This window comes from Sus scrofa, chromosome 8 (assembly GCF_000003025.6).
Source record: "Sus scrofa isolate TJ Tabasco breed Duroc chromosome 8, Sscrofa11.1, whole genome shotgun sequence".
Taxonomy (NCBI): domain Eukaryota; kingdom Metazoa; phylum Chordata; class Mammalia; order Artiodactyla; family Suidae; genus Sus; species Sus scrofa.
The window spans coordinates 130848642-131136999 of NC_010450.4; the positions used below are offsets into that span (position 1 = coordinate 130848642).

At 45.0% G+C, this 288358-nt stretch overlaps 5 protein-coding genes across 9 annotated transcripts; 3 read left to right on the forward strand and 2 right to left on the reverse strand.

The window, feature by feature from the left end:
• On the forward strand, positions 4773-96747 carry ABCG2 (ATP-binding cassette, sub-family G (WHITE), member 2). Its single transcript, NM_214010.1, is given in 17 exon segments — positions 4773-4830; positions 25290-25511; positions 32217-32276; positions 64699-64813; positions 65628-65780; positions 69765-69922; positions 76106-76257; positions 79124-79228; positions 80560-80810; positions 85634-85716; positions 87425-87514; positions 88819-88943; positions 90732-90886; positions 93490-93579; positions 94449-94531; positions 96545-96690; positions 96693-96747. Coding segments are annotated over 15 exon segments (1969 nt in total). The 5' UTR covers positions 4773-4830; positions 25290-25308; the 3' UTR covers positions 96693-96747.
• On the forward strand, positions 41040-49941 carry LOC110262192 (ATP-binding cassette sub-family G member 2-like). The gene is made up of 4 exons (XM_021101769.1): positions 41040-41264; positions 47989-48048; positions 48949-49062; positions 49867-49941. The coding sequence occupies exons 1-3, from the start codon at positions 41062-41064 to the stop codon at positions 49004-49006; spliced, it is 321 nt and encodes a 106-aa protein (XP_020957428.1). The 5' UTR covers positions 41040-41061; the 3' UTR covers positions 49007-49062; positions 49867-49941.
• On the forward strand, positions 102125-150021 carry LOC110255210 (ATP-binding cassette sub-family G member 2-like). Its single transcript, XM_021101770.1, is given in 17 exon segments — positions 102125-104900; positions 116080-116301; positions 119317-119376; positions 120279-120393; positions 121209-121361; positions 125032-125189; positions 131078-131229; positions 132495-132599; positions 133930-134180; positions 138009-138091; positions 140048-140137; positions 141441-141565; positions 143355-143486; positions 143489-143508; positions 146171-146260; positions 148413-148495; positions 149816-150021. Coding segments are annotated over 17 exon segments (1998 nt in total). The 5' UTR covers positions 102125-104889; the 3' UTR covers positions 149964-150021.
• Positions 154332-210291, reverse strand: PKD2 (polycystin 2, transient receptor potential cation channel). 2 transcript variants are annotated; one of them, NM_001245979.1, is given in 15 exon segments: positions 156746-157267; positions 157600-157747; positions 162274-162437; positions 164046-164163; positions 164403-164524; positions 168042-168140; positions 171400-171520; positions 172871-173052; positions 176462-176629; positions 181329-181557; positions 184174-184398; positions 188425-188675; positions 190399-190532; positions 202760-202873; positions 209519-210291. In NM_001245979.1, coding segments are annotated over 15 exon segments (2913 nt in total). In that variant the 5' UTR covers positions 210120-210291; the 3' UTR covers positions 156746-157030.
• SPP1 (secreted phosphoprotein 1) lies at positions 229145-236693 on the reverse strand. Of its 4 annotated transcripts, none has more exons than XM_005667005.3 (7): positions 236540-236693; positions 235326-235392; positions 235175-235213; positions 232345-232425; positions 232017-232058; positions 230625-230933; positions 229145-229950 (listed from the first exon to the last, which is right to left on the reverse strand). In XM_005667005.3, the coding sequence occupies exons 2-7, from the start codon at positions 235377-235379 to the stop codon at positions 229567-229569; spliced, it is 909 nt and encodes a 302-aa protein (XP_005667062.1). In that variant the 5' UTR covers positions 235380-235392; positions 236540-236693; the 3' UTR covers positions 229145-229566. The 4 variants fall into 4 exon arrangements, with proteins under 4 accessions (XP_005667062.1, XP_005667061.1, XP_020956123.1 ...); XM_005667004.3 differs by having other exon boundaries at positions 229145-229953; positions 235326-235428; positions 236540-236690; XM_021100464.1 differs by having other exon boundaries at positions 229145-229953; positions 235326-235402; positions 236540-236687.

Genomic DNA, 288358 nt, shown 5'->3' on the forward strand with positions numbered 1-288358 from the left:
AGATACCTGATTATACCAATTCACCGCCTCTTCTTTTGGCCTGTCCTCTTGACATGCACACTTACTCTGGCCTAATTTAAACCAAACAAATATTTTCTCTGAACCCCAAGATAGCCTTTCGGTATACTCTTTTGTCTCACTTTCCTTTTATAATGAGACCTTTGGGAAGAACTGTCTACACCCTGTTTGTTTCTTCACGTACATTTCAGTGCTCAAACCATTACAGACTGATGGTTCTCCCGCCAGTTTCATCAGAGGCCCCGGTAGCCGTAAGCAGAGCCGGGGAGGTCATGGTGCATACAGCATCTTGCACTGCCTTTTATTTGCTTCAGTTAAGCAGTAATGAAAATAAACAGGCTGGTATCCAATACAGATATTTTATATGTAACCCACATGGCACCAGGCTCATAGTAAGCCTGCCTGAAACCCGAACTTGCTGGGGGAAATTGACCCTGAGTTTACTACTTGGGGTAAGCATTAAGGAAGCGACTGGGTCCTTGCAAGCTCTTTGCACTTGGTGGCCAAGCAGGCAAATAGACTGAGAGCTCAGGGCAGCAGGGAGAGGCTTGGAGGATATTAAAAATCCTATGAGAGGATGAAGAGAACTCCATCGAAGAGCTTTGATAATAGGGTGCCTGACTGATGGAGTTGTAGGCCCAGGAAGTTTATTCCTTTAATGAGAAGACTGTTTTTGATTGTGCGTTGGTTGCCATTCTGTACAAATCATGTCCTTTATCAACACTAAATGAACTTGTAACCTCTCCCTGTGCTTGACATCCCATCAAGCACTGATAACCCTTGTGAAAACCCTATAAGCAAGACTCTCACTGGTGTGATTATTGGAAAGGAATATTGGTCCCTCTCTTCCCTCTGAAACAGCCTCCTAGTTGTGTTAGTACTTTTCAAAAGTGAGGCTAAAGTGATTTCCTGAACGAATCTGTTTCCTTTACCGGAAGGCATCTTCTGTTTCGTCTAGTGAAGTCCATGTGCCCTGCCTACCACAGCACCTGATGCCATCTCACGCCTTCCAGTGCCCACTTAAGCTTTCTAACGTGTGCGTTAAGGGCATGGACTCTAGAGGGCCCCAAAGTTTTTCAGTTAGGATTGTAAAAAAGATCTTAATTTTGACAATTCTGTGGTTTGACTGCAAGCTACAGAAAACATGACTGTGATGTCAGCCAGCTTGGAGACAATCCAGCAGATCAAGGATAGCACCACAGATCCAGGCTCTGTTTACTGAATCTGCCGTCTAAGAAATTAATAGAAAGAAATAGGGAAAATTTTTTATTTGAGAATTTACAAATAAGCCACAAGAGATCAGTAAACATTAAAAAAGCTTACTCTGCTAAGTCAAAGAAATATAAAACACTGATAGGTCGTTTGTTATCAAATTGAAAAAAAGTATTCTGTCCAGTATTTGTGAGAATTAGGGGAACAAGCCATCTTTTATTTTAATTTTTATTTTTATGTAATGATTTTTATTTTCTTTTTTCGTTATAGCTGTGGGGTATTTTTATATAATGATTTTTTTTTCAATAAGCCATCTTTTAAATTGTTTGGACATGGAGTTCCTGTCGTGGTGCAGTGGTTAAGGAATCCAACTAGTAACCATGAGGTTGCAGGTTCAATCCCTGGCCTTGTTCAGTGGGTTAAGGATCTGGTGTTTCCATGAGCTGTGGTGCAGGTTGCAGACGTGGCTCAGATCTTGAGTTGCTGTGGCTCTGGCATAGGCCGGCACCTACAGCTCCCATTAGACCCCTAGCCTGGGAACCTCCATATGCCATGGGAAGTGGCCCTAGAAAAGGCAAAAAGACAAAAAACAAACAAAAAATAAATTGTTTGAACACTTAATTTGGCACAAATTTTTTGTGGAAAATTTGGCTCTGTGTATTACATTTTTTTAAATGAGTGTACTTTTTGCCTCAGCAATTCCCTATCTGGAATTTATCTGGGTATATGCAATGACATTCATGCAAGGATGTTTTGTGAATAATAGGAAGATTGTTTAAACTAATTATGGTACATAACAAATGACTGAATACTGTTCAGTTGTAGAAAGAGGAGTTCCCATTGTGGCATAAGGGAAATGAATCCGACTAGTAACCATGAGGTGGTGGGTTCGATCCCTGGCCTTGCTCAGTGGGTTAAGGATCTGGCGTTGCCGTGAGCTGGGGTGTAGGTCGCAGATGCAGCTCAGATATGGTGTGGCTGTGGCTGTGGTGTAGGCCAGCAGCTACAGCTCTGATTCAACCCCTAGCCTGGGAACCTCCATATGCTGTGAGTATGGCCCTAAAAAGCAAAAAGCAAAAAAAAGTTTTAGAAAGATAATGAGTGACAGGGAACCATGTTTGCAATATAGCAGTTTTACAAAAAAATAGCTACCATCTTTTGAGTGCTAACCAATGATAATGACTTTATACACAGCATCAGTGCTTTATATATACATTATCTCATTTAATCATTGTAATAACTACCTTGCAAGATTTCCCCTATTACCAGTAGCCACCTAAAGACTAATAAGTAGTTCAAATCTCCAGGGTTTGGAAGAACCAGGATTCAGACACAGCCTATCTGACTGCAGAGATGACTTTCATCTCTGTACTTTGTATATAAGCCTGTTTTTGTTTTTTAAGAAAATGTGCGTGCATATAAAAACACCAAAAGAAAATTTTTGTTGTTGTTGTTGTTTTGTCTTTTTAGGGCCGAACCCACAGCATATTGAGGTTCCCAGGCTAGGGGTCCAAACAGAACTGTAGCCACCGGCCTACATCGCAGCCACAGCAACTTGAAATCCGAGCCACGTCTGCTATGTACCTCACAGCTTGCAGCAATGACAGATGCTCAACCCACTGAGTGAGCCCAGGGATCGAACCCACGTCCTCATGGATGCTAGTTGGGTTTGCTAACCACTGAGCCACAACGGGAACTCCTAAAGCAAAAGGTACGTGACTAATTGATTACAGGTGATTTTCATTTTATTCTTTCTTAATATGTAATGAGAGAAAAAGAAGTTTAGTTAAATGGGAAGGGAAAAGTGCCAGATTAAGAATACATTTGGTGGGAGTCCCAATATAACCAGGCTCTATAAACACTGGGCGGTTACTCTGTTCAGAGAAGTCATGAGCTAGAGAGCAGAGTGGCCTGAGAAACTGTGAGTCACCCATTATCCTCCTAACTTTTGACCTTGTGCAGAATGGTCCCCTCTGGGCCCGATGACTCACCCATAAAATTAGGAAGGCTGTCTCTAGATTCTACCCTTCCTAATAGTCTGTTGCCTAAAATACCCAAACATTCAATGAGGAAACAGCATTTGAAAATAATTAGCCCAAAATAAATGCTAACTTATAAGCTAAAATGACTCATTTCTTTACAATACATTTATGAAATGCTGACTTTAGTCAGAATTTTTCAGACAGAATTCGATAGCAGTGATCAGCTTGAGAAAGTATTAAGATGAGGTTAGGAACCCTTTTTATGAATCTGCACAATCGCTTTCCAGTTTTTCCACACATCAGTGTACTAAACAGAAGTACTTATTACAAGAGTGGGAAGAACACATTTAACCTGTACATAGTGGAGTTTCTGGAGTGGCCCAGCAGAAACGAATCTGACTAGTATCCATGAGGATGCAGGTTCCATCCCTGGCCTCGCTCAGTAGATCAGGGATCCTGCCTTGCCGTGAGCTGTGGCGAAGATCACAGGCAAGGCTGGCTTGCTGTGGCTGTGGTGTAGGCCACCAGCTGCAGCTCCCATTTGACCCCTAACCTGGGAACCAACACATGCTGCGGGTGCGACCCTAAAAAGACAAAATATACATATAGGTAGATTGAGACACACTGTTCATAGTAATATTTACAGAAAAAAACCCTTGGGGTCAGCGTCCCCTTGTGCTTAGAGGCGTAGAACACCAGCAGCGACCCAATCCATCCAGGTGTTCATCAGCCCAGGTAGCGTCCTGGGGTTTCCAGGGCTAATCGCCACTGTCCATTTCATACAGGCTCTCGAGGCGGGAGTTTCTGCTTTGTCCCTGCATGCTCTGGGATACTCATTTCTGTGACCCGGGCCCCGCGGGCAGGAGACAGTCCGGTTCAGCGCCCAGCTGGATCCGATCACAACACTTGCATGCGCTCCGCCCGGGCGCCGGGCGCTTATCGCCCCGGGCAGGCGGCGCTACGCCTTCCGCTGGCCTGCGGGCACTGACCTGGAGGACCAGGGGCGCGAGGGAGGGGCCGCGGTCCTGCGCACTCACCGCCCACTGCCCGAAGCGTGCGAAGTGAAGCCGGCGTCGGGGCTCCCTGCGCTCGTCCCTCGCCGCCCCGACCGCGCGGGTTGCTGCCGCCGCCCTAGACCGTGATTGTAACGCGGAGCTGGCCCTTTCCCAGGCCGGCCGCTGCGCCTGTGAGTGCGGGGAGCGCGCGGGCGCGGGGGTGGGCTTCGGGCTGGGCCGTGGGCGCCGGTCGGGGAGGGTCGCCCCCGCCGGACTTTGCCCCGGGCGCGGGCTGTGTCCTGAGTCCTGCGCCGGTGCAGACCGAGTCCCAAGCGCGTGAGACCGGAGAGGGAGTCCCCGGCGGTCGGACTCCCTGGCTGGGGAGACGCTGGACGGAGGCAGCCTGGAAAGCAGCCGGGGAGTTTTTGGAAAAGGTCTTCACCGTTTAGAGAGCACAGCACAGGTGCTTGATGTCGTTGTAAGTGGGACCTGCTTCCGCAGGGTATGTTTGGTCCCGCTGACTCATCTCAGCGTTTATATAAATGATTGTTAGTGCTCTGCCTCTGAGCATAAGAGTTCCTGAGATTGGAGCCCTTGGTTGAACTGAACCGTTATTAAGCTGAGTAAGTATATTGTGAAAGCCGATTGGGATGTGTGTGGCTTGAGAGGTCCGTGGGTATTGCGTGTTCATTTGGTGGACAATAGGAAACTGTACTACTGAAATGATTAGGTTTTCATTAGTTCCTTCCAGTTTCACTTGAAAGTGAGTCTGAAACAGACTGAAAAAAATTTTTTTTCGTTTCATTTTGTGTTCTTTTTCTTGGCCACCACGAGGCACACAGAGTTCTGGTTCAGGGATCGGATCTGAGCTGCACTTGCTTCCTAAGCTGCAGCTGCAGCAACACAGGATTCACAACCCACTGTGCTGGAGGGGATCAAACCAGCATCCCAGTGCTCAGATCCCCTTGTGCCACAGAGGGAACTCCAGATAACACATTTTTTTTTTTTTTTTTTTTTTTGGTCTCTTTGTCTTTTTTTTTTTTAGGGCTGCACCCGTGGCACATGGATGTTCCCAGTCTAGGGGTCCCAGACCGAAAATTTTGACTCTTTCTCAGGAAACAATGCCTTGGGGCAGCTGATTCCATGTCTGGTAGGGTGTATGTAAAGAGCTGGTTGGTAAAACTCTGGCTTTTTCCCAATTGTGTAAAGCTACAGTTGATATTGGATGGATAAAAACTTACTGAGGATGGAAGTGGGAGAGAAATTTGTTGATGTTAATACTTTTAAAGGGATTAACCAATATATTCTACGTCTTTTTCTTCTCCCCAGGACATAAAGTTTGTCCACAACTTTGGATGTTTTGCTAAAGTTACTGAGCTCCCTTTTGTAATTTTTCTGTGGGTAGTTGACTTTTAATAACTAACTACAAAAATTAACTGGCTTATTACAATATTTGTTTAAGATAATACTGAAGACATGAGAATACAGAAACTATATGGCAAAAGAAATGAGATTTTAAATCTAGCAAACAGTTAAAAAAATACTGGTAAAGGTGAATTACATTTCTTGCTTAATAGTAGAACTATAAAAGCTCATTCCACTTTCAGAAAAAAAAAGCATATTCATAGTAACAAATATTTATTGGTCATCTTTGTTCCATCCTGGGCATTCAGCAAGAGTTCCCTTGAAAAACACTTTTTTTTTTTGCATCCAAATGGTATTAAAATGCACTTACATCCAAAATGGATTTCTGCATTTATTTATTTATTTTTTCACATGTGTGCCATGTGGAAGTTCCCAGGCTAGGAGTCAGATCCCTGCACAACAGCCACAGCAATGCCGGATCCTTAACCCACTGGGCAGGGCCAGGTATCGAACCCTCATCGTCATGAATACTAGTTGGGTTTGTTACCCCTGAGGCGCAATGGGAACTCCTCAGCATTTATATTTATTAAGCATTCATGAAGCTTTGAGGAGAAGAGATGGAAAATAAAATACCTCTAGAGTCCCTGTGGGGGAGCACATTGGAACGGATGTGGGGAGCAGGTTAAATTACATCCTGGAGGCTAAAATAAAAAGGGAAGAGGAGAATTCAGGCAGGAAATATACCATGTCCTTGGAGAAGCTTCTCCCAGCGCCTGCTTCTGCTGGCAAGTCTGGCATCACAGCAGGATGCAGAGGAGACTGAAGAATGGCGGTGGGAGCGCCTCCTGGGTGCCCGCCCCATAGACCATGCAGTGGCACGTGTTCTAGGACAGCTTGCTGTGGTGGTCGCTTTCCTCGCTGTGTCCTATGAGAGGCCCTTGTTGGCTGCTGAGGCTGCCGTTGGATGGTTTGGGGCTTGCTGGGGACGAAATCGAGATTTGTGTAGCGGAGTGGGTGGACCTCGGGCTCTTTGGACAGACACCCGGTATTTCTCTCAGGTGTGTTTGGCAGCAGGTGAAGGTTCTGTCAAGCGGGACGCTTTATTCTGTGTTGCCTACTGGGGTGAGAGGTGAGGGTTGAGATCTTTTGGTGCAAATTAAAGAACCTGAATGGCCATCTTCTCTGGAGGTGATAGGATATCTAGACCTGTAGGAAGCTGAAGTCTATCCCGTAAAAAATCAGTTCCCAGTTCACCAATATTGACAGAGTGTCTGGATGATCTGGGCCTCATGTTTTTCCCCAACAGCAGCTTCATGACTTAGAATTCACGCATTGTACAGTTCACACCTATTCAGAGTGGACAGTTTGTTCGGCCGTCACATGTGCATGATCCTCTCCCCTAAAAACCCATTCCCTCTCACTCCCCCTTCTCATGATAGTCCCCTCGCCCCCTGCAGTGTTTTGGAAGCAGGTATTCTGCTTCACTGGGAGACCGTGTCTCGAGCCACATAGTTAGGTTGTTTGTAGGAAGAAAGGAAATATACAGAGAACCGCAGCATTGAAAGTTGGGGGTGTTCTGCGGTGTAGACTGGGGGGGGGGGTGTGGGCAAAGCAGAGGCACTGCCCTGGCCCTGATTTCAGTGAAGAAGTTTTGTTTTCGGCAAGCAGCCTGGGGTGAAGTCTTGGCGAGATCAGAAGCCCCGTGGACAATGCTGATCCCTATCTCAGTCCCTTGGGCTTGCAGCTGAAAAGACTGGTTACTCTTCAGAGCAGTGATTGGCTGGAAGGTAGTGTTTGGGGCAGGTAGCTTTAGGTAGTTCTGTGATTACAGGGGCGCTGAGTTCATAAGTGGGAGGATAAGATTGGGAGTCTCTAGAGAGCAGCAAGCCCTGTGATCTCCCTCGGAGGACGCTTGAGCTGAGGGTCTTACAAGGAGAGAGGAAAGACTGCCTGAGAGGTACCCCCACGTGGGACACCTTTTCGAGGGAGGTAGGTCCCCTGTCTCCCTGTCCTGCACAGCCTGGCCCTGGCCCCACCCGGACCTGACCCTAGGGGGAAAGAGGGGAGAGAGAAGTTACCGGGCCGTAGAAAAATCCTTAGAAAGGGAGCAGGAAGTGTCTCATTTTACCCTTTTCCCGCCACCATGCCGTATTCGTTTGGAATGCCTTAAGACAAGGTGTTCAGGTCCGCAGCGTAATAAAGGGACATGGCCATTAACCGTGGTAAGTGCTTGCTGTGTGCAAGGGGCTTGCTTTTACCTGCAGTCTCATTTGATGCTCACCCTGAACCTTGTGGGGTGGGGCTGGGGCTGGGAGACTGGAGTTGCCTCTGTTTTTAATTATAGTTGACTTACAGTTTTATCGTTCCAGGCTCTGCTGTGCAGTAAAGGGACTCAGTCAGGTGTACACACACATTCTTCTTTTCTGTCCTTTCCGTCATGGTCTATCCCAGGAGACGGGCCGGGGTTCCCTGGGCTGGACAGGAGGACCTTGTTGTTTATCGTGCTGAGAACGATGGTTTGCGTCTTCTGACCCCAAACGCTCGTCTGTCCCAGTCCCGCCCCCTCCGCCCTCGTCCTCTAGGTCTGTGAGTCTGTCTCTGTTCTGTAGACAGGTTCATTTGTGCCGTATTTTAGATTCCACATGTAAGTGAGATCACGTAGTATTTGCCTTTCTCTTCCTGACTTACTTCACTTAGTAGAGAGTCTCTGGGTCCATCCACGCGGCTGCAAGTGCCATTCTTCTTCTCTTTATGGCGGATAGTATTCCCCTTTACAAATGTGCCATGTCTTTTTAATCCGTTCATCTGCTGAGGGACCCTTGGGTTGTTTCTGTGTCTTGGTTATTGTGAACAGTAGTGCTGTGAACGTCGGGGTACATGTGTCTTTTGGACTTAAAGTTTTTTGTCTGAACATATGCCCAGGAGTGGGATTGCTGGCTTATAAGGTAGTTCTGTATTTAGTTCTCTAGGACTCTCCATCCTGTTTTGCATCGTGGTTGTACCTGGGTTTCGTATTTGTAGAGGAAGAGGCTGAGAATTCACAAAAATAAATTAAAAATAGCTGGGGCAAAAAGACCACATTGAACTTTATTGAAGTTTAATTTTTTTTTCCTCTCCCTCCCCGCTCCATCCCACTTGTCTCACATTTTCCCTCCCTGTTCACAGAGCAGCTCACTGTAAAGGCAGAGACGTGAAGAGAGTGTGTGTGTTGATAGGGAGTAGAGGAGTCTGGGCTTAACTTGGTTGTAATAAACGCTGCCGTTTCTTCATTTTCTACTTTTTTTTTTTTTTTTTTTTTTTTTTTTGCTTTTTAGGGCCATGCTCGAGGCATATGGGGGTTCCCAGACTAGGGGTCAAATCGGACCTACAGCTGCCGGCCTACACGACAGCTCACAGCAACGCTGGATCCTTAACCCGCTGAGCAAGGCCAGGGACCGAACCTGCAACCTCATGGTTTCTAGCCGGCTTTGTTTCCGCTGTGCCACGACGGGAACTCCTCATTTTCTGTTTTTGCTGAAGTCCCTTCATCCCTCTGGATGACAGTTTCTTCCAGGGACTGGAGACGATAGGAGTTTGGATGGGAAGGATCTGGTTTGATTCATCGAGTCGAAAGTGCCAGGGTAAGAGCACAGAGTGTTAAGTGCGTGCTGAGAATACTTGGGTTTCTTATGTGACTCAGAAGTGAAGCGTTCCGCAAACTGTCATCCACTTTGATTTATAGCCTTTCTGATCCATTTGTCCTGTTTCATAGCGTGGAGGTACTGTTGTATGTCCTTCCAGAAGACCTCAGGCCATAGTTACCTCCAACGAAACGTGCGCGTCCGACACTGGAAAGCAGGAGGCTAAGTGTAGTTAAAAATCCATTGGTAGCATTTCCATCGTACCCAAATCGAATAGTTCTGTTACTGCCATGCCAGCCTGTTCACCGCTGCCGTGGAGAATGGAAGCTGCGAGCAGACCCGAGCAGTGTTTACACACGCCCAGATACAGAGCCAGCACCCCAGGGCCCTCCCAGATACAGAGCCAGCATCCCAGGGCTCGCCCAGATACAGAGCCAGCATCCCAGGGCCTCCCCAGATACAGAGGCAGCACCCCAGGGCCCACCGACTCACCTGGTTGCTGCAGTAGAGATCCATCCTTGCGGCTTGGCTGTTTCCTGAAGCTACAAACTACTCATTGTGTTCTCGTTTCCTACTTAGATCTGTGTCTTTTCTCTCCCCCAGCAAGATGTGTTCTATCTTGGCTCCTAAAATGCCACCCCAACCCAGAGGTAAATTCAAGGGGCTTGAATTTTTCAACAAGAATAAAATTGCTGGGAGTTCGTGTTGTGGCTCAGCGATGACGAACCCAGCCAGTATCCGTGAGGTTGTGGGTTCGATCCCTAGCCCCACTCAGCGGGTTAAGGATCCAGCATTGCCCTGAGCTGTGGTATAGGCCACAGACATGGCTCGGATCCCGTGCTGCTGTGGCTGAGGTATAGCCTGGCAGCTGCAGCTCCAACTCAGCCCCTAGGCTGGGAACTTCGATGCCCCGAGGGTGCGGCCCTAAAAAAAAACAAAAACAAAAACCCAGAAAGTGACACCCCACCCCCAACAGGCATTTCCTTACTTCCTGGTATTGGAAAATGCTCTAGGTTCGTTTTTGTGTCTTCCATGCCCCAGCTCTGGAACCAGCCATTTCTCCAAGACCGTCGGTTCCCTTTTTGAGAGGCTGTTAGAAGAAGTCCAGATCTGGGTACGGGGTATGTTGCAGGTGTTCCCTGGAGCTTCTTAGGTTTAATAGACCTGTGACCTAGCAAATGCTTCTGTACAAAGGTGAGCAACACCTTAAATTTCAAACACTCTAGAGGCCCAGATTAGAGTGTCAGTTTGGGTTCAGTCTCTCATCAGAAAGGAATTCAATTGGCAGGGCTTAGAATTTAACTATGTATTGATTTGTTTGTTTCTGTCTTTTTGTCTTTCTAGGGCCGCTCCATGGCATATGGAGGTTCCCAGGCTGGGGGTCGAACCTGAGCTGTTGCCGCCAGCCTACACCACAGCCACAGCAAAGTGAGATCCGAGTCCTGTCAGCGACCTACACCACAGCTCACGGCAAAGCCAGATCCTTAACCCACTGAGGGAGGCCAGGGATCAAACCTGAAACCTCATGTTCCTGGTCAGATTCGTTAACCACTGAGCTAAGATGGGAACTCCATGGGCTTAGAATTTGAAAAGATCCCAGTTTTTCTCAAATGATGACCCTAAGTGCTTGCGAAACAAACAGAATGATCACATTAATTTTTATTTATTCAGGCTCTAATAAGAAAGTAGGATTTTTTTTTTTTCTTAGGGCCTTTCCCTTGGCATGTGGAAGTTCCCAGCCTAGGGGTCGAATTGGAGCTGCAGTCACAGGAACGCCAGATCACAGCCACCTCTGAGACCTACACCACAACTCACAGGCAACACAAGATCCTTAACCCACTAAGCGGTACCATGGATTGAACCCAGGTCTTGGTGCTTCTGAGACACTTTGGATCCCATCGCACCACAGTGGGAACTCCCATGCTAGCTTACTTTTTTTTTTCTTTCTTTCTTTCTTTCTTTCTTTTTTTTTTTTTTTGTCTTTTTAGGGCCATACCTGAGGCACATGAAAGTTCCCAGGCTAGGGGTCAAATTGGAGTTGCAGCTTCTGGCCTACGCCACAGCCACACCAGATCAGAGCCTCGTCGGAGACCTACACCATAGCTGACAGCAACACCGATCCTTAACGAACTGATCAAGGCCAGGGATTGAACCTGTGTCCTCATGGATTCTAGTCAGGTTCATTACTGCTGAGTCACAATGGGAATTCCTAGCTTACTTTTAATAGTGAAATTCATTTACTCAATTTAACTTTATTTAATCTTAGCCAGTCCTGAATCTGTACAGAACTCTTTACAAGGTTCTGTTTCCACAGAGCAAGCTTTTGTAACTTTCTATTTTATCCTATTGCTTTTTTTTTCTTTTTTTCCTCTCCTTTTCCTTTGATAAAAGATGTTTGCCTTACAAGCTGTTGTTGTGTCAATTGCATTAACTAGAATTAATGTATTAACTACAATTCCTGTCCTCTTTTTTTTTTTTTTTTTTTTTTTTTAATCTTTTGTCTTTTTAGGGTCCCACTCTTGGCACATGGAGGTTCCCAGGCTAGGGGTCTAATCGGAGCTGCAGCTGCCGGCCTACACCACAGCCACAGCAATGCTAGATCTAAGCTGCGTCTGTGACCTACAGCACAGCTCATGGCAAAGCCAGATCCTTAACTCACTGAGGGAGGCCAGGGATCCAACCTACAACCTCATGGATCCTAGTCAGATTTGTTTCTGCTGCGCCATGATGGGGACTCCAAGGATTCCTGTCTTCTTAAAACCTTAATTTTAGTAAAAACTAAGAAGTAAGCAATTATAAATTGTCTTTCATATTATTATTCTGTAGATTGGCAAAATCACAAATACTCTTGATGATTTCTAGAAAACGTGTGCTTTTTTTTTTCCCACTGTACCTGAGGGATGTGGAAGTTCCTAGGCCAGGGATTGAACCACCGCCACAGCAGTGACAATGCTGGATCCTTAACCACTAGGCCACCAGGGAACTCAAAACGTGTGCTTTTTTTTCTAGAAAAATTTTCCGTGTGTCATTGTTGCAGAAACTCAGCCTCTGTCCACCAGTGCTGATGCCCTAAAACCTTGCCCTTTTGGGCTTGGGGAAAAACTGGGGGGAGTTTTATAGTCTAAGAGGAGACAATCAGGGTATCAGATAAGAATCAAGGTTGGTACAAACATGCACTCCCCTTTCTTTCGGGGGAATCTTGGTCGTGGAAGCTGGCATGGAGAGATCTCCCTGTGATCCTGCTGGTGGTCTTCTGGGTGATTCAGTCTTGACCTTTCCTAGAATAATGACACAAAGGAAAGGCATGTAGATCAGAGATTAGGACAAACTAGGAGAGTTGCTGAACAACATCAGGTGCTTAGCCGTCTTGAACCCACAGGCAATTGTGTTCAGGGTGCCTGATCTTTAATTGTCAGCAGTGGTGTGCAGGGTGCGATCAAGCAGGGGAGAATCACAAGCAAGGGCTGGCAAGTATTCATTTCCGTCTGTTCCTGATGCCTCCATCATTATGTGTATCCCTTGAGGGGGAACCAGGACCCTGCCCCAAGGCTGCCCCATTGTTTCCAGACTGCTCCTCCTTTCTGTCTGCATCCCCTCCCTTCCCCGATTAGCAGCTGTTTGAACCTGCCCTTTGGAACCCAGGGAAGGTCGTGGAGGCTGAAGCTTAGCCCCTAAAAACAAGCAATGGGGGGCCCAGAAAGGCTTGTGTGCCCGGGAGTCCCTCAGGGCACATTCCTACGATGAATACTTAATGTTTCAGTGTTATTTTATTTGGGAATGATCTAGACACTTAATAAATTTCCATTACTTAATTTAACTTAGCAAAACTCTACAGTCTTAAGTCACCAAACATTTGGAGATGCTATTTTTATTTTTTATTTTTAATTTTTTTTGGTCTTTTGTCTTTTTATTTTATTTTTTTTAATTTTTAAATTTTTTTGTCTTTTTGCCATTTCTTGGGCCGCTCCCACAGCATATGGAGGTTCCCAGGCTAGGGGTCGAATCGGAGCTGTAGCCACTGGCCTACAACCAGAGCCATAGCAACACGGGATCTGAGTTGCATCTGCAACCTACACCACAGCTCAGGGCAACGCCAAATTGTTAACCCACGGAGGAAGGGCAGGGATGGAACCCCCAACCTCATGGTTCCTAGTCGGACTCGTTAACTGAGCCACGACGGGAACTCCTCTTTTGTCTTTTGAGGGCTTTTTAGGGCTGTACCTGGGGCATATGGAGTTTCCCAGGCCAGGGGTTGGATTGGAGCTACAGCCGCAGGTCCACGCCACAGCCACAGCATCTTGGGATCTAAGCCCCATCTGTAACATACACCACAGCTCACAGCTTCGCTAGATCCTTAACCCACTGAGTAAGGCCAGGGATCGAACTCCCAACCTCATGGTTCCTAGTCGGATTCGTTAACCACTGAGCCACGTCTGGAACTCCTGTACCACATCTTCTTATCTGTTAATGGACATTTAGGTTGTTTCCATGTCTTGGCTATTGTGAATAGTGCTGCTATAAACGTAGGGGTGCATGTATCTCTTTGAATTATAGTTTGTTCAGATATATGCCCAGGAGTGGGATTGCTGGATCATACAGTAGTTCTTTATTTAGTTTTCTGAGGGACCTCCCTATAGTGGTTGTACCATTTACATTCCCACCAGTAGTGAAGTTGTGTTTCCTTTTCTCCACCACCTCTCTAGCCTTTGTTATTTATAGACTTGTTAATGATGGCCATTCTCACTGCTGTGAGGTGGTACCTCCCTGTAGTTTTGATTTGCATTTCCCTAATAATTAGTGATGTTGAGCATTTCCTCTTGTGCCTATTGGCTATCCCTGTGTTTTCTTTGGAAGAATTTCTGTTTAAGTCTTCTGCCCATTTTTCACTTGAGTTGTTTGGTTGTTTTTTTTTTCCCGTTTGGGTTATTTGTTGAGTTGTTTGTAAGTTTTGGTAGAGAAACTATTTTTAAGTAAATATACCATAAAACATAATTGTTCCTAAACAGTTTATCTAAAAGTTCTTGCCCCATTTGTATCCTTTGAATTAAAATTGTGTTTAGATTACTCATGAGGAATTCCTTTATGATGCAACTGGCTAAGGCTCCAGTATTGTTACTGCAGTTTAAGATTACTCTTGAAAACTCCTTGGGACTTTAGACCAAGTCAGCCGTCATTTCAAGCTAGTTTTCTTAATGAATGGTGTAAGATAATGTAACCTATTTAACTTTCATTAAACCTAGGTCAATAAAAGCAAGACATGTCTATTAATTAAACCAACAAATTTAAACTTTAGTACCAAATATTAATTTAATATTGGATATTTTCCCAGATCACATGAGCTTGAAATTTTTGGGTTTAGGTGTTTTTTTGGGGGGTGGTTAGTTTTTATTATATTTAAGAGTATTCAATTTGTGCTTACTTTTAAGTCAGTTAAATTAAGTGCTCTATTAAAGTAAACTGTCAGTGTAATTTTGATAATATCTGGAGTTAAGACAACCTATGTTGGAGTTCCCATTGTGGTTCAGAGGTAAGGAACCTGGCTGGGATCATGAGGATGTGGGTTTGATCCCTGGCCTCGTTCAGTGGGTTAAGGATCCAGTGCTGCGGTGAGCTGTGGTGAGGTCACCGGCAAGGCTTAGATCCTGCGTTGCTGTGGCTGTGGTGTAGGCAGGCAGCTGTAGCTCTGATTTGACTCCTAGCCTGGGAACCTCCATATTGTCGCACATTCGGCCCTAAAAAGAAAAAAAAAAAAAAAAAAAAAAAAGGCATCATATGTATAATGTACACATAGACATAACTAAAGTTCTCATAGGTTCATTTCAAAACAGCCGTGAATCAACTATTGCATTATAAATTTACTAGTTTGTAGATAATGATTGAAATAATTTAAATTTATTTGTTCAGATGACTGAAGCGTTCCACTATTTGCAGAAAAGACTTTTAAGATTGGTATTTGTCCTTGCTCATTCCTTAAGGAAGCTGTGAATTAGCTTTGGTGAGAGAGCCTTTGTAGCAGATTGAGTTTTTAGAAAGCCTCTTTTTCTCTCTTGTGGAGAGGACAGTTCAGGTTCTATCTGACTGAGCCAGTTGGCCTCAGTCTCAGGTCCTCTTGGGCTCTATTTCTGTACCTGATTTGTGGAGGTTTGCAAGACAAAGGCAGTTGCTTTTAATTCCCCAGAGAACTTGGTCTGCCACCTAAATGATACTGGAAGATTGATTTGTCCAAGTACATTTTCTTTAATTTGCTTTTTTTTTTGTCTTTTTCCCTTTTCTAGGGCCTCTCCCTTGGCATATGGAGGTTCCCAGGCTAGGGGTCCAATCAGAGCTGTAGCCACCGGCCTAGGCCAGAGCCACAGCAACGTGGGATCCGAGCCACGTCTGTGACCTACACCACAGCTCACAGCAACGCTGGATCCTTAACCCACTGAGCAAGGCCAGGGATCGAACCCTCAACCTCATGGTTCCTAGTCGGATTCCTTAACCATTGCGCCACAATGGGAACTCCTTATTTGCTTTTTTAAAAAATCATTAATATTTCCAGCTACACTGGAATAAAGAGTTATATGTTCTAGAACTTTAGGATTCAGTTTATCACGCCTTTAGAAGTTTGCACAAGGCATTCAACAAAGGCCCTCTTTCTGAGTGTAAATTAAACCCATTAACCCTAGGGGCAAAAAATGTCCATTATTGTTTGTATTGGCCCCTGAATATTATCTCCCAGTTTTATTTCTTATTGTGTGGGCTCAGGTAACCCTATTGATATCCCTTGGTAAGTTTAGTCACTATTGCCCGAGGAGCAGATTTATGTGCCCTGTCTTTTTTTTTTTTTTTTTTTTTTTTTTTTTTGTCTTTTTGCTATTTTTTGGGCCGCTCCCGCGGCATATGGAGGTTCCCAGGCTAGGGGTCTAATCGGAGCTGTAGCTGCCAGCCTATGCCAGAGCCACAGCAACGCGGGATCCGAGCCGCGTCTACAACCTACACCACAGCTCACGGCAATGCCGGATCGTTAACCCACTGAGCAAGGGCAGGGACTGAACCCGCAACCTCATGGTTCCTAGTAGAATTCGTTAACCACTGCGCCAGGACGGGAACTCCTATGTGCCCTGTCTTATACCAGGCAGGGGAAGCATTCCCCAGTGAGACCACGTGCTCATCCCATGATGTAATTGGTGAAAGAGAGGTTACCATCTTATATAAAACCCATTCAAATATATCAATTTTTATAAATTTTCATCTCAATTCTGTTAGCTGTTATAACTTTAACTTTAGCCTCTGTTGGGATCTCATCAACCAATCTTGATGTTACAGGGAGTCTGAGAAATCTTTTTTTCTTTTTCCTTTTTTCACACCCGAGGCATATGGAGGTTCCCAGGCAAGGGGCAGAATCTGAGCTGCAGCTGCCAGCCTACACCACAGCCGCAGCCATAACAATGCTGGATCCCCGACCCATTGAGCGAGGCCAGGGATTGAACAGGCATTGTCATGGATACCGGTCACATTTGTTTCCGCTGCACCACAAGGGGACCTCCATTTAATGCACTTTTGCATAAAAGGTTTTGGGGTCCCCAAGGAGTGGTTAATAAGCCAAGGGATTCAGGACTTTTTCTCAATTTTTTAATTTGATTAACTGGCCTGTTGCCCCAAGCAGTTGCTGCTCAGGTATCTCAGTGAAATTTTCCAGCAGCCTTTTTTTTTTTGGTCTTTTTCCCTTTTCTAGGGCCTCTCCCTTGGCATATGCAGGATCCCAGGCTAGGGGTTGAATTGGAGCTGTAGCCGCCGGCCTACACCACAGCCACAACAATGAGGGATCCGAGCCATGTCTGGGACCTAAACCACAGCTCGTGGCAACGCCACATCCTTAACCCACTGAGCGAGGCCAGGGATCGAACACACAACCTCATGGTTCCCAGTCTTATTCATTAACCACTGAGCCATGACGGGAACTCCCTAGCAGTCTTTAAGTATGTATGTACTTTAAACTGGGGTAAATAGGGTGGACTTGTTTGCGGTTCTTTAATATTGGGAAATTGTAGAGGGTCCCCCTTTGACCAGCCAACCTTAGGTAGTATTGTATCAAAACTTTTGTTTTAACTCCATTAATATCTGTTTTATCTATCCTATTTCTTAACCACCTCAAGATTTTTATCCTTGTGGGACAAGTCTCTTTAAAATAGCCGGCTTTTTGAGAGTTCCCATTGTGGCACAGTGGAAATGAATCTGACCAGTATCCATGAGGATGCAGGTTCAACCCCTGGCTTCACTCAGTGTTTTGGGGATCCAGCGTTGCTGTGGATGTGGCATACACAGGGTGGCAGCTGTAGCTCTGATTCAACCCCTAGCCTGGGAATTTCTAAATGCAAAAAGAAAATAAAAATTACCCTCTTTTGGGAAGAAGTCTCTAGACTTTCCCTTTAGTTTTTTTTTTTCTAGTTCATCTGTTAATTAACCTAATTGACAACTGATCTAATGGGTTTTTTTTTTTGGTTTGTTTTTTTGGCCTCACCTGCAGCAGGGCTCAAACCCACACCACAGCAGTGACCTGAGCCACAGAGCGACAGTGCAGGATCCTTAACCCACTTCACCGCAAGGGAACTCCTGATCTAATGTTTTTATTAGCATCTCTAAGACCCACTGAGGGGAAACTGAGACTACAAATGTAGCGTCCCAAACCATTTTTGTTGCCATTGTTTATTTATTTTAAACTAAGGGAGTTCTAAATAAATTTAGCTGTTATATTTTTTTGTATCCACCTTCTACTTTGGTCTTTTCATAGGTACAAATAAAATACCTGTTTATAATGAGACCTCTCTAAAAATTTACCAATTTAGAAGCCTCTCTAATTTGAAGGATTCCACACCAGTGTTTTTCTCCTGAGCAAAATCTTCCCAGTGTTGTTCATCTGGGTGACCCAGGTCCGGCTTCTAGAAACTAAGTTCAAGGAAAACCTCCACCTCCAGTGAGGACGTTACTCACTACCAAATAAAACTTAGGATCATCAGCCAATAACGGGAAATCCAAGACCAGAAGAGATGCAGCTAAATTCCTCTGGACCCTCTGCGGAGGCGGTGGGACCCAAGGGGGCCCTGCTGGTACCACGGCTGCAGATCCTGGTAGAGTTCAAGCGAGGACGGACGTTGGCTCTGGGTCCCTTTGTTGATGTCCAGAACGGTGGGCTGAAGGAAAACACACAACCTGAAAGCTGCAAGTTCAATTTTATTTGGGGACCTTACTGAGGACCTAAGCCGGGAGACAGCCTCTCAGATCGCTCTGAGGAACCGCTCCAAAGAGTTAGGGGAGGAGTCAGGATATAGGGGAGCTTTTGTTAAAAAAAAATGTAGTTGAACATCAAAGATGACTGCTCGTCACAAAAACAGACCCCTCCAGTTCATGATTTTAGAGCTTTTCTCTCTTGGAGAAGATGCAAGAATCTGGGCTCATTGAACGTTATTCCTTAGATACGCATCCTAACTCTGGGGCCGGTGCCTGGAGCACAGAAAGCCTCCCTTTTCTGTACGCTCCCCTCGGCCTGCACCCTGGGGGTGGGGCTGTGGCTGCAGGGGGTGATGGCTCCATCCCCACTTACTGGAAAGATAGGCAGCAGTCTTTGTTTACTGGAATGGCAGGTAACATTCCTTCTCTCGAAGTTTCCTCTTGAGCGTGCTGCGTGTAAAGATCATTGTGCAATGGGTGCAGATGTCAGTGACTTTTCCTGGGCCTGAAGCTGGACTCGCTATACTTGCCCTTGTTTTTCCCGGATTGGATGGGGTTGCGGGGGTGGGCGGAGGTGGTCAAACCGCAGAGAATCCTTAGGAAAACCTCTGCTGGCTGTGACCTTGCTGTGGGAATAAGGTGTCTTCTGCCTGCTGGAGCCCTGGGCCTTCCGCACCGTCCTAGCCCTGCCTTCTTACGGGTAAAGGAGAGGGCTGCAGACGGCGGTGTGTTGGCCTCAGGTATTGATCTGAATACACTCTTCCTTAGAAACCAGGTACTGTTGTCTGCTTCGCAGTTTCTGAGCACTTGCCTTGTGTTCGCCCTCACAGGCTGGGAGGAAGACAGGGAGCCCGTCTTGGCTCTTACATCACAGTAGCCTCCAGGTGGTCTCCCTGCTCTGCTCCACGCCCCCACCCTCGAGCGGTTGTGATCTTTTTAAGCCTGACATGACCTGTGAACCCTGACTCCCTGTCAGGATTGCGATCTCTGGGCATCACAGGAAATAGCTGAAGGACGTATGCACTTATACAGCACGTCCTCACGGCCACAAGGCAGGGCGGACTCTCCCTCTGCTCTATTAGCCCTGGGGAAAAAAACGGAAGAGCAAGGCCCAGACTCTAGACCTGGGGCGGCTCTGGCTTCTGCCAACAGCTGCAGTACCTACAGCTGTGGACAGGTCCCTGGCTGAGGACTTTGGAATTGACGCCTGTGCTTTTATTACCTACGTGCAGTTTTCATTGTACTATGTACTCCATTTATAGTAGACTCTCAGATTAAGGCACGGTAAAGAGTGAAATAGAAAAAAGTGGTGTTTTTTGGGTTTATTGTTTTTTGCAGAAGTTTCCAGGCCAGGGATTGAAACCCGTACTACAACAGTGATCCAAGCACAGCAATGACAACACCAGGTCCTTACTGCTAGGCCACCAGGGAACTCCTAAAAGTGGTTTGTTTATTTATTTATTTATTTTTTTCACGGCTGCACCCAAGGCATATGGAAGTTCCTAGGCTAGGCATCCAGTTGGAGCTACAGCTGCCGGCTTATGCCACAGTCATAGTAGCACCAGATGCAACCTACACCACAGCTCATGGCAACGCTGGATCCTTAACCCACTGAGTGGGGCCAAAGATCAAACCCAAATCTTCTTGGATCCTAGTCAGGATCGGTTCCAGTGAGCCATAGTGGGAACTCCAAAAGTGGTATTTTTATTTTATTTTTTTCTTTTTGCCTTTTCTAGGGCGGCACCCACGGCATATGGAGGTTCCCAGGCTAGGGGTTGAATCGGAGCTGTAGCCACCGGCCTACGCCAGAGCCACAGCAACGCGGGATCCGAGCCGCGTCTGCGACCTACACCACAGCTCACGGCAACGCCGGATCCTTAACCCACTGAGGAGGCCAGGGATCAAACCCGCCACCTCATGGTTCCTGGTTGGATTCGTTAACCACTGTGCCATGGCAGGAACTCCCAAAGTATTTTTAAATGCAGGTTATCATTCTTATGATAGATAACCAGCATCTATGAAAGAAGATTGTTCAAATGTTTCAAAAAAGTAAAAATGTGGCCTTACTGGTTAGAAAGCAACGAGACGAAAGGTGACAGAGGCAGAACAGCTGGAAAGCGGGAAAGAATCTCATTGTTCCAGCCCCTCAGTCATGTTCAGAAAGAGTATTGCAGCTGGTGAAAAGATAATCAGGCCAGTTAACAGAGAGGACAGAGTGCAGGTGAGTTGTGTAATGACGTGGATGCTTCTTTTATCGAAGGACTAAAGGGTTTTGAAATGGTTCTAGGACGCGGAAGGTGACCTAGCAGATGCTCTGGAAGGGAAGCAGCCACAAGGTAGAAAGTTGATTTTCCTTATGAAGGAATTTAGATGTGGTTTGGGTGTTTTGTTGTTGTTGTTGTTGTTTTGTAATATAGAAAGATAATGCAAATCTAATTGAAGCAACCTGAGTGGGCAGAAAGCTTCTGACCTTAGGTCAAGATTAACATTTACTTGGAGGTGATTACTTTAGTGACTCATCTAAACCCAGGATGTGGTCTTAAGGAGAGGCTGAGTGCTTTGAGGTGAACAGGGTGCTGAGATGTATTTTCTTCATTTTGTAGTCATTACTATATGGCTTTTCTTTGATCTTGTAGTAATTTATTGTTCCGTAGTGGTGTTAGAAATAAGTTTGTTTTCTCGGGTATGAAACAAAGCTTGTGGTGCTTCAGCTGGGTGGTGTACTTTCGTTGTGCCTGTTCAGCCTCTTGATTTTGTGATACTTGAACTTCTAAGGCCCTGCTGTCTCTCTGAGCAAGAGTATTAGAATTCTAGGCAGGAATCAAGCACCTCCTAGCAGTTGAATTACAATTACAGTGTGAATTACAGACTGAAATCCTGTCACGGTGAAGGCAATGTGACAGATTTGATCCTTGGCCTGGAAACCATGTATGTGAAGGTGTCGGGCCTCTGGATGACTTGTCCCTTGAACCTCGTCTCTCACTGCTGTAAGAGAGTGGGATTTCAGTATTGCTCAGTGGCACGTTTCTAAAAACGTGGTTGTGTTTATGCGTTTTAGCCCTCTGTCTTGGATGTATGGAGGGGTGGGCATGGATGATCTTTCTTGGCTACTTTAATTCCAATGAGTGCCTTATATTTAGCAGAAAATACCCCCAAAGTCTGCATAGATGTCTGTCTTGAGCCAATGACCTGTTTCAATTCAAGCAGTGTCATATTCGAGTCTCCTCATGAGCCTTGGGGAGGGTTAGGAAGTGTCCTCAGTGGCTCAGTATCAAAAGGGAGTCACAGCAGGAGAAGTGATTGCTCGGGTCAGGCTAGCAGAGTTTGGCCTTTGAAGACGCGGAAGCTGGCTTAGTTAAGAAAGTCAAGGCATCCCCGCGGTGGTGAAGTGGATCGGCAGCGTCTCTGCAGCACCTGGATGCAGGTTCAATCTGCAGGTTTGATCCCCAGCTGGGCGCAGTGGGTTAAAGGATCCAGTGTTGGAGTTCCCGTCGTGGTGAAGTGGTTAACGAATCCGACTAGGAACCATGAGGTTGTGGGTTCGATCCCTGGCCTTGCTCAGTGGGTTCCGGATCCGGCGTTGCTGTGAGCTGTGGTGTAGGTCGAAGACGAGGCTCGGATCCCATGTTGCTGTGGCTGTGGCGTAGGTCGGCGGCTACAGTTCCGATTAGACCCCTAGCCTGAGAACCTCTATGTGCCGTGGGAGCGGTCCTAGAAAAGGCAAAAAGACCGGGGAAAAAAAAAAAAAGAAAGAAAGAAAGAAAAAAGAAAGTATCCAGTGTTGCTGCTGCCGCTGCTGCTGCAGGGTAGGTCTCAACAGCTGCTCAGATCTGATCCTTGGCCTGGAAGCTCCATAGGTCAAAGTGTCAGGCCTCTGGATGACTTGTTCCTTGAGCCTTCGCTCTTACTGCTCTAAGAGAGTAGGATTTCAATATCATTCTTCATGTTCACAGATTAAAACTAAGCTCTTTTAACTTCCTGGGTGCCACTTTCTAAGAGGTTTTCTGCTTTTGCAGTTTCCAAAATTGAATAGTGTTTCAAATGCGATAATACTAGAGAAGTTTGGGGGTACAGAATCAATTACAAGTTATTTTGGTTTGGGGCACTTCTACTCTGATACACTCAGGTGTAGCTTTCGTGTTGTGTCCTGTTTAGGTGTTCCTGGAGCTTCTTCAGTCGGTGGCTTGATACCATTGCTCCATTTTTGGGACGGTATTTGTTCAAATATTGATTCTGCTCCATTTTTTTTCTCCCTCCCAGGTCTCCACTTACACGTATGCCAGACCTTTTTCATCAGCAGCCTCCTGTGTTTCTTAGCTCTTTTATGTAGTTTTAAAAAAGCCTATTTTTTTTCCAATCTTTTCAGTCTGGACTGTTTTTGTTTCTTTTCCATGGTGATAATTTTCATACACCCTTCAATCTCGATGTTTTCTACATAGTAGTTTCAGTTCACTAATTCTTTCCTAATCTGTTTAAACTGCTAGTAAACTTATCTATGGATTTAAAAAAAAAAAAAAAAGATTCTTGGGAGTTCCTATTGTGGCACAATGGAAACAAACCTGACCAGGATCCATGAGGTTGCAGGTTTGATCCCTGGCCTTGCTCCAGAGGGTTAAGGATCCGGCTTTGCCATGAGCTGTGGTGTAGGTTGAAGACACGGCTCAGATCCCGAGATGCTGTGGCTGTGATGTGGACCGGCAGCTGTAGGTCTGATTAGCCCCCAGCCTGGGAACCTCCATATGCCTAGGATGCGGCCCTAAAAAGACAAAAAAAAAAAAAAAAAAGAAAAAAGCCTAGAGTTTAAATTCAAAGAAATCTCTCTTGTCTCTGACTGCCTGGCCAATTCCCTTTTTGTAATAACTCTGTCATAGATGAAAACAAAAACGGGGTCATCGTGATTACCTGGTCTGTCCGTGATCTTGAATTGTATCATAATATACTTTTCAAGTCAGATCTGACTCCACCTTATTTTTTCCTGCTTCATGAGTTTTAAGTAGTTTTATATCTAAGGAGTAAACATCCCTATTATGCAATGTTCTGTTGCCATCTGATTGGAGTTTATGTATTCAGAGTTGTGTCTGCCTCCCTAATAAAAGTTCCAGGGTTGTTGTTATTGCTGCAATACGGCCTGTTCATTGGAAGTGCAGGTGTTTATTTCATTGCAGTTTTAAATGGACTTGTTTAATTTTTTTTTTTTTTTACGACTAAACCTGTGGCGTATGAAAGTTCCCAGGCTAGAGGTTGAATCAGAGCTGCAGCTGAGAGCCTATGGCACAGCTACAGCACCAGATCCCAGCCCCGTCAGTAACCTACACTTCGGCTTGGGGCAAGGCCAGATCCTCAACCCAGTGAGGCAGGCCAGGAATCAAACCCGCATTCTCACGGATGCTCTGTGGGGTTCTTAACCCACTGAGCCACGTTTTGGGAACTTCTAAAAGTTTTCTTAAGGTAGTTCATTGGATCCAGTATATCCATAATATTTTTACTTAAACATATAATCAGTATAAAAATGACTAATGTGGCATTTTACATTAAAATTTTTTGATGTCTGTTTAAATTTTTTTTTAAATTGAGATATAATTGGCATATAACATTGTGTTATTTCAGGTATATAACATAATGATTTTATTTTAGTTTTGGAGCAGTTCAATAATTGTTTTAATCTTGAAAGAAATCATCTTCGAACAAAATGGTAACGTTTTAAGAATTCAGAGAGTGTAATAAAGATGTCAGAACTGTCCAGATGCTCATTGTGCAATTGGAAACCACTCAAAAGTTGACACAAGTCTCCAAAAAAGAAAAAGAAAAAAAGGTCAATGAGCTCATTCATTCTTGCAACATCTGCCAGAAGCTACGGCTTCTTCTTCTTCTTCTTCTTTTTTTTTGTCTTTTTGCCATTTTCTTGGGTTGCTCCTGCAGCATATGGAGGTTCCCAGGCTAGGGGTTGAATCGGAGCTATAGCCGCTGGCCTACAACCAGAGCCACAGCAACACGGGATCCGAGCCGCGTTTGCAACCTACACCACACCTCACGGCAACGCCGGATCCTTAACCCACTGAGCAAGGCCAGGGATCACACCCGCAACCTCATGGTTCCTAGTCGGACTCGCTAACCACTGAGCCACGACGGGAACTTCTGCTATGGCTTCTTGAAGCACTAATATGTTTTCTGTCTTCTTTCGTTGCTCTCTCAAATGAAGAGCTAGCAAAATTCATCATATATCTCTTTCTGTCCTGGTGTCTGGTCTCACTGAGGTCCAGGTTCTTCATGTCTCTGCGCAGAAGGAATTTAGCGAGAGCCAAAGTGATAGGCGAGACATAGATTTATTAACATATGATGCTTGTAAGAAATGCAAGCGGGCAGACAAGGAGGCTTTGCCCCAAAATGATGTTATATGTTGTGAAATGTTCGCCACAGTAAGTCTAGTCAACATCCACCACACACAAAAGTCACCGTTTTTAGTTTTTTTCTTTTTATGATGAGAACTTCTAAGATCTCTCTTAGCAACTTCCAAATACATAATACGGTATCATTAGCTGTAGTCACCATGTTATGCGTTATATCCCCAGGACTTACTCATTTTATAACTGGAAGTTTGTACCACAGTGGACTTGTTCTGTTTTGCTTTTTGCGGTATGTGGAGGTTCCCAGGCTAGGGGTCGAATTGGTGCTACAGCTGCTGGCCTACACCACAGCCACAGCAAGGCCAGATCCCCGCCCCGCTGATGCCAGGGATCGAACCCACATCCTCATGGGTAGCGGTCAGGTTTGTTTCCACTGGGCCACAACGGGAACTCTCAACAAGCTTGTTTTCAGTTGATTGTTAACTGCTGTTTGCAGGCTCATTTACCTGGACCATCAACTTACTGTTGCTTTTCCCTCTGCAGAAAGGCAGAAACACTCCAGATGTCCTCCAATAGTTACCAAGTTTCAATCCCGATGTCAAAAAGGAACACCAATGGCCTGCCGGGGTCCAGCTCCAATGAGCTGAAGACGTCTGCTGGGGGAGCTGTGTTAAGCTTTCATGACATCTGCTATCGAGTGAAAGTGAAGAGTGGCTTTCTTTTTTGTCGGAAAACGGTTGAGAAGGAAATACTGACGAACATCAAGTACGTCGTCCATGAACTTTTACTGAAACAGGTTCATTGTCGTGCAGTGCGCGTCTCAGGTTTTGCTTAGTGCAGATCAAGGTACCGGTCTGCACAGGTAGACAGACACACGCTCTTCATTGCTTTCGGCTAAACGAGCTGAGCGGTGAGCCAGTTGGATGAGATGTTGGGTGTATGTATGTACATGTAAGACAACTGGAGCTTAGCTCACGTCTAAGAGACGGAAGAGAGTTTAGGACCCAAAGTAACACACTCGGTTGTCTTACAGAATTCAAGTCCGTACAAAACTATGATTTTTCTTCCCGCCATCCAGCAACTGACTCATCACATGGTGGTGGCGTGGGCGATAGAGGGACCCCTGAGTGTGAGAATAAGGAGAGGAATGGGAGGTGAAAAGCTTTTATCTTTTGCTGCATATGCCCAGACTAGCATCGACTGACCTTTCTGAAAAGCTGCCAGGTTATTTGTGGAGCAAAGAATGAAGAAAAGTGCTGGTCACTTGAGATGTTTTGCTGCTAAATGGAAGTTAGCAAATGATTTGCAATATGTGCAGGTTGAGTAAATTGAATATATTACTGCTCGAGGGTATATTTGTCTTGCTTATGTTTTGTTTGTTTGTTTGTTTGTCTTTTTTGCCATTTCTGGGGCTGCACCCGAGGCGTATAGAGGTTCCCAGGCCAGGGGTCCAATCAGAACTGCAGCCGCTGGCCTACACCACAGCCCACTGAGCAAGGACGGGGATCGAACCCGCAATCTCATGGTTCCTAGTCGGATTCATTACCCACTGAGGCACGATGGGAACTCCCTTGCTTATGTTTTAAAGTCCAATCAGAACTGCAGCCGCCGGCCTACACCACAGCCCACTGAGCAAGGACGGGGATCGAACCCGCAATCTCATGGTTCCTAGTCGGATTCATTACCCACTGAGCCACGATGGGAACTCCCTTGCTTATGTTTTAAAGCTAGTAGTGTGTTAACTTGCTAACACTAATGGTGTCGTCTGCTCAAGGCTTTACAGTGTTTTTATGGTTGAGTGGTATGCATTTCAGCAACAGGTGAGTTCATCCTTACACGCATTTCTAGGTTCATAAAAACTCAGTCAAATCTTGTAATCATTTCAAATTTTAGTAATTAAGAGGATGCCAGGGATTGTTTTTCTTGCTTACTCACATTTCTGGTGTAGGCAGTGGTGTTTCTTTTTCCTATTTGCTGGTTTCAACTGAGTTTGTCTAGGATGGGCAAAGGGTGCTCTCATTTATCTTGTTTATTTGTTTATTTTTTTAGGAGTGCAACTGAGGCATATGGAAGTTCCCAGGCTAGAGGTCAAATCAGAACCACAGCCACATGGATCCAAGCCCTATCTGCAACCTTCGTTGAAACTCATGGCAATGCTAGATCCTTAACCCACTGAGCGAGGCCAGGAATCGAACCTCCATCCTCATGGATACTAGTTGGGTTTGTAACCCACTGAGCTATAGCAGGAGCTCCGTCACTTTGTTTCTTTATGTGCTCACTGCTGTTGATATTTTTCTGGACCATGTGAGAACAGGCTGCCCATATGATGTTCCATTATCACCACCTCCTCCAGTAAATATTTCTAGAGACAGGGACTCTCCCTTATATAACCACTCAGTCATTGCCTGGGAGCAGTCCAGGGGTGGCCTCAGCCTGAACATAGGGGCGGGTCCTGGGGGGCTGCTGCTCAGCCACGCTTCTCAGCACGTTGTGTCTCTTCAGTCTCATCCACGCTGTCGTTTTTCTGTCCCATCCCTTAACCTTGATTACCTGCCCAGGTTGGGGTCTGCCAGCCTTCTTTAGTATAATGTCACCATCATCCCCTTTGTAATTGATAAATATTATGAAGGGAGATACTCTAACATTATTCCATTATTCCAAAATCCTATTTCTCAAAAAAAAAAAAAAAAATCCTCTTTCTCATTAAACTTCAACCCACTCGCACTAACCCCCATTGATGACTCCTGCCCGAAACAGCAGTAACCATCTGATTTGGTAGTTAAAAAGGTGATTTTTAAAATTTTCACCCATTTCTTCTGTATGTACTTGTTTGTACTCTAATAAAAGGAAAAACTTGATTCGTCATCTCTTTATTCCCCACAGAGGGAAATGAGATTCTTATTCTCACCCATTTATTTCCACCAGTGTAGGCCCATGGGTTTGTCTTTTGTCAGTTGCACCTTATGGTCATTATCCACCTTGATGCTCTTCTAGTCCTGATTTGGTCAGTGGGAGACTTTCAAGGTAGTTCTGGTTAGTTTTGTTTGTTTGTGTTTTTAGCTTATTCTTTGGATATAGTCTCTCATTCTTTGAATGTTTTGTTGGCATGGCAAGAAGGTTCAGACTGTGTGCTTACCCTGTGTCAGACCTGGAATCAGCTTTTTTCTTTTTTGTGGAGGGTCGTATTTTACAAATCAAGATCTGTGTGTTTGGAATGTTCATTGCTCTTAGGATATTATAGCTTCTCAGGGAACAGACCTAGGGAAGGTATGTGTGTTTCGGTATATCTAGAACTTTCTATATCTATCTGTGTATACAGATTAAAACCTGTGACTTCTCATTACTATGTCCTCCAGTGTAGATCTAACACTCTCAGCTTCTTTCCACATTTCCAAGGTCATAAAAAGTGAGAAAAAAGTGAAAAACCTGATTCTCATTGTCTTTGACTTTCTCCATCAGTTTTCTTATTCCTCAGCATAAATGGTCTTCTGTCACTCCAGCTGTGCCTTCTCTTCCTCCCACCTCCCTTTGCAGCCTGTGTTCTTAGGTGCTGGCATTGCTACACCTCTGCCCGCTTCAGTCACCTTCCCCTTAGGAGGGAAGGGGAAGGCTAATAGAAATGACTGTCGTATTAATATTTGAACATGAAGTGACAAGTAGGGGATGCAGATTTTCTTTCCGATCAGTCTATACCTGTTTTTCCCTAAGTTTTCCCTACTTCTCGACACTTGTTTTTATTGAAAACATTTCTTTTGGTTTTCTCAGAAGTGCTTGTCATTTATAGAAGTGTTGATACTCACTTATTCCACAAATTTTGAATGTCTGCTAGGTGCTTGACATTGTGCAAGATGCTGATGACACAGATAAGCCCTCTGTCCTCAGAAACCGTCTAGTCTAGTGGGGGATTAGGACTAGAGTACCTCACTGTGTCATCCTACTGTGAAGAAGGATTAGGAGACACCGCGCATGTCCTCAACCCTAAATCGAGGTTCAGGGGTGTGGGGAGGAAGGAAATGAAGATTGTGTGTGTCTGGGTAGGGCAGGATTGTGTAGGGCAGGTAGGGAGGGGCCGTGCTCTGAGCACTGAGAGTGGCATTGACAACTCTTTTATAAACCGAGACCGAAGGATTAACCATTACCCACTAAGAAGTAATACATGTGATGTGACTTCTTTCACCGGGTTTCTTTATGTGTATTCTATACTCAGTAGTCCACTGAGCTCCATGCTGTTGGGGTAGGAGGTAAGGCAAGATGACATAATTCTCTTTCTTGGCCACACCCGAGGCATGTGGAAATTCCTGGGCCAGGGATCAGATTTGTGCCACAGCAGTGACAACACTGGATCCTTATCCTAATGAGCCACCAAGGGAACTCCCTGACATAATTCTTATTGGAAAGGTTTTACAGGGTAGTGAGGGGGACTTTGCTGCAAGTAAATGCTGTAAAGCAATAAATAAGGGTGGGGAACTGATTTCAAGGGATGAGAGTAGGGCATAGGGTAGGGTAGGGAACCAAAGGAATTGTTGGCATGGACTAGAGCAGGAGTCAGCAGATTTTTCTGTGAAGGGCCTGTGAGTAAATCTGTTCAGCTTTGGAGGCCGCCATTGGTGTTGCAACTGCCCATGCCGGCTGTTACGGCATGAAAGCAGCCATAGACATTCCGTAGAGGAGTGGGTAAAGCTCCATCCCAATAACACTTTGTTTATGAAAACAGAAACCAGGTGACAGCTGTAGACTGCTGATCCCTAGACAAGAATGAAAATCCTCTGAGGCCCAGGACTTGATTTTATTCTCAGCTCTGTCCCATGTTCTAGAAGAGTGTCTTGTTAGACATAGTAGACACTGGATAATCATGCTGAATGAATGGAGGGAGAATTAGCCACTGCTCCAAACTGGAACTGTTGCCATGGTGATTGTACATTATTGTTGTTTTCTGCAGTGTTAGAGCTTAGTGCCTCATGGAGCCCAACTCAAGGATCTGTAAAACCCTTGGTCTTAGAATACTTAGATTCTGTTTGGGGTTAGTCATTTCTGATTGCTTTGTCTTGATTTGAGGAGGTATTTTGGAAACCTAGAATGGTTTTCTGGCAATGATATCTTAGTGGATAACAAGCTTATTCCTCATTATTTCAGAAGCTCTTCCTTGAATGCTGTTAATAAAGAAGGTACATACCGCGCTTTGGCTAAATGCATCTTGAGCATTCACTCACCACTAGCATGTCTTTTTACATCTGTGGGGGAAGGTCACTGAAAGAATAAGAGATTTGTCTGTTTTACAGCTTGTTCCTGGTTTACCGAACTCATTTATTTGTCCAGTGTTTCAGTGAGAGTCACTCCGGCTGATGAGCAAAGTGAAAAGTACATGTCACCCTAGCACCAGCCATTTCACAGCTGTGACAGTGCACGCACAGTGGTCCGTATATGCGGAGGCCTCCTGATGGAAACACTGGGGTACATGGAAAAGTTTATCAGTCACGGCAATTCTGTGATCATGGCAATTGGCTTCTGCAGGAATTATCTGAGAGTGAAATAGCCTTTGACTTTAAACCTTCCATTTGGAATGGGTAGTGTTTTCTCTGTGGACTACTTTTTTTCTTTTTTTCTGGCAATGCCCACAATATGAGGAAGTTCCCAGGCCAGGGATTGAACCTGAGCCATAGCAGCGACCCAAGCCACTGCAGTGAAAACAGCAGATCCTTAACCCACTGCACCACACGGGAATTCCATGGAATAACTTTGACTTACCTGCCAGTTCCAAAGAGAGGCTGGACTTGGTAACCAGGGTTTTGAAAGGGCCTGGAATTCCTCGGTTTCATCAGGCGGATGTAACTGCAGAGCCTGCCCGTCATTCTCTTTGGTCCAGCCCATCCTCCTTAACCATTCTACCCAGCAACCATTCTACACTCAGATCAAAGTATTTGCCGTCTTCTTGAGTCTCAGCACAGTCAACCCTGCCTTAAATTTTTTTCTTTTTAGGGCCGCACCCACAGCATATGGAGCTTCGTAGGCTAGAGGTCAAATTGCAGCTGCAGCTGCTGGCCTACACCATAGCCACAGCAACTGGGGATCTGAGCCGCGTCTGTGACCTCCACTGCAGCTCACAGCAATGCCAGATCCTGAACCCACAGAGCAAGGCCAGGAATGGAACCTGCATCCTCATGGATACTAGTCAGATTCCTTTCCACTGAGCCACAACGGGAACTCCCCTTTCTGTCTGGATGTTCACTACCCTCAAACGTCTGTGCTTAGTCTATATATCCTTCAAGGCTCTCTCCAATAGAAAGTGGCATCCACTACTTCTAAACCGAGAATGTCCCAGTCCATTTTTTTCTGATACTGTACAAGGAAGAAGACAAGATTATCCTGAGGGTATATGTTTTACTTTTCTAATTTGATTAAGAATTTGATGTGGGTGAAGAATTGGGGATATTTTCTTTGTACGCCTCGAGGTGCTTTTTTTCCAGCCATTGGGTTTCTTCTTCTTTTTTTTTTTATGTTGTCTATTTAGGGCTGTACCGGCGACGTATGGATGTTCCCAGGCTAGGGGTCGAATCAGAGCTATCGATGCTGGCCTGTGCCACAGCCCCAGCAACCCAGGATCCTTAACTCACTGAGCAGAGCCAGGGATCGAACCCACATCCTCATGGGCACTCGTTGGCTTCCTTACCGCTGAGCCCCGACCGGAACGCCCAGCCACTGAATTTCTGTTTCAGATATATTGTTTCTTGTGTGACTGGATTGGAGCAGTGGGAATGCTGCTTAGGTAGCACATGAGGTGGCGTGAAGCTGATTCTCATCAGGCATCACCCAGGACTGTTCTGCACTTTACACTGCGAGGGAGGAGTGAGGGGAGCAAAGGGCTTCGCCAGCGTCTGCGACATCAAGGAACCTAGAAAGTTCTTGTGTCCTTTTCCAAAACAATTTAAATGTAGTAGAAGAGAAGTGAAAGAGGAGTTCCCGTGGGGGCCCAGTGGTTAACGAATCCGACTAGGAACCCTGAGATTGCGGGTTTGATCCCTGGCCTTGCTCAGTGGGTTAAGGATCTGGCGTTGCCACGAGCTATGGTGTAGGTCGTAGACGCGGCTCAGATCCCGCGTTGCTGTGGCTCTGGTGGCTACAGCTCCAATTCGATCCCTAGCCTGGAACCTCCACATGCCGCAGGAGTGGCCCTAGAAAAGGCAAGAAAACAAAAAGACCCAAAAAAAAAAAAAAAAAAAAAAGAGGTGAAAGGAATTAAGACCCAAGGCGGTTTTCTTCTAAGTCCTCAGTAGTGATTGACATTTTTTGTGTGCTAGATTTCTGTTAACCAACAATTGAGTATCTTTTTCCTTTGAGAGTTGATTGGTGCCTTTTTTTCTCCCCCTTGTCGGCAATTTCATCGGTTTTCACTGAGTGTGTTAAATGCCAACCCTAAATAATAGACTTGCTTTTAAAGTGGGTCAGTAACTTGGTGTGTTTTTGCATTTGCAGTGGGATCATGAAACCTGGCCTCAATGCCATTCTGGGACCCACAGGTGGAGGCAAATCTTCGTGAGTATAGCAGTATAAGTAAGCTTTCTCTTGGTAGTTTTAATGTGTGGCTTTTGAAAATGGAGCTAGAGTTGGCATGCAATCTTACATCAGTTGCAGGTGTGCCACACAGCGATTCGACACTGGCACCCATGGTGCCATGATCCCCGTGGTCCGTCTAGCCCTCTGTGCCGATACAGAGTTACTGGAGCATCACTGCCCGTGCTCCTCACACTGTGTCTTACATCCCCGTGGCTCACTGACTGTATAAGTGGAGCTTTGTAGCTCTTGGTCTCCTTCCTGTTCCCCACCCCGAGTTTCAGTGTGCCTTTAAAGATCAGCTTTATGTGAGCAGGTGCTCGTTGCGCTTTGTCTGGGCGTCTGGTCCAGGTCTGGGTGCGGTGGGGAGCGTGCAGTTGTGCTGGGTTGTGGTTCTGTCCTGAGGTTGGGGACGTCTTGCTAGGTCAGCCTTCCTAACAGGACATGATCAGGCGATTGGCATGCAGCTGTCAGCCGTGGTTTGTGCTGTGGACAGGGAAGGGAAGGGGTACAATGGAGAGTGGGGAGGCGGAGCCCGAGGCGAAAGGGAGGGCTTGAGTCTTAGACCGAGGGGCACAGGGCCTGCCTCGGGACCTCAGGACCGGATATCGCACAGCCTGGAGGCAGTTTGGGTGCTCTGTGCCGGATCAGCCCGCAGCGCTTTGCTTGCATTCACGTTTTTGGGCTTTATTGTAGCATGTAGTTAAAAAAAAAAAAAAAAGAAAAGAAAAGAGAAAAGAGGTGAGCCTTGAAAGAGCTGTATATCTTTATATACACATAAACAATATGAGTCTTGAAAAGTTAATATTCTAACTTGAGCAGAATTTGGATTCAGGTGAGCTGAGAGCGAAAACCCAGGTTGGATGGAAAAAAAGCCGCAACAACGCATTTTTTTTTGAACAGGTTGTTAGATGTCTTAGCTGCAAGGAAAGATCCGCATGGATTATCTGGAGATGTTTTTGATCAATGGAGCACCTCGACCTGCCAATTTTAAATGTAACTCAGGTTACGTGGTACAGGTAAGTATTTGTGGACTTGCATTATGGGTTTCTCTGTTTCTGTACTGGGCGAGTGCCTTGGCTCACAGGGGAGTGTGTTTCTAATTGACTGTGGGACATCCTTATAGAAACAGTTTTTCTTTATGTCAGCTTTTCATAATCTCCCATAAGATTCAGCACAGGATTCAGTGGAAAGAATCTGGAATATGCCTCCTGTAAGGGCAGTGATATCAATTCTTGTTGTCGTATCATTTCTAAAGGACATGACTGTTTTCTGCTTTCTTCACTTCACTTCTCTCCATCCTCGAGCTTAGAACTGTGTTTGGCAGATCTTTGTGTTAAACAGTCTGGAAATGTAGTGCTGGTAATCCCCTGTGTTCTCTCTGGGCGAGCAGATTGGGACGAGAAGGATTTCATCAGGCTTTGCAGCAGTCTGCATCCTGGAGCTATTGTAAATTGTCTAATTGCAAGCTTGTTATTAGCTAGAACTTGGGTATTTTCTTTCTTTCTTTTTTTTTGGTCTTTTTAGGGCTGCACCCACGGCACATGGAAGCTGCCAGGCTAGGGGTCCAATCGGAGCTACAGTTGCCAGCCTCCACCACAGCCGCAGCAAAGCCATGTCCGAGCTGTGTCTGTAACCCTGACCACAACTCACGGTAACACTGGATCGTGAACCCACTGAGCGAGGCCAGGGATTGATCCTGCGTCCTCATGGATACCCGTCCGGTTCGTTAACCACTGAGGCGGGACGGGAACTCGGGGTATGTTGTTTTTATGAATAAGGTACGTGCACTACAGAGCGATGGTCTTGTGAAAATGCCATTTTGCTTTAAGGATGACGTCGTGATGGGAACGCTGACAGTGAGAGAAAACTTACAGTTCTCGGCAGCTCTTCGGCTTCCGACCACCATGACAAATCATGAAAAAAATGAGCGGATTAACATGGTCATTCAAGAGTTGGGTCTGGATAAAGTGGCCGATTCCAAGGTAATGTAGAGCAACGAGAGTGTCATAGCTGGCCAAGTGGGCCCTGTGTGGATAGTGGAACTTCTTCAGCGGTTTTCTGGCACATGTGTGGTCCCGAGTGGCTGCTCTCTGGAACCGTGAGAAAAGCGACGGGTTATCTAGCCTGAAGATGGGAGTGAACCAGTTTAAGAAACTAGGCATGATTGAACCCTGGAAAAGCAGTGTGGCCGTGTGCTCTAGCGTGTGAGTGTTCTTTGGCAAAGCATCCGTGGTCTTTCCACGTGATGCAGCTCTGGCTTCTCGCCCACGCCGACTGTTTGTCATGCCTCGTGTCGTGTCGTCACCCCTCCTGTCGTGTCGTCACACTAACCTTCCTTCTTCCTGTTTTCTTTCCCCTTTTAGCTGTGCTTCTCTTCCTCCAGGGACTTTGGTCCATCACTTTTGAGAGGTATACGTCTGGCATTCACAAATGGTGAACTTCCAGGGCTCCTGCTCTGTATGCTTCCCTTTGCTGTAATTTGGCTTCTAAAATTATATTCAGTAGTATTAGGGTGTATTTCTTTCTTTCTTTTTTTTTTTTTTTTTGTCTTTTTTCTTTTGAGGGCCGTACCCGCAGCATATGGAGGTTCCCAGGCTAGGGGTCTAATTGGAGCTGCAGCTGCTAGCCTATGCCACAGCCACAGCCAAACAGGACCCGAGCCACATCTCTACACCACAGCTCACAGCAATGCCAGATCCTTAACCCGCTGAGCGAAGCCAGGGATTGAACCCGCAACCTCATGGTTTCTAGTTGGATTAGTTTCCGCTTCTCCACATTGGGAACTTCTAGGGTGTATTTCTAATTTGAGTACATCCAATTGCTTTTCTGGAGCTGTTCTTTTGGCACTTTTGTCTCCCGTCCCTCCCTCCCTCCCCTCCCCTCTCCCTTTCTTCTGCCAGTGTTTACTTACAGACTGTGATGTGCTGGGCTCTTTTAGGATGTAGAAATAACAGCTGTAGGCACGAGAGAGGAAAGTAATTCCTTTTGTGGGTTATGGAGACTCAAAAGAAGAAATGTGATGAATGAGTACAACTTTACAGTCGATGGCTAGGTATGAAAAATTTGCCAGGAGACAGCTAAAGCTTTTTGGCTGGGAAGACGTCTAAAACTTTGGATGAGAATGAACTTTTTAGATTGTGATGGCGGTAGTTCAATCCACCTGTGATATCCTTTACTTAGATTTACAAAGAATGGCGATATTCAGCTGAGTGGTGCTTCATATGATACTTTCTGACATTCTTTAAATATATTGCTTATTTTGTTTGGAGGAATAACTCTGAGATGCCACTACTTCCACTTATTTTCATTTTATGAGTGATTAGGTTTTGATTATGTTGGCTCTGTTTCTTTAATTTTGTTTTTCCAGTAGGCATTTACCATTCTTCACCTTTAGGTAAAAGTTCTCTCCTGATAGACAGTCATTGCCCAACGTTCGATGCGTGGATTTCTAGGGAAAATAAGCTGAAGGGTATGATTGACTTAGAACTTACTAATCTAATTAGTTGAAATAATACATTAAAATTTTTTAACTTTTATTTTTTCCTTTTAGGGCTGCACCTGCGGCACATGCAGTTCCGAGACTAGGAGTTGAATCGGAGCTGCAGCTGCAGGCCTACACCACAGCCACAGCAATGCCAGCTTTGAGCCACACCTGTGACCTATGCCGAAGCTTGTGGCAGCACCAGATCCTTAACCATTGAGTGAAGCCAAGGATCGAACCCACATCCTCATGGATATGAGTCAGGTTCTTAACCCACTGAGCCACAACAGGAACTCCAAAATCTTTAAACTTTTAACTAAAATTTAAGGATAACAATTAGAGTAGTCTGATTACTTGTTACTGAGTCCAAACTTGTAAGTCTCGCTGCATGACAGGGCAGTAAATTGAGAGATGTGTCCTTGGGGTCAGGGAGAGTGACTTTATTTGGAAAGCCAGCAAATGGAGAAGACGGTGGACTCTTGTCCAAAGAACCAACTCACCCAAGTACGAACTCAGGCTTCTTTTATACTAAAAGAGGAGCGAGGTGTGGTTGGTTGTTGCAGCCCTCTTGGGCCAGAATCCTTTGTTCTTGCAGCCATCCCTGTGGCTCTGGTCGCCGTGTTCCTATAATCCTCCAAGCAGACAAAGGCTACTCTCTGTCCCACAGCCTTTTACTCCGTATGAGTGACAGTGGTATACCTTTAAAGGTCGAGGTCTAGAGAATGGGCTGCCCTGTATATTTCAGGCCTTCGGCAACAGTCTTTCACAAAAAGTGCAGAGCCAGCGTGACTAAGCCACAGGCAGTGGCGCCCGAAGATGAGAGCTCTAGGAACAGACTCCGTCTGGAGACAGATTTGGTCTTTGTTACATAGTGATGACGTGACCATCAGGTAATTGATGTAATGGTACGATTACTAATAACATTTAGTAATTATAACAACTAGATTTCCCAGGTGTTCATCTTACCTCGTAATCGCCTCAGTTATGTTTTCGGAAGCATTTTAAGGAAACTTAGGCGTATCATGGTATGTCGCTCCTGATCCTACTTCCGCATCTTCAAGAGAAGAACTTTGCCTGCATTTCCGCAGCACCATTATCAACTAACCAAATTAACGTGTCTTGCTATCGGCTATGCCCAGGTCCTATCTATTCGCATTTCCCCAGCTGTGACCCAAGCGTCCCTGCCAGCTCAGGTGTTATAACACCAGTAAAGGGCAGGGTAGCACTTGCTCGTGTCTCTTTGCAGACTCTTAATGTAGGAGTTGTTTCCTAGGGAATTCCCTGGTGGCTCAGCGGGTTAAGGATCCAGCGTTGTCACTGCTGTGGCTTGGGTTGCTGCTGTGGTGAGGGTTCCGTCGCTGGCCTGGGACTTCTGCACGCTGTGGGTGTGGCCAAAAAGAAGAAGAAAAGGAGAATTCTTACCTCCCCCTAAGCCTTTCTGGTCCCCCACCACACAGTGACATGACTCGTTGGAAACACCCAGCCAGTTGCCCCGTAGAAACTCTGCCTCCTGAATTTGTCAGAAGGAGTGAGTGAGGCATTCTGCAGTGAGTTAGGGTGTAGGGGGGTTCAATGAGGAAGCTTTGGTGGTTTCAGAGGTGCCAGTGTGATGTTGTGTCAAGTGAACGTTCTTGGCGTCAGTGGCATAGTGGTTAGCATAGCTGCCTTCGAAAGTGAACTTTCCCAGCTGCCAGGCCACACTTTGGACTTTTTGGGGTGGGCAGTGGGAGGGTGATGGGGAGGGTATGAGAAACTAACAAATTATAATAAATGCTTTCAGCTTTCGTCTCCTCTCCCCATCTCCCTTTTTAGTCTTGATTTCACCATGTCAGAACTGTATCTATTAGTGTTCTAGCTTAACTGTCTTAAAACTAAATATTTGATGGATCAGAAACATACGGAACTGTTCAAAGCGTGGGTTTCCTTTTGGGATTAACCACTTCCCAGCTCTGAGCTGAGCCTCAGTGTATTCTTCAAATAAAGAGCAACCTTTGGAGTTCCCGTCGTGGCGCAGTGGTTAACGAATCCGACTAGGAACCATGAGGTTGCGGGTTCGTCCCTGCCCTTGCTCAGTGGGTTAACGATCTGGCGTTGCCGTGAACTGTGGTGTAGGTTGCAGACGCGGCTCGGATCCTGAGTTGCTGTGGCTCTGGCGTAGGCCGGTGGCTACAGCTCCGATTCAACCCTAGCCTGGGAACCTCCATATGCGCGGGAGCGGCCCAAGAAATAGCAACCACCACAACAACAACAAAACAACAAAAAAGACAAAAACAAAAGACAAAAAAAAAAAAAAAAAAAAGAGCAACCTTAGCTCTTCTCCCACATAGTCATTTATTTGCTGTTCAGAATCAGCGAGGCTGATGAGAGAAAGTGCCCCTGCTAGGGTTGGCACGTGTCAGGAGCTGCACGAGCAATCGTGGCTCTGGTTGTTACTGTTCATAACGATAATATTTGTGCTTTAGGTGGGAACCCAGTTTATCCGTGGTGTGTCTGGAGGAGAAAGAAAACGGACTAGTATTGCAATGGAGCTTATTACTGACCCGTCCATCTTGTTCCTGGATGAGCCCACGACTGGCTTAGACTCCAGCACAGCAAAATGCTGTCCTTTTGCTCCTGAAGAGGTAAAGGCTCTGCGACTGTGATGCTTTCATGCATCCAGTATCTGTTCACCTGCTCTGTACGAGGTGTTATTCTTAGTGCAGGGGATCTAGTAGTAAGCACGACAGACACAAACTTCTCCCTTCTTTGTTGGAGGGAAACAGTCAACTAACAGGGAGAAGTGGCTCATGAAAATGAAACACACTGGTGGCTTAAAACAGAACTGTGGCTTTTCACATTCCTGGAGGTTAGAAGTCCAGGATCAGGAGATCAGCAGGGCTGGTTCTTCTGCGTCCTTTCTCCTTGCTTGTGGGTGCCTGTCTTCTCTCTGCGTCCTCGCTTCATTTTCCCTTGGTGTGTCTGTGTCCTGTTCTCCTCTTTTTTCGTTGTTTTTTTTGTTTTTTGTTTTTAGGGCTGCACCCGTGGCATATGGAGGTTTCTAGGCTAAGGGTCCAATCAGAGCTACAGCTGCTGGCCGCCGCCACAGCCACAGCACATCAAATCAGAGCCACATCTTCAGCCTACACCACAGCTCATGAAAATGCCAGATTCCTTTTTTTTCATCTTTTTGCATGTTTTCTTGAGCCACTCCCGCGGTTTGGTTCCCAGGCTAGGGGTCTAATCAGACTGTAGCCACCGGCCTACGCCAGAGCCACAGCAATGCAGGATCCAAGCCGCATCTGCGGCCCACACCGCAGCTCTCGGAAACACCAGATCCTTAACCCACTGAGCAAGGCCAGGGATCAAAGCCACAACCTCATGGTTCGTAATCAGATCCACTTCTGCTGAGCCACGGCGGGAACTCCCCGAGTTCTCCTCTTCTTATGAGGACAGTGGTCCTTATTGGATGGTGGCACCCCACATGGCCTTATGTAACCAGAATTACCTGTTGAAAGACCCAATCTCCAAAATCAAGTATAATAAAAAAAGCAAAGAAAGACCGAATAGCCAAATACAGTGTATTCTAAGGTGCTGGGAGGTAGGACTTCAACTTGAATTCGGGGGCACGCAGTTCCGTCCATAATAGGATAGTGCCTGAGTGGCATTGAGAGTGGCAGGTTCTGTCGACCGTGGGCCACAGTAAGCACTACGGCTTATGGTCTGGGACGTGGAGCGAGTTCCGAGCTGTTAAAAACAAAGGCCTGCGGAGCTGTCTAGAGGAATTCGTAGGTGGAACCAACAGATTAGCTCGGGAATGGATGCAGGTGTGATTACACCTGAAAACCCATGCCTAAGATTTGGGGCCTGAGAGGCGGAAGAGTGGAATCAAGAGGCCGTTTACTTCTATTAGGAAAGAGGATGGTGGGCGAAACGTGGTTATAGGAAAACCACAAAAGCTAAGTTGGGAATCTTTTTATTTATTAAAAAACCTTTTTTCCTCTCTTTGCCTTCTGGGGCCACTTTTTAAAAATTTCAACAGTTTTACCAAACAGTTAAAGGAATGCCCAGGAGTCCCACGTCCCTTGCCTTGATTCCCCAGCTGCTGCCTTTTGACTCTCTTTGCCCCGCCCTCCCCACATAGTCTTTTCTGACACCGTGTACGTCATCCTTGGGTGCCCTGGCCACTGTTTCCCACGTTACCACCTCACGTGCCTGGCAGCCAGGGAGTTGCGTTGGGGCCGTTGCTACCATCCGATCCGTAAGCTCCGTCAGACCTCACCATCTGCCCGAAAGTGCCTTTTTTTTCCTTTGGCTCAGGATTCTCTGCAGAAACACTCTATCTTTTCTCATCCTGAGCAGTTCTGTACCCTTTCCCACCTCTCACGTCCTCACACACAGTGGACAGCACATTCCTAGGAGGCCCTTAAGCCGGCCCGTCCAGTGCTTCTCACGTGCAGACGCAGGCCTGGACTCTTGGCAGGGACACCGCAGAAGTGGGGCTGTGTTCTCAGTGCAAGACACGAGGGGCTGCGTGATTCTGGCGTCTCCCGTCGTGGCGGATGGGAACCTTCATCAGCGTCCTGTTGGTGTTGGTGCCTTTGTCTGCGGTGACATAAGTGTTGTCCCCTTTGTCGTAGTTTGTCAGGGAAGATGGTCAGACCTCCTGTTCCCTGTCAAGTCTCCATGCACCGGGTGGCTACTCACAGCTCCGGCCACTGTCAGCTGCTCGTTGTTGCTTGCCAAGTGGTGATTGTCTCTTGACGTCATTCTTTCTACCACTGCAAATAATGATGTTATATGTTGTGAAATGTTCGCCACAGTAAGTCTAGTCAACATCCACACACACAAAAGTCACCGTTTTTAGTTTTTTTCTTTTTAATGATGAGAACTTCTAAGATCTCTCTTAGCAACTTCCAAATACATAATACGGTATCATTAGCTGTAGTCACCATGTTATGCGTTATATCCCCGGACTTACTCATTTTATAACTGGAAGTTTGTACCACAGTGGACTTGTTCTGTTTTGCTTTTTGCGGCATGTGGAGGTTCCCAGGCTAGGGGTCGAATTGGTGCTACAGCTGCTGGCCTACACCACAGCCACAGCAAGGCCAGATCCCCGCCCCGCTGATGCCAGGGATCGAACCCACATCCTCATGGGTAGCGGTCAGGTTTGTTTCCCTGGGCCACAACGGGAACTCTCACAACTTGTTTTCAGTTGATTGTTAACTGCTGTTTGCAGGCTCATTTACCTGGACCATCAACTTACTGTTGCTTTTCCTCTGCAGAAAGGCAGAAACACTCCAGATGTCCTCCAATAGTTACCAAGTTTCAATCCCGATGTCAAAAAGGAACACCAATGGCCTGCCGGGGTCCAGCTCCAATGAGCTGAAGACGTCTGCTGGGGGAGCTGTGTTAAGCTTTCATGACATCTGCTATCGAGTGAAAGTGAAGAGTGGCTTTCTTTTTTGTCGGAAAACGGTTGAGAAGGAAATACTGACGAACATCAAGTACGTCGTCCATGAACTTTTACTGAAACAGGTTCATTGTCGTGCAGTGCGCGTCTCAGGTTTTGCTTAGTGCAGATCAAGGTACCGGTCTGCACAGGTAGACAGACACACGCTCTTCATTGCTTTCGGCTAAACGAGCTGAGCGGTGAGCCAGTTGGATGAGATGTTGGGTGTATGTATGTACATGTAAGACAACTGGAGCTTAGCTCACGTCTAAGAGACGGAAGAGAGTTTAGGACCCAAAGTAACACACTCGGTTGTCTTACAGAATTCAAGTCCGTACAAAACTATGATTTTTCTTCCGCCATCCAGCAACTGACTCATCACATGGTGGTGGCGTGGGCGATAGAGGGACCCCTGATGTGGAGAATAAGGAGAGGAATGGGAGGTGAAAAGCTTTTATCTTTTGCTGCATATGCCCAGACTAGCATCGACCGACCTTTCTGAAAAGCTGCCAGGTTATTTGTGGAGCAAAAATGAAGAAAAGTGCTGGTCACTTGAGATGTTTTGCTGCTAAATGGAAGTTAGCAAATGATTTGCAATATGTGCAGGTTGAGTAAATTGAATATATTACTGCTCGAGGGTATATTTGTCTTGCTTATGTTTTGTTTGTTTGTTTGTTTGTCTTTTTTGCCATTTCTGGGGCTGCACCCGAGCGTATAGAGGTTCCCAGGCCAGGGTCCAATCAGAACTGCAGCCGCTGGCCTACACCACAGCCCACTGAGCAAGGACGGGGATCGAACCCGCAATTTGGTTCCTAGTCGGATTCATTACCCACTGAGGCACGATGGGAACTCCTTGCTTATGTTTTAAAGTCCAATCAGAACTGCAGCCGCCGGCCTACACCACAGCCCACTGAGCAAGGACGGGGATCGAACCCGCAATCTCATGGTTCCTAGTCGGATCATTACCCACTGAGCCACGATGGGAACTCCCTTGCTTATGTTTTAAAGTCCAATCAGAACTGCAGCCGCCGGCCTACACCACAGCCCACTGAGCAAGGACGGGGATCGAACCCGCAATCTCATGGTTCCTAGTGGATTCATTACCCACTGAGCCACGATGGGAACTCCCTGCTTATGTTTTAAAGCTAGTAGTGTGTTAACTTGCTAACACTAAGGTGTCTCTGCTCAAGGCTTTACAGTTTTTTATGGTTGAGTGGTATGCATTTCAGCAACAGGTGAGTTCATCCTTACACGCTTTTCTAGGTTCAATAAAACTCAGTCAAATCTTGTAATCATTTCAAATTTTAGTAATTAAGAGGATGCCAGGGTTGTTTTTCTTGCTTACTCACATTTCTGGTGTAGGCAGTGGTGTTTCTTTTTCCTATTTGCTGGTTTCAACTGAGTTTGTCTAGGATGGGCAAAGGGTGCTCTCATTTATCTTGTTTTATTTGTTTATTTTTTTAGGAGTGCAACTGAGGCATATGGAAGTTCCCAGGCTAGAGGTCAAATCAGACCACAGCCACATGGATCCAAGCCCTATCTGCAACCTTCGTTGAAACTCATGGCAATGCTAGATCCTTAACCCACTGAGCGAGGCCAGGAATCGAACCTCCATCCTCATGGATACTAGTTGGGTTTGTAACCCACTGAGCTATAGCAGGAGCTCCGTCACTTTGTTTCTTTATGTGCTCACTGCTGTTGAATTTTCTGGACCATGTGAGAACAGGCTGCCCATATGATGTTCCATTATCACCACCTCCTCCAGTAAATATTTCTAGAGACAGGGACTCTCCCTTATATAACCACTCAGTCATTGCCGGGAGCAGTCCAGGGGGGCCTCAGCCTGAACATAGGGGCGGGTCCTGGGGGCGCTGCTCAGCCACGTTCTCACACGTTGTGTCTCTTCAGTCTCATCCACGCTGTCGTTTTTCTGTCCATCCCTTAACCTTGATTACCTGCCCAGGTTGGGGTCTGCCAGCCTTCTTTAGTATAATGTCACCATCATCCCCTTTGTATTGATAAATATTATGAAGGGAGATACTCTAACATTATTCCATTATTCCAAAACCTATTTCTCAAAAAAAAAAAAAAAAATCCTCTTTCTCATTAAACTTCAACCCACTCGCACTAACCCATTGAGACTCCTGCCCGAAACAGCAGTAACCATCTGATTTGGTAGTTAAAAAGGTGATTTTTAAAATTTTCACCCATTTCTTCTTATGTACTTGTTTGTACTCTAATAAAAGGAAAAACTTGATTCGTCCTCTCTTATTCCCACAGAGGGAAATGAGATTCTTATTCTACCCATTTATTTCACCAGTGTAGCCCATGGTTTGTCTTTTGTCAGTTGCACCTTATGGTCATTATCCACCTTGATGCTCTTCTAGTCTGATTTGGTCAGTGGGAGACTTTCAAGGTAGTTCTGGTTAGTTTTGTTTGTTTGTGTTTTTAGCTTATTCTTTGGATATAGTCTTCATTCTTTGAATGTTTTGTTGGCATGGCAAGAAGGTTCAGACTGTGTGCTTACCCTGTGTCAGACCTGGAATCAGCTTTTTCTTTTTTGTGGAGGTCGTATTTTACAAATCAGATCTGTGTGTTTGGAATGTTCATTGCTCTTAGGATATTATAGCTTCTCAGGGAACAGACCTAGGGAAGGTATGTGTGTTTCGTATATCTAGAACTTTCTATATCTATCTGTGTATACAGATTAAAACCTGTGACTTCTCATTACTATGTCCTCCAGTGTAGATCTAACACTCTCAGCTTCTTTCCACATTTCCAAGGTCATAAAAAGTGAGAAAAAGTGAAAAACCTGATTCTCATTGTCTTTGACTTTCTCCATCAGTTTTCTTATTCCTCAGCATAAATGGTCTTCTGTCCTCCAGCTGTGCTTCTCTTCCTCCCACCTCCCTTTGCAGCCTGTGTTCTTAGGTGCTGGCATTGCTACACCTCTGCCCGCTTCGTCACCTTCCCCTTAGGAGGGAAGGGGAAGGCTAATAGAAATGACTGTCGTATTAATATTTGAACATGAAGTGACAAGTAGGGGATGCAGATTTTCTTTCCATCAGTCTATACCTGTTTTTCCCTAAGTTTTCCCTACTTCTCGACACTTGTTTTTATTGAAAACATTTCTTTTGGTTTTCTCAGAAGTGCTTGTCATTTATAGAAGTGTTGATACTCACTTATTCCACAAATTTTGAATGTCTGCTAGGTGCTTGACATTGTGCAAGATGCTGATGACACAGATAAGCCCTCTGTCCTCAGAAACCGTCTAGTCTAGTGGGGGATTAGGACTAGAGTACCTCACTGTGTCATCCTACTGTGAAGAAGGATTAGGAGACACGCGCATGTCCTCAACCCTAAATCGAGGTTCAGGGTGTGGGGAGGAAGGAAATGAAGATTGTGTGTGTCTGGGTAGGGCAGGATTGTGTAGGGCAGGTAGGGAGGGGCCGTGCTCTGAGCACTGAGAGGTGCATTGACAACTCTTTTATAAACGGAGACCGAAGGATTACCATTACCCACTAGAAGTAATACATGTGATGTGACTTCTTTCACGGGTTTCTTTATGTGTATTCTATACTCAGTAGTCACTGGCTCCATGCTGTTGGGGTAGGAGGTAAGGCAAGATGACATAATTCTCTTTCTTGGCCACACCCGAGGCTGTGGAAATTCCTGGGCCAGGGATCAGATTTGTGCCACAGCAGTGACAACACTGGATCTTATCTAATGAGCCACCAAGGGAACTCCCTGACATAATTCTTATTGGAAAGGTTTTACAGGGTAGTGAGGGGGACTTTGCTGCAAGTAAATGCTGTAAAGCAATAAATAGAGGTGGGGAACTGATTTCAAGGGATGAGAGTAGGGCATAGGGTAGGGTAGGGAACCAAAGGAATTGTTGGCATGGACTAGAGCAGGAGTCAGCAGATTTTTCTGTGAAGGGCCTGTGAGTAAATCTGTTCAGCTTTGGAGGCCCATTGGTGTTGCAACTCCCATGCCGGCTGTTCGGCATGAAAGCAGCATAGACATTCCGTAGAGGAGTGGGTAAAGCTCCATCCCAATAACACTTTGTTTATGAAAACAGAAAACAGGTGACAGCTGTAGACTGCTGATCCCTAGACAAGAATGAAAATCCTCTGAGGCCCAGGACTTATTTTATTCTCAGCTCTGTCCCATGTTCAGAAGAGTGTCTTGTTAGACATAGTAGACACTGGATAATCATGTTGAATGAATGGAGGGAGAATTAGCCACTGCTCCAAACTGGAACTGTTGCCATGGTGATTATACATTATTGTTGTTTTCTGAGTGTTAGAGCTTAGTGCCTCATGGAGCCCAACTCAGGATCTGTAAAACCCTTGGTCTTAGAATACTTAGATTCTGTTTGGGGTTAGTCATTTCTGATTGCTTTGTCTTGATTTGAGGAGGTATTTTGGAAACCTAGAATGGTTTTCTGGCAATGATATCTTAGTGGATAACAGCTTATTCCTCATTATTTCAGAAGCTCTTCCTTGAATGCTGTTAATAAAGAAGGTACATACCGCGCTTTGGCTAAATGCATCTTGAGCTTCACTCACACTTAGCATGTCTTTTTACATCTGTGGGGGAAGGTCACTGAAAGAATAAGAGTTTGTCTGTTTTACAGCTTGTTCCTGGTTTACCGAACTCATTTATTTGTCCAGTGTTTCAGTGAGAGTCACTCCGGCTGATGAGCAAAGTGAAAAGTACATGTCACCCTAGCACCAGCATTTCACAGCTGTGACAGTCACGCCAGTGGTCGTATATGCGGAGGCCTCCTGATGGAAACACTGGGGTACATGGAAAAGTTTATCATCACGGCAATTCTGTGATCATGGAATTGGCTTCTGCAGGAATTATTGAGAGTGAAATAGCCTTTGACTTTAAACCTTCCATTTGGAATGGGTAGTGTTTTCTCTGTGGACTATTTTTTTTTTTTTCTGGCAATGCCCACAATATGAGGAAGTTCCAGGCCAGGGATTGAACCTGAGCCATAGCAGCGACCCAAGCCACTGCAGTGAAAACAGCAGATCCTTAACCCACTGCACCACACGGGAATTCCGTGAATAACTTTGACTTACCTGCCAGTTCCAAAGAGAGGCTGGACTTGGTAACCAGGGTTTTGAAAGGGCCTGGATTCCTCGGTTTCATCAGGCGGATGTAACTGCAGAGCCTGCCTTCATTCTCTTTGGTCCAGCCCATCCTCCTTAACCATTTACCCAGCAACCATTCTACACTCAGATCAAAGTATTTGCCGTCTTCTTGAGTCTCAGCACAGTCAACCCTGCCTTAAATTTTTTTCTTTTTAGGGCCGCACCCACAGCATATGGAGTTCGTAGGCTAGAGGTCAAATTGCAGCTGCAGCTGCTGGCCTACACCATAGCACAGCAACGGGGGATCTGAGCCGCGTCTGTGACCTCACTGCAGCTCACAGCAATGCCAGATCCTGAACCCACAGAGCAGGCCAGGAATGGAACCTGCATCCTCATGGATACTAGTCAGATTCTTTCCACTGAGCCACAACGGGAACTCCCCTTTCTGTCTGGATGTTCACTCCCTCACATTGTCTGCTTAGTCTATATATCCTTCAAGGCTCTCTCCAATAGAAAGTGGCATCCACTACTTCTAAACCGAGATGTCCCAGTCCATTTTTTTCTGATACTTTACAAGGAAGAAGACAAGATTATCTGAGGGTATATGTTTTACTTTTTAATTTGATTAAGAATTTGATGTGGGTGAAGAATTGGGGATATTTTCTTTGTACGCCTCGAGGTGCTTTTTTTCCAGCCATTGGGTTTCTTCTTCTTCTTTTTTTTTTATGTTTATTTAGGGCTGTACCGGGACGTATGGATGTTCCCAGGCTAGGGGTCGAATCAGAGCTATCGATGCTGGCCTGTGCCACAGCCCCAGCAACCCAGGATCCTTAACTCACTGAGCAGAGCCAGGGATCGAACCCACATCCTCATGGGCACTCGTTGGCTTCCTTACCGCTGAGCCCCGACCGGAACGCCCGGCCACTGAATTTCTGTTTCAGATATATTGTTTCTTGTGTGACTGGATTGGAGCAGTGGGAATGCTGCTTAGGTAGCAATGGGTGGCGTGAAGTGATTCTCATCAGGCATCACCCAGGACTGTTCTGCACTTTACACTGCGAGGGAGGAGTGAGGGGAGCAAAGGGCTTCGCCAGCGTCTGCGACATCAAGGAACCTGAAAGTTCTTGTGTCCTTTTCCAAAACAATTTAAATGTAGTAGAAGAGAAGCGAAAGAGGAGTTCCGTGGGGGCCAGTGGTTAACGAATCCGACTAGGAACCTGAGATTGCGGGTTTGATCCCTGGCCTTGCTCAGTGGGTTAAGGATCGGCGTTGCCATGAGCTATGGTGTAGGTCGTAGACGCGGCTCAGATCCCGTGTTGCTGTGGCTCTGGTGGCTACAGCTCCAATTCGATCCCTAGCTGGGAACCTCCACATGCCGCAGGAGTGGCCCTAGAAAAGGCAAGAAAACAAAAAGACCAAAAAAAAAAAAAGAAGTGAAAGGAATTAAGACCAAGGCGGTTTTCTTCTAAGTCTCAGTAGTGATTGCATTTTTTGTGTGCTAGATTTCTGTTAACCAACAATTGAGTATCTTTTCCTTTGAGAGTTGATTGGTGCCTTTTTTTCTCCCCCTTGTCGGCAATTTCATCGGTTTTCACTGAGTGTGTTAAATGCCAACCCTAAAATAGACTTGCTTTTAAAGTGGGTCAGTAACTTGGTGTGTTTTTGCATTTGCAGTGGGATCATGAAACCTGGCCTCAATGCCATTCTGGGACCCACAGGTGGAGGCAAATCTTCGTGAGTATAGCAGTATAAGTAAGCTTTCTCTTGGTAGTTTTAATGTGTGGCTTTTGAAAATGGAGCTAGGTTGGCATGCAATCTTACATCAGTTGCAGGTGTGCCACACAGCGATTCGACACTGGCACCCATGCTGCCATGATCCCCGTGGTCCGTCTAGCCCTCTGTGCGATACAGAGTTACTGGAGCATCACTGCCCGTGCTCCTCACGCGAGTCTTACATCCCCGTGGCTCCTGACTGTATAATGGAGCTTTGTAGCTCTTGGTCTCCTTCCTGTTCCCCACCCCGAGTTTCAGTGTGCCTTTAAAGATCAGCTTTATGTGAGCAGGTGCTCGTTGCGCTTTGTCTGGGCGTCTGGTCCAGGTCTGGGTGCGGTGGGGAGCGTGCAGTTGTGCTGGGTGTGGTTCTGTCCTGAGGTTGGGGACGTCTTGCTAGGTCAGCCTTCCTAACAGGACATGATCAGGCGATTGGCATGCAGCTGTCAGCCGTGGTTTGTGCTGTGGACAGGGAAGGAAGGGGTACATGGAGAGTGGGGAGGCGGAGCCCGAGGCGAAAGGGAGGGCTTGAGTCTTAGACGAGGGGCACAGGGCCTGCCTCGGGACCTCGGGACCGGATATCGCACAGCCTGGAGGCAGTTTGGGTGCTCGTGCCGGATCAGCCCGCAGCGCTTTGCTTGCTTCACGTTTTTGGGCTTTATTGTAGCATGTAGTTAAAAAAAAAAAGAAAAGAAAAGAGAAAAGAGGTGAGCCTTGAAAGAGCTGTTATCTTTATATACACATAAAACAATATGAGTCTTGAAAAGTTAATTTCTAACTTGAGCAGAATTTGGATTCAGGTGAGCTGAGAGCGAAACCAGGTTGGATGGAAAAAAAGCCCGAACAACGCATTTTTTTGAACAGGTTGTTAGATGTCTTACTGCAAGGAAAGATCCGCATGGATTATCTGGAGATGTTTTGATCAATGGAGCACCTCGACCTGCCAATTTTAAATGTAACTCAGGTTACGTGGTACAGGTAAGTATTTGTGGACTTGCATTATGGGTTTCTCTGTTTCTGTACTGGGCGAGTGCCTTGGCTCCAAGGGAGTGTGTTTCTAATTGACTGTGGGACATCCTTATAGAAACAGTTTTTTCTTATGTCAGCTTTTCATAATCTCCCATAAGATTCAGCACAGGATTCAGTGGAAAGAATCTGGATATGCTCCTGTAAGGGCAGTGATACATTCTTGTTGTCATACATTTCTAAAGGACATGACTGTTTTCTGCTTTCTTCACTTCACTTCTCTCCATCCTCGAGCTTAGAACTGTGTTTGGCAGATCTTTGTGTTAAACAGTCTGGAAATGTAGTGCTGGTAATCCCCTGTGTCCTCTCTGGGCGAGCAGATTGGGGAGAGAAGGATTTCATCAGGCTTTGCAGCAGTCTGCATCCTGGAGCTATTGTAAATTGTCTAATTGCAAGCTTGTTATTAGCTAGAACTTGGGTATTTTCTTTCTTTCTTTTTTTTTGGTCTTTTTAGGGCGCACCCACGGCACATGGAAGCTGCCAGGCTAGGGGTCCAATCGGAGCTACAGTTGCCAGCCTCCACCACAGCCGCAGCAAAGCCATGTCCGAGCTGTGTCTGTAACCCTGACCACAACTCACGGTAACACTGGATCGTGAACCCACTGAGCGAGGCCAGGGATTGATCCTGCGTCCTCATGGATACCGTCCGGTTCGTTAACCACTGAGGCGGGACGGGAACTCGGGGTATGTTGTTTTTATGAATAAGGTACTGCACTACAGAGCGATGGTCTTGTGAAAATGCCATTTTGCTTTAAGGATGACGTCGTGATGGGAACGCTGACAGTGAGAGAAAACTTACAGTTCTCGGCAGCTCTTCGGCTTCCGACCACCATGACAAATCATGAAAAAAATGAGCGGATTAACATGGTCATTCAAGAGTTGGGTCTGGATAAAGTGGCCGATTCCAAGGTAATGTAGAGCAACGAGAGTGTCATAGCTGGCCAAGTGGGCCCTGTGTGGATAGTGGAACTTCTTCGCGTTTCTGGCACATGGTGGTCCCGAGTGGCTGCTCTCTGGAACCGTGAGAAAAGCGAGGGTTATCTAGCCTGAAGATGGGAGTGAACCAGTTTAAGAAACTAGGCATGATTGAACCCTGGAAAAGCCGTGTGGCGTGTGCTCTAGCGTGTGAGTGTTCTTTGGCAAAGCATCCGTGGTCTTTCCAGTGATGCAGCTCTGGCTTCTCGCCCACGCCGACTGTTTGTCATGCCTCGTGTCGTGTCGTCACCCCTCCTGTCGTGTCGTCACACTAACCTTCCTTCTTCCTGTTTTCTTTTCCCCTTTTAGCTGTGCTTCTCTTCTCCAGGGGACTTTGGTCCATCACTTTTGAGAGGTATACGTCTGGCATTCACAAATGGTGAACTCAGGGGCTCCTGCTCTGTATGCTCCTTTGCTGTAATTTGCTTCTAAAATTATATTCAGTAGTATTAGGGTGTATTTCTTTTTTCTTTCTTTTTTTTTTTTTTTGTCTTTTTTTCTTTTGAGGGCCGTACCCGCGGCACATGGAGGTTCCCAGGCTAGGGGTCTAATTGGAGCTGCAGCTGCTAGCCTATGCCACAGCCACAGCCAAGGACCCGAGCCGCTCTCTACACACAAGCTCACAGCAATGCCAGATCCTTAACCCGCTGAGCGAAGCCAGGGATTGAACCCGCAACCTCATGGTTTCTAGTTGGATAGTTTCCGCTTCTCCACATTGGGAACTCCTAGGGTGTATTTCTAATTTGAGTACATCCAAATTGCTTTTCTGGAGCTGTTCTTGGCATTTGTCTCCCTCCCTCCCTCCCTCCCCTCCCCTCTCCCTTTCTTCTGCCAGTGTTTACTTACAGACTGTGATGTGCTGGGCTTCTTTAGGATGTAGAAATAACAGCTGTAGGCACGAGAGAGGAAAGTAATTCCTTTTGTGGGTTATGGAGACTCAAAGAGAAGTGTGATGATGAGTACAACTTTACAGTCGATGGCTAGGTATGAAAAATTGCCAGGAAGACAGCTAAAGCTTTTTGGCTGGGAAACGTCTAAAACTTTGGATGAGAATGAACTTTTTAGATTGTGATGGCGGTAGTTCAATCCACCTGTGATATCCTTTACTTAGATTTACAAAGAATGGCGATATTCAGCTGAGTGGTGCTTCATATGATACTTTCTGACATTCTTTAAATATATTGCTTATTTTGTTTGGAGAATAACTCTGAGATGCCACACTTCCACTTATTTTATTTTATGAGTGATTAGGTTTTGATTTGTTGGCTCTGTTTCTTTAATTTTGTTTTTCCAGTAGGCATTTACCATTCTTCACCTTTAGGTAAAAGTTCTCTCCTGATAGACAGTCATTGCCCAACGTTGATGCGTGGATTTCTAGGGAAATAAGCTGAAGGGTATGATTGACTTAGAACTTACTATTAATTAGTTGAAATAATACATTAAAATTTTTTAACTTTTTTTTTTTTTCCTTTTAGGGCTGCACCGCGGCACATGGCAGTTCCGAGACTAGGAGTTGAATCGGAGCTGCAGCTGCAGGCCTACACCACAGCCACAGCAATGCCAGCTTTGAGCCACACCTGTGACCTATGCCGAAGCTTGTGGCAGCACCAGATCCTTAACCCATTGAGTGAAGCCAAGGATCGAACCACATCCTCATGGATATGAGTCGGTTCTTAACCACTGAGCCACAACAGGAACTCCAAATCTTTAAACTTTTAACTAAAATTTAAGATAACAATTAGATAGTCTGATTACTTGTTACTGAGTCCAAACTTGTAAGTCTCGCTGCATGACAGGCAGTAAATTGAGAGATGTGTCCTTGGGGTCGGGAGAGTGACTTTATTTGGAAAGCCAGCAAATGGAGAAGACGGTGGACTCTTGTCCAAAGAACCAACTCACCCAAGTAGAACTCAGGCTTCTTTTATACTAAAAGAGGAGGCGAGGTGTGGTTGGTTGTTGCAGCCTCTTGGGGCCAGAATCCTTTGTTCTTGCAGCCATCCCTGTGGCTCTGGTCGCCGTGTTCCTATAATCCTCCAAGCAGACAAAGGCTACTCTCTGTCCCACAGCCTTTTACTCCGTATGAGTGACAGTGGTATACCTTTAAAGGTCGAGGTCTAGAGAATGGGCTGCCCTGTATATTTCAGGCCTTCGCAACAGTCTTTCAACAAAAGTGCAGAGCCAGCGTGACTAAGCACAGGCAGTGGCGCCCGAAGATGAGAGCTCTAGGAACAGACTCCGTCTGGAGACAGATTTGGTCTTTGTTACATAGTGATGACGTGACCATCAGGTAATTGATGTAATGGTACGATTACTAATAACTTTAGTAATTATAACAACTAGATTTCCCAGGTGTTCATCTTACCTGTAATCGCCTCAGTATGTTTTCGGAAGCATTTTAAGGAAACTAGGCGTATCATGGTATTCGCTCCTGATCCTACTTCCGCATCTTCAAGAAAAGAACTTTGCCTGCATTTCCGCAGCACCATTATCAACTAACCAAATTAAGGTGTCTTGCTATCGCTATGCCCAGGTCTATCATATTTGCATTTCCCCAGCTGTGACCCAAGCGTCCCTGCCAGCTCAGGTGTTTAACACCAGTAAAGGGCAGGGTAGCACTTGCTCGTGTCTCTTTGCAGACTCTTAATGTAGGAGTTGTTTCCTAGGGAATTCCCTGGTGGCTCAGCGGTTAAGGATCCAGGTTGTCACTGCTGTGGCTTGGGTTGCTGCTTGTGTGGGTTCCGTCTGGCCTGGGGACTTCTGCACGCTGTGGGTGTGGCCAAAAAGAAGAAGAAAAGGAGAATTCTTACCTCCCCTAAGCCTTTCTGGTCCCCCACCACACAGTGACATGACTCGTTGGAAACACCACAGCCAGTTGCCCCGTAGAAACTCTCGCTCCTGATTTGTCAGAAGGAGTGAGTGAGGCATTCTGCAGTGAGTTAGGGTGTAGGGGGGTTCAATGAGGGAAGCTTTGGTGGTTTCAGAGGTGCCAGTGTGATGTTGTGTCAAGTGAACGTTCTTGGCGTCAGTGGCATAGTGGTTAGCATAGCTGCCTCGAAAGTGAACTTTCCCAGCTGCCAGCCACTTTGGACTTTTTGGGGTGGGCAGTGGGAGGGTGATGGGGAGGGTATGAGAAACTAACAAATTATAATAAATGCTTTCAGCTTTCGTCTCTTCTCCCCATCTCCTTTTTAGTCTTGATTTCACCATGTCAGAACTGTATCTATTAGTGTTCTAGCTTAACTGTCTTAAAACTAAATATTTGATGGGATCAGAAAACTACGGACTGTTCAAAGCGTGGGTTTCTTGGGATTAACCACTTCCCAGCTTCTGAGCTGAGCCTCAGTGTATTCTTCAAATTGTTGTTGTTCCCCTATTAATCAATCTCGTTAGCAGCTGACCCAACTGGCGGGGGGGGGGGGCGGGGGGGTGTTCGTTTTTTTTGGCCTCAGCTGCGGCATGGGAAGCTTCCAGGGTAGGAATCAAACCCACACCACAGCAGTGACCTGAGCTGCAGAGCGACAGTGCAGGATCCTTAACCCACTGCACCGCAAGGGAACTCCTGATCTAATGTTTTTATTAGCATCTCTAAGACCCACTGAGGGGAAACTGAGACTACAAATGTAGCGTTCCAAACCCATTTTTGTTGCTATTGTTGTTTATTTCAAACTAAGGGACCTCTTCCTTTTTTTTTTTTTTTTTTTTTTGCTTTTAAGGGCCCCATCCACTGCACATGGAGGTTCCCAGGTTAGGGGTTGAATCAGAGCAGCAGCTGCCAGCCTTTGCCACAGCCACAGCCTCACCAGATCAGAATTGCATCTGTGACCTACCCCATAGTTTACGGCAAGGCAAGATGCTTAACCCACTGAGTAGGGCCCGGGATCAAACCCATGTCCTCATGGATAGAAGTTGGGTTCACGGCCCACTGAGCCACAACGGGAACTCCAAGAGTTGGTTCTTTTAATTGTGTGCTTCTATAGTTGATTTTAGGAGGATGATTGGTTTGGACCAGATACAGGCAGAAAGTTCTTTATAAGTTATTTTGATTTTTAAAAATTAAAACTGGGTTTATGGATGTTTCACATTTCAAACCTATTTCACAAGCTGTTAAATTCACCTTAAGGTCTTCCTCTAAATCCTTTAAAGGGGCCTTTCGTAACTTGTTAATTGAAATATTTTAAGCTTCATTTCAAATTTAACCTCACTTTTTTTTTTCCGCTTTTGGCCACCCCACTGAGTTCCAGGGCCAGGGTTCAGGGCTGAATCACAGTCACAACCTAAGCCGCAGCTGCAGCAGTGCTGGATCCTAAACCCACTGTGTCGGGCTGGGGGTTGAACCCGTGTTCCAACAAGACCAAGACGCCACAGATCCTGTTGTACCACAGGGGAAGCTCCTAATACTCCCTTTGTGTTTTAAATTATTTAGCTGCTTAACTACTGGTTTGATTTCTTATTCATTTTTGTACATAATTCTAAACCTTCCTAGAATTTAAATCTGTTCACCCATTAAGGAAATGATCTTGTCTTTCCAAAGATTTTGGAGTTTATCCTCTTAGTGGATTGAAGGAACATAGCCACCAGGGATGCGAAATCTGGAGCTTTAAATTCAAAGAAATCTCTCTTGTCCCTGACTGCCTTGCCAATTCCCTTTTTGTAGTAATTCTGTCATAGAGTCAAACAAAAACAGGATCATAGTGGAGTTCCCGTCGTGGCTCGGTGGTTAACGAATCCGACTAGGAACCGTGAGGTTGCAGGTTCCATCCCTGGCCTTGCGCAGTGGGTTAAGGATCCAGCGTGGCTGTGAGCTGTGGTGTAGGTTGCAGACGCGGCTTGGATCCCGAGTTGCTGTGGCTGTGGCTGTGGCCGGCGGTTACAGCTCCGATCGCCCCTAGCCTGGGAACCTCATATGCTACAGGAGCGGCCCAAGAAATGGCAAAGACAAAAAACACAAAAACACAACATAAAAACAAACAAAAAAACCGGGGTTTCTGGTCACTTGTCTTCCGTGATCTTGAATTGTAGCAATACATTTCAGTCAGATCTAACTCCATCCATTTTTCCTGCTTCGTGAGTTTTAGTAGTTTATATCTAGAATAAAATCCTATATGCAATGTTCTTTGCATCTGATTGGATTTTGTATTTCAAGTTTGTGTCTGCCTCCTAATAAAAGTTCCAGGGTTGTTGTTATTGCTGTGATATGACCTGTTCATTGGAAGTGCAGCTGTTTATTTCACTGCAGTTTTAAATGGACTTGTTTAAATTCTTTTCTTTTTACAGCTGAACCTATGGCACATGGAAGTTCCCAGGCTACGGGTTGAATCAGAGCTGCAGCTGCCAGCTTATGCCACAGAAATGGCAATACGGGATCTGAGCCCATCTGCGACCTACATTGCAGCTTGGGGGCAGGACCAATCCTTAACCAAATGAGGGAGGCCAGGGATCGAACTCGCATTCTCACGGACACTATGGTGGGTTCTTAGTGAGCCACAATATGGGAAACTTCTAAAGTTTTTTTTAATGTAGTTCACTGAATCCAGTATAGCCATACTATTTTACTTAAACATGCAGTCAATATAAAAGTGACTGATGAGGCATTTTGCATTAAGTTTTTTTGATGTCTCTTTAAAAATTTTTAAAAATTGAGATATAATTGATGTATAACATTGTGTTAGTTTCAGGTGCATAACATAATGTGTTTTTTTTTTTTTTTTTTTTTTTTTTTTTGGTCTTTTTGTCTTTTCTTGGGCTGATCCCACAGCATATGGAGGTTCCCAGGCTAGGGGTCTAATTGGAGCTGTAGCCACCGGCCTACACTATAGCCACATCAACGCCAGATCCTTAACCCACTGAGCAAGGCCAAGGATCAAACCTGCAACCTCATGGTCCCTAGTCGGATTCGTTAACCACTGCGCCACGACGGGAACTGCAACATAATGATGTTATTATGTTGTGAAATGTTCGCCACAGTAAGTCTAGTCAACATCCACCACACACAAAAGTCACCGTTTTTAGTTTTTTTCTTTTTATGATGAGAACTTCTAAGATCTCTCTTAGCAACTTCCAATACATAATACGGTATCATTAGCTGTAGTCACCATGTTATGCGTTATATCCCCAGGACTTACTCATTTTATAACTGGAAGTTTGTACCACAGTGGACTTGTTCTGTTTTGCTTTTTGCGGCATGTGGAGGTTCCCAGGCTAGGGGTCGAATTGGTGCTACAGCTGCTGGCCTACACCACAGCCACAGCAAGGCCAGATCCCCGCCCCGCTGATGCCAGGGATCGAACCCACATCCTCATGGGTAGCGGTCAGGTTTGTTTCCACTGGGCCACAACGGGAACTCTCAACAAGCTTGTTTTCAGTTGATTGTTAACTGCTGTTTGCAGGCTCATTTACCTGGACCATCAACTTACTGTTGCTTTTCCCTCTGCAGAAAGGCAGAAACACTCCAGATGTCCTCCAATAGTTACCAAGTTTCAATCCCGATGTCAAAAGGAACACCAATGGCCTGCCGGGGTCCAGCTCCAATGAGCTGAAGACGTCTGCTGGGGGAGCTGTGTTAAGCTTTCATGACATCTGCTATCGAGTGAAAGTGAAGAGTGGCTTTCTTTTTTGTCGGAAAACGGTTGAGAAGGAAATACTGACGAACATCAAGTACGTCGTCCATGAACTTTTACTGAAACAGGTTCATTGTCGTGCAGTGCGCGTCTCAGGTTTTGCTTAGTGCAGATCAAGGTACCGGTCTGCACAGGTAGACAGACACACGCTCTTCATTGCTTTCGGCTAAACGAGCTGAGCGGTGAGCCAGTTGGATGAGATGTTGGGTGTATGTATGTACATGTAAGACAACTGGAGCTTAGCTCACGTCTAAGAGACGGAAGAGAGTTTAGGACCCAAAGTAACACACTCGGTTGTCTTACAGAATTCAAGTCCGTACAAAACTATGATTTTTCTTCCCGCCATCCAGCAACTGACTCATCACATGGTGGTGGCGTGGGCGATAGAGGGACCCCTGAGTGTGAGAATAAGGAGAGGAATGGGAGGTGAAAAGCTTTTATCTTTTGCTGCATATGCCCAGACTAGCATCGACTGACCTTTCTGAAAAGCTGCCAGGTTATTTGTGGAGCAAAGAATGAAGAAAAGTGCTGGTCACTTGAGATGTTTTGCTGCTAAATGGAAGTTAGCAAATGATTTGCAATATGTGCAGGTTGAGTAAATTGAATATATTACTGCTCGAGGGTATATTTGTCTTGCTTATGTTTTGTTTGTTTGTTTGTTTGTCTTTTTTGCCATTTCTGGGGCCGCACCCGAGGCGTATAGAGGTTCCCAGGCCAGGGGTCCAATCAGAACTGCAGCCGCTGGCCTACACCACAGCCCACTGAGCAAGGACGGGGATCGAACCCGCAATCTCATGGTTCCTAGTCGGATTCATTACCCACTGAGGCACGATGGGAACTCCCTTGCTTATGTTTTAAAGTCCAATCAGAACTGCAGCCGCCGGCCTACACCACAGCCCACTGAGCAAGGACGGGGATCGAACCCGCAATCTCATGGTTCCTAGTCGGATTCATTACCCACTGAGCCACGATGGGAACTCCCTTGCTTATGTTTTAAAGTCCAATCAGAACTGCAGCCGCCGGCCTACACCACAGCCCACTGAGCAAGGACGGGGATTGAACCCGCAATCTCATGGTTCCTAGTCGGATTCATTACCCACTGAGCCACGATGGGAACTCCCTTGCTTATGTTTTAAAGTCCAATCAGAACTGCAGCCGCCGGTCTACACCACAGCCCACTGAGCAAGGACGGGGATCGAACCTGCAATCTCATGGTTCCTAGTCGGATTCATTACCCACTGAGCCACGATGGGAACTCCCTTGCTTATGTTTTAAAGCTAGTAGTGTGTTAACTTGCTAACACTAATGGTGTCGTCTGCTCAAGGCTTTACAGTGTTTTTATGGTTGAGTGGTATGCATTTCAGCAACAGGTGAGTTCATCCTTACACGCATTTCTAGGTTCATAAAAACTCAGTCAAATCTTGTAATCATTTCAAATTTTAGTAATTAAGAGGATGCCAGGGATTGTTTTTCTTGCTTACTCACATTTCTGGTGTAGGCAGTGGTGTTTCTTTTTCCTATTTGCTGGTTTCAACTGAGTTTGTCTAGGATGGGCAAAGGGTGCTCTCATTTATCTTGTTTATTTGTTTATTTTTTTAGGAGTGCAACTGAGGCATATGGAAGTTCCCAGGCTAGAGGTCAAATCAGAACCACAGCCACATGGATCCAAGCCCTATCTGCAACCTTCGTTGAAACTCATGGCAATGCTAGATCCTTAACCCACTGAGCGAGGCCAGGAATCGAACCTCCATCCTCATGGATACTAGTTGGGTTTGTAACCCACTGAGCTATAGCAGGAGCTCCGTCACTTTGTTTCTTTATGTGCTCACTGCTGTTGATATTTTTCTGGACCATGTGAGAACAGGCTGCCCATATGATGTTCCATTATCACCACCTCCTCCAGTAAATATTTCTAGAGACAGGGACTCTCCCTTATATAACCACTCAGTCATTGCCTGGGAGCAGTCCAGGGGTGGCCTCAGCCTGAACATAGGGGCGGGTCCTGGGGGCTGCTGCTCAGCCACGCTTCTCAGCACGTTGTGTCTCTTCAGTCTCATCCACGCTGTCGTTTTTCTGTCCCATCCCTTAACCTTGATTACCTGCCCAGGTTGGGGTCTGCCAGCCTTCTTTAGTATAATGTCACCATCATCCCCTTTGTAATTGATAAATATTATGAAGGGAGATACTCTAACATTATTCCATTATTCCAAAATCCTATTTCTCAAAAAAAAAAAAAAAAATCCTCTTTCTCATTAAACTTCAACCCACTCGCACTAACCCCCATTGATGACTCCTGCCCGAAACAGCAGTAACCATCTGATTTGGTAGTTAAAAAGGTGATTTTTAAAATTTTCACCCATTTCTTCTGTATGTACTTGTTTGTACTCTAATAAAAGGAAAAACTTGATTCGTCATCTCTTTATTCCCCACAGAGGGAAATGAGATTCTTATTCTCACCCATTTATTTCCACCAGTGTAGGCCCATGGGTTTGTCTTTTGTCAGTTGCACCTTATGGTCATTATCCACCTTGATGCTCTTCTAGTCCTGATTTGGTCAGTGGGAGACTTTCAAGGTAGTTCTGGTTAGTTTTGTTTGTTTGTGTTTTTAGCTTATTCTTTGGATATAGTCTCTCATTCTTTGAATGTTTTGTTGGCATGGCAAGAAGGTTCAGACTGTGTGCTTACCCTGTGTCAGACCTGGAATCAGCTTTTTTCTTTTTTGTGGAGGGTCGTATTTTACAAATCAAGATCTGTGTGTTTGGAATGTTCATTGCTCTTAGGATATTATAGCTTCTCAGGGAACAGACCTAGGGAAGGTATGTGTGTTTCGGTATATCTAGAACTTTCTATATCTATCTGTGTATACAGATTAAAACCTGTGACTTCTCATTACTATGTCCTCCAGTGTAGATCTAACACTCTCAGCTTCTTTCCACATTTCCAAGGTCATAAAAAGTGAGAAAAAGTGAAAAACCTGATTCTCATTGTCTTTGACTTTCTCCATCAGTTTTCTTATTCCTCAGCATAAATGGTCTTCTGTCACTCCAGCTGTGCCTTCTCTTCCTCCCACCTCCCTTTGCAGCCTGTGTTCTTAGGTGCTGGCATTGCTACACCTCTGCCCGCTTCAGTCACCTTCCCCTTAGGAGGGAAGGGGAAGGCTAATAGAAATGACTGTCGTATTAATATTTGAACATGAAGTGACAAGTAGGGGATGCAGATTTTCTTTCCGATCAGTCTATACCTGTTTTTCCCTAAGTTTTCCCTACTTCTCGACACTTGTTTTTATTGAAAACATTTCTTTTGGTTTTCTCAGAAGTGCTTGTCATTTATAGAAGTGTTGATACTCACTTATTCCACAAATTTTGAATGTCTGCTAGGTGCTTGACATTGTGCAAGATGCTGATGACACAGATAAGCCCTCTGTCCTCAGAAACCGTCTAGTCTAGTGGGGGATTAGGACTAGAGTACCTCACTGTGTCATCCTACTGTGAAGAAGGATTAGGAGACACCGCGCATGTCCTCAACCCTAAATCGAGGTTCAGGGGTGTGGGGAGGAAGGAAATGAAGATTGTGTGTGTCTGGGTAGGGCAGGATTGTGTAGGGCAGGTAGGGAGGGGCCGTGCTCTGAGCACTGAGAGTGGCATTGACAACTCTTTTATAAACCGAGACCGAAGGATTAACCATTACCCACTAAGAAGTAATACATGTGATGTGACTTCTTTCACCGGGTTTCTTTATGTGTATTCTATACTCAGTAGTCCACTGAGCTCCATGCTGTTGGGGTAGGAGGTAAGGCAAGATGACATAATTCTCTTTCTTGGCCACACCCGAGGCATGTGGAAATTCCTGGGCCAGGGATCAGATTTGTGCCACAGCAGTGACAACACTGGATCCTTATCCTAATGAGCCACCAAGGGAACTCCCTGACATAATTCTTATTGGAAAGGTTTTACAGGGTAGTGAGGGGGACTTTGCTGCAAGTAAATGCTGTAAAGCAATAAATAAGGGTGGGGAACTGATTTCAAGGGATGAGAGTAGGGCATAGGGTAGGGTAGGGAACCAAAGGAATTGTTGGCATGGACTAGAGCAGGAGTCAGCAGATTTTTCTGTGAAGGGCCTGTGAGTAAATCTGTTCAGCTTTGGAGGCCGCCATTGGTGTTGCAACTGCCCATGCCGGCTGTTACGGCATGAAAGCAGCCATAGACATTCCGTAGAGGAGTGGGTAAAGCTCCATCCCAATAACACTTTGTTTATGAAAACAGAAACCAGGTGACAGCTGTAGACTGCTGATCCCTAGACAAGAATGAAAATCCTCTGAGGCCCAGGACTTGATTTTATTCTCAGCTCTGTCCCATGTTCTAGAAGAGTGTCTTGTTAGACATAGTAGACACTGGATAATCATGCTGAATGAATGGAGGGAGAATTAGCCACTGCTCCAAACTGGAACTGTTGCCATGGTGATTGTACATTATTGTTGTTTTCTGCAGTGTTAGAGCTTAGTGCCTCATGGAGCCCAACTCAAGGATCTGTAAAACCCTTGGTCTTAGAATACTTAGATTCTGTTTGGGGTTAGTCATTTCTGATTGCTTTGTCTTGATTTGAGGAGGTATTTTGGAAACCTAGAATGGTTTTCTGGCAATGATATCTTAGTGGATAACAAGCTTATTCCTCATTATTTCAGAAGCTCTTCCTTGAATGCTGTTAATAAAGAAGGTACATACCGCGCTTTGGCTAAATGCATCTTGAGCATTCACTCACCACTAGCATGTCTTTTTACATCTGTGGGGGAAGGTCACTGAAAGAATAAGAGATTTGTCTGTTTTACAGCTTGTTCCTGGTTTACCGAACTCATTTATTTGTCCAGTGTTTCAGTGAGAGTCACTCCGGCTGATGAGCAAAGTGAAAAGTACATGTCACCCTAGCACCAGCCATTTCACAGCTGTGACAGTGCACGCACAGTGGTCCGTATATGCGGAGGCCTCCTGATGGAAACACTGGGGTACATGGAAAAGTTTATCAGTCACGGCAATTCTGTGATCATGGCAATTGGCTTCTGCAGGAATTATCTGAGAGTGAAATAGCCTTTGACTTTAAACCTTCCATTTGGAATGGGTAGTGTTTCTCTGTGGACTACTTTTTTTCTTTTTTTCTGGCAATGCCCACAATATGAGGAAGTTCCCAGGCCAGGGATTGAACCTGAGCCATAGCAGCGACCCAAGCCACTGCAGTGAAAACAGCAGATCCTTAACCCACTGCACCACACGGGAATTCCATGGAATAACTTTGACTTACCTGCCAGTTCCAAAGAGAGGCTGGACTTGGTAACCAGGGTTTTGAAAGGGCCTGGAATTCCTCGGTTTCATCAGGCGGATGTAACTGCAGAGCCTGCCCGTCATTCTCTTTGGTCCAGCCCATCCTCCTTAACCATTCTACCCAGCAACCATTCTACACTCAGATCAAAGTATTTGCCGTCTTCTTGAGTCTCAGCACAGTCAACCCTGCCTTAAATTTTTTTCTTTTTAGGGCCGCACCCACAGCATATGGAGCTTCGTAGGCTAGAGGTCAAATTGCAGCTGCAGCTGCTGGCCTACACCATAGCCACAGCAACTGGGGATCTGAGCCGCGTCTGTGACCTCCACTGCAGCTCACAGCAATGCCAGATCCTGAACCCACAGAGCAAGGCCAGGAATGGAACCTGCATCCTCATGGATACTAGTCAGATTCCTTTCCACTGAGCCACAACGGGAACTCCCCTTTCTGTCTGGATGTTCACTACCCTCAAACGTCTGTGCTTAGTCTATATATCCTTCAAGGCTCTCTCCAATAGAAAGTGGCATCCACTACTTCTAAACCGAGAATGTCCCAGTCCATTTTTTTCTGATACTGTACAAGGAAGAAGACAAGATTATCCTGAGGGTATATGTTTTACTTTTCTAATTTGATTAAGAATTTGATGTGGGTGAAGAATTGGGGATATTTTCTTTGTACGCCTCGAGGTGCTTTTTTTCCAGCCATTGGGTTTCTTCTTCTTTTTTTTTTATGTTGTCTATTTAGGGCTGTACCGGCGACGTATGGATGTTCCCAGGCTAGGGGTCGAATCAGAGCTATCGATGCTGGCCTGTGCCACAGCCCCAGCAACCCAGGATCCTTAACTCACTGAGCAGAGCCAGGGATCGAACCCACATCCTCATGGGCACTCGTTGGCTTCCTTACCGCTGAGCCCCGACCGGAACGCCCAGCCACTGAATTTCTGTTTCAGATATATTGTTTCTTGTGTGACTGGATTGGAGCAGTGGGAATGCTGCTTAGGTAGCACATGAGGTGGCGTGAAGCTGATTCTCATCAGGCATCACCCAGGACTGTTCTGCACTTTACACTGCGAGGGAGGAGTGAGGGGAGCAAAGGGCTTCGCCAGCGTCTGCGACATCAAGGAACCTAGAAAGTTCTTGTGTCCTTTTCCAAAACAATTTAAATGTAGTAGAAGAGAAGCGAAAGAGGAGTTCCCGTGGGGGCCCAGTGGTTAACGAATCCGACTAGGAACCCTGAGATTGCGGGTTTGATCCCTGGCCTTGCTCAGTGGGTTAAGGATCTGGCGTTGCCACGAGCTATGGTGTAGGTCGTAGACGCGGCTCAGATCCCGCGTTGCTGTGGCTCTGGTGGCTACAGCTCCAATTCGATCCCTAGCCTGGAACCTCCACATGCCGCAGGAGTGGCCCTAGAAAAGGCAAAAAAACAAAAAGACCCAAAAAAAAAAAAAAAAAAAAAAGAGGTGAAAGGAATTAAGACCCAAGGCGGTTTTCTTCTAAGTCCTCAGTAGTGATTGACATTTTTTGTGTGCTAGATTTCTGTTAACCAACAATTGAGTATCTTTTTCCTTTGAGAGTTGATTGGTGCCTTTTTTTCTCCCCCTTGTCGGCAATTTCATCGGTTTTCACTGAGTGTGTTAAATGCCAACCCTAAATAATAGACTTGCTTTTAAAGTGGGTCAGTAACTTGGTGTGTTTTTGCATTTGCAGTGGGATCATGAAACCTGGCCTCAATGCCATTCTGGGACCCACAGGTGGAGGCAAATCTTCGTGAGTATAGCAGTATAAGTAAGCTTTCTCTTGGTAGTTTTAATGTGTGGCTTTTGAAAATGGAGCTAGAGTTGGCATGCAATCTTACATCAGTTGCAGGTGTGCCACACAGCGATTCGACACTGGCACCCATGGTGCCATGATCCCCGTGGTCCGTCTAGCCCTCTGTGCCGATACAGAGTTACTGGAGCATCACTGCCCGTGCTCCTCACACTGTGTCTTACATCCCCGTGGCTCACTGACTGTATAAGTGGAGCTTTGTAGCTCTTGGTCTCCTTCCTGTTCCCCACCCCGAGTTTCAGTGTGCCTTTAAAGATCAGCTTTATGTGAGCAGGTGCTCGTTGCGCTTTGTCTGGGCGTCTGGTCCAGGTCTGGGTGCGGTGGGGAGCGTGCAGTTGTGCTGGGTTGTGGTTCTGTCCTGAGGTTGGGGACGTCTTGCTAGGTCAGCCTTCCTAACAGGACATGATCAGGCGATTGGCATGCAGCTGTCAGCCGTGGTTTGTGCTGTGGACAGGGAAGGGAAGGGGTACAATGGAGAGTGGGGAGGCGGAGCCCGAGGCGAAAGGGAGGGCTTGAGTCTTAGACCGAGGGGCACAGGGCCTGCCTCGGGACCTCAGGACCGGATATCGCACAGCCTGGAGGCAGTTTGGGTGCTCTGTGCCGGATCAGCCCGCAGCGCTTTGCTTGCATTCACGTTTTTGGGCTTTATTGTAGCATGTAGTTAAAAAAAAAAAAAAAGAAAAGAAAAGAGAAAAGAGGTGAGCCTTGAAAGAGCTGTATATCTTTATATACACATAAAACAATATGAGTCTTGAAAAGTTAATATTCTAACTTGAGCAGAATTTGGATTCAGGTGAGCTGAGAGCGAAAACCCAGGTTGGATGGAAAAAAAGCCGCAACAACGCATTTTTTTTGAACAGGTTGTTAGATGTCTTAGCTGCAAGGAAAGATCCGCATGGATTATCTGGAGATGTTTTGATCAATGGAGCACCTCGACCTGCCAATTTTAAATGTAACTCAGGTTACGTGGTACAGGTAAGTATTTGTGGACTTGCATTATGGGTTTCTCTGTTTCTGTACTGGGCGAGTGCCTTGGCTCACAGGGGAGTGTGTTTCTAATTGACTGTGGGACATCCTTATAGAAACAGTTTTTCTTTATGTCAGCTTTTCATAATCTCCCATAAGATTCAGCACAGGATTCAGTGGAAAGAATCTGGAATATGCCTCCTGTAAGGGCAGTGATATCAATTCTTGTTGTCGTATCATTTCTAAAGGACATGACTGTTTTCTGCTTTCTTCACTTCACTTCTCTCCATCCTCGAGCTTAGAACTGTGTTTGGCAGATCTTTGTGTTAAACAGTCTGGAAATGTAGTGCTGGTAATCCCCTGTGTTCTCTCTGGGCGAGCAGATTGGGGACGAGAAGGATTTCATCAGGCTTTGCAGCAGTCTGCATCCTGGAGCTATTGTAAATTGTCTAATTGCAAGCTTGTTATTAGCTAGAACTTGGGTATTTTCTTTCTTTCTTTTTTTTTGGTCTTTTTAGGGCTGCACCCACGGCACATGGAAGCTGCCAGGCTAGGGGTCCAATCGGAGCTACAGTTGCCAGCCTCCACCACAGCCGCAGCAAAGCCATGTCCGAGCTGTGTCTGTAACCCTGACCACAACTCACGGTAACACTGGATCGTGAACCCACTGAGCGAGGCCAGGGATTGATCCTGCGTCCTCATGGATACCCGTCCGGTTCGTTAACCACTGAGGCGGGACGGGAACTCGGGGTATGTTGTTTTTATGAATAAGGTACGTGCACTACAGAGCGATGGTCTTGTGAAAATGCCATTTTGCTTTAAGGATGACGTCGTGATGGGAACGCTGACAGTGAGAGAAAACTTACAGTTCTCGGCAGCTCTTCGGCTTCCGACCACCATGACAAATCATGAAAAAAATGAGCGGATTAACATGGTCATTCAAGAGTTGGGTCTGGATAAAGTGGCCGATTCCAAGGTAATGTAGAGCAACGAGAGTGTCATAGCTGGCCAAGTGGGCCCTGTGTGGATAGTGGAACTTCTTCAGCGGTTTTCTGGCACATGTGTGGTCCCGAGTGGCTGCTCTCTGGAACCGTGAGAAAAGCGACGGGTTATCTAGCCTGAAGATGGGAGTGAACCAGTTTAAGAAACTAGGCATGATTGAACCCTGGAAAAGCAGTGTGGCCGTGTGCTCTAGCGTGTGAGTGTTCTTTGGCAAAGCATCCGTGGTCTTTCCACGTGATGCAGCTCTGGCTTCTCGCCCACGCCGACTGTTTGTCATGCCTCGTGTCGTGTCGTCACCCCTCCTGTCGTGTCGTCACACTAACCTTCCTTCTTCCTGTTTTCTTTTCCCCTTTTAGCTGTGCTTCTCTTCCTCCAGGGGACTTTGGTCCATCACTTTTGAGAGGTATACGTCTGGCATTCACAAATGGTGAACTTCCAGGGGCTCCTGCTCTGTATGCTTCCCTTTGCTGTAATTTGGCTTCTAAAATTATATTCAGTAGTATTAGGGTGTATTTCTTTCTTTCTTTTTTTTTTTTTTTTTGTCTTTTTTCTTTTGAGGGCCGTACCCGCAGCATATGGAGGTTCCCAGGCTAGGGGTCTAATTGGAGCTGCAGCTGCTAGCCTATGCCACAGCCACAGCCAAACAGGACCCGAGCCACATCTCTACACCACAGCTCACAGCAATGCCAGATCCTTAACCCGCTGAGCGAAGCCAGGGATTGAACCCGCAACCTCATGGTTTCTAGTTGGATTAGTTTCCGCTTCTCCACATTGGGAACTTCTAGGGTGTATTTCTAATTTGAGTACATCCAAATTGCTTTTCTGGAGCTGTTCTTTTGGCACTTTTGTCTCCCGTCCCTCCCTCCCTCCCCTCCCCTCTCCCTTTCTTCTGCCAGTGTTTACTTACAGACTGTGATGTGCTGGGCTCTTTTAGGATGTAGAAATAACAGCTGTAGGCACGAGAGAGGAAAGTAATTCCTTTTGTGGGTTATGGAGACTCAAAAGAAGAAATGTGATGAATGAGTACAACTTTACAGTCGATGGCTAGGTATGAAAAATTTGCCAGGAAGACAGCTAAAGCTTTTTGGCTGGGAAGACGTCTAAAACTTTGGATGAGAATGAACTTTTTAGATTGTGATGGCGGTAGTTCAATCCACCTGTGATATCCTTTACTTAGATTTACAAAGAATGGCGATATTCAGCTGAGTGGTGCTTCATATGATACTTTCTGACATTCTTTAAATATATTGCTTATTTTGTTTGGAGGAATAACTCTGAGATGCCACTACTTCCACTTATTTTCATTTTATGAGTGATTAGGTTTTGATTATGTTGGCTCTGTTTCTTTAATTTTGTTTTTCCAGTAGGCATTTACCATTCTTCACCTTTAGGTAAAAGTTCTCTCCTGATAGACAGTCATTGCCCAACGTTCGATGCGTGGATTTCTAGGGAAAATAAGCTGAAGGGTATGATTGACTTAGAACTTACTAATCTAATTAGTTGAAATAATACATTAAAATTTTTTAACTTTTATTTTTTTCCTTTTAGGGCTGCACCTGCGGCACATGGCAGTTCCGAGACTAGGAGTTGAATCGGAGCTGCAGCTGCAGGCCTACACCACAGCCACAGCAATGCCAGCTTTGAGCCACACCTGTGACCTATGCCGAAGCTTGTGGCAGCACCAGATCCTTAACCCATTGAGTGAAGCCAAGGATCGAACCCACATCCTCATGGATATGAGTCAGGTTCTTAACCCACTGAGCCACAACAGGAACTCCAAAATCTTTAAACTTTTAACTAAAATTTAAGGATAACAATTAGAGTAGTCTGATTACTTGTTACTGAGTCCAAACTTGTAAGTCTCGCTGCATGACAGGGCAGTAAATTGAGAGATGTGTCCTTGGGGTCAGGGAGAGTGACTTTATTTGGAAAGCCAGCAAATGGAGAAGACGGTGGACTCTTGTCCCAAAGAACCAACTCACCCAAGTACGAACTCAGGCTTCTTTTATACTAAAAGAGGAGGCGAGGTGTGGTTGGTTGTTGCAGCCCTCTTGGGGCCAGAATCCTTTGTTCTTGCAGCCATCCCTGTGGCTCTGGTCGCCGTGTTCCTATAATCCTCCAAGCAGACAAAGGCTACTCTCTGTCCCACAGCCTTTTACTCCGTATGAGTGACAGTGGTATACCTTTAAAGGTCGAGGTCTAGAGAATGGGCTGCCCTGTATATTTCAGGCCTTCGGCAACAGTCTTTCACAAAAAGTGCAGAGCCAGCGTGACTAAGCACAGGCAGTGGCGCCCGAAGATGAGAGCTCTAGGAACAGACTCCGTCTGGAGACAGATTTGGTCTTTGTTACATAGTGATGACGTGACCATCAGGTAATTGATGTAATGGTACGATTACTAATAACATTTAGTAATTATAACAACTAGATTTCCCAGGTGTTCATCTTACCTCGTAATCGCCTCAGTTTATGTTTTCGGAAGCATTTTAAGGAAACTTAGGCGTATCATGGTATGTCGCTCCTGATCCTACTTCCGCATCTTCAAGAGAAGAACTTTGCCTGCATTTCCGCAGCACCATTATCAACTAACCAAATTAACGGTGTCTTGCTATCGGCTATGCCCAGGTCCTATCTATTCGCATTTCCCCAGCTGTGACCCAAGCGTCCCTGCCAGCTCAGGTGTTATAACACCAGTAAAGGGCAGGGGTAGCACTTGCTCGTGTCTCTTTGCAGACTCTTAATGTAGGAGTTGTTTCCTAGGGAATTCCCTGGTGGCTCAGCGGGTTAAGGATCCAGCGTTGTCACTGCTGTGGCTTGGGTTGCTGCTGTGGTGAGGGTTCCGTCGCTGGCCTGGGGACTTCTGCACGCTGTGGGTGTGGCCAAAAAGAAGAAGAAAAGGAGAATTCTTACCTCCCCCTAAGCCTTTCTGGTCCCCCACCACACAGTGACATGACTCGTTGGAAACACCCAGCCAGTTGCCCCGTAGAAACTCTGCCTCCTGAATTTGTCAGAAGGAGTGAGTGAGGCATTCTGCAGTGAGTTAGGGTGTAGGGGGGTTCAATGAGGGAAGCTTTGGTGGTTTCAGAGGTGCCAGTGTGATGTTGTGTCAAGTGAACGTTCTTGGCGTCAGTGGCATAGTGGTTAGCATAGCTGCCTTCGAAAGTGAACTTTCCCAGCTGCCAGGCCACACTTTGGACTTTTTGGGGTGGGCAGTGGGAGGGTGATGGGGAGGGTATGAGAAACTAACAAATTATAATAAATGCTTTCAGCTTTCGTCTCCTCTCCCCATCTCCCTTTTTAGTCTTGATTTCACCATGTCAGAACTGTATCTATTAGTGTTCTAGCTTAACTGTCTTAAAACTAAATATTTGATGGGATCAGAAACATACGGAACTGTTCAAAGCGTGGGTTTCCTTTTGGGATTAACCACTTCCCAGCTCTGAGCTGAGCCTCAGTGTATTCTTCAAATTAAAGAGCAACCTTTGGAGTTCCCGTCGTGGCGCAGTGGTTAACGAATCCGACTAGGAACCATGAGGTTGCGGGTTCGGTCCCTGCCCTTGCTCAGTGGGTTAACGATCTGGCGTTGCCGTGAACTGTGGTGTAGGTTGCAGACGCGGCTCGGATCCTGAGTTGCTGTGGCTCTGGCGTAGGCCGGTGGCTACAGCTCCGATTCAACCCCTAGCCTGGGAACCTCCATATGCCGCGGGAGCGGCCCAAGAAATAGCAACCACCACAACAACAACAAAACAACAACAAAAAAGACAAAAGACAAAAGACAAAAAAAAAAAAAAAAAAAGAGCAACCTTAGCTCTTCTCCCACATAGTCATTTATTTGCTGTTCAGAATCAGCGAGGCTGATGAGAGAAAGTGCCCCTGCTAGGGTTGGCACGTGTCAGGAGCTGCACGAGCAATCGTGGCTCTGGTTGTTACTGTTCATAACGATAATATTTGTGCTTTAGGTGGGAACCCAGTTTATCCGTGGTGTGTCTGGAGGAGAAAGAAAACGGACTAGTATTGCAATGGAGCTTATTACTGACCCGTCCATCTTGTTCCTGGATGAGCCCACGACTGGCTTAGACTCCAGCACAGCAAATGCTGTCCTTTTGCTCCTGAAGAGGTAAAGGCTCTGCGACTGTGATGCTTTCATGCATCCAGTATCTGTTCACCTGCTCTGTACGAGGTGTTATTCTTAGTGCAGGGGATCTAGTAGTAAGCACGACAGACACAAACTTCTCCCTTCTTTGTTGGAGGGAAACAGTCAACTAACAGGGAGAAGTGGCTCATGAAAATGAAACACACTGGGTGGCTTAAAACAGAACTGTGGCTTTTCACATTCCTGGAGGTTAGAAGTCCAGGATCAGGAGATCAGCAGGGCTGGTTCTTCTGCGTCCTTTCTCCTTGGCTTGTGGGTGCCTGTCTTCTCTCTGCGTCCTCGCTTCATTTTCCCTTGGTGTGTCTGTGTCCTGTTCTCCTCTTTTTTCGTTGTTTTTTTTGTTTTTTGTTTTTTAGGGCTGCACCCGTGGCATATGGAGGTTTCTAGGCTAAGGGTCCAATCAGAGCTACAGCTGCTGGCCGCCGCCACAGCCACAGCACATCAAATCAGAGCCACATCTTCAGCCTACACCACAGCTCATGAAAATGCCAGATTCCTTTTTTTTCATCTTTTTGCATGTTTTCTTGAGCCACTCCCGCGGTTGGTTCCCAGGCTAGGGGTCTAATCAGACTGTAGCCACCGGCCTACGCCAGAGCCACAGCAATGCAGGATCCAAGCCGCATCTGCGGCCCACACCGCAGCTCTCGGAAACACCAGATCCTTAACCCACTGAGCAAGGCCAGGGATCAAAGCCACAACCTCATGGTTCGTAATCAGATCCACTTCTGCTGAGCCACGGCGGGAACTCCCCGAGTTCTCCTCTTCTTATGAGGACAGTGGTCCTTATTGGATGGTGGCACCCACATGGCCTTATGTAACCAGAATTACCTGTTGAAAGACCCAATCTCCAAAATCAAGTATAATAAAAAAAGCAAAGAAAGACCGAATAGCCAAATACAGTGTATTCTAAGGTGCTGGGAGGTAGGACTTCAACTTGAATTCGGGGGCACGCAGTTCCGTCCATAATAGGATAGTGCCTGAGGTGGCATTGAGAGTGGCAGGTTCTGTCGACCGTGGGCCACAGTAAGCACTACGGCTTTGATGGTCCCTGGGGGACGTGGGAGGAGTTCCGAGCCTTTTAGAACAAAGGCCTGGCAGCTGTCTAGAGGAAAGGCTGTGTGGTCGGGCCAGGGTGAGTGGCAGGGACGCGGTGCGGAGGCGATGTCTGCATTGGCTCCGTTGAGACGTGAGGCCGTCGGCTGTGACTGGGGTGGTGGTGTGAGGTGGGTGGATTCTCTCCGTTTCGTAGGTGGAACCAACAGGATTAGCTCGGGAATGGGATGCAGGGTGTGATTACACCTGAAAAACCCATGCCTAAGATTTGGGGCCTGAGAGGCGGAAGAGTGGAATCAAGAGGGCCGTTTACTTCTATGAGGAAAGAGGATGGTGGGCGAAACGTGGTTATAGGAGAAACCACAAAAGCTAAGTTGTGGACATCTTTTTATTTATTAAAAAACCTTTTTTTTCCTCTTTTGCCTTTTCTGGGGCCACTTTTTTAAAAATTTCAACAGTTTTTACCAAACAGTTAAAGGAATGCCCAGGAGTCCCACGTCCCCTTGCCTTGATTCCCCAGCTGCTGCCTTTTGACTCTCTTTGCCCCCCGCCCTCCCCCACATAGTCTTTTTCTGACACCGTGTACCGTCATCCTTGGGTGCCCTGGCCACTGTTCCCACGTTACCACCTCACGTGCCTGGCAGCCAGGGAGTTGGCGTTGGGGCCGTTGCTACCATCCGATCCGTAAGCTCCGTCAGACCTCACCATCTGCCCCAGAAAGTGCCTTTTTTTCCTTTTGGCTCAGGATTCTCTGCAGAAACACTCTATCTTTTCTCATCCTGAGCAGTTCTGTACCCTTTCCCCACCTCTCACGTCCTCACACACAGTGGACAGCACATTTCCTAGGGAGGCCCTTAAGCCGGGCCCGTCCAGTGCTTCCTCACGTGCAGACGCAGGCCGTGGACTCTTGGCAGGGACACCGCAGAAGTGGGGCTGTGTTCTCAGTGCAAGACACGAGGGGCTGCGTGATTCTGGCGTCTCCCGTCGTGGCGGATGGGAACCTTCATCAGCGGTCCTGTTGGTGTGTGGTGCCTTTGTCTGCGGTGACATAAGTGTTGTCCCCTTTGTCGTAGTTTGTCAGGGAAGATGGTCAGACCTCCTGTTCCCTGTCAAGTCTCCATGCACCGGTGGTGGCCGGTACTCACAGCTTCGGCCACTGTCAGCTGCTCGTGTGTTGCTTGCCAAGTGGTGATTGTCTCTTGACGTCATTCTTTCTACCCGTATTAGGGTAAAGGAGTTTTCCTCCTTCTCTGTTCCTTTGTATTTGTTCGTACTTTTCTTTTATTCCAAGGGTTATAATTTGGGTTGTTCGTATTTATTTTTATGACTAAATTCACCCCGATTTGGCCAGAGCACGTGTGTCCCTTTGGTCTGCTTTTGTGTCCTTTTGACGTGTTTGGAGTCACTCCTCAGGCATGTCTTTACTTTATGGTGAGCAAGATGATTCAGACTCATTTTGTGCTTTTCCTGCGTGAGATGTTCTCCACAGAGCCCCCTGGTTCCTTGTGGTGTAGTTAGGATTTAGACACCAAAATCTGGTTACTCAAGTGTGCTCAGTGCTACAGGAGTGTCAGTGCTTCTAGAGCCGCTCAGCAGACAGAGCTAAGAAGGACATGTGTATGTGTACATAAATAACAGAAATACATATCTATGTTTTATTTGGAAATATGTATTTACTATAAATATATATTTTGTGTGTGTGTATATATAGCATATGACTAGAATGATGCAAGTAAATGGATTTGTAACTATTGCTGTGTTAGTACATATATTAAAAAAACATGGGAGTTCCCGTCGTGGCACAGTGGTTAACGAATCCGACTAGGAACCATGAGGTTTCGGGTTCGGTCCCTGCCCTTGCTCAGTGGGTTAACGATCCGATGTTGCCGTGAGCTGTGGTGTAGGTTGCAGACGCGGCTCGGATCCCGCGTTGCTGTGGCTCTGGTGTAGGCCGGTGGCTACAGCTCCGGTTCAACCCCTAGCCTGGGAACCTCCATATGCTGCAGGAGCGGCCCAAGAAATAGCAACAACAACAACAAGAAAAGACAAAAGACAAAAAAAAAAAAAATAATAATAATAATAAAAAAACATGTGGAGTTTCCGTCAGTGGTTAGCAAATCTGACCAGGAACCATGAGGTTTCGGGTTCAATCCCTGGCCTCGCTCAGTGGGTTTTGGATCCGGTGTTTCTTTGAGCTGTGGTGTAGTTTGCAGATGAGGCTCAGATCCCGTGTTTCTGTGGCTCTGGCATAGGCCAGTGGCTACAGCTCTGATTCGACCCTTAACCTGGGAACCTCCATATGCCGCAGGAGTGGCCCAAGAAATGGCAAAAAGACAAAAAATAAATAAGTAAATAAGTAAATAAATAAAAATCATGAGCTCATGACGTCATACTATTTCCAATTCTGATCTAATACTTGAGTTTTTTTTAGTCTTCATCCTTTCCATGTTTGTCTTTTCTTTTTTTTTTTTCCCTTTTTTGGGCCACACCCACAGCGTATGGAAGTTCCCAGGCTAGGGGTCGAAGTGTGGCTGCAGCTGCTAGCCAACATGACAGCACCAGCAAGTCCAGATCCGAGCTATGTCTGCGACCTACACCACAGCTCGTCGCAGTGCTGAATACTTAACCCACTGGTCAGGGCAAGGGATTGGATCTGCATCCTCAGGTTCGTTACTGCTGAGCCTTGGTAGGCACTCCCTCCAAGTTTTTAAACTTTCAGATAGTGAGAAACTTGGCTCCCAGTATGGCAATATGTTTACTTACTTGCTTAGTCAAATAACATGATCCTTCAGTGTAATCAATCTCTCATCACTCTGGCCATTCCCTCTGCCTGCCACCTCTGGGATAACCCCCTGTTTCCATTTCTTAAAAGCTGCCACATGGAGTTCCTGCTGTGACTCTGCGGGTTAAGAATCTTGACTGCAGTGGCTCGGGTTGCTGTGGAGGCAGGGGTTTGATCCTTTGTAGGTTAAGGGGGCTGGCATTGCTGCAGCTGTGGCTCAGATTCAATCCCTGACCAGGGAACCTCACATGTCAGGGCTGCGACCATAAAAAAAAAAAAAAAAAGCTGCCAAACAAACCATGTGGCACCCCTGCCTTATCATTACCGTGCATCCCCTGATGCCCTGCCCTCAGAAGCAAGTCTGTTTGCTCAGACAAGAAGAAACGGGAAGATGCTTGAGATGTCAGTTGTACACAGAAGTGAAGATGTCAAGTAATCAGTCTGGGGTTCAGTTTCAGTTAGAGACTACATGCATCATATATTTTGGGGGGTTTTTGGCGTTTTAGGGCTGCACCTGTGGCATATGGAGGTTCGCAGGCTAGGGGTTGAATCAGAGCTACAGCTTCTGGCCTTTGTCAGAGCCGCAGCAACGCAAGATCCGAGCCGAGTCTGCACCCTACAGCACAGCTCACGGCAACGCTGGATACTTAACCCACTGAGCGAGGCCAGGGATTGAGCCTGCGTCCTCCAGGATGCTAGTCATATTCCTTTTTGCTAAGCCACGACGGGAAGTCTGATGGGCCTGTTTTTTGATGCAGTCCCTCAGTGCCTGCCTCTATATGTCACCTCAGCTCTGCAGTGACACTGAAATACCTGTAGTTTCCCCCGCCTTCACTGCCCTTTCTCTTCCTGGCTTAGTCCGTTGGCCTCTTACTATGCTGCTTATATCATCTTCAGACTGGGTTATAAGGTCCTGTTTGGCTTGCACATTCTGTTCCACATTGCTACTTCTGTTCCACATTGTTTTGAAATGACTGATCGACTGGCCTGTCATCTTGGAGACAGAACAAATGTGTACCCAGGGTCATCATACAGTAAGTGATTAGAAAATGCTTAAATTGATGTGATTCTTCTCATAAACTGTTTCCTAAATAACAGCTTTTGAACGGTGAGTTTCGACCTTTGTGTCTTCTCCCCATTCAGTAGTAACTCCTGTGTGAAGGTAATTTTGGCCATGGAAATAGCCCAGGGATCCAATCCCAGCCCTGCCCCTTCTAATTCTGATACTTTGAGCCATTGCTTCATTATCTCAGCCTTACCTGTTATATAAAAGTAAGAATAATTGGCCCTGCCTTATAACAGTATGGTGAAAATTTATTTCACGATAAATTTTCTATAAAGTATTTAGCAAAGATATAGTGAGTACCAAGTAATGTTCACTATATTATTAGGGCAGAAGAATGAAAAATAGTTCCTGAAGATCCAGAAGCGTTAAGTAAATGATCAGTGGGGATGGGACATATGACTACGATTTTAAATTTAATCCGTAGTAAGTTTTCAAACTTGAGTGTACTTGCAAATGACCTGGGTGCTTGTTAAAGATATAGGGATTCCTTCGACCCAATAGGTATGAGAAAACTGTCCAGGGAGCTGCACTTATTTTTTTTTCTTTTTAGGGCCGCACCCGCAGCAGATGGAGGTTCCCAGGCTAGGGGTCTATTCAAAGCTATAGCTGCCAGCCTACACCGCAGCCACAGCAACGCCAGATCCTCAACCCACTGAGCGAGGCAGGGATCAAACGTGCAACCTCATGGGTCCTAGTCGGATTCTTTTCCTTTGCGCCACGACGGGAACTCCTGCATGTTAAGAAAATTATAATTATGTTTTTCTTGGGTTTTGCCTGCAGCACATGGAGGTTCCCAGGCTAGGGGTCTAATTGGAGCCACAGCTACCAGCCTACACCCCAGCCACAGCAACACCGGACCCGAGCTGTAACTGTAATCTACACCACAGCTTATGCCAGATTCTTGACCCACCGAGCAAGGCCAGGGTTGAACCTGCATCCTCGTGGGTACTAGTCGGGTTCATTCCTGCTGTGGCGCCACAACGGGAACTCCAGATCTGCATTTCTGATTAATATTCTGGTTGATTGTAGACTGCCCATAGAACCCACTTTAGAGACCCTAGCTTTTCATGAGAGCCTTGGCTTTAAGGTTCCCTAACTATCAGAGAGATCATATGAGCTGAGAAGTGTGGGAAAAGCAAAGCGATTTTTTCTCACTCGGTGCTCTAAAGGCAGGGATACTAAGTATGTTGCCGAGAAATGCAAGTTTCAGCTGTTTAATGCCTTGTCGTCTTCTTGTTTGACGTAGGATGTCTAAACAAGGACGGACCATCATCTTCTCCATTCATCAGCCTCGTTACTCCATCTTTAAGTTGTTTGATAGCCTCACCTTGTTGGCCTCAGGAAGACTCATGTTCCATGGACCTGCTCGGGAGGCCTTGGGATACTTTGCCTCCATCGGTACGGTTGACTTTTTCGTGCGGTAGCAGCCTTCTTTCGTAGGCTCCTGAAAGAGAACGAGGGGTCGAGGGCGGTGCTGTTTGTCTTTGAAGTGATGGGCTTGGTTCCACCCCTTCAGCATGTCTTTGGCTGGTTTGGTGCTAGGATCGTTCTTCACCTTGCCCTGCCCGCTTGGTATTTTGGTCTCTTTTTCTGCCCCTGTGTGTGTGTGTGTGTGTGTGTGTGTGTGTGTGTGTTTCCCCTGGGTCTGTATCCATTGTCCCGGCTGCTGGTTCTGGTGACCTTTCTGGAACAGTTCAGTATATATATTAGCCTCAGAGCCAGTTACCTGTCAGTTGAGTATTTTGAGAAAGGCCTAATGTGGCCAAGTTCTCTGTCTTCTTGACCATACCCATCAGGCTTTATCATGGTTTTCCCTTACATGGGATGTTGATCTACCTTGGTTGGGGGCTCAAGAAGATGCTGCTGGATTTTCCAGTAAAATTAGATTGCAGACATAGGATGTGTGTGATTTACCTGTCAACCTAGTGGCTAGTCCTAAGTCTGACTTCAATGGGCCAACATTTCTGTCAGTTCCGGAGTGCCTGGTTCTATGGATTTATTGTATTAGTAGTACTGGTATTATTTTTTGCCTTTTTTTTTTTTTTTGTCTTTTTGCCTTTTCTTGAGCCACTCCTGCAGCATATGGAGGTTCCCGAGCTAGGGGTCGAATCAGAGCTGTAGCCGCCGGCCTACACCACAGCCACAGCAACACAGGATCAAAGCCGTGTCTGCGACTCACACCACAGCTCATGGCAGCGCCGGATCCTTAACCCACTGAGCAAGGCCAAGGATTGAACTCACATCCTCATGGATACTAGTTGGATGTGTTTCTGCTGAGCCCCGATGGGAACTTCTGCCTGATTCTATTTAAACGGAAATGGGAGTTCCCATTGTGGTGCAGCAGAAACACATCCAACTAGTATCCATGAGGATGTGAGTTTGATCCGGACCTCGCTCGGTGGGTCAGGGATCCAGTGTTGCCGTGATCTGTGGCGAAGGTCACAGACTCGGCTCGGATCTGATGTTGCTGTGTTTGGGATGAAGGCCTGCAGCTGTAGCTGCACTTTGACCCCTAGCCGGGAACTTCCACATGCTGCAGGTGCAGCCCTAAAAGCAAAACAAAAACAAAACCAAAACAACAACAGCAAAAGGAAATACAAAACTTTTTTTAGACTTGTGCGCTTTGTTTTCGTTTAGAGATACTTGGATACGATTATAGATGATGCTCCATGAACTCAGATATGGTTTTAAACATTTGCTGGCCTTATCTTAGAACAATTGCTTTCTCCCCCATCATTTAAAATGAAACTTCTTCATTTACGAAGTACACGTGAGTCTAGGGAGTTTAGGGGAGGTCAGACGTCAGGCCAAGCTGATGGTGTTGTCGCTGAGTCCCAGCTCATACTCCTGGCCGTATGCCAGGCCAGTAAACTGAGAGCTGAGTTGGCGAGGCAAGGGAGAGTGGCTTTGTTCAGAAAGCCAGCAGGAGAGGATGGTGCACTGGCTGTCCCGAGCAACCGTCTTCCCCAGCTTGGGATTCAAGCGTCTTTAATTTTAGCAGGAGAGGGGTTAGTTAACTGTTGCAGAAGTCTTGGTTTTAGAATCCTCTGTTCTTACAGCTGTCCACTAGGTTAGGGTACGATGTTCCTGTAAACCTCCGACAAGAGGAATTTATCCTCGGTTCTGCAACCTTGTATCGCAAACGGTACACCTTTAAAGGTCAGAGCCCTGAGAACGGCTGTCCTGTGTATTGCAGGCTAGAGGCAACATTCCTAACTGGTAGCAAATGCAACAGAACAGAAAGGGTAAAACAGAAGGAGCCGATCCAACAGGGAGTCAGATTTGTCCTTCCCAGTTACCTCGCCACAGCAAGTCCAGTAAGCATTCAGCTGTGCTGGCTGGGCCAGCCCCGTCCTCCTGAGAATGCTGTTCTGGTGATGTGTTCACTGTGTTGGAATTAGGGCAGCCGAACAGCAGATGATCACTTGGGACCTGAATTTCGTAGGGGCAGAAGCAGTCATTCTAAAGTGGGTATTGGCATTCTGGCAGTCCCCAGGTGAACTTGGAGAGCAGAACTAGCCCAGGCCTCCCCCGAACACAGTCCTGCTGTGCCTTAGCCGGATTTGCTTATCGCCTTGCTTTAAGGAGCAGTAGTCTTGCTATAGTTTTTTTTCTTTTTTTTTCCAACGAACTTTTTTTTTTTTTTTTGGTCTTCTGTCCTATTTAGAGCTGCACCCACGGCATGTGGAGGTTCCCAGGCTAGGGGTCTAGTCGGAGCTGTTGCTGCCGGCCTAGACCACAGCCACAGCAACACAGGATCAAAGCCGTGTCTGCGACCTTCACCACAGCTCATGGCAACGCCGGATCCTTAACCCTCTGAGCCAGGGCAGGGATCCAGCGGGCTACCTCATGGTCCTAGTCCGATTTGTTTCTGCCGTACCAAGATGGGAACTCCCCAGCTTGCTTTTTTCCTTGGACCTGTCTTTCGATTTTGGAGACGTCCTTTCTGATAAGCACCAGAGCGTACTGACAGCTGTTTCAGGTCTCCTGGATTATGATGCGTGAGGACCAAGCACTAGAGGAAGACTTTCTGAGAGTCCGAGGTTGGTTCAGCGTCTGTTGTGTTGCCAGGGCAGAGCAGTGTGGAAACATTTGATGACGGACTATATCAAAGGAGAGAGTAAATTAGTGAGGGGAGACGAGGGCCAGAAGGTGAGGGGGAAACTGTTGGATGCCGTCTCTGCCAGGCACACCTCCCTCACGTCCGGACTGTGTACTGCCCAAGACTGTCAAGTCTGTGTAGCTGCCTTCCTTTCTTTTGTAGGTTACAACTGTGAGCCCTACAACAACCCCGCAGACTTCTTCCTGGACGTCATTAACGGCGACTCCTCCGCTGTGGTGTTAAGCAGAGCGGACAGAGACGAGGGAGGTGAGCCCGTTGGGTGAATGGCAGCGGATTGCCCGGTTGCTTTGGCTGAAGTTTAGCAACGTGGCAGCTCCTGCCGACGTGGCTGCGTGAATTTATGTTCGTGCCGGCCGTCCTCTGGCACCACGTGGCCTCCTGTATTCAGCCTCTACTGCAAAAACACCGTGGACTGGCTGGTTTCAGCAGCAAGCATTTCTTACAGTTCTGTAGGCTGGAGGCCTAAGATCAAGGATCAAGGTCCAGCAGATTCTGTGTCTTTTGGGGACCTGCTTGTGATTCATCGATGGGCATCCGTCTCTTTGCCTCCTCCCATGGGGGCGTGGGGAGGGCGCTCTCTGGTTCCGCTTTGGTAAGGGCGCCAACCCAGCTCGTGAGGGCTCCCCCCTCGTGACCTGATCATCCCTGCAAGGCCTGGCCTTGCTTTCAGATTGGGTCCCAGTGGGGAGTGGGTTTGAGCATGTGCATTTTGGAGGCACACAAACATTCAGTCGCATGGCATCAGGCCACACAGAACTTGTCATCCCCGGGAGAGCCGTGTTTTCCATTTAACTGGTCCGTGAGCATTTGTGTGACAGTGTCAGTTCCAAGGGGAGTTGCCATTTTTAAAAACATCCCTCATTTACCCAGAGGCCCCACGGTATCTCAGGGGATTGGTCCTAGGACCCTCCTTGCAGATAGAAACTTCAAGGATGCTCAAGTCCCTTCCAGTAGGGCCTTGGTATCCATGGGTTCCATGTCCACAGATACCGAGGGCCACCTGTATAATGTTCTGAAATGAGCAAGTTGGCAGTTGAGCATTTGCGTGTTGGAAAAGCAAAGACCAGATTTTTTTGGAGTCGTCTTGGTTTTAATGATGGGTTATAACTGCATATGATGAGAAGTGTATTTGAAACGAGCTAGGGTCTGGAGTTCCCACTGTGGATCTGGCTCGTGTCTGGAGGCACGGGTTCAATCCCCAGCCTGGTGCAGTGGCTTAAGGATCTGGTGTTGCTGCAACTGCATCGGTGGTCACAGCTCCGGCTGAGATTCAGTCTCTGGCCCAGGGACTTCCATACATGCTGTGGGGGCCAAGGGCCAAAAAAGAGAATCAGGGTTCAAATGATATAGTTCGGCAAAGGTCACTGGGTTTACTGCATCTGCCCAAGCTTATGCAAGCAAGCCAATGCATTTTTCTGATTTGTAAAGCAGTGACCACAGCTCTCCTAATAGTTTATACTCAAGCCCTAGAACGATGGTGCTAGGGAGGACTCTAAGAGGAGGGTACAGAAAAATGGACAAAATCAGCCGTTATTTTGTTAATGACGTTTCCCTTCTTCATCCACTTTGTTGCGCAGCCCAAGAGCCCGAAGAGCCTCCCGAGAAAGATACTCCCCTCATAGACAAACTTGCTGCGTTTTATACCAACTCCTCCTTCTTCAAGGACACGAAGGTTGAGTTAGATCAGTTCTCAGGGGGTCGGAAGAAGAAGAAGAGCTCGGTGTACAAGGAGGTCACCTACACCACCTCCTTCTGTCATCAGCTCCGATGGATTTCCAGGCGTTCCTTCAAAAACTTACTGGGTAATCCCCAGGCGTCCGTAGCCCAGGTACCCGGCGGGTCTTCTGGTTATGCCGTGAACTGTGCGTGGGGGACCCGGGCTCCGATGTCGTCTGTCCTGGGAGGTGCTTACCTCCCACCCACGCTCCTTCACTATGCCCGTTGCACTGGGCATATAGAAACAAGGGGAACCCAGCTCAGTTTTCACTTGCAGAGAACTTGTTTCTGAGTGGGGTTTTGGAGTACCTCATTCAGAATTGTTGTCGATTCAGACATGGTGTAATAGATAATTTTTGTAGAAAAAAGTTTTTTTCAAAAATGTTGACGCATTTAGTTACTGTTCAGCCACATTGTGGGTTTTCTACACACGTTCATTTCCCGCTGCGTTCACCAAGTTGTCCTCGATCTTATGCCGCATTCTGGAGCTTGTATACAGCAGTGAATGAGTGGGAAGAAACAAGGTCCCTGTTCTTGTGGAGGGTGGCTCCTTATGAGGAGAGACGGATGACAAAGTCCCACAGGAATAAAATTCAGGGCATGTCAGATGGTCAAGGGGCAAGGAAGAGAGTATAACCCGCAAAGTGGAGAAAGGAAGAGAGAAAGGAAGGAAGGGAGAGCGAGAGAAGGGAAAGGGGTTGGTTTGCGTCTTGCATCACGTAGGCAGCAAAGCGTTCAGCTCGGGGTCCACTGGGCGCTCCCGAAGGCAGGAGAGGCAGCCACCGTCTGCAGGAAAAGCCTGCCTGGGCATGCTGCTCCTTAGAAAAGTGCACCTTTCTCAGGGAGGGGCTCTAATCGTGGGAGAGCACTGGACCCCTGGCACGGTATAGAGTTAGCACAACGGTGATAAGCAGACTTGAGTTCTCTTCTCCTAGGATGGAAAATGCTGTCCTTTGTCTTTTTGGTAGATTCTGTTCATAGTTGTTGGTGATGACTCTTTCATGATTTTCCCATTTTTCTCAAGCCCTCGGCCATTCAGAACCCTTGTATTCCCACGTCATTGGACCATCTTTTCCAAAAAAAAAAAAAAAAATCGGTGTAGCCAATTATTTTGGGGGTGTGGTTTTTATTTGTTGGGTTTTTTGTTTGTTTTGCTTTTAGGGCTGCACCCACGCGGCATATGGAGGTTCCTGGGCTAGGGGTCGAATCGGAGCCGTAGCCACTGGCCTACGTCACAGCCACAGCCACAGCCACGCCAGATCTGAGCCGAATCTGCAGCCTACACCAGAGTTCATGGCCTCACCAGCAGCACCAGATCCTTAACCCACTGGGCGAGGCCGGGGACTCAAACCCACCTCCTCATGGATCCTAGTTGGGTTCCTTCAGCAATGAGCCACGAAGGGCACCCCTGATCTTCTTAGCCTTGAATTTCTGCCCAGTCCTAAAAGATGGCATGGTGTTGGCTCTAAGGAAGTATTACTGACTTCTTACCACACATGCTGTCATTGTCCCATCTCAGTGCTGCTGCCTTTTAAGTCTTAATGCCAAGAGACCTACGTTGAGGAGGAGTCCGCAACAGCGGTCAGCAGAGTGGACTCCTGCCTTAAGCTGGCATTCCAGTACTGACACATCTGAAGAGGTGTCCCCCGCAGGCAGATGCTCAGGGAGATACAAGGTTTAATCAGCTAAGGCAGGAGAGGGCAGACCTCTTTTCCAAAGGGTCAGAGAGTAAATACTTGAGGCTTTGCATGTCATGTGGTCTTTGTTTCAAGTAGTCGCTTCTGCCGTTGTGGCAAGAACGCAGCCGTAAATAATTGATTAAAAAGTGAACATAGCTGTGTTCCGATGAAACTTTATTCATGGATGCTGCAATATGAATTTCATGTGGCAAGCAACATTACTCTTCTCTCTTTCTTCCCAACCGTTAAAAGAATACTTAAAAATTGTTTTTACCTCATGTACTGAACAGAAATAGGCCTGGGGGCCATAGCTTACTGGCTTCAGGTTTAGCGTCTTTTAATATTTTTAATTTTGCTAGTGTGTCTTTTACTTCTTTGAGTGTTGGAATGTGGAGCTATTAAAATCTTTTATGGCTTCGTGTTGATCAATCTTGGGTAGGTCATCTTACACAAGATGGGAAACGCTGTCATATCTCTTGGGGATTCATTGTTCCCATAAGCATAGTTGACCATTTGACCATGGATTCATTTTTTCAAAGGCAGTCATAACCATCCCTCAGAATTCATCTTGATAAATGTTTTTTGTTTGTTTATTTGTTTGCTTTTATGGCTGACCCTGCGGCATCTGGAGCTTCTTGGGCTAGGTGTCTATTTGGAGCTGCAGCTGCCGGCCTACACCACAGCCACAGCAACGCTGGATCCTTAATCCACTGAGCGAGGCCAGGGATCGAACCCGCAACCTCATGGTTCTTAGTGGGATTTGTTTCAGCTGCAGCATGACGGGAGCGCCGAGAAATGTTGATAAAGACATTAGAACAAAGATGGAATGACATATTTGGGAAATTTCTTTTTGTCCCCTCTATTCAGAGAAGCCAGCTGTGCAGTACTCACAGAAGAGTCTCCTTGCTCCATTGAGCAATCTTTAGTTTCCCCGTTTATTTTCTTTTCCTCAGTACAAGAAGATGCACCTTATGAAAACAACAAAATTGTGAGATTAATCATTTTGTCATAATGTTTGAAAACTTTGGAAATATTTTTTGAACTTTGAAACCTTTAGGAAACTTCCTAAGGTAAAACTGACAGTCTTTTAATGTAAGTTATTAAGTTTGAGCACAAAAGAAACAAAGCTTATGGAGTGGCCAATGTTCAAGTCTGAACATTCAGAGTTATGCGGTGTGAAAGTATAGGCTTGTATAGGTGAGCTTGCCCACATGCTGATGGGGTCGTTTTTATTTATTTGGAAGCTTGGTCTGTTGACATGAAGTATATAGTATATGTGGAAGGTAATTAAAACATGCCAGGGTGAAAACTCTTCATTCCAAATTTCTGACTGTCTTTTTAGCAAGGCAATTTTTAAGGACATCTCAAATCATATTCTTTTTTCTTTTTATTTTTTCTATGGCCTCACTCACGCGGCATATGGAGGTTCCCAGGCTAGGGATCAAATCAGAGCTACAGCTGCTGACCTACACCATAGCTCATGGCAACGCCGGATCCTTAACCCACTGAGCAAGGCCAGGGATCAAACGTGCAACTCATGGTTCCTAGTTGGATTCATTGACCACTGAGCCACATGGGAACTCCTCAAATCGTATTGTTTACAGACGCTGGTCTTCACAAAGAGTCTTGGCAGATCAGGATCCTGTTTTCCAATTTTGTTGGCTTCCAGCCAAAGTGTCTTGACAACTTACTTCAAACCTTGATGCCACTGCACTATGCAGTACTGACTTTTTAAAAAATTTATTTATTTTTCACATTGAAGGTTCCAGGGAACCTTGGTGGAATAGTTTATTTTCTTTAGATTATCATTTCTTATATTTTTAGTACATTTAATAAAATTTAATTAAAAAGTACAATAAGTAGAAGTTCCCGTTGTGGCTCAGGGGAAACAAATCTGACTAGGAACCATGAGGTTGCAGGGTTAATCCCTTGGGTTAAGGATCCGGCATTGCTGTGAGCTGTAGTGTAGGCCAGCAGCTGTAGTTCCGATTTACCCCGTAGCCTGGGAACTTCCATATGCAGTTGTGGAGGCCCTAAAAGGAAAAAGAAAAAGAAAAGTACAATAAGTAGAATTTTCTTCAATCAATTATAGCATAACCCTTAACACTCTGCATAACCCTTAGCATTTTGCCCCTGGAAGTGAAGTGTCCTTAAGGAACATTTTATCAAACTTAAAAATGACAGTGATGTTTATCCAGGCTCTTAGGCGTCGTCAAACAGACTGAGTGAGTAAAGGTAGGTAGGAGTGGCTAGGAATTGGCCCCTCAGTGTTGCTGTGGCTGGTAGGCTTTCTGGGCTGAGGTTGCCCAAGAAGCAGTGGCAGGAGGGTGAGTAAGGGAAGCCCCTGAGTGCCCTTAGAGACAGCTCTGTGAATGCTTTGGTGACAGTGCACTTTTCCAGAGCAGACATGAACTCTCCCCAGGTCAGATGGGCGTACCCCAGCTTACCCTACTTCCTTATTATGCACAATTTCATTGTTGGAATTTTTATGTGTGTTTTTAAGATTTTTATTTAATTTTCATGTTAAGAGTAAAGATATCTTGTTTTTACTGGAGTCTCTTGAACTGTCAGACTCTGCATGTTCACTAGGACAAAGGTTGAGAGTTCAGGCCAGAACTCTTACCACTTGGGTTTTATTTTACCCCTAAACTACCTTGCTAGGTACTTGCATTGTTCTGCATGTTACACGGCATTCCCAGGCCCAGTAGCCTGAACTGGACCGTGAACTGGCAGTGCCTGGAAAACCTGGGAGGAATCTTTAGCTTTTCTGCTTTGTTCTCCTGTTAGTCTCCCCAGCACACAGGTAATTATTTTTTTATTATTTTTTTTTAGGGCCACACCTGAGAAATATAGAAGTTCCCAGGCTAGGGATTGAATTGGAGCTACAGGTCCTGGCCACAGCCACAGCCATAGCCACACTGGATCCAAGCCACTTCTGCAACCTTTGCTGCAGCTTATGGCAACACTGGATCCTTAACCCACTGAGCAGGGTAGGGATTAAACCCGCATCCTTATGGACACTAGTCCAGTTCATAACCTTCTGCGGCACAGCGGAAACGTCTGTAATACTTTTATTTTAATTTAAAAAGCAGTCTCATAACACACATTATTTTATATTTTTGCCCAAGAACTACGGCCAAGCCATTTAAGATATCTATATCAACGGAGAGATTTATTATGTAGCCAGATGTATTTTAGTAATAAATATCTTAAGTTTTTACCTTTAATTGAAAACATTTTTTTTCTTTTTGAAAAGATAATTGTGACGATCATCCTGGGCCTGGTTATAGGTGCCATTTTCTATGATCTGAAAAATGATCCCTCAGGAATCCAGAACAGGTAAGTCAATTTAGATCTTGATTTTGAGAAGGTTCTATTACTTTGTTTTCAAGCTTAAGGAAATCCATTACAAATTTGAATTTGAGACAAGCACCGGGTAAACTGCAGATAAGTCAGCGAATAGAAAGTTGGATGGAAGAGTTAATTTTCACATTCACACACACACACACACACACACAAACACACACACACACACACACACACACATATATACAGTAGTAAAATACAGAGAACATAAAGTTTACCCCGTTGACCAGGTTCGAGTACAGTTCAGTGGCATTAATCACATTCACATTATGATGCAGCTGTAAAAACCTCGGCCTCCGACCCCAGAATTTTTTTCATCTTCCAGACTGAATGTCTGTACCCATCAAACAGCAGTCGTGCCCTCCACCTTTGACCAGCCCCTGGAAACCGCCACTGTCTTCCGTCTCTGATGCTGACTGTTCTCGGTACCTCGTATCAGTGGCATCAGAGCATTTGTTCTTTGGTGACTGGCTGTGTCCCTTAGCATCATCCGTGTTGCAGCATGTGTCAGAATTTCTTTCTTTTTAAAGGCTGCGTAATACTCCACGGTATGGCCACACCACCTTGGGTGTCTCAGTTTATCTGTCCACGGACACCTGGGTCGTTTCCGCCTGTTGGCTGTTACCAACAGTGCTGCTATGAACATGAGTGTACGAGCAAAAATCGGGTTGCGTCTCTGCTTTAAATTCTTTTGAATTATACCCAGACGTGGAATGTTTGGATCATTTGGTACTTCTGTTAATTTTGCGAGGACCTGCCATGTTGCCTTCAGCAGCAGCTGTACCGTCATGCATTTCTGCCAGCAGTGCCCAGGGTTTCAGGTTCTCTCCAGCCTCACCAATACGTGTTGGTTTTTGTTGTTGTTGTTGTTGTTTTTTGGTTTTTTGTTTTTTTGTTTTTCCCTATGTAATAGCCATCTCTCCTTGTGGTTTTGATTTGCATTTCTCTAATGATTATTGTATTATTTTTTGTTTTTTTTTTGTCTTTTGTTTTTTTCCTGCTCTTTTGGGCCACACCTGTGACATACAGAAGTTCCCCGGCTAGGGGTCGAATTGGAGCTGCAGGTGCTGGCCTCCATCACAGGCACAGCAACTCAGGATCTGAGCCGTGTCTGTAACCTACACCACCGCTTGTGGCAATGCCAGATCCTTAACCCACTGAACAAGGCCAGGGATCAAACCGACATCCCCATGGATCCTAGTCATGTTCGTTTCCACCGAGCCACAATGGGAACTCAGATTTGGTGCCTTCTTGCATGTCCTTGCTGGCAGAGAGAGAGCTCTCTTACCTCTCTTTTCTTGTCTTTGAAGGGCCCTAATCCGTTGTGGGGGCCCCACCCTCATGACCTGGTCCAGACCTCACAACCTCCCAAAGTCTCTGTCTCTGAGGGCCATTGCATTGAGAGTTAGGGTGTCCACACAGGAATTTCAGGAGAATGCAGTTCAAACCATAGCGAACCAGGACCTTGAATTTCCAAGTGTGCTACGTGGAGTCCCAGGGGTCCCACTCTGGAGACACCAGTGGAGAGAAACCTGATGGGCTCATACAGCCCCCTCTGATTGAACCAGAGCAGTAGTTTGTTTACTGTGTTCAGATGGCATTTGTTGGGGGGGGGGTTGCAGGTAGAAAAATATCTAAGCCTGTTTGTCTGCATTGCTTTTTTCCCTTCCTCTCACTGCAGAGCCGGAGTGCTCTTCTTCCTGACAACCAACCAGTGTTTCAGCAGCGTCTCGGCCGTGGAGCTCCTTGTGGTGGAGAAGAAACTCTTTATGTGAGTGGGTCTCTGTTCCTGGAAGGGGCTGTTGGTCAGCCGGGGCCCATCCAGAATCAGGCCTTGGTTTGGCTCCTGGGGATGACTGGTGTGGCCTGAGGCAGAGCAGCCAAGGGCGGGGGGTGGGTGTGGGGGGAATCCGGAGCACACTGGGGCCTGATGGGAAGGGAAAAAGGAGTGTGAAGATGAGGACACAGCCCCCAAATGCAAGTGCTGCCGAGGAGGCAGGCGCTAAAGAGGGTGAAGAGGACCTTTTGCTCTTAGCAAGGAAGAAGGCTTGGTAGAGGGAGGGCTTGGTCGAGGGAGGGTCATGGGTTGAACAGTGAATTCAAGGTGAGGAGGTAAAGCTGACCAAGAATGTAGAATGAGCCCGCTCTCAATGCCAAGAGGACTGGAAGGAGCCACAGGGCAGCCCTGACCTGAGGTGGGCTGGGCTGGTTCTTGCATAATTCCATGCAAATGAAGCTGTTGGAGGAATAGTTTGGAATTACAGGAGGAAGATCTCAGGAGAAGAGGGGTCTCAAACTTTGGAGAGGAGAAAATAGGCCTGGATAGCCAGCAGGGGTGTAGGGTTGGGAGGCGTGAAGGGTTGGCAGGCGTGATCGTGGGCAGAAGTGCCGTTTTCTTGTCTTTATCCTGAGAGTGGAAGAAGTAAGAAGAGGTTAGGGATCCAAAGCTGCATTTGAGGTTGGAGAATAAGCACCTTCACTGGAAGGAGGGGGAGTTCCCGTTGTGGTTCATGGGTTGAGGACCCAGCATTTCTCTGGGAGGATGGGGGTTTGATCCCTGGTCTCGCCCAGTGGGTTAAGGATCTGGTGTTGTTCTGAGTGTGGCATAGGTCAGCAGCTGCAGGTCTGATTTGAGCCCTAGCCCGGGCACCGCCATGTGCTGCAGGTGTGGCCATAAAAGAAAAAGAAGAAGCAGGGAGAAAGAAAGGCCCTGTGGCCACTGAGATCCGCTCCTGCCGCGCTGGCCTTGGAGGAGAGCCCACGTGGGAGGAGAGGGAGGTGATGCAGACTGTGTGCCCGGAGTGGGCGCTCAGAGGGCAGACGGGAGGACTTCCAGAGGGGTCTGTAGTGAGGAGGACACAGGCCCTGGGGAATGAGGTCCCTCGGCCGCGCGTGCCTAAGTCGCGCCCGCTGCCGGCAGGGGTGAAGGTGGTGGGGTAACCTCGCAGCTGTGGGAGCTGTGCTTGTTCGACCCTTGGCAGCCGCAGACATCTGTGTAGCAGGTGGTTTAATCTTCTGCTCTGTGCCTTGTTACTAAGCTAACGTAGGGTGCATGATGTGGCTTTTTGGTTTTAGACATGAATATATCAGTGGATACTACAGAGTGTCATCTTATTTCTTCGGAAAACTGTTATCGGATTTACTACCCATGAGGATGTTACCAAGCATTATCTTTACTTGTATAACGTACTTCTTGTTAGGTAAGCAGTAAGACCAGAGGTATGTGTCTCTAGTCTTGGGTATGAGGGGGCTTTTCCTAAGCATGCTTTGATTCTCAAAACCATAAATGAACTCATGAGGTAAAGAAGCGTCTGTCATTATGCATGCTCTGAAATAACTGTTCTCCAAGGAGATTGTTGTCCAGATTTTTCCCAAAGTAACTTTCAAATCTATTTATGAAACTGTATTTTATGTCCGAGTTGCCGTCGTGGCTCAGTGGTTAACAAATCTGACTAGCATCCTTGAGGACATGGGTTCGATCCCTGGCCTCGCTCAGTGGGTTAAGGATCCGGCATTGCTGTGAGTTGTGATGTAGGTCACAGACACGGCCTAGATCCCATGTTTTTGTGGCTGTGGTGTAGGCCGGCAGCTGCAGCTCCAATTGGACCCCTTGCCGGGGAACCTCCATATGCCATGGTTGCTGCCCTGCAAAGGACAAAAGACAAAAAAAAAAGAAAAAAAAATCCCAAAAACCCATATTGTATAAGAAGAGGTATTATGAGTCTTATATAAATATGGAAATAATTCGGAAAGCTATTTGACACTATGTTGGAGGGGCTGGGAGTTTTATTACTTATATAATTTTATATTTTTATTTGTGTGTGTACAAAGATGGTGAAGAGTGACTTTTGAGGCTTTTTGGCTTAATAAAAGTATTTGTTTGACAGATGTAGATCGATTGATTTATGCATCATGTTTAGACTACACCCCAGACTCATTGCATCAGAATTTCCACATCCTCTCTCTCTCCCACATACACACAGAGATACGCACATGTGCATGAAATAAATGCTTTTGAGAGAGCACTGCTTATTTAGCTTTAAACTTCCTGTTTTACAAATAAGAGTCGTGTCATAAAGAATTAGAGCTAGAATCTAGATCCTCAAACTCTTAACTGGTGTTCTCATGGCTATTCCAAAATCTTCAGCTTTTTGTGTGACCCATAATATTATCCCGTTTTAGTTTATGAAGCAGTTTTATGAAACTTAATTTAATTCCATCCAGAGTTCCCGCCATGGTGCAGCAGAAACGAATCCGACTAGGAAGCATGAGGTTGCGGGTTCAATTCCTGGCCTCGCTCAGTGGTTAGGGATCCGGCATTGCTGTGAGCTGTGGTGTAGGTCATAGACGGGGCTCAGATTTGGTGTTTGCTGTGGCTGTGGTGTAGGTCTGCAACTATAGCTCTGATTAGACCTCTAGCCTGGGCACCTCCATATGCAGAGAGTGCGGCCCTAGAAAGAAAGAAAAAAAAAATTAACCCCCTCCTCCGCCCATAGTTACAGGGTGATTTGTCTTGGGAGGCTTGGATTGTGGACACACTCCCAGATTTTAAGTCCACCGGGTCTTCCCAGCATCTTCACTAACGCGGTGACGGCCGTCAGCGACGGATGAGGTCTGGGTGAAATGAATGTGCTCTTGGCAGGTTCCTTCTTAGAAAGGAAGGCAGTAGAGTTTAGGCCAGTTGTGTCGCCTGCAGCTCTCCATCTCAGACACGCAGAAATTGGTAATAATTCCAATAGAGAAGCACAAGCGTTCCATGGAAAAGTGCTTGTGCAGTGAGACGAAAAAGGAGACCTGTGTATAACTTTGCACAGTTACCCCGAGGGGCACAGTGACCTTGATGAGCCACGGTAGTTGTGTAGAGAGGGACTTTATCGTCGTTCCGATGCTAGTTTCTCTAGTATCTGAGTGTTGCTTGCACGATAAATCCCTCCTGGTAGCCGGTGACGAGGACAGCTGGATTAACCCCCCGTCTGCTTCCTGACAAGGACTGAAGCCCGCGGTGGGGTCCTTCTTCATCATGATGTTTACCCTGATGATGGTGGCGTACTCAGCCAGTTCCATGGCCCTGGCCATAGCCGCCGGTCAGAGCGTGGTCTCCGTGGCAACACTTCTCATGACCATCTCGTTTGTGTTCATGATGGTGAGTAGGATCCTGCTTCCCTGAGACCTATCCCCACCCGCCTCGTTCCTCCCCACACATCACCTGTCATATAAAATCTACTTTGAAGATTCTATATGTTGGGCTCTTTCCTTTAAGGAGGACTTCTATTGAAGGATAGCTTATGTTATTAGAGAATGAACTAGCTTGTTCTTTTTTGGTTTTTTTCTTTTTCCTTTTTTCTTCTTACGGTCGAACCTGTGGAAGTTCCCAGGCTAGGGGTGGAATTGGAGCTGTAGCTGCCAGCCTAAACCACAGCCACAGCAATGCCAGAGCTGAGCCGCCTCTTCCACCTACGCCACAGCTCTCAGTATCACTGGATCTTTACCTAACCCACTGAGTGGGCCCAGGTATCGAACCCACATCCTCATGGATCCTAATGAGGTTCCTTAACCACTGAGCCACGACGGGAACTCCAGCCACTCTTTTAATATGGTTATTACAACCTTAGTTAATGTGTTGTTACATATCAGCTTTAAAAAGATGCTTCTTGGTCACATATGGTGAAAGCTTGATCCACTGGAACTTCAAAATCCAGAAAAATTTTGATTTTTCAAATTGTAAAAAAATCATAAAAATGACAGGTTCGTTGTCTGACTTGGGGCTGGCGGGCGAGGACTGCTGGCGTGTTTAACCAGCAGCTGAGACACGCTGGTTGGATCCACGACTCTCCAGGGAAGAAGCTAAAGAAGCTCATGAGAACAGAGCGACATGTAGCCTGGTCTCCCTTGGGTCCCTCTTCTGTTTTGCAAAGGAGTGTTTTAAAGATCCTGAAAAACGTCCGTTCTGGATCCCCTCCCTTCCGAGTTCCTGACACTCCCTTGTGTCCATCTATTTCTGCTCGCTTCTTACAGTGGCTGCTGACCCTAACCTGACCCGGCCCTACATTTCGCAGACACAGAGATGTATCAGTAGGTGAAGGCAGCCAGCTCCCACATTTCCCCACGAACATCACGCGAACCGGCCGGTGTGGCCTGTTGACTTAATGCACATGCCCTTCCTGCTAGACAGGAGGCCACGTCTTGAAAAGGCTGCACTAACGGTTGCCGAAGGTTAATTCTTCCAGTTCTGAGTTTGAAGACTACCCATCTAAGCCTTACGGAGAAAGTGGGAAACTTGTATATTTTCTGTAATAGCCTCAATCAGTTGTTCTTCAAATATAAAAATGTTTCGTTTGATATATTAGATGCTTTGATGTGTTATTTAAGGTTTGTATGTAGATGTTTATGCATTCATTGATTTATTTTGTCTTTTTAGGGCATCATTTTGTCTTTTCCTGCAGCACATGGAAGTTCCCAGGCTAGGGGTCCAATCAGAGCTGTAGATGCCAGCCTATGCCACAGCCACGGAAAGACGAATCCAAGCTGTGTCTGTGATCAGTACCACAGCTCACCACAATGCCAGATCCTTAACCCACTGAATAGGCTTGGGATCTAATCCAAGTCCTCACAGACACTTGAGGGCTCATTTCCACTGAGTCATGATGGGAACCACTATATAGACCTTTAAAAACAGTCCTAAGACTGTATTTTACTCACAGATACTGTGAGTTAAGTATTACTTGCTGTGATACATTGTATTAGTCATGTATTACTATATGGAATGTTACTTATATATTACTCTGTAATACATGTAATAATCATGTATGGCTCTTACTGTTAGGCCACATTTAAAAATATGTCGTCACACTGGGACCATTGTCACGGCCTTGTGCCAGTTAGAAGTTTATATGACTCTCTTCTCACTAGCCATCTCTTGCTGGAGCCATCCTGCCTGGGTCCCCATCGCAGTGCTGCTGCTCGGTAGCTTTACCTGAAGGGATTGACCATGTTTTATGCTGTGCTCCACCGCATTGTGCTATGTACCAGTTCCAGGCTGTGGGTTATTTTAAGCATGCATCCTGAAGCCAAAATTATTCCCAAGGTCATCCAGAGGCAGACTGCAAGCCCTTGTAAATAAGAAATATTACTGTAACATGGAAACAGGGGCATGAGCTGCTTGGAATATGTTCCTGTGTGTTTATTGGTGGGAACATACCATGGTTGTATCACTGGAATCGTCAGTGCTTAGTGACCTTCCTTTGCGTGCAGTGACAGAGAAAGCAGAAGCCTCGACAGTGAAAGACCTGCGGCTCAAATGCGTGCACACTGCAGATAGATTGTCATTTCCTTAGAAGTGTGAACAGCCTCAGCTCTAGGGAGAGAAACACGTTCAAAGAGGAGAGGGAGGAGTTCCCACTGTGGTGCATCGGGATCGGTGGCATCTTAGGAGCGCTGGGACGCAGGTTCGGTCCCCGTCCGGGCAGAGTGGGTTAGGGATCCGGCGTTGCCACAGCTCTGGCTTAGGTCAGCACTGTGGCTCAGATCTGACCCCTGAGCTGGGAGCGCCACATGCTGTGCGGTGGCCAAACAAAACAAACGAAAAAACGAGGGGAGGGTAGGTCTTCCGAGTAGGGGACGGGATTCAAGGAAGAGGCGGCCTTGGTGGATGTGTTACCAAGGCTGTGGGGACCCGAGGAAGCCGTCTGCTCGAATTCCCATGAAATCGCCGCACGCGTTCTGAGTCCGGGTATTTTCTTCTTGTAGATCTTTTCGGGGCTGTTGGTGAATCTCAAAACGGTCGTGCCTTGGCTCTCGTGGTTACAGTACTTCAGCATTCCTCGATACGGCTTTTCGGTACGTTCGCCTCGTCTGTCCCTGTGGCGGGGTCATTGTTCCCAGGCTGGGGACAACCAGCATGAAGCCTGACCCCCTCGTGTCCCTAGCTCGGAGTCGGGCCAGCTCTGGGAGAATGAGGGAGAGTTTCCCATCAAGCCTTGGGGCACCTCGATAATCACCAAGGATGTTCTCAGTCACCCTGCTGTTGAGGGGGCTTGGGGGGGGGCTGAAGAAAACCCACAGTGAAGGCCAGAGACGGACTGCGTGATGCAGAGAAAAAGAACAGTGTTTCAGTTCAGTAAGGGGAACCCTGAGAGGATGGGAGCCTAGCGTACGTAGTCTAAATTGAAAGGGAAATTGCAAGGAAAGTAAAGACTGTATAACACAGCCACTACTGGCTTTGCAAAGCTAACCCACTCCAGAAAATACTGCGCTTTAATGTAGGATGATTAAGTTTCTAACTCCCCAGAATTAGAACTGGTTTTGATGAGAACAAACAAGAACAATAAAAAGATTGTTACCCTAAATTAGCAGTGATCATTGAGTGCCACTCTATTACTTTAATGATTGCCTGTGTGTGGGGGGGGATTATAAAACTGGGGAGGGAAGGAAAGAGCTACGGCATAATTTAGCCAGAGGTCTCCCCTCCTGGCCAAACGCTTTCCTTCTTTTGTCCCAGAAGCCACAATCCCAAGCCCAGGCTTCTTGACCGCCAGGGAAAATCATTTGAGTTGCTCTGGTGTGACAAAGACTGTGGACATCAAGCCTGGTTTGTTTTCAGAGATGGCAGCAAAGATGAAACTCGGAAAACAGGATGGGGATGATTCTTTGGAGACCCTTTGAAATGTCAAACGCTTTTCCTTGCCCTGCTCCTCCTTGTGTTACAGGCTTTGCAGTATAATGAGTTTTTGGGACAAAACTTCTGCCCGGGACTCAACGTCACAACAAACAATACCTGTAGCTTCGCAATGTAAGTTTGCACTCAGCGTCGCAAAAGAGTTTGCCTAGAGCTGCGAAGTCTCTTCAGGGCCCCTGAGGTCTCTGAGCCTAAATGGTCTCGTCTGTGAAGGGAGCCGTCATGCTCGCAGGCAGCTGGAGGTGCTGTCACTCCCGGGTACCCTGCTATGGGCAAAATCGTGTTTTAGTTGTTGAAAGGCTTCTTTTGTGTGGCTTGTTTGTTGGGGGCCCTTTAAAAGGGCCTTTGGCTGTTTGCATGGGAGGTTTGATTTTGTACCTCTCCGAACATTTGAGTTTGCATGAACCGCTTCGGTGTTTCAGCAAGGCGGCACAGTATCAGAACTGTATGGATAGTGTGAGGGGCAGGGGTCCCTCATCTCAGGGCTTCCTCTGAGCCCGACCCAGGGCCAAAAATAAGAGCTGAAAGGGCAGCGGGAGCGGAAAGGGAGTGGGTATTTTCCTGCCACAGTCCTGGCTCTCACTGCTTCCTCCTGCATTTAAGAGACATCCCGAAATCAAAGTCTGCCGGTTTCTTTGGTTTCTTTTCATTTTTTTTTAAAGCAGACTTGGAATACTCCCTCTCGAAAGGTGTATCCTCTAAAGAGAGGCACGTATTTCAGTGAGCTGAGCAGGAATTGTTGTGTAATGTCAATAAAACTGTCCAAAAAATGCAGATTTAATTAGAAGTGTTTTAAAATTGAATATCACTTTCCTTTTCAATGATTGTTGTTAGAGGTTTGCTCTCGATACAGTTCATTAGTGAGAGGAAAGAGAATGCTGGTGTCCTGAAGCTCGTGAACACCCGAGTTGGAGAGAGAGGGTTCTTGGTAGGAGGACGAACTGCTGGTCTGAAGTGTGGCCAGAAACCCTCGGTGAAGGTTTCTTCCCCTTTCCGCTCCCTTCCTTTTGATCTGGGTCTAACCTTTTTGGGGAACTGCTGCGTTCCAAGAGTCACACAGAAATGGTACAGGCAATAATTGTGTTTGTGCCAGTATTTTTACTGCCAGGTGCTTTTCTTTCTGGGGGTGGGGGTGCACCCACGGCATATGGAAGTTCCCAGGCTAGGGGTGGAATAGGAGCTGTAGCCATCGGCCTACACCACAGCCACAGCAATGCCAGATCCAAGCTACATCTGCAGCCTACACCACAGCTCACAGCAACGCCAGATCCTTAACTCACGGAGCGAGGCCAGGGATCGAACCTGCGTCCGCACGGATACTAGTCAAATTCATTTCTGCTGAGCCATGACAGGAACTCCCCAGGTACTTTTCTAAACTGTGGCAGGGCTCCTCCATCCTGCTCTGCTCCAGCCCCCACAAAGGCTTACCTGGTCACTGGACCTGCCAGTGTTGGCTTGCAGCACAGCATCTCCGAGGCTCATTCCAGTCTGTACACCGTTGGCAGGAAGCCCGTCATTACCCTCTTCCTTAGTTTTGGAATTTTCCTCCTGTGTCTTATGTGTGGCTGGTTTGTGGGTAATAAGCTCTCTCAAGAGTGAGCTCTGATCGTCTCTATGAGGAAGGGCCTTGGTGTCACGTGCTAAAATGGAGACTTTCCCCACTAGGAGTAAGTGAAAATGACCTGGTTAGTATGTCTGGCCTCTGAAGAGAGTGGCATCATAGACTTGGAAACAGAGGAGTTTGACATTAGTCTCCTCATCTTTGAATGGGGGTCGGGGGGATGGCTGCAACCACAGAAATTCTTGGGCCAGGAGTCGAACCCATGCTACAGCAGTGACCCGAGCCACTGCAGTGACAACACCAGGTCCTTAATCTGCTGCCTCAAAAGGGAACTCTTAAATTTGGGTTGTTTTAGGGATTAACTCAACTGTTATATGCAGGTTGCTTCGTAGCATCCGGCAGAATTGTAAGCACTGGATGACTGCTTTCCACTACAAATGAAGGGATGGTTATTCAAGACTGGGTCGCTCTAGGTTCCCTAGGCTTCTTTAGGGATCAGTGATCCGTGGAATGAAATTTGTCAGACGCTGAGGATAAAGTCATCCTGTTTTTGTGTTGAATTGCAGATGTACTGGCGCCGAGTATTTGGAAAACCAGGGCATCAGTCTCTCCGCTTGGGGCCTGTGGCAGAATCACGTGGCCTTGGCGTGCATGATGGTCATTTTCCTGACGATCGCCTACCTGAAACTGCTACTCCTCAAAAAATACTCCTAATTCCCCTCTAGGTTACACCACTTACCCCCCATTAAAGAGAAAGCATTCTGGTTTCCATGTCGAGTGACGTCGTTTTGTCCGTCTTCATTTCCCTTTGCCACCAGACTGCTGTTCAGCAAGGATTATTGTCCGTGGGGACGTTTATAGACATCGGGGTGAACCGGGTTACGTATGCGAGAAGCCCGGTCCTGAGCTGTAGTGGTACTGTGCCCGACACACTCGCCTGGTCCGCCAGTAACCACCACGGGAAGAAAGCCAGTTTAATGATTGACCTGAGAAGAACTGGGTTCTGTAGAAGTGTGACAGGTTACTCATAGCTCTGGCGTTGGTTTCCTTAACCTTTCAAAGGATGAGTAAGTTGCCCTCCATCTTCAGTGTTCGTTATTATATGACTCTGCCAGTATCTACTAAATAACATGTACACTGGTGCCGTAGGAGAGTGAAATCCAAGCCGTGGTGAAAAAGCCCAGTGTTGTTTATGGAGTGAAAAAGCCATTGTGCTAGAAAAAGCTTTTCAAAAGTTTTTTTTAGCTTTTATTTTTATTGATGATGGATTTTTGCTTTTTAGGGCCGCACCTGTGTCATATGGAGGTTCCCAGGCTAGGGGGTGGAATCGGAGCTACAGCTGTCAGCCTACAACACAGCTCACGGCAACTCTGGTTTCCTGACTAAGCGAGGCCAGGGATTGAACCCACATCCTCGTGGACCCTAGTCGGATTCATTTCCATTGCGCCACAATTGGAACTCCATGATAGCGAAACCTTTGATGAGCTGTTCTGAGGTCATTAGAACTCCCTGAGGTTTCCCTTAGTAGAATTACAAGATCTAGGGGTCTCCCTGGGGGTTTGGAGCACAGGTGTCGACGGCCGGAAACCTGGCGACTTACCTTCTGTCCAAGTTCCGTGGTTTGGATCTCAGTGTGCGTTGCCATCTCTGTGGAATTTTTCTCCAGTACAGACCCCTGGGCTCCACGAGCCCCACTGCAGCAGTATGTCCAGGCTACCTGGCCAGAGCACTGTCCACAGCAGGATTGGGTCATTTCCTAGATCCTTCGCAGCTCTGCAAATTTGAGACTTAGGATATAGTAACTGTTATAACTGGCCCTACACAGGTTTTTTTTTTTATATATATATATACATATCTATATATATATCTATATCTCATGGATTTATACAACTTCTCTTCATTCCAGCCTTTAACCAGTAATAGGGAAGTGTTTTTAAACTTTTTACTGAAGGGTAATGTAGGGAAAAGTACAGTCCCGTGAATTATAAAAGGAATACACCTGTGCAGCCACCAATCCAGGTCAAGAAATAGGACATTATCAGGGCATAGAAACCCCCTTCAGGCTCCTCTTCCCAAACCTGCTTCCTGCCTTCTCCCTGGGTTATTTATTTACTTATTTATAACTTTATGGCCGCACCTTTGACATATGGACCTTCCCAGGCCGGGGACTGATCTGAGCCACAGCTGTGACCCACACTGCAGCTGGCAGCAACATCAGATTCTTTGACCTACTGCTCTGGCCGGGTCTAGAACCCACACTTCTGCAGCAATCCAAGCCACTGTAGTCGGATTCTTAATGCAGCGTGCCAAGGCAAGAACTCCTTTTTTTAAATTTTTGACCACATCTGTGTCATGCAGAAGTTCCCAGGCCGGGGATAGACCCTGTGCCACAGCGATAACCTGAGCCACAGCAGTGACGGTGCTGGATCCTTAACTGCTAAGCCACCAGGAACTCCTGGGTTATTTTTGAAATGACACTTGTATACTTCCCTCTGTTGCTACCATCAGAACATCATTCCAGCTCCGTTTTGTGTTGCTGTGCACATTGGCACATCCTTAATTATGAAGTTCCCCAACCCTTTAATAAACTTCATTTTGGAATAATTTTAGATTTATAGAAGAATTGTAAAAATCATGTGCAAAGTTCCCATATATCCTGTGCCCCGCTTCCGTTAGTGTGAGTGTTTCACCTGCCCTGGTACATGTCAAAACTAGGAAATTAACAGTGGTACCTTACTGTTGTTTGTTTGTTTTCTCTTTTGTCTGTTTAGGGCCACACGTGAGGCATATGGAGGTTCCCAGGCTAGGAGTCCAATTGGAGCTACTGCTGCCGGCCTACTCCACAGCCACAGCAACATGGGATCTCAGCCGTGTCTCTGACCTACACCAGAGCTCATGGCAACGCTGGATCCTTAACCCACTGAGCAAGGCCACGGATCGAACCCTCGTCCTCATGGGTATTCCTCCCGTTTTTTAACCACTGAGCTAGGACAGGAACTCCAACATTGGTGCAATACTGTTAAACTGTACACTTTTTCCAGATGTCACTGCTTTGCCGTTCACGTTCCTTTATTGTTCTAGGATGCGGTTCAGGAGACCCCACTTAACAGACTCCCTGACTTACTTACTTAGGCCGTGACTGCCGCATGCAGCGGTTTCTGGGGCCAGGGATCGAACTGGCGCCACAGTAGTGACCCGAGCCACAGCAGTGACAATGCCGGATCCTTAACTGCTACACCACCAGGGAACTCCAATTTATTTCCTTTTCAAAGTACATACTTTCCGGTGTCGGAGGACTTAAGGGGCGGCCGAAGCCGAGTGTAGATGAGCCGCCGGGTCGTCTTGGAACATCGAGGGTTATCTGCAGCTGCCCTGCCGTGTTGTTGCAGCGCCAGTCCAGGGCCACAGCATGATGTTTCACCCTGGGGCTTTCAGGAGCTTTCTTCTTGCTTTATGAGAGTGGATTAACGCATCCTCTTGTCACACCTTCTTTTACCTGATTATTTTCTGTGACCATCAGGGTTAGTGAGTCTTTCCTGTTCTCGGGACAGTTCCTTCTTTTTACATAACGCAGGCGTACTCAACAGTTCCCTGGATATACTCTTCCTTACACAGGAAGAACTACGTCACAAGTTCTCTGTGTACATACAATATGGACATATGTGTGTTTTACACACAAATTATACTTTCCAAAAAACAGTAAAGCCCCAATTTTTTTTTTTTTTTTGTCTTGTCTTTTCTAGGCCGCACCTGCAGCATATGGAGGTTCCCAGGCTAGAGTCTAATTGGAGCTGCAGTTGCCTGCCCACACCACAGCTACAGCCACGCCAGATCCGAGACGCATCTGTGACCTCCACCATAGCTCACGGCAACACCGGATCCTTAACCCACTGAGCGAGGCCAGGGATTGAACCTGCAGCCTCATGGTTACTAGTCAGATTTGCTAACCACTGAGCCACAACAGGAACTCCTGATCATAAACGTTTGAGTTTATTTCTAGACGGTCTGTTCTGTTCCTTTGATTTGTGTATTTAATCTTTTATTACTACCTTCCTGCTTTGGTTACAGTAGCTTCCCTCCCACTCTTCCTCATTGGCTATACAAGATATTTTGTGAATTTTAATGGTTTTGTTCAATGACTCTTTCTGGTCCCATTCTCTACTTTGGTCCGACCCATAAAGGGTACGCATCGTTTTATCATAGAGCTGTATCGAGCTTATGTCAGGTTTCCGTTTGAAAGATATTTTGAAATAATTTACAAATGTAAATTTGAATATCAACGTCAGTGTTTTAAATGAAGCAAGCGATTATTTTATTAATTCATCAGTTTTTCTTCTGTAGCCTTTGACTCTTCTTCTGAAGGCTAAGGATATTAGCCAATGTATACTCTCCACTAACAAACACTTTTAAAAATTAATGATAAATTTATGTAGCCAGTCTATAAACTTTCATTTTTCCTAAAATAATAAATGTATTTATTTTGTATATTTAAATGTTTTCAGTACTCCTTGCCAGTACTTTTAAGATATGAACTCCCCTTTCCCGAGTTCTCTCTCTTGATTTAATGCTTTGGGATAGATGTTCTTTTGTCAAGTAGTTTTTGTTTTTGTTTTTTAAGAAGGACTCACTAAATGCCTCATTGTTCCTAGAATCTGTACAAAATTGAGAATGCCTCTCTTTTGCCATAAACATCAAACAAATGGCTGGGCACAATATTTTTGGCGCAATCTTTTTTTTTTTTTCTCTCTTGTTTTCAGTATTCTGGAAACATTCTTCTGAGACAGATGCGTAACTCAGATAGCCAGTGTAGGAGCATGGGCTCCGGTTCATTCTTTGATATGGCCATTGATTACTATTTGTGGCTTAAGTGTCCAGAGAGTAACACCCCCACAGGCCTTGTTGACTATAGGGAGTGTATCTTCGGGGCCCAGGTGGACGTTAATCCCTAACCCCCCGTGATTCAGTTTACAGCAAGAAAAGGGCAAAGAAGCCATGAGACTTACGGGGCATTTCCACCCCTAAGATCCCTATTGGCCAAGGACCAACACAGACCATAAATGTGGTCTAGGACAAAGCCAATGGGAGAAAACCATATTTATGGACCCCACGTTGGTTCCCTCCCATCTTTAAAAGATAAAAACCCCCATAGGACAATAGAGAGTGGGGGCTCTTCTCCCCCTCCCGGCAGCCCTGGGAGCTGTTTGCTTTCCTTTAATAAAGACGTTGCTTGCTTTCTGCCTGTGTGTTCGCAAAGTTCATTCTTTGGCTGCGTGAACAGGAACCTGGATTCTGGTAACATCTTTCTGGCATCATCTTTTGGGGCTCGTCTGGGATCCAAGCCAATACACCAGCACTCACCAGGTAAGTAGCAGCAAGCCTGCCCTTTCTACTTTATTCGGTTTCGTTTGCCTCTGAAAGGAGGGAATGTGTGCATGGGCGTGCGAACCTGAGACGTGTCCTGGGCGCGAAGCGAGGGCCGAGTCCTGACCCGCAGTTCTGTTTAAGCTCCTGGGCGACCTCATATGGCTTAAAGGCAGCCCTCCGGAGTCCAGTCAGGCCAGGAGTCCAGTCAGGGGTTGATACCGTCTGGCCACACGCCAAGAGGCACCAAATGGGTGTCCCGAGAGGGAGACGGCCAGAGACGGCCGGAGCAGGTCCCGAGGCAAACGTTCCTTCCCGTTCCCCCCACCCCGCCGTCTCCTCTCTGTGCAGTACTGTTGGGAAAGCATTTGCGGAATCACAGGGTACGGTATTGCTGCAGCTTCGTGATTGTTGAAAGACCACATGAGAAGCAAAAACGTAGTTTTGTGAATTCTCAAAGGGAGATGAAGGATTTAAAGTAGCCGTCCCTGACCTCCCAGAGCCTCTCACTCCACCTTCCTGCCTCCCCCAGTGTGTTAGGAGCCAGCGTTTTACAGTAAATGATGTTAGTAGAGTAGCCAGGGTCCTCATTTTTTTTTTTTTTGTCTTTTTGCTCTTTCTTTGGGCCGCTCCCGCGGCATATGGAGGTTCCCAGGCTAGGGGTTGAATCGGAGCTGTAGCCACCGGCCTACGCCAGAGCCACAGCAACGCAGGATCCAAGCCGCATCTGCAACCTACACCACAGCTCACAGCAACGCCGGATCATTAACCCACTGAGCAAGGGCAGGGACCGAACCCTCAACCTCATGGTTCCTAGTCGGATTCGTTAACCACTGCGCCACGACGGGATCTCCCGGGGTCCACATTTTGATGGAAATCTTTTAGTGGCGTCCCTGAGAGGACAAGACGCAAGGAGACCACCTGGCCTGTGGACAAAAAAAAAGCAAAACAAAAGACAAAAAACCATTAAGGGCTCCATAGACAAAAGTCCTCTTCCAGTTCTGTAAGTTTAGGGAGCTCCCTGGAAGTAGAAATCCATTCTTTACCTTCTCCTTCCAGTCTTCCACCCCTCGCTGTTTTTAGCCAGTTCACACCCCTTGGGCTTTAGGCCAGTTGATGCCACCGCTCATAGACTTCGGCCTTGTCCTCTGCTGGCCTGGTCACTGTTGCCTTCTTCCCAAGGGATGCCCGATCTCCTTAGGAGTCCTGTAAGGGCTCGACTTGTCTAATCCTTTTTCCTTTGCTATTACCTCGAATGGAGCTGTAGGGGCAGAGGAAACAGACCTCTAGAAGTTGAGACCATGCCTGTGGGGAGAAGGAGTTGATAACTAATATACATCCAACGTAGGCCGAGGGTTTCGTCTCAGAGCCCGGGCATGGTCAGCTTTGCATTTTGCTCGTTACTTTCTCCGTGGCTGAAGAAACCGACAGCTGGTTCATCCAATTTACCCGTTAACTGTGGCGTAGGCGCTTCCCTAATATTAACAGAGGGCATGTCAGCACGAGCATCTTAGGATTCGGAAACTCAGGACAGGGCCTGTATGCCTGGGTTTTCTTCACCTCTGTCCAGAGACAGGCAATGGGCAGGGACAGCGGGAGACGAGCTCCACTGGTAGAGAGTGGTTAATCCCAGTCGGATTAACTGAGGTTGGATGGGACGTTTCCCCACTAATGCCTAGCTGCTCCGTACAAGAGAGGGGACCCCTCACATAACCGAGAAAGGACAGTAGGTGCTGGACGCCGGTCTTGTCTGTTTTTCCGGTGGGAGCCACATCCTGGGGGCCTGGTGCATGGCTCAGTAGCAACTCTTCTGACATGTGCCTTGAGAGACGGAAAAGTTTTGACTCTCGAACTCTGGGACAGAAATGTCTTGTTTTCTTTTGCCTGAAAGCCTGGCCCCTGTATAACCTGTTGGACGGGGAGCAAGGGCCGTCTCAGGGCTCTCTAGGTTATAATGCTGCTCTCCAATTAGACCTGCTTTGTAGACGAGAAGGGAAATGCTCAGAGGTGCCTTATGTTCAGATCTTCTTTGCAACAAGGGAAGACGCCGAACTGAGGAGGGCTTGTGGATTTCCTCAGTGCGTGATGCCAGCTCCCCCAGGACCTGGATGCCCACCATGTCCTGGCCCGATTGGGTCAGACCCTCCCGAAGTTAATCAGCCTTCTCCAGTACTGCCCACGGCTCCTCCTCTGCCTGCTCCAGTGCCAAAGTTCTATCCCTCTTTGCTCCCCTTGCAGGAGGTAGCTAACGGAGAATGGGGACCAATACGGGTCCATGTGCCTTTTTCGCTTCAGGACTTAAGGTAGATAAAAACAGATTTGGGGAAGTTTGCTGATGACCCAGATAGACGTATTGAGGTCTTTCAGGGTCTCGCGCAGTCCTCTGAGTTAGCCTGAAAGGACGTCATGTTATTGCTAGACCAGACATTGAGTATAAGTGGAAAAAAAGTCTTAGGAGATGCTCAGAGCTGGGGAGATGACGGGTGTGCTGTAAATGCCAGAGGCAGATCAGAGGAGGAACGAAGGAGAGTCCCCAGAGGGTGTCAGGCAGTTCCTATGAGCGATCCTAACTGGTCTGCCGGTGAGGGAATAAAGAATTGGCATAGAAATCACTTTATTACTTGTATAGTTGAGGGGCTAAAAGCTACACGGGTAAAGCCTGTTCACTGCTCCAAACTGTTGGAGGTTTGTCAAGGGAAAGAGAGAACTTTCTTAGGCTCAGAGGCACTGAGAAAACATAACACCAATGGACCCAGAATCAGCGGAGGGCCAGATAATTCTTAAAGACAAATTTATTTATTTTTTGTTTTTCAAACATTTTTTATTATTACTCAATGAATTTATTACTTTTATAGTTGTACAATGATCATCACAATCCAATTTTATAGGATTTCCATCCCACAACCCCAGCTCATGCCCCCACTCTCCGAACCGTCTCCTTTGGAAACCGTAAGTTTTTCAAAGTCTGTGAGTCAGTATCTGTTCTGCAAAGAAGTTCTTTGTGTCCTTTTTTCAGATGCCACATGGTAAAGACAAATTTATCACTCAGTCAGCACCAGATATACAGAGAAAGCTCCAAAAATTGGCTCTTGGTCCTGATCAGGACCGGCAGCACCTCCTTAGAGCAGCAACTACATCATAGTCGGGACCAGGAAGAAGGAAAGGAGAACCAGAGGAGGCACAGAGAAAAGCCTGAGGCTCCAGTTTGCAGCTACAGGGAGTCAGCGGGGAGCTTCCAAGGCCAGAGGACTAGGGCAGAGACCTGAGCCAGGAGCCTGTTTCCTCTGTTCCTCTGTGGAAAAGAGGACACTTTAAATGGGAATGCCCCCAAGCTCAGGCCACCGCACCTAGGCCTCTAGGCATAAACCCCCCTATTGGACAATGGTGGTGGTGGGGGGGGCTCTTCTCCCCCCTCCCAGCAGCCCTGGAGCTATTTGCTTTCCTGTAATAAAGACTTTGCTTGCTTGCTGCCTGTGTGTTCCAGGAGTTCATTCTTCAGCTGGGTGAACAAGAACCCGGATTCCAGTAACATCCTTCTGGCATCGCTTCCATGTGCCGCAGGTAAGGCCATAAAAAGACAATCAATCAAATCAAATCAAATCAAATCAAATAAAAATTAACTGGAATATATATAACAAAAGAAATTAGATTGTAAATCTAACAAACAGTTAAAAAATACCTATAAAGGGCGCATTATATTTCTTGCTTAAAGTAGAAATGTAAAAGCTCATGCCACTTTCAGAAAAAAAAAAAGATTCACAGTAACAAATATTTATTGGTCATCTTTGTTCCAGATCCTGGGTATTCAGCAAGAGTTCCCTTGAGAAACACATTTTTTTTTTTTTTTGCATCCAAACGGTATTAAAATACACTTACATCCAAAATGGATTCATGCATTTATTTATTTTTTCTTTTAGGGCCACATCTGTGGCATATGAAAGTTCCCAGGCTAGGGGTAAAATTGGAGCTACAGCTGCCAGCCCACATCACAGCCATAGCAACACTGGATCCCAGCCGCATCTTTGACCTACACTGAAGCTCATGGCCATGCCTGATGCTTAACCCACTGAGCAGGGCCGGATATTGAACCTTCGTCTTCATGGATACTAGTCAGGTTTGTTACCTCTAAGCCTCAATAGAAACTCCTCGGCATTTATTTTTATTAAGTATTCATGAAGCTTAGAGGCGAGCATAAGTCTCAAGAAATGGAAAATAAATACCTCTAGAGTCACTGTGGGGGAGCACATTGGAACGGATGTGGGGAGCAGGTCAAATTACATCCTGGAGGCTAAAATAAAAAGGGAAGAGGAGAATTCAGGCAGGAAATATACCATGTCCTTGGAGAAGCTTCTCCCAGCAAGTCTGGCGTCACAGCAGGATGCAGAGGAGACTGAAGGATGGCGGTGGGAGCGCCTCCTGGGTGCCTGCCCCATAGACCACGCAGTGGCACGTGTTCTAGGACAGCTTGCTGTGGTGGTCGCTTTCCTCGCTGTGTCCTATGAGAGGCCCTTGTTGGCTGCTGAGGCTGCCGTTGGATGGTTTGGGGCTTGCTGGGGACGAAATCGAGATTTGTGTAGCGGAGTGGGTGGACCTCGGGCTCTTTGGACAGACACCCGGTATTTCTCTCAGGTGTGTTTGACAGAAGTTTGGCAGCAGGTGAAGGTTCTGTCAAGCGGGACGCTTTATTCTGTGTTGCCTACTGGGGCGAGAGGTGAGGGTTGAGATCTTTTGGTGCAAATTAAAGGACCTGAATGGCCATCTTCTCTGGAGGTGATAGGATATCTAGACCTGTAGGAAGCTGAAGTCTATCCCGTAAAAAATCAGTTCCCAGTTCACCAATATTGACAGAGTGTCTGGATGATCTGGGCCTCATGTTTTTCCCCAACAGCAGCTTCATGACTTAGAATTCACGCATTGTACAGTTCACACCTATTCAGAGTGGTCAGTTTGTTCGGCCGTCACATGTGCATGATCCTCTCCCCTAAAAACCCATTCCCTCTCACTCCCCCTTCTCATGATAGTCCCCTCGCCCCCTGCAGTGTTTTGGAAGCAGGTATTCTGCTTCACTGGGAGACCGTGTCTCGAGCCACATAGTTAGGTTGTTTGTAGGAAGAAAGGAAACATACAGAGAACCGCAGCATTGAAAGTTGGGGTGTTCTGGGTGTAGACTGGGGGGTGGGTGCGGGCAAAGCAGAGGCCTGCCCTGGCCCTGATTTCAGTGAAGAAGTTTTGTTTTCGGCAAGCAGCCTGGGGTGAAGTCTTGGCGAGATCAGAAGCCCCGTGGACAATGCTGATCCCTATCTCAGTCCCTTGGGCTTGCAGCTGAAAAGACTGGTTACTCTTCAGAGCAGTGATTGGCTGGAAGGTAGTGTTTGGGGCAGGTAGCTTTAGGTAGTTCTGTGATTACAGGGGCGCTGAGTTCATAAGTGGGAGGATAAGATTGGGAGTCTCTAGAGAGCAGCAAGCCCTGTGATCTCCCTCGGAGGACGCTTGAGCTGAGGGTCTTACAAGGAGAGAGGAAAGACTGCCTGAGAGGTACCCCACGTGGGACACCTTTTCGAGGGAGGTAGGTCCCCTGTCTCCCTGTCCTGCACAGCCTGGCCCTGGCCCCACCCGGACCTGACCCTAGTGGGGAAGAGGGGAGAGAGAAGTTACCGGGCCGTAGAATCCTTAGAAAGGGAGCAGAAAGTGTCTCATTTACCCTTTTCCCGCCACCATGCCGTATTCGTTTGGAATGCCTTAAGACAAGGTGTTCAGGTCCGCAGCGTAATAAAGGGACATGGCCATTAACCGTGGTAAGTGCTTGCTGTGTGCAAGGGGCTTGCTTTTACCTGCAGTCTCATTTGATGCTCACCCTGAACCTTGTGGGTGGGGCTGGGGCTGGGAGACTGGAGTTGCCTCTGTTTTTAATTATAGTTGACTTACAGTTTTATCGTTCCAGGCTCTGCTGTGCAGTAAAGGGGCTCAGTCAGGTGTACACACACATTCTTCTTTTCTGTCCTTTCCGTCATGGTCTATCCCAGGAGACGGGCCGGGGTTCCCTGGGCGGACAGGCGGACCTTGTTGTTTATCGTGCTGAGAACGATGGTTTGCGTCTTCTGACCCCAAACGCTCGTCTGTCCCAGTCCCGCCCCCTCCGCCCTCGTCCTCTAGGTCTGTGAGTCTGTCTCTGTTCTGTAGACAGGTTCATTTGTGCCGTATTTTAGATTCCACATGTAAGTGAGATCACGTGGTATTTGCCTTTCTCTTTCTGACTTACTTCACTTAGTAGAGAGTCTCTGGGTCCATCCACGCGGCTGCAAGTGCCATTCTTCTTCTCTTTATGGTGGATAGTATTCCCCTTTACAAATGTGCCACGTCTTTTTAATCCGTTCATCTGCTGAGGGACCCTTGGGTTGTTTCTGTGTCTTGGTTATTGTGAACAGTAGTGCTGAGAACGTCGGGGTGCATGTATCTTTTGGACTTAAAGTTTTTTTTCTGAACATAGGCCAGGAGTGGGATTGCTGGCTTATAAGGTAGTTCTGTATTTAGTTCTCTAGGACTCTCCATCCTGTTTTGCTTCGTGGTTGTACCTGGGTTTCGTATTTGTAGAGGAAGAGGCTGAGAATTCACAAAATAAATTAAAAATAGCTGGGGCAAAAAGACCACATTGAACTTTATTGAAGTTTAATTTTTTTTTCCTTCTCCCTCGCCCCTCCATCCCACTTGTCTCACATTTTCCCTCCCTGTTCACAGAGCAGCTCACTGTAAAGGCAGAGACGTGAAGAGAGTGTGTGTTGATAGGGAGTAGGGGAGTCTGGGCTTAACTTGGTTTTAATAAATGCTGCCGTTTCTTCATTTTCTACCTTTTTTTTTTTTTTGCTTTTTAGGGCCACACTCGAGGCATATGGGGGTTCCCAGGCTAGGGGTCAGATCGCACATACAGCCGCCGGCCTACACCACAGCTCACAGCAACACTGGATCCTTAACCCGCTGAGCAAGGCCAGGGACCGAACCTGCGACCTCATGGTTTCTAGTCGGCTTTGTTTCCGCTGTGCCACGATGGGAACTCCTCATTTTCTGTTTTGCTGAAGTCCCTTCATCCCTCTGGATGACAGTTTCTTCCAGGGACTGGAGACGATAGGAGTTTGGATGGGAAGGATCTGGTTTGATTCATGGAGTCGAAAGTGCCAGGGTAAGAGCACAGAGTGTTAAGTGCGTGCTGAAAATACTTGGGTTTCTTATGTGACTCAGAAGTGAAGCGTTCAGCAAACTGTCATCCACTTTGATTTATAGCCTTTCTGATCCATTTGTCCTGTTTCATAGCGTGGAGGTACTGTTGTATGTCCTTCCAGAAGACCTCAGGCCATAGTTACCTCCAACGAAACGTGCGCTTCCGACACTGGAAAGCAGGAGGCTAAGTGTAGTTAAAAATCCATTGGTAGCATTTCCGTCGTACCTAAATCGAATAGTTCTGTTACTGCCATGCCAGCCTGTTCACCGCTGCCGTGGAGAATGGAAGCTGCGAGCAGACCCGAGCAGTGTTTACACACGCCCAGATACAGAGCCAGCACCCCAGGGCCCCCCAGATACAGAGGCAGCATCCCAGGGCCCGCCCAGATACAGAGGCAGCACCCCAGGGCCCACCGACTCACCTGGTTGCTGCAGTAGAGATCCATCCTTGCGGCTTGGCTGTTTCCTGAAGCTACAAACTACTCATTGTGTTCTCGTTTCCTACTTAGATCTGTCTCTTCTCTCCCCCAGCAAGATGTGTTCTATCTTGGCTCCTAAAATGCCACCCCAACCCAGAGGTAAATGCAAGGGGCTTGAATTTTTCAACAAGAATAAAATTGCTGGGAGTTCGTGTTGTGGCTCAGCGATGACGAACCCAGCCAGTATCCGTGAGGTTGTGGGTTCGATCCCTAGCCCCACTCAGTGGGTTAAGGATCCAGCATTGCCCTGAGCTGTGGTATAGGCCACAGACATGGCTCGGATCCCGTGCTGCTGTGGCTGAGGTATAGCCTGGCAGCTGCAGCTCCAACTCAGCCCCTAGGCTGGGAACTTCGATGCCCCGAGGGTGCGGCCCTAAAAAAAAACAAAAACCCAGAAAGTGACACCCCACCCCCAAAAGGCATTTCCTTACTTCCTGGTATTACAAAATGCTCCAGGTTCGTTTTTGTGTCTTCCATGCCCCAGCTCTGGAACCAGCCATTTCTCCAAGACCGTCGGTTCCCTTTTTGAGAGGCTGTTAGAAGAAGTCCAGATCTGGGTACGGGGTATGTTGCAGGCGTTCCCTGGAGCTTCTTAGGTTTAATAGACCTGTGACCTAGCAAATGCTTCTGTACAAAGGTGAGCAACACCTTAAATTTCAAACACTCTAGAGGCCCAGATTAGAGTGTCAGTTTGGGTTCAGTCTCTCATCAGAAAGGAATTCAATTGGCAGGGCTTAGAATTTAACTATGTATTGATTTGTTTGTTTCTGTCTTTTTGTCTTTCTAGGGCCGCTCCATGGCATATGGAGGTTCCCAGGCTGGGGGTCGAACCTGAGCTGTTGCCGCCAGCCAGCCTACACCACAGCCACAGCAAAGTGAGATCCGAGTCCTGTCAGCGACCTACACCACAGCTCACGGCAAAGCCAGATCCTTAACCCACTGAGGGAGCCAGGGATCAAACCTGAAACCTCATGTTCCTGGTCAGATTCGTTAACCACTGAGCTAAGATGGGAACTCCATGGGCTTAGAATTTGAAAAGATCCCAGTTTTTCTCAAATGATGACCCTAAGTGCTTGCGAAACAAACAGAATGATCACATTAATTTTTATTTATTCAGGCTCTAATAAGAAAGTAGGATTTTTTTTTTTCTTAGGGCCTTTCCCTTGGCATGTGGAAGTTCCCAGCCTAGGGGTCGAATTGGAGCTGCAGTCACAGGAACGCCAGATCACAGCCACATCTGAGACCTACACCACAACTCACAGGCAACGCAAGATCCTTAACCCACTAAGCGGTACCATGGATTGAACCCAGGTCTTGGTGCTTCTGAGACACTTTGGATCCCATCACACCACAGTGGGAACTCCCATGCTAGCTTACTTTTCTTTTTTTCTTTCTTTTTTTTTTTTTGTCTTTTTAGGGCCATACCTGAGGCACATGAAAGTTCCCAGGGTAGGGGTCAAATTGGAGTTGCAGCTTCTGGCCTACGCCACAGCCACACCAGATCAGAGCCTCGTCGGGGACCTACACCATAGCTGACAGCAACACCGATCCTTAACGAACTGATCAAGGCCAGGGATTGAACCTGTGTCCTCATGGATTCTAGTCAGGTTCATTACTGCTGAGTCACAGTGGGAATTCCTAGTTTACTTTTTTAATAGTGAAATTCATTTACTCAATTTAACTTTATTTAATCTTAGCCAGTCCTGAATCTGTACAGAACTCTTTACAAGGTTCTGTTTTCACAAACCAAGCTTTCGTAACTTTCTATTTTATCCTATTCCTTTTTTTTTCTCTCCTTTTTCCTTTGATAAAAGATGTTTGCCTTACAAGCTGTTGTTGTGTCAATTGCATTAACTAGAATTAATGTATTAACTACAATTCCTGTCCTCTTTTTTTTTTTTTATCTTTTGTCTTTTTAGGGTCCCACTCTTGGCATATGGAGGTTCCCTGGCTAGGGGTCTAATCGGAGCTGCAGCTGCCAACCTACACCACAGCCACAGCAATGCTAGATCTAAGCTGCGTCTGTGACCTACAGCACAGCTCACGGCAAAGCCAGATCCTTAACTCACTGAGGGAGGCCAGGGATCCAACCTACAACCTCATGGATCCTAGTCAGATTTGTTTCTGCTGCACCATGATGGGAACTCCAAGAATTCCTATCTTCTTAAAACCTTAATTTTAGTAAAAACTAAGAAGTAAGCAATTATAAATTGTCTTTCTTCTTATTATTCTGTAGATTGGCAAAATCACAAATACTGTTGATGATTTCTAGAAAACATGTGCTTTTTTTTTCCCACTGTACCTGAGGGATGTGGAAGTTCCTAGGCCAGGGGTTGAACCACCGCCACAGCAGTGACAATGCTGGATCCTTAACCACTAGGCCACCAGGGAACTCAAATCGTGTGCTTTTTTTTCTAGAAAAATTTTCCGTGTGTCATTGTTGCAGAAACTCAGCCTCTGTCCACCAGTGCTGATGCCCTAAAACCTTGCCCTTTTGGGCTTGGGGAAAAACTGGGGGCGTTTTATAGTCTAAGAGGAGATAATCAGGGTATCAGATAAGAATCAAGGTTGGTCAAACATGCACTCCCCTGTCTTTCGGGGGAATCTTGGTCATGGAAGCTGGCATGGAGAGATCTCCCTGTGATCCTGCTGGTGGTCTTCTGGGTGATTCAGTCTTGACCTTTCCTAGAATAATGACACAAAGGAAAGGCATGTAGATCAGAGATTAGGACAAACTAGGAGAGTTGCTGAACAACATCAGGTGCTTAGCCGTCTTGAACCCACAGGCAATTGTGTTCAGGGTGCCTGATCTTTAATTGTCAGCAGTGGTGTGCAGGGTGCGATCAAGCAGGGGAGAATCACAAGCAAGGGCTGGCAAGTATTCATTTCCGTCTGTTCCTGATGCCTCCATCATTATGTGTATCCCTTGAGGGGGAACCAGGACCCTGCCCCAAGGCTGCCCCATTGTTTCCAGACTGCTCCTCCTTTCTGTCTGCATCCCCTCCCTTCCCCGATTAGCAGCTGTTTGAACCTGCCCTTTGGAACCCAGGGAAGGTTGTGGAGGCTGAAGCTTAGCCCCTAAAAACAAGCAATGGGGGGCCCAGAAAGGCTTGTGTGCCCGGGAGTCCCTCAGGGCACATTCCTACGATGAATACTTAATGTTTCAGTGTTATTTTATTTGGGAATGATCTAGACACTTAATAAATTTCCATTATTTAATTTAACTTAGCAAAACTCTACAGTCTTAAGTCACCAAACATCTGGAAAAACAATTTTTTTTTTTTGGTCTTTTTTCTTTTTAGGGCCACATCCAAGGAATCTGGAGGTCCCTAGGCTAGGGTCTAATTGGAGCTGCAGCTACAGCAACACCAGATCTGAGCCACATCTGAGACCTACACCACAGCTCTTAGGTTACAGCAGACCCTTAACCTACTATGCGGAGCCAGGTATTGAACCCACGTCTTTGTGCTGCAGAGACACTTCAAATCCCATTACACCACAGTGGGAAGTCCCATGCTAGGTGACGTTTTGGTCTTTTCAGGGCTGCACCCCTAGCTTGCAGGCTAGGGGTTGAGTCGGAGCTGCAACCACAAGGGGAAATCCACTTAATATATCTTTGTATAAATGGTTTTGGGGTCCCCAAGGAGAGGTTGAGCCAAGGAACTCAGGCCCTTTTGTCAATTTTTTAATTTGATCAGTTGGTGCCCCAGGCAATCACTGCTCAGGTAGCTCAGTGTAATTTTCTAGCAGCCTTTAAATATGTCTGTGCTTTAAACTGGGGTAAATAGAGTGGACTTCGTGGCTGTGGCCGGCAGCTATAGATCTGATTCGACCCCTAGGCCTTGCCACATGCCTTGGTGAGGCCCTAAAAAGAAAAGAAAAAAAAATTCCGTCTTTTGGGAAGAAGTCTCTAGCCTTTCCCCTCAGTTTTTTTTGTTGTTGTTGTTGTTCCCCTATTAATCAATCTCGTTAGCAGCTGACCCAACTGGCGGGGGGGGGGGGGGGCGGGGGGGGTGTTCGTTTTTTTTGGCCTCAGCTGCGGCATGGGAAGCTTCCAGGGTAGGAATCAAACCCACACCACAGCAGTGACCTGAGCTGCAGAGCGACAGTGCAGGATCCTTAACCCACTGCACCGCAAGGGAACTCCTGATCTAATGTTTTTATTAGCATCTCTAAGACCCACTGAGGGGAAACTGAGACTACAAATGTAGCGTTCCAAACCCATTTTTGTTGCTATTGTTGTTTATTTCAAACTAAGGGACCTCTTCCTTTTTTTTTTTTTTTTTTTTTTGCTTTTAAGGGCCCCATCCACTGCACATGGAGGTTCCCAGGTTAGGGGTTGAATCAGAGCAGCAGCTGCCAGCCTTTGCCACAGCCACAGCCTCACCAGATCAGAATTGCATCTGTGACCTACCCCATAGTTTACGGCAAGGCAAGATGCTTAACCCACTGAGTAGGGCCCGGGATCAAACCCATGTCCTCATGGATAGAAGTTGGGTTCACGGCCCACTGAGCCACAACGGGAACTCCAAGAGTTGGTTCTTTTAATTGTGTGCTTCTATAGTTGATTTTAGGAGGATGATTGGTTTGGACCAGATACAGGCAGAAAGTTCTTTATAAGTTATTTTGATTTTTAAAAATTAAAACTGGGTTTATGGATGTTTCACATTTCAAACCTATTTCACAAGCTGTTAAATTCACCTTAAGGTCTTCCTCTAAATCCTTTAAAGGGGCCTTTCGTAACTTGTTAATTGAAATATTTTAAGCTTCATTTCAAATTTAACCTCACTTTTTTTTTTCCGCTTTTGGCCACCCCACTGAGTTCCAGGGCCAGGGTTCAGGGCTGAATCACAGTCACAACCTAAGCCGCAGCTGCAGCAGTGCTGGATCCTAAACCCACTGTGTCGGGCTGGGGGTTGAACCCGTGTTCCAACAAGACCAAGACGCCACAGATCCTGTTGTACCACAGGGGAAGCTCCTAATACTCCCTTTGTGTTTTAAATTATTTAGCTGCTTAACTACTGGTTTGATTTCTTATTCATTTTTGTACATAATTCTAAACCTTCCTAGAATTTAAATCTGTTCACCCATTAAGGAAATGATCTTGTCTTTCCAAAGATTTTGGAGTTTATCCTCTTAGTGGATTGAAGGAACATAGCCACCAGGGATGCGAAATCTGGAGCTTTAAATTCAAAGAAATCTCTCTTGTCCCTGACTGCCTTGCCAATTCCCTTTTTGTAGTAATTCTGTCATAGAGTCAAACAAAAACAGGGTCATAGTGGAGTTCCCGTCGTGGCTCGGTGGTTAACGAATCCGACTAGGAACCGTGAGGTTGCAGGTTCCATCCCTGGCCTTGCGCAGTGGGTTAAGGATCCAGCGTGGCTGTGAGCTGTGGTGTAGGTTGCAGACGCGGCTTGGATCCCGAGTTGCTGTGGCTGTGGCTGTGGCCGGCGGCTACAGCTCCGATTCGACCCCTAGCCTGGGAACCTCCATATGCTACAGGAGCGGCCCAAGAAATGGCAAAAAGACAAAAAACAAACAAAAACAACAACAAAACAAACAAACAAAAAAACCGGGGTATTCGTGGTCACTTGGTCTGTCCGTGATCTTGAATTGTAGCAAAATACACTTTTCAAGTCAGATCTAACTCCACTCCATTTTTTCCTGCTTCGTGAGTTTTAAGTAGTTTTATATCTAAGAAGTAAACATCCCTATTATGCAATGTTCTGTTGCCATCTGATTGGAGTTTATGTATTCAGAGTTGTGTCTGCCTCCCTAATAAAAGTTCCAGGGTTGTTGTTATTGCTGTGATATGACCTGTTCATTGGAAGTGCAGCTGTTTATTTCACTGCAGTTTTAAATGGACTTGTTTAAATTCTTTTCTTTTTACAGCTGAACCTATGGCACATGGAAGTTCCCAGGCTACGGGTTGAATCAGAGCTGCAGCTGCCAGCTTATGCCACAGAAATGGCAATACGGGATCTGAGCCCCATCTGCGACCTACATTGCAGCTTGGGGCAGGACCAATCCTTAACCAAATGAGGGAGGCCAGGGATCGAACTCGCATTCTCACGGACACTATGGTGGGTTCTTAGTGAGCCACAATATGGAAACTTCTAAAGTTTTTTTTAATGTAGTTCACTGAATCCAGTATAGCCATACTATTTTACTTAAACATGCAGTCAATATAAAAGTGACTGATGAGGCATTTTGCATTAAGTTTTTTGATGTCTCTTTAAAATTTTTAAAAATTGAGATATAATTGATGTATAACATTGTGTTAGTTTCAGGTGCATAACATAATGTGTTTTTTTTTTTTTTTTTTTTTTTTTTTTTGGTCTTTTTGTCTTTTCTTGGGCTGATCCCACAGCATATGGAGGTTCCCAGGCTAGGGGTCTAATTGGAGCTGTAGCCACCGGCCTACACTATAGCCACATCAACGCCAGATCCTTAACCCACTGAGCAAGGCCAAGGATCAAACCTGCAACCTCATGGTCCCTAGTCGGATTCGTTAACCACTGCGCCACGACGGGAACTGCAACATAATGATGTTATATGTTGTGAAATGTTCGCCACAGTAAGTCTAGTCAACATCCACCACACACAAAAGTCACCGTTTTTAGTTTTTTTCTTTTTAATGATGAGAACTTCTAAGATCTCTCTTAGCAACTTCCAAATACATAATACGGTATCATTAGCTGTAGTCACCATGTTATGCGTTATATCCCCAGGACTTACTCATTTTATAACTGGAAGTTTGTACCACAGTGGACTTGTTCTGTTTTGCTTTTTGCGGCATGTGGAGGTTCCCAGGCTAGGGGTCGAATTGGTGCTACAGCTGCTGGCCTACACCACAGCCACAGCAAGGCCAGATCCCCGCCCCGCTGATGCCAGGGATCGAACCCACATCCTCATGGGTAGCGGTCAGGTTTGTTTCCACTGGGCCACAACGGGAACTCTCAACAAGCTTGTTTTCAGTTGATTGTTAACTGCTGTTTGCAGGCTCATTTACCTGGACCATCAACTTACTGTTGCTTTTCCCTCTGCAGAAAGGCAGAAACACTCCAGATGTCCTCCAATAGTTACCAAGTTTCAATCCCGATGTCAAAAAGGAACACCAATGGCCTGCCGGGGTCCAGCTCCAATGAGCTGAAGACGTCTGCTGGGGGAGCTGTGTTAAGCTTTCATGACATCTGCTATCGAGTGAAAGTGAAGAGTGGCTTTCTTTTTTGTCGGAAAACGGTTGAGAAGGAAATACTGACGAACATCAAGTACGTCGTCCATGAACTTTTACTGAAACAGGTTCATTGTCGTGCAGTGCGCGTCTCAGGTTTTGCTTAGTGCAGATCAAGGTACCGGTCTGCACAGGTAGACAGACACACGCTCTTCATTGCTTTCGGCTAAACGAGCTGAGCGGTGAGCCAGTTGGATGAGATGTTGGGTGTATGTATGTACATGTAAGACAACTGGAGCTTAGCTCACGTCTAAGAGACGGAAGAGAGTTTAGGACCCAAAGTAACACACTCGGTTGTCTTACAGAATTCAAGTCCGTACAAAACTATGATTTTTCTTCCCGCCATCCAGCAACTGACTCATCACATGGTGGTGGCGTGGGCGATAGAGGGACCCCTGAGTGTGAGAATAAGGAGAGGAATGGGAGGTGAAAAGCTTTTATCTTTTGCTGCATATGCCCAGACTAGCATCGACCGACCTTTCTGAAAAGCTGCCAGGTTATTTGTGGAGCAAATAATGAAGAAAAGTGCTGGTCACTTGAGATGTTTTGCTGCTAAATGGAAGTTAGCAAATGATTTGCAATATGTGCAGGTTGAGTAAATTGAATATATTACTGCTCGAGGGTATATTTGTCTTGCTTATGTTTTGTTTGTTTGTTTGTTTGTCTTTTTTGCCATTTCTGGGGCTGCACCCGAGGCGTATAGAGGTTCCCAGGCCAGGGGTCCAATCAGAACTGCAGCCGCTGGCCTACACCACAGCCCACTGAGCAAGGACGGGGATCGAACCCGCAATCTCATGGTTCCTAGTCGGATTCATTACCCACTGAGGCACGATGGGAACTCCCTTGCTTATGTTTTAAAGTCCAATCAGAACTGCAGCCGCCGGCCTACACCACAGCCCACTGAGCAAGGACGGGGATCGAACCCGCAATCTCATGGTTCCTAGTCGGATTCATTACCCACTGAGGCACGATGGGAACTCCCTTGCTTATGTTTTAAAGTCCAATCAGAACTGCAGCCGCCGGCCTACACCACAGCCCACTGAGCAAGGACGGGGATCGAACCCGCAATCTCATGGTTCCTAGTTGGATTCATTACCCACTGAGCCACGATGGGAACTCCCCTGCTTATGTTTTAAAGCTAGTAGTGTGTTAACTTGCTAACACTAAAGGTGTCATCTGCTCAAGGCTTTACAGTGTTTTTATGGTTGAGTGGTATGCATTTCAGCAACAGGTGAGTTCATCCTTACACGCTTTTCTAGGTTCATAAAAACTCAGTCAAATCTTGTAATCATTTCAAATTTTAGTAATTAAGAGGATGCCAGGGGTTGTTTTTCTTGCTTACTCACATTTCTGGTGTAGGCAGTGGTGTTTCTTTTTCCTATTTGCTGGTTTCAACTGAGTTTGTCTAGGATGGGCAAAGGGTGCTCTCATTTATCTTATTTATTTATTTGTTTGTTTACTTGTTTATTTTTTTAGGGCCGCACCCACAGCATATGGAGGTTCATAGGCTAGAAGTCAAATTGTAGCTGCAGCTGCTGGCCTACACCACAGCCACAGCCACAGCCATGGGGGATCCTAGCTGCATCTGTGACTTACACCAGAGCTCACAGCAACGCCAGATTCTGAACCCACTGAGCTGATTCTCATCAGGCATCACCCAGGACTGTCCTGCACTCTACACTGCGAGGGATCGAACCTGCATCCTCACAGATACTAGTCAGATTCCTTTCTGCTGCGCTAGGCCGGGGACTCCCCCTTCTATCTGGATATTCACTACCCTCAAACGTCTGCTCGTCTGTTTGCAACATACTGTGTGTACACCATGGTTATATATCCTTCAAGGCTCTCTCCAATAGAAAGTGGCATCCACTACTTCTAAACCAAGGATGTCCCAGTCCATTTTTTCCTGATACTTTACAAGGAAGAAGACAAGATTATCTTGAGGGTATATGTTTTACTTTTCTAATTTGATGAAGAATTTGATGTGGGTGAAGAATTGGGGATATTTTCTTTGTAACGCCTCGAGGTGCTTTTTTTCCAGCCATTGGGTTTCTTCTTCTTTTTTTTTTTTTATGTTGTCGGCTGTACCGGCGACGTATGGATGTTCCCAGGCTAGGGGTCGAATCAGAGCTATCGATGCTGGCCTGTGCCACAGCCCCAACAACCCAGGATCCTTAACTCACTGAGCAGAGCCAGGGATCGAACCCACATCCTCATGGGCACTCGTTGGCTTCCTTACCGCTGAGCCCCGACCGGAACGCCCGGCCACTGACTTTTTGTTTCAGTTATATTGATTCTTGTGTGACTGGATTGGAGCAGTGGGAATGCTGCTTAGGTAGCACATGAGGTGGCGTGAAGCTGATTCTCATCAGGCATCACCCAGGACTGTTCTGCACTTTACACTGCGAGGGAGGAGTGAGGGGAGCAAAGGGCTTCGCCAGCGTCTGCGACATCAAGGAACCTAGAAAGTTCTTGTGTCCTTTTCCAAAACAATTTAAATGTAGTAGAAGAGAAGCGAAAGAGGAGTTCCCGTGGGGGCGCAGTGGTTAACGAATCCGACTAGGAACCCTGAGATTGCGAGTTTGATCCCTGGCCTTGCTCAGTGGGTTAAGGATCTGGCGTTGCCACGAGCTATGGTGTAGGTCGTAGACGCGGCTCAGATCCCGCGTTGCTGTGGCTCTGGTGGCTACAGCTCCAATTCGATCCCTAGCCTGGGAACCTCCACATGCTGCAGGAGTGGCCCTAGAAAAGGCAAGAAAACAAAAAGACCAAAAAAAAAAAAAAAAAAAAAAAAAGAGGTGAAAGGAATTAAGACCCAAGGCGGTTTTCTTCTAAGTCCTCAGTAGTGATTGACATATTGACATTTTTTGTGTGCTAGATTTCTGTTAACCAACAATTGAGTATCTTTTTCCTTTGAGAGTTGATTGGTGCCTTTTTTTCTCCCCCTTGTCGGCAATTTCATCGGTTTTCACTGAGTGTGTTAAATGCCAACCCTAAACAATAGACTTGCTTTTAAAGTGGGTCAGTAACTTGGTGTGTTTTGCATTTGCAGTGGGATCATGAAACCTGGCCTCAATGCCATTCTGGGACCCACAGGTGGAGGCAAATCTTCGTGAGTATAGCAGTATAAGTAAGCTTTCTCTTGGTAGTTTTAATGTGTGGCTTTTGAAAATGGAGCTAGGGTTGGCATGCAATCTTACATCAGTTGCAGGTGTGCCACACAGCGATTCGACACTGGCACCCATGGTGCCATGATCCCCGTGGTCCGTCTAGCCCTCTGTGCCGATACAGAGTTACTGGAGCATCACTGCCCGTGCTCCTCAGGCCGTGTCTTACATCCCCGTGGCTCACTGACTGTATAACTGGAGCTTTGAAGCTCTTGGTCTCCTTCCTGTTCCCCACCCCGAGTTTCAGTGTGCCTTTAAAGATCAGCTTTATGTGAGCAGGTGCTCGTTGCGCTTTGTCTGGGCGTCTGGTCCAGGTCTGGGTCCAGTTGTGCTGGGTAGTGGTTCTGTCCTGAGGTTGGGGACGTCTTGCTAGGTCAGCCTTCCTAACAGGACATGATCAGGCGATTGGCATGCAGCTGTCAGCCGTGGTTTGTGCTGTGGACAGGGAAGGGAAGGGGTACAGTGGAGAGTGGGGAGGCGGAGCCCGAGGCGAAAGGGAGGGCTTGAGTCTTAGACCGAGGGGCACAGGGCCTGCCTCGGGACCTCAGGACCGGATATCGCACAGCCTGGAGGCAGTTTGGGTGCTCCGTGCCGGATCAGCCCGCAGCGCTTTGCTTGCGTTCACGTTTTTGGGCTTTATTGTAGCATGTAGTTAAAAAAAAAAAGAAAAGAAAAGAGAAAAGAGGTGAGCCTTGAAAGAGCTGTGTATCTTTATATACACATAAAACAATATGAGTCTTGAAAAGTTAATATTCTAACTTGAGCAGAATTTGGATTCAGGTGAGCTGAGAGCGAAAACCCAGGTTGGATGGAAAAAAACCCGGAACAACGCATTTTTTTTAAACAGGTTGTTAGATGTCTTAGCTGCAAGGAAAGATCCGCATGGATTATCTGGAGATGTTTTGATCAATGGAGCACCTCGACCTGCCAATTTTAAATGTAACTCAGGTTACGTGGTACAGGTAAGTATTTGTGGACTTGCACTATGGGTTTCTCTGTTTCTGTACTGGGCGAGTGCCTTGGCTCCCAAGGGAGTGTGTTTCTAATTGACTGTGGGACATCCTTATAGAAACAGTTTTTCTTTATGTCAGCTTTTCATAATCTCCCATAAGATTCAGCACAGGATTCAGTGGAAAGAATCTGGAATATGACTCCTGTAAGGGCAGTGATATCAATTCTTGTTGTCGTATCATTTCTAAAGGACATGACTGTTTTCTGCTTTCTTCACTTCACTTCTCTCCATCCTCGAGCTTAGAACTGTGTTTGGCAGATCTTTGTGTTAAACAGTCTGGAAATGTAGTGCTGGTAATCCCCTGTGTCCTCTCTGGGCGAGCAGATTGGGGATGAGAAGGATTTCATCAGGCTTTGCAGCAGTCTGCATCCTGGAGCTATTGTAAATTGTCTAATTGCAAGCTTGTTATTAGCTAGAACTTGGGTATTTTCTTTCTTTCTTTTTTTTTTGGTCTTTTTAGGGCCGCACCCACGGCACATGGAAGCTGCCAGGCTAGGGGTCCAATCGGAGCTACAGTTGCCAGCCTCCACCACAGCCGCAGCAAAGCCATGTCCGAGCTGTGTCTGTAACCTAGACCACAACTCACGGTAACACTGGATCGTGAACCCACTGAGCGAGGCCAGGGATTGATCCTGCGTCCTCATGGATACCCGTCCGGTTCGTTAACCGCTGAGGCGGGACGGGAACTCGGGGTATGTTGTTTTTATGAATAGGGTACATGCACTACAGAGCGATGGTCTTGTGAAAATGCCATTTTGCTTTAAGGATGACGTCGTGATGGGAACGCTGACAGTGAGAGAAAACTTACAGTTCTCGGCAGCTCTTCGGCTTCCGACCACCATGACAAATCATGAAAAAAATGAGCGGATTAACATGGTCATTCAAGAGTTGGGTCTGGATAAAGTGGCCGATTCCAAGGTAATGTAGAGCAACGGAGAGTGTCATAGCTGGCCAAGTGGGCCCTGTGTGGATAGTGGAACTTCTTCAGCGGTTTTCTGGCACATGCGTGGTCCCGAGTGGCTGCTCTCTGGAACCGTGAGAAAAGCGATGGGTTATCTAGCCTGAAGATGGGAGTGAACCAGTTTAAGAAACTAGGCATGATTGAACCCTGGAAAAGCCGTGTGGCCGTGTGCTCTAGCGTGTGAGTGTTCTTTGGCAAAGCATCCGTGGTCTTTCCAGTGATGCAGCTCTGGCTTCTCGCCCACGCCAACTGTTTGTCATGCCTCGTGTCGTGTCGTCACCCCTCCTGTCGTGTCGTCACACTAACCTTCCTTCTTCCTGTTTTCTTTTCCCCTTTTAGCTGTGCTTCTCTTCCTCCAGGGGACTTTGGTCCATCACTTTTGAGAGGTATACGTCTGGCATTCACAAATGGTGAACCTCCAGGGGCTCCTGCTCTGTATGCTCCCCTTTGCTGTAATTTGACTTCTAAAATTATATTCAGTAGTATTAGGGTGTATTTCTTTCTTTTCTTTTCTTTTTTTTTTTTTTGTCTTTTTTCTTTTGAGGGCCGTACCCGCGGCACATGGAGGTTCCCAGGCTAGGGGTCTAATTGGAGCTGCAGCTGCTAGCCTATGCCACAGCCACAGCCATGCAGGACCCGAGCCGCGTCTCTACACCACAGCTCACAGCAATGCCAGATCCTTAACCCGCTGAGCGAAGCCAGGGATTGAACCCGCAACCTCATGGTTTCTAGTTGGATTAGTTTCCGCTTCTCCACAGCGGGAACTCCTAGGGTGTATTTCTAATTTGAGTACATCCAAATTGCTTTTCTGGAGCCGTTCTATGGCAGTTTTGTCTCCCATCCCTCCCTCCCTCCCCTCCCCTCTCCCTTTCTTCTGCCAGTGTTTACTTACAGACTGTGATGTGCTGGGCTCTTTTAGGATGTAGAAATAACAGCTGTAGGCACGAGAGAGGAAAGTAATTCCTTTTGTGGGTTATGGAGACTCAAAGAGAAGAAATGTGATGAGTGAGTAAAACTTTACAGTCGATGGCTAGGTATGAAAAATTTGCCAGGAAGACAGCTAAAGCTTTTTGGCTGGGAATACGTCTAAAACTTTGGATGAGAATGAACTTTTTAGATTGTGATGGCGGTAGTTCAATCCACCTGTGATATCCTTTACTTAGATTTACAAAGAATGGCGATATTCAGCTGAGTGGTGCTTCATATGATACTTTCTGACATTCTTTAAATATATTGCTTATTTTGTTTGGAAGAATAACTCTGAGATGCCACCACTTCCACTTATTTTCATTTTATGAGTGATTAGGTTTTGATTGTGTTGGCTCTGTTTCTTTAATTTTGTTTTTCCAGTAGGCATTTACCATTCTTCACCTTTAGGTAAAAGTTCTCTCCTGATAGACAGTCATTGCCCAACGTTTGATGCGTGGATTTCCAGGGAAAATAAGCTGAAGGGTATGATTGACTTAGAACTTACTTATCTAATTAGTTGAAATAATACATTAAAATTTTTTAACTTTTTTTTTTTTTCCTTTTAGGGCTGCACCCGCGGCACATGGCAGTTCCGAGACTAGGAGTTGAATCGGAGCTGCAGCTGCAGGCCTACACCACAGCCACAGCAATGCCAGCTTTGAGCCACACCTGTGACCTATGCCGAAGCTTGTGGCAGCACCAGATCCTTAACCCATTGAGTGAAGCCAAGGATCGAACCCACATCCTCATGGATATGAGTCGGGTTCTTAACCCACTGAGCCACAACAGGAACTCCAAAATCTTTAAACTTTTAACTAAAATTTAAGCATAACAATTAGAATAGTCTGATTACTTGTTACTGAGTCCAAACTTGTAAGGCTCGCTGCATGACAGGACAGTAAATTGAGAGATGTGTCCTTGGGGTCGGGGAGAGTGACTTTATTTGGAAAGCCAGCAAATGGAGAAGACGGTGGACTCTTGTCCCAAAGAACCAACTCACCCAAGTAAGAACTCAGGCTTCTTTTATACTAAAAGAGGAGGCGAGGTGTGGTTGGTTGTTGCAGGCCTCTTGGTGCCAGAATCCTTTGTTCTTGCAGCCGTCCCTGTGGCTCTGGTCGCCGTGTTCCTATAATCCTCCAACCAGACAAAGGCTACTCTCTGTCCCACAGCTTTTTACTCCGTATGAGTGACAGTGGTATACCTTTAAAGGTCGAGGTCTAGAGAATGGGCTGCCCTGTATATTTCAGGCCTTCGGCAACAGTCTTTCACAAACAGTGCAGAGCCAGCGTGACTAAGCACAGGCAGTGGCGCCCGAAGATGAGAGCTCTAGGAACAGACTCCGTCTGGAGACAGATTTGGTCTTTGTTACATAGTGATGACGTGACCATCAGGTAATTGATGTAATGGTACGATTACTAATAACGTTTAGTAATTATAACAACTAGATTTCCCAGGTGTTCATCTTACCTCGTAATCGCCTCAGCTTATGTTTTCGGAAGCATTTTAAGGAAACTAGGCGTATCATGGTATGTCGCTCCTGATCCTACTTCCGCATCTTCAAGAAAAGAACTTTGCCTGCATTTCCGCAGCACCATTATCAACTAACCAAATTAATGGTGTCTTGCTATCGTCTATGCCCAGGTCCTATCTATTTGCATTTCCCCAGCTGTGACCCAAGCGTCCCTGCCAGCTCAGGTGTTGTAACACCAGTAAAGGGCAGGGGTAGCACTTGCTCGTGTCTCTTTGCAGACTCTTAATGTAGGACTTGTTTCCTAGGGAATTCCCTGGTGGCTCAGCAGGTTAAGGATCCAGTGTTGTCACTGCTGTGGCTTGGGTTGCTGCTGTGGTGTGGGTTCGGTCGCTGGCCTGGGGACTTCTGCACGCTGTGGGTGTGGCCAAAAAGAAGAAGAAAAGGAGAATTCTTACCTCCCCCTAAGCCTTTCTGGTCCCCCACCACACAGTGACATGACTCGTTGGAAACACCCAGCCAGTTGCCCCGTAGAAACTCTGCCTCCTGGTTTTGTCAGAAGGAGTGAGTGAGGCATTCTGCAGTGAGTTAGGGTGTAGGGGGGTTCAATGAGGGAAGCTTTGGTGGTTTCAGAGGTGCCAGTGTGATGTTGTGCCAAGTGAACGTTCTTGGCGTCAGTGGCATAGTGGTTAGCATAGCTGCCTTCGAAAGTGAACTTTCCCAGCTGCCAAGCCACACTTTGGACTTTTTTTTGGGGGGTTGGGCAGTGGGAGGGTGATGGGGAGGGTATGAGAAACTAACAAATTATAATAAATGCTTTCAGCTTTCGTCTCCTCTCCCCATCTCCCTTTTTAGTCTTGATTTCACCATGTCAGAACCTTATCTATTAGTGTTCGAGCTTAACTGTCTTAAAACTAAATATTTGATGGGATAAGAAACATACGGAGCTGTTCAAAGCGTGGGTTTCCTATTGGGATTAACCACTTCCCAGCTCTGAGCTGAGCCTCAGTGTATTCTTCAAATTAAAGAGCAACCTTAGCTCTTCTCCCACATAGTCATTTATTTGCTGTTCAGAATCAGCGAGGCTGATGAGAGAAAGTGCCCCTGCTAGGGTTGGCACGTGTCAGGAGCTGCACGAGCAATCGTGGCTCTGATTGTTACTGTTCATAACGATAACATTTGTGCTTTAGGTGGGAACCCAGTTTATCCGTGGTGTGTCTGGAGGAGAAAGAAAACGGACTAGTATTGCAATGGAGCTTATTACTGACCCGTCCATCTTGTTCCTGGATGAGCCCACGACTGGCTTAGACTCCAGCACAGCAAATGCTGTCCTTTTGCTCCTGAAGAGGTAAAGGCTCTGCGACTGTGATGCTTTCATGCATCCAGTATCTGTTCACCTGCTCTGTACGAGGTGTTATTCTTAGTGCAGGGGATCTAGTAGTAAGCACGACAGACACAGACTTCTCCCTTCTTTGTTGGAGGGAAACAGTCAACTAACAGGGAGAAGTGGCTCATGAAAAATGAAACACACTGGGTGGCTTAAAACAGAACTGTGGCTTTTCACATTCCTGGAGGTTAGAAGTCCAGGATCAGGAAATCGGCAGGGCTGGTTCTTCTGAGTCCTTTCTCCTTGGCTTGTGGGTGCCTGTCTTCTCTCTGTGTCCTCGCTTCATTTTTCCCTTGGTGTGTCTGTGTCCTGTTCTCCTCTTTTTTCGTTGTTTTTTTTGTTTTTTGTTTTTTAGGGCTGCACCCGTGGCATATGGAGGTTTCCAGGCTAAGGGTCCAATCAGAGCTACAGCTGCTGGCCGATGCCACAGCCACAGCACATCAAATCAGAGCCACATCTTCAGCCTACACCACAGCTCATGAAAATGCCAGATTCTTTTTTTTTTCCATCTTTTTGCATGTTTTCTTGAGCCACTCCCGCGGTTGGTTCCCAGGCTAGGGGTCTAATCAGACTGTAGCCACCGGCCTACGCCAGAGCCACAGCAATGCAGGATCCAAGCCGCATCTGCGGCCCACACCGCAGCTCTCGGAAACACCAGATCCTCAACCCACTGAGCAAGGCCAGGGATCAAAGCCACAACCTCATGGTTCGTAATCAGATCCACTTCCGCTGAGCCACGGCGGGAACTCCCCGAGTTCTCCTCTTCTTATAAGGACAGTGGTCCTTATTGGATGGTGGCACCCACATGGCCTTATGTAACCAGAATTACCTGTTGAAAGACCCAATCTCCAAAATCAAGTATAATAAAAAAAGCAAAAAAAGACCGAATAGCCAAATACAGTGTATTCTAAGGTGCTGGGAGGTAGGACTTCAACTTGAATATGGGGGCACGCAGTTCTGCCCATAATAGGATAGTACCTGAGGTGGCATTGAGAGTGGCAGGTTCTGTCGACCGTGGGCCACTGTAAGCACTACGGCTTTGATGGTCCCTGGGGGACATGGGAGGAGTTCAGAGCCTTTTAGAACAAGGGCCTGGCAGCTGTCTAGAGGAAAGGCTGTGTGGTTGGGCCAGGGTGAGTGGCAGGGACGCGGTGAGGAGGCGCTGTCTGCATTGGCTCCGTTGAGACGTGAGGCCGTCGGCTCTGACTGGGGTGGTGGTGTGAGGTGGGTGGATTCTCTCCGTTTCGTGGGTAGAACCAACAGGATTAGCTCGGGAATGGGATGCAGGGTGTGATTACACCTGAAAAACCCATGCCTAAGATTTGGGGCCTGAGAGACGGAAGAGTGGAGTCAAGAGGGCCGTTTACTTCTATGAGGAAAGAGGATGGTGGGCGAAACGTGGTTATAGGAGAAACCACAAAAGCTAAGTTGTGGACATCTTTTTATTTATTAAAAAAACTTTTTTTTTTGTCTTTTGCCTTTTCTGGGGCCACTTTTTACAAAATTTCAATGGTTTTTGCCAAACAGTTAAAGGAATGCCCAGGAGTCCCACGTCCCCTTGCCTTGATTCCCCAGCTGCTGCCTTTTGACGCTCTTTGCCCCCCGCCCTCCCCCACATAGTCTTTTTCTGACACCGTGTACCGTCATCCCTGGGTGCCCTGGCCACTGTTCCCACGTTACCACCTCACGTGCCTGGCAGCCAGGGAGTTGGCGTTGGGGCCGTTGCTGCCATCCGATCCGTAAGCTCCGTCAGACCTCACCATCTGCCCCAGAAAGTGCCTTTTTTTCCTTTTGGCTCAGGATTCTCTGCAGAAACACTCTATCTTTTCTCATCCTGAGCAGTTCTGTACCCTTTCCCCACCTCTCACGTCCTCACACACAGTGGACAGCACATTTCCTAGGGAGGCCCTTAAGCCGGGCCCGTCCAGTGCTTCCTCACGTGCAGACGCAGGCCGTGGACTCTTGGCAGGGACACCGCAGAAGTGGGGCTGTGTTCTCAGTGCGAGACACGAGGGGCTGCGTGATTCTGGCGTCTCCCGTCGTGGCGGATGGGAACCTTCATCAGCGGTCCTGTTGGTGTGTGGTGCCTTTGTCTGCGGTGACATAAGTGTTGTCCCCTTTGTCGTAGTTTGTCAGGGAAGATGATCAGACCTCCTGTTCCCTGTCAAGTCTCCATGCACCGGTGGTGGCCGGTACTCACAGCTTCGGCCACTGTCAGCTGCTCGTGTGTTGCTTGCCAAGTGGTGATTGTCTCTTGACGTCATTCTTTCTACCCGTATTAGGGTAAAGGAGTTTTCCTCCTTCTCTGTTCATTTGTATTTGTTCGTACTTTTCTTTTATTCCAAGGGTTATAATTTGGGTTGTTCTTATTTATTTTTATGACTAAATTCACCCCGATTTGGCCAGAGCACGTGTGTCCCTTTGGTCTGCTTTTGTGTCCTTTTGACGTGTTTGGAATCACTCCTCAGGCATGTGTTTACTTTATGGTGAGCAAGATGATTCAGACTCATTTTGTGCTTTTCCTGTGTCAGATGTTTCTCCACAGAGCCCCCTGGTTCCTTCTGGTGTAGTTAGGATTTAGACACCAAAATCTGGTTACTCAAGTGTGCTCAGTTCTACAGGAGTGTCAGTGCTTCTAGAGCCGCTCAGCAGACAGAGCTAAGAAGCACATGTGTATGTGTACATAAATAACAGAAATACATATCTATGTTTTATTTGGAAATATGTATTTACTATAAATATATATTTTGTGTGTGTGTATATATAGCATATGACTAGAATGATACAAGGAAATGGATTTGTAACTATTGCTGTGTTAGTACATATATTAAAAAAATATGGGGAGTTTCCATCAGTGGTTAGCAAATCTGACCAGGAACCATGAGGTTTCGGGTTCAATCCCTGGCCTCGCTCAGTGGGTTTTGGATCCGGTGTTTCTTTGAGCTGTGGTGTAGTTTGCAGATGAGGCTCAGATCCCATGTTTCTGTGGCTCTGGCATAGGCCAGTGGCTACAGCTCTGATTCGACCCTTAACCTGGGAACCTCCATATGCCGTGGGAGTGGCCCAAGAAATGGCAAAAAGACAAAAAATAAATAAGTAAATAAATAAATAAATAAAAATCATGAGCTCATGACGTCATACTATTTCCAATTCTGATCTAATACTTGAGTTTTTTTTAGTCTTCATCGTTTCCATGTTTTTCTTTTCTTTTTCTTTTTTTCCCTTTTTTGGGCCACACCCACAGTGTATGGAAGTTCCCAGGCTAGGGGTCGACGTGTGGCTGCAGCTGCTAGCCAACATGACAGCGCCAGCAAGTCCAGATCAGAGCTATGTCTGCGACCTACACCACAGCTCATGGCAGTGCTGAATACTTAACCCACTGGTCAGGGCAAGGGATTGGATCTGCATCCTCAGGTTCGTTACCGCTGAGCCTTGGTAGGCACTCCCTCCAAGTTTTTAAATTTTCAGATAGTGAGAAACTTGGCTCCCAGTATGGCAATATGTTTACTTACTTGCTTAGTCAAATAACATGATCCTTCAGTGTAATCAATCTCTAATCACTCTGGCCATTCCCTCTGCCTGCCACCTCTGGGATAACCCCCTGTTTCCATTTCTTAAAAGCTGCCACATGGAGTTCCTGCTGTGACACTGCGGGTTAAGAATCTTGACTGCAGTGGCTCGGGTTGCTGTGAAGGCAGGGGTTTGATCCTTTGTAGGTTAAGGGATCTGGCATTGCTGCAGCTGTGGCTCAGATTCAATCCCTGACCAGGGAACCTCATATGTCAGGGCTGCGACCATAAAAAAAAAAAAAAAAAAAAAAAAGCTGCCAGACAAACCATGTGGCACCCCTGCCTTATCATTACCGTGCATCCCCTGATGCCCCTGCCCTCACAAGCAAGTCTGTTTGCTCAGATAAGAAGAAACGGGAAGATGCTTGAGATGTCAGTTGTACACAGAAGTGAAGATGTCAAGTAATCAGTCTGGGGTTCAGTTTCAGTTAGAGACTACATCCATCATATATTTTGGGGGGTTTTTGGCGTTTGAGGGCTGCACCTGTGGCATATGGAGGTTCGCAGGCTAGGGGTTGAATCAGAGCTACAGCTTCTGGCCTTTGTCAGAGCCGCAGCAACGCAAGATCCGAGCCGAGTCTGCACCCTACAGCACAGCTCACGGCAACGCTGGATACTTAAGCCACTGAGCGAGGCCAGGGATTGAGCCTGCGTCCTCCAGGATGCTAGTCATATTCCTTTTTGCTAAGCCACGACGGGAAGTCTGATGGGCCTGTTTTTTGATGCAGTCCCTGAGTGCCTGCCTCTATATGTCACCTCAGCTCTGCAGTGACACTGAAATACCTGTAGTTTCCCCCGCCTTCACTGCCCTTTCTCTTCCTGGCTTAGTCCTGTTGGCCTCTTACTACGCTGCTTATATCATCTTCAGACTGGGTTATAAGGTCCTGTTTGGCTTGCACATTCTGTTCCACATTGCTACTTCTGTTCCACATTGTTTTGAAATGACTGATCGACTGGCCTGTCATCTTGGAGACAGAACAAATGTGTACCCAGGGTCATCATACAGTAAGTGATTAGAAAATGCTTAAATTGATGTGATTCTTCTCATAAACTGTTTCCTAAATAACAGCTTTTGAACGGTGAGTTTCGACCTTTGTGTCTTCTCCCCATTCAGTAGTAACTCCTGTGTGAAGGTAATTTTGGCCATGGAAATAGCCCAGGGATCCAATCCCAGCCCTGCCCCTTCTAATTCTGATACTTTGGGCCATTGCTTCATTATTGAAGCCTTACCTGTTATATAAAAGTAAGAATAATTGGCCCTGCCTTATAACAATATGGTGAAAATTTATTTCACGATAAATTTTCTATAAAGTATTTAGCAAAGATATAGTGAGTACCAAGTAATGTTCACTATATTATTAGGGCAGGAGAATGAAAAATAGTTCCTAAAGATCCAGAAGAGTTAAGTAAATGATCAGTGGGGATGGGACATATGACTACGATTTTAAATTTAATCCGTAGTAAGTTTTCAAACTTGAGTGTACTTGCAAATGACCTGGGTGCTTGTTAAAGATATAGGGATTCCCTCGACCCAATAGGTATGAGAAAACTGTCCAGGGAGCTGCACTTCTTTTTCTTTTTAGGGCCGCACCCACAGCATATGGAGGTTCCCAGGCTAGGGGTCTATTCAAAGCTATAGCTGCCAGCCTACACCGCAGCCACAGCAACGCCAGATCCTCAACCCACTGAGCGAGGCCAGGGATCAAACGTGCAACCTCATGGGTCCTAGTCGGATTCTTTTCCTTTGGGCCACGACGGGAACTCCTGCATGTTAAGAAAATTATAATTATGTTTTTCTTGGGTTGTGCCTGCAGCACATGGAGGTTCCCAGGCTAGGGGTCTAATTGGGGCCACAGCTACCAGCCTACACCCCAGCCACAGCAACACCGGACCCGAGCTGTAACTGTAATCTACACCACAGCTTATGCCAGATTCTTGACCCAACGAGCAAGGCCAGGGATTGAACCTGCATCCTCGTGGGTACTAGTCGGGTTCATTCCTGCTGTGGTGCCACAATGGGAACTCCAGATCTGCATTTCTGATTAATATTCTGGTTGATTGTAGACTGCCCATAGAACCCACTTTAGAGACCCTAGCTTTTCATGAGAGCCTTGGCTTTAAGGTTCCCTAACTATCAGAGAGATCATATGAGCTGAGAAGTGTGGGAAAAGCAAAGCGATTTTTTCTCACTCGGTGCTCTAAAGGCAGGGATACTAAGTATGTTGCCGAGAAATGCAAGTTTCAGCTGTTTAATGCCTCGTCTTCTTACGTTTGACGTAGGATGTCTAAACAAGGACGGACCATCATCTTCTCCATTCATCAGCCTCGTTACTCCATCTTTAAGTTGTTTGATAGCCTCACCTTGTTGGCCTCAGGAAGACTCATGTTCCATGGACCTGCTCGGGAGGCCTTGGGATACTTTGCCTCCATCGGTACGGTTGACTTTTTCGTGCGGTAGCAGCCTTCTTTCGTAGGCTCCTGAAAGAGAACGAGGGCTCGAGGGCGGTGCTGTTTATCTTTGAAGTGATGGGCTTGGTTCCACCCCTTCAGCATGTCTTTGGCTGATTTGGTGCTAGGATCGTTCTTCACCTTGCCCTGCCCGCTTGGTATTTTGGTCTCTCTTTCTGCCCCTGTGTGTGTGTGTGTGTGTGTGTGTGTGTGTGTTTCCTCTGGGTCTGTATCCATTGTCCCTGCTGCTGGTTCTGGTGACCTTTCTGGAACAGTTCAGTACATACATTAGCCTCAGAGCCAGTTACCTGTCAGTTGAGTATTTTGAGAAAGGCCTAATGTGGCCAAGTTCTCTGTCTTATGACCATACCCATCAGGCGTTATCATGGTTTTCCCTTACATGGGTGTTGATCTACCTTGGTTGGGGGCTCAAGAAGATGCTGCTTGATTTTCCAGTAAAATTAGATTGCAGACATAGGATGTGTGTGATTTACCTGTCAACCTAGTGGCTAGTCCTAAGTCTGACTTCAGTGGGCCAACATTTCTGTCAGTTCCGGACTGCCTGGTTCTATGGATTTATTGTATTAGTAGTACTGGTATTATTTTTTGCCTTTTTTTTTTTTTTTTTTTTTTGTCTTTTTGCCTTTTCTTGAGCCACTCCCCCAGCATATGGAGGTTCCCGAGCTAGGGGTCGAATCAGAGCTGTAGCCGCCGGCCTACACCACAGCCACAGCAACACAGGATCAAAGCCGTGTCTGCGACTCACACCACAGCTCATGGCAACGCCGGATCCTTAACCCTCTGAGCCAGGGCAGGGATCCAGCGGGCAACCTCATGGTCCTAGTCCGATTTGTTTCCGCCGTACCACGATGGGAACTCCCCAGCTTGCTTTTTTCCTTGGACCTGTCTTTCGATTTTGGAGACGTCCTTTCTGATAAGCACCAGAGCGTACTGACAGCTGTTTCAGGTCTCCCGGATTATGATGCGTGAGGACCAAGCACTAGAGGAAGACTTTCTGAGAGTCCGAGGTTGGTTCAGCGTCTGTTGTGTTGCCAGGGCAGAGCAGTGTGGAAACATTTGATGACGGACTATATCAAAGGAGAGAGTAAATTGGTGAGGGGGGACGAGGGCCGGAAGGTGAGGGGGAAACTGTTGGATGCCGTCTCTGCCAGGCACACCTCCCTCACGTCCGGACTCTGTACTGCCCAAGACTGTCAAGTCTGTGTAGCTGCCTTCCTTTCTTTTGTAGGTTACAACTGTGAGCCCTACAACAACCCCGCAGACTTCTTCCTGGACGTCATTAACGGCGACTCCTCCGCTGTGGTGTTAAGCAGAGCGGACAGAGACGAGGGAGGTGAGCCCGTTGGGTGAATGGCAGCGGATTGCCCGGTTGCTTTGGCTGAAGTTTAGCAACGTGGCAGCTCCTGCCGACGTGGCTGCGTGAATTTATGTTCGTGCCGGCCGTCCTCTGGCACCACGTGGCCTCCTGTATTCAGCCTCTACTGCAAAAATACCGTGGACTGGCTGGTTTCAGCAGCAAGCATTTCTTACAGTTCTGTAGGCTGGAGGCCTAAGATCAAGGATCAAGGTCCAGCAGATTCTGTGTCTTTTGGGGACCTGCTTGTGATTCATCGATGGGCATCCGTCTCTTTGCCTCCTCCCATGGGGGCGTGGGGAGGGCGCTCTCTGGTTCCGCTTTGGTAAGGGCGCCAACCCAGCTCGTGAGGGCTCCCCCCTCGTGACCTGATCATCCCTGCAAGGCCTGGCCTTGCTTTCAGATTGGGTCCCAGTGGGGAGTGGGTTTGAGCATGTGCATTTTGGAGGCACACAAACATTCAGTCGCATGGCATCAGGCCACACAGAACTTGTCATCCCCGGGAGAGCCGTGTTTTTCATTTAACTGGTCCGTGAGCATTTGTGTGACAGTGTCAGTTCCAAGGGGAGTTGCCATTTTTAAAAACATCCCTCATTTACCCAGAGGCCCCACGGTATCCTCAGGGGATTGGTCCTAGGACCCTCCTTGCAGATAGAAGCTTCAAGGATGCTCAAGTCCCTTCCAATAGGGCCTTGGTATCCATGGGTTCCATGTCCACAGATACCGAGGGCCACCTGTATAATGTTCTGAAATGAGCAAGTTGGCAGTTGAGCATTTGCGTGTTGGAAAAGCAAAGACCAGATTTTTTTGGAGTCGTCTTGGTTTTAATGATGAGTTATAACTGCATACGATGAGAAGTGTATTTGAAAAGAGCTAGGGTCTGGAGTTCCCACTGTGGATCTGGCTCGTGTCTGGAGGCACCGGTTCAATCCCCAGCCTGGTGCAGTGGCTTAAGGATCTGGTGTTGCTGCAACTGCATGGTGGTCACAGCTCCGGCTGAGATTCAGTCTCTGGCCCAGGGACTTCCATGCATGCTGTGGGGGCCAAGGGCCAAAAAAGAGAATCAGGGTTCAAATGGTATAGTTCGGCAAAGGTCACTGGGTTTACTGCATCTGCAAGCTTATGCAAGCAAGCCAATGCATTTTTCTGATTTGTAAAGCAGTGACCACAGCTCTCCTAATAGTTTATACTCAGGCCTAGAACGATGGTGCTAGGGAGGACTCTAAGAGGAGGGGTACAGAAAAATGGACAAAATCAGCCGTTATTTTGTTAATGACGTTTCCCTTCTTCATCCACTTGTGTTGCGCAGCCCAAGAGCCCGAAGAGCCTCCCGAGAAAGATACTCCCCTCATAGACAAACTTGCTGCGTTTTATACCAACTCCTCCTTCTTCAAGGACACGAAGGTTGAGTTAGATCAGTTCTCAGGGGGTCGGAAGAAGAAGAAGAGTTCGGTGTACAAGGAGGTCACCTACACCACCTCCTTCTGTCATCAGCTCCGATGGATTTCCAGGCGTTCCTTCAAAAACTTACTGGGTAATCCCCAGGCATCCGTAGCCCAGGTACCCGGCGGGTCTTCTGGTTATGCTGTGAACTGTGCGTGTGGGACCCGGGCTCCGATGTCGTCTATCCTGGGAGGTGCTTACCTCCCACCCACGCTCCTTCACTATGCCCATTGCACTGGGCATATAGAAACAAGGGAAACCCAGCTCAGTTTTCACTTGCAGAGAACTTGTTTCTGAGTGGGGTTTTGGAGTACCTCATTCAGAATTGTTGTTGATTCAGACATGCTGTAATAGATAATTTTTGTAGAAAAAAGTTTTTTTCAAAAATGTTGACGCATTTAGTTACTGTTCAGCCACATTGTGGGTTTTCTACACACGTTCATTTCCCGCTGCGTTCACCAAGTTGTCCTCGATCTTATGCCGCATTCTGGAGCTTGTATACAGCAGTGAATGAGTGGGAAGAAACAAGGTCCCTGTTCTTGGGGAGGGTGGCTCCTTATGAGGAGAGACGGATGACAAAGTCCCACAGGAATAAAATTCAGGGCATGTCAGATGGTCAAGGCGCTAGGAAGAGAGTATAACCCGCAAAGTGGAGAAAGGAAGAGAGAAAGGAAGGAAGAGGGGAGAGCGAGAGAAGGGAAAGGGGTTGGCTTGCGTCTTGCATCACGTAGGCAGCAAAGCGTTCAGCTCGGGGTCCACTGGGCGCTCCCGAAGGCAGGAGAGGCAGCCACCGTCTGCAGGAAAAGCCTGCCTGGGCATGCTGCTCCTTAGAAAAGTGCACCTTTCTCAGGGAGGGGCTCTAATCGTGGGAGAGCACTGGACCCCTGGCACGGTATAGAGTTAGCACAACGGTGATAAGCAGACTTGAGTTCTCTTCTCCTAGGATGGAAAATGCTGTCCTTTGTCTTTTTGGTAGATTCTGTTCATAGTTGTTGGTGATGACTCTTTCATGATTTTCCCATTTTTCTCAAGCCCTCGGCCATTCAGAACCCTTGTATTCCCACGTCATTGGACCATCTTTTCCAAAAAAAAAAAAAAAAAATCGGTGTAGCCAGTTATTTTGGGGGTGGTGGTTTTTATTTGTTGGTTTTTTTGTTTGTTTTGCTTTGTAGGGCTGCACCCACGCGGCATATGGAGGTTCCTGGGCTAGGGGTCGAATCGGAGCCGTAGCCACTGGCCTACGTCACAGCCACAGCCACAGCCACGCCAGATCTGAGCCAAATCTGCAGCCTCCACCAGAGTTCATGGCCTCACCAGCAGCACCAGATCCTTAACCCACTGGCGAGGCCAGGGACTCAAACCCACCTCCTCATGGATCCTAGTTGGGTTCCTTCAGCAATGAGCCACGAAGGGCACCCCTGATCTTCTTAGCCTTGAATTTCTGCCCAGTCCTAAAAGATGGCATGGTGTTGGCTCTAAGGAAGTATTACTGACTTCTTACCACACATGCTGTCATTGTCCCATCTCAGTGCTGCTGCCTTTTAAGTCTTAATGCCAAGAGACCTACCTTGAGGAGGAGTCCGCAACAGCGGTCAGCAGAGTGGACTCCTGCCTTAAGCTGGCATTCCAGTACTGACACATCTGAAGAGGTGTCCCCCGCAGGCAGATGCTCAGGGAGATACAAGGTTTAATCAGCTAAGGCAGGAGAGGGCAGACCTCTTTTCCAAAGGGTCAGAGAGTAAATACTTGAGGCTTTGCATGTCATGTGGTCTTTGATTCACGTAGTCGCTTCTGCCGTTGTGTCAAGAACGCAGCTGTAAATAATTGATTAAAAAGTGAACATAGCTGTGTTCCGATGAAACTTTATTCATGGATGCTGCAATATGAATTTCATGTGGCAAGCAACATTACTCTTCTCTCTTTTTTCCCAACCATTAAAAGAATAGTAAAAACCGGAGTTCCTATCGTGGCTCAGTGGTTAACAAATCTGACTAGGAACCATGAGGTTGCGGGTTGATTCCTGGCCTTGCTCAGTGGGTTAAGGATCCGGCGTTGCCGTGAACTGTGGTGTAGGTCACAGACTCGGCTCAGATCTGGCGTTGCTGTGGCTGTTGGATAGGCCCGCAGCTGTCACTCCAACCAGACTCCTGGCCTGGGAACCCCCATATGCCACAAGTGTGGCCCTAAAAATGCAAAAAAAATTAAAAAAGAAAGAAAGAAAAGAAAGATAAAAAAAAGAAAAGTAAATAAAAATTTTAAAACACACAAATTCCAACAATGAAATTGTGCATAATAAGGAAGCAGGGTAAGCTGGGGTACGCCCATCTGACCTGGGGAGAGTTCATGTCTGCTCTGGAAAAGTGCACTGTCACCAAGGCATTCACAGAGCTGTCTCTAAGGGCACTCAGGGGCTTCCCTTACTCACCTTCCTGCCACTGCTTCCTGGGCAACCTCAGCCCAGAAAGCCTACCAGCCACTGCAGCACTGAGTGGCCAATTCCTAGCCACTCCTACCTACCTTTACTCACTCGGTCTGTTTGACGTGCCTAAGAGCCTGGATAAACATCACTGTCATTTTTAAGTTTGATAAAATGTTTCTTAAGGACACTTCACTTCTAGGGTTAAGGATAATGTTATAATTGATTTAAGGAAATTCTACTTATTGTACTTTTTAATTAAATTTTATTAAATGTATTAAAAATATAAGAAATGATAATCTAAAAAAAATAAACTAGCACACCAAGGTACCCTGGACCCTTCGATATGAAAAATAAATAAAATTTAAAAAAATATCAGTACTACTATAGTGCAGTGGTATCAAGATCTGAGGTATTTGTCAAGACATCTTGGCTAGAAGCAAACAGAATTGGAAAACAGGATTCTGATCTGTGAAGACTAGTTTGTGAACACCACCGTCTCTGAAGAATATGATTTGAGATGTCCTTAAAAGTTGCCTTGCTAAAAAGACAGTCAGAAATTTGGAATAAAGAGTTTTCACCCTGGCATGTTTTAATTACCTTCCACATATACTATATACTTCATGTCAACAGACCAAGCTTCCAAATAAATAAAAACGTCCCCATCAGCATGTGGGCAAGCTCACCTATACAAGCCTATACTTTCACACCGCATAACTCTGAATGTTCAGACTTGAACATTGGCCACTCCATAAGCTTTGTTTCTTTTGTGTTCAAACTTAATAACTTACATTAAAAGACTGTCAGTTTTATCATTAGGAAGTTTCCTAAAGGTTTCAAAGTTCGAAAAATGTTTCCAAAGTTTTCAAACATGACAAAATGATTAATCTGGTAATTATATGCTTTTACAAGGTACATTTATGTTACTCCTTCTTGTATTTAGGAAAAGAAAATAAACAGGGAAACTGCTGCAATCCAAAGATTGCTCGATGGAGCAAAGAGACTCTTCTGTGAGTTCTGCACAGCTGGCTTCTTTGAATAGAGGGGACAAAAGGAAATTTCCTAAATATGTTATTCTATCTTTGTTCAGATGTATTTATCATCCTTTCTCAAGGTGAATTCTGAGGGATGGCTGCCATTGAAAAAATGAATCCAGGAGTTCCTGTCGTGGCTCAGTGGTTAATGAATCTGACGAGGAGCCACGAGGTTGCGGGTTCTATCCCTGGCCTCGCTCAGTGGGTTAAGGATTCAGCGTTGCTGGGGCTCTGGCATAGGCTAGCAGCTGTAGCTCCGATTCCACCCCTAGCCTGGGAACCTCCATATGCCGCAGATGCGGCCCTAGGAAAAAAAACAGAGAAAAAAAATGCATCCTAATAATATACATTGTTTTATATTTTCCCAAGAACTATGGCCAAGCCATTTAAAATATCTATGTCAACAAAGAAATTTGATTATGTGGCCAGATGTATTTTAGTATTAAATGATATGTTTTTATCTTTAATTGAAATTTTTTTTTTCTTTTTGAAAAGATAATTGTAACAATCACCCTGGGCCTGGTTATAGGTGCCTTTTTCTATGATCTGAAAAATGATCCCTCAGGAATCCAGAACAGGTAAGTCAGTTTGGATCTTGATTTTGAGAAGGTGCTATTACTTTGTTTTCAAGCTTAAGGAAATCCATTACGAATTTGAATTTGAGACAAGCACAGGGTAAACTGCAGATAAGTCAGCGAATAGAAAGTTGGATGGAAGAGTTAATTTTCACATTCACACACACACACACACACACACACACACACACACACACATATAGTAGTAAAATACAGAGAACATAAAGTTTACCCCGTTGCCCAGGTTCGAGTACAGTTCAGTGGCATTAATCACATTCACATTATGATGCAGCCATAAAAACCTCGCCCTCCGACCCCAGAATTTTTTTCGGCTTCCAGACCGAATGTCTGTACCCATCAAACAGCAGTCGTGCCCTCCACCTTTGACCAGCCCCTGGAAACCGCCACTGTCTTCCGTCTCTGATGCTGACTGTTCTCGGTACCTCGTATCAGTGGCATCAGAGCATTTGTTCTTTGGTGACTGGCTGTGTCCCTTAGCATCATCCGTGTTGCAGCATGTGTCAGAATTTCTTTCTTTTTAAAGGCTGCGTAATACTCCACGGTATGGCCACACCACCTTGGGTGTCTCAGTTTATCTGTCCACGGACACCTGGATCGTTTCCGCCTGTTGGCTGTTACCAACAGTGCTGCTATGAACATGAGCGTACGAGCAAAAATCGGGTTGCGTCTCTGCTTTAAATTCTTTTTTTTTTTTTTTTTTTTGTTGTTGTTGTTGTTGTTGTTGCTATTTCTTGGGCCGCTCCTGCGGCCTATGGAGGTTCCCAGGCTAGGGGTCTAATCGGAGCTGTAGCCACCGGCCTACACCAGAGCCACAGCAACGCAGGATCCGAGCCGCGTCTGCAACCTACACCGCAGCTCACAGCAATGCCGGATCGTTAACCCACTGAGCAAGGGCAGGGACCGAACCCGCAACCTCATGGTTCCTAGTCGGATTCGTTAACCACTGCGCCACGACAGGAACTCCAGCTTTAAATTCTTTTGAATTATACCCAGACGTGGAATGTTTGGATCATTTGGTACTTCTGTTAATTTTGTGAGGACCTGCCGTGTTGTCTTCAGCAGCAGCTGTGCCATCATGCATTTCTGCCAGCAGTGCCCAGGGTTTCAGGTTCTCTCCAGCCTCACCAATACGTGTTTGTTTTTTTTTTTTTTTTTTAACCTATGTAATATCCATCTCTCCTTGTGGTTTTGATTTGCATTTCTCTAATGATTATTGTATTATTTTTTGTTTTTTTTTTGTCTTTTGTTTTTTTCCTGCTCTTTTGGGCCGCACCTGTGACATACGGAAGTTCCCCGGCTAGGGGTCGAATTGGAGCTGCAGGTGCTGGCCTCCATCACAGGCACAGCAACTCAGGATCTGAGCCGTGTCTGTAACCTACACCACCGCTTGTGGCAATGCCAGATCCTTAACCCACTGAACAAGGCCAGGGATCAAACCGACATCCCCATGGATCCTAGTCGTGTTCGTTTCCACTGAGCCACAATGGGAACTCAGATTTGGTGCCTTCTTGCATGTCCTTGCTGGCAGAGAGAGAGCTCTCTTACCTCTCTTTTCTTGTCTTTGAAGGGCCCTAATCCGTTGTGGGGGCCCCACCCTCATGACCTGGTCCAGACCTCACAACCTCCCAAAGTCTCTGTCTCTGAGGGCCATTGCATTGAGAGTTAGGGTGTCCACACAGGAATTTCAGGAGAATGTGGTTCAAACCATAGCGAACCAGGACCTTGAATTTCCAAGTGTGCTACGTGGAGTCCCAGGGGTCCCACTCTGGAGACACCAGTGGAGAGAAACCTGATGGGGCTCACACAGCCCCCTCTGATTGAACCAGAGCAGTAGTTTGTTTACTGTGTTCAGATGGCATTTGTGGGGGTGGTTTTGCAGGTAGAAAAATATCTAAGCCTGTTTGTCTGCATTGCTTTCTTCCCTTCCTCTCACTGCAGAGCTGGGGTGCTCTTCTTCCTGACAATTGACCAGTGTTTCAGCAGCGTCTCGGCCGTGGAGCTCCTTGTGGTGGAGAAGAAACTCTTTATGTGAGTGGGTCTCTGTTCCTGGAAGGGGCTGTTGGTCAGCCGGGGCCCATCCAGAATCAGGCCTTGGTTTGGCTCCTGGGGATGACTGGTGTGGCCTGAGGCAGAGCAGCCAAGGGCGGGGGGTGGGGGTGGGGGGAATCTGGAGCACACTGGGGCCTGATGGGAAGGGAAAAGGAGTGTGAAGATGAGGGCACAGCCCCCAAATGCAAGTGCTGCCGAGGAGGCAGGCGCTAAAGAGGGTGAAGAGGACCTCTTGCTCTTAGCAAGGAAGAAGGCTTGGTAGAGGGAGGGCTTGGTCGAGGGAGGGTCGTGGGTTGAACAGTGAATTCAAGGTGAGGAGGCAAAGCTGACCAAGAATGTAGAATGAGCCCGCTCTCAATGCCAAGAGGACTGGAAGGAGCCACAGGGCAGCCCTGACCTGAGGTGGGCTGGGCCAGTTCTTGCATAATTCCATGCAAATGAAGCTGTTGGAGGAATAGTTTGGAACTACAGGAGGAAGATCTCAGGAGAAGAGGGGTCTCAAACTTTGGAGAGGAGAAAATAGGCCTGGATAGCCAGCAGGGGTGTAGGGTTGGCAGGCGTGAAGGGTTGGCAGGCGTGATCGTGGGCAGAAGTGCCGTTTTCTTGTCTTTATCCTGAGAGTGGAAGAAGTGAGAAGAGGTTAGGGATCCAAAGCTGCATTTGAGGTTGGAGAATAAGCACCTTCACTGGAAGGAGGGGGAGTTCCCGCTGTGGTTCATGGGTTGAGGACCCAGCATTTCTCTGTGAGGATGGGAGTTTGATCCCTGGTCTCGCTCAGTGGGTTAAGGATCTGGTGTTGTTCTGAGTGTGGCATAGGTCAGCAGCTGCAGGTCTGATTTGAGCCCTAGCCCGGGCACCGCCATGTGCTGCAGGTGTGGCCATAAAAGAAAAAGAAGAAGCAGGGAGAAAGAAAGGCCCTGTGGCCACTGAGATCCGCTCCTGCCGCGCTGGCCTTGGAGGAGAGCCCACGTGGGAGGAGAGGGAGGTGATGCAGACTGTGTGCCCGGAGTGGGCGCTCAGAGGGCAGACGGGAGGACTTCCAGAGGGGTCTGTAGTGAGGAGGACACAGGCCCTGGGGAATGAGGTCCCTCGGCCGCGCGTGCCTAAGTCGCGCCCGCTGCTGGCAGGGGTGAAGGTGGTGGGGTAACCTCGCAGCTGTGGGAGCTGTGCTTGTTCGACCCTTGGCAGCCGCAGACATCTGTGTAGCAGGTGGTTTAATCTTCTGCTCTGTGCCTTGTTAACAAGCTAACGTAGGGTGCATGATGTGGCTTTTTGGTTTTAGACATGAATATATCAGTGGATACTACAGAGTGTCATCTTATTTCTTCGGAAAACTGTTATCGGATTTACTACCCATGAGGATGTTACCAAGCATTATCTTTACTTGTATAACGTACTTCTTGTTAGGTAAGCAGTAAGACCAGAGGTATGTGTCTCTAGTCTTGGGTATGAGGGGGCTTTTCCTAAGCATGCTTTGATTCTCAAAACCATAAATGAACTCATGAGGTAAAGAAGCGTCTGTCATTATGCATGCTCTGAAATAACTGTTCTCCAAGGAGATTGTTGTCCAGATTTTTCCCAAAGTAACTTTCAAATCTATTTATGAAACTGTATTTTATGTCCGAGTTGCCGTTGTGGCTCAGTGGTTATCAAATCTGACTAGCATCCATGAGGACATGGGTTCGATCCCTGGCCTCGCTCAGTGGGTTAAGGATCCGGCATTGCTGTGAGTTGTGATGTAGGTCACAGACACGGCTCAGATCCCATGTTTTTGTGGCTGTGGTGTAGGCCGGCAGCTGAAGCTCCAATTGGACCCCTGGCCGGGGAACCTCCTTATGCCATGGTTGCTGCCCTGCAAAGGACAAAAGACAAAAAAAAAAGAATAAAAATCCCAAAAACCCATATTGTATAAGAAGAGGTATTATGAGTCTTATATAAATATGGAAATAATTCAGAAAGCTATTTGACACTATGTTGGAGGGGCTGGGAGATTTATTACTTATGTAATTTTATATTTTTATTTGTGTGTGTACAAAGATGGTGAAGAGTGACTTTTGAGGCTTTTTGGCTTAATAAAAGTATTTGTTTGACAGATGTAGATGGATTGATTTATGTATCATGTTTAGACTACACCCCAGACTCATTGCATCAGAATTTCCACATCCTCTCTCTCTCCCACATACACACAGAGATACGCACATGTGCATGAAATAAATGCTTTTGAGAGAGCACTGCTTATTTAGCTTTAAACTTCCTGTTTTACAAATAAGAGTCATGTCATAAAGAATTAGAGCTAGAATCTAGATCCTTAAACTCTTAACTGGTGTTCTCATGGCTATTCCAAAATCTTCAGCTTTTTGTGTGACCCATAATATTATCCCATTTTAGTTTATGAAGCAGTTTTATGAAACTTAATTTAATTCCATCCAGAGTTCCCGCCATGGTGCAGCAGAAACGAATCCGGCTAGGAAGCATGAGGTTGCGGGTTCAATTCCTAGCCTCGCTCAGTGGGTTAAGGATTCGGCGTTGCCTTGAGCTTTAGTGTGGGTTGTAGATGTGCCTCGGATCTGGCGTTGCTACAGCTGTGGCATTGGCTGGCAGCTGTAGCTCTGATTAGACCCCTAGTCTGGGCACCTCCATATGCAGAGAGTGCAGCCCTAGAAAACAAACAAAGAAAACAATTAACCCCCTCCTCAGCCCAGAGTTACAGGGTGATTTGTCTTGGGAGGCTTGGATTGTGGACACACTCCCAGATTTTAAGTCCACCGGGTCTTCCCAGCATCTTCACTAACTCGGTGACGGCCGTCAGCGACGGATGAGGTCTGGGTAAAATGAATGTGCTCTTGGCAGGTTCCTTCTTAGAAAGGAAGGCAGTAGAGTTTAGGCCAGTTGTGTCGCCTGCAGCTCTCCATCTCAGACACTCAGAAATTGGTAATAATTCCAATAGAGAAGCACAAGCGTCCCATGGAAAAGTGCTTGTGCAGTGAGACGAAAAAGGAGACCTGTGTATAACTTTGCACAGTTACCCCGAGGGGCGCAGTGACCTTGATGAGCCATGGTAGTTGTGTAGAGAGGGACTTTATCGTCGTTCCGATGCTAGTTTCTCTAGTATCTGAGTGTTGCTTGCACGATAAATCCCTCCTGGTAGCCGGTGACGAGGACAGCTGGATTAACCCCCCGTCTGCTTCCTGACAAGGACTGAAGCCCGCGGTGGGGTCCTTCTTCATCATGATGTTTACCCTGATGATGGTGGCGTACTCGGCCAGTTCCATGGCCCTGGCCATAGCCGCCGGTCAGAGCGTGGTCTCCGTGGCAACACTTCTCATGACATCTCGTTTGTGTTCATGATGGTGAGTAGGATCCTGCTTCCCTGAGACCTATCCCCACCCGCCTCGTTCCTCCCCACACATCACCTGTCATATAAAATCTGCTTTGAAGATTCTATATGTTGGGCTCTTTACTTTAAGGAGGACTTCTATTGAAGGATAGCTTATGTTATTAGAGAATGAACTAGCTTGTTCTTTTTTGGTTTTTTTCTTTTTCCTTTTTTCTTCTTACGGTCGCACCTGTGGAAGTTCCCAGGCTAGGGGTGGAATTGGAGCTGTAGCTGCCAGCCTAAACCACAGCCACAGCAATGCCAGAGCTGAGCTGCCTCTGTGACATACGCCACAGCTCTTGATAGTACTGGATCCTTAATCCACTGAGTGAGGGCAGATATGGAACCTGCATCCTCATGGATCCTGGTTGGGTTCCTTAACCACTGAGCTACAGCAGGAACTCCCCCACCAGCCTTTTTTGATCTTACCCAGTCTTTTGGCCACTGTTCGAATACAGTTATTAAAACCCTAGGAGTTCCCATTGGGACACAGTGGAAACAAATCTAAGGACCATAAGGTTGCAGGTTCAATCCCTGGCCCTACTCTGTGGGTTAAGGATCTGGCGTTGCCATGAGCTGTGGTGTAGGTCACAGACACGGCTTGGATGTGATGTTCCTGTGGCTGTGGTGTAGGCCGGCAGCTCCATGGCTCCTATTTGACCCCTAGCCTGGGAACCTCCATATGCCACAGGTGCCGCCCTAAAAAGCAAAAAAAAAAAAAAAAAAAAAAAAAAAGCAGCAAAACCTTAGTTACTGTGTTGTTATAGATGAGCTTTAAAAAGATGCTTCTTGGTCACATATGGTGAAAGCTTGATCCACTGGAAGTTCAAAATCCAGAAAAATTTTGATTTTTCAAATTGTAAAAAAAATCATAAAAATGATAGGTTCGTTGTCTGACTTGGGGCTGGCGGGTGAGGACTGCTGGAGACATGCTGGTTGGATCCACGACTCTCCAGGGAAGAAGCTAAAGAAGCTCATGAGAACAGAGCAGCATGTAGCCTGGTCTCCCTTGGGTCCCTCCTCTGTTTTGCAAAGGAGTGTTTTAAAGATCCTGAAAAACGTCCGTTCTGGATCCCCTCCCTTCCGAGTTCCTGACACTCCCTTGTGTCCATCTATTTCTGCTCGCTTCTTACAGTGGCTGCTGACCCTAACCTGACCCGGCCCTACATTTCGCAGACACAGAGATGTATCAGTAGGTGAAGGCAGCCAGCTCCCACATTTCCCCACGAACATCACGCGAACCGGCCGGTGTGGCCTGTTGACTTAATGCACATGCCCTTCCTGTTAGACAGGAGGCCACATCTTGAAAAGGCTGCACTAACGGTTGCCGAAGGTTAATTCTTCCAGTTCTGAGTTTGAAGACTACCCATCTAAGCCTTACGGAGAAAGTGGGAAACTTGTATATTTTCTGTGATATCCTCAATCAGTTGTTCTTCAAATATAAAAATGTTTCTTTTGATATATTAGATGCTTTGATGTGTTGTTATTTAAGGTTTGTATGTAGATGTTTATGCATTTATTTCGTCTTTTTAGGGCTGCACCTGGGGCATGTGGAAGTTCCCAGGCTAGGGTTCATATCGGAGCTGTAGATACCAGCCTATGCCAAAGCACCAGCAAGGCAGGATCCGAGCTGTGTCTGTGACCTACACCACAGCTCACTGAAATGCTGGGTCCTTAACCCACTGAGCAAGGCCAGGGATCGAACCCTCATCCTCATGCATGCAGGTCAGGTTAGTTCACCGCTGAGTCATGATGGGAACTGCCCAGTTAGAAGTTTATATGACTCTCTTCTCACTAGCCATCTCTTGCTGGAGCCGTCCTGCCTGGGATCCCCATCGCAGTGCTGCTGCTCGGTAGCTTTACCTGAAGGGATTGACCATGTTTTATGCTGTGCTCCACCGCATTGTGCTATGTACCAGTTCCAGGCTGTGGGTTATTTTAAGCATGCATCCTGAAGCCAAAATTATTCCCAAGATCATCCGGAGACAGACTGCAAGCCCTTGTAAATAAGAAATATTACTGTAACATGGCAACAGGGGCATGAGCTGCTCGGGATATGTTCCTGTGTGTTTATTGGTGGGAACATACCCTGGTTGTATCACTGGAATCGTCAGTGCTTAGTGACCTTCCTTTGCGTGCAGTGACAGAGAAAGCAGAAGCCTCGACAGTGAAAGACCTGCGGCTCAAATGCGTGCACACTGCAGATAGATTGTCATTTCCTTAGAAGTGTGAACAGCCTCAGCTCTAGGGAGAGAAACACGTTCAAAGAGGAGAGGGAGGAGTTCCCACTGTGGTGCATCGGGATCGGTGGCATCTTAGGAGCGCTGGGACGCAGGTTCGGTCCCCGTCCGGGCAGAGTGGGTTAGGGATCCGGCGTTGCCACAGCTCTGGCTTAGGTCAGCACTGTGGCTCAGATCTGACCCCTGAGCTGGGAGCGCCACATGCTGTGCGGTGGCCAAACAAAACAAACGAAAAAACGAGGGGAGGGGAGGTCTTCCGAGTAGGGGACGGGATTCAAGGAAGAGGCGGCCTTGGTGGACGTGTTACCAAGGCTGTGGGGACCTGAGGAAGCCGTCTGCTCGAATTCCCATGAAATCGCCGCACGCGTTCTGAGTCCGGGTATTTTCTTCTTGTAGATCTTTTCGGGGCTGTTGGTGAATCTCAAAACGGTCGTGCCTTGGCTCTCGTGGTTACAGTACTTCAGCATTCCTCGATACGGCTTTTCGGTACGTTCGCCTCGTCTGTCCCTGTGGCGGGGTCATTGTTCCCAGGCTGGGGACAACCAGCATGAAGCCTGACCCCCTCGTGTCCCTAGCTCGGAGTCGGGCCAGCTCTGGGAGAATGAGGGAGAGTTTCCCATCAAGCCTTGGGGCACCTCGATAATCACCAAGGATGTTCTCAGTCACCCTGCTGTTGAGGGTGGGGGGGCTGAAGAAAACCCACAGTGAAGGCCAGAGACGGACTGCGTGATGCAGAGAAAAAGAACAGTGTTTCAGTTCAGTAAGGGGAACCCTGAGAGGATGGGAGCCTAGCGTACGTAGTCTAAATTGAAAGGGAAATTGCAAGAGGAAAGTAAAGACTGTATAACACAGCCACTACTGGCTTTGCAAAGCTAACCCACTCCAGAAAATACTGCGCTTTAATGTAGGATGATTAAGTTTCTAACTCCCAAGAATTAGAACTTGTTTTTGTTGTTGTTTTAATTTTTATTTTTATTTAATTTTTTTGCTTTTTTATTACTCAGTGAATTTATTACATTTATAGTTGTACAGTGATCATCATAGTCCAATTTTACAGGATTTCCATCCCACAACCCTAGCGCATCCCCCACCCCCCAACCTCTCTCCTTTGGAAACCATAAGTTTTTCAAAGTCCGTGAGTCAGTATCTGTTCTGCAAAGAAGTTCATTCTGTCCTTTTTTCAGATTCCACATGTCAGTGAAAGCATTTGATGTTGACCTCTTATTGTCTGACTGGCTTCACTTAGCATGATGATTTCTAGGTCCATCCATGTTGCTAAAAATGCTGATATTTCATTCCTTTTAATGGCCGAGTAATATTCCATTGTGTACATGTATCACATCTTCTTGATCCACTCCTCTGTTGATGGAGATTTAGATTGTTTCCATATCTTGGCTATTGTATATAGTGCTGCAATGAACACTGGAGAACATGTGTCTTTTCAAGTCATGGTTTTCTCTGGATACATGCCCAGGAGTGGGATTGCTGGATCAAATGGTCATTCTATTTTTAGTTTCTGAGGAATCTCCATACTGTTTTCCACAGTGGTTGCACCAATTTACAATCCCACCAACAGTGTATTAGGGTTCCTTTTTCTCCACACCCTCTCCAGCACTTATTGTTTGTAGACTTTTTGATGATGGCCATTCTGGCTGGTGTAAGGCGGTACCTCATAGTGGTTTTGATGTGCATCTCTCTAATGATGAGTGATGCTGAACATCTTTTCATGTGTTTTTTGGCCGTCTGTATGTCTTCTTTGGAGAACTGTCTGTTTAGATCTTCTGCCCATTTTTTGATGGGGATGTTTGGTTTTTTGGTACTGAGTGGTAGGAGGTGTTTATAAATTTTAGAGATTAATCCCTTGTCAGTTGATTGATTTGCAAAGAGTTTCTCCTATTCTGTGGGTTGTCTTTTCGTTTTGTTTAGGGTTTCCTTTTCTGTGCAGAAACTTATAAGTTCAATCAGGTCCCATTTGTTTATTTTTGTTTTTGCTGTCATTACTCTAAGAGGTAGATCTGAGAAGATGTTGCTGTCGTTTATGTCAGAGAGTGTTTGGCCTATGTGTTCCTCTAAGAGTTTGATAGTATCTGGTCTTATGTCTAGGTCTTTAATCCATTTTGAATTTATTTTTGTGTATGGTGTTAGGGAGTGTTCTAATTTCATTCTTTTCCATGTGGCTGTTTAGTGTTCCCAGCACTACTTATTAAACAGGCTGTCTTTTCTTAGAACTGGTTTTGATGAGAACAAACAAGAACAGTAAAAAGATTGTTACCCTAAATTAGCAGTGATCATTGAGTGCCACTCTGTTACTTTAATGATTGCCTGTGTGTGGGGGGGGATTATAAAACTGGGGAGGGAAGGAAAGAGCTACGGGATAATTTAGCCAGAGGTCTCCCCTCCTGGCCAAACGCTTTCCTTCTTTTGTCCCAGAAGCCACAATCCCAAGCCCAGGCTTCTTGACCGCCAGGGAAAATCATTTGAGTTGCTCTGGTGTGACAAAGACTGTGGACATCAAGCCTGGTTTGTTTTCAGAGATGGCAGCAAAGATGAAACTCGGAAAACAGGATGGGGATGATTCTTTGGAGACCCTTTGAAATGTCAAACGCTTTTCCTTGCCCTGCTCCTCCTTGTGTTACAGGCTTTGCAGTATAATGAGTTTTTGGGACAAAACTTCTGCCCGGGACTCAACGTCACAACAAACAATACCTGTAGCTTCGCAATGTAAGTTTGCACTCAGCGTCGCAAAAGAGTTTGCCTAGAGCTGCGAAGTCTCTTCAGGGCCCCTGAGGTCTCTGAGCCTAAATGGTCTCGTCTGTGAAGGGAGCCGTCATGCTCGCAGGCAGCTGGAGGTGCTGTCACTCCCGGGTACCCTGCTATGGGCACAATCGTGTTTTAGTTGTTGAAAGGCTTCTTTTGTGTGGCTTGTTTGTTGGGGGCCCTTTAAAAGGGCCTTTGGCTGTTTGCATGGGAGGTTTGATTTTGTACCTCTCCGAACATTTGAGTTTGCATGAACCGCTTCGGTGTTTCAGCAAGGCGGCACAGTATCAGAACTGTATGGATAGTATGAGGGGCAGGGGTCCCTCATCTCAGGGCTTCCTCTGAGCCCGACCCAGGGCCAAAAATAAGAGCTGAAAGGGCAGCGGGAGCGGAAAGGGAGTGGGTGTTTTCCTGCCACAGTCCTGGCTCTCACTGCTTCCTCCTGCATTTAAGAGACATCCCGAAATCAAAGTCTGCCGGTTTCTTTTCATTTTTTTTTTGTTTTTTTTTTAAGCAGACTTGGAATACTCCCTCTCGAAAGGTGTATCCTCTAAAGAGAAACACGTATTTCAGTGAGCTGAGTAGGAATTGTTGTGTAATGTCAGTAAAACTGTCAAAAAAATGCAGATTTAATTAGAAGTGTTTTAAAATTGAATATCACTTTCCTTTTCAATGATCGTTGTTAGAGGTTTGCTCTCGATACGATTAATTCGTGAGAGCCACTGCAGTGCCAGCACCAGATCCTTAATCTGCTGCCCCAAAAGGGAACTCTTAAATTTGGGTTGTTTTAGGGATTAACTCAACTGTTATATGCAGGTTGCTTCGTAGCATCTGGCAGAATTGTAAGCACTGGATGACTGCTTTCCACTACAAATGAAGGGATGGTTATTCAAGACTGGGTCACTGTACAGAGTTCCCGTTGTGGCCCAGTGGGAACAAATCTGGCTAAGAACCATGAGGCTTCAGGTTTGATTCCTGGCTTCACTCAATGGGTCAAGGATCCGGCATTGCCTTGAGCTATGGTGTAGGTTGCAGACATGGCTTGGATCCTGCATTGCAGTGAGCTGTGGTGTTGGCTGGCAGCTGTGGCTCTGATTCGACCCCTAGCCTGGCAACTTCCATGTGCCGGGGAGCAGCCCTAAAAACCAAATAAAGAAAAATTAGACTTAGTAACCTATAGTTTACCTGTAGGTTCCCTAGGCTTCTTTGGGGATCAGTGATCCGTGGAATGAAATTTGTCAGACGCTGAGGATAAAGTCATCCTGTTTTTGTGTTGAATTGCAGATGTACTGGCGCCGAGTATTTGGAAAACCAGGGCATCAGTCTCTCCGCTTGGGGCCTGTGGCAGAATCACGTGGCCTTGGCGTGCATGATGGTCATTTTCCTGACGATCGCCTACCTGAAACTGTTACTCCTCAAAAAATACTCCTAAATTCCCCTCTAGGTTACACCACTTACCCCCCATTAAAGAGAAAGCATTCTGGTTTCCATGTCGAGTGACGTCGTTTTGTCCGTCTTCATTTCCCTTTGCCACCAGACTGCTGTTCAGCAAGGATTATTGTCCGTGGGGACGTTTATAGACATCGGGGTGAACCGGGTTACGTATGCGAGAAGCCCGGTCCTGAGCTGTAGTGGTACTGTGCCCGACACACTCGCCTGGTCCGCCAGTAACCACCACGGGGAAGAAAGCCAGTTTAATGATTGACCTGAGAAGAACTGGGTTCTGTAGAAGTGTGACAGGTTACTCATAGCTCTGGCGTTGGTTTCCTTAACCTTTCAAAGGATGAGTAAGTTGCCCTCCATCTTCAGTGTTCGTTGTTATATGACTCTGCCAGTATCTACTAAATAACATGTACGCTGGTGCCGTAGGAGAGTGAAATCCAAGCCGTGGTGAAAAAGCCCAGTGTTGTTTACGGAGTGAAAAAGCCATTGTGCTAGAAAAAGCTTTTCAAAACGTTTTTTTTAGCTTTTATTTTTATTGATGATGGATTTTTGCTTTTTAGGGCCGCACCTGTGTCATATGGAGGTTCCCAGGCTAGGGGGTGGAATCGGAGCTACAGCTGTCAGCCTACACCAGAGCTCACGGCAACACCGGATCCTTAACCCACTGAGCGAGGCCACGGATCGAACCCTCGTCCTCATGGGTCCTCCTCCCGTTTTTTAACCACTGAGCTAGGACAGGAACTCCAGCATTGGTGCAATACTGTTAAACTGTACACTTTTTCCAGATGTCACTGCTTTGCCGTTCACGTTCCTTTATTGTTCTAGGATGCGGTTCAGGAGACCCCACTTAACAGACTCCCTGACTTACTTACTTAGGCCGTGACTGCCGCATGCAGCGGTTTCTGGGGCCAGGGATCGAACTGGCGCCACAGTAGTGACCCGAGCCACAGCAGTGACAATGCCGGATCCTTAACTGCTACACCACCAGGGAACTCCAGTTTATTTCCTTTTTCAAAGTACATACTTTCCGGTGTCGGAGGACTTAAGGGGGCGGCCGAAGCCGAGTGTAGATGAGCCGCCGGGTCGTCTTGGAACATCGAGGGTTATCTGCGGCTGCCCTGCCGTGTTGTTGCAGCGCCAGTCCAGGGCCACAGCGTGATGTTTTCACCTTGGGGCTTTCAGGAGCTTTCTTCTTGCTTTATGAGAGTGGATTAACGCATCCTCTTGTCACACCTTCTTTTTACCTGATTATTTTCTGTGACCATCAGGGTTAGTGAGTCTTTCCTGTTCTCAGGACAGTTCCTTCTTTTTACATAACGCAGGTGTACTCACAGTTCCCTGGATATACTCTTCCTTACACAGGAAGAACTATGTCACAAGTTCTCTGTGTACATACAATATGGACAATATGTGCGTTTTACACACAAATTATACTTTCCAAAAAACAGTAAAGCCCAAAATATTAATACCCACTTTTTTATTTTATTTTATTTTGAGGATGTACCTGCAGCATAGGGTAGTTCCCAGGCTAGGGGTCCAATCAGAGCTGCAGCTGCTGGTCTACACCACAGCCACAGACACGTAGGATCTGAGCTGCCTCTTCAAACTACACCACAGTTCACGGCAACACAGGATCATTCATCCACTGAGCGAGGCAGGGATCAAAGCCGAGTCCTCATGGATACTCGTCAGGTTGTTACCGCTGAGCCACGGCAGGAACTCCTAATATCTGCTTTTAAAGTTAGTAAGAGTTTAAGTATATACTATCATATGGATCCTCTCTTTGTATCACAATTATCTTTTTACATAATTCTTTCAGAAATTATTATGGTAAGAAACACATAACATAAAATTTACCATCTTAACCATTTTTAACTTTGGGAACTTTTTTTTTTTTTTTAAACATTGCAAGTTAAAGTCCTAAAAGGAGAAAAGAAAAATTTGGTTTATAAAAAGTTACTTCAGCATATGTCTCTATTCTTTTGAATCTTGATTTTATTTTCTTGGATATTGGAAGAACTAATTGACAACGGAAAGGATAAATAGATGACTTTGGTTTAAGATAAAAGAAGCCAGACTCTTGGACCCGTGAGTGGCCTTTTTTCCTTCCTTCCTCCCTCCCTCCGTCCCAGCTTCATCCTCCCTGCTGTTCTTGTTTACGAATGAGCTGGTCTTCTGCAGAGAAAACCCGAAGAATCAGTGCAGAATCCCTTAGCGCTAGTCAAGGAGTTCAGCAAGTCTGATATGTGTAAGATTAATATAAAAAATAAGAGACTTTCCTTTTGATTAGCAATCAGGAACTAGAAAATATAATGGAAGACAAGATACTGCTCATAGTAGCACTAAAGCCACATTAAAGAATACATAACATCTTTAAGAGATTTGGAGAAATACTTGAAGGACAATTAAGGAGGTTCTGAATAAGTTGTAACGATGTTAGTTCACCCCAAACTAATCAGTAAATTCCGTGTAATTCCAATTAAATTTTAGCACGACTTCTTCCCTCTCTCTCCCTCCCTCTGCCCCCCTCACACCCAGGAGGCCATTAAACTTGTTCTAACATTTATATGGAAAAATAAAGGTTCACAAAAACAGCCTAGTCAATCAAAGGAGGCCAAAGAGGAGGACACATACGAAGACCTTGGCACAAATGGAGACACATTACAGAGTCATGATAATAAAAATCGCTGTGTAGGAAGCTTGACAGAGCAGCGTAAAGACTAAAGCGCTCATGTCTAGACACGTGTGTACGGGAACCTGGAATGCATCAGTGACGCCACGAACTCTTAAGGAAAAATGACTGATTCTAATAGTGTTTACAAAACTGGCTCAGTTATATGGCAAACAGTACCTGTGGACCTCATGCACAGTTACTTTTAAGACATATCAGGTGTGAAAGTAAAACTGTGTAAGTTTATTTATTTGTTTGTTTTTTGTCTTTTTGCCTTTTCTTGGGCCACTCCTGTGGCATATGGAGGTTCCCAGGCTAGGGGTCTAAATGGAGCTGTAGCTGCCGGCCTACGCCAGAGCCACAGCCACACCAGAGCCACAGCAATGCCAGATCCAAGCCACGTCTGCAACCTACACCACAGCTCACGGCAACGCTGGGTCCTTAACCCACTGAGCAAGGCCAGGGATCAAACTCGCAACTTCATGGTTCCTAGTCGGATTCGTTAACCACTGAGCCACGATGGGAACTCCAAAGCTGTAAGTTTAATAATTAAAATTTGTGACCTTATGAAAGTCTCTTTAAAATCCCCAAACACAATTAAAAAAAAAAAAAAAAAGGATGGACCTTGCTATGTAAAAACTAAGGAAAGACTGACCACATTATCAGTTGGATGAGCGATATTAAGAGTCCAAAACTGGTGAGGGACTAATAAATAAATAGACCACACAAGGAACTTCGCAAACCAGCCAAAAAAGACCTTGACCCTGTGGCGAAGTAGACAGTGAACACATTTGTTTCCCATTAGATCAAAGTGTAGCATTTTAAAGACTTGAATGGGCAATATGCCAAAAGGGAACCCAGTGCTGAACAACTGTACGATATAAGGTAAAATGAGACCCCACTTCAAAACCATTCCATTACTGGAGTTCCCATCGTGGCTCAGCGGTTAACAAATCTGACTAGCATCCCTGAAGATGCAGGTTCAATCCCTGGCCTTGCTCAGTGGGTTAAGGATCCGGCATTGCCGTGAGCTGTGGTGTAGGTAGCAAATTCAGCCCGGATCCTGCATTGTTGTGGCTGTGACATAGGCCACAGCTCTGATTGGACCCCCAGCCTGGGAACCTCCATATGCTGCTAGTGCAGCGCTAAAAAGCAAAAACAAACAAACAAACAAACAAAACAAACCCCCAAATCACATTCCATTACAAAGACTAGGAAGCTGGTTGTGAGGTACCAGTGCGCGTGAGGGCCTGGGTAGACCTGGTACTTTCATGCATCTAGCGGAATTGCAGACTGCTCCAGTCACACTGGAGGGCTGCCTGACAGTTCTGGGTAAAACTAACTTTATGTATGTGGCACCCAGTCCTCCAGCTCTTGTTACATACCCATGGAGAACTCATAAGAAGTCAGCAAGGAAATTATATAAAAGATATTTGAAAAGGCAGAAATACTAAAGTCAACCATTCGCTCTAGGAATGCCCGAGGACAATGTGGAGGCTGTATACCAGGAACTACTACATGATCATAGACTAATTCACCAGCAGTACATACTGCAGAAAAAGTAATGTCAACTGTCTTTGAGCACGGAAAGATGCTTTTTTTCAAAGTCTAAGCCTTTCCTTTCAGTCTCTTCATACAAATCACCCAACTGCTTCCACTTAAGAAATACACAACTCTTACATCTGCTAGTATATCAAGTCTTTATTAAGAAGTAAAGTGCTCAGTATTACACATTAATCAAATTCTTGATTGTCGAGAGAGACTTGTGTATCTAACAGTTTCCTAATAATACCACACAGAGGGGAGATGATAGGGGAGGAATAAGAAGGAGAAGATTCTCCATTACCAAGGAGGAAAAAATATGTAACTTGTAGGTAGAGAGAATTTCGCAAAATTTTACAGGTGAAATGAAAAACAGTATAATAATAAGCATCATAAAATGACTTTCCAGTGACCATATGGATCTATGGCACAGGGTCAGTACACATGGATACCACATAATGGCTGCACTTCAAATCGAAGTTTGTTGACACGTAACATGGGACACATACACACATATGTACACTCGACATCCCTGGAAGGCAAACTTCAGTACCCAAGAACGCTGGGTAGCATATTCAAGACAAAGTAAAAATGGAGCTGAAAGCACGGGAAACACCTGTTAAAGAAGCCGGATGTGTATAAGAAACCAGCTCAGAAAGGTTTGTTTGCTCATGTTTCCACTGAAGATTTGACTGATCTAGTCTACTGATTAAATGGACAACTAGGTGAGTTTTTTGTTTTCCACGCGACAGTGACTCACCACCACTGCAGTCTCTTTTACTTGTCCCATCAACTCTCAAAAGGTCAGCTTAGTCAATCAATGGTTTTGGAAAAATAAGATTTTGGGGGTTTTGTTGCACAATAGATTTCTTCCCCATAAATTTGGTGAGCCCCTCTCCCAACTGGGAAAACAACAACAACAACAATTGCTACAAACTCAGATTTTGGCTGATACCTTCTGGTAATGATGGAACCCTCAATAATCAGAATTCCTTTTTTGTTAAATTGAGTTCCACCCAGGTTATAATTTCTAGTTTTGAAATGCAGCATTAAGAGTATTTGAGTTCTGTATTCTTTTTTTTGGTCTTTTGTCTTTTTAGGGTTGCACCCTCCACATATGGAGGTTCCCAGGCTAGGGGTGGAATCGGAGCTGCAGCTGCTGGCCTACACCACAGCCACAGCAATGCCAGATCCAAGCCATGTCTGCAACCTACACCACAGGTCATGGCAACCCCGGATCTTTAACCTACTGACTGAGGCCAGGGGTCGGAACCTGTATCCTCATGGATACTAGTAGGATTCATTAACCACTAAACCACGACAGGAAGTCTGAGTTCTGTTTTCTTAAAACTGTATAAAACTCAAACTGTAGTTTTATAATATTTTATATGAATTTCAAAACTTCCTTAAATTTTTATTTTAAAAGGAACATGAGGGCTGAGTTAAACCTTGCAGGACATGCTAAAAATTTTAGTAAGTTGTCTTCCTAGATTAGTTACAACATTAAATTCAGTTGCAAATAGATTCAACCACATGAGAAAATAATATATGGAATAAATCTTTATACAGAACGAACTGTTAGAAAAAGTCAAATTTAGTGATTTGGCTCCTTCCAGTTCTCCTATATGATGGCCAGAGATTTTTCTTTTTTTCTTTTAGGGCCACACCCACAGCATATGGAAGTTCCCAGGCTAGGGGTCGAATCAGAGCTACAGCTGCTGACCTATAGCACAGCTCACAACAACGCTTGAACCCGGGCCCACTGAGCGAGGCCAGGGATCAAACCTGCATCCTCAGGGATGCTAGTTGGATTCGCTTTTGCTGCACCACAACGGGAACTCTCCAGAAATGACATTTTAACCCATACTCTTTGGTAGTTTTATGCAGCTCATTTCAAGTGAGAGTGAAAATAGTATAAAAACTAAGCAAAATATCCCACAGGCATTAGATATGACAAGAAAAAAGCATAGTGTTCAACATTTATCGTAACCATTCATACAAATGCTAGCATAATGACTACGTACCCATTCTAGGGTCTGGGGTTCTTTTCTAGCTCATCTTTTAGAAAAGGGTACCCCAGGAAGGTAGTTGAAATACAAGGCTCCTTTCTTAAAAGAAAGCTATGCATTCAGCCCATGAGCTAAGCCTGAGTGGAAAGGAATGCCCCTATTTTCCCTTCACACACTCGGCAAAAATGACAATCCTGATTTTTTTTGGTGATTGGAAATAAACTCAGAAGCCTTTTGACAGTTCTAGCCTTCAAAGGCTACTTCATCGTCGACTGAGGAGACTCAGTCATGGAAGCAAGTGGGTGTACCACTCAATAGACTTTACAGAGATCTTTTTTTTCCTGTACTCAATATTTACACCTAGATTTCTTATATGAGAAAAGAAAAAAAAAAAAAAGACTTTTTTGATCCATGGGCAAAGTTTATCTAAAATAAATTAAAGTGCAGAAGAAATGATGGTTGGTCCCAAAGACCAGCCTCATACGGTGGTCAGGGCATATAAATAGCGTACTTGTCATGGCAATTTGGGACATTCACCTTCTAACCTATTTTTTTTTTTTTTTTTTTTTGGCTTTTGCATCTTTTCTAGGGCAGCGCCCGTGGCATATGGAGGTTCCCAGGCTAGGGGTCCATTCGGAGCTGTAGCCTCCAGCCTACACCACAGCCCCGGCTACACCAGATCCGAGCCGCATCTGCGACCTACACCACAGCTCACAGCAACGCCGGATCCTTAACCCCCTGAGCGAGGCCAGGGATCGAACCCGCAACCTCGTGGTTCCTAGTCGGATTCGTTAACCACCGCGCCCACCTTCTAAACCGTTAAAAGCACATGTCCTACACGTGGATATCGGCACTGCCATTTCCACCTCCACCTTCCATTCCTTCTGTAGACTGGGAGGAAGAAGGGCGGGAGCTTCTGGGGCGAGGCTGACCATTGAGTCCCACGGGTGTGCCCAAACCATGACTTATTTGGGAAGCCGCATCATCGGATTCCCAGCGCTCCAACTCTTCTCGTACCAGCCGTTCCATCTGTTCCCTGTGGATTTCACTGTCACGACCCAGCCTTTCATCCTAATAAAGGAAGGAGAGACCAAGATGTTGAGGCAGAGTGATGCATACCTTGTACTTAGCAACTGGGACCAGTCACTTTAACTAGCACAGGCTGGAGACGAAACGTAAGAGCCCTTCTCAGAGTCACTGGAGGAAGGTTTGTGTTTAATTCTAGAGTCCAGTGAAGGCAGGATCATCAGTGTGAGGCGTATTAAGAAAGTGACACCTCTGGATGATCGAATTATCTGCACTGATCTGCAGGAATAAAGAAGCGCTCAGATGAAGGGTTACCCACTATGACCTCCCGTCTGGTCCATAGGATCAGGGTGGCCCTGCTTCTGATGACCACTGACCTCGGCCACGCCGTCCAGCAGCCTCCCCAGCACCTCTCTTCTCTTCAGTTTGTTCCGCTCCATGATCTCCAGCTTCACTATCACTGCATCAATCTTGGACACGATGCTGCCAATGGAGTGCTCCATCCGGTCCACCCGTCTCACCAGGCTGCAGGAAACCGAGGGTGAGAGGGGCAAAGCCACGTGGTCTTGCTGGCTTTTCAGCCCAGCTGGCTTGTCAAATGGAGATGCTAAAAAATTGTTTCTTAAAACAATATTACAATCAAAACCACTTATTTTTTTTCTTTTTTGGGCCACACCTGCAGCACACGGAAATTCCCAGGCTAGGGGTTGAATTGGAGCTACAGCTGCCAACCTACATCACAGCCACAGCAATGCCAGGCCTGAGCCATGTCTGCAACCTACACCACAGCTCATGGCAACGCTCGATCCTTTAACCCACTGAAGGATTCCAAGGACAGGAATCGAACCAGAGTCCTCATGGATACTAGTCGGGTTCGTTAACCATTGGGCCATGAAGGGATCTCCTAAAATACTTTCCAAATAGTCTCAAACTTTAGAAACTCTCATACCCTACTGGTGCAAATGCCAACTGGCACAACCTTTTGATGACTTAAGTCAATATTGGATCAGAAATCTTAGAAAGGTATGCCTATCTTTTCATTCAGTTTTTCTATCTTTTTTTTTTTTTGCAAATTTTTTGGTTTGTTTTTTCTTTTCTTCTTCTTTTTTTTTTTTTTTAAGGGCTGCACCCTTGGCATATGGAGGTTCCCAGGCTAGGGACAGAATCAGAGCTGCAGTTGCTGGCCTACACCACAGCTCATGGCAACACCGGATCCTTCACCCACCGAGTGAGGACAGGGACCGAACTGCATCTTCATGGATACTAGCTGGGTTCTTAACCCGCTGAGCCACAGCAGGAACTCCTATTTTTGGGGAAATTTTTTATTTATTTATTTATTTTTTTAATCTTTTTGCTATTTCTTGGGCCGCTCCCATGGCATATGGAGGTTCCCAGGCTAGGGGTCTAATCGGAGCTGTAGCCACCGGCCTACGCCAGAGCCACAGAACGCGTCTGCAACCTACACCACAGCTCATGGCAATGCCGGATCGTTAACCCACTGAGCAAGGGCAGGGATCGAACCTGAAACCTTATGGTTCCTAGTCGGATTCGTTAACCACTGCACCACGACGGGAACTCCCTTTTTTTGAAAAATTTTAAAGGAAAGAAGTATATGTGTAATTTTTGGCTACAAGGATATTCATTAGGGTTCTGCTCATTAACAGTGGTTCATTGAAGAATGAGTACATTAAAATTAATAGAAGTTGGTCTAAATATATTATTGTTCATCTACACAATAAAATTTTGATATCAGAAATTATATTGTGACATTTAATATTTAATGAAATAAAATGATGTTCACTTTCTAATGATGAAATAGAATATTATAATGTAAATCAAGCAGTGAGAAAACAGCTTACTCACTTAAGATCTCATTATTTTGAATAAACAAAATCTTACATAAATACTTTAAAAACATTTAATAGGAGACAACTTCTGGAATGGTGGCATGAGGGCCCTGGAGGCCCTCTCCCCATGGAAACAGCCATAACTGTTGAAGATTATTTATTTTTAAAAATTTTCTGGAGTTCCTATCGTGGCTCAACAGAAATGAATCTGACTGGCATCCATGAGGATGCAGGTTTGATTCCTGGCTTCTCTCTGTGGGTTAAGGATTCGGTGTGCCATGAACTGTGGTATAGGTCAAAGATGCGGCTCAGATCCTGTGTTGTTGTGGCTGTGGTGTAGGCCAGTGGCTACACCTCCGATTAGACCCCTGGCCTGGGAACGTCCATATGCCATGGATGCGGGCCTAGAAAGACAAAGGAAGAAAAAAAAAAAAAAAAGAACCAAATAGAAATTCAGAGTTGAAAAGAAAAATAAATGAAATTAAAAATTCATAGAGGTTCTTAAGAGTAGCTATGAGGCAGCAGAAGAATCAGCAAACTTGAAGATAGATGGACAGAAGCTATGCAATCAGCGGAACAGAAGGAAAAAAGAATAAAGAAAAATGAACAGAGCCTAAGAGAAATGTGGAATACCATTAAAGCACCCCAACATACCCACAATGAGAGTCCCAGGAGGAAAGGAGAGAAAGGAGTAAGAAAATATTTGAGGCTATAATGGCTGAAAACTTCCTATATTTGACAAACAACACATTTAATGAACTCCAAGTAGGATAACTGCAAAGAAATCCATACTAAAAACAAAGACAAAGAAAAAAAATCTTGAAAGTAGCAAGAGAAAAATGACTTGTCACATTCAAGGATATCTCAGGAAAATTAATATCTGTCTTTTAACTGGAAACAATGGGAGTCAGAAGGAAATGAGAGTGAAATAAAAACATTCCTAGACAGGAAATTCCTGTTGTGGCCTCGCAGGTTAAGAACTTGACTAGTGGACATGGGTTTGATCCCTGGCCTCATTCAATGGGTTAAAGAATGTGGTGTTACCACAAGCCCTGGTATAAGTTGCAGATGAGGCTCAAACCTGGCATTGCTGTGGCTATGGCGTAGGCAAGCAGCTGCAGCTCCAATCGGACCCGATGTCTAGCCTGGAAACCTCCGTATGCTTCAGGTGTGGCCCTAAAAAAGAAAAAAAAAAAAAAATCCCAGATAAAGAAAAACAGAGGATTCATGCTAGTTGGGCCACCTTAGAAGAGATGATAAGGGAAGTTCTTCAGGCTGAAAGTAAGTGATCCCAGACAGTAATTGGAATCCACATGAGAAAACAAGGAGCACTGGTAAAGAGGATTATTTCCCCGTAATGGATGGTATAAGTGCATATTTCTTCTCTCTTTTGCCTCTTAATTGATCTAAGAAGCAACTGTGGAAGATAATATGTACAGTCCTGTCTTAATGGGTCTACAGCATATAGAAACCTAAGGATGTATTCGGTAATAATGGCACAAATGAGGTGGGTAAGAGCAAAGTTGTACTGGAATCGAAATGACATCGGAGCGTAACTCGAATCCACAGGGACAAAATAAGAGAACTAGAAATGGCAAGTAGAAGGTTAACATAACAAACTATAAATATACACTTTCGCTTATTTCATTAAGACCCAGAAAAATTTTTAAAGTGATAATTATAACCTGTAATGTTAGGTTTGTAATACATACAGGTAAATATGCATAGTAATGGCACAAAAAGGGAGAGGAATTAATAGTTATATAGAAATGATCTATCTCATTGGGTTAATTTAGTTAGTATAAATATGAAGTAGATTCTGATAAATTGATTTGGGTTTGTTTTTTTGATAAGTTGATTTATATATGTTAAGTCCTAGAACCACTCAGAAAATACCTAAAAAATATGGTGCAAAAGTCATTAAAGGAATTAAAATGTTACACTAGAAAATATTCACTTTATATAAAAGAAAGCAGCAAAAGAGGAACAGAGGAACAAGAGAGACATGAGATTAACAGAAAACAAAAAATAAAATGGTAAAAGTAAATCCAACTATCTCAATAATAACATTAAAAGCAAATGGAGTAAACATTCTAATCAAAAGGCAGAGATTATGAGACTGGATAAAAAGACCAAATCCAACTACATGCTGTCCACAGGAAACACACTTTAGATTCAAAGATACAAACAGGCTGAAAGTAGAAGGATGGAAAAAGGCACTGTCATGATGAAAAGCAACCATGAGAAAGTTGGAACTGCTATAGTCATACCAGGCAGAAAAGACCTTAAAACAAAAAACTTTACTAGAGATAAAGTAGGACATTTTATAATGAAAACCATTCAATCCATTAGGAAGATACACCCATCATAAACACATAGGCACCTAACAACAGAGTTCCAACATACATAAAGTAAAACCTTACAGAAATGAAAGAGCAGACAATTTAATATCCCACTTTCAAAAAGTGGACAGAACTAGGTAGAACAATAAGGAAATAAAAGAACTGAATAACCATATAAACCAAGTAGACCTAACAAGCAAACATCTATAACGCTCCACTCAACAACAGAACATACCTCAGGGGCACATGGAACATTCTCCAGGATATACCATGTGTTAGGCCATAAAAACATAAAATAGATAAATAAATAAACACATGCAAATGGAGACACAAATACCAAACTGTTAAGTGACATCTGGGGTTGGTGAGAACGTGAGAGCTTTTAATGTTTTCTTTTACTTGTCATTATGAGCTAATTTTCCCACAAAGAACATACTATTTTTTTTTTCCCTTTTTTCTTTTTAGGGCTACACCATCAGCATATGGAGGTTCCCAGGCTAGGGGTTAAATCGGAGCTGCAGCTGCCAGCCTACACCACAGCCACAGCCATGCCAGATCTGAGCCGAATCTGTGACCTACACCACAGCTCACGGCAGTGCTGGATCCTTGACCAACACTGAGCGAGGCCAGGGATCGAACCCACAACCCCATGGTTCCTGGTTGGATTTGCTTCTGCTGTGCCACGATGGCAACTCCTAAACATACTACTATTTTATTTATGAAGAGGAAAAACATCAGTAGCAGTTATTGGGAAGAACTGATGATTCGTAATGGAAAAGATGAGCTGAGAGAGGTGGGAGAAACTACCTGGTGTCCTTCTGACGCCTGTCAACACAAGTTCTGCCCCTTTCTTGATACTTACACTTGAAACTCTTCGTAAGAAACCCCGCTGGAGATGCTCCCCCTCCTCCTGGAGCTGTGACCGCTGTCGTCGTCATCGTCCTCCTCAGAGTCGTCCAGGCTGCGGGGGAAGCTTCGGCTGCTCATGGGACGTGGTAAAGAGCTGTGCTCCAAGTCCAGGTCCTCCTGAAGAACATGAGATCACTGGGGGCTGCGCCAGCAGCCCGGGAGCCCACGGGCGCGTCACAGAGGGCGTGGGAAAGCAGAATTGCGTGTGTGCCCTTTCCCTGTGGGATTTCCGCGACACTAACCCCGGCTGCGCTTCTCACTTTTCCATTTTCACAGATGGGCACATTTTCAAAATGGATTTGAATGACCAGCAAGAAGTTGCTTGCTTTTTGTTTGGGCAAGAAAGGACATTAAGGGAGCTCCCGTCGTGGCTCGGTGGTTGATGAACCCGACAGGGAACCATGGGGTTGTGGGTTCGGTCCCTGGCCTTGCTCAGTGGGTTGGGGATCCGGCGTTGCTGTGAGCTGTGGTGTAGGTTGCAGACACGGTTCGGATCCCAAGTTGCTGTGGCTCTGGTGTAGGCTGGGAACCTCCATGTGACGCAGGTGCAGCTCAAGAAATGGCAAAAAGACCAAAAAAAAAAAAAAAAAAAAAAAAAAGAAAAGAAAGGACATTAAAAACACAGGAAAGCAAAGAAAAAAGTAAATGAAGAAATATATTATCTTCCTTTCATGACAGCTGACACATTTCATAGCTACAAAGGAAGGCAGGCTATAATCTCAGAAGAAGAATTTTGACTAAAGGAGTTCCATCATGGCTCGGTGGCGATGAATCTGATGAGCATCCATGAGGACGCACGTTTAATCCCTGGCCTTGTTCAGTGGGTTCAGGATCCGGCGTTGTCATGAGCTGGGGTGTAGGAGCAGTATTTAGAAACCACTGTTCCCATACCATTGCCTCATAGGGAACTGACTTTTCGTGTGCCATTCTTTTGTATTCTCCGTACCTAAATTACCAAGATTTTTTTCCTTGGTGTGTTCAACCATTTATTTTGCAAGTTGATATTAAATTATTTTTTTCTCATTACAAAAGCTCAGGCAAGTTTATTTTTAATAGCTTCATAATAAGTATTCCAATAGAAGGCAGCTGTTAGTTTCATTTTATCATGAATTATAATTACAAAGCAGTTAACAAATCTTATCTCTTTTGAGAAAGCTTTTTTTCCCCATTCTCGTGGACATCGTGATGTATGTTAACTACTCACGTTTCTCCTCAAGTGAGTCACAAAAAAGCTCAGGGCCAAAGGCGTTGCTCAATCTTATGAAGCTTAGGTATTTTTGTGGAATGCATTTTTTTTTTTGCCTCACCCGAAATTCCTGGGCCAGGGATAGAATCTGAGTTGCAGCTGCGACCCATGCCACAGATGGGACAATGCCAGATCCTTAACCCACTGCATCCGGCAGGGATCCAGCCTACACTGCCAGAGACAATGCGGATCCCCAACCCGCTGCACCACAACCTCAACTCCTGGAACGCATTTTTCAGTTTCATTCACGTCCTATTGTATGTTTCAGTTCTGTTTTGCCTTCCTCTTCCTTTTTTTTACATTTATGCGAACTCATTGCATTTTAAGACATGATTGTATCATATGTATTTTTTGGAGGAAGCAGGGGACTATTACATAAATGGAGACACACACCCCCCCTCCCAATAACCCACCACTTAGTATAGTGTTTGAAACGTCGCAGGTGCAGAATCCATCATGTTCTCCTAAACTAGACCCACCCTCTCTTTTTCCAAGTCGTCTCGCATCTGCTGATGCTCACGTTCAGTCAGTTCTTGGTCTCCGTCTTGGTCATACTTTGTGAATATTGCCTCAATCTCGGCATCCGTATGGCCCTTCCTGAAATGATTGACAGGTTACAGATGAACTCACGCATGCACACGGTCCAACCCAAACATAAGACATCGACACGCTGGAGGAATGGAGGCAGGGCCAGGCCTCTTGCAATACATTCCAGAAAGACACCCCCTCTGAAAATCAAGTGTCTCTATGGGTACCTGGGCCAGGACAGACTTTTCACCAGGGATTTATCTTTATATAAAGAATTTCCCGGGGCCGTAGGACGAGTGGGGTCTTACCCTTTGAGATCTTGTCGAAGCTCATCGAAATTTAACTTGCCGCCCCCTTGACGCAGACTCTCTGAAATGTCATCCACGGTGTTTTTTTTCAGTTTTAGCTTGACCAAGGCTTTATGGTAGCCCTGGGGAAGAAAAGCCATCATTGAATCTGTCCTCCTTTTGCATCTGCGCTGCCTTCTACCTACAGAGGTAACTACTGCAAAGCCAGTGACCAGAACAGTGCCTGACATACGTGGGCCACTCAACAAGCATGTGTTGGATGAATGATGAAGGCATCCTGTGTTTTCCAGGAAGCTCCCGAGAGGGAATTATATGGGAAGAGTTAAGGTCTTTCAGTAAATCAAGAAGACCTAGGGACCTCTGGCTTATATTCAAGCTCGGCTTACAGGACTGAAAAAGCACAAATGTGTTCCATGGCTGTCTGCCTCTGGCTACGCAGGAATGTGCCAGAGTTCTTGAGAAAACAGAAACGGATTAATTATTTTCCATACATCTCATAGCTGGAATTCCTTACGTATGTCACGTGCATAAAAGAATTTCAGGAGTTCCTGTCGTGGCTTGGTGGTTAACGAATCTGACTAGGAACCATGAGGTTGCGGGTTTGGTCCCTGTCCTTGCTCAGTGGGTTGGGGATCTGGTGTTGCCGTGAGCTGCGGTGTAGGTTGCAGACGCGGCTCGGATCCCGTGTTGCTGTGGCTCTGGCGTAGACCGGCGGCTACAGCTCCGATTCAACCCCTAGCCTGGGAACCTCCATATGCCGCGGGAACGGCCCTAGAAATAGCAAAAAGACAAAAAAAAAAAAAAAAAAAAGAATTTCAGTGACACAGAGATGAGTACTGTTCACTAATGGACTAGAGGCAGAGCCTATTATGCCTGGTGGCACGGGGCTGTACAAATGACAACTGTGTGACGCGATGTTGATAATCAAAGGAAAAAATTACCACTGGCCTATGAACTTTAAAACTTTCTGTTAAAAATTAAAAATTCCCTTAGGGTTGGTTATAAATTTACAGGGAATTGTTTTTTTTTTTTCTTTTTTGGCCACACTCAGGGCATATGAAAGTTTCCCGGCCAGGGACTGAATCCAAAGCTTCAGCTGTGACCTAGGCCACAGCTGTGCCAACGCCGGATCCTTAATCCACTGTGCCACACAGTGGAGACTCTGGCAATTTTTAAAATATTAAGATGAAAATTGAAATTTTAAATAGTAGAAACATTCAAAATTAAAGTTTCACTTCTTTGTAAAAAACTTAACCAGAGTAGTTTGAAGAGTGCTTGCTTTCTTCTTCTTGTATAATTTATGATAGAGAGTGGGCATCTTTTCTATTTCATAATCCTTTTTGTTTGTTTGTTTTAAGGGCCACGCTTGAGGCATTTGGAGGTTCCCAAGCTAGGGGTCGAATCGGACCTGTAGCTGCTGGCCAGATCCGAGCCACATCTGCGACCCACACCACAGCTCAGGGTAACGCCGGAGCCTCAACCCACTGAGCGAGGCCAGGGATCGAACCTGCAACCTCAAGGATCCTAGTCAGATTCGTTTCTGCTGCGCCACGACGGGAACTCCCTCATAATCCTTTCTTAATCTGGATCAGCTTCCAACATTTTATCCCTGGCACTTTCAAAGTGGTGAAATGTCACTAAGTTCCTTTGATGTGAAGTTTGTGGCCAGTGTCATTCTCTCTGAGAGCTCTTCATCCTATGTGTCACAATCACGTTCCTCGTTTATGGTAAATTTGCTTCCCTGGGTTCGTCTGGCTGCCGTCTAACTCTGGAATGCTGGCGGGGTCCCCACTCCCACAGCCAGCTACAGAGTCAATAAATGCATTACACTCATTTCGAATTTCTCTTCCGATGTCATCATTCTTGGTTCCTTTGCCAAACTTTCTTCTTTCCTGGCCTATTGTCTCTTTTAATTTTGGGTGTTTGTAAAATGCCACTTGGGTTTATCACGGGGAGATGAGGTGTCTGAACACAGCTGCGCTCTGTGTGGAAACTGACTGGCAGATGCGCAGTGACCAAGCCTTGACTTGGAAGAAGTGACGCGATCAGCCAGTGGTTATGCTGCACACCTGTTATTTATGTAACGATCTGTAGCGATAGGAGTGAGGTCTGCCCTTCGTGCTATTAGTCACAGGCAATAGACTGCGGTAACCGAAGGTGACCTTTGTACTTTGTTATCCCTCAACAGCCAAGATACTGTGATAACCGAAACATGACCTGTGTTGAGAGGCTGGTGTTATTTCACTGAAATAACTGGAGTTTGGACACATTGGAAGCAAAGTGCAAAGTGAGGGCTGCTTGTAGACACCCTGGGGATTTGCTAGAATGTAATCACCTGTTACGCAACGCTCAGGATAACATAAACGCTAGGTCCTGTGCAAGGGACTTTGTTCTCCAAAGTGGACGTTCTCTGTCACAACCTGATTCACAGACAACATTGTCCGATGGTTTGAACCAAATAGAAAAATATTACGGTCAAGGAGCCACACCGTATCTTCAGCAGAATGATGTTTAAAGAACAAGCTGTGTACTTCAGATGCAGTTATTTGTTGTTGCTTGAATTTTAGACGTCAGACCAAAGAGAGAAGTCACATTGCGAAGAACAAAGTTGGGCAGCTTTCCTGTCCTGCCCTTCCACCGAACAATCAAACACTTCCTGAGAAGGGGCGTAAGTGAAAGTTCTCAGGCTCTTAGGCTGTGGACTTGCTCCAGGGACTTTTCCTTTGGCTATTTTAAAACGTCCCTGGTAAGTCCGGGGTAAGGAGGGAACCACAACATATTTGCCTCTAAAACTTTTTTTCCTTTTAATTAACTAATTCATTAATTAATTCACTTGGCTGTGGCGTGCAGTAGCTTGATGTGGGATCTCAGCTGCTAGACCAGGGATCAAATCCAAGCTACAGTGGGGACAGCACCGAGTGCTAACCACTGGACCACCAGGGATCGCCCCACCCCCTTTTTTAAAAATTGCAATTGATATAGAAGAAGTGGAAATGTCTTTATATAATCTTCCCTTCCCATTTATTCTTTTTTTTTTTTTTTTTTTTTTTTTTGCATTTCAGGGCCGCACCCGTGGCATATGGAGTTTCCCAGGCTAGGGGTCGAATCGGAGCTACTACGGCTGCTGGCCTGCACCGCGGGCACAGCAACACAGGATCCAAGCTGCATCTGAGACCTACACCACAGCTCACGGCAACGCGGGATCCTTAACCCACTGAGCGAGGCCAGGGATCGAACCCACAATCTCATCGTTCCTAGTTGGATTCGTTTCTGCTGCGCCATGACAAGAACTTCCTATTCCCGTTTATTCTGAACTCTGGATCTGGAAGTGAAAACCAACTAGAGGAGGTGTCAAAATAAACAAAGGGGATGAAACCAGCAGCTCAGCTCTTCAGGGGCAAAAGAGATTATGGAAAATTGAATTCTAGGGCATGAAAGGAGTCCCAGAATTTAAGTCCAAGCTAGCAGTATATCCAAGTAGCTCCAAGGGACAGAATATGTAAATTATTCCTGGAACATAGCAATCTACTCCTCATTTTAAACAGTGTCAATGGATCCATGTTGATTTGGCCATCTGGTTGCAACATGCTCATTTTATGCAGAAAATAAAGCAATTCTGAGAATTAGGGCTTGTCATACCTTTCTGATAAGATCTGAGAGTTCCATTTCAGCTTTCTGCTGGGCCAAATCAGATTTAACTTCAGAGTAAGTATCATTGATGATGGCCAAAAACATATTCTGTTTGTAAATCAAAGAATGTAAAGATTAAAGAAGAAACCTCAATGTATTTTGTAAACACCAATCCAAAGTTTGACACACATCTAAATTTTTCCCAAGTGAAATGTTAAAAGAAGTCATCAATTAATAGTTTTGCCACCACAGTCATTGGGAAAATTAGTTTTTCCATTGTCATGGCAAAAGAAAATGCAATATACATTCTCACTTACAAAACCATATATTGCAATATATTTTGTGAGAGACAAGAATGAAACACAACAGAGTGTTAATGTATTTACCTGTGAGTGATGGGATTATTTCATTATTTTTGCTTATCTGTGTCATCTACATTTTCCTCATTTGACATAAATTATTAGGGGTACAGAACTCTAAATAGCTCAACTTTCAATAGTCCACGGAGACAACCAGAATTGTACACTTATTCCAAATACTATTGTATGATAATAGTTGAGGTTTATACAACCTACGTTAAGGAGTTAAGAAGACCTCTGCAAACAGAAACATGGCAAGCCTGGTGGAAAGACAGTCCAGAAAAGCTTAGTGGAAAAGACACAGATTCTGGAGTCAAAGAAACTTGGGGTTCTGTCCTGCCACTGCCAAGACCATGTTGTATAATCTTCTGCTCCTCATTGTAACATTTGTTTTTGGAGTTCCCGTCGTGGCTCAGTGGTTAACGAACCTGACTAGGAACCATGAGGTTTTAGGTTCGATCCCCGGCCTCGCTCAGTGGGTTAAGGATCCGGCATTGCCATGAACTGTGGTGTATAGCTCGCAGCTGCGGCTTGGATCTGGTGTTGCTGTGGCTGTGGTGTAGGCCAGCAGCTGTAGCTCCGGATTGGACCCTTAGCCTGGGAACCTCCATATGCAGCAGGTGCGGCCCTAAAAAAGACACCAAAAAAATTTTGTTTTTGCGTTTATGAAATGGGAGCAATCCTAGTACCTCTCCCACAAATTTGCTGTATGAATTGAGATAATCTGTGTAAAGCGCTCAGGCCAGGGCCTAATGGAGAGCAGGTGCTACATGATTGATAAGCTATTACGACTACTCAGTAATGGTGAGTTCACCTTCCTGACTCTTCCTTTCCCACTGCAATGGTTTGTATTTCCAACACTTGTTTCCAACAGGCTTTCTCAAAGCACCGCACCCAACCCATCAGGGCTGCTTTAACATGCTCTGCCACCAGTTCTCCGTTTTGGGCGTGTACCTATAGTTTGTGACTATACAGTTGCGTATCTGATTATGTCTGTTCCCCCCCCCCCACGTCTGTGAAATCTTCCTGAAAGGAGGGTTGGTATCTATTTTCCTCACCATGTGCAACTCCGCACTCAGCACTTTGCCTGGAATAGACTGGCTCGCTAAATACTGATGGAATGATGGATGAATGAACAAATGAGAGCGCGATGATTTTAAGGAGCTGCCAAATCTCTATGCAGCAAGGAGCGGTATTGTTTATGCTTCTGTGGCAGAAACGAGAACCGAAGGTCAAGTACACGAAAGGTCCGGGCTCAATGCTCTACGCTAAGGGCAGGCAGGCGCAGTCGGTGGCACGTCTCCCACCCTCTCTGATCCAACGCAGGTCTCTGGTTGTATTTCTGTTTCCAAATGATTGTCACCTACGCCTGCAGGTGCCTTTGTGGAAATGGATTAAAGTGTGTGTCCTCTGAAGAGATTTCAAAAAATAGAAGGCGGCTGAGAATGGCTTTCGAGGGTTCGGGGAAGCGGAAATTCCTCCTCCTCTGCATCCTCTCTCGCCCGCATCACTTCACTGCGGGATGGACCGAGGAATGCGGGTCATGGCCTGTGGAGGGCTGGGCTTTTGCTTCCTGGCTCATCTGAGCCACCTCACACACTGGGATGGCTTTCGAAGTGGGGGCAGTAAATCAACACCTGGCAGTCATCTCAGAACGGGGGCCAGCCCTCCACCTGCCATTTCCAAAAAATAAATAAATAAAAAAAAACGATGTGTATTGATGTCACCTCTCCTCTCTCCGGAGGGCGCAGGGAGAACAATTCCTTTTTGTGCAGTGCGGTAGTGCAAACAAATATCTCAGTCTGAAGACAAAAACTAAGAGCTTTTCATGTTCCCCTGACTGATCTGATAAGATGACTGCATAATTTCGGAGGCCCCGCCTACTAGAGGGCAACCCTCAAACAGGTCTGCCTCTGAGCACTTCCCGATGACCACCCTCCCCTGGCAGAAGCACACGGCAAGAAAACAAGTGGCCTGGAGTCAACTAAAGAGTCCACAGCAGAACCCTCAGCTCCTGGTCTTTGTTGTCCTAGGAGAGTTTCAGGGACTCGGATGCTCCAGAATTCAAAGCACTACCAATGTCAGAGAGTAACAAAGCCTTACTCTTGCCTCTATTTTTCTTTTTTTTTGTCTTTTTAGGCATGCACCCACAGTATACGGAGGTTCCCAGGCGAGGGGTCGCATCAGAGCTCTAGCTGCCGGCCTACACCACAGCCACAGCAACTCGGGATCGAAGCCACACCTGTGACCTACACCACAGTTCATGGCAATGCTGGATCCTTAACCCACTGAGTGAGGCCGGGGATCGAACCCAAAACCTCATGGTTCCTAGTCAGGTTCGTTAACCACTGAGCCACGATGGAAACTCCCCCCCCTTTTTTTTTTTTCATTTTTCAGAGAATAAAGAATTATTTTTGAACATAACCTTGAATGCATTTCCATTCATTATTAGATTTAGCTTTAAATTAAAATGTAAGTATTCTTTGTAAGTAGTCTCTAGATATATTAAGTTTGAGTACATTAAAACAGGCTATCTGGATCTTGACAAGCAATAATTCGCTCAAATGTCACTCCCGACCCTCTGCATCCGGCTTGCTTTGTCAGTTTCTATTTTTTAAAAAGAAAAGAAGAACAAGAGAAAAGAAAAGTCAGGCAACCAAGTCATCATGAAAGTGCTGACATCAGTGTTAAAAAGGACAGACGCAGAGTCTACTTTTTGGGCAAAGCACCCTTTTAGGTAACTAGCAATTGGCACGCAATCCACTTTTTGTTTGTGCCGAGTCCATATATATCTGTGAAAGATCAGGGAAGTGATAGGTGCTGAAGACTTAAAACTGTGAACGCATGAGAAGTAAAACAAAATACATTTTCTCATATCTACATCACTTTTTCTACTGCCGGCGTCTTTTGAAACCTGACAGGGAGAGAAGCGTGAGAGAACAGCTGATGATTTATGATGGTGACTCATGAAGGTTCAGTCACCGCACTGTAAACAAAAGCGTACATACCAAGAGAATGAAGAACGTAAAGAACACAAATGTAGTGAAATAAATTGGTCCCAAAACGCGATTAGCTTCCTCAATCTCTGCGAAGTTGATATCACCCAAAATGATACGGAATTGAGTGAAGCTATAAAAACAAAACAAAAACACAACACCACAATACAAAAACAAAGACCGTCCAGCATTCTTTTGACATAACATTTCGTAAAAGGTGATTGCATACTTTTGCACCTTTTTTAAAAATCAATGGAGAAAGTGGTCAAGTCCTCGAAAACTGTCAATCCCTTTGGAAAACTCCTGCTACTAATAGGAGCAATCGAAGCCTTTCTAGAATGAAAGTAATAGGCTTTCATGCTAAATATGGTATTTCCCTTTGGTTAAAAAGAAAATATAATTATTATTATTATCTGAGTTATAAAGCCATGAGCTGTAAGAATTTAATACATAATCTGGGTAAAAAAATGGTAACTCAAACTTCAGACCCAGATCCTGGGTCTGAATTTAAAATCTCTTAAGATTTTTCGAAGGATAGCCCAAATTGTGTGTATTTGAAGATCCATATTCTCAATGCACTTAAAGTGGGGTCAGGGTGCTGCATGTTGCCAGATGCTGGATCTTAATCAATAAAACTGTTTCCGTTACTGACTTTTATGCAACAGCAAAATGTTAAATAGGGATCCTCATGCACAAAAGCCTTTTAATTCCTTCTATCATCATCATCTGCTCTGCTAACTGACTTTCTGAGAGGCATGAAAATTCTGGCTCTTTCAGCTGTTTTTAATATATTCGAGAAAGGGCTGAAAATTCCTGTATTGGTTTGACTTCCTCCTAGAACATGAGAAGACCTTTTTTTTCCCTTAGAAAATAAGCTGAAGTTTGAAATGTGTGGCAACCCATGTTTGATAGGAATAAAAACATAGCAAATGGTCCCTTAACTGTTAGCATCTGCATCTGGAACAGAACTGGTTTACTGTTGCTGTTCTTTTATATCTTATTACTTTAGGGCTGTATCTGAAACATTAGCATTTTAGAACATACTGTCATCTTTGCATTGGTGCATGTTTCTCAGAAAGAGAATGAATTCTCATTTTATTTATTTATTTGGGTTTTGTCTTTTGAGGGCTGCACCCGCGGCACATGGAAGTTCCCGGGCTAAGGGGTGAACTGCAGCTGCAGCTGCCAGCCAACACCACAGCCCCAGCAACACCAGATCTGAGCGGTGTCTGCGACCTACACCACAGCTCACAGCAACGCTGGTTCCTTAACCCACGGAGTGAGGCCAGGGATCGAACCTGCAACCTCATGGTTCCTAGTCGGATTCGTTTCCGCTGCGCCACGACAGAAACGCCTAATTCGCATTTTACACAACTAGTTTTAAACTCTTGGTAGTTAAACTGCAACCATAAAGAGCTCTTTAACCCGGAGAAGGCAGCGATAGCTCTGATTAAGTTTTCTTCTTAATTTCACGTATACTTACATACACTCTTGGAAGGTGCTGAAGTCATCAACCTGAGTGCCAAAGACAAGGTATGCCAACTGGGCATATGCTAAGAAAATAATGAAGAACATAATTGCAAAGCCAAAGAGGTCTTTGGCACACCGAGACATGGTTGTGGAGAGCTGACTCATGGTCCTGTTAAAGCTGATGAATTTGAAGAGCTGCAAAGGAGAGGGAAGATGTGTGCAGGTGATTGGGTAAACAAAACGTAGCATATACACACGCCGGAACATTATTCAGCCCCATGAATGAAATTCGGATTCATGCTACGGCATGAATGAACCCTGAAAACACTGTACGAAGTGAAGTAAGCCAGAGACAAAAAGACAGATACTGCCATGACTTCAATTATATGAAGCACCTAGAGAAGAGAAATTCACAGAGACAGAAAGTAAAGTGGAGGTTACCAGGAGTTGCAAGGAGGAGGAAATGGATAACAAAGTTACAGCTAGGAAAGGAGTTGCCGTTGTGGCTCAGTGGTTAATGAATCCGACTAGGAACCACGAGGTTGCGGGTTTGATCCCTGGCCTCGTTCAGTAGGTTAAGGATCCAGTGCTGCCCGGAGCTGTGGTCGCAGACGCGGCGGCTCGGATCCCACGTTGCTGTGGCTCTGGTGTAGGCCAGCAGCTATAGCTCCAATTAGACCCCTAGCCTGGGAACCTCCATATGCCGCGGGAGTGGCCCTAGAAAAGGCAAAAAATTACAGCTAGGATGATTAAGAAAAAAAGTTCTGAAAATGCACAGCAGTGAAGGCTTCACAGCATTGTGAGGGGACTTGATGCCACTGAATTGTTCACTTAAAAGTAGTTCAAGTAGAGCCCCACTGTGTTGCAGCGGGTTAAGGATCCAGCTTTGTCTCTGTGGCAGTGCGGGTTCGATCCCCAGACCAAGAACTTCCATATGCCATGGGGGAGGCTGGAAACAAAAAAACAAAACAAAAAAAATAAAGAAAGAAAAAAAGTAGTTAAAATGGTAAATGGTGTTGTGCATATTTTTATAACAAAGAGAAAAAGGGAGAGGAGTTCCCTGGTGGCCTAGTGGGTTAGGATTTGGCACTGTCACTGCCCGTGGTGCAGGTCCCATCCTTGGCCCAGGAACTTCTGAATGCCAGTGTTGGATCCTTAATCTCATTCACAACTTATTTGTTGAGAGACTCCCCATGTGCTAGGCACTGTTCTTGGAGCTGGAATACAGCAGTGAACAGAGCAAAGCTCCTGACCTTATGTCTCTCGTACTTTACAGACAATGGTCAAAAATACAGTGAAGACAGTTTTAATTATAATTAAGATGACCGTTGATATTTTTACCCTAAGGAAGGTTAAAATAAAACCAAAACAAAAACCCCACAAATGAAAACTAGTTAGGGTAACAACAAGGACCTTACTATATAGGACAGGGAACTGTATACTCAGTATCTTACAATAACCCATAATTGAAATTAACCTGGAAAAGAATATATATATGTGTGTGTGTGTATGTGTGTGTATGTAACTGAATCACTCGGCTGTACACCTGAAACTAACACAACATGGTGAATTAACCACACTTCAATAAAAACAAAGAGTTAACACAAAAAAGTTAGTTAAAAATGGCTTTAAAAAATGCATAAAAAACTTCTTGTATATTATTAATTGTCATTTAATCGTGCATCAACTATGTGCCAGGCACTGGCCTTCCATCTTCACAAAATATGGATATTCTATGGAGTCAGCAGGGCTAGGCGGGCGGTTTGAACCAGCTCTGTCTGACTGCAAAGCCACAGGGCGCACTTCCGTGGACAAGAGCCGGGGAGATGCTGCTGGGGTTGGGTGGCTCCTGCCCAGAGAGCAGGGCAGCCCCAACGGCTCTCGCTGGGAGGGAGCCGGGGTGGAAGAACACGGGGAGACCCTGAGAAGCCAGAGTTCCCATCCCTGCCTCCGAGAACTTAATGCTTCCCAAGGTCTTGGGGGCAAGATATTTATAAGCAAAGCACTAAAAAAAATACTCAGCCTGAGCTGAGTAAAGAAATCTCCAGAATTTTACTTACATACATTTGTACGCTGTTTCTGGCCATAAGAAAAAGGGCTGTGGTCTAATCACATTAGGTAATACAATTCCCAGCAGCACTTCTCTGAGATATTGATCATTATTTCTGCTTTGTGATAAAGGTTTGGTACATGAATGATGGTTTCTCTCTCTTTTTTGCTGCATCCGAGGCTTGAGGAAGTTCTGGGGCCGGGGCTGAGCCCTTGCCACGGCAGTAACCAGGTCACGGCGGTGACATCGCTGGATCATTAACTTGCTGAGTCATGAGGGGCTTCCAATGACAGTTTCTCTCTCTCTTTGCTTTTGTTTTTTAGGGCTGAACCTGCCGCCTATGGAAATTCCCAGGCTAGGGGCTAAATCAGAGCTAAAGCTGCCAGCCTACACCACAGCCACAGTAACTCGGGATCTGAGCCAGGCGGCCTATACCACAGCCACACAACGCCAGATCCGAGCTGCATCTGCAACCTCCACCTCAGCTCACGGCAACGCTGGATCCTTAACCCCCTGAGCGAGGCCAGGGATCGAACCAGCATTCTCATGGATACTAGTCAGGTTCATTACCACCGAGCATGATGGGAACTCCCAGTGATGGTTTCTCTTGAACAAACATGTAACTGAATACTTAGCACAAGAGATAAATCTCAGGCTTTCCGGCTGTGAATACCAATTCTGGAAAAGAAATAACTGTTGGAAATTACCTTCTAGAACGATGCTGTCCAATGGAAATGCTCTCTATTTCCATGCCTAGCACAGGAGCCACTAGCCACACACAGAGACACTGAACACTTAACATGGGGCCAGAGTGACAGAGGCACCGAATGTCTAATTGTATGTAATTTTAATTAAAATCCGAAGAGTCCCTTGGGGCACACAGCCACCATCTGGATGTCACATTACTTAACTGGTGTGACAGGCTGGCAGCTGCTTTGGAATTACTGAAATTTCCCGGATCTCCAGAATTGAGGCTCACTGTATACGAAATGACCTAGGCTTTCCCATACAAGGAAATGCCCACGATGCCTCGGAAAAGAGGGAAATGAGTCATCAAGTACCTTCCAACGAGCGGTCTGTTCCAATCTCAGTTCTAGGTAAAGCTTCCCTACAGCCTCCGGCTAGAAAGGAGCCAATCTTTGCAGAGAACATTTCCAAGGATCTCTGCCTTCCCTCTCCCCGTCTTTCCCTTTGTTCCTTTTCCTTCACCTGCTCACCCCCCATCAGATGAAACTCGGACCTGTCTCTTCTGTAGCACAGGCAGGGGCCCCAGGCCCAGCGGACACACCCAAAAGGTCTCTTGATGCATCTGTTAAACCAAACCTACAAAGACAGGTCTTGCAAGAGTGCAGGGAGCAGGCAGCCTCCTTCATGGCGAGAAGACAGGTCATGTGCATCCCGCTAGTTTACGTGTGAAACACAGAGCAGTTCGGGGTGGCTTCTTAAACTTGGCCACAGGAACAAATTCAAGTCCTCTGACATTTTGGTGCGACTCACGTTAATAAAAAGAAGAAACACAATATGAAAAATCTGAACAGGAAATGCACAAATTACCTTAATCCAGACAAAAAATACTATGACAGCAGCTATGTTGTTGAACTGGATTTGCCAGTATGCCAGATTCTCAAAGTTGGGGTAAGTATTTTGATCTTCGAGAAACTGTAGCAGCATCTCCACATTTGATGTTCTGTGGATGTTAATTCCTATAGCGGCCACTGATAGCTGGAAAACAAAAGATGTATGTGTTATTCCAGTGTCTCAGAAATATATAACTTACCTTAAAACAACTTGTCTACTGGAGTTCCCGTCACGGCGCAGCAGCAACAAATCTAACTAGGAACTATGACATTGCAGGTTCGATCCTTGGCCTTGCTCAGTGGGTTAAGGATCCGGCATTGCCCTGAGCTGTGGTGTAGGTTGCAGACGAGGCTCGGATCTGGCATTGCTGTGGCTGTGGTGTAGGCCGGCAGCCGTAGCTCCGATTAGACCCCTAGCCTGGGCACCTCCATGTGCTGCAGATGTGGCTCTAAAAAGACCAAAAAAAGACTGGTCTACTTTTCTTGGGCAGTATTCATTCTAGGGCTCACCATTCGACTCACCCAATGGCACACACAAAGGTCACTCACACGGGTGGAAAGTCGTGAGCCCTGCGTAAAAAAGTCAAACAGTGCACGGCTTGCATTTCCTTAGTGAGGAATAGAAATCCAGAGCGAGCGCATGTGCACTGGTGTGAGTGTGTAATACACACCCTCACGCACCGACAGGAGAGATGTCACTACATCGCAAGCTGAAACTCAAACAGGGGCGCCTTCTGCTCTCCCTGCCCCCCATTCCAATCACCGTCCCCTCTTCCCCAGGCCTCTTCCTCTCCGCTTTTGTTTGGGGGTTTTCTCCCCCTTTCCAGCCATCTCTTTCCTTTACTCAATAAATACACAGGGCGATCTGTGGACACAGCATTGTGCTAGGGGCTGGGGAGGGACAAACAGAGGTTAGCAGTGTGCACCTTCTCAGACTTACCCTCTGGTTCGAGAGCAGATAAACGCACAAAGACAAATAATACAGAGAGCTTCTACGGAGCGGGCATCATGCGACACAGGTGAAGGGTGCAAGAAGAATGTACTGGAAGAAGGGCTCCCAAGAGCAAAGAAGGAGCTGGGTCTTCAAAGAAGGTGGGAATGACGACACGGAGGCTTGAGATGTGAGCCAAGGGTCTCCCTCTGGCTGCTTCTGTCCCTGAACTCACGAGAGGCTAGCTTTCCAGTCTGCTCTGGTTCTGGGCAGGTTGGAGGAAACACGGGGCTCTACCTGCACCACCCCCACTGGATTAATGTGTGCGTGTGGAAAGGGCTAGGGGTTGGTCACAGCCCCCTGGCCTCGTGGAGGCAGGTGGGCTGTGGCAGGTGCCGTGACCTTTGCTGTCCATTCGACCTCTCTTCTCACGGATGATGATTAAAGGCCACTTCACTGTCCCAGCGATGATCAGAGCAGAGACCTGCCTGGCCCCTGACCGCAACGGCCAGAGCCAAACTCACGGCCTTCCTTTCTTCGCTGGGAAGCACTTCCAGACTGAAACTTGTATTTTCGCACCAGTGGAAGGAATATTTCCTTTCAGTGTATTCTCTGGAAGGCACTGATGTTTTTCTTTTTTCTGGTCTTTTTAGGGCTGCACCGGCAGCATATGGAGGTTCCCAGGCCAGGGGTCCAATCGGAGCTGTAGCCACCGGCCTACACCACAGCCACAGCAATGCTGGATCCTTAACCCAGTGAGCAAGGCCAGGGATCGAATCTGAATCCTCATGGATATGAGTTGGGTCCTGTGGTTGAGCCACAACAGGAATTCCTGAAAATGCTTTTTCTAATGGACTTAGCTGACAGAAAAGGGCTGACTGTCATCCAAAGATAACCCTTTATCTATTTATTTTGGCCTCACCTACAGCATACAGAAGGTCCTGGGCCAGGGCTCAAATCTGTGCCACAGTTGTGACCTGTGCCATAGCTGCAACTTTGGCCACACCAGATTCTTAACTCACTGCACCACTAGAAAACTTCCCCAAATAATCATTTAGAAAAGAATCTGAAAAATAATGGAGGTGTGTTTACGTATAACTGAATCAGTTTGCTGGACAGAAATTATCCCAACATTGTAAACCAACTGCACGTTAATAAAACTTGAAAAAATGAGAAAAAAAAAAAAGCACATAAAAACAACAACAAACCAAAAAATAACCCTTTATCCATCTCTTGCTAGGCACCCTGTTTGTGCTCTGCCCAGGGCAAATGTTTATAAAAATTTGGAATATATGGTCATTTGTGCCATATCAACATGGTATAAACACACTAAATTTCCTTGAGACTTTCTCTTCAAAATAGAGAATGAGAGAAAAGAGATGAGAAAGAGATGAGAAAAGAGATTTTTTTTTTTGAACACTTGGTTTTTTTTTGAACGCTCTGAGTTTTCTTTGGGATTTTTGTCCTTATCTATAAAACAAATTTCTTTCCTTGATATAAGCTTCAGGAGGGCAGGAGTTGGTTGTTTCATTCATTCCTGTATCCCCAGTGCCTAGAACAATGCCAGGCACATAGCAGGTGCTCAGAAAATATTTGTTAACTAAATGAATTACTCATTTTCACCCTGTGAAATCCACCCACAAAATGATTTGAATTTAGACTTCTGTCATCTTTTTTTCAATAATTCTGCTAGTTTTGAGAGGCTACTGTAAGGACAAATGATTGATGCTTAAGTAAGCTTTTAATTTCAAAGTGATTCCCATGATGTTAATATTTATATTTAGGGTATAATTTCTTTACAACTTACAGGTGTACTTCAGCACATCTGGGCCAGGAAAAAAAACCAAAAAAGCCCCGGTTCTTTTCACAGGCTTCAAGGTCTAGCGGGGCTTAGGGCTTGTTTGGGGGGATGAGCAGAAAGCATATTTCATTTTTACAGGGTCAGAGAAGGCTAAAGGAGAAGGAGGATTCTAGAAGCCTTTCCTTGTTCTACACAAAAGGACACTGTCGGAACTGTTGTCTTGTCAGTAGGAAGATTTAAAAAAAAAAAAAAAAAAGAACCATAGTACAGTGAAACACGTTTTCAAAGAAATACTTGCAAAATCCTGTGGCTCCTGAGCCAAGACACTAACTTCAACGTCCATAACATCACCAGCTATTTTTTCCAGAGGTTTCCAGAGGGCGGGAAGAAAAGAAAGCTTCTAGGCAGGGAAAGGAAAGTGGCAGAATTCAATTCGGATGTATTTTTATCCCAATATTTCAAATTCCATGTTGTGTTACAAATGTACCTATTACACCTCTACACACACACACACACACACACACACACTTTATAAATCAAAATACAGGAGTTTCCATATTAGGCTCAGTGGTTAGTGAACCCGACTAACATCCATGAGGTTGTGGGTTTGATCCTTGGCCTCGCTCAGTGGGTTAAGGAGCCGGTGTTGCCGTGAGCTGTGGTGTAGGTCGCAGACGTGGCTTGGATCTAGCATTGCTGTGGCTGTGGTGCAGGCCTGCTGCTGTAGCTCTGATTTGACCCCTAGCCTTGGAACCTCCATATGCTGCAGGTGTGGCCCTAAAAAGAAAAAGAAAAAAGAAGAGTTTAGCTCCAGGAAGTGTGTGGTGTCACGCAGCCATCGTGAAAGAAGGGATGCAGTTCCAGCTGCATCAGAGTCAAGTGGGTTCCACGCTGAACAGCCTGTAGGAAGGTTCGTTTCATGCGGAAGGTATTTCTGAAGTGGACACGGGTGTGGCTTGAGAGGCGGTGGCAGAGTGGTTAGGTTATTGTGAGAATTTATTCTTTTTTTAGGGCTGCTTCCCGCGGCCTATGGAGGTTCCCAGGCTAAGGGTCAAATCGGAACTGTAGCTGCCGGCCTACACCACAGCCACAGCAACAGGGGATCCTTAACCCACCGAGAGAGGCCAGGGACTGAACCCGTGTCCTCATGGATACCGGGCAGGTTTGTTTCCACTGAGCCACAATGGGAACTCATCTATTGTGAGGATTAAATGAGCCTCCGTGTAGGAAAAGCGCTTGGAACTGTGCCGAGCACAGCTGGTTTCTAAAGTGTTAGCAAGTGTTAGTATTATTACTGCTCCCATTAATATTGTTATGGCCATGAGTTTACACGTATTTTTATGTCTTAAGCATTATTTTACTTACATATAACACATTTTTATATATTTTAAACACATTTTTATACTTAATAACATATTAAAACATATCAAATCACATATTTTCTGTATTTTACCAACTGACTCTAGTGAGGCTTTGATAATGAGTTGATGCAAAGGCTTCACAAAGCCAAACGAATTCGGGGTTGAGGAGGAAGACTGTGGGTTAAGAAGTAGGGTAATGGGGAGTTCCCATTGTGGCGCAGTGGTTAACGAACCCGACTAGGAACCATGAGGTTGCGGGTTCGATCCCTGCCCTTGCTCAGTGGGTTGAGGATCCGGCGTTGCCATGAGCTGTGATGTAGCCTGCAGATGCGGCTCAGATCTCGCGTTGCTGTGGCTGTGGTGTAGGCCAGTGGCTATAGCTCCGATTGGACCCCTAGCCTGGGAACCTCCATAAGACCACCCCCCCTCCACCAAAAAACAGAATAAGAAAACATTCTTTTCAGCCCCACATCGCATAGGGCATGCTAACGCCAAATATGAATTAGTGAATAATTCTTGTTCTTAGTAAGGCCAAATGAGAGCTTATTGCAAATGTCCCTTCACTTCCACGTGCAGAAGGGTTACACATGCAAAACGAGGCAATGATCAGTAACACCGAAGTTACTGTCACAGCGAAGAGCCTTCAGAGTCTCCTTCGGGAACATCAAGATCCACAACACTGAGAAAAGCAAAGACTCATTCACATGTGTTCGTAACAGAGCAGGGGGTTTGGTGCTGTTCTCAAACCTACCACAATGATCACAACATCCAGGCAATTCCAGAAACTCCTGAAATAGTGCAGCTTGTGAATGCGGATTTCCAGTATCTCTTCCACCACATAGTAAAGGATAAAGAAGCAAAAGATAATCTCGCAGGCTGCCAGGAAGAAGTCGAAAGTTGTGACATACTGGATCAGCTTTACAGGCTGAAATTGCCAAGATGGAATCACTCCGCCTGTGGCTGGGAACTCGACCAATAACCTGCGTTGCAACAAGAACAATTAAAACAATAGCCGCATCAGCACTGACAACACGTGGAGGCAGCCAGGAAAGGACACCATCTATTCTGTCCCTGCATGAGAAGGTAATAAAACCGCAACCGCAACTCACCCCAAATGAGTGGCAAACTATTTTTATGACAGGAACTCCATCCTTGTAGAATTCTGTGTCACAAAAGGAATAAGACTTCCTGGGGCCTCTCAGATTAAAGAGATCCTTCCTTCTCAGTCTCCCATTCACTTTTCTCAAATTTATACCACTCAAAATGTTGTATGTACTTTTTTTTTTTCTTTTTAGGGCCGCACCTGTGGCATATGGAAGTTCTCAGGCTAAGAGTCAAATAAGAGCTGCAGCTGCCGGTCTACACCACAGCGCACAGCAACGCCAGATCCTTAACCCACCGAGCAGGGCCAGGGATCAAACTCGTATGCTCATGGATACGAGTCAGTTTCGTTTCCACCGAGCCACTATGGGGACTCCGTATACTTGTTTTTTAAATGCAGAAGTTAATCAACAAACAAGCCTTTCTAGGACTTCTATTAAATGCCAGTCATTCAAGTAGGCAATGAAAAACATAAATATACATCATCTTCATAAATAGGATGAGAAGTAGGATGAGAATTTCATATACATATAGAGATAGCGACTGAGTTTCTCATTCATGCACTTGGTAACAACAAAGGAGCACGGGATAATTTGCCTAGGGGGTACTTTGGCTATTGAGACTTAGAGCCTTATAGTCAATCGGTGTTTGGTAAATGTCTGACTGTCTGACCCAGTAACCTACGTTTTCACATTCATAGCCTTGGCACCGGTCTTCAGCGCTTTATCAGAACTGAAGATGTTTCTTGCCAAATTCGCATTGTCACAGAGATGCGAATTGTCATTCGTAGATGTCACAGAGAAAGTTACATGATCCACTTAATGGTACAATCTCCCCATCGCACTGGAAATAGAATCTCTAGCTCCCTAATTTTAGGACATCTGCAAAACCTCTAGTCCACGCAGGCGTCACCATCTCTCCCATGACAGGACGGGCGGGACAGGTGGCCACTCCTAGAAGCTGAGTGTCTAGGGTTCAAGCATGAGCAATAATCAAGTACAGGTAGGGACCATGGCCAGTGAGAGCTGGTCAAAGCACGAGCCACCTTCCTTCCTTTGCACTATCCGCCTGCTGGCTTCTTCCTATTGGATGTGCTGGAGAGCGGGGCTGAGAACCACACACTCAGGACAGCAACACTGAAACAAAGAGTCTCGTGACAGCCGCTGTGTGAACGTGCAAGGCAGGAAGTGGCTGCTGTGTGCTGAGTCACTCTCCCAGCTCCAGTCTGATTCTGCACTGTCACCCCCTCCAGAAACTGAAGCAACAGTTAAGAGAAATGAAGCAACTGCCTGGACAACAGTCACTCGGAAAGCATGTGGAGGAAGTGAAAGACATACTCGTTTATACCTTCTATAAATAGATATTTCCTTAAATGTCAGCGCGTCCTGCCTGCTTTTTAATCCTCTTCCTGTGCTCCCTGGAATCATTCATAATTGCAGTAGATTTTCATACATTTTTTAGTGATAACTCTTACTTGATTTAATATGATATTATTTTCTACCAAAGTTGTTACAGACTGGGAAAATCCAACGAGCTCTGTAATGCAGAGTTGAGTTTAGCCTCAAAAATAATCACCAAATAAGGACATCACGAGAATTTATCCTTCTTGTTTGGCGGAAGTAATTCATGGCGACAACGTTTGGATGTTGCTGCCACGTTCACCTGGAGGATTAAAGTGGGTGAACTCAGGATTCCTCTTGTCTCGTCCCACTTTTTTAGAGCATGTTTTACCTTCTAATATGCCATTTAATTCATTTGTTTTTATTGTTTTTCTCTCTTACCTCTCTTATCTAGTTGAATGTGAACTCTACAAGGGCAGGGATCTTTATTCTGTTCACCGATGCCTCCCAAGAGTCTTGAACAGCGCCTGGCACATACTGAATGGCCACTAAATGCTCGCTGAATGAATGCATGAACAAGAAGCCCCAGGCAAGCCAGTGGGGTCTTTGCCAGCGTCCTATCACCGGAGCAGTCCTGATCGCAACGTCATGGGGTCTGTAGAAGGAACGTGACCCGCTCTTGGTAGATCTCAAACACGAGCAGATCCTCGAATAGGAACCCAGGCATCGCTCCTGCCTACTGCACCTGTGTTCTAATAGCATGCGCTTCATCAGAGAGTGGGAAACTAAGGGAGCGGAATCAAGATTTGATGGCTGGGGGCCTCGGTAACAGAGCACGGAGCACCAATCATCCTTCACGTGGGAAAGGGTAGATGTTAGCCAAACACAGTGCTTTATCTGGGAATGTTCCAGCTTTGGGATGCACCTGGCCCAGACCTAAGGTTCCTCCCAACTTAGAATATTCAAGGATCCTAACTTCCTTCCGCCAGATATCCCTATCCTGGGAAGCTTGGTTTCCGCCCCACCTTGCTGTCAGCTCTGATCCGTGACATTCTCATTTAGCCAACGGCAGGCAGCCGTGCTCTGGCCTATTTCCACCCTAGGATGGATACAAACACACAGAAGTGGGAAGGATGCGTGTGGCCTTGTACACACCTGATCACACAGAACAGGTTGATGTTGGCGTTGTACACGGAAAAGTCAATAAACGTTGCGCGGGTTCCTCGGTCCAGCCAGGCGTGTTTCCTGAGGTGAGCCAGCTGAGCGGCCGTTTCCTCTCTTGTTCTCGACAAATCCAGGTAATAGCCAGCTCCGCTGTACGTCGTGAGCATTCCCCAGTGGCTACTCCCATTCAAGTCTTTTTCGCTTGTGTAGATCCAACTAATGAAAAAACAGAATGAGAACAAACCAAATGGATAAAATCAAGGAAGCCAGGGGCTATTACAAAGACAACTGGTTCCTGGTAAGATAAGAGTATGGAATAAATAAATTCCCATCAAGCTGGGTAATGTGAGTATTTTTCTTTCTTTCTTTTTGGTCTTGTCTTTTTTAGGGCCGCACCTGCGGCATGTGGAGGTTCCCAGGCTAGGGGTCGAATCGGAGCTGTAGCCACTGGCTTATGCCAGAGCCACAGCAATTGGGATCCAAGCCGTGTCTGTGACCTATACCACAGCTCATGGCAGCGCCGGATCCTCAACCCACTGAGCCAGACCAGGGATCGAACCCGAAACCCCATGGCTCCTAGTCAGATTCGTTAACCACTGTGCCACGACGGGAACTCCAGCATTTGGGACTATAATCCAAACACGTACAGAAGCTCTCAGGAACCAGATATCTCTTTGGCATTAATGAGGCTATAAAGATGAACCAAGGCCCTTTCCCTCGCAGATTTATAATACGCGGCGAGAGAAAAGTTGTAATTGAACAGTGAAAATACGAGGTAAATGCAAAGAAGTGCAGGGAGACACAGCAACACTGCTCAGGCTGATCCGAGGAAAGTCAGCCTTCTTGGCGTGTCCAGCGATGGCAAAGGGCAGTCAGAGAAGGCTTTGGGAAGAAGCCGGGTCGGACCTGGGAAGTAGGGCGAGCCTGGCACAGGTGGCTGGGAGGGCCAGAGCCAAGCAGGACCAGAGGAGTCCAAGGCCCTACTAGTGAGGGAGCTTGATGTGGCTCCCGTGTGACGAAGGAAAGACCGCTGGAAGGTGGACTGTGGTCAGAGGGCCAGGGGCGGGCCTGACGGTCCCCGAGGGAAGGTCTGTGGAAGGCAGAGAGCGGGGTTACTCTGCTGGCTGCGGGGGAGAACGCTTCCTTCTGGGCGGGAAGGCGGAACACAGCGGGTCTGAGACCACCTTCCCTCAAGAGGGCCTGCTTGCGAGGTGGGACCGTGGCTGGCATCAGGAATGTGGGTGATAAACGGCTCCCTCTGCTGATATAAAACTTGCCCGGGCTGGCAGAGCGCTCACTGGCCCAGGCTGTCTGCACAAACACGGCGGCTTGTGCCACCGCCTGCTTCCCTCCTGGGAGTCAGGGATCTGGGGACAGCTCACAGAGGCCGCCTGCGACAGCAGCCCATACACCCAGCAGGCACCGAGTCTCTGATGAGCTCCTCCGGCGGGTAACACTTCCTACGTGTTGTCACAGCTTGTGACTGGAGGAACAAAGCATGTCCTGTGTGACTCCACTGGGAGGGGACCTTTGGCACTTGGTCTCCTCCAGACTTTGCCCCACGTGGCTGTCACTTCCGCTGCGTTTGCATCTATTCTTTCACTGCAGTAAACCTTAGCCGGGTACATACGTGCTGAGTCCGGGAGCCCTGTGAGTGGATCGCTGAACCTGGGGGTGGTCCTGGGTACCCCGACTCAACAGAGTTCGCGTTCCTGCAGGAACCAAGGGGTGATGAGGCCTGAACTAGAGCAGCGAGGCGGGATGGGAAAGGGGGGGTGGGGACAGGGCCACTTCGGTGGCTGTCCACAGAGCTGGGCACTGATCTGGAAGCTGGGGCAAGGAAGGGGGGAACCTCTGAAAAACGTCTCCAGTCTCTTTTTGGGTACTGCAAAGATGGGGGCACCATGGACACAGGAAGAGCAGATCCAATAGGAAGGGGATGAGGTCAGCCCGGGGCACAGTGCATTGTGGGAGCCAGTGGGATGTGCAGGTAGCGTACAGACTTATCTTCTGTCACTAGACCATAAGCTCTGCCAAGACAGAGCATTTGCTTCTGCTTTGATTACTGCTGTTTTCTCACCCCAGCCAGTGCCAAGGGCATTTTCCAGAAACGGAGACCTCCCTAGGAACATGCCTGGCTCCTGTTAACACTCGGTATATCCGTTGAGGAAATGAATCATCAGAGATGAGGGTGGGGTCTTCTCCATGTCAAGGGAAAGAGTATAAAGAAAGACAAGATAGGGAGTTCCCACTGTGGTGCAGTGGGTTAAGGATCTAGTGTTGTCTCTGCGGTGGACTGGGTTGCTGCTGAGGCACCGGTTTGATCCCCAGCCCAGGGCAGTGGGTTAAAAGCCCAGCATTGCTACAGCTGTGGCACAGGTCGCAGCTGAGGCTTGGATTCGATCCCTGCCCCAGGCACTTCCATATGCTGCAGGTTTGTCTCCCTCCCCCCCGCAAAAAAGAAAGACAAGACAGGGATCTGATGGAATCAGGGCACAAAAGAGAAGGAGGAGGTGGCAGAATTAAGAGAACTCCAAGTTCAGGGTCACTCATCAGAGACAAAAGCACAAGCAATCGACAGCTGCATCCTGCAGAGAGGCTGAGGAGGAGGAGGCTGGGAAGGCCGATCATTCCTCGGATCAGCAAACTGAACAAAACTGCTGGCAGCTTCCAAGAGAGATGTCGACAGCCAGGGCTTAAGCTTGAAGGGGTGAATTGACGGTAGGGCGGTGGCCAGTGAAGACTATGCTTTGAGAGGTCTGGGGTTGAAGGGAAGGCGAAATGGGAGTACCTCAGAGCCTGGCAAGACCAGGGATGCTTTAGATACACACTGGAAGAATCCCTTTTGCAGCCCAGCCTGCAGAAGGAATCACTTACTCACTGTGCATCCAACAGATAGTGGATGTTCCAGGCATTGTTCGAAGCCTCAGAAATACAGCAGTGAACAAAGCAGGGTCCCCGCCCTCGAGAATCCTGAATTCTGATGGGAAGCGGAGGGCAGAAGCAGCCACCCCAGCGACATAATTCATATGGAAGAAGTAACATAGAAGAAATAGGGGTTTTGGAGTCAGGCGGGTTACATCCCAGCCTGGTTCGCTTTTCTAGCAGTGACACTTTGGGTAAGTGAGCCTCTGTTTTTCATCTATAACACGGAGCTGAGATCCCTTTCACAGTTGTTTTATGAAAAGTAGAGGAGATTCAGTTCTTAAATAGCATCCGGCAGGGCGCAGAGGCTGCATAAATCTCTTTTTGGTGACACGCTAAGAGATAAGCGCAAGCTACTGCTTTGCTGAAACTAGAAAAAGGAGCACAAGAGACCAAAATCACTATCATGACCTGGAAAAAACGTCTTTTGAGACTCAGCTTCTTTACTCTAAACCTTCTGATGTTTACGAAGTTTGTTTCTTATAGGGCTGCGTACTAAAAAGGGTGTGTCCTGGATGGCAGGCAAAGAATCTGAATCAGAAAAAGGGTTTGCCCCCCACCGTGTGTTCACCAATCTGGATTCCCATGTCTCAGTTCCCGAGAAAGGGATCTAGAGGTGAAAGAACTGGCTCAGCCAAGCTTAAAAGACAGTTCTAACCACAGTGACTCCTTCGGGACAGGTGCCTGAAAGGTCCTCCTTGGGACAGCCTGAGAGATGGTCTCATTTTTTTATAATAACTATAGTCACTCCAGAAATAATGACTGTCTTCCTTCACACACAAGATGTTTTAAGTATGGTTACCAAAGAGCAGCCCAAATGCCTGCCAACACGCACAATGCAGATGCGCGCTCAAAAATCACAAACACACGTCTGAGGACAGACGTTAAACCAGACAGTGACGCCTGCCTCACACGCTTACCATACACTTTAAATAACTGGACTCTGAACACAAAATTTCTTTCTAAGCGCCGATAAAAAAGAATTTCTGTCCCAGAAACTTTTCCAGTGACAACCTAGCGAACCATGTGACTGCATCTATAGAAACAGGATGGAGGCCTCGTAAACCTTCAAACCTTCGAAAGCTCAAGAAGCTTCTTTCCTACGGGTCACAGAGGCAATGATTTAGCCTTTTGCAAAATACGTACGCAGAAGCTGAAAGGGGGTAGACGGTGTAGAAAACCTGGGACACTGACGTTTGGCCAGAGCCTTAACAATAAGCACTGGCAGCATCTCCTCCCTGGGGAAGGGGCTGGAGAATGAAAGGTCGGAGCATCTCTGAGAGGCCAGGGCCCGCGGCCAGAGCCACCGACACTTACGCGGTTCCATTTCTTGGACCAAATGGAGCCCTGTCCTCACTGCTGACGGAGTAGACGTCGTAGCACTCTTTAATCTCATCTCTCAAGTCCTGGGGGATGGAACAGGATCCATTTCTGACTCTCAGCTGCCGTATACGAGGAACCCCTAACAGAAGGTTCTCGTAGTAGATGAAGCTTCGGTTATGGGCTTCCGTTCCGTTGCTGGGCTGTGTCTTCCAGTAGAGCCCGTCCAACAAGGCGCCTTCTGCGAACTAAAAGCAAAGGAAACATTTTTGAGAGGCTCCCAGCTCAGAGGCCGCCTTGCTCCTTCCTGGAAGGTCTGTGTCACCAAGAGCTCAGCAACTGCGTGAACCTGGTAGCATGACAAGGGTGGGTCTTGCTGTCAGAGGTGTGGGTGGATCCTGCCCCGTCATTGTCTTGGTAGCTGGGAGGCCCTGAGCATCTGCAGTGTCTATCCTTTGTAGGGTTGTTACTCCTGACACAGTGTGGGGGCTTCATAAATGGTAACTCTGATTTTCAGTCTGGTTCTAAAGGCTGGGGAGAGGGTGCCGTTTGCATAAATCCATAACCATGATCAATTTCACCTTCCCTCATTAAAACAGCAGCCCTCACAGTCATGGCTCGCGACCATTAGAGAAGAAAAGACTATATAGTTTTGATGACCCATCTGCTATCTGGTGGATTTGTGTGTGTGTGTGTGTGTGTGTGGTCTTTTTAGGGCTGCATCTGTGGCACATGGAAGTTCCCAGGCTAGAGGATGAATCGGAACTGCAGCTGCCGGCCTATGCCAGAGCAACACCGGATCCGAGATGCGCCCGCCACCTACACCACAGCTCACCGCAAAGCCAGAGCCTTAACTCCCTGAGTGAAGCCAGAGATGGAACCTACATCCTCATGGATTGCTGGTCAAATTCGTTTCTGCTGCGCCTCAACAGGAACTCCTGCTGGATCTTTCCACTGTCTGGACTATTTTTTCCCACGGTGAATGCTCTATCCCCTCTGCCCCTCCATTTACACAGCGTGGCACGCTATCACGGAGCCGTGTGGGTGGGAGAAGTCTCTCCTTCATTGGTCTAAGGGGGAAAACAGACCCAGCTGTTTCTCAGCGCTTCATCCTGATGAGATGATCAATAGTGATCTGTCCCCTTGGGGTGGGAAAAATTCATATTCTGCAAGTGTGGTTTTGGATGCCAAGTATTTTCAGGCATTCGTTGGTATATTGAGGTTCTTGTAATCCAGTTCCTCGGACTTTAAAAACAACAGCTCTGACCTCAGGGTTTAATAAAAATTTCAGAAGGAATTTCCCCAGGAAGAAGCAATCATTTCCAGCTTCTCTCCCCATTTTTTTAGATTCTGAGCCTATCTCCCCGATCAGCTGAATATTTCTCCTATGGTATCTCTCACTGCCGTTTCTCTATTATTCTGTTGGCATTTGTGACAATTTGGAAAGGGACTGGGCTGAATTTTACATTAGAGGTCTTTGAAAGAATGTGCCTGCCTTGCATCAGGTACTGCTCTTGGGTACATGCCACCATCAACAAAGAGACAGAAACAAAGCAAGACAAAACAACCATATTCTGCCCTCATGGACCTTACATCCTAGGAGTTACGTGACAAACATTTATTGGGCCATGAGTGACTGAATGCAGGATAAACTAGGGTGAGGGCGTATCTGTCAGGCTAAAAGTCCATTTTCCTTATTCTTTAGGCATGGTAGGCACTCTGCATCTTAACTTCTTCATTTACAACCTGGGGCAGAATATTGGTACTCACCTGATTAAGTGACAGTGGAGGTTAAATAAGGTAAGCTATGAAACAAAGCACCTGCCGGGTTCTCGCTGGAAGCACCAACAACTCACCAGAGCATCTGCCCCCATGTTAAGTGAGTAGAACCAGGACCTGGAGATACCGCTGAACTGAATTTACAAAGGCCAATGAACAAGTTTCAGGGATACAGAAGTCACTTGCAAATACCTTCCAGAAGTCTTCCACTGAAGAAAGCGTTTTAAAGTTGGTTTTCTCCGTTCTGGACACGGGGGTGTCCAGGAAGAGCTGCGACATGATCCGGGTGTAGTAGTACACACTGGAGCTCATCATCCCGTAGGTCACTGGAAGACAGAAGGAGCCGGGCGAGCTCGCAAGGGACCCTGCACCCCCGCTCACCATCCCGGCGGATGCTCCCGCTTCCTGCACCCTTCTTCCCCGATAACCCCCGCCCCTCCGCTCTCTGGCTCATAAACGAAAGAAATGAAGCTCAATGTGCAACAAAGCTGGTTTGCTACCGAGTGTCAGATTCAGATCAGGCACCTCGTCTTGACACTTGGGAGTTTCAACACGGCCTCCAACTTCACCGCCCACCACCTCCCGGAATAGACCCTCTTCGCCAGGGAGCCCGATGCTCCGCGTCCTCCGGCTGCCCGCTCTCCCTTAGGGAGCACGGTAGGCCATCCCCAGGGAGCTCCTGGATCAACTCTCTACCCTTCGCTACCCCGGGGCCAATCCCTACCAACCCCGCCCCGGGCTCCCCTGCCTTCCAGTTTTCAGTGCATTCAGCCAATAGGAGGTGGAACAGGTGATGGGGGCGGAGGTGAGAATCGCGTTTGCTTGGTCCTCCCGCTCCCACACAGTCTGGACACGGTTTAGGGGGGACCCTCTAACCGCGGCCACAGCTGCTGGGGAATCTCTTCTCTCCCAGCCGCATGGGCTTCACGTCGCAGCATCCCCCACCTCGCCTCTCAAGCCTGGAGGTGGGAGTCTTTCTCGAGGGCCTCAGGTCCCCTTGTTGGCTCCTGTCACCCTGCCACACCTCTGTAAACAGGGCCCTCATTAAACTTTAGTTACCATTTTGAGTTTCCCATCTCTTTCCTTCCGGGATGCCAGCTGAAACACACATCTGCCTGCCACCTATCCGACCTTGAGGCGCACGCTAAACTCAAGCCACACCCTGCCGTGACGACGTGCTGACCATACCAGCCTGTTCTGCGGGATCCCAGAGAAAGGTGGGGAGATAATTTATAGGCTTAGTACGTCACAGGTTGGAGGCTGGGTCATGCCTCGTACTTGCTTTGTGACTTGTGCAAGTCGCTCACACTTTCTGAGCTTCAGTTTCCTCTTCTGTAAGGTGGGGATAATTAGCTATAAGGATTTTTGGTATTTAAAAAATAATAATGAAAAATTATCCAATAGAGGAGGTGACATTTAAACGTCCACTAATGGCGGTTCATCACACTTAATCAGACCGCTACGGCATCTATTATAAATCTCAGCACTTTAATATGCACTGTCTTATGCTGAATTCTAATGACTGCTGGTATATAGGCTCTAATACCTATAATGAGCTGACAAAAATCTTCAAGAGGAAGGAAACTTCTTTTGACCATAGTTCTCAACACGCAGCAAGCAATGAATGCTACGCTAATTCTGTAATAATCTTCAGGCATCATAAAATGCATTTCAAAACCTGATATTGAATGAGAATAAAAAATGTGGCGTAATTTTCAGTAACTAATTTATGTTCGGTAAGAACCATCCCCATTTAACATAATCTTAAAACAGCTAATTTTGAGCAGCACAGTGATAAGAACTGTATGGTAAATCACACAACTTGAATCATCAGTGAATAATGTTTTATAATTATGATAATTATTGCTGGCTTTAGTTTATAGTTTATAACTTTTAGCGTTAACTTATTATCAAAAGTCAGAGAACTTTTTATTATAGTCATAGAATGATTTAAGTTAATTAACCCCTTAGAATGTGAAATTGTAAGAATGACAGCAGCTGGAGGCTGGCATGAGGTGAGGCGGAGGAACATGTATGGGGCTAACTTCTCATTTCATGTAAAGGAAATTCAATAGATTCTGCCTAAATGTGATGAATTAAGATGTAGAACTTTAAATATGTAAAAGTATAAAAATAACCACTAGAGGGCGTTCCCATTTGTGGTGCTTCCAATTCTATCCCTGAGGATGCAGGTTCGATCCCTGGCCTCACTCAGTGGGTGGGGGATCCGGTGTTGCCCTGAGCTGTGGTGTAGGTCGCAGATGTGGCTCAGATCCTGCGTCGCTGTGGTTGTGGTGTAGGCCAGCAGTTGAAGCTCTGATTCGACCCCAGCCAATACTGTCTAAATCCAAAAATACTGGTACATGCATATCACTTAAAGATAAATTAGTACCCTCCAGGAGTTCCTGTCCTGGCTCAGTGGTTAACGAATCCGACTAGGAACCATGAGGTTGCAGGTTCGATCCCTGGCCTTGCTCAGTGGGTTAAGGATCCGGCATTACCGTGAGCTGTGGTGTAGGTCGCAGACACGGCTCGGATCCCGCCTTGCTGTGGCTGTGGTGTAGACTGGCAGCTATGGCTCTGGTTCAACCCCTCGCCTGGGAACCTCCATCTGCCGCGGGAGCAGCTCAGGAAATGACAGAAAGACAAAAAGACAAAAAAAAAAAAAAAAAAAAAAAAAAAAAAGTACCCTGCAAGAGAATCAATTTTTTTTGGCCACCCCGAGGCATATGGAGCCCCCGGGCCGGGGATCAGATTCGAGCCATTCACACCTAAGGGCAAGATGCTGCACATGAAGATGAACAAGCTGCGACCTCTGTCCTCAGGAGGCGCTCACAGCGTCTGGGGTCGGGGGCGCTGCCTGCCAGCTCCCGCAGAGGGCTGCCAGCATATAGGGTACTCTGCAGAGGCCTCCTTCAGATCCAAAGCTGACACCATGCTCAAGCGTAGTAGTGACAGCTCCTCAAAGCTGACTGTTATTAAACTGATTTTTCAATTAACTTCATTAGAATTTGCTATGGATTGGTTGATTAATGTGGATTGCTCTTCAATTTTTCACCTGTGGGTTTTTTTGTTGTTAAAAAAGCATTGTGACAAATTATGTACATTTTTTGATCTATAAATATGCTATACATATATACGTATACATATATACATGTATTTTAGCCATAGATTTGAAGGTATATCTCCTTTATTGTGCTCTATTTTTAATTTTTTTTTGTCTTGTCCTTTTAGGGCTGCACCCGCGGCATATGGAGGTTCCCAGGCTAGGGGTCCAATCAGAGCTACAGCTGCCGGCCTACACCACAGCCACAGCAATGCGGGGTCATGTCTGCGGCCTACACCACAGCTCACGGCAACACCGGATCCTTAACCCACTGAGCGAGGCCAGGGATCTACGAACCTGTGTCCTCACAGATGCCAGTCAGTTTCATTTCTTCTGAGCCATGACGGGAACTCCCTATTTTTTTTTTTTTTTGCCATTTCTAGGGCTACTCCCACAGCATGTGGAGGTTCCCAGGCCAGGGGTCGAAATGGAGCTGTAGCCACCGGCCTACACCAGAGCCACAGCAATGCCAGATCCAAGCCGTGTCTGAGACCTACACCACAGCTCACGACAACACCGGATCCTTAACCCACTGAGCAAGGCCAGGGATCGAACCCACATCCTCATGGTTCCTAGTCAGATTCGTTAACCACTGCGCCACGACAGGAACTCTGGGAACTCCCTAGTTTTAATTAAAATTTTTTTTTGCTTTTTAAGGCCACACCTTCAGCCTATGGAAGTTCCCAGGCTAAGGGTCGAATTGGAGCTGGAACTGCTGGCCTACACCACAGCCACAGCCACGAAGGATCCAAGCCACATCTGCTAACTACACCACAGCTCACAACAACACCGGATCCTTAACCACTGAATGAGCCCAGGGATCGAACCCACGTCCTCATGGATACTAGTCAGGCTCATTACTTCTGCGCCACAACAGTTACTCCTTGTCCTCTTTTTTTTTTTTTAAATAATGATGTTTATTTTTTCCATTATAGCTGGTTTACGGTGTTCCGTCGATTCTCTAGTGCACAGCAAGGTGACCCAGCCACACCTGCATGCACACACTTCTCTCTCACATTATCATGCTCCATCCTAAGTGACCAAACATAGTTCCCAGTGCTATAAGCAGGATCTCAGTGTCCTCTATTTTTAATACTTGACTGCTTTTGACACTCTTAGGAGCTACATGGAATTTCATGGCTTCACTAAAAGGGAAGCGATAATATGCTCTTGGCTGTGCAGCACCACCTGCTGGACATTCCGAGTAATAATGCTGTCTGGCATTGAAGGTGATTATTCTAACACATGCATTCAATCAGAAAACTTTTTTTTTTTTTTTTGTCTTTTTGCTATTTCTTGGGCCGCTCCTGCGGCATGTGGAGGTTCCCAGGCTAGGGATTGAATCGGAGCTGTAGCCACCGGCCTACGCCAGAGCCACAGCAACGCGGGATCCGAGCCGCATCTGTGACCTACACCACAGCTCATGGCAACGGCGGATCCTTAACCCCGCTGAGCAAGGGCAGGGACCGAACCCGCAACCTCATGGTTCCTAGTCGGATTCGTTAACCACTGCGCCACGACGGGAACTCCCCTCAATCAGCAAACTTTAACTCAGTCCATCCCTTCCTTGTGCAAGGGAATGGGCTGGTCCACTGGATATCTTCAAGTGACAGCTCCAAACACTCCGGGGGTCAGCTGCATCGTCCTTTAGGCTGTAGCTAGAGGACCCCTGGGATTTGGGGTCAGGAGGATTCCAGTCTGAATTTCAGCTTTGCTTCACCCTTAAGTCTGGTTCCTAATGGTGGGTCTTAGTGTTCTGGGATCTCTGACAACTATTTAACTTTTCTGAGCTTGAGTTTCATTATCCAGAAAAGGGAATAGCATCTAGGGCTTTTGTGTAGTTCACCTGGAGAGATGTATGTGAACGCACATTCTGTATACTGATAAATGCGCTAGAAACGTCAGACTGTTACATTATTTTTCCTTCCAGTCCCTGATGGATAAAGCCCACTTGGAAGGTAAAACTCCCTCTTTTACTGAACTGAATTGTAAAGAAAAGAAGTTCCAATACGAGAAACAGGGAACCATAAATGAGGATCAGAAAGGAGAGAAAAATATTTTAAAAATATAAGGTGAAGGACACATATTTTCCTGCTCGTTAGTCCTTGTCTTAACTCTCAAATTCGATTTTCCATAAAATAAGCCAGAATAAAAAAATATTCTCGCAGCACCACAAACTAATCGCCATGTGAACGAAGTAAAGCTGTTTTAAAAACATGGTCTCATTTCAAAATAGGCTACAGACACCCTAATTCTTATGATGGTTGAAAAAATGTAATCTCAGAAATATTAAAAACTATGTAAAGGGGTCTATATCAACTCCAAATCATGGAATAAAAACATGGAATTTCCAATGTAACAAAAAAAAAAAAATGAAAAATAAACGGAATGCCTAAAAAGAGGAAAAAATAAGATAGAAATTTGTCTTTTTGTTTATTTAAATTACCGCACTCCTGGCATATATAAGTTCCAGGACCAGAGATCGAATTCACGCCTCTGCAGCGACCCAAGCTGCTGCAGTTGCTTCTTAACTCACTGCACCACAGCGGGAACTCCAGTGGCAGAAATTTGACAAAAGCATGACATGTGAGGAGATTAGACTTACTAGATGACAAAGTCTTAAACATTGGTTAAAATTTTTTTAAATGGGAGTTCCCATTTTGGCTCAGTGGCTCAGAACTTGACATAGGTCTGTGAGGAAGCAGGTTCAATCCCTGGCCTCACCCAGGGGGTTAAGGATCCAGTGTCACCCCAAGCTGTGGCATAGGTCACAGATGTGGCTTGGGTCCAGTGGTGCCATGAGTGTGGTGCAGGCCTGCAGCTCTAGCTCCAATTCTGCCCCCTAGCCTGGGACCTTCCATGTGCTGCAGGTGCTGCCCGAAAAAAGAAAAAAGAGAAGAAAAAAATTTTAAATGTATCTTTAGAATTTTTATGAGACCCATTCAAAATGAAGTCAAAAATAAAGGGGTGAGAAAATGTACATTAACATGCAATGGGTGTTCAGTGGTATTTCAATCACCTGACAGGAGATTTTAAGGTGAGTAAAGTGTTACAGAAAAAGGTTATTTTATATTGATAAATGATAACTAACACAGTGATTTAATTAGAATGAACTTTCATATCAAATAATAACATCAAGGTATATAAAGCAATGCCTTCTAGGAGAAGAAGGAGAATTACCAAAACCACAATAGTAGCTGGAAACTTAAATTTATGTCTCGCACTCTTCGACAGAGTAAGAACACAAAGATGATCTAGGGATATGAGGAATTTTAACGGAATATGCGACCATGGGGGGTTCCCGACGTGGCGCAGCAGAAACCAATCCGACTAGGAACCATGAGGTTTCGGGTTCAATCCCTGGCCTTGCCCAGTGGGTTGAGGATTTGGCGTTGCCGTGAGCTGTGGTGTAGGTCGCAGACACGGTTCAGATCTGGCGTGGCTGGGGCTGGGGCTGGGGCTGTGGCTGGCAGCAACAGCTCCAATTGGACCCCTAGCCTGGGAACCTCCATATGCCTCGGGTGTGGCCCTAAAAGACAAAAAGACCAAAAAAAAAAAAAAAAAAAAGAACATGTACATACATCAAACTCTACAGTGTATCAAAGAAAATCACTCACATTCTTTTTCAAACATTTCAAGTAATATTCGAAGCTGCAAAGACAACACTAGTTAGGTCCCTAAAATTAAGACTCAACCAGGCAGATGTCCTTAAAAGGAGATGGACGCAGGGAGACGGCCCTGGGAAGGATACAGCTACACGCCTAGGAGACCAAAGATTGCAGACAAGCTAGGACAAGCTGGCACAAGCTAGGGAAAGGCAAGGAAGGGGTGTCGCGGGGAGCCTGGCCCTGCGGGCACCTTAACTTCAGACTTCCACCCACCAGCACGGTGAGAAAATACACTTCCGTTGTTTGAAGCCAAAACCCCCAACAAAGCCAAACTTCCCAAAACGAAATCTCCTCCACGAAAACCAACCAACCAACGGAACAACACTTTTTAAACCACAAAGGCAGAAAATGATTTTAAAAGGATCAAGATAACAGACAAGGGCAAACCAGTTAGAAATCAAAAGGATTTTTATTCCGCTTAATAACTCTCAGGCCAAAGAGATGGAAAGCTGCCGCACAAATATAAAGGGACACGAGGACCACGGGGCCTTGGTCCCCGTATTCCAGGCCACCTGACACCGAGGGACACGGTCGCCTTGAATAGGAAACCTGACCTCCCGGCTGGCTCTGAGGGTGCCACATCCTCGCGGGGAGGCGGTGGAGATAAAATAAGAACAGATATTTATGTAAATGCGAAGTGCCATACAGTGATCACGGGAAGGTTGGGCTGTGTTAGGTGTCTTATCGGGAAAATGCTGTGGGAGTGAACAAGCGGCTGAAAAGGGCCCAGGCTGCCCACAGTCAGGGCTCCCAGCATCCTTGGCTCCCTCCCCACATCCAGGGAGGCAGATGCGTGAACTCATCTGCAATCCAGTGTGACAGGTGGGGCGCCCGTGACCAGAGATGGCCAGACATCAGCACACTCGGGGAAGGGGCTCGTTGGTAAAGGCTTTTCCTTGGATCTGGCTTTTTTTTTTTTTTTTTTTTTTGGTTGCACTCACAGCATGCAGAAGCTCCCAGGCCAGGGATCAAACCCACACCACAGGCGGTGATCCAAGCCGCTGCAGTGACCCAAGGTGATGCAGTGACAATGCCAGATCCTTGATCCGTTTCGCCTAAAGGGAACCTCTGGATCTGGCTGTTGAGCTGATCTCGAAGGACGAGGAGGAGCTAAACAGACCGACAGGAAGCAGAGAGCGTGGTCAAAGGCTTTTTGGAGACTCCTAAGGGGTCTAATGTGGTCGAAGTCCCAGCTAGTCAGGGCGAGTAGTAGGTCAGAAGTAAGCAGAGACCATACAGTGACATGCCAGCCTATTGCTAAGGATTTTAAACTTCATGTTGAAGGTGAGGTGATTATAGCATGTTCGATGGAAGCGTGACCTGGTTTCATCGTTTGACTTTGGACTGGCTGCCAGCCAACGTCAGTCTCCTGATGTTAAGACACATCTCTAGGAGTTCCCGTCGTGGTGCAGTGGTTAAAGAATCCGACTAGGAACCATGAGGTTGCGGGTTCGGTCCCTGCCCTTGCTCAGTGAGTTAACGATCCGAGCGTTGCTGTGAGCTGTGGTGTAGGTCGCAGACGCAGCTCGGATCCCGAGTTGCTGTGGCTGTGGCATAGGCCCGTGGCTACAGCTCCGATTGGACCCCTAGCCTGGGAACCTCCATATGCCGAGGGAGCGGCCCAAGAAACAGCAAAAAGACAAAAAATAAATAAATAAAAAAAAAAAAAAAAAAAAAAAAGACACATCTCTGGATCCCTAGAAGGGCTGAACCCACGGTCAGAGTAACGTCCTAGCTTCCACTGGGGCTGTACACCCCCGGGAGACCCAAGGCAGGGAAGCTGGCTGTCAGCTGGCACAAGAAAAAATCATCCTCTCTGTAAACCTCCCATGAAAAGAATTTATTGTACTTGAAAAAGCAAAACAAAGAGAGAAATGGCAATCTGGAGGCAGTGCCTGGGAGTCCCAAAGTCCAGACACTGGATCCCAAAGGCATTCAGAACCGTTTGATTAACATTTAAGTAAATCTTATCACCCCCCGCCTCACCCCAAGGAATAACCCTGGCTTCCGCTTACCAAAGCTGACCAGACCTGCAGGCTCGGACCTCTGACGACCTCTGCACCCTCATCGGATGCCTCCCTCCAGTCACTCTCTGCTCGCAGCTTCTGGGATGTTCTGAGCTCTTTCCTGCCTCAGAATGTTCACTGGCTCAGCCCCCTCTTCGACCCGCAGGTTCCACTCCTGCTTCGCGCCTTAGAGGCCTTCCCTGCAGGAGAATCCTCCTCCCCAACTGTGTTCTTTCTCTTCACCTACCGCCTCCAAGGGCAGGGCCTACACACTGTTTTTTTTTCTTTTTGGGGCCAAGCCCTCCCCACCTGGAAGTTCCCAGGCTAGGAGTCGAACTGGAGCCGCAGCTGCCGGCCTACCCCTCAGCCACAGCAACATGGGATCCAAGCCGCCTCTTCGACCTACACCACAGCTCACGGCATCACCGGATCCTTACCCCACGGAGCGAGGCCAGGGATCGAACCTCATGGATACGCGTTGGGTTCTTAACCCTCTGAGCCAAATGGGAACTCCTACATGTTTTTCGCTAAATCCCTAAAAACAGATCATTGACCCAGCAAATGAATCATCCAGGATAGAGAGGACAAAGGTTAAAAACAGGGACAACAGCAGCAGACTAAGAGGGGACGTTAGATGAGGACAGACCTTGGCCTCACACAAGGAAGACGGTCCTCAAACAGGCAAAGAAACATAAAATGCGCTACTTCAAAGGCATCAGTCCCTTAACTTGGGACTCTTGCCCAGAGGCAAGATGACTAACCATTCGGAAAGGATGCTGCAGGAGCAATGTCAGCATTTGATGGAGGTTTGAGCCATTGACTGCCAAGACGCCATCTTACCCAGAGATTCTAGAATATTCTGAAAATAAAACTTTGCCTAGGGAAAAAAAAAATGTAGCTTATGTGGAACCAAAGACTCTCCTACTAAGTGAAGTAAGTCAGAAAGAGAAATTCCGTATGATATCACTTATATCTGGAATCTAATAGGACAAATGAACCTACTTACAGAAGAGAAACAAACTCATGCATGGAGAACAGACGTGTGGTTGCCAACAGGGAGGGGGAGGGACTGGGAGGGACTGGGAGTTGGGGGTGAGTAGATGCAAACTCTTGCATCTGGACTGGATAAGCAATTAAATCATGCTGTAGAGCTCCTGGAACCATATCGAGTCATTTGTAATGGAATGTGATGGAGGATAATGTGCGAAAAAGATTGTATATAAATGCATAAGTGGGTCACTTTATAGCAGAAATTGACAGAACACGGTAAATCAACTATAATAAAAAGTGCAGCTGCTATAAGAAAAATGTAGTGTGAACAAGAACAAAAAGCTTAAGAATTCTAACATAAACAAGAAAACACTAATTAGTTATATGATTTAAGCTTGTTCTCTAAAACTCTAGCCGTTCAGTTTATTTAGCTGGCCGAATTCCCAAACCCTGTCAGCGCACCTGACCACTCGCTGCTCTGGGCCGCATCTGGAAGGCCTTGATTTAGCAGATTTGGGCAAAACTATAATTACTTGAAAAATCCTGTGGGTGATTTTGATGTCCAGGCAGTTTTCAGGAACACAGAAATTTTAGACATCTTATAGGAATGCTTACATTTGGTCTAACATAAACGTATGAATACATATGTCATGCTTGAAAACCCTTAGTTATAATAAAGATTCTGATTTATCTATTAAATTTAAGGCCACTGTAGTTTAATATTTAAGCACCGTTTCTATGCTGGAAGCAAACTTCACTTATTTTTTTTTTCTTGTCTTTTCAGGGCCGCACCTGAGGCACATGGAGGTTCCCAGGCTAGGGATCAAATTGGAGTTGTAGCTGCTGGCCTACACCACAGCCGCAGCCACGTGGATCCACGTGGTGTCTGTGATCTACACCTCAGCTCACGGCAATACCAGGTCCTTAACCCACTGAGTGAGGCCAGGGATCGAACCCGTGTCCTCATGGATGCTAGTCAAATTCATTTCTGCAAGCCGCGATGGGAACTCCCACTTCAGTATTTTTTCTAAGCTCTAACAGCTTAGAAACATAAAAGTTAAAAATATCACATCTCTGGCTTTATTACTTTTAATGCACTGAACAGATCTCTTCTAGCCTTTTGGCATTTCTTTTTTGGCCACACCTGTGAATATGGAGGTTCCCAGGCCAGGGATTGAACCTGCACCACGGCAGTGACCCAGGTAGCTATAGTGACAACGCCGGATCCTTAACCCACTGTGCCACAAGAGAACGCCTTAGATAACATGCTTTTAAAAGTTATGAGAGATTCCTAGCCTGGGAACCTCCACCTGCCATGGATGCGGCTGTACAAAGAAAAAAAAGAAAAAGAATGGCATTATTAAATCACAGTTCTGTCCATTACCAAGGGAACTGTTTCCAAGGTCAGTGTTAACTGCTAGGCATTTCTAAGTGTTCACTGCAAGAATAAAGTCCTTTCCCCGAGGAATATGGTAAGAAGTCCTGGTGGTCCTAAGTCTGCTTCCTGTCTTTTCTTATAAAGGGCTTTAGAGAGGACACAGCGGAAACTCCATCATCCAACATCCTTTGATTCAGAAGACAAATCCATTGCCTGTGACTTTCTTGACCTGAGGCAAATGGATTCCAAGACTTGCTTCTGGCTTCCCAACCCTCCCAGAGGATACAGGGATGTATTGAAAGAAGAAAGAGGAGTTCCCATTGTGGTGCAGTGGGAACAAATCCGACTAGGAATCATGAGGTTGAGGGTTCGATCCCTGGCTTCGCTCAGTGGGTTAAGGATCCAGTGTTGCCATGAGCTGTGGTGTAAGTCGCAGAAGCGGCTTGGATCTGGCGTTGTTGTGGCATCTGCAGCAACAGCTCCGATTAGACCCCTAGCCTGGGAACCTCCATATGTTTCAGGTGCAGCCCTAAAAAGACCAAAGACCGAAAAAAAAAAAAAAAAAGAAAGAAGAAAAAAGAAAGAGATGAGCCTGCAGTAAGTTGTCTGTAAAGTAAAAATCCACAGTTATTGAAGATTTGGAAGAAATGATGAATTAGGATGAAAGCATCCACACCATATATCCAAATCCAAAAGAAGAGGACTTTTACACATATATTGTCATAAAAGCACCGTGAGGTGACACTATTTGTATTTTCCGAAAGTTAAACTTGGAAAGTCATTTTGCTACACATACTTATGTAGAACAGTAACACTGTAATTATCGTTAAAAAAAATCTAACACGGTAACCTTTTTGCTCGGTTTCCTTGGGTCTGGCAGGTTGCCTCAGGCATCTCACAGCGAAAATGGTCACAAGTGACACTGAACTGGCCAATCAGGTAACGCCGGATTTTGATCAGCATGTACCAGAGAAGAGAGGAGAGCCTCACCAAATTTAACTCAGAATTGATAACAGAGGAGAGAGCATGTCTGCATTAACCCTTCTGGTGCTGGAGTTCCCGTCGTGGCGCAGTGGTTAACGAACCCAACTAGAAACCATGAGGTTGCGGGTTCAGTCCCTGGCCTTGCTCAGTGGGTGAATGATCCAGCGTTGCCGTGAGCTGTGGTGTAGGTTGCAGACGCGGCTCGGATCCCGCGTTGCTGTGGCTCTGGTGTAGGCCGGTGGCTACAGCTCCGATTAGACCCCTAGCCTGGGAACCTCCATATGCCGAGGGAGCGGCCCAAAGAAATAGCAAAAAAAAAAAAAAAACCCTTCTGGTGCAGCTCCCATTCCTTTTAATCGAGATCGGACAGGTCACATATTTTCAAAACGTTTCCTCTGGTGGAAGGAAATTGTTTACTTACAGACACACAAGACGATGAGGAAAAGGAGGTACGTGGCCAGTTCCCGTAAAACACTTTTAAGGTATCTCTCACGGTCGGTGCTGCTTTCCTCCATGAGTCTTGTTCCCCAGAGACCTTTGGAATAATAAGAAAAGAAGATGTCATTTTATTTAAAAAAGTCTTATGAATGGAAAAGGAAAACAACATTAAAAAATTAGCATACCTTTAAGGAAGCGTCTCCTGCATGTATGTATCATGCTATTACATGTATATATATTATATGTTGTATGTAATATATATGTATTCGCATGCTCTAAACGCAACTGAGACATTCTTTTAGCAGAAGGACCTTTAACTTAGGAATACATCAGCTTCTCCTGTTCCCCTAGAGGTACAGAACACAGGGCAACGAACTGATCATTGTCCAACTCCCAACCTCCTTTGAAAATACCTTAGTAAAAATTTAGAAAGAGACGAGAAAGCCAGGCAGCCTATAAGAGAAGGTTAAATTATTCTGCATACGCACCAGTTCTTCGTACAAGCGGGAGGAATGATGGCGCTTATTAATTATCGTTGTTAGTACATGATGAAACTACATGGCACATGGTACCTTTTAAGTCACCCCGGATGAAAAGACGTCCTGATTGGGGCATCATTTCATTATGGAAACTTCTATCATGTTTCCAACCCACTAGTGTAAAACCTCTGCTCTCTACTCATTTTTTTTTTTTTTTTTTTTTTTGGCACATGGGGTTCCCTGGCCAGGGATCAGATCTGAGCCACAGTTGTGACTTACATCGCAGCTGTGGCAACACCGGATCCTGAACCTACTGTGCCAGGCTGGAGACCGAACCTGCGTCCTGGTGCTACAGAGGTGCTGCTGATCCTGTTGCCCCACAGCAAGAACTCCTCTTTTGACCTTTACGAAATTCAATGCTGCCTGATTATACTAGACACGCTTAGCTGAGCAGATTTTTAAAATGCCAATTCACATATAATGTTGATTTATTTATTTGTTTGTTTGCTTTTTAGGGGCCACACCTGAGGTATATGGAAGTTCCCAGGCTAAGGGTCCAATAAGAGCTGCAGCTGCTGGCCTCCACCACAGCCACAGCATCTTGGGATCCGAGCCGCGTCTGTGACCTACACCACACTTATGGCAACGCAGGATCCTTAACCCACAAAGCAAGGGCAGGGATCAAACCTAGCATCCTCATGGATACTAGCTCAGGAACCTGCTGAGCCACGATGGGAACTCCAACATACGATGTTTAAATTAAAAGCAACGAATCATGCGACCTCTCTCTCTCTTTGCAGAAAGAGTAAGATCAGCAATCATGCTCTGTAGCTCAGCAGATGGAAAAAGTGTTGGGCCCGCTGGGCAAAGATGACATAAGCCTTGGTGAGCTGGCTGGAGAGAGATCCCACAGTTTTGGACGCGGCCAGCAGACAGACGTGGTGGCTGTCCAAACCCCCACTAGTGAACAGTGTGGTCAAGTCACATTGCTGGCTACTTGGAAGATCCTTAACAGCTTCCAAAAAAGACAAACCTCTCCATCTTTTCTATTAGCTTAGGTTGGCTGTTAATGGCAAATGACCTTGCGCTTCTGGTCCACAGGCTTTAACCCCTTCCATCGCAGAAACGCACAGAGCCACTTGTGCCACAGTCAAGCCACACAGAGAAGAGGGGGGAAATGGTATATGGTCTTCCACTTGGAAGAAATGACCTCATCTGCAGTGTTTACGTACTTCTAAAGTCTCAGCATCACACATTAGTTCTACGCCCAAATTGGGGTCTTTCATTTCCCTCCCAAATTTCCTGTAGGAAAATCAGCATCTGCATTCAAAGACCCTGTGTTACGCATGCTAGGTTTCACCACGCTGAAAGTGGAGCAAAACTTATGACCAGGCTGGCTCCTGCCAAGATCTGGTAGTTGTCAGGGAATTACTCACTCAGAAGAAATGCAGCAAGCAGAATGTTTGTTCGCTGAAACGCCATCATATTAAAGAATTATTACAAATCTAGATGACATGGAAAATTACAACTCAGAATAACACAGAGGCAGCCAAGTATGAGGCTCAGTAGCCCTGGACACAACCAGACCATTTCTGTGGGTCTATTTCTTTTGGAGGCTGGGCCGAAAACATACACAGAGGGGTGGAAACTGCTAGTCCCTTTACCATCAGGAGAGACTGCCCTGCCTCCCTTGGTCAGGGATGTCACTCTGTCCCATGGTTTATAAACAATTGTGCATGAAGGAAAAGTCATGGTCCTTAATATTAACAAATGGTTTTGCTTGACCTATAAAGAGAACAACCACACTCCTATCAAATTCGAGTCAACGGTCTAGGGCAGCTTAATGCTAGCCCTTGAATAAAACATTTCAAATGAAAAGGAACAAGTCCTTCTATATATATTTTACAGAAACTTATTTTTATGCATTTACTTTTTCTAAGTTATTCTAGCTACCTTCTCAAGTATTTATGGCTCTAAAATTTTCATTTGGTTTCCCTACGTGGGGGTGTATGTAAGGCTCAGTCTTAGGGTACAGGGACTCTCACATCCCAATGGGTGAGGAATGGCTGCATCCACAAATAGAAAAAACAGCTGTCCTGTAGCCCACCAAGTCCCATGTGGAGCAGGGATGATACAGGAAAGTAAGAATGGTTAAGAGTGGAGCTCACGTCCAAGATGGCAGGATTCTTCAAAAGCAACGGTTCTTTTCCTGCAATTGTCCCAAGTGTGAAGGGAATAGCTTCCAGCACCCCAGCCCCTCTGTTCAGTACATGTCTCCACCTGTTAGGAGACGGTGATAGGAGAGGATACTGGACAATATCCACCTTCCTTCCTGTATAAGAGGCAGCTTAGGCATCGCCAAAGCCCAGAGTCAGAGGACATCACCTAAACAACATTACTTACTACGATGAATATGGCGGAATTTTGACATGGATAATCCAAAACACCAAAGGTGTCTCAAAACATTAATCATTAACTTGAAAAAAATGCCATTTTGCAACTTTTATCCAAATGCTTCCAAAACCTTATTTTGCAATACATAAAAAAATTACAAAGAGGAAGGACATAAAAGACCTCGCAGGGGTCCCGCGCCCAGCTTCAACAACAATCAACTCAACACCAGCTCTGATTCATCGAAACCCTCACCCACTCCTCGATTATTCTGAAATGAATCCCAGTAATCGCATCATCTCATCGGTTAATATCTCAAACCATAATCAAGTTTCACTTCCTCTAACCTCCCCAGGGAGAGCCGGTCCTCTCTTCTTCGGGTCCCTCTCATGCCTGGGACCGGGCCCTACAATTATTTACTGACATCTCTGATTCCCCTACTAAACGCTGAGCTCCTTAAGAGTTGGGATCTTGTCTTATTCATTTCTGAATCTCTAGTACCTACCACAAGGGAGAGGCTCAATAAATGTTTGTGGGTGTACCAATTCTGTTACTAGCATAGCCTTATCACACCGCCCAGAGTAGCACCTCTCTCTCAAAAAAAAATCCCCACTGCAATGAAAATATAAAATCTCATTTGTTCAGAATTGTAGTGCAAATAAAAGGGGAAAAGGAAGAAATGATAGAGTGAGGTTTGAATTAAAAATAAAGGGAAAAGAGCCAAAACACAGAAACAATCCAAGGGTTCAGCATCTGATAATTGGATAAACAAAATGTGGTACCTACATACAAGGGACTACTACTTGGTTAATAAAAGGAATGAAGTTCAGATATGTGCTACAACATAGGTGAACCTTGAAAACATTAAGTGAAATAAGCCAGACATGAAAGGACAAATACGGCATGATTCCACGAATGAGGTATCGACAATAGGAAAATTCATGGAGACACAAAGCAGAAGAGAGGTGGGGGCGGGGAAGAGCAGGGGATGTGGGGAGTTATTATTTAATGGGCAGAGCTTATATTTGGGGTGATGAAAAAGCGATGATATGGTATAGTGAAGAGGAGAAGAGGTATCTATTTGTTACAGCAACTTCACCCACCCTGCCCATTACAGCTAGTTCTTTATGATTTCTCCAGGAAAACAAAAAACCCCTCAGGCATATATGTTTGAAATAACAAACAGAAAGTGACTTTAATAAATTGATACATCCATAAAACACGTTCGACTCTGGAACTTCAGAAAATTGGAGTAGAATGTTAAATTTTCTCTCATGCTAAAAAGTTTGCTAGGGAAAAGTAAGCACGATTATTGGGTAGGGATACCTTTAAGACTGGAGCAGTCTTTTGGGCATCCTTCGCAGCCTCTGGTCCAGGCCTTCCTCACCCCTTGGCTGGCTACCTCCTACCTCCCTATCTTCCTCTGCAATCTCTCCTGCACAGCACACTGCCTGACTCATACTCCCTTTCAGCATGTTCTGCTCCTGCTCAAAAACTTTCGACTGCTTCCTAATATTTTGGGATAAGTTTTTAATTCCTTGGTTAGACAGAATGCTGCCCACAACCAGACCTCAAATATTTCTTCTTTGCTCTCTCACTCCTGCTAAGGAGAAAAATGATCATTTGTTGTCCAGCTCAGATTCATATCATTACACAGCACACTGTAGGTTGAAGCCAGGAAATGACCTTGAACATTAAGGTCAACCCATCCACTCTATAAACAAGGAAGGGAAGCCAGGATATTTGAGTGAGTTACATTAAGGCATCAAGGTGGGAGACCTCCAAGGCAGCTCCTGACCACTCTAGTTTTTCTACTTGCTCTACATTTAGAAATTTCAAGGTACTCTCTCTTTAGAGCCAGGACACTACTTAGATAATGCACGTAAGATTTTTTTCTTTTCTTTTCTTTCTTTTTTGCACATGAGGTTTTTATCATTGGTATCCCAAGAGGGGGGAAAAATCACATCTCATTCATGGTTATTCATTTCATTTTTCTGGGTTTCTGTCCATAGGAGAATGGTGATGTGCTATTTTAGTTCTTTGTGTGTGTGTGTGTGTGTGTGTGTGTGTGTTACCTAGCACTGTCTATTTTCACAGGAGGTGCTAATTATTTTTAAATGTTACTTATTTCATAAGTGACAAGAAGATCAATTTTACGTCTTCAGAAAAGACAGTAATAAAACAAAATTTATTCTAAGATTTTCTATATAAAAGATTTTCGTGAGTCTGCTCTCCTACCAACTAGACTATTGATAAGGTTTGACCAAAAGTTTTATTATTAGCGTATTCATTCTAAGTTTTCTGAAATTTTTCCTTAATAAACCAATATATGCAATTAAATTAAAAGGATCAAGATTGACCATTATGTATTAACTTACAAGAAACTTCTCTCATTTGAATGACTATATTTAAAAGTACAATCAACACCATGTAAAATACATAATTTGTTTGAATACAATTTCAAACCTTAAAAAAGGAAACTTTTCTACAAATCTATTCACTCAGATTACCCAAAAGGAATCTTTTGTTCTTACCATGCTCTGGATCAAATTAACCAGCATAATCACTCGTGTTAAAAAAGTACCCAAATGTACATTTCACAATCTATGAGTTTATATTTATGCAGCATTCACAACATGGCAGAGACTTGCTTTACATATAACGGCTCCTTTTATTTAATCTCCCAAATGAAGAACTAAGTATTATGATTATCCCTTTTTGAAAAAAATCCAAAAACTGGGGATCAGAGAGGTTAGGCAGTTTGCCTGACGTCTCAGCGACCGCGTGGCAGAACTGGGATTTGGGTATCGGAGGGACTTGGGGTTAATCACATGTCTATAAAAACACCAGGATTGTCTTTTGTGCAAGACTTTCAAAACTGACAGGAGAAGAGAAGGGGAAATTTCAAAAGAACTGAGAATGGTCAAGTATTAAAAGTGGAGATGACAGTCATTTGGATGGAAAGAGCCAATGCAACTCGTTTCCAAGGATGCCTCTGACAAAACTTTGCAAAAACAGGCTCCCATCTGCTCTTGGAAAAACTGTGTCCTGTTAACAGGCACTGGTAAATTCCAAAATGCCTCTGCTGCCTTTTGGCGGGTTGGGTGCACTGAACTCGACACATCTACCCACAGGTGGTATCTGATGACGTCACTGTTTCACCGGAATTTCAAAGAACGTCAGTTATTGAAAAACATCCTTAACAACGTTAACATTCACTTTGCAACTATTTTAGACAAAGAATTAGAATTGCAGGCCAAATAACAGACATTATTTTATCCTATTCGTGGTGTTCTCAAAAAACAGCTCCCTCTCCCGCAAACAACCGTGCACAACACCAAACCATCAATAACTACTCAATGGCCCTCCTCCCGCTGAACTGCCTACCCTTTCCAGAATCGGATAAGGGGCACTAGGGCATCCAGGCCGGCGGAAGACCATGGGTACTAGGACAAATTTTTCTACTAGGTAGAAAATTAGGTAAAATGAGCAAATATGTGCTTGCAACCACCATCTGTATTAGTCTGTTTTTCTTTTCCCTAACAAGAAAAAAAAAAAAAAATCTCCAGATGTACCCTTTCACTCTACTACGGCTTTCACTATTTCCAAAGGTAAAGATAAGCAGGCACGTCTTCCTTTAGAAGAAGGAGGTATCCAATAAGTTTGCACCAACAAGGGCGCCCTGGAATTCAGCGATGGGCACCGGAAATAGAGCAGCTTTAGCAGAGGTGGGGAAGGCGCTTCCAGGGGAGGCGGGGACGCAATGGGTACGCGAGGTGGAGCCCCCGGAAAGCTGCCCCGGCGGGCGATGGCTCCCGCGGCGCCCGCGGTTCTGGTTCGTGCATCAGCCGCTGCGGGTCCCGCGCGCTTACCTCGCAGCCCGCGAACCAGCCTCTCGGCCCAGGCCACTCGGGGCGGTTGCCCATCCAGGGGGAGGTGGCGGTGCAGCGGGTCCCCGCCGCCGGCCGGGCTGGGGCTCGGCGGGCCCTGGTCCTCTCGCCGGCGCCGCCTCCCGCTCGGATGGCCGGCGCCGTGGAAGCTCCCCAGCCCCCGGCCCCGGGCGCCCGCGGAGCTCACGGCCGAAGAGGCTGCGGACCTCCGGCTGCCCGGGCGCCACTCCACGTCCATCTCCACTACCATGCCCCCTTCTTCTCCCTCCACCTCGTCTTCCTCCTCCTCCTCCTCGGCCTCGAAGCCGGGGTTGTCGCGGCTCCACGCCTGCCGCGAGCACGACGAGAGCGGAGGAGAGGGAGAGGCCGAGGCTCCGGCCGGAGGGTCCCGCGCGGCCGCCTGCCGGATGCGCTCCATCTCGATCTCCAGGCCCCTTTGCTCGCGGAGGCCGCCCGGGGCCGCGAGGCCAGCGCCCGCGGCCCCGCCGCCCGCCATCAGCCGCCCGGGGCCCGCCGTTCGGGGCGCCGCCGGCCGCTGGGCGTCCCCGGGCTGCTGCGGCTGCACGCGGCTCGAGTTCACCATCGCGGTCACTGGCTGCAGGCGCGCCCTCGCCCGGTGCCCCGCTCGGCGCTGCCCGCTGCAGGAGCCATGTTCTTTTCTTCCCGGGGCCCGCGGCTCCTGCTCCCCGCCCCCGACCTCCCCGCGGTCCCGCGTCCCTCGCCCGCCCCCTCGGCCCGCCTCCCCCTCGCCTCGCCTCGCCCGGCGGCCGCCGCGCGCTGCAGGGGGAGGCGCAAGGCAGCCGCCCCCGTGGTCCGCGCGCTCGGCGCGCGGCGCCCGGGTCCGCGTTCCAAGTGCAGCCTGAGCCCGGGCGCGGGCGGCCGCATTCCTTTCGGGTGGAAGGGCTCGGGCGGGGAGGGACTCGCCGAGCCGTCCGTCCACCCGCGAGCCAAGGGCTTCTGGAGCTGTCCCTGGCTGCGCGACCCTGAAATAAGGCTTGGGTCTCCGTTCCCCCCACCCAGCCACTTCTGCCTCGATTTACCAAAGTGCGGGGAGAGGGGTGAACCATTTTAGGGGACGGTGGTGCGAACAGGCGAAACCCAGCCTGCGCTGGTCTGCAGCGGAGGCAAAGGAAAGCTTTGACTTGAAAACGACCAACTAGCCCCTAACGCTGACTAACTTGGCGCTTGGCGGCCCTCCTCGTCCCGACTCTGCTGCCTTTCGGATGGTTTCTTTAATCTTTGGTTGGCTCCTCTCTCCACACATTGTGGGAACCGCAAGGATTCGGCCTTGGGGCTCTCGGATCGCTGGTGCTCCGCGTGATCTCAGCCGTCCCCTTCCCACCACCGCATCTGCTGCAGCCGGGACTGACCTGGGAGTAACAGAATCGCATGCCAGGTCCGAGCTCCGGCGCTTAATTCCCGCTCTGTGGAGCACATCCAGCTCGATGCTTGGCAGCTGTCTCCAACTGCACCCATCCCAAACTAAATTTATCCTTCCCCCTCTTCTTTCCAGCCTGCCTCACCTCCTGTATCCCCAGGTGAGATCTGAGGCATCCTCACTCCCACTTCTGCAGGGTTGCCTCACCTTTCTCCTCTTCTCCTCCACATCATTTCCCCCGACTTGTGTTACTTCTGCCCCACAAATGTCTCCCTGATAGGACCTCTGTTGCTTATTCCCATTGGCAGTAATGTAGCCCAGAACCCCGATGGCTTGTTTTAGTCTGTCAGTTCCACCATCATCCTTCACTTTGGGGTCCCCACTGTTTCCAAATTGTGTTTCCAGAACCAAACCTGCTTGTGTCACGTTGATGCTTCGACACCTGTGGAGGCTTCTGCCAGCTTAAAGGTTAACATTTAATGTCCGTATCTTGATTTAGTGAATTTTCAAAACCTTCTTCTATGTGTGTGTGTATAAGGTATATATATTTTTATATGTATACATATTTATAAATATATATATGCGCACACACACACATATGTGTGTGTGTATACATTTTTTTCTTCTAGGGCTGTCATAATGGGGTACCACAGACTGGGTGTCTCTAACCACAGACATTAATTTTTCTCACAATTCTAGAGGCTGGAAGTCTAAGATCAAGGTGTCGGCAGGGTTGGTTTCTTCTGAGGCGTTGCTCCTGGGCTTGTAGATGGGATACAGCCTTCACTCTGTCTTCATGTCATCTTCCCTCTGTGTCTGTGTCCCAGTTTCCTCTTCTTACGAGGACACCAGTCAGGTTTGTTTAGGGCCCACGCTAATGATCTCACTTATAACTTCATGACCTTTTCAAAGACCCTACCTCAGTACATTCTGGGGTACTCTGATGGGGTGGGATGGGGGTGTTGGACCTCAAAATATGAATTTCTGATGGGGACACAGTTCAGCCCATAACCACCCAAATTTTAGTTTTCTTGCCTGGTTTCCTATCCCGCACATCCATATGTGTAGCACCTGTCACCGGTTCCCTGGGCACTCAGAACATGCGCTGCTTGTCACCTGATTATTATTATGGCCGCTCGTCACCTGATCATGCAATTTACCTGTTGGGGTATCTGTGTCCTTCATTTAACAGCGAGCTTCTCAAGGGTGGAGCTGGTGGGGCTGAGGCATAGGCCTGGCTCCTGCCATCCATCAATTCCTTCGGAAGACATTTCCTATGCACTGGATTGGGAGCTGGTGTGTAGAGCGGAGTATGACGTGGCCTCTGCCCTCAAGAAGAGACAGACCAACCAGAAATAACTGTCCTGGGTGATGCCTGTCATCCAAGGAACCTCTAAGGATGCCAGTGCCCCCAAGAGAGCAATACTAGAGGGCATAGTCAAAGACTTCCCAAGAGACACCCGGCCAGAGGAGAGCCAGGCTCGAGAACAGAGAGCAGAATCCCAGCCAAAGGGTTCTGTTGAACAGTAGGCCTAGTGCAGTATTTTAATCATGTGATTATCTGCATCATGCATGACACTTGCTAATAAAAAAAAAAAAAATAGATTCCACTCCAAGTCCCCACTGCAACCTTATAGATTTAGAAATTCCAGGATTTCAGGCCTAAAATTCTGAATCTTCTCAGAGGATTCTGGGGCAGCCTAGGTTTGCGAGGCTCCAATATGTTCCGAATGAATGGGGTTTCATAAAACCTTTCTGCCATACTCCTAGCACTTAATGGTCACCCACGATGCCATTGCCTTCAACCCCAGGTCTGGAAGAAACGTCTGTGGTCCTTGAGTCCGACTAGCGCTTTGTCTTGTGCCTGCCACTGTGCTAACTCTGAGCCACGTCCCAGCGGTGTGACCTGGGGTGAGTGGCTTTCCCAAGTTGTGCCTGTGAAAATGGAGCTAATAATAGTGTTCCCTGCACAGGGTTGTTGCGAAGATCAGGTGAATACATACATGTAGGGCATCGGAACCCTGCCTGGCACATGGTAAGTGCTCATTATTAGCTCTTGTATCTTACTTATGATAAATATTTTCATCTAGGAGTTCCCGTTATGGTGCAGTACTTAACGAATCCAACTAGGAACCATGAGGTTGCAGGTTTGATCTCTGGCACCACTCAGTGGGTTAAGGATCCAGCGTTGCCGTGAGCTGTGGTGTAGGTCACAAACGTGGCTCGGATGCCGCATTGCTGTGGCTCTGGTGTAGGCTGGTGGCTACAGCTCTGATTAGCCCCCTAGCCTGGGAACCTCCACATGCCAAGGATGCAGCCCTAGAAAAGGCAAAAAGACAAAAAAAAAAAAAAAAAGAAGTACTCTTTAAAAAATTTTTTTTTCATCTATTATAATTGCATATTTGGAAGTATGTCCTGCCAAACTGTGAACTCTTTGAGGACGGACACTCTGATGACCAGGACAGACGATGCCACAACAAATACTGAGCACCTACTAGGTGCCAGGCATAACACCAGGAGAGAGTGCAAGCAGTGACACAGGGGAAATGCCTGCCCTTAAAGAGCTTGCATGCCCCGTGGATTTGTTGGAAGAATGAATGGATCTAGTCAGGGGCAATCAGTTATTTTTTTCTTTTGAGGGCAGTACCTATGGCACATGGGAGCTCCCAGTCTAGGGGGTGAATTGGAGCTGTAGCTGCCAGCCAACACCACAGCCACAGCAATGCCAGATCCGAGCTGCATCTGTTCCCTACACCATAGCTCATGGCAATGCCAGATCCTTAACCCACTCAGCAAGGCCAGGGATGGAACCCACATCCTCAAAAGGATACAGGTGTTGGGTTCTTTACCTGCTGAGCCACAACAGGAACTCCATGGTGTGACCATTTTAAAGCACACAGCTAGACTGCTGACTTAATTCCTCACATAGAACTCTTTTTAACTTACTTAATTTTTTACCGCCACTTCTCCTCGGGCTCCAAGCGCCCTTGGTATAGCTTATGCCCTCAGGAGGCTATTATAGTCACTGCTCAAAGTGCTCTTTTCAATTTTGTGCTATTTGTTCCCCAAGGATATTTTGATTTTCTAGAGTTCAAGGTTTAGAAGACAATTGATTTCTGCTTATTCATTTTTTTTTTGTTTGTTTGTTCTTACTGTCTTCTGCTAGCTGACCTAGAGTCCAAAGACATAAAGAAGAGAATGCTGAGTGGGAAAACAATTCCAAGGAATAGCAAATACATTAACTAAATTGCTAACCATGGATTGGCTTTAAATTCTGTGCATTTACCATGCATAGGAAATAATATTATTATTTTAGACAGAATATGCAAAACAAAAATACTATGTGAATAGATCCCTCAGGGAGTTATTGCTCATTGAGATTCATACTTGGAGTCTAAGTAACAATAGATGGGAGAATATAATTTAGCAGGAGTTCCCGCTGTGGCGCAGTGGTTAACAAACCCAACCAGTATCCATGAGGACATGGGTTTGATCGCTGGCCTTGCTCAGTGGGTTAAGGATCCGGCGTTGCCGTGAGCTGTGGTGTAGGTTGCAGACATGGCTCGGATCCCGAGTTGCTATGGCTCTGGCGTAGGCCAGTGGCTACAGCTCTGATTAGACCCCTAGCCTGGGAACCTCCATATGCTGCAGGAACAGCCCTAGAAAAGGCAAAACAATAATAATAATAATATAATAATAATTTAGCACTGAGTCGGTAGTGAAGGTTCTCAGCATGAGAAGGGGTTGAAAGGAGCGCCTACTCAGACTGGCATGGGAGAGAAAGGTAGGCAGGGCCAGATCGTGGAAAGTCTCAGATGTGCGGCAAGGGGGACAGACTTTGTTCTGCAACGAATAATAATAAAATGCCCCCTTTTACAGTGTCGTTGACTTCAAATATGAAATATTCTTTCGAAGACTGTAACTCCTGTCCCCAAAGAATGTACATGGATTGAAAATGTGTCCACACATACATGGTTCAGACTCAGATGTGTGCTTACCTGAAATTTGAATCATAAATCATGGAAAGAAATGTGATTTTTAAAAATGCACAGCAATATTTGTGTAATGTAACTTGGATAGTAGTTGAGTCATTGCTTCATTTTTTGGCGGTGCTCATGACATGCAGAAGTTCTCCAGCCAGGGATTGAACCTGTGCCACAGCAGTGATCTGAGCCTCACCAGTGACAACGCCATATTCTTTTTTTTTTTTTTTTTGCTTTGTTTTTTAGGGCCTACAGCATATGAAGATTCCCAGGTTAAGGGTTTAATCGGAGCTGTAGCTGCCAGTCTACACCACAGCCACAGCAACACCAGATCCGAGCCACATCTGTGACCTATACCACAGCTCATGGCAATGCTGGATCCTTAACCCACTGAGCAAGGCCAGGGATCACACCCGCAACCTCATGATTCCTAGTCAGATTTGTTTCCGCTGCGCCACAGCAGGAATTCCAACAATGCCATATTCTCGCTCTTTTTTTTTTTTAAAGGCCTATTTATTTTTAATTTAATTTAATTTAATTTATTTATTTTTGGGGGTCTTTTTCTAGGGCTGCACCCATAGCAAATGGAGGCTCCCAGGCCAGGGGTCTAATCAGAGCTGTAGACACCAGCTTAAGCCAGAGCCAGAGCAACGTGGGATCCGAGCTGCATCTGTGACCTACACCACAGCTCACGGCAACGCCAGATCTTTAACCCACTGAGCAAGGCCAGGGATCGAAACTGCAACCTCATGGTTCCTAGTCGGATTCGTTAACCACTGGGCCATGACGGGAATTCCAATGCTAGATTCTTAACTGCTAGGCCACCAGGGAACTCTGGATCCATAGCAACTTCAAATACTATGTTCTGGAAGTTTCACTAATAATTTCCATGCTAGACTTCATAAATTCTTCACCAGCTGTTTAATATGTATCCTGTTCAAATCCTTATTCACTCTCTCTGGTTCACGCTGTTCTGTTTTCTGCTTTCACCTGGACAGGTTTTTCCGCTTCAGAGAACCTAGCTTTTGCTCAAGCAGGTCCTATAAATTTCTCTCCCTTCCCTCAGATTCTTCCCTTTAGTACCCATCTTAAAATGCAATTTCTTGGAATTCCCGTCGTGGTGCAGTGGTTAACGAACCCAACTAGGAACCATGAGGTTGCCGGTTCGATCCCTGGCTTTGCTCAGTGGGTTAAGGATCCGGCGTTGCCGTGAGCTGTGGTATAGGTTGCAGATGAGGCCAGGATCTGGTGTGGCTGTGGTTGTGGTGTAGGCTGGCAGCTATAGCTCCTATTCAACCTCTAGCCTGGGAACCTCCATATGCCATGGGAGCAGCCCAAGAAATGGCAAAAAGACAAAAAAAACCCCAAAAAACAAAAAACGAAAAAATCGCAATTTCTCATGAGACGTTCTCTCTTATTCAATAAGCGAGGTACACAAACTTGTATTTTTCTTTATCTGGTTGTTATGTCTCATGGCCCTATGACACATTTCAGTCGTTTGTAGGGCCTGAGATACTGTGTGGGATTGATAACATAGCCTGGTTGCTATTCTGCTTTTATTTCATCTGTATGGTAGGTTCTTCTGGGGACACACTGTAAACCCTCACCCCTTAGTCTCAGTGCCACCAAGGACACTCAGCGGAGCCATGGAAAAGGCAGCCTTCGAACAGTCTGGTCTGATTGAATGCATGGTGTGCTCCACACTTCTGACTTATGCGTTGTTAAAATTGCCTGTGTTGTTTCCTGTTTTGCTTGTATTTTCCGTGGTGAACCAGTCAAGCAGATGCAAGCTGAAGTACCCACGGATACCCACAGATTCCACCTTCCAGGGGGAAATCCAAAAGGAATCTCTGGCATGTGTGGTGTTGCTTAGCAACCCACCCAAACAAACATGTTTCCCTTGCAGTTTTTTTCTCAGTCCTTATTTATTCAAGCACATTGTATCATAGAATTCTTAACACTGGACATCTGAACTCAACAGGAGAAAATTTGGTGTTTGGGGCTTTATAAGAACTGCCAGCCATACAAAAACATTTGTTTTATTTCTCACTTTACTGCTCTAATCATGCAAAGTTAGGATCTGTAGTAGTCTTCATGTCTGGAATTTGGTTTGGATATGTCCCTGCTTCTGGGGGGTTACCTTGGCACCATCGTTGGTTGGCACTGTGCTTTTGATGACCTAATCCCTCTCTCTCAGTCTCCTTCTCTGAATAATAAGGTTAAATGTGAATCTTCCAAATTCCCACAGAATTTATTTTTTTGGGCTGGGCCTTTGGCTTGCAGAAGTTCCTGGGCCAGGGATTGAACCCACGTCACAGCAGTGACCTGAGCCAGATCCTTAACTTCTAGGCCACCAGAGAACTCATCCCACGGAATTTTTGTTGACGACACAATGAGGGAATATTAATAAATTCACCAAACACTTATAGAGTATCCTCAAGATGCCAGGCCCCATGTGGAATTCTGGGATGTCAAAGATAAGACATAATTCCCACCTTCAAGTCTTTTCAGTCAAGCATGCCGCTCACGCCTGAAACCAATATTGTAAACCAACTATACCTGAATAAAACAAACACACAAATGAAAAAGGATGCCTGGAAACATCTTTTCATCATTTCCAAGCCCTCGCAAAGACTAGTGAGTCTCTCCGGACAGGTATCATCTCCTTTTGGAAACTTGCTTAGCCACAATCCTGGCCCCTCTGCTTGAATTAACTTACCCCTCTACCTTGTAAACACTTAGCCTAGCATTTACCATCATTACTGCAATGGTTTTCCTGAGTCGGCATGTAAGACCTGGGTTTTGTTTAGCAGCCTAGCAGCCACTTCCCTTTCTTATAACAGTAATGACACTGTCTCAGGAAACCACCCCTCCCCCATCCTGAGTCCATGAGGGCCTCAGATGTGGCCAACACCCCCACTAAGCTCCCACGTGGTGGGCATGGATGCCAGGCTTAGCCAACGAGAGTATCGTGTCCCCTGAGCACCTGTGAATGGTCCTTAAGAACAGGCGTGGAAGTTGGTTCTGTCCCATGGAAGTCAGGACAGAATGTCTTTTCTGAGTTCTTGGAAAGGAAAAGCTTTTCTTCGCACTAGATTTGGAGTTATAAGGATGTAAGTCTAGACAAGTTGGCAGCCACAATATTTATGCTGAAGGAAAAAATGAAGCCAACAATATATATATGAAGAAAAGCCTGTATAGTGTGGAGAGGGGACGAAGACCCAAGTTGAACTGGTGGTGATGTTTGAGGGGCCATGTTATTCGAGAACGTTGTGAAATACATTTTGAAGATTTGCCATATTCCAGTTTTGTCAGATTCAGGCATATGTCTTTATCCACGTTCAAAAGAATTTTGCATCATATAGGGCAAAGAATAGAGCTCTTTGGAACACTCTGTGAGGCTTTTCTCTTCACGAACTCAAGCGTCTTCACTATCGCCAATTGGGTATAGTTGTTCGAACATTTTGACTACAACTCTACTTTCACTAGCCCAGATTTCCAAAAGGACATCAGAGTTTTTCCCAAAGCCTTTGATGCCAACGTAGATGATGTTTACAGCTTTCCCAGGATCTACCAGGCTTTATCGCATATCTGCTTTATATACCTCTAGCATAATCTCAGATACAATTAGGGTGCAAAAGGAGTTGTCCTTGCCTGAAAGATGCTTGTCATTAGCTTGTAAACACAAGCCATACTCACATAAAGCAATTACCCCATGAGTGTTATATGGTACTCATCTGGGAAGGTTTTTATTGTTATGGTGGTTGACGTGATTTTGGTTGCTGTTTAATAAGAGTCTGGAGTCTAGGTCCTGAGGATTCTGATTCACTGTGTGTCAGGTGGGTCCTAGGAGATGGAGAATGACCAGATTCTGATGCAATCATTTGAGCCCCTGAAACTGGCACTAATTGAATCTCTATCTATCCTTGGACTTTGATAGCCAAGGATTCTTTTTCGATTAATTTATTTTAGGTTAGAGTTTCTGTCTCTTGCAGTTGAAGTAGGACTGACTAATAGATTGGAATAGAAGTGAATCGTACAGCCTGGTAAGAGTTATGTTAATAATATGCATGAGATGCTACCTCAATACAGGATTCGGCCCCCTTATCTGAGCTGAGTAGGCTAAATAGGGCATACAGGGTGGCTAGTAGGCTAAACAACTCTGTAAGGACAAGGTCCAATTTAAGAAAATTTTTTCCTATGGATTGTGAATTTTGTGTAATACTTAACAAAACTTTGCTTCACTTAAGGCCATAAACATTTCCGTCTATATTTTCTTCTAGAAGTTTTATTATTTCAGATTTTACATTTCGGCATATAGTCCATTTTGAGATAATTTTTGTATATGGTGTGAGGTATGGATAGATGGCTTTTCTTTTTTTTTTTTTACACATGGATATCCAACTGCTCCAGCACTATTAGTTGAAAAGACGGTCCTTTCTGTATTAAATCATCTTTGTACCATTATTGAAAATCAATTGACATTTGACTTTATTTCTAGACGGTCTGTTCTGTTCCTTTGATTTGCGTATTTAATCTTTTACTACTACCTTCCTGCTTTGGTTACAGTAGCTCCCCTCCCACTCTTCCTCATTGGCTATACAAGATATTTTGTGAATTTTAATGGTTTTGTTCAATGATTCTTTCTGGTCCCATTCTCTACTTTGGTCCGACCCATAAAGGGGTACGCATCGTTTTATCATAGAGCTGTATCGAGCTTATGTCAGGTTTCCGTTTGAAAGATATTTTGAAATAATTTACAAATGTAAATTTGAATATCAATGTCAATGTTTTAAATTACATAATTAATTCATCAGTTTTTTTTTCAGTAGCCTTATAACTCTTCTTCTGAAAGCTAAGGATATTAGCAAATATATACTCTCCACTTGAAACACTTTTAAAAATTAATAATAAATTTTATGTAGCCAAAGCCTATAAACTTTCATTTTTCCTAAAATAATAAATGTATTTATTTTGTATATTTAAACTCATCACAAGTACTTTTAAAATAGGAACTGCCCTTTCCCGAGTTCTCTCTATTGATTTAATGCTTTTGGGATAGATGTTCTTTTGTTAAGCAGTTTTTGTTTTTGTTTTTTAAGAAGGACTCACTAACGCCTCATTGTTCCTAGAATCTGTACAAAATTGAGAATGCCTTTCTGTTGCCATAAACATAAAACAAATGGGCTGGGCACAATATTTTTGGCTCAATCTTTTTTTTTCCCCTCTTGTTTTCAGTATTCTGGAAACATTTCTCCACCTTCCTCTGTCATTAAATGTTGCTATGGAGAAGGAGGAGGGCCAATTAAGTCCACATTTTTTTTCTCCGAGCCCTAGCTGATGACTTCATTTTTCTGTCTAAAAGTTACCTGCTTAGTGAGTTTTTAAAAATCCTATTCCAAGAATACGTAGTAGTTTTTCTGGGAAGTATTGTACAGGTTTAATCAGCAAATTAAAATTTTCATTAATTTCAGAAAAGCTTTCTACTTTTATAATTTTGAAATATTCTGTTTCACTTGTTTTGTTTTCTTAATCCAGGAATACCAATTATGCTTATGTTGGAACTACTGTTTAATTTCCATATGACCTTATTTCTAATGATTTCTCTTTTTGTCCTTTTCTAGTTTTGCTTTTAATAGGATTTTTACAAATCTTGTCCCCCGTGTTACTGTACCTTTTATGTTTTGGAAGTTTTAAATGTGGCTTTTATTTCTCTAATTATTTCTTTAACATCTTTAATTCCTCCTGTGAATTATGCCAGCTCACTTTTCACTCCTGCATGGTTATATATTTCATTTGGTCTTTTTCATTTTTTAAAAGTTACATTATTTTTAAAGGATGTCTATTTCTAGTCCGGATGGAGCAGCAGAAACATAATTACCACTTACCTTAAATAAATTGAAAAAAAAAACTAAAAATTTATGAAGAATGTTTTCAAACACTGGACAACAGGCAGTGAATAGTAAACTTTGAAAAAATATAAACAAACAATGTGCGTCTTATGGCTTCTCCAGTAATTCTCAAGACAATGACTGCAGGTTACAAAGCAGTCTGCCTCAGTTGAGAAGACAGAATAAGTTGAGAGTGTGGGGAAGCCAAGGTGGGTAGAATTCACAAAGCCCCAGAGAGGAGAAAGCTGCACAAGGAAAGAGCTCCAGAATTCTCCAGGGTGTTGCCCTTCAGTCCTCAAGGCATTTGAAGAATTTGTCTGAGGAAAGAGGAAGAATTACCAGAAAGGAGCAGGTGGAAAAATTCTTGATGCTCTCACAGGGTGGAGAATTTTTTAAATTCTTAACATCCAAAGTAGAAAACCCGAGAGTTCCCATTGTGGCTCAGCAGAAATGAACCCGACTCGTATCCGTGAGGACTCGGGTTTGATCCCTGGCCTCGTTCAGTGTGTGAAGGGTCCAGTGTTGCTGTGAGCTGTGGTGTAGTTCCAGAGCAGCAGCTCCAATTGGACCCCTAGGGGCCCCTGGGAACTTCCATATACTGCATGTGAGGCCCGAAAAAGCAAAAAAAAAAAAAAAAAAAAAGAAAAGAAAAGAAAGTAGAAAAACCTTGTAAAACATGGAATGTTGAATAGGAACCTCCTAAAGGTAATGCCTCAGGAGTGGGGTTGAATTAGCCTAGAATGAAAGCTGCTCTTTTCGGTGTAACTCCCCGTCAAAATAGCCTGTTGAGTATGTCGTCTTTTTCCGAAGTGAGTCTAGGTGATTTTAAGTGCCGTGTTAAAATTTTCACCACTATTATGTTCTTTCCCCCATATTTAAAGCCTGTGTTTTAGATCTGTTTCAGCTTCACAGCACAGTTGAGAAGAAAATGCCAAGAAGTCCCATATAACCCCTGCCTCCTCTTATGCATGGCTTCCCCCGTAATTAGCATCCTGATCAGAGTGATACGTTTATTACAATTGACGAATCTATATTGACACAATATTATCCCTCAAAACTAATGTAAACCCTAGTTTACATTAGGGTTTAGTTCTGGTGTTGTACATTCTATGGTTTTGAACAAATTTGTAATGAGATCTCTCCGTTACTCTGGTCTATAAGGGAGAGTATCTCTACCATAAAAATCCTCTGAGTTCTGCCTACTCACCCCTCTCTCATCCCTAGCCTCTGGCAACCACGGACCTTTTGACTGTCTCCATAGTTTTGCCTTTTCTAGAATGTCATCTAGTTGGAGTGGTATTGTATGTAACCTCTTCAGATTGGCTCTTTCACTTAGTAATATGCTTGAAAGTTTTCCATGTCTTTTCATGGCTGTTGGCTGAAAACACTATAGTTTATTGAGCCATTCACCTACTACCTGATATCTTGGTTTCTTCCAAGTTTTGACAATTATGAATAGAGTTGCTATAAAAATCCATGTGCAATGTTTTTGTGTGGATATGTCTTCAGCTTCTTTGGGTAAATACCAAGGGCTGTGATTACTGTATCCTGTGGTCAGTGTATGTTTAGTTTTCTAAGACTGACCGTCTTCCAAAGAGGCTGTACTATTTTGCATTTGCATCAGCCATGACCCTTGTCAACACTTGATGTTGTCTGCATTCTGGATTTTGGCCATTCTAACAGCCAAGATGTCTGTTAAGGCCTTTGCTTCATTTTTTAACCATGTTGTTTACTTTCTTATTATTGCTTTAAGAGTTCTTGTATATTTTGGATGACGGTCCTTTATTAAATATGTTTTTTCAAAATATTTTCTCCCCGTTTGTAGCTTGTCTTCTCATTCTTTTGACATTGTTATTGAAGAGCAGAAGTTTTAAATTATAATGAAGCCTAGCTTACAAATTCTTTCATGGATCCTGCCTTTGGTATCATATCTAAAAAAACCATCATTATACCCCAGTTCATCTAGACTTTCCTTTTATTATGTTTTCATCAATTATTTATTGTGATTGTAGTAGTTTTTGCTATGTAACATTTTGCTGCCTGGTTATTTGGCCTATAATCATTCGTAATAGTTATATATTTATTGGACTTTTAACAATATAGAATAAACTCGTAGATGCATTGCATGCTATTTGCTTTTTAATTCTACTTTGACAGTAATGTTGCAATTCTTTAAAAAATGCATCTGTTTATAAGGGAAACACTTATAACAAAGAGGAATAAAAATGATGTAAGATTTATTGTAATTATTATTTTATCATTATATGAGTATGCTTTTGAACAGAGGGGCTTCATCTATTTACATTTTTTTTTCTGGCATTATTGCGATATGATTTACATATAAAATTTTTATATAATTAGGTTGTATGGTGTGATTTAAAAAAAATTTGTACTATATTGTGATTTAATGTACATACGTATTGTGCAATGATTACCAAAATCAAGTTAATTAACACATTCATCGCTTCACATGGTTACCGTGTGTTTGTGTGTGTGGTGTTGTGTTGAGACCACTTAAGACCTACTCTCTTAGCAAATTTCACGTAAATACAGTATGATTAACTATAATCGCCATGCTGTACATTAGATTTCCAGAACTAATTGACCTTGTTACCGAAAGTTGGTACCCTTGACCAACATCTCATTTCTGTCACACCCAGCCTTGGGAATGACTGTTCTACTCTCCAGTTCTATGAGTCTGAATTTTTTAGATTCCGCATATAGGTGTGATCACTAAGTATTTGTCTTTCTGAGTCTGGCTTATTTCACTTAGCATTATGTCCTCTAGGTTCATCCACGTTGCTGCCAACAACAGGATTGCCTTGTTGTTTTTACGGCTGAATAATATATATGTATATATATATACACATATATCACATCCTTCTCCATTCATCTGTCGATGAACTTAGATGGCTCCGTGTTTGGTGGCTGTGGGTACTGTTGCAATGCACATGGACGTGCAGCTATCTCTTCAAGACACTCATCTCATTTCCTCTGGGTATCTACATCTAGAAGTGGGATTGTTGGCTCATACAGCAGGTTTTGTTTTTGTGTTTTTTTTCTTTTTTCTTTTTAGGGCCATACCTGTGGCATATGGAGATTCCCGGGCTAGGGGTCAAATCAGAGCCGCAGCTGCCAGCCAACATCACAGCCACAGCAATGCCAGATCGGAGCTGTGTCTTCAACCGACTCTGCAACTTGTGGCAACACCGCATCCTTAACCAGGATCAAACCCCCATTCTCATGGCTAATAGTCGGGTTCTTAACCCGATGAGTCACAAGGGCACTCCAGAAATTCTATTTAAAAATTTTTAGGAAGCTCCAAACTGTTTTTCATAAAGGCTGTGCCAATTTACATTTCTACCAACACTGTATAATGCACTTTGAGTTAATTTTTGAGTATGGTATAAGATTCGGGGCTGATTTTTCTTTTGCATGTGCACGTTGTTTTCCCAGCATTGTTTTTGGAAGAGATTATCCTTTCCCTGTTGAATATTTTTGGTGCCCTTGTCAAAGGCAAGTTGACCATATATATATGGATTTATTTTGTAGCTCCTAATTCTGATCCATTGGTCTCTGTGACTTTTTATGCCAGTACTGTAGTATAATCTGAAATCAGGAAGTGATGCTTCCAGCTTTATTTTTTCTTTCTCAGGATTGCTGTGAGAGGTTTTCCCATAAGCATTCCTAAATACTTTATTGCACGTCTCTTAAGAATAAGGACTGATTCACTTTCATAAACATAGTGTAAGGACCACACCTAAGGAAATTATTAATAATTCCCTAATATCATCTAAAGTATTGTGTAAATTCAAATGACCATAACTCTCCCTCAAGTGTTTTTTATCATTTTCTTTCTTAATCCAGGAGTCAAAGTCCCTGTTTTACCCTTGGTTGCTCTGTTTAAGCTTTTAATCTAGAAACTCCCCTCCCTTTTGCTCTCATCACATTGACTTTTTTGTAGGACTGAAAGATTTAGGAAATAAAAACTTTCCCAGATGCTCAGTTAATTTGAATGTCAGATAAACAATGAATCATTTTTTACTATCCTATGCCCCTTGCTTACACTAAAAGCTGATTTGTTGTTCATCTGAAATTCAAATTTGAGTGTCCTGTATTTTATGTGGCAACCCTACTTTTTGGAAAGTTCAGGTCTGTTATATCGCAGAATAGTTTGATGTCTAGATTCGTTTGTTTTCTTCTGATTTGAATCCATTAAACTTTTTTGTTTGTTTTATTCTGTTTGTCTTTTCCGGGCCACACCTGAGGCTAGGGGTCAAATAGAAGCTGTGGAATCTGAGCCACATCTGCGACCTACACCACAGCTCACAACCCGGGATCCTTAACCCACTGAGCAAGGCCAGGGATTGAACCTGCAACCTCATGGTTCTTAGTCGGATTTGCTTCCGATGCACCACAACAGGAACTCCTGAATCCGTTAAACATCTTTAAAAAAACATTTCATAGGTGATGGTGCGACTTCTTACTGTGTCACAGTGGGTGGCACACATCTGGTAGTCCCATGAGTGAAGCTGTTTGACTCTGGCTGAAGAGGGTGAGTTCTAAATCTCTCTAGTTAAAAACATCTTCTTCCTGGGAGTTCCTGCTATGGCAAAACGAGTTAAGGATCCAGTGCTGGTACAGCTGTGGTGTAGGCTGCAGCTGCCGTGTGGATGCAATCCCTGGTCCTGGAACTTCCCATATGCTGTGGACATCACCCCCTTTCCCTCCAAAAAAGCAAAATCATCTTCTTCCTTTGAAATGAGCAATTAGTAGGGTGGTGTTCTGAGGCCAGGTGACTATCCTTGTCCCAATAACCATCTGTGCGATGATTTTAACATTCATTAGGGATCATTTCCTGAGTCAATATTACGCTGTGAGTTGCAAAATGATCTTGTCATTTTGTTATTTCTTCAACAGTTATTATGAGCTGGAATTCATCTGCAAAGAAAACCTTTTTAAATACCCTCTCCTAGAGTATCACTATATAGACATGGAATTTAATTCAATTTGTTATCATTTATTACTGCCATTATTCTTTTTATTCTCAAATTACTCCAGTTTTGGCTAATGGAAGCCCCCTTCAAGTCTGCTCTTTGGTTCCTTGGTCATGACTCCATTTCATCTTTGAGTGCTTCCTTGCTTAAACAGGTCTGCCACATTCATTTTTTAATTCATTTTGCCCAAGAACAGGAATAAGCTTCTTCTCTAAGAGCCTGTGACATCTCTCCGATTACTGTTGTCCTTCTCAAAGTCTGTTGCCTCCTCCCCACTTAGTGGTACTGGACTTGAACCCTGTAAAGTGAAGGTGTTTCCTTTGCCAGCTGGCACACTGGCACGCTTTGTCAGCAGAGGGCGCTGGAAGGACACTGCAGCCTTTTTGGGCTTCTTGTTCCTACAGAGCCCCCATCAACAGCTCAAAGAGCCAAAGAGGGGTGCGGGGTGTGTGTTGGGGGTGACTCTTCAGCTGGTTTTGCTGGCACCCTGGCAGGCAGTTTCCATTGCCTGCTTGCCAGCCTCAGTCTACTGGTGCTGCAGTGGGATGTGCCCTGTTTGGCAACCTGAGCCCACCAGCTCTAGACAGGTGGGGCCCAGGATGACACTGCACACTTCTCTGTCATCCTCTGGGCTGTAGCTCCACCCTCCTTAATGAAGTCCGAATCTCAGCTTTGGGGAGAGGGCCCCCCTTTCCAAATTGCCCCTTGTTTGAGTACTCTCAATCCTATGGCGTCGTTAAGTTTCTTCTTCTTCTTTTTATCTGCTCTGGTTAACTTCGTTTCCAGTTAATGATTCTTTATATAAAAAATTTTCCCTGTTCAAACTACTGGTGTGTTTCCTGCCTTCTGAGTGACTGACAGAGTACCGTTCTTTAACGGTAGCTCCATTCAAAGATGCAATTTCAGGATGAGCTTGGTCATGCCCTTGGATTTGAGCACAGTGCTGAGTCACTTGCCAGTGGGAAGTGGGATGCGTGTGTTCTACGGCAGCTGACAACGCAATTAACAAAGCTATCACCTGTGTTTGGTTGTGATAAAATGCCAACAAAAGCAAGTGCCTTTGGAGCCCAGTGCACTTGACTAATGATGACGACAAGGATGGTGGTAGCTTGGTCTCTTAGGGCTGCTGAAGACTGGGAACCTTATAAACAAACCTTTCTTTCTAACAGCCAAGATGAAAGCATCAGTAGATTTGGGGTCTAATGAAGACTTGCATTTTGGTTTACTTTTTTTTGGTCTTTTTGCCTTTTCTAGGGCTGCTCCTGCGGCACATGGAGGTTCCCAGGCTAGGGGTCTAATTGGAGCTGTAGCTGCCAGCCTATGCCAGAGCCACAGCAATGTGGGATCGGAGCCGCGTCTGCAACTTACACCACAGCTCACGGCAACGCCTGATCCTTAACCCCCTGAGCAAGGCCAGGAATCGAACCCGCAACCTTGTGGTTCCTAGTCGGATTCATTAACCACTGAGCCACGACAGGAACTCCTGGTTTACTCTATTTATTAGCTGGCACCAGAGTGTTTTTTATTAGAGAGGCTTTGCAGTCTGATTTAATATTTGTTAGGACTACTCCTCCCCCATGGCTTTTATTTTTTTTAGGATTTTCCTTCGTATTGTGGTTATGTTTATTTTTCTATATGAACTGTAAAATTAGCTTGCATTGTTCCAGGGGAAAATTTTTACTTTAATTTTTATTGGGGATTACACCACATTTATGTATTATTGAGGGAGAAGTCACATCTTTATGACGTTGCATTTTCCTGTATGAGAACAAACAGTATCTTTCCATTTGGTTAAGGCTGTTTTTTGGCTTACAGGAATGTTTCATGGTTTTCCAAAATAGTTTTGGCTCATTTCCTGTAAGTATTTTATCTTCTTCTTGTTTCTGTATTAAATAACACTAAATATTTTAAAGCGTCACCGTTAGTATTTTTAATGTTTTAATTAAAATTTTCATTTTTTAAAGTTTTATCAAAGTGCAGCTGTTCACAATGTTTGATAATTTCGGCTGTGCAACCAAGTGAATTCAGTTGTGCCTGTACATACATTCATTCCCTTTCAGATTCTTTTCCTACCTAGATTATCACATAATACTGGGTAGAGTTTTCTGTAGGTTTTTATTTAATTCCCTAGTAACCTTGCTAGTAGTTTTTGTGTGTATGTTCTTAGCTAAGTTTCATATCATGCTACCCATCAGAACTAGTTACTTATTGTTTTTAGTACTGATTCTCTGTTTTCTAAGTGTAGTACTACATAATCTACATAAAGAAATAACTTATTTCTCAAGTGACCAGACATAGTTCCCAGTTCTATACAGTAGGATCCCATTGCTTATCCATTGCAAAGGCAATAGTTTGCATCTGTTACTGGTGATGGAGCATGATAATGTAAGAAAAAAGAATGTATACATTTATGTGTGACTGGGGCTTCTCGCTGTGCAGTAGAAAATTGACAGAACACTGTAAATCAGCTATAATGGAAAAAAATAAAAATCATTATTAAAAAAAGAAATTATTTCTCAGTCTTATGCACCTACATGCTTGTGATTATTAGCTTATATCTCCAAAACTATGTTACATAGCGGAGGAGAGAATGGATATACTTGCTTTGTCCTTGATTTTAATGGGAATGTCTATAATGTTTCTTAAGTATGATGATAGTTTTTAGGCTAAGATATAAAATATTTCATCGTGGTAAGGAAGTTTCCCTTAATTTTTGTTCTATTATTATGAAATTAGGAACAAGTGTTGAAATTTGTCAAGGGGTATGTAACACTTTATTATTTGCTCATGATTCTTTCTTTTTTCCCTTCACCTATCTTGCTTCACTCTGAGGGGAGCTCAGTATATTCCTTTGTATTCTTTTATTTTGTTGTTGCTGCAAGAAGTTAAGGTTATGGATTTTCTGTGATCACTGGTTTACCTGTATGCTATTGATTTTATGTTTTCACTTTAATTCTTTTTCAGAACTTCTGCCATCCAAGGGCAACAAAGCAAGAGATTTATGGAGAAAATGAATACATAATGATAAGAAACAATAAAATTGATCTGTGACTGCATCTAGGCTTTGCTTAGCTTTTATATCAGCTTGGTGAAAATTAGAAAAGGTTGCTCCCACTGAGCAAAAGTGGTCTACAGATCCCTGCATGATTGGAGGGTATCTGGCTGAATATCACCCATCACTTGGCTCCTGTTTCCTTGACTAGGAGCTTAAGATCAGCCAGAGGCTCTATGGTTGATCCAGCAGGTCATAGATTGCTCTCTACTAAGTCCAGCACATTCATGAAAATGGTTACATTATTAATTGCTAGACAACTGTGGGAAACCAAATAAGAAACACAAATGACACCACCAAACGCTCATTACATTCGAGATATTTTATTCACACCAACAAAAATAATCAACAAAATATACACTAATTTAAAAAACAAAAGATCAGAGTGACATGAAATTTTATATCCTCTCTTATAAGTGTGTCAGTGTTTTGTTTGCTTCTACATAAATTTCTATTCATAAAAGGATAGCAAACATTACAAATCAGTGACGGCTTGTATTTCTTATACGGAAAGACCGTCGACTAAACCCTGAAGCTTTTAGTTGACAAGGGTGTTACCATGAAGCCACACACTAAACTAATGATCAAAAATATTATTTGTTTCCAGAGCCACACACATATACATTCACCAACTAAGCTGAGAAATAAGCCTTTCATATTTTCTCCCACCTCGCTACAATGTGTTTTTTTTTCTTTTTACTAAAAGCAAAGTAAGACATTGTATTTCTCTCAGTTGATCTCAGAAGACGCACTCTCTAATTCATGAGAAACTCGAAGTTTCAGGTGTTTGTCTTCTTCGCTCTTAGAGTCTGGGACCAGCTTGTCTTCATGGCTGTGGAATTCTTGGCTGACTTTGGGATTTTCCTGACTCTCAATCACATTGGAATGCTCATTGCTCCCATCATAGGTCTTGATCGTGTATTCTTTGGACTGCTCCTGGCTGCGGGTTTCCACACTGCGGTCATCCGGCTGACTCGTCTCCTGACTGTCCTTCTCTTGGCTGTCCAAGTCAGAAGCCACGTGCAGGCGCTGGGCAACGAGGATGGCCTTGGGGGTACCATCCGTCTCCTCACTTTCCACATGTGACGTGAGGTCTTCCTCTGTGGCATCCAGCTGCTGAATCACAGCAAAAATGGGAGAAGAATTAAATGAACAGCCAGGGATGGGAACACTGTAGCTCTTTTCTGCTTTCTAACTTTCAGGCCAGTGTATTCTACAGAAATGTCTAAATGTGGCTGAAGTAATAATAATAATACCAGTGTGTTACTTTTTTTTTTTTCACCAGGTCCTTTTACTCTGTCATCTCCTTTACTTTAATAGGCACATCCATTATCTATGCAAGGAAATCTACGAGGCGGGTCTCGTCTGTTTTACATAAAGGGAAACGGAATCAGAAGTTAAAAAGTAATGTGAGTAGTAAATGGCAAAGCCATGTGCCAAATTCAGATCCTTTGACTGTGGAGTCAGTGTAATTTGCATCTCTCCAAGTCTTCTTCTGCATTGAATTTCAAAATGTGACCATGATAGCATGAAAAAGAATTACTCTTTTCGGAAGTCCTTTTTAAATTTAAAACAGTGAATAGAATAAGTGCTTTATAGCCAGGGTTTGGAAAAACTGCCTCGTGATTGAGAGACAAAATTAGGGAGAAATTATGTGGATTTAAACACAGGTTTTGTGTTCAAGTAGTCATGCTGGCTGAATGAGCGAATACATGAGCCTGCCGATTCTGGTTTCCTAGGACAGGGCTCTCCTCGGAACCATCGGCTGCGTCTGTTTCAGGATTTACCTGGGCTTCGGATCTGCGGAACTTCTTAGATTTTGACCTCAGTCCATAGACCACACTATCCCCGCGGCCATCATTGGGGTCTCCCGTGGGGACAGCCGGAGTGACGTCGGTTGCTGGGGTGTCGGTGGGGAAATCGGTGACCAGCTCATCGGATTCATCGGAGTGATGAGACTCGTCGGATCGGTCAGCGTCGTCAGCGTGATCAGCTTCCTCGGAGTCCGTGTCCCTGCTGTCCACGTGGTCTTCGTCGTCGTCGTCGTCCACATCGTCTGTTTGCTCAGGGCTTTCGTTGGACTTGCTTGGCAGGGTCTAAATATCGAGATGGCCAGAAACATGGGTGTGAGAGTTTTTAATTTCCCCTTAGCTCGACAGTGCATCTGCCGCTTACTATCTTCCTTTCGTGTGAGAATCTTTGCAGTCAGGACAATGCACTCCGTGGCCCTTAGGCGCTAAAGCCAGCATCTTCTGATTTCTCTTTTAACGCAATGATAAGTGGCATCATATTCAGGCATTTTTTCTGGCTTTCTCACAAAAATTATTTTCATTGGTATTTTCAAGCCAAATATCTGAGTACGATACGTACGTAATAACACTGTTTTTCCTTGTTCACATTAGACATTATTCAATTTCCTGAATTCAATAATGTAATAAATACAGATACTAACTGTGGAATTTCTTTTTCTATTTGAAATGAGAATTCTCAGGCCATCAGAGCATTCATATATCAGTAATGTGTACCCCCCCACCCAAAATCCCTTCCCTATTAGTCCGGATAATTAAAAGTGACTCTGTTATCCATATATATATATATATATATATATATATATATATATATATACTGCAGCTCAAAATCAGTTCGTGTCTATTAAACATCTGATTAGCAAATATACTGGGCTATTTATCTACCTTTCCTTATTAGAGATTCTTAGCACCTTCAAATGGAATCTTAAGGAAGACAGCTTTACCTTATCCCTTTGCTTAGGAAATATATGAATAGTCCCAATAAAAAGAAGAGCTATTAAAAAACTATAATGTTAGGAACAGAAAAGTTCCTGGAGGCAAAATCTTGTTTTTGGTAGGCATTATTTAGATACTTATTAGGTATTAGATGACATCAACCACATACCTTAAATAACTGCAAAAGGCTTAGTATTTCAAACAGACATGAGTCAACACTTCCTGCCACAGTAAACGTATTTGTAGAAACCTGGTATTTTTGACATTTAGGAAATACTTGCGCTTTTGGTGAGCAAATTTTAGACGTGATATTTACTGGATCATTTGCTAACGTAATTTTGCCGGAGTTGAGCCCTGGCAGTGTCACTAGGAGAAAGAATGGCTTCCTTGGTCCCTCTGTGACATGCCGGACCTTGGATTCAGAGTGAAACTCACCTCTTGTTTGAAGTCGTCCGTTTCCTCCGAGGAAATAGTATTCTGAAGAAGGAAGGGCACAGATCAGTGTACATCATACATGCTTAATTTTTAAATTCAGAAGGTAGCCTTTTCCATCCACAGCAGGTCTTATTTTTTAGCCTCATTGGTGGATGGCTTTGCAGGGAAGACCACATGGCAGATCAGTTGCTCGAAGTTCATGTTTACCAACCAGCAGGAAAGAGCCATTTCATCAGGCTAAATGACCTGCTTGGTAGTTACAATTTGTGGTGGTGGTTCTTTAACCATGAGAATTTTAATATTTAAAATAAGTTAAAATCAAAAGTACCTGTGGCGCTAGGAAAGTCTGCTTCTGAGATGGGTCAGGCTTTAGCAATGTGGCTACAGCATCTGTGTATTTGTTGGAAAGCTACAAAAAAAAAAAAGAGTTGCACATTTGTCATTCTAGAAAAAAGAAGCAAGGATCTCTAAGTGATAACCTGAAAACTTAGGATAAGCATAACAAGCATGACACAGTCAAAGAGAGCCTTAGATATACCTGTCATAAGGTCTTCTTTCCGGAACATTCCTTTAATAAACTCTTACTTAGCACTGACTGTGAGCCAGGCATACTTTCAAAACTATTTATAAATATTCCTTCTCTTAATCCTGGAGTAGGTGTCATCCTCATTATTCTCAATCCCATCTTGCAGATCAGGAGACATTCAGCCACAGTGAAGTCAAGTGAGAGTCAGTGGCAGAGCCGGGGTTCAAACCCAGGGGCTCTTCACACTGGTGCTAACACTGCTTTCCTGTGCTCTGTGTGGCAGCTGAAATTCCTCTCAGATGAGGCCAAACTGAAGCGGAGGTGCCCTCATTTAGCCCTGCTCTTCCTTGTTTTCTTTCTCTATGGAACAAGGAAGAAACTCTCCATGGCTTTGGTGGCCACGAAACATATGGCTCTTTAAATTGAAGTTGATTTAAACAAATTTAGTTCCTCCACGGCACAGCCTACATTTTGAGTGTTCGCTGGTCACATGGGTCTAGTGGCACCCCAGTGGACAGTCAGAAATCTAATATTTTACTGCTTTAAGGTGCCAAAGGCATGAATGGGAAGGCCTTTTATGTAGACAAGTCGTTTTTCTGGAACATGGCAATAATATGCTAGGAACGGAAATTGCAATGAACAGGTGTCATCGGGCAGGCTGCATGGCCCAGGGTAATCACTTCACATTTCTGCCACTGAAAACGATTACCCGGGGTTTCCAAGAGCTCCTTCAGAGCCACCAAGGAGGGGACAAGCAGGAAGGAAACCAGTCGGTAGCCCTTTGGGTTTCCCATGGCTGGCTTCAATCAGAGCAGCTTCATATCAGGCCTCTGTGAAAGCTCTTGCTCAAAGAAGGGGCTCCTGGAATTAAAAGATGTGAAACCTACTGGCCTAGTTGAGTTTACAAGTTCCCTCTTTCTTTTCTTTAAAATATAGATTTACGTAAATGCTATATGCATAAATATGTTATCTTCGATGTATTTTATACATATTTGGATGATAGGTGTAATACAGGCTTTTCTATATTTATAGGATAAATGTATAATTTTAAATAGAACCGGAGTTCCCACTGTGACTTAGTGGTAACAAACCCGACTAGTATCCACGAGGATGCAGGTTTGATCCCTGGCCTCACTCAGTGGGTCAAGGATCCGGCATTGCCATGAGCTGCAGTGGAGACTGCACATACAACTTGGATCTGGCATTGTGTGGCTGTGGTGTAGGTCAGCTGCTGCAGCTCTGATTCGACCCCTAGCTTGGGAGCCTCCCTATGCTGCTGGTGCAGCCCTAAAATGACAGAAAGAAAGAATATATGGATAAGAAAAACAAACTAAAATCACTCATAGGTAACCAGTGTTCCTCTTTGGAGGTTCTCTTTAGAGACTTTCCATATTTCCTACCGGCTCTAGATTTCTAGGATTCTAGAAGGCTCAACTCTTTACTTATCTCCCAAGTGTCAGTGAACAACTGACACTGCCACGGCTTCCTGGGCCATAGTTTAGTCTATTAAAAAGGCACAAAGTCCTGCCTTAAAGAGCGTGACCCCTGTCTTCTCTGCAAATATTACTTTTCTGGCTTCTTACTGTGATTCAGTACTTGTGCTCTTAACTCAGTTTGGAAAACAGACACACTCACACACACCCACTTGCACGCCCAAACACACACAGCGATACGTCTCCTAACATCTTCTTTAAGCCATCTCACTGCGGTGTGACCCCAGGCAGCTCTCTACTGGCCTTTATTCTGTTCTTCTGGAATTGAACTCTGTGTGCCTTTTTGTCCAAGCTCCCTGGGACAATGCCCGCCTGTTGCCTGGCTGGCACGGTTTCCCCTCTGGTGGGAGGGGCAGTACATCAATGGCGCTACAAATCATTGTAATCAAGAGTTTGCCTTGGTTTTATGCCTGGTGAGAAAAATGTGATCTGAAGTCATCTGACAAGCACAGCGGATATAAACAGCATAAATAGACTTCCTTTTTTCCCTATAATCAATAGAAATTTTATATCATTCCTTTTGTTCTCTTTAAAAAATTAATGTATAGTTGGTTTATGATGTTGTGCCAATTTCTGCTGTACTGCAAAGGACTCAGTAAATTCTTTTAAAATATGATTTTCCATCATGGTCTATCCCAGGAGATTGGATATAGTTCCCTTTGCTCTGCAGTAGGACCTTGCTGCCTATAGATTTTCTTTTTATGATGGCCTTCTCAGCAAATATCTTAGGAGCTCTTGGGACTGTTCTGGTTATACCAACTCACCAATGTGTGAGGTGAATTTTAAACTTGACCTGCCCCCAAGTACAGCAAAAGATGGAATTTCGTGCTACTGGAACAGTGTGTTGACTCATGGGAACAAAAAACCACACAAGTTCATAGAACTCATTTTACGTAAATGATAATGGCCCAGAGCAAGATTTTATTCTATTAAAATATTTAGTTTGGTTTTAGGAGATGACAGTAATTAAAAGCAATCCTGTGCGTGGTACTGGCCTAGAACCGTAGCAGGCATTCAATACATACTTCTAACTTATTTTGTTTAACTATGAAATAAGTAAAATTGCCGTATGTTTGTAGTATATCTTGCACCAGTGGCATCGACAATTTAACCAGATGATAAACCTTAAAGATACTCACCAGCTTTTCCTCCGAGCTGCCAGAATTAGTCTGTTTAACCTTTGAAATAGAACATGGGAAGAAAGATTACAGTGAGAATGAGTTCCTGGCACACTGAAGCACACAATTCATTTATTTGGGGGAATTCTGTTTAAGATTCAGCTGTACTCACTGGAAGGGCAGAGGCGAAGCCCCAGAGGCAGAAGGCTATCACTGCAATTCTCATGGTAATGATTTTCCTGCAAAATACTTTGTAAGAAATATTTGATCTTCTCCTAGGTTAAAACAATGACATCTTTTCAAGCCACCACATTACAAAATAATCACGAAAAATATATATATATATTTTTTTCCTATAGAAATACTCTCTACTACTTAGAGAAAAATTTTTTCTTTTTAATTTTATGATCCTTTGAGTTAATATTTGTTAGGGCACCTCTATTTTCCATCTCTTACTGTTAGGCAAGAGAGAGGGGGATTACATACAAGTCTTATTTAGTCCCCTTTAAAATGTAGAGTTTCAGAGATATGCCATCACTACCCGATATCTCCAGCCATCTAAACCTAAAAACAGATCAACAGTAATTTAATTAAAATAATAAGCTAGAAGGGGAACACATTTTTTTTCAAAGACGAAAAATACAAAGAGAAAGAGGGAAAATAAAAGGAAAGAGAGAAAGAAACTTGCTGTCTCCATTTTCCAGCATGCATTTCAAGGGCGATTTTTCAGCTTAAATTATTTAAAAGGTGCTACTTAAGTGAAATGAAGCTGTCTCTAGAGTTAGTAATTTAAGTAAGGTGTTCTAAAATTTGAAATGAAAAATTAAACACTGAGAGCAGTTCACAGCCTTTCTATTTGTAAGTCTTCATAATGTCATGTGGGTATTTTGGTGAAAATGTTAACAGCTAAATACAGGGGTGAAAATATTCAGAAAGGGTTTCTTTCCCTTGAAAACAGGTAAGTCAAGTCATTAAAAATTAGCATTATCACCAGCTTAACATTACCACTAAATATTATTTTCCTTCTAAATGTCTCCACCATCAACTGTCCATTTAAAATGATGCAGATACCATCGTAGCTACATATAATACATAGGCATAGAATTTTATTTTTTTTCTGATGGCAAGAAGTAGTTATAATTCTTTTGAGGACTCCGTGGACATATTTTTAAGTTTTATATTTGACTGTCTTTCAAAATAGCCAGTCACCTTTCCCGCAGGAGATCTGCCCTGGATCTGACATGCTTGTTGGAAAGACTCTTAGAACAATTTTAAGTCTGATTACCAGCGTTTGCGGTTAAACCCTTCTCCTGACAACTTGACCTTCCCCGTGAAATGAAACAGTGCCTACCTACGACAGCAACCATCAGCGGGCTGTAGGCTTACCTTGGTCTGCAGCCCCGCGAAGAGTCCAGTCCCGGGAGCAATGCTGATGCGGCTGTCAGTGCTGCCCTCTGGCCTCCGCTCGCTGCTGACAGCCTGGACCTCCCCTGAATTTAAAGGCTGCACCAGACATCCGCCACCAACACAGGGGGCGGAGAGATGTGTCATGAGGTTTGTGCCACTGCCCAACCCACTTGCTCCCACACTTCCCCCTCTGGTTTTGTGGTTACAACACACACACACACACACACACACACACACGCCCTCTGCAGTTAAAACATTACTTATGTACAATGTCATTAACTAGCTTTTTCGTGAATAGGATTGGCTCTCAGCATCCTGGAAGGGCATCTCTGGGTCCCCTAAAAAAGCGGGGGGCGGGGAGAGAAATGACTAGTTCTTACAAAGACTATATTAACTCTGAATTAGAAGAAAAAATATTACAGAAATCAGTCCTAAATAGAATTAAATAGGATGGATTTTTGTTTCTTTTGGTTGAAATAACAGATTAAGGTAATATATGCAACCAAGTTTGCCTTACAGTTGTACTTATTTCTGGCGACAAGGCTATATTGTTCAGGCACACAAAGAGTTCTGCCAGCTTCTCTCCATTTCGACTAAAGCTCTGTTTTGTGATTCCAAATGTGCAGCAGCTTGTCATTTAGACAAGTGGCATTGGTCACGTTCAAATCCACGTTCATGTCTATTAAATCGGATTTACCATTGTAAATCCGAGACCTTTCAAGGACATGGATTTTTGAATGGTTTGGAGGTGATGAATCTGATAATTGCTATGTCAGACAGAAGAATGGTAATTTATTCTCAATGTGGCAGAAGTCAAGCAGTTTCTGACTGAGGGCAGGGTTACTGCTTGAAAGTGATGCTTCAGAAACAAGACATGGCTTTGCCTGCCATCCTGCTGCTAATTAGCCCTGTAACTTTGGGCAAATCACTGAGCCTTTCTATACCAGTTTCTTCATCTGTCAAATATGCATGCTATTACCTTGTTCATGGAGGTTTTGAGAGGTTTAAGTGAATTAGTGTGTGTAAAACTAATGATACTTGGCACATATATGCAAATGCCTTGCATATTTTAAACTGTATAATGTGTTAATTATTATTAAAATTTTTAGGAGGAACAGGTAGTCATGATTTGTGAATCTTTAAATGGAATAGGCTATTAAAATGCGACCAGATGTAAGGTTTTTTGGTTGTTTTTTTTTTAAGGGCTGCACATGCTTCACATGGAAGTTCCCAGGCTAGGGGTTGAATCGGAGCTGCACCTGCTGGCCTGCACCACAGCCACAGCCACGCCAGATTGGAGCCATGTCTGCGAACTACACCATAGGTCATAGCAATGCTGAATCCTTAACCCACTGATGGAGGCCAGAGATCGAACCTGTGTCCTCATGGATAGTAGTCAGATGCATTATCGCTGAGCCACAAATGGGAACTCCAGATGTAGCATTTTTAAACTGTGCACATCAACAGGCTAATTGGCACACATCTGCGGGAATGGATTAGGTTTCTGAACTGTCTTTTTCTAGTGTTTTTTCCCAGGATATATAAAGTTGGTTACTTAAATGAAAATTAAATATAAAATTTTATATTAAAAAACTTTACTGGGTATTGAAAAAGTGTTTGAAAGAAAACTGGAGATGAAAGTTGAATATTGGAACAAAGTTCAGGGTAGTAGAGCTCTGAGCCCATTTGAAACATTTAATATTGTTTGACGTTACTTACCCTCTTCATCTCCCTTTCTCAGTTGTGAAAGGAGCTTGCAGTAGTCATTTATCTCACACCTCCACTGTAAGACTCACGTGTAAGATGAGACTGAAGATAAATGGTCCTATTTATTATTAGTCCTAAGGAGTCAGTTCCTATTTACCAAATATTCATTTTAACATAAATACAGGTTAAGCAATTTTTTTGCAGTGCTAGTATAATTAATCCATAGATTTGTTGGGTGGAAATGTCACTTTCAAATTGGATGCATTTCAAATGAATTGATATTGTTGCTTTGTGAGTGCTAAGCACACATTTTAATAATTCGGATGGCAGCTGTCTCTATAAAATATAAAGTACACAGGTTATCAGGTTGCAAAACCAGATTTCTCATTTCTGCTCTTAAAAACTGTTTTTTCCCTTTAAACACATTACTCACTTAAGTTTGTCATATTGTCAGTGTCGTGGAGGGAAGTTCACAAATTCTAAAAACAGCCAAGATTTCCGCAGGATTCACTATGGTTTACTCTGTGCCCACGGGAATGGTCTAATATGAACGTAGACAGTTATAGGAATAGATTCTGCTGGAGTCCAGCCACCCTGCGCTGAACCATATGACCCATAGGGCTCTTCCGGTCATGGCTCCGAGGTGCCACACGATGGCAGCATTTCGGAGAAGGACCTGAGACCACGGTCTGGTTCCGTCAGTGACTCCGGCAGGACGGAACGATCATGCATTTAATGACCGAGCCATCAAACAACTGTGAGGCCCTCCATTTCTTGGAAAGTCAGGTGAGGAACTATTTCCCAACAACGACGCGCTACACATTAACAGGGAACACGGAGGCCAAGAGAAGCAGAGCGTTCTTTTCTGCTCTGTTGTCTTTAGCAACCGCAGGTGGACGTGATGGGCTCCTTCCCCGCTTCCCACACTCGCTCAAGAGCTGGTCTCCCTCAAAGGAAAGACGAGTGAATTCATGGTCAAAGAATGTGTCTGGGATGCTTCGGAGATGAGGAGATAAAAAGTGATTTGTCACAGAGGCAGGTCTGTCAAGCATGGGTTGGATTTTTGAAGAAGCTCAGGCTTCTTGCTTTTTTTTGTAATCAAACATGCTGCCAACACATTTTTTTTTTTTTAAAGTAGGATTTTCCAGTGGTCAGAATGAGCGTGTTAAATCAGAGGCTGAATCTGTAGCCTTTCCATTCTAGACTAGGCTGATGGTCATTAGAAGCAAAAGGTCAAAATGATCAAATTCCTTGTAAATCTTGTTTGTGGAAAGGAAGTTTAGTTGTTAAACTGGAATGAAAAGTGGGTTGTGACCATAAAACATAGACATTAGAAGATGACCTATGGAAACATAAAGAACAATTTTCTTTCTCGAATGACATGGAAGTTCTCATATGATAGGAAAATTTAAGTGTCCAGCTGTTTTGGTGGACTTATTATATGGACTTCCAGTTTATTTGGATATCTCTAATCGTATTTTACTAATTAAAATCAACTATTTCAACTCTTTCAGCTCTAAATAATTATTTTTCACTTGAGTCAAAGTTCAGATAAAAAGCTGATATCTTAGATCTGTCACAGAGAAGTTGGGAATTATATCTAATCAGAAGCCTACTACTCATCATTTGCAGATGGCATTATTACCAGGGGAGGGTAACAAGGGCTGAAGATAAGAGGCTGGTTTGGTTTTGTTGTGTTTTTAGTTCAGACATGATATTAGAACATTTCAGAAATACAGAAAAAGAAATATATAAAACTTTTATCCCATTGCTTGATAAATGAGTCAACTAAATCTAGCTCCTGAAAAAATGGTCTTACTATCAGAAAACATTAGTTTCACTTGAAACAAAAGAAAAAGGTTTCATTTTAGACCCATATAATTGTTACAGAGTTAATAAGTATTCAACCAATTGTTAATTAACCACCCACATCTCTATCCATAACAACTGATTGTGGGTATATAGTTCTTGCTTGTCAATACAATGCATGGGCAAAATGCTTGAGTCTGTATATCATATATTGATAGCTAATATTTGCCAGTACTCAAGAATCTAGCAGTATTTCTTTTTTTTAATTAAAAAATTTTTTTTTATTACTCAGTGAATTTGTTGCATTTATAGTTGTACAATGGTCATCACAATCCAGGTTTATAGGATTTCCATCCCACACCCCAAGCACATCCTCCCACCCTGAAACCTCTCTCCTTTGGAAACCATAGTTTTTCAAAGTCCGTGAGTCAGTATCTGTTCTGCAAAGCACTTCACTGTATCTTTTTTTCAGATTCCACATGGCAGTGATAGCATTTGATGTTGGTGTCTCATTGTCTGACTGACCTCACTTAGCCTGATAATTTCTAGGTCCATCCATGTTGCTAAAAATGCCGGTATTTCATTCCTTTTAATGGCTGAGTAATATTCCATTGTGTTTATGTACCACATCTTCTTAATCCACTCCTCTGTCAATGGACATTTAGGTTGTTTCCATGTCTTGGCTATTGTATATAGCGCTGCAATGAACACTGGAGAACATGTGTCTTTTCAAGTCATGGTTTTCTCTGGATACATGCCCAGGAGTGGGATTGCTGGATCAAACAGTAGTTCTATTTTTAGTTTTCTGAGGCATCTCCATACTGCTTTCTACAGTGGTTGCACCAACTTACAATCCCACCAACAGTGTAAGAGGTTCCTTTTTCTCCACACCCTCTCCAGCACTTATTGTTTGTAGACTTTTTGATGATGGCCATTCTGGCTGGTGTAAGGCGGTACCAGAGAGTGGTTTTGATGTGCATCTCTCTAATGATGAGTGATGTTGAACATCTTTTCATGTGTTTCTCGGCCATCTGTATGTCTTCTTTGGAGAATTGTCTGTTTAGATCTTCTGCCCATTTTTTGATGGGGTTGTTTGGTTTTTTGGTATTGAGCAGTAGAAGGTGTTTATAAATTTTAGAGAGTATTCCCTTGTCAGTCGATTCATTTGCAAAGATTTTCTCCCATTCTGTGGGTTGTCTTTTCGTTTTGTTTAGGGTTTCCTTTGCTGTGCAGAAACTTATAAGTTCGATTAGGTCCCATTTGTTTATTTTTGTTTTTGCTGTCATTACTCTAAGAGGTGGATCTGAGAAGATCTTGCTGTTGTTTATGTCAGAGAGTGTTTGGTCTATGTTTTCCTCTAATAGTTTTATAGTATCTGGTCTTATGTCTAGGTCTTTAATCCATTTTGAGTTTATTTTTGTGTATGGTGTTAGAGAGTGATCTAATTTCATTCTTTTCCATGTGGCTGTCTAGTTTTCCCAGCACCACTTATTGAACAAGCTGTCCTTTCTCCATTGTATATTCTTGCCTCCTTTGTCATAGATTAGTTGGCTGTAGGTGCATGGGTTTAATTCTGGGCTTTCTATCCTGTTCCACTGCTCTATATTTCTGTCTTTGTGCCAGTACCATATGGTTTTGATGACTGTTGCTTTGTAGTGTAGCCTGAAGTCAGAAAGCCTGATTCCTCCAGCTCCATTTTTCTTTTTCAGGATGTCTTTGGCTATTCTGGGTCTTTTGTGCTCCCAAACAAACTTTAAAATACTGTGTTTGAGTTCTGTGAAAAATGTCCTTGGTGATTTGATAGGGATTGCATTGAATCTGTAGATTGCCTTAGGTAGTATAGTCATTTTGGTAATATTGCCTCTTCCAATCCAAGAGCATGGGATGTCTTTCCATCTATTTGTATCATCTTTGATTTCTTTCATCAGTGTCTTGTAGTTTTCAGAGTACAGGTCTTGTGCTTCTTTAGGTAGGTTTACTCCTAGGTATTTTATTCTTTTGGATGTGATGGTAAATGGGGTTGCTTCCCTAATTTCTCTTTCTGATATTTCATTGTTAGTGTATAGAAATGCCATTGATTTCTGTGTATTAATTTTGTATCCTGCGACTTTGCCAAAATCATGGATGAGCTCTAACAGTTTTCTGGCAGAGTCTTTAGGATTCTTTAGGTATAGTATCATGTCATCTGCAAATAGTGATAGTTTTACTTCTTCCTTTCCAATTTGGATTCCTTTTATTTCTTTTGCTTCTCTGATTGCCATGGCTAGGACTTTCCAAACTATGTTGAAGAGTAGTGGCGAGAGTGGACATTCTTGTCTTGTTCCTGATCTCAGTGGGAATTCTTTCAGCTTTTCACCATTGGGAATGATATTAGTTCTGGGTTTGTCATATGCGGCCTTTATTATGTTGAGGTAGGTTCCCACTATGCCCACTTTCTGAAGGGTTTTTATCAGAAATGGGTGTTGGATTTTGTCAAAGGCTTTTTCTGAGTCTATTGAGAGGATCATATGGTTTTTATTCTCCAGTTTGTTAATGTGGTGTATCACACTGATGGATTTGTAGATATTGAAGAATCCTTGCATCCCTGTGATAAATCCCACTTGATCACTCTATTGTTGGATGCAGTTTGCTAGTATTTTGTTGAGGATTTTTGCATCTATGTTCATCAGTGAAATTGGCCTGTAGTTTTCTTTTTTTGTGGTCTCTTTGTCTGGTTTGGATATCAGGGTGATGGAGGCCTCATAGCATGAGTTTGGGAGTGTCCCTTCCTCTGCGATTTTTTGGAATAGTTTTAGAAGGATAGATGTTAGCTTCTTCTTGATGTGGCCTCTTCTTTGTCCTCTGGAGTAGGATAGCTTTTTGAAAGTTTTTGGTTCATTTGGTTGAAGATTGATCAGCATTTGGTTGTGATTTTGTTGTTTTTAGAGAGAAGTTGAGCTCCAGTCCTACTATTCTGCTGTCTTCAGTGTTCATTTAAAAAAATATATATAGCTTTTTAGGGCCTCTCCCACTGCATATGGAATTTCCCAGGCTAGGGGTCGAATCTGATCTGCAGCTGCCGTCCTATACCACAGCTGCAGCAACATCAGTCCTGAGCCGTGTCTGCGACCTACCCAAAGCTCAGGGCAACTCTCTCCAGCAGGGGCTGCATCTTTTTCATGTTTACATCCATAGGTTCCTACTAGGACTCAGTAAATGAATGGGCAACAAGTGAATGAAGCAGTACTGCCTTAATCATGCTTCAGCCTGTTTGAGGCTGTAGGTAACACTTGCATTTAGGATTAGCTCCAGGGAGCTGAAGCAACTGCCGGGTTCTCACCACAATTAATACATACATTTTAAAAAATGCTCTTGCAGAATTTGAAGGACCAGGACCTTCTTTCCTTCTCTAGGGGATTCTGGCAAGCACTTTAACTTGTTTGGATCTGAGGTTTCTTGATAGAGTTAGTCTAGATTAATTTTTTTGATGTCAGTTTCAACTGCAAAAGTCTGCAATGTTATTATGTCTTTGTAAACCCATGAGTCATAAAGTATTGCTATTACAACAGGAAGAGCAACCAGGTATAGAAGTAGAAATGGCATCAAGATGGTAAAAGAAGTTCAGATTAAAAACCAGAAAGAGAAGATGTGAACACAAAGAATCTCTAATATGAAAAGTTGCAGTCTTTAAGATGTTTTTGAGTAAATGGTCATATGGGTTTTTTGTTTGTTTGTTTGTTTGTTTTTGGCCATATTGAAGTCATGGTTAAAAATTAGTGTACGTTATTATAATAATATTAACAAAAATAAACCTTTTTTTTTTTTAATGGTGGGAAATCACTCCCAAGATATGACACTAATAAGTTAATCTTTGATGTTCTGAGAATTTTGTAATCTTACCTCCCCCAAAAATGCATTTTGTAGAATCATTTTCTCAGCGTGGGTCCCATCACTTTCTTTCAGATTCTGTTACACCAAAAATATGAGATCAAGGACACAGTAACTGAAAAGGTTGGCTTGTTTCTTTCCTGGAAATTGCTGCCTGTGGTTTTAGGAGGCACTTTCATTGCCAAACAGATCAGGAACATCAGGCTTTCTGTAATCCGGAGATGTTTTTAGATTTTGTTTTCTCACACTTGATGTCCTTTTATTTGCAGCATCTGTGGATGGGACCGCTCAAGGAAACCTATTAATTTCACTCTGTATGTGATGAAATTATTCAAGAATCAAAGTTTGTGAGCAGATTCTCTCCTCTTTTCACCCATTTCATGCTTTACAAATTTCTACCGCTTGTTTTTTTCTGTAAGGAATACTTCCTTGGAGTTCCCGTCATGGCGCAGTGGTTAACGAATCCGACTAGGAACCATGAGGTTGCGGGTTCGGTCCCTGGCCTTGCTCAGTGGGTTGGGGATCCGGTGTTGCCGTGAGCTGTGGTGTAGGTGGCAGATGCGGCTCGGATCCCACGTTGCTATGGCTGTGGTGTAGGCTGGCGGCTACAGCTCCGATTTGACCCCTAGCCTGGGTACCTCCATATGCCGTGGGAGCGGCCCTAGAAAAAGGCAAAAAGACAAAAAATAATAAGAAGAAATACTTCCTTGTAATTTGCCTTTTCTATGGTAAAGCCAGGTTTTGCCTTTGCTTATTAAAAGGAGAGCTATTCAAAATAATAACAATATTCATGGAAATTATATGTTTTCGGGGAGCACCTATAATATACTAGACTGGAAAGTATGAATTATGTCTAATATGCTTGACAACTATATGTATTCAGTATCATGATCTTAATTTTTCGGTTAAGTTTAATAGAAGCCAACTATCATGCAGTCACTTCTGTATATGTCCTTATAGTCACTCTTTGAAAAACCCTTGAATATATATACACATATGTTCAGGGAGAGAGGAGGCCCAGAAGAGGGAGTGCTTAGTTCTACTGTTATAGGTATGGGAGACTTCCAAGAGGATTCTGAAATACAATACAGAGGAATTGATTTTAGAGACTAACATCTAAGATGTAAATCAAAATTGCAAGCATCCAACTTTGACCAAACTTTGTGGAAAAAAACAAAAACCAAGTAAGCATGCCGAAAAAGCTATAAGCTACAGCAACATGGATGAGTAAAGAGAGTGACCAGCCTTATCTCTAGTAGGTTCAAATCTAGTAAAATGCAAAGCTTTATGTTTCCACATATGCCATGCAGCCATGTCATGGTGTGGTCGTTGGCCACACAGTATGAGACAAGGTAAATACATCCCCGCTAATCTCACATGCCTGTGAATCACCAACTCAAAACACGTGATTGCTGATTGGGGGTTAACAGTGTGAGCCTCATACTTAAACAATATAATAAAAAACAAACAAACAAACAAACAAAAACATAGGAGTTCCCGTTATGGTGCAGTGGTTAACGAATCCGACTAGGAAACATGAGGTTTCGGGTTCGATCCCTGGCCTTGCTCAGTGGGTTAAGGATCCGGCGTTGCCGTGAGTTGTGGTATAGTTTGCAGATGTGGCTAAGATCCCGTGTTGCTCTGGTATAGGTCGGTGGCTACGGTACCGATTAGACCCCTAGCCTGGGAATCTCCATATGCCTCAAAAGCGGCCCTAGAAAAGGCAAAAAGACAAAAAAAACCCCCAAAAAACCAAAAAAAACCCCAACAATATAATGACCTTAAATATTAGTTATCTTGATTAGCTAAATTTTGAGTGAATTGCTCCTCATATTTTAACAGGACAAAGCTGGACAAAGCCGTGTATTCATAGTTAGCCTTGTCTTACTACTTTGAATTCCTTGTAGTACCTACCGTCGTGACTGTTGTACACCAAAGACTCATCTTCTGCAGAGGAGTTGCTGGGAAGCAGCTGCCCAGCTGAACTACATTTCCCAGGCTCTCTTGCACCTGGGTGTGGCCACGTGACTGGTTCTTGCCAGTGAGGTCATGTGTTCCACGTCTAGGCCAAAAGTGCCTAAAAACGAAGGGTATCTCCTCCCTAGACTTCTTCTCCCCATTTGGGTGGATGGAGAGGATGCCGAAGGGTTTTGAGGGCAGAAGTCCAAGGAGGAGGTAGCTTGAACAGTCTGCTGACCAGGAACCCTGGTACTGGATATTTTATGAACCAGAAACATGCTTCTGCTGCCTTTCATCCCTGTTCTCGGTTACAGTAACAGGTGTCACCTTAAGTAAGCCAACTTTGTACACATAATAATGCTCAATCCATCGTTTCTGAATGTTAGCATCTGTGTGCCAGATCATTAGACACATGAGATTGGATTTAAATTTTGGCGCCATAACTTACATATGTGTGTGTGTACACACAAGTTATATATGTGCGTACATGTAAGTTACATATATGTATACAGGTACATGTAAGTTGCATATATGTGTATGTGTGTTATGTATATGATTTCTATATTATAACATGTCTCTATTTCTATATTATAACATCTGTATCTATATAGGTGTTATCTGTATCACATCTTTTCTATTCATTTTTCTTCTCCATTTCTAAAGCACTGAATTAGTCCTTGTGAAATTACGAACATGTTGAAATTGGTGTTGCTTGTTGTATACAATAACCATATCACTCAGTTGCGATAGGAGATGATGTGTAGTGTCAGTAGATATTTTAAGTGATTAGGAGAGCAGCTTTGTCTTCATCATCTGTTTTTGTTTTTCCCACTTTTACCAGAAGAGAATTAGCTTTGGTACAGGTGTCAGTGCACCATGTCCAGTATGGGAAACCAGGGAACCCAAGGTCTTTCGTGATTATACTGCAAGTTCTGTTAAATATGGTTAAGTTAGTTTGCCTGTGAGAAGAGAGAAGCTACAATTACCTCCCAATAAATAATAAACTGATCTTGAGAGGCTACAGTTACCTCCCAATAAATAATAAACTGATCTTGCAACTTCTGCTTGTTCACACAGCATCATTTGCTTTTACATCTTCTTTTTTTTTTTTCTCTCTCTCCTCTTGAGGCATATGGACGTTCCCAGGCTAAGGGTTGCATTGGAACTGCAGCTGCCAGCCTGTGCCACAGCCATAGCAACACCAGATCTAGGCTGCATCTGCAACCTAGGCCACAGCTTGCAGCAACGCCGGATCCTTAACCCACTGAGTGAGGCTGGGGATCAAACCTGCGTCCTCACGGAGACTATGCCAGGTCCTTAACCTGCTGAGTCACAAAGGGAACTCCTGCTTTTACTTCTTAATTTAGACCACCTGTCTTTTGGGTACCTTTTGTCTTTTGGCCTATTCACCAAGGGGCCAACGGGCAGGTAGAGATGAAGTTAAAATCAGTTTATCTAGTTACATTTGAAAACTTGAAATCATGTTCTCTGAATGTTTTGAATGACTTCTCTTTCCTGCGAGGAATGCTTTTACAGGTTAATTTTAGTTTTAGTTGCCGTTTACCAGATCAAATATTGTGTAAGCGGCAAATTCTAGGAAACTTGAAGAGTTTTAAAACATTTCACCATGGTTCCCAATATGGAGATGACCATAATTAGAGGTAGCAGTAGGTGAAGTTAGAAACTGTTTATGATGGGAGCTGGCATTTTGACCCTTTCCTGTATATTTCATTGAGATTCCCCACATGGTAGTGGGCTTTTGGTTTGTGGATCATAGCTTGGCCAGCGGGTTAGCCAGCATTCTCCGTGAGGCCGGGAAAGAGGTCCTGGATGGCACATCAGCAGAGCTGGGCCTCCCACTCGTCTGGGCTGGGAGGAAGTGGAGGCTGGGGTCAGGAAAGCAGCCTCTTCCCGCTTGTAGCCAGGGCCAAAGCGTCTCAGGCTGGGGCTTCATTTTATTTTTGTTCATGTGGAGTTGGTTCAGACACGAGTCAAATTGTGGTGTCTCAACCTCTAGTAAGATTTCAAATATACATCTCGCTTCATCCAGCTTGGTCACTTAAGAATCCAGTTTGTATTGTAGAGGCCATGGCACTCTGAATTTAGAAAGACGGAAGTGACACATTTTCAGGGAAGTCTCCTATCTTTGAAAGTTTGGGGATGTAAATTAATGGAAACATGTTCCTTGTTCTTTTTAAGATGGAGAATAATACTCTTACATGCAGGGAGTCCATTTTTCTAAAAGAGAATTTACTTTCATGGTATTTTCGTAAAACTGGGCAACTGGTTTATTTCTTGTGGTTCCATCTTCTATCCTGGGGTGTTAGCCATGTGAGCAGGAGAACTAAGACTGGGAAATAAACCCAGTTAAATTTTATCCCATGGTACCAGCTATGTGTGAACACGCACACATCTGTGTGTAGCTCTTTCTCTTGCATGAAGGATTGGAGCTGTTTTTAAAAAAAAGAAACAACAAAAATCTATGCAACATAAAAATACACCATCAATAGTTGAGAGATTTGGGGAAAGAATGCTATGAAACCAATAAAACTTATTAAGTGTTTTAGTAAATTTAGCACAAAAATAGAAAAATGTCTAGGCTATATATGGGCTTATAAACATTAATTTTAGTTGCCTTGACATAATCTAGTAACAAATGCTTAAAATCACTAATTTCAGTCAATATAAATTAAAAATATGGATTGTATGTGGCTGTTTGGCTAATCAAAAATATCTTTGAAAGAAAAGCTGGTGGTAGGAATCCCAAAAGATAAAGAGGAGATTTCTATTAAAGATAACATTTCCCAATCTACCATTACGGTTCTAGCCCTAGAATCTGCCAACCAGCTGGAAGAAGGATGGCAAGAAGACAGGGCATTGAGGAAGGGACGGGTGATCTGAACCTGAGGCTCTCTTTTAGCTCTAGGACAACTTTGGTTCTAGATGGGAAGAGAATCACTAAAAATGGAGATCAGAGCAGCAATTTTAGTTCAAATAAAGAAGATATCTTCTGGGGTGTGTGTGTGTGTGTGTGTGTGTGTGTGTGTGTGTGTGTGTGTGTGTGTGTGATGGAATATTACTCAGCCATAAAAAAGAATGAAATAATGCCTCTGTTCCTCTCCAAGGTGACAGCTTACTTCATCAACGCATGCAAGCTAAGAAGGCAGTAGAAGGAGTCTGCCAGCAAAATGGAAGTCAGAATTTTATGTCCTACACTTTCGTGGAACATCTCATCACTTTTGCCTTTTTCTGTTTGTTAGAACAAGTCATTAGACCATCCCACACTCAAGGGTAGGGATTTATGTGAGGGCGTGAGTATCAGCAGCTGGGGATCATAGAGAGGTCCTTTTAGAGTTGGCTTGTCACAACAGTGTGTGTGATCTATTTAGTAAAATGAAATACATAATTTTAGGCATTTGAGATTTAGATTAAAATGAAAGTATCATATGTGAAATATGGCTTCCTTTTTATAAATAAAAGAGGACAGGTGCATAAATACATGTCTGTCTATAAATGCATACAAAATAATGGGAACGATACAGATCAAATGGTTAGTGTCTTTGCTCAAGGTGTGTTAACAGGATACCATAGATTGAATGGCTTATAAACAGTGGAGATTTATTTCTCACAGTTTAAGAGACTGGAAAGTCCAAGATAAGGCCCTGGCAGATTAGATGTCTGGTGAGAGCCTCGTCCTTGTTCGTAGAGAGCCTTCTTTTTGTTAGGTCTTTACATGGCAGAAGGGGCGAGGGAGCTTTCTGGGGTCTCTTACAAGGCACCAGTTCCATTTATGAGGGATCCACCCTTCTGACCTAAGCGCCTCCCAAAACTCTGCCTTCTAATACCTACACATTGGGGATTAGGTTTTGACATTTGAGTTTTGAGAGAATGTTGAGAAACATTCCGACTGCAGTTCCCATTGTAGTGCTGCAGAAACAAATCCAACTAATATCCGTGAGGACGTGGGTTCGATCCCTGGCCTCACTCAGCAGGTTAAGGATCCAGCATTGCCATGAGCTGTGGTGTAGTTAGCAGATGCAGCTCCGAATATGCGTTGCTGTGGCTGTGGTGTAGGCCAGCAGCTGCAGATCTGATGTGACCCCTAGCCTGGGAACTTCCATTTGCCACCTCGGGTGCAGCCCTAAAAAGAAACAAAAAACAAAAAACAAAAAAAACCCAACAACACCCAAAAACCCAAAACAGAATCATTCAGACGATAGCAGTGATTATCTCTGGAAAGGAGTGAAGAGAAATGGGTATAAAGGAACTTTAATAGGTTAATCTAGGTCCTTACTTTCTTCTCAATATGAAGAAAAAGGAATTAGGATAATTTTATAAAGTTATAGAGGATAAATGGCTTTCCAGGGGCATATGCGCACTTAATTGTAGAATCAGGACTTAAAACACAGTTTGCCTAAACGTCATAGTTTTTTTTCCTGTTTATTTGTTGGATTGTTTCTTTATAGCTAAAGTTTTTTATTCAGAAAATTATTAAAAATTATTTATGAGAATGATAGCTATGAGTTTGTCTGCTGATACCTGGCTAACATCACTGGGTGGCCATCTCTACTCAATATATCTGGTAATTAAACCATTTTTTTTTTTTTTCTTTTTAGGGCCCAACCTACAGCATATGGAGCTTCCCAGGCTAGGGGTCTAATCGGAGCTGTAGCTGCCGGCCTACACCACAGCCACAGCAACGCCAGATCCAAGCCATGTCTGCAACCTACACCACAGCTCCCGGCAACGCCGGATCCTTAACCCACTGAGCAAGGCCAGGGATTGAACCCACATCCTTATGGTTTCTAGTCGGATTTGTTTCTGCTGCACCACAACAGGAACTCCAATTAAGCCATTTTTAAACCATGATAAAACAGAAATCTGTATTTAATTCTATGGTAAGTTTGCCAGATTTAGCAAATGAAAATATAAGATGCCTAGTTAAATGTGAATTTCAGACCTGCAATGAATAATATTTTAGTATAAATGTGTCTCAAGTATGCAAACGTTTTTATCCATACAATATGTGGGACACACATATTGTTCATTGTTTATCTGAAACTGACATTTAACTAGGTATCCTGTATTTTATATGGAACCCTAGCCTACGGGCAATGAAAAAAGCAGTGTAGTTTCCTGAGCAGAAGGATTCCATAGTAAAGTGGAATTTTAAAAGGAACAATCCCTGCTTCATCAGCATCTAGATACTGCAAGATCTTTTTCTGACCCAGGGACTATTCAACAAATATTTACGGATGCCTGCTTGGTGTGAGGCCCTGCATCAGCTGCTGGGGATTTAAAATCAAACACATTTCCATCTTCTTCTGCAAGAAGCTCAAAAGCTTCTTCTGCTGGTACTTGTTGCAGGATTTTTTGGGAGGCGACTGCAGGGAAGAATGTGCCAAATCTGGTTAAAACCAGATCAAATTCTTGTGAATGTCTCTTAGCTCTTACACTTTAGTGTTTTGGGGGTGGTTTTTAACTTACCTTAAGGCTTTTAAAATTAAAAGTTATAATGCATGCTTAAGACAAGAGTATTTTTTGAAAACTGAGTGAATTTTTTAAAAAGTTTTAAAGAATTCAGACGTTGCCTTATTTTCTTTGCGCCTTCATCTAGCCTACTGTACTGAAATAGTCACTGAAACCTCTCTGTGGCCGTATAAAGAAGTAATGTAATTTTGCAGAATGTGATTTACCCGGAGAAATTTGCCAAATTTGACTTTATGTCTATATTCTAGGAAAAGAGAAAAGCAAAACTCAATAAGGAAATAATTTGCAACTGAATTTCCGATAAATGTTCCAGAGATGGAGCTTTGTATCACAGTCTTCTGCATAGCGATTTGGTAGGGTTTTTTGTTTTTTTTTTTTTTTTTTTTTCCAGTTTTCAGCACATTATTCCTTGACGTTTCTCCTGATGATGTAGTGTTATTGGATGAGTGACACATTACCACATGAGTTCTAAAGTTCCGTGTGTTCAGATTGAGTAACAGCTCTTGGGTGGGGAAAGATGACTGTGTGTAGCCACGGAGAAGTGGAGGAGAGAATGGAAGTGTGCCTTCCGGGGCCTGATTGCTGTCAGCTCCAGTCTCTCGTCTCCTCGGGGGCTCGGTGAGGGATCAGAGGGAATGGCCTGAAGGATGCATTCCCAAGTCGCCAGGTCATCTCACCTTGGCTGGTTTCAGTCAATGAAGGGCAGGAAGAAGGTAGCAGCCGGGGCTTCCTCCTCTCTCTCTCTCTTCCCCCCGGCAGCCTCTCAGACAATGCTGTGCCAACCTGGTGCCCCCAGGTCCTGGGCTATGACCGACTCCCATTCTCTCCTCTGGCTCAGGGAGAGCAGTGGCCCCTCATGATGCTGTCTCACGGAGCCCACTGGCATCTCAGATCTTCTGCCGTACCCATTCCTTGTGTTAAGACCTTTCTGTTCTAGGTCTTGGTTTCTGATTTTCTGGAGAGACCTTGCCTGATACAGGGAATGTGGGAATTTTTAGGAGAATGTCAGAAAAGCATCCGTGTTCTTTTTCAGGGAATTTCAAGTAAACAAATGAACAGCTGTTCCTTTAGCACCAATGCTTTCTGTTTCAAGGATCCGAAGCCACTCAAGGCCTTCCAGAGCAGAGAGAATTGCTAAGAAGGTTTGACTAGGAGAGCATGATCCTGTGCCTTGGCTCAAACCAAGGTTTCTGTCGTTTTCTAGGGAAGACAGACAATTTCCTTTTTTTTTTTTTTTTTTTTTAATGGCGGGGAGACACCATCATTTCTGGACCATTCTTTTTTTTGGCCACCCCACAGCTGAAGGAGTTCCTGGGCCGGGAACTGAATCCAAGCCACAGTTGTGACCTACACCACAGCTGTGGCAACGCCAGATCCTTTAACCCACTCTGCCGGGCGAGGATCAAACCTGCGTCCTGGCGCTGCAGAGACCCCACCAGTCCTCTTGCACCACAGTGGGAACTCCAGGACCTATAATTCTTAAAACGAATATGTAAGGGAAAAGAAAATAAAGAAAGGCAGAGGGAAATGGGGGAAAAAAGGGAGTTTAGAGCTAAGGGAAAAAAAACAGGAAGATGACATGCAATCAGAGAATACAACTCTCCTCTTGGAGAGGAAGGCAATAGCTTTGATCAAAAGGGGGTTAAAAAAAATCTATTTTCTCAGAGATGTTACTCAGAACCCTGAAGTTCATTTACACCTTTCAGATATTTGCATGACATCATAAGCCATGGACAGTGTTTGCTGTATACATTATAAATACTCGTCATTACTACCTCTCAGTGGCAAAGGAAAGGAAACTCTCTCACACTGATTGCAGTGAGCTTGACAAGTGGGCAGCAATAGCACACGCCTGACACAGGGAGAGCAGTCACGCAGCCTTGGATTGTGTCGGCGTAAGACACCTCACTCTTATGAGTTAAGGGCCTCATTAGCTGACCTGTTAGGCAAGGTCAAACCTTGAATTAGAATTTGTGTGAGTACGGAGTTTCCGTTGTGGCGCAGCAGAAACACATCCGACTAGGAACCACAAGGTTTATAGGTTCAATCCCGGGTCTCACTCAGTGGGTTAAGGATCCGGTGTTGCCGTGAGCTGGGGTGTAGGTCACAGACGCAGCTCAAATCCCACCTTGCTGTGGCTGTGGTGTAGGCCGGCAGCTGCAGCTCCAATTTGACCCCCTAGTCTGGGAACCTCCGTATGCCACGGGTGGGGCCCTAAAAAGAACAAAACAAGAAAGAACAAAACAAGAAAGAACAAAAATTGTGTACATCACAGATCCACTCACTGCTTTTTGGCATCAAATATAAAGAAGACAAGGTCTTTCTGAAATGTCCCGAGGCGTTCTTGCTCTCAAGTGTACCACAGCCTCAAGAACGAGGGCTGAGGCTGCTTTGGTCACGTCCTGAGACATCTCAAGCAAGTTACTTAACCTCTCTGGGTCTCTTTTGTAAAATAGAGCATTAAATGTGTGCATACACACATGGGTTAGACCAGCAGTTAGACCTGGAACTCGGTAAGCACTCAACAAAGGTTACGTGTTCCTATCGCTCAGAAATGATACCTGTGATTTTAAAACTGTGCTAACTTCAAAGCATGGGAAGCACACTTTAGACAAGTGCCTAACATTACACACCATATTCCATATAAGAAGTCACGTGGTGTGTGACTTCTATCTTCCAAGCCAAAGGAGAAGAAAAAAAGCACTTCTAGGGGCCGCTGGGAGATTTGAGAAATAGGCAACAGTAGAAAAACATTTAAAACATTAAAAATGAAATTCCTGTCTTCAGACTCATTCTACACATACAATGAAGAGAAAAGTGACTGTGTGTTATGGTAGCAAAGAAAGCAGAATAGCTGGGGTTGGGGAATCTCCACCAGAACAGTCACTGCATTTTTAGACGGACAGTATATTGGGAAATACTGGGTCTGAAGCTGTGCTTAGCATTCAGCCTGGGTTCCCTCTGCGTCTTGAGAATTTTTAGCTTACTGAAGTCAAATGACATTTTTTTAACAGATGGAAACTTATGAGCTGTTTAGGGAAATAAGCACATGTCTTAATTGGACCACATCGCCTTTTCCATGAAAATGGAAACTTTAAAAAAAGGTTTAGACAGAAAGCAATGGATAGGAATGTTGTCTCTCTCTTGTCCTCCTTCTCTTTTTCCCTTTCTCCCTCGCTCTGTCCCTGTCTCTCTCCTTCTCTCTTCCTTTCTGATGGGTGGTTGTCCCCACCTTCCTATGAACAAACATCAGCCCAGCAATGAGTGCTGCTCTCTGCATTTTGCGTGGACATGGATGCCGTCCACATCGTTGTGGAAACACCAGTTCTGTAGCGGGTTCTGATGAGGTCCTGCTAGGCTAACGCCAGTGGTGGTTGGAGCCACGCTTGATTTCCCATGTGGGGACTCTGGAAAGGAAAGATGCAATTGCAAAGAGCTAAGTGGCACCATTTGCAAATGCGTTTAGTGTTCGGAAAGTGTAGATAGCCACGCACAGCCTTTCAGGGAGTTTATGATCATAACTTCCCCTTCCAGAGCAGAGTCCATAATTGTTGGCTCAAATAAGCTGGTGTGCCCATCTCGCTGAACTCATGTGGCTGGGACAGTGAGTGGAATGGCCCCACGGATCACCTGGGAGAAGTAGCAGCATATCTGTGATTTTGAGCTCAGCAGCCTTGAGCAGCTTCTTCATAGTGAATCCATTGACCTGGTTTTGTTTATATGCACATGGAAATTTATGAATGCATTTCCACTTAAACATATATGTAAAGAGCGTCACTGACTTTCGAAAAACACATCTTTTGGTGTCTCATCTTGAGAGAAATATGATCCTACCAAGCACCTTAATGACTTACACCTTCTATGCTTTTGCCTTTGTATTTGAAAATCATGGAACACCAAAACTAGAGAGGAAAGTAGTAAGCGAGGTACTCACCAAAATATCTTTTTTTTTCTTTTGGTTTTTAGGCCCACACCTGCAGCATATGGAGGTTCCCAGGCTAGGGGCTGAATCAGAGCTGTAGCCACCGGCCTACACCAGAGCCACAGCAACGTCAGATCTGAGCAGCATCTGCGACCTTCAACACAGCTCATGGCAATGCTGGATCCTTAAGCCACTGAGGGAGGCCAGGGATCAAACCTGCAGCCTCATGGATGCTAGTCAGATTCATTTCCACTGAGCCATGATGGGAATGCTGGCACAAAGTATCTTTTGATTCACTCTGTTAAGGTTTATAGCCATGAAGTAACCAAAGTGTTTTATTTTGTGTCTTAATTTTATGGTGGGATTAATTTCATTATTTTTCTAGAGCAAAAGAAATGTGCTACCTAAGCACAGACCCATAACTCTCAGGAATTCATTCATTCCATTAACAAAACTGCAGCGAACCATTCAAAGCCTCTGCCTTCAAGGAGTTTGAATTCTAATGGCAAGGCTAACGATGGCGAATAACAATAAATAAATACACAATTAACAAATAAATACACAATTTACATTGTGTAATGATAAATGTATTAAAATAGTGGATTGTGTTCATTGTGTTAATTATCAAAGTGGCTAAAGTCAAATTTGGCTGCTCTGAAACTTTTTGTCTTTTTTAGAAAGTCATGGAAAACTCTGAAAACTTTGTCTTTTTTGGAAAGTCATGGAAAGCATACTCTTTTGTAAAATGTAATCAACAGAGTTTGCCTCCTGTTATGAAGTCTAATGCTTTGGAGTCACTTGGAGCTAAATAAGAAGGTTCAAGGAGTTATTTTTGGTTCCAGTTTATGCAGGTTTTTTTTTTTTTTTCCAAGTCTGAGAAGTTAGGTTTGTGAAGAAAGCTCTTGTCTCTTTAACTTCCTGTTAAAATGGTAAAACAGAAGTCTAGGAAGGCCTACTATGACCAAGGGATAATGACAGTTTATTCATCAGCAAACTTTGTTTTTTTTCCTGCCCATAAGCATAGCCTTGGGAAGATGAAACCTTCACCGCAGCACATGTGTACGTTTTGCTGACTTGACAAAAATTACACACTCCAAATCCTAATCTTAGAAGTTAGGAATCACCCTGGAAAACCTAACTGAAACTGACAAAGACGAAACCTCAAACAAGGTCAGTATTGAGGCTCCCCTCTCCCCAAGGTCAGTTGTTTGGAATCGTAATTACTAGTGGCAATTCAATAAGAAAAATTTTCTTCAAAAACTAGTCACTTGTTGGAAAGGTCTATTCCTGCATAGCAATGCTCCTCTAATGGCTGGAAAAATAAACTAAAATGTTAGAATAAGTAGTCTGTGCCATAATACTTTGTTTTACATGTTAAAAAGACAGGTTTTTGTTTTGTTTCATTTTTGGCCGCCCTGCAGCATATGAAGTTCCAGGGCCAGGGATCAGATCTGAGCTGCAGATGAGACTTAAACTGCCGCTGTGGCAACGCAGGATCCTTAACCTGCAGGATCGAACCCGCGTCCCAGCGCCACTGAGCTTGTTGACCCACAGCAGGAGCTCCACAAGACGGTTGTTTAACTGAGTGGGCTTTAGAGCTGTAGCCACAGCGACACAGGCTCTGAGCTGCGTCTGGCACCTACCCCACAGGTCACAGCCACGCCGGGCCCTTAACCCACTGAGCGAGGCCAGGGATTGAACCTGCGTCCTCATGGATGCTAGTCAGATTCCTTAACCGCTGAGCCACGATGGGAATGCCTCCTTTCCTTTTCCAAAGCAGAACAATGTTATTCTCCATGGAATACCTCTCCGTATGTTTGAAATAAAATGATGTCTACGCTAAGGCTTTGGTTTTTTTAGTAACACGCAGCCGAGTGAAAGTTTTACAGTTTCTCTTATAATATAAATAAGTTCCAAGGCAGGACTCCACCAGTTTTTGTGCAAAGACAGACAAAGATGGTTTATTCGCCTTGTCCCCAAGTTTCCTCAGGGCCACTGAATGGGAGGGAGTTGGTTGACATGCTTGGTTTTTCCCTCTTCGAACTTCCTCTCTCTCTCTCTCTTTTTTTCTTTGACACTCTTTACTACATGGGCAAAATGCACACACTTGGCACCAAATTTAGTTTTACATTCTTACAGGTAATCTTAAAACAAAATGATAATTACTATCTAATTTATTCCTTGTTTTCCTTTGGGTACCAATAGTAGCACCTTTTCATTTTTCAACATTATCTGTCCAACCTAATTTCTACCCTAAAATCTTTTTTTTTTTCCGCCTTTCTCTCTGAAGTATTATTTTTATTTAATTTTAGAATTTTGTTCTTTTCTTTTTCCTTCCTTCCTTTACTTTCTTTCATTCATCTTTCTTCCTTCTTTCACCTTTCTTTTTTTCTTTCTTTCAATTTTTAGGGCCACACCTGCAGCACATGGAAGTTTCCCATGCTAGGGGTCAAATCAGAGCTGCAGCGGCCAGCCTGCACCACAGCCACAGCAACGCCAGATCTGAGCTGCGTCTGTGACCTACACCAAGCTCACAACAACACCAGATCCTTAACCCACTGAGGAAGGCCAGGGCTTTAACCTACATCCTCATGGATACTAGTTGGGTTAGTAACCCAATGAGGCATAGCGGGAACTCCTTATTTTAGAAATTTTTAAAGTATAATTGATTTACAATGTCGTGCCAATTGTTGCTATACAGCAGTGACCTTGTATTTTCTCCTGAATTTAGTTACTTAAGGTATAAAATGAACTTGTAAAAATTATACGAGGGAGAAAAGGAAATATCTTGTCAGATGTTAATATATTGGTCTCAGGATTTTTTTTTTAAACAAAATGTTATTCATCGCATAACTGTGACATCATCAATAAGCCAAAATAGGAGTTCCTGTTGTGGCTCATCCGTAATGAACCTGACGAGTATCCATGAGGATGTGGGTTCGATCCCTGGCCTTGCTCAGTGGGTTAAGGATCCCATGTTGCTGTGAGCCGTGGTATAGTTCACAGATGTGGCTTGGATCTGGTGTTGCTGTGGTGTAGGCTGGTAGCTACAGCTCTGATTCAACCTCTAGCGTGGGAACTTCCAGGTGCCGCAGGTGTGGCCCTAAAAAGACCAAAAAAAAAAAAAAGAGCCGAAAGAATGTACCAAAGCATCTATAAACCCCACCCCACCCCAGTCCCTCCCATCCCGACAGCTCCTCCTTCAATTCTGCCGTTTTAGAGACTCCCCTTTAATTCAAGGGGACCCTCAGTGCTCATCACTCAAGAAATCTTAATTGAGCAATTGGTCTATATTGTCTTTAATCTTTACAACAGATGAGAGTTAATAGGTCAAGGTCTCAGTCTTATCTATTTAGCAACAGAACCTGAATTTGATCTGTGTCTGCCAGGTCCTACTGTCTCTGCTCTTTTCACTGCACAAGGATAACAGAAAGGAGAGACTTCTACTTTCAAACTCTCGCAAGACGTCCGAATTCCCAACACCCTTAGTCTTGTCTTCGATGTTGGAATCCTGTAAGGTCTATCCAAGTGTATGTTCCCTGTGCCTTTTTTTAAAAAATTGAAGAATACGGGGAAGGAATATCACTCATCTCACCATCCCCGAAGATTGCTCTTATTTGTTTTGCATTTACTTTCCCACCATCCTGGTGAGCAGTGTTGGCTGGCTCCTCCCAGCTTGGGCAGGGAGAGGGGAGCTGTGCCAGTCAGGCCCCCCACAGCAGGAGGAGGGGCACAGCGGTTGGGGGGTAGGCCCTGAAGGGAAGGCGTCCTGAATCAGGGCCAAACGACAGTAAATAATGAGACACTGTTCCAGGAAGCTGCAAGCTAGTGAAAGTTTTGGGAAAGAAACACAACATTCATGAAGCAAGACACAGTTCAAAAGGTGAATCAGGATGAAAAGCCCAGTAGGAGAAGCAAGAGAATAAAACAAGAGGGCCAGAGTCCAAAGGAAATCAACCCTGGCAGGTTGAAGGTGGGTTTAAGAACAAAGCCTTCGGTCGTGTTGATATCTTTGGTTCACCGTCGTTTCCTCGTTGATTTTCTCTCTGAATTTACAGGCTTTGCTATTTTTGTGGCCATGGTAGTGAGTTTGGGAAGAGAAAGAAGATAAGTCTTTAATCTGATGTATTTTAATAGATCTCCCGACAGGACCCGTTCCAGGAAGTTGTTTGACTCCTGGGTTTGGTTATACCTGCACTTCCTTCTGCACTTGGCTTGATTAAATCAGTTGTATTATTTGGGAAGCACATATGAGAGGACCTCTTTTGATTTTTTTTTTTTTTTGTCTTTTTGCCTTGTCTTGAGCTGCTCCCCTGGCATATGGAGGTTCCCAGGCTAGGGGTCCAGTCAGAGCTGTATCCGCCTGTCTACGCCAGAGCCACAGCAATGTGGGATCCAAGCCACGTCTGTGACCTACACCACAGCTCACGGCAACGCCGGATCCTTAACCCACTGAGCAAGGGCAGGGATCGAACCCGCAACCTCATGGTTCCTAGTCAGAGTCATTAACCACTGAGTCACCACGGGAACTCCGACCTCTTTTGATTTAATTCAGACTTGCTTTGCCAGTTTGGAACTGGGATGGGTCATATGCATCTGTTCTTAGAACCACATGGACATAACTGAAGAAAGTAGCAGAGCTCTTTCTCAAAGGAATGCTGTTCTAGCTCAAGTAGATTGCAAATGCAGACCAGGCTTCCCCAACCCATAACACTATTTGACTTTGGAAACATATTTGATTTCCCCCCCCCTTTTTTGGGAGGGGGCTGCACTTGCTGCATATAGAAGTTCCTAGGCCAGGGACTGAATCTGAGCCACAGTTGCAGCAAAGCTGTATCCTTAACCCACCGTGCCACAGCGGGAACTCCTATTTTTCTTTTAATACATCTTTTATGATAAAACCAACAATCCAGCCAATCAACTGACAAACTTTCCAGCTGGCGACGGACTGGTAGGAAGAAGCACCCCTAACTCACCCTTCCTTCCACCACTACACAGACAGACCCACAGTTGAGTGTGATTATATTTCTTGTGTAACAACAGGAATCAGACACAACGAGAGCAAGTGTGGTTAGAGATGGAGAACGAGAGGAAGCAAGTTAGCATTTCTTGGTGCAGTAACTGCAAGCCTTATAGTCCCTTTTGGGGACACGAGAGATTGCAGGCACTTGTCAGTGACCAAAGCAGGGGTATGGTTGTCCGGAACTAGCATCTGAAATTTCGTTCTTTGCATTTTTTTTTTTTTTTTAATTTCAGAGGATTACATCTTCAACTCAGAAATAAAGTCTACGTGGTTTCCTTTGACTCATAAAATATTTGCTAACATGGGGTTATTGTGAGTCATCAAACTTGATTCAACATCGCCATTCATGGGGAGATAAGAGAACACTCTCTAAGAAACTCATCAACTACCCACCGTTGCCACTAAAGTCTTATTCTTTGCAAAGGAACCGTCCAAAAACTTGCAACATAGTGTACTTGCCAACAAGAGTACAACAGAGAAGATACACCCTGAAAAGAAGCCTTTATCCTGAAGGCGCATTTTATATGATTGTCATCACATACACTTAAAGGATCTCAGTCCTTGGTCAATAATCTAAGGATGATGTATCTGGTACTGATTCTAACACTCTTTTCACGAATTGAAGGTTCATTTAGGACAGCATTTAATTAGAGTAATTATAGAAGAGACTTCACAGGTCACGTTTTATCTCTATTTACCAAGTTGCCTTATTGGTAGTAGATTTAAAAGCTCCTCTACCCATGCTCCCCATCGTGCTATTTTTAGTGGTACTTTTCCATTTGCAACATTTAAAGGTCTATCAAGTCCTTTGAATTTTGGCTGAAGGAAAGAAAAAAAAAAAAAAAAACCCTTTTGAACAGTGATGTGGATTCTGGGAGAAATCATCTTTTTTTTGACCTGCTTTTGAACCGCAGCTCTTACGTGGGCAATCCCAGACTATTGACTCCTTGCAAAAGCTGTAAATGTGCATGAGAAGAAACAAACTCCTGGCAGGGGGCGGGGGGTGGAGAGGGTGGGGGGATCAGGATTGGACTTCTGGCTGTTCTGGAAAACACGCTAGAGCACACGGTTTCCATGTGTCTTGAACATTCATGATCTGAAGAACACACAAGAGGATAATATTCTCATAGGTTTTTTTTAAGTTTCTTTTTCTTTTTAGGGCTGCATCTGTGGCATATGGATGGTCCCAGGCCAGGGGTCGAATCAGAGCTATGGCTGCCAGCCTACACCACAGCCACAGCCACGCCAGATCTGAGCTGCATCTGCGACCTACACCACAGCTCACTGCCCTTCCGGATCCCTAACCCGCTGAGCGAGGCCAGGGATCAAACCAGCATCCTCGTGGATCCTAGTCGGATTCGTGAAGCACTGAGCCATGAAGGGAATGCTTCCTTTTATTGAATAATACATCCAGAACCTATCCCATCATTATTAGGGCACAAGTAAAGAAGCAAAAACTAATTGGAATAACTTGCAAAAGTGCACTTACAGGAGTTCCCGTTGTGGCGCAGTGGTTAACGAATCTGACTAGGAACCATGAGGTTGCAGGTTCGGTCCCTGGCCTTGCTCAGTGGGTTAAGGATCCAGCGTTGCGGTGAGCTGTGGTGTAGGTTGCAGACGAGGCTTGGCTTGGATCCCGCGTTGCTGTGGCTCTACTGTAGGCCAGTGGCTACAGCTCTGATTGGACCCCTCGCCTGGGAACCTCCACAAGCTGGGGGAGCGGCCCTAGAAATGGCAAAAAGACAAAAAAAAAAAAAAAAAAAAAAAAAAAGCACTCCCAGAAGTGGGGGTATTTTCAGTCTTCCTTTTACCCTTTAACCTTTGAATTTCCCAGCATGAACCCAGTAATGACCTGGATGCTAGATTTTCTTTTTCTTTTCTTTCCTTTTTTTGGGGGGTGGGGTGGGAAGGCCATGACTCTTGGATAGTTTATGGCCATGATTTAAATATTCTTGGCCTCCCATGACTATCTTGCAGTAGAATTTGAAAACTGCTTGTTATATAATTACTTTTGGCACAATTCTGCAGTTTTTAAAATATGCTCGTGGTAAGTATTCCTTGGTCTGGAACAAGAAAACTTCTCTAGGGATATGTATCCTTTCAGACCCCCAGAAGAGAGTGTGAACTGGCAGGTAGAATTCAAGGGTAACATCTATTGAGTTAAATACGGTGCCATTTGTTTTGCTCACTGAAGAGGAGTCACTGACCTTGTCAAAAAGGTGTAATGCTTGGGTGTTTTTAAGGGTGTTTTTAAAAATCCCATAGAACATAGTTTGCAACTTCAGGCTGAAAAAAAAAAATTCTCTTGCTCATTTTTTAGCCATTATGCAACTGGGAAGAAAGTGAGGAGAGAGCCCTTTTTTTTGTGTGTGCTGAAGCTAAAAGAACGTAGAAAGCCACAGAGCTGGGGCAAATTACTTCTCAAAGTGTGCAGAGAAGTCTGCCCTAAATTAAGACCTAATGGAGTGAGCAGCACTATTTTTATAGCGAGGGTGATTTAAAAAATATTCCTTATGAAAATATGACATGAAATATTTTAGTTTTAGTCCTTGTTCAAATAAAATTTTATTGACTTCCTCTCTGGAGGGATGTGGCAACAACGCCTGCTTGACCACAGTCTTCCAATACTGGTGCCCCTGAAACAATATTTTCAAAGTGCTGTTGATAGAGATGGAGGAGACACAGGTGGTTGTAGAAGTCCCGATAAGGAACCATATTTAAAGAGGGAAACTTAGGGGACATCGGGAGATCTCGCTACGTAAACACATTGCTCAAAAAACCATCAGAGCAGGGCAGGTTTGCTTCATTGGTGGAGCCTTGAGATTTGCCTCAGGTCATTGATTGGGTCATTGGATGGGATGAGACCTGCATTCATATTCAGACCAAGGGCAAGAGTTTAAGAACCACCCTTCTGCGGATTTGAACACTCCTTACCGGATACCAAGGAGGAGCTACTACTCCCAGAAAGGAAGAGCTGGGCTTTGCCAACTCCCACTCCCTAGGGTGAGAAAACTGTAGCCCACTGCATCCTCGGGGCGGAGCTTCCACGCCTGCCCGCTTGCATCTCACATAGACCTGTCCCGATAAATCTATTTCTTGCTTATCCCTTTGTCTCTCGCTGATTTCCTTCGGCGCGCAGAGACACGAAGAACGTGAGCCCCAGGGGGTCCAGACACAGGGTGAGGGATTCTAATTTAAAACCTTGGGTTCAAGTTCCAATCTGTGTTCTGTCTGGGTTCAGGCCCTTCATACTGGCAGTTTCACTATGTTGGCATGCCTTAAGACTGCTATGAAAAGACTTGAGAGGGAGTTCCCGTCGTGGCGCGGTGGTTAACGAATCTGACTAGGAACCATGAGGTTGCGGGTTCAGTCCCTGCCCTTGCTCAGTGGGTTAATGATCCGGCGTTGCCGTGAGCTGTGGTGTAGGTTGCAGACGCGGCTCGGATCCCGCGTTGCTGTGGCTCTGGCGTAGGCCGGTGGCTACAGCTCCGATTCAACCCCTAGCCTGGGAACGGCCCAAGAAATAGCTAAAAAGACAAAAAAAAAAAAAAAAAAAAAAAAAAGACTTGAGAGGAAGCGGCCCAAGAAATAGCTAAAAAGACAAAAAAAAAAAAAAAAAAAAAAAAAGACTTGAGAGGAAGCAGCATTGAGAGCGAGAAGGACAAACCTGCAGTGAGGGAAGTAAACGGGGGTCCCTTGGCTAGAAGCTCACTTCTGCCTCTTCATCCATGGGTTTGCTCTCATTGCTGGAAGATGGTTAGCTGTCCGCTCTCCATGTATTTTTATATCAAGATGTCAATGGGCTTTATAAATAAGACTCCAAAACTGCGGGGAGCCGAGAAGAAACAAGGAGCTCAGGAAGGGAGCTTGCCTGAATGGTGCAATTCCGGGGGCAAGCTCATAATCAGGAAAAAGGGCCTGCCTGAACGGTGCAATTCCGAGGGCAGCTTCCTAAACAAGGGGCTGCCTGCCTGCACGGCACAATTCCGAGGACAGGCCCCAGGAGACAATAAGGCTCGCCTGCTGACATGGGTGGAAAACTAAACTTCCCAGAAAATAATTGCCATTTTGTGTTGCTGAGTGGGGGTTGTTCCATGGATGCCTTAGTCTTTTCTGTTTTTCACTTGCTATTCCGTTTTCCCCAGTCTTTCCTGATTATTTGCTTCTTATTCTTATTTCCCATTCTTATTTTCCTGTGGTGATTTGTGATTGCACAAAATCACAACAATCATATAAGAAGAATTTCATCCTGAAGGACTTTCCCCTATTCATATCCAACTTAATTAAAACAGAGTGTTTATCTACGAAGTAGTTATACAATAAACTTTAGAGTTAGGATTTTACTGAGGTCTATAGAGGTTAGACATATATTATTCTTGATCAAAAGAAACCCAGCTGTGAGTCTTGTCCTTGATTTTAGAAACTTGTAGTGGTAGCTGGCTAAGTTGATTTGTATTTTCTCACTCTGTCTCCCTGCCAAGGACACTTTAAAGATGGACACTAGTCTAAAGACAGGATTTTCTGTGTTTGTAACTTCTTCAGCTTGTGGGAATTGTCTGGCCATGAGATGGTTTGTGCTGGGTCTCCTCTTTCCCACATGATATGCTGCACCTGTTTGTCCTTGAACTGTACTCATTGAATTTAGTGAAGTTGAAGATTTTAGAATGTAATGTATTGCTACTGTACCATGTGATCAAACAACAAAGCCTAATAGTTAACCAATGTACTTTTAACACTAAGATGCAATCTGTAGTGAAAAACTGTCTATATAATCAACCACTTATGCTAATAAAGCTTGAGCAGTCCAGCGCCCTGGAAGAAGGGACAAAGAAGCTGTCTCCGTTTCATCGCCGACGCCATCCCTCTCTGATCAGGATGTATATACCCCGGCTGCCGGACCCGGTTGTTGGAGCTGGGCTCCGGCAAGTGGTGCCCGAACAGGGATCCAAAGGAGTAATCATTAAAAGTAAGTATCGGGACGGCTAGGATCTCACCTGGGGTGCCCAGGACCCCCCTGTAGAGAGAGGCAGGGAGAGTAGGGGTGAGTAATTGTGCAAGAATGTAAAGATAAGTACTCAGTGAAACAACTATAAAGATATTGTAAAGATAATTACTCAGTGAAACGACTATAAAGATATTGTAAAGATAATTACTCAGTGAAACGACTGTAGAGATATTATAAAGATAATTACTCAGTGAAACGACTGTAGAGATATTGTAAAGATAATTACTCACTGAAACGACTGTAAAGATATTGTAAAGATAAGTACTCTGTAAAATGACTGTAAAGATATTGTAGAGATAATCTCTAAAGTAACTGTAGAGATATTGTATAGATAGGTAATCTGTAAAATAACTGTAAAAATATTGTAACGACCATGGGTCAGGAGTCAAGAGAGACGACTGTTTATTGATATTTTGTTATGTGTGCTAAATAAACGACATGTAAAACTTACAAACTCTCAGATTGCTGGATTTCTACATCTTGTACAAGAACGATGCCCCTGGTTCCTAAAAGAAGGCACCATTAATCTTAAAACTTGGACCAAAGTAGGGGAACAGTTAGAGCTTTATTACACTCATCACGGTCCAGAAGAGGTGCCTGTAGATGCTTTTGCATTATGGTATATCATTAGAGAAGTATTAGGTCTTCAACAAGATATTGATAAAATGCCCCTTAAAGCTAAACGGGAACCAGGAGAAAATACTTCGCTATTAACCCCTGCCCCTTTCAAGTTGAGGGTGATAAGTCTCTCTCTTTGTGTTTCTCAGTGATTTTTGATGGGGACTCAAACTAAATGTTCTTTGACAAATGGATGCTACTCATTTTTTTCCAGTTTTGCTTATGTCATTTGAGCCTCAGCCCAAACAGATAAGACATAGAAAGATGTTATTCACCATTTGTTTTTCTGTTTTCTACAGTTAAAAATACCTAAACAACTGAAAACAAATAATGCTCCAGCTTATACATCTTAATTCTTCCAGCCATTTTGTGCCCAGTTTCATATCTCATTCTACGGGGACTCCTTAAAATCCTCAAGGACAAACAATAGTAAAAAGGGCAGGCCAAATATTAAAAATTAAATAACTAAACTACAGGGAAAAAATTTTAAGTATAGCTCTCCTCATCATATTGTTAATCATACAATGTTTGTTATTAATCACCTAAATGTTGATTCCTGCGGAAGCTCACCGATGTCAAGACATCGGAATCCTAAAAACACGCTTAAACCTCAGGTAAACTGGAAGGACTTCCTTACAGGTAAATGGGAAGGGCTTGATATCCTTTTAACACGGGGGAGAGGATGTGTTTATGCTTTTCTCCAGGACTCATCATCACCTATTTGGATTCCTGACCTTTTGATCAAACAAGTCCGGTCTGCCTCCCCTGCCTTCTCTCAACTTCCTGAAGCAGCAACAAAACCGCCTGAGCCCGAGTAAGAAAGAAAAACCTCTCTTGGCAAATCTCCGAGGCTGCAGTCAACTCGGCTGTCTTGCCGCCAAGGTCGGGTTACAACCACCCCATCCTGTCTGCCACCTACTTGGGGCCAGATAGAGAGACTTGCTAAAAATGCTGAGGGGTTGGTGAGAGCTCAAAATCAACATTTAAATCCTACAACTATGTTCGTTACTATGCTTACAATTCTTGCTTGTCAAACAAGTAATATGTTTGCTCATTCATATTGGGCCTTTTTTCCTAATGCACCCAGTCTTCAGCCTGTTACTTGGGAAAATAAAATAATTAAAGTACATATAAATCAGTCTGACCTGTTAGGGGGACCAGGGCTTCCTCCCCCTCTTTTTGAAATTCCTACAGCCAGTTCCTTTAATTATTCATTCCTCAAAAGCTCAGACATTGCCGATTTGTCTTGCCTTGCCGTTAACTCCTTATAGTCCTAGACCAAGGAATGTCCCTGGCTAAAATACTTATTTTGTAAAGGCTTGTTTACAAGTTCCTTATGCTTTTCTTCTTTCAAAATTTTTAATATAAAAATTAATAAAAAAATGATGTTTTTACAATGCAATGTGATAATTGTACTTTGACAAATTGTATTAGTTCTAATGTTGGTAATTATAAATTTATGCTTATTATAAAACAGCCTCCATATGTAATGATTCCTGTAAACATTTCTGATGACTGGTATGATAATCAGGGATTAAGAGCATTACAGCTGCTTAACAATCAGTTAACTAAAACCGAATGATTTGTTGCTGCTCTTATATTAGGAATTACTGCCTTGATTTCTATAATTTCTTCCTTAATAGTATCGGCTGTTGGTTTAACAAAACAGGTACATACTGCAACTTTTGCCGATCAATTATCTAAAAATATTACTTTAGCTTTAATTACACAAGAGATTATTGATAAAAAATTGACAAGGTTGATGCTTTGGGAGAAGCAGTTATGGCAATGGAAGAGGAAATAATATCTCTTAAAGTTAAATTGGCTCTTTGTTGCCATTCAGATTTCAAACGGATTTGTGTCACTCCTCTCCAGGTAAAATCATCTCGTTATACCTGGGATAAAATTAAACATCATCTCGAAGGAGTTTGGAATCCCTCTGACTTTGGATTGGAATTTTCTAAATTACATCAGGAGATAGTGGATATAAATCAGGGGGCTCAAAATATAACATCAGATCTATTTAACAACATAAACAGTTTTGTGAGTCACAAATCTCTCACCTCTATGCTCATTAATCTTGCTGTGTCTGCTTTACTTCTAATTCTGCTGTTGCTGTCTCTCCCAGTTCTCTTTAAACTTATAGGTCGTAATGTTTGACAGCTTTCAACTGAACTTCATACCTTCATTTTAAAAAATAAAAAAGCGGGAGATGCTGGGACCCGAGAAGATACAAGGAGCTCAGAAAGGGAGCTTGCCTGAATGGTGCAATTCCGAGGGCAAGCTCATAATCAGGAAAAAGGGCCTGCCTGAACCGTGCAATTCCGAGGGCAGCTTCCTAAACAAGGGGCTGCCTGCCTGCATGGCACAATTCTGAGGACAGGCCCCAGAAGACAATAAGGCTCGCCTGCTGACATGGGTGGAAAACTAAACTTCCCAGAAAATAATTGCCATTTTGTGTTGCTGAGTGGGGGTTGTTCCATGGATGCCTTAGTCTTTTCTGTTTTTCACTTGCTATTCCGTTTTCCCCAGTCTTTCCTGATTATTTGCTTCTTATTCTTATTTCCCATTCTTATTTTCCTGTGGTGATTTGTGATTGCACAAAATCACAACAATCATATAAGAAGAATTTCACCCTGAAGGACTTTCCCCTATTCATATCCAACTTAATGGAGCTGGCCTCTGGCACAAAACAACATGCTTTTTAGAATCTTACTGAATAAATGCAATTTGTCTCGGCTGCAGGCTGCCAAAGAACGGCACCTTCAAATCCACTCATTTTTTTTCATGGACCTTAGTTTTTCTTGTCCCTTGGGATTACCCAAGACCTGGCCTCTGGTTTGGGTCTATTCTTGTCCCCGTTCTCACCATCATTCTCCGGGGGTAACTACTGGCTTCCCTGTGCTGAGCGTGGCCATCAGCACTTTCACCGAATGACCTAAGGGTGTGTGTAGTGGCTTTTTTTCCAGATCCATGTCACCACTCCCCAGAGGTCTGGCAATTCCCAGGGGAGCTACCCTGGATAGAATACAGATTTCTGGCCTTTAAGGAAACTATCACTTAACCATCCCTTCAAACTTAAGGACTCCAATGCTTTTCTGGGGTGAGATCAGACCTCCCTTTGACCCCAAAGCCCAAGATCCCCTCTCCACCACTCACTGGGCAACATACTTCCTTCCTGCCCTAGCCTTGAACTCCACAAACCATCAACACCTCCCCGGGGCCTGAGCACCCAGCATTCCCAAAAGAGAAGCCAGGTATTACTTCCGTTTGAGGAAATGACCTTTCCATTCTTTTACTAATGATCTCAGTTAGCCGTGGGGGAAATTCATGGAGATTTTATTTTATATCTTACCATTTACTAATGGCTGTAGATGATCACAGACATAATAAGGTGGCCGTGTCGTTGCCACTGCGATTCTGGACATGCTTTCTTCCCTGGAAGAGGAGATAAACATAACTCCAAGCCTGGTGCACCGTTGTTGACCTAGTACATGCTCTTGGGCATCTCTGGCAGCTAAATTCGCAAGATGTCATTTGCTTTCTAGTAGCAGGCAAAACAGAATACTCTCTTGCCTAAGGGCTGTTTAATCGATGCCAGCCCACTTCATCCCTGTTTTAACGTGGTTCGGAGGGAGCTTGATCATTTTGAAGCGCTATAGCACATTATGGCAGTGCATTCCTTTGAGGAAATTATGCTTATTGGACCTAGTGAGCATGAACTCTCAAGCCCCTACATGCCTTCGTAAGACAGATATGTGTCAGAGGGGGAGTGACAAACCCTGCTGATTTCCAGGATCATATCACTGAGCCAGCATGGGAACTCTCCGAGATGTGCTACACAAGCAGAATGTCTACGTATCCAGTCATCTTGGGAATGTTGGAATATCTCTTCTAAATGAGATCTAAGTCTCTGCACCTGGTATGGCCCCCTGCAAAGAAGAAGCATGACATTTCATGAGCCTCTTTGGATCTGGGAGGCTGCAAATACTATATATAGAGATTCTGGTCTCGGTAATCGTTGGAAAATCTGTGATGCTGCTGTTTTGGAGCAGAGCTTGGAGCAAGAAAAGCAAGAAAAGCGCTTTAGCAGGCCTGTGCTGCTCACATCCATGGCCCGTTCGACCCAATAATGTTAAGCATTTGTTTCAGACAGAGATGTACAGAGCTGCTGCTGCTTCTTTTTTGCTTTTTTTAGGGCTGCACCTGGGGCATACGGAGGTTCCCAGGGGTTGAATCAGAGCTGCAGCTGCTGGCTTACGCCACAGCCACAGCAACGCAGGATCTAAGCCACATCTGCAACCTACACCACAGCTCATGACAATGCCAGATCCTCGACCCACTGAGCAGAGCCAGGGATCAAACCTGCGTCCTCATGGATGCTAGTCAGATTTGTTAACCGCTGAGCCACGATGGGAACTCTCCAAGATGTACAGAGCTTCTGACAAGCTCACAGTGCAGAACCCTAGGTGTTTGGAAAACCTGACTTCATCTGACAGCATTCTCCACTTGGAAAACACCTCGTAACTTGTTCCTGGGCCTGGCAAAGATGGAACAACTGATCTTTGAACGTAAGTGGATATGACCCAAACTGCCTCTTGTGAGCTGGGTGTTATCGAGTCCCTTGCGCCATAGATGTAGACATGTGCCTACCGTTCCAATAGAACATGAAAATGGTGCATGCAAGCCCAGGCCAAGGCAAGTCCGAAGGCACAAATAAGTGGCATGAACGAGTAGCTTAGGCTCCCAGGGTCACTGCTCTACTGCTTTCCTGCCACCCCTCAGACGACACCTGCAGACTAACGGGGGGATTCTCTATGATCAGCTGACATGGGAGGAAAGAGGATGGCTTATGAACAGATAGGTTGTGGGCCTCAAACAGAAACGGGTAGCACCATACAGAGCCTCACTTAGCCGAGGCACGGGAAGACAGCCACAAAAAAAAAAGTTTCTGGGGGCAGAACTTGGGACAATCATCTTTTTGTCCAGTTAACATGGAAGGAGAGAGAGTCCACAGCATGGATCAGTAAACTGCATAGACCACCGGTTAAGGCTTTGGAAGGAAAAACAGGAAAGTTGTTACAGGGTCTCGGGGAGAGCGATGAGGTATGGGCCTCTCGGCATCGCGCCGCGTGGGAGGAAATTTGTGTTCCATGTAAATGCCCATGAGAGGGTATCCCAGTAGGGAGTGAATGCTTTCAGTGACTAAGTGGATAAGAGGCTGTCTCCACTTGAAGGTCCGTCAGCCTCTTCCCCTAGCCTTTGATGTGCTTGGTCAACGAGTGTATATTCAGTGGGTATGGTGGCAGGAACGGAACTGTGTGTGGGCTCAGCAACATGGGTACACGCTCATCTAGACTGATTTATCAGCACCGCCACCGTGCGTCCAATCCTCCTGTGGCAAAGACCATTGCTGAGCTCTCAGTCTGACACCCCTCATGGTATTCATATCAGGCTCATAGAATTGTGTGATGGCATCTGAAGGCCCACTTTTGGCACCATCCGGAGTAAAATCCTGTAAGGACGGGATGCCACGTATGAGATTCCGTAAACACCTTTAACCAGGGCCAACATAAGGTACCATCTTCCATGTCTCCATGTATCTAGGAGCTGGAAGGACTTTCCAACTACTATACCAAATGTATAATTTGGGGAACTTTTTTCTTCCCATCCATGCAACCTCGGTCTCAATGGGTTTACAGAAATGGAGGGAAGAATGCATCCACGAAGGAATTCAAAGTAGTTCCATTGAATTAGAAATGAAGATGGCCCACTGGCCATTGTAGGCTAAGGAAGCAAGAGATGGAGAAGAGGTTATTGTATTATCTGGGGTGATGATCTTATTATCAAGGGGAAATTGAGCCACAGATATACATTTGGGGGTGAGGAGGACTATTTTTGGGACCCAAGTGAGACTCTAAGCTACTTAAGACTCTTATTACCCTCACGCCCCTTGGCAGTAGAAAACTGTGGCAATGCCATAAAGATAGAACCACAAAAAGACTCAGCTCCTCTAGGTTGGAAAGCTTGACTCAGCAATCAGATTAAGAATCCATCCAACCAGTGTGTTTTAAGAAGATAAGGAAGACTTGGAATGGGGATTGGAAAGGAAGCCAGGATGTTAACAACTAGGTCTAGTGTCCAGAAGCAGAGATTGTACAGCTTTACCTTGTAGTAATGGTTTCTTTTCTCCATGCTGCTTCCCATGCCTTTTATGAAGAGCTCTGCTCCTGGTTACCATGTTAGGCTGCACGTGGTGACAAGACTGAATTGACCTTGATGATAGAGTAGCTGATGGGCAACACAAGTTTTTCACCCAGGCAAAGGATGAAGGCGGATGCTGAGAGGCAGGAGGACCAGAGCGTGCTGGGTACCCTCTCTATCCTTGCCCATCATTCTCCGTGTGGATCTTCATCAATAGCCCCCTTTGCCTCTGGCTCCTGATTGGTTGCGCCAGTGAGTGGTGGCTCCTTCCCTTTTGTGGTGCTACAGGTTGGCTCTGTCCAATTCCGTAAGGTCATGAAGCTCTTTTCAGCTGATATTCTCCACACAACTACCTCCTGTGGGTTTGGATAGCCACTTTTTTCAGGCTTTGGATTCTCTTGTTAATAGCCCATGGGTACTGAACTCTTTCTGGTGGGTTCTCTAAAACCTACCTCATGGCAAATAGTCTCTTTTAAAAATTCCCCTTGGGTCACCTGGATTCAGTGTGTCCTGCTGGGCCCCTGACTGATTCATATACAATGCTTCATTTAATCTTTATGCTCACTCTATGACATAGGTTGGGTAGATCCTGTCACTTCTGTCATTGGAAAGTTCCAATGGCTTTTCACTGGACTTGAAATAAAACCCAAACCACATGGCTTACAAAGCCACCCTTGACCTGGTTTCTGTCTCCTTCTCCACACGGATCTCTTATCACTCTGCCTCATCCCCACTGCACTTTCTCCAGAGAAAGACCCCGTCCTGCTCTTGCTCCTGAGAGCCTCATCCCAAAGACTTGCTTGCCTGTAATTGAAATTTCATCTCCTTGGAGAGTCTTCCCATAACCATTCAATCAAAGGTAGTTGTCCCAACATTATCACATCATCTTATATTAACTCTTCTCATATCACTTGCTGATATTTTCTTATTTATTTTTGCATTTATAAAATCAATCAATCTACCAATATCTATCCATCAATATCTATCTATCTATCTATCTATCTATCTATCTATCTATCTATATATCTAATCATTCTCCCTCTTTTAAAAAATGTAAATTTCTTCCAAACTAGGTTTAATGTTTATTGATATTGAATAAAAAAAGCAGGGATTAACTCTGTTCTATTGATAAAATAACTAGTTCAGAGGTTTTAAAAATCCTCACGGATTCATGATCATTAGTGACAGAATCAACACCTGTGACCTCTGCTAATCGTAAGGCAGGGTGCCTTCTCCTTCAGATTTACGGAATGCAAAAATGCTATGAGACAGGGGGTAGTGAGTACATTCACAGCTAATGTCAGATTCACAACTCCTGGAAAAATTGTTCTGGGCCCTCTATCTCCTTAACCCATTGTGGGTCTGGAAATGAATTGTTTCTGGATATTAAATTACCATCTCCCTCCAAAAAAACATTCTGCTGAACAATTCAGTAAAATATTAGAAGTGCCCTCATGATTCAGTGGCCAGAATAACTAGTTAAATGCTGAGTTAAGCACTTCTCTTTACCGTAGGAATTCCCAGAGCCCTTATCCGTACATTGCAAATTTCCAAGAGGCAGATGTGTAGCTACCCAAAAGAATTAGCATAGAAAATACTTTTATGAGAATCCTATTAGCATCTCACAGAACATGCATTTCCTGGAACACAGTGGGTAAACAAACACTGAATAAAGAGAGACGTGGTGTTGGCAGAACCATCTCAAGACAAAGAGAAATTTCTTAAAGAATTATTTCGTATTGAGAGAAGGAAGTATGTTTGTATTGGCATCTTCTAAATTTTGTCCTTATGTATGGCTTATTCAGTTTTGTGAAAGTCTTATTTGATTTTTTCAAGTAGGTGTCTGCCAAACTTTTATTTCTCTGGTCAAACCACACATTATTTCTGACAGTCTAAGTATTCTGGTAGAAAGTGTTGAAACATTTTTAAGTCTGTTATGGATGTCTTCTGATCCAGACAATTTCTAAAGGAGTTGATAGGCAGTTGTCTACTTCCAAGACTGTCTGCATTGCCGTACTTTGTAGTCTGTTCTGCTGTAACATGAGTTATGTTTCTAGGAAGACTGCTTGGATAAATTTTACTGGCTATAGGTCTGCCCCAATTTTTAATTTCTTGATTCTAGTAATTTATTCTGGGTTATCCAATTTGTTGGCAAATAATTGTTTACAGTAGACACAGTCCTTTTCTGTAATGACTCCATTTTCTTTCCAATTTTTGGAGTTTAGTTAGTCTAGGTAGGGGTGTGTCAATGTTGTTGATATTTTGAAAATATCAGTTCTTTATGAAACCTACATCAGTTTCATAATACATTTCTTTTTTTTTCTTTTTTCCTTTTTTTTTTTGTCTTTTTGCCATTTCTTGGGCTGTTCTCGCAGCACATGGAGGTTCCCAGATTAGGGGTCCAATTGGAGCTGCGGCCACTGACCTACGCCAGAGCCACAGCAACGCAGGATCCGAGCCATGTCTGCAACCTACACCACAGCTCAGATCCCCAATCCACTGAGCAAGGCCAGAGATGGAACCCACAACCTCATGGTTCCTAGTCGGATTCGTTAACCACTGTGCCACAACGGGAACTCCAATAATACATTTCTTGATTCAGGTGGTGGTTATATGGGAATTTATTTTGGAATTATTCACTGAATTTTACATTTATATTTCACACTTGCTATGTGTGTTAAAGACACAATTTTCTTTTTCTCTTTTGGTCTTTTTAGGGCTGCACCTGCAGCCAGCCTATGGAAGTTCCCAGTCTAGGGGTTGAATCAGAGCTGCTGATGCCGCCTATACCACAGCCACAGCAATGCGGGATCTGAGCTAATTCTGCGACTTGCACCACAGCTCATGGCAACACCGGATCTATAACCCACTGAGGGAGGCCAGGGACCGAACCTGCCTCCTCATGGATACTAGTTGGGTTCGTTACTGCTAAGCCACAATGGGAACTCCAAAGACACAATTTTAAAAAGCAGTTTAAAAAATAAGTCCTCCTGGCTCTCCCATTGCTAGAGATTTCTTCATCACACTTGATCCTCTTCCATCCACCTCTCTTTGCTTCTCATGTCCTCTTTTTTTTTTTCAAATAAAAATTTCTGTTATGCAGAACAACTCAAATCTCTCTAGCCTCTGCTATCGAACTTGAATAACCAAACTCATCTAATCATATATTCAGGAGTCAAGAATCCTCCACTGTTTCCTTCATCTTTTTAGAGGAGTATTTTAACCCAACACATATAAGACAAAATATTTCTTGTCATATGAAAAACAACTTCCACTGCTTTTGAGTGATATTTCTGATCAAAATTGTGTGTAACCAAATGCATTCCTAAAAATGTGGACGTATTGTAGCCAATAGTGAAAACGCTCATCCTTCAAGAAATGTCTGTTTTATTTTTCTTGGTTAGCCTCAAAGATCAATCAAAATCAAGAAAAGAAACACAAGCAGAGCTGTCAAAGACATCCATGAAGACGCTCAGGGTGCTAGACTGGTTTTTATTTGGCTAGTTATTTTGTCTATTTGCAAAAATAGTGTGATGGCTTTTCAGTAGTTTATTAAGCCACTTCTTTCATCAAGAAGTTATTGCATTTACTAGGCTAAGAATTCTTCTCTTAAAAGCAGTGATAATGTCATTACTACTGCAAAATAAAATAGAAAACACTGATATATCAACCTGGTTCTTCACCTCTTTAAAGAGTAAGGCTCCATTTCTTTAAAAGCTGATCGAATGGAAATAGATCTCCCTGTTATTAGCATCAGGGATTGAGAACAGATGCCACAGATAGTTGAACAAATGCTATGAAGTGTTTGCATTTCTTGGCAACAACCTAAATGCCGGTCCTACTACGGCAGTATGGTAGCAAAAAGGCAAGCCTGGCCCCCTTGCAGTACATATAGTTTAATACGTGTTATTAGTTATAGAGGACAATAAGAATTGGAAAACTGTTCAAAGTTTCATGCATAAGATCTTCTACTTCATAAGAAACTCCTTCGGGCTGCACAGTAATCAGAATATCCGAAAGAAGGTCTTATTTTTTTTGAATTGTTTTGAACTTTATTTTTATTTTTTTAAAGAAAAAAATTTACTGGGGTATAGTTGATTTAGTTTTAGGTCTACAGCAAAGCGAATCGGATATGCATATACGTATATCTATTCTTTTTTCCCATATAGGCTATTCCAGAACGTTGCCTAGACCTCCCTGTGCTACGCAATAAGTCCTTGTTGGTTATCCACCCTTTACTTAGTAGTGTGCATATGTCAACCCCATCCTCCCAATTTATGCCTTCCCACCAAGGTTTCCCCTTTGGAAATCCTGTTTGACCTTGAAATCTTTGAGTCTGTTTCTGTCCTACAAGCACGTTCATTTGCATCATTTTTTATTAGATTCCACGTACACGTGATGTCATATGTATCTTTCTCTTCAAGGCTTATGAAGGAGGGGCCTATTAATTAATTAATGAGTAGGTATCTGGAGGGATTTTTCACTTTGCAGAATTTCAGTGAGCAGTGAGTAATCAGATGGACTGGAAAGACGGATCCTTTTAGTTACTTATAAGCAATCTTGGCAACTCCTTCACTGGCAGTAACTCAGAATAATATTCAGCCACAAGAATCGCTTAATAGGTTTTGAGAATCAGACTTATAAACTGTTGAAGATATTGGATTCCATGCCCTGGCTCGGTTGGGTTCTGCTAACTCAATTCATAGCATAATTTCTGAAATCGTTGCATATCATCCTTCCTTCCTTCCTGGAATACATGCCCCCGGAGAGCTGGAATCTTTTTCTGTTTGTTCACTGATGCGTACCAGCTGCATACAACAGTTCCCCACTCAAGGCGCTTGACAGTGGTTTTGGGGTGGGGGACAGCAATGTGTGTGTCATAGCACATAAGACTGTAATCAACTTTGCCGCCACAGCTTCAGTGTTTAACAGGATGAGAATGGTTTAGAAAAAAGTGAAAATTGCTAGAGCCCAAAGGGAAGACGGACAATCATTAGATTGTCTTTCAAGCACAACTTGTGCTCTGACTAATAGATTTGTGTGAGGGGCTTGGGGAGGCTCTGTGGCCCCTCCTTGGCCTCACGTGGCTGTGAGAGAGGTTAGTGAGTTAATCAGGTTAGCAAAGCACTTTTGTCTAGAGACAGCAGATCTGTGAGCAGCCCTAGACTGTGGGAGCTGCTTGGAAATGTAGAATATTTATCTCTTGGCTGAAGGTCAGGCATTGCAGGGCAGTTTTTGGAGTGGGGGGTAACTGCGAACACCGAGGCGGGCCATTCAACTTCCACAGGTGGCTCTCAGTGCAGGAGCCTAGAACAAATTGACAAACCAGGCCAGGCTGAGAAACACAGTGTCCTCTGCCTGACCTGCCACCGTGCGCCAGAACCTGCGGTGGTGGCTGCAGAGGGGTGACTGCAAGTGCTTCATGGAGCCCTTGTCTGCCTATAGTGCATATAGCCGACTGGGAGGAGGCGAGAAAAATGATCAATCACTTTTGGAAATAGCAAAATATCTTTCACATCTCCCTCACTAGAAGATCCCCAGAATCGTATTAAATATCACCTATGGTAGGAGTTCCCATTGTGGCTCAATGGGTTAAGAACCTGACATAGTGTCCACGAAGATTCGGATTCACTCCTTGGCCCCGCTCAGTGAGTTAAGGATCCGGCATTGCTGCAAGCTGCAGTGTAGGTCGAAGATGCGACTTGGATCCTGCGTTGCTGTGGCCGTGGTGTAGGCTGGCAGCTGCAGCTCTGATTCAACCCCTAGCCCAGGCACTTCCATAGGCTGCACTTTTGGCCCTAAAAAGAAAAAAAAAAATCTATCACCAGGTATCACTTTCTAGAACCTCCAGAATGTGGGTAAGAAAATAGATTCTAGAGAGTCACATCCCAGCTTTTCTATTCAAACCACCATCTGACCTGGATCCAATTATTTAACATCCTGTGCCTCAGTCCCTTCGTTCGTGAAATGGAGAAAATATACAGCATAAAGTTGCCGAGAGGAATACGTACGTAGTTTGGAGGGAGTGGGATGGGCTGGGAGTTTGGGGTAGGTAGATGCGAACTATTACATTTAGAATGAAGAAGCAGTGGGGTCCTGCTGTCCAGCACAGGAAGCTATACCCAGTCTCTTGGGATAGACCATGATGGAAGCTAATATAAGAAAGGGAGTGTGTGTGTGTGTGTGTGTGTGTGTGTGTGTGTGTGTGAGAGAGAGAGAGAGAGAGGGAGAGAGAGAGAGGGAGAGAGAGAGAGACTGGGTCATTTGCTGTACAGCAGAAATTGGTATGATATTGTAAATCAACTATGCTTTAATTTAAAAAAATGGTAGTTTTAAATATATGTATCTAGGAGTTCCTGTCATGGGGCAGCAGAAACAAATCCAACTAGGAACCAAGAGGTTGCAGGTTGGATCCCTGGCCTCGCTCAGTGGGTTAAGGATCTGGCATTGCCGTGAGCTGTGGTATAGGTCGCAGATGAGGCTCTGGTCCTGCATTGCTGTGCCTGTGGTGTAGGTTGGCTGTAGCTCCGATTGGACCCCTAGCCTGGGAATCTCCATGTGCCTCGAGCGTGGCCCTAAAAAGCAAAAAAAAAAAAAAAAAAAAGGATTAAATTGGATATCAAAGTATTTGTAGAAAGCATCTGTTGCTTTTACCCTCCTTCTTTTTTTCATCCACTCACCCTTCTGGAAACCATCTAGCAACTTCCCTCTGGGGAACCACAGCCTTTCTGCTCTCAGAACAAGTATTTCTAATGCCTCAAGTGGAGCTGACTTGTCTCCAGCTCCAGGGGAGAGCAGAGGACTCTGTTCTGGCCAATGAAACAGCCCATTCCCCTGACCATGTGATGGGCTCAGAGTTGGGCAGGAAACATTATCAGAGGCAGTGGAGACAGTGTTTTGCCGTATCTCCTCCTAACAGCACAGGCATTTTCTTTGTAGGATATGAACCTGAGGAGAGGTAATTCTGGAGCTGCTGGAAGCCATTTGGCGGCACGTGATACCTATGGGGAAAAGGGTGGGGCATATGCTTGTTCCTCTTTGGGGCCGTTAAGCATCTTTGAACAACTTTCCTACGTGGAAGAACATTCCGATTTTTGAGACCACTTACATTTTTTAAGAGCTGGATTCTTACCTTCCGAGTCTTTTTTTTGGCCCAAAGAGATGCGTGTTCTAGGCTCTGCCAATGGGACCCACTTCTGAAAGACTTTCACACAGAAGCCAATGAAGCAAGGAAGATTATATTCTGAGAGGATAATAGCTGCCTTCTCCTGTTTCTAGAAGCATCAGGAGTAATGGTTCTACCAGGAGCATCCAGGGGGTGGGATTAGAACTGCTGGGTCCAGTGTTGGCAGTGACGTCTCTGGTGGCCTGGGTTTGAATGTAATTTGGGGGGTGTTTCTGGCTACATGTTTCCAGATCTGGTTCTCAAGTCTTTTTGATGATGCTGTGAGCTAGTTAAAACCCTTTAATAACGTCTTCTGCCTAAAATAGCCGTAGTTAGCTTCTGCTGTTTTCAAATGAGAGCTTTGAGTCACAATTTAAAATGGAGAAGGGCAAAGCCAGGAGATGGACAGAGACTAGGCCTTTGTGACATCACATGGGTGTCTGAATCCAGCCACCACTGAAGCCAGAACTCCCTTTGATTGTTCAGTCCCATGAAGCAATGAATTCTCCTTTTCCTGAAGCCAACTTGGATTAAGTTTTAAAAATCTGCAAAGCAAATAATCCCAATTGTCACTATACTGTACCCTTCCTCTCTACTCTTAGGTTCTTGGTCTATCTTTTTATGATTTTGTGAGAAAATTAAAAATGAATAATACTAAAAACAAACAAAAAACAACCCACTTCACCCTCATGGAGGCTGTTCGTGCCTGGGATCCAAAGTTCTATTAACAGAGCCAGGCATCTGTTTGCTCTTTAATATGAGATCGAGTCAGAATAGAATTTGACACAGAATAGAATTTGATTCCATTTTTCTTCCCTATAAAATCTTCACTTGTTTGAGCTTTTCATTTTCTCTTTCAGACGAACTCATGGGACGTGAAGTAAGAGGCCTGATTTTGTATCTTATTTCTAAGTTCCATTAACTTACAAACAAGCTCGATGCTGTCTATTCATCTTTAAACACTAAAAGCTCACACAGTTGCACATTTATTATTTTATTTTTTTATTTTATTTTATTTTATTATTTTATTTTTATTTATTTATTTTTATTTCTTATTATTTTATTTATTTTTTATTTATTTCTTATTATTTTATTTATTTTATTTATTTATTTATTTTTATTTATTATATTTATTTTATTATTTTATTATTTTCCAATCTGCCTGCATTGAGTTGTAAAAACAGAAAACACACATCTACCCAAAAGGATGGTCTCCTCTCAGTGGAAGGGTTTCTAGAGCAGAGGGTCCTTTGCTGAGATGTTGGACATCAGGTCCTTATAATAATAAGCTTTTCTTGTTGTTGTAATTTCTGGCATGTGCATTTTACACAAATGTTGGTTGAAGAATGTTGCTCCCCCCTTCCCAAAGTTGATGTTCCTCAGTGTTAGTGAAAACACAACTATACAGTTGAAAAAATAATTTTTTGTTTTTTTCAGAGCAGGGTCCTGTGGGTCAGCGAGCTGACTCAGCAGCATGTGCTTTGGACTTTGATCAGACCAGGCCACCGAGATGAAACCCAAAGGAAAATGCCAACATATTTGGATGGATACAGCTGCATTATTTAGAAAAGATTTAAGAGCAGGGTGGCATAACATACTGACGCAAACACAATGTTGGACTGATTTTTATTCTTTGGGTTTAAAAGTGTAGTGGAGTCTTATGATTACAAAAAGTAGATACATGAACATTGTTAAAAAGTCTAAAAACCATAGGAAAATTCAAAAAGGTAAAAAGTATCCATAATGTTGCTATCAGATATAACCCATTGTTATTTTGGAATAATGTTTTTATACCTTGTAGCAAGATACAGGTTTTTTTTTTTTTTTTGAGATATGTTCATACAATTTTGCATAATACTTTTTTTTTTTTTTTTTTGGTCTTTTTAGGTCCCCGACCATGGTGTATGGAAGTTCCCAGACTAGGAGTCAAATTGGAGCTGTAGCTGCCAACCTACACCACAGCCACAGCAATGCCAGATTTGAGTGGCGTCTTGAGCAGCTCACAGAAATGCTGGATCCTTAACCCCCTGAGCGAGGCCAGGGATCGAACCTGCGTCCTCATGAATACTAGTTGGATTTGTTACCACTGAGCCACAATTGGAACTCTGCATAATACTTTTAAAATAAGTTTATTATAAAATATTTTAAAACATTGATTTTGCATCATCTGTCATTTTCATAAATTAGTTTATTGCCTGAAATTACTTTCCTTTTGAATATAGGGATGTACAAAACCATAGCACTATAATTGTAAAGTGTAATCATTACAGATCTAGAATAAAGTCTTAATTTTTATAGTCTTATTATATACTTGGTATTATCAGGTTTGAACATATAAAAAATAGCATTTAATTCTCTAAATTACTTTAAAATGGCATATAAAAAGAATTAGAAGTTGGCCCCCTGGAGAGGGGTGGGGCTGAGAAGTGGGATAAAATACACTGCAAAGGAAGTCAGGAGACCTGGCCACCCCAAAACTAATCAACTCTGTGGCTGTGATGAATCCTTTTTTTATATCAACTTTGCTGGACTATAGTGACCAGTTGTTTGATCAAACACGAGTCTAGATGTTACTGTAAAAGCATTTTTTAAAAATATCTGTTAACATTTATAATTAGTTGACTTTTTGGTGGGGAGTAGTGGGGGGGACTGTGCTTACGGCATATAGACGCCCCTAGGCCTGGGATCACACCCAAGCCAGAGCGGTGACAAGACTGAGTTCTTAACCACAAGGCCACCAGGGGACTCCTACAACCAGTTGGCTTTAAGTAAAGCAGATTTCTCTCCATCATATGGGCGGACCTCATTTAATCAGTTGAAGGCCTTAAAAACAAAGGCTGAGGTTTCCTAAAGAAGGGTGAATTCTGCCTCAAGACTGTGCCATAGAAATTCTGCCTGAGTTTTGAACATTTTAACTCCAACCTGCTGACCTATGGGACAGATTTTGGACTTGCCATTCCTCATATAAGCCAAGTCCTTAAAATAAATTTTATATAAAACCACATTTATTCAAGTATATTTTTCTCTCTCCTTGCCCTTCCCCCAAGAGTGTATAGCCTTCTATTCTCTTTTGGAGTGAAAATGTTTTTCCTTTTCTGAAGTGATGCTGATGATAGTTGGTAGTTGTGTGTTGTGTCTTGTGTTGGATGTACCAAGACAACATACAAAGTTGGCAACTTTAAACCAATTACTACATTTGGGAAATGTTAACTAGTTAGTTTAATTTAAAAATCTGGGAGTAACTGCCTTAGATAATCCCTACTAACTAAAAATCTGAAGCTCTCAGATAAGATGTTAGGACCTCTTAGAGACATAAAATACTCATCTAATTAGAGATTTAGAAATGAACCCCCCCCACACACAAAATATGATGAAGACAAAGAAAGAAATTATTTGTGGATTTTTAGCCATTTTGGATTCTTAATGCTACGCTGTATCCTGTAAACAGAATAGAGGCCCGTGACTAGGCTCATACCGCATAACTTCCCTGTTCTGCTGGAGAACTTCTCAGCCTCAATTCCTGGTAGAAGTTAACTTTTAACATGACCTTAGTCGAGCCTTCCAGTTTATTTCATGGTTAGATAAAAGCGATGCTCTAAACCAGCTTCACTAATCTCAACGTTCAGTTTTAATCTGCCGGAGCAGGGTAGCAAAGCCAGACTCCCTTGAAAAAGAGAGGGCATGTTTCCTTTTCCTTTTGAGTAGCTTCGTATTACCATATAGTGACAACACAAACTGCTGGAAAAACCTGGTTTTCCCTATATGGCTGGTTTTAAAATTCAGCCTTGCAGCTCAGGAGGTAGTAAAAACTGATTGGTAGTGACCCTTCCGTGGTTGTGGAGGCAAAACAGTAACCATAGCGACTTATTTGTAGGCAAATTATAGGTGAGCTTAAAGGGCTGTGCAACCAGGATTTAAATCGGGGCTTCCTCGGATACATTTGGGCAGCTCAGTCACTCGTCCGTCATAATTCCTTACGAATTATCACTGGTCAGGGAGAAGTCAAACTAATTCATTTAGCTATACTATTCTTGAGGAAACTCATTAAAAGATTTCTTCCCTTATTGTACATTAAAGAATAGGCTTGTAAACCTTAAGTAGAGTTTAAGATATTTTTTCCAAATTGAAATGCATCTGCTTTTCCCTAGTGTTATATTTGGGGGAATCTTCCAAATATTGCCCTCTAATTGGTACCAAATTCTTCACTTTTCTGATGTGACTCAATTTCATATAAAAGGCATAGCTTGTCATTGTAGATCTGGGTATGTATTGATAAAATATAGTCAGTCTTCATTTCAAAGCTCCAAGGTTCATTTTCTCATTCCCCAAGAATGTCTCAACTTTTTTTCTCTTTTTACCACGCCAGATCCAACCCACATCCTCACGGAGTCTAGTTGGGGTCTTAACCAGCTGAGCCACTATGGGAACTCCTCTACTTCTTATACAGCCTCTGTGTTTGCATATGTGCAACACAAATAGGTTGTAATTTTCTACTTTTTCTCTTTTTTAAAAATATGGGCAAAGTTTCCATGCTGGCACAGAGGAAACGAATCTGACTAGGAACCATGACGTTTCGGGTTCAATCCCTGGCCTCGCTTGGTGGGTTAAGGATCCGGCGTTGCCGTGAGCTGTGGTGTAGGTTGCAGACGTGGCTGGGAACCCATCTTGCTGTGGCTCTGGTGTAGGCTGGTGGCTACGGCTCCAGTTAGACCCCCTAGCCTGGGAACCTCCATATGCCGCAGGTGTGGCCCTAAAAAGCAATATATATATATATATACATATATATACACACACACACACACACACATATCTATATGGGCAACAGAAATGTGTATTTCATTCTTTTTTGTCTCCATTCTCTTGCTCTGTCCAGGGTTTCCATTCATATAGTTGTAGTCATGTTTGGTATCAGGGCGTGTGTGTGTGTGTGTGTGTGTGTGTGTGTGTGTGTGTACACACATCTACATATGTCCCTTACTCTGTACCAGAGATGACTTTTTTCCCAACAGGGACTGTGGAACTAGTGGCTCCGGCTAGGCAATGCCTTTGTCTGAATCTTCCTGCTTAGTGCTGACCTCAGTGACATTTCCAAGACCTCTGGCAGCGATACAGGGCACCTTCCCCAAGGACCCTGAAGTGGAGGTAAACAGAGTTGGCTGCAGGTAAGGAGAAGTGAGATCACAGCGCGTCAAGGTCTGGTGCTCCTGCTGACATTCAGGATATGTCAGTTCTCAGAATGGGTCAATCTTCAGCATTTAAGAGAAGAAAGAAACATTATAGGATGCCCAGAAAAATCTCTTTTCCCTCTGCTTTGTTTATGACAAGGGGCACTTAAGAAACAGGCAAGACCAGAAAGCAATCAGCTATAAATAGTGGAGCCTGGTTTGCTGGGAGACAGTGTGTCCCACAAAGCATGGCGAATAGTGGATTCTTGCAAAAACGGTGTCTAGTTTGACTCAAGTCTGTGAGTGCCGATGAGAGAAGAAAACATAGCCAAGAGAATGTGGCACACCATACCGGTGTCTAGGGTCCTCTTCTGTTTTGTTTTTGTTTGGGTCACAGGATGGAAAATTTCTATTTTGCCTAGATCGGCTGCTGGCACAGGGCTGTGCCACAAACAGCTCCATTAAAAATCACTCACATTATCTGCTGTGTGCCAGAGACCGAGGCAGGAGACTCTGCAGAATAGAGGTACATTGCTGCCCATAGTCTAGCAAGAGAGAAAGACTGGAGAACTGAGAATTATAAGTTATCCTCCGGCATGATGAGTGCTAAATAGAGTGTGGTATGGGAAGAAAAGTGAGGGCTTGGGGTAACTGACTCATCCTGATTTTTGCCTGGTCGTTTTCTGGTTTTAGCATGGAAAGCCCAGGCCTGGTTTTGACTGGGAAACCCCTCAGTCCTAGGAGCTTTTCTTCCATCTTGAAGACATGGAAAATATAGTCAATGACTTGGGACTTCCTGGTGGCTGGATCTTGCATGGTCCCTGCTGTGGCTCCTGTTGCTACTGTGACTTGGGTTCTATCCCTGGCCCGGGAACTTCCACATGCTGCAGGTGCAGTCAAAAAGAAAAAAAAAAAAATTACCTTCAGTGATTTAAAACAGGGCCAGACATGAACTCATATTTACATTTTAGAAAAGCCTTTTTGGTAGCAGGATGAAAAGTGGATTGTTGGGAGAAGGTAGAAGATCCAGAGAAGCAGGGAGATCTGTTGAGAATGATCATACTGTCCAGGCAAGAGTTTTGATTGCCAGTGGGAATGGACAGAGGGAGGTTTCTAGAGATTCTTAGAAGGTGGATTATCCTGGACTTGGTGACCACCTAATAAGGCCAAGGAGAGTCTGACATTTCCTTTGAGTGCTGTGGAGGATGGAGCTGTCATAGGTGAGATGGGGAATCAGGAGGAATAGTGAGTGTGTGGATAGGCTGTGAGTTAAAGCAGTGGGTTGCTTCTAGACATGTGGAATCTGAGAGTCCAGTGATATACAGAAGTTAAATTTTTTTTTTGTCTTTTCTAGGGCTGCACCCGAAGCATATGGAGGTTCCCAGGCTAGGGGTCAAATTAGAGCTGTAGCTGCCAGCCTACACCAGGGTCACAGCAATGCCAGATCCTTAACCCACTGAGCGAGTCCAGGGATTGAACCCGCAATCTCATGGTTCCTAGTTGGATTCGTTTCCACTGCGCCATGATGGGAACTCCCAATGGTGTACATGTGCAAAGTTCTTTCTGACCTTGCACTAGTGGGAAATAGCGAGGCTCTAGTTATATGCTAACTCCAGACAGACATTGTCTGTTAACTCCATCTCTTGTTTAATAAGTTTAAAAACAACTTTGTGAACAACTTTTGTATCTGTGTGGCTGTATGCCAGTGTGTGTTTGAAGATGTTTCAAATGATAGTCAATGCTAGTCTTTGTTTCCAAGAAAATATTCTGGGTGGTCTTTATCTTGTTGGTTCGTTACATACAGATGTAAATTCTGATTCATAATTACTTATATAAATTTAAATGCTACCATATTTACCTTCTAGTTCTTGAGCTAGAGTGAAAATGGTTTTGCCATAGAAGGTTTGCTTTGTGTACTGTCATTTTCTTTGTCCTCCTGAGAATCAAATGGAACTTCTTTAAAAAATGAGTGCTTGGTTCAATTTAAAATTTTAATCATTTGGTTACTCCTAAAGCTTTGAAAGATTAAGACTTCAATTTAAAAATTAAAAAAAAAAATCTAAGTTACAGTATTATACCACAAAAGTACTACCATTTCAATACTTAAAAACACCATGGGTCATTTAAAACAGGCATTTGAATCACCAGTCTTCTATTTTTGATTGTTGGAAATATACTCTATTTAATAGTTCTGTTTGATTTTCTCTTTTTCTCCACTGGAATCAATCTTCGCCTCAGAATCAATCTTTTAACTCCTCTGTTTTTTAAAAGTATTTGGGGTAAAACTATCTTAATATTTCTCTTATTTCTTCTTTTAGGGAGATAAACTCCTTAAAGTTAGGCTCATGTCACAGTCAACTTAGCATTTTCATTCTGCCTGGTTTAGTAGCTACACATAGCTGCACTTGATAAATATTTGTTGAACTCAACTATTTACCATTATTCTTCCTCTTGGTGGAGCTGACCTCATATTTCCCAGTGTCTTACTGTACCTTTCTCATCAAAACTAGGTGCTGAAGTCACTTGGGTATACAGGCACAGGTCATGTTAAGAAAAAAAAAAAAAATTGAGTTCTGTGCTGTACTCATGTTCCTTTATTAATCTCCCACTGTTGTCAGGTTCTTTTCAACGTGATGGAAATTCCCACGAACTTTTTCAATAACTTGACCTAAGAGCTTGTGTTTAATCTCTTTAGGGCTCCCCTTCATGAACAATGGAGAAAAGTTGTAGTTGTGGAATTTTTAGATTGACTCTTAGACATTCTAAACCCCTTCCCCCAAAGTGATTTACACAGTACAGAGTGGAGTGGGTTCAATAGGCTAGTTATTTAACATAACTGTCAATGAAAAATACATCAGTTTGCTTGGGGGCCATTACCGGTTGGAGTCAAGGTGACCTTAGCGGAGACAGGGTCTCTACATAGAGGTAATCAAAAGGAACGCATTGGACCCTAACCCACTAGGACTGGCGTCCTTACAAAAAGGGGAAGAGGGGACACAGAGACAAGTCTGTGTAGAGGAAAAATGGCCTCGTGAAGATGGATGACTGGAATGATGCCTCTCTAACTATCGCTGAAACTTAGATTTTTTAAAAAAATTTTTAAAAAGGGAGAATAAAGATTTGCCATCAAACCAGCAGACTCTGGGAAGAGGCCAGTAAGAGTCCTCCCCTGCAGGTTCCAGGGGGAGCGTGGCCCTCCCTACACCTTGATTCCAGGCTTCTGGCCTCCAAAACTGTTAGATAGGACATTTCTCTTGCTCCAAATCACTCATGGAAGCCCTAGGAAAACAACGTAGGGGCTTATCCAATGTATACTGGTAAATCATGCTACCAAATCTTTTTTGACTTGAAATATTTCAGAAAGAAAGAATATGTTAACAGCTCCGAAGTTAAAGAAAGTTCGAAAATTTTAAATATTTCTGGTTTGGATGGAAAAAGATGAGCTTGGCTCTTAGAAGAATGAAGATTCAAAAAGACTGAAAACTCCCACTAAATAAAATTTGCCTTCATGCTAGTGGTATCATTCTTGGATTATATCTGCAAGAATTTTTTCTAAATATGCTTGTTGGCCATTAGATGCCATCTCAGAAGAAAAGATGGGATATTTTTAATATAAGGTGCAGAGACTGGTGGTTTGTTTGTTTGTTTGTTTTCCAGCTGCCCCACAGTATATGAAGTTCCCAGGCCAGGGATCAGATTCGAGCTGCAGTTGCGACTTATGCTGCAGCTGTGGCAACAGCCAGATCCTTAACCCACTGTGCTGGGCCAGGGATCGAACCCATGTCCCAGTGCTCCAGAGACCCTGCCTATCCCATTGTGCCACAGCAGGACCTCTGAGACTGTCGATCTTAATAATCACTCAAC

What these genes read in the sequence shown, in the direction of transcription:
- PKD2 (XM_005667011.3), bottom strand. Translation starts at nt 210,119, where the DNA reads ATGGTGAACTCGAGCCGCGTGCAGCCGCAGCAGCCCGGGGACGCCCAG. An exon ending in AACCTGTTCTGTGTGATCAG is followed by an intron (nt 181,558 to 184,173) that starts GTGTGTACAAGG and finishes GTTGCAACGCAG; the next exon opens with GTTATTGGTCGAGTTCCCAG. An exon ending in TCTCAGATCTTATCAGAAAG is followed by an intron (nt 164,525 to 168,041) that starts GTATGACAAGCC and finishes TTTCTTCCCCAG; the next exon opens with GGCTACCATAAAGCCTTGGT.
- SPP1 (XM_005667004.3), bottom strand. Translation starts at nt 235,379, where the DNA reads ATGAGAATTGCAGTGATAGCCTTCTGCCTCTGGGGCTTCGCCTCTGCC. An exon ending in GCTTCGCCTCTGCCCTTCCA is followed by an intron (nt 235,214 to 235,325) that starts GTGAGTACAGCT and finishes TCTATTTCAAAG; the next exon opens with GTTAAACAGACTAATTCTGG. An exon ending in AGACTTTCCTAGCGCCACAG is followed by an intron (nt 232,059 to 232,344) that starts GTACTTTTGATT and finishes TTCCTTCTTCAG; the next exon opens with AATACTATTTCCTCGGAGGA.
- LOC110262192 (XM_021101769.1), top strand. Translation starts at nt 41,062, where the DNA reads ATGTCCTCCAATAGTTACCAAGTTTCAATCCCGATGTCAAAAAGGAAC. An exon ending in GAAATACTGACGAACATCAA is followed by an intron (nt 41,265 to 47,988) that starts GTACGTCGTCCA and finishes TTGCATTTGCAG; the next exon opens with TGGGATCATGAAACCTGGCC. An exon ending in ACAGGTGGAGGCAAATCTTC is followed by an intron (nt 48,049 to 48,948) that starts GTGAGTATAGCA and finishes TTTTTTGAACAG; the next exon opens with GTTGTTAGATGTCTTACTGC.